General features: G+C 43.2%; 1 protein-coding gene and 1 pseudogene across 4 annotated transcripts; one reads left to right on the top strand and one right to left on the bottom strand.

Annotated features, from left to right (window-relative positions):
• Positions 1 to 23,427: 23,427 nt before the first annotated feature.
• CCSER2 (coiled-coil serine rich protein 2) lies at positions 23,428 to 241,941 on the top strand. Of its 3 annotated transcripts, XM_081105440.1 has the most exons (12): positions 23,428 to 23,637; positions 67,400 to 68,846; positions 70,474 to 70,670; positions 116,721 to 116,811; positions 128,489 to 128,651; positions 154,887 to 155,082; positions 186,961 to 187,044; positions 211,826 to 211,912; positions 214,302 to 214,391; positions 225,650 to 225,734; positions 231,757 to 231,796; positions 240,993 to 241,941. In XM_081105440.1, the coding sequence occupies exons 2-12, from the start codon at positions 67,439 to 67,441 to the stop codon at positions 241,054 to 241,056; spliced, it is 2,505 nt and encodes an 834-aa protein (XP_080961566.1). In that variant the 5' UTR covers positions 23,428 to 23,637; positions 67,400 to 67,438; the 3' UTR covers positions 241,057 to 241,941. The 3 variants fall into 3 exon arrangements, with proteins under 3 accessions (XP_080961566.1, XP_080961565.1, XP_080961564.1); XM_081105439.1 differs by lacking the exons at positions 225,650 to 225,734; positions 231,757 to 231,796 and adding an exon at positions 49,278 to 49,345 and having other exon boundaries at positions 23,431 to 23,637; positions 128,525 to 128,651; XM_081105438.1 differs by lacking the exons at positions 225,650 to 225,734; positions 231,757 to 231,796 and adding an exon at positions 49,278 to 49,345 and having other exon boundaries at positions 23,441 to 23,637.
• LOC308528687 (N-acyl-aromatic-L-amino acid amidohydrolase (carboxylate-forming)-like) lies at positions 42,121 to 42,946 on the bottom strand (annotated as a pseudogene). Its single transcript has one exon. The product of its transcript is annotated as an N-acyl-aromatic-L-amino acid amidohydrolase (carboxylate-forming)-like (transcript).
• Positions 241,942 to 288,358: the final 46,417 nt, after the last annotated feature.

Here is a 288,358-nt window from a genome sequence, read left to right on the forward strand (position 1 = left end):
TGCTATAATGAGAGGAAGAAAGAGAAAGAGACAAACCTAGGCATATAAAATTTAAATGGCAATAAATAAGTAGCTATCAATAATAACCTTAAAGGTAGATGAATTAAATGCTCCAATCAAAAGACACAGGGTAGCTGAATGAATACAAAAACATGACCCAACTATATGCTGTCTACAGGAGGACCACTTTAGAACAAAAGACTCACACAGGATGAGAGTGAAGGAATGGAAAATCCCCTCCCCCCGTTTTCCATGCAAACAGAAAAGAAAAAAAATGCTGGAGCAACAATACTCATATCTGATAAAATACTAGTAGACTTCAAAATGTGGACCATCACAAGAGTCAATAAAGGTCACAACAACACTAAAGGGATCAATCCAACAAGAGGTTATAACCCTGGTAAACATGTATTCACCCAATATAGGAGCACCTAAATATATTTAAAAAACAGTCAAGAGGACTTTAAGGAAGTGATTGACAGTAATACAGTCATAGTAGGGGACTTTAACACCCTGATGACCTCACTGGATAGATCTTATAGACAAAAAGTTAACAAGGAAACGGTGACTGTAAAGCACACACTGGATCAGATGGATTTAATTGACATTTATAGAACATTTTGCCCCAAAGCCCTTCTCAAGTGCACATGAATCATTCACACAGATAGACCATATGTTAGGACACAAAACAAGTCTGTACAAGTTCAAGAAGACTGAAATCATATCAAGCATCTTCTCAGATCACCATGGAATGAAATTAGAAATCAATTACATATAAAAACACAAAAAAACCATTCACATATGTAGAGGCTAAATAGCATGCTATTAAACAATGAATGGGTTACCAATGAGATCAAGAAAGAAATCAAAAACTTCCTGGAAACAAATGAAAATGAACACGCAACCATCCAAAGTCTCTGGAACACAGTAAAAGCATAAGGGAAGTTCATAGCACTACAGGCCTACCTTGAAAAACAAGATAATTTAATAATGAACTATTTAACCCTACCACTTGAAGAATTAGAAAAAGAACAACAAGAAAATCCCAGAGACAGTAGAAGGAAGGAAATAATAAAAATGAGAGCAGATATAAATGACATAGAGACTACAAAAAAAATATACAAAAATCAATGAAACTAAGAGCTGGTGCTTTGAAAAGATAAAGAAGATTGATGAACCTTTAGCCAGACTCATCAAGAAACAAAGAGATAAAATCAGAAAATAAATAAAATCAGAAACAAAGTCAGTGAAGTAATCATTGACACCACAGAAATACAGAGGACTGAAAGAAAATACTATGAACAACTAACTATATGCCAACATGCTGGACATTTGGATGAAAATGACAAATTCCTAGAAAAATACAATCTCCCAAAAGTGAACCAGGAAGACTCAGAAAACCTGAATAGGCCAATAACAACTGATGAAATAGAAGAAAAACAACAACAACAAAAAAAAACAAAAACAAAAACAAAACAAAAAAAAAACACAAAACCCAAACTCCCAGCAAACAAAAGCCCTGGTCTAGATGGCTTCACAGGGGAGTTTTACCAAACATTCAAAGAAGAACACCTATACTCCTCAAACTGTTCTACAAAACCCAAGAGGAAGGAACACTTCCAAGCTCTTTTTATTCGGCCAGCATTATCCTAATTCCAAAACCAGATGAAGACACTTCAAAGAAAGAGAATTACAGGCCAATATCGCTAATGAACAAAGATGCTAAATTCCTTAACAAAATATTAGCAAATATGTTCCAGAAATATATTAACTGAATCGTACATCATGACCAAGTGGAATTTATTCCAGGAAATCAATGATGTTACAATATTTGCAAATCTATAAACAAGATACATCACATATACAAATTGAAAGACAAAAATCATATGATCATTTCAATAGATGCAGAAAAAGCATTTTTAAAAATCCAGCAAAGTGGGAATAGAGGGGTCATATTTCAACATGATAAAGGCCATATATGACAAACCCACAGCCAACATCATACTCAATGGGCAAAAACTAAAACCATTTCCCCTAAACACAGGAACAAGACAGGAATGTCGGCTTTCACCGCTCTTATTCAACATAGTACTGGAAGTCCTAGCCATAGCGATCAGACAAGAGAAGAAGTATAAGGCATCCAAATTGGAAAAGAGGAAGTAAAACTGTTGTTATTCGCAGATGGCATGACATAAAAAACCCTAAAGTCTCCACCAAAACACTACTAGATTTAATAAATGAATTTGGCAATTTGGCAGGACACAAAATCAACACCCAAGCGTCAATGGCTTTTTTATATATTAAAAATGAATTCTTAGAAGGAGAAATTTAACAAACAAGCCCATTTACCATTGCAACAAAAAATTTAAGCTACTTAGGAATAAACTTATTCAAGGTTGAAAAGATTGTACTCAGAAAACTATAGGATGCTGACAAAAAGAGATTGTGGAAGATATAAACAAATGGAAGAATATATCATGTTCATGGATTGGTTGAATTAACATCATTAAAATGTCCATATTACCCAAAGCAATCTATAGATTCATTGCAACCCCTATTACAATACCAACAGCATATTTCACAGATCTAGAACTTATGCTCCACACATTTATATGGGACCAAAGAAGACCCCACAGAGTCACAGCAATCTTAAGAAAGACGAACAAAGTTAGCAGAGTCACAATACCAGGTATCAACTTATACCACAGAGCCACCGTAATCAAAAGAGCCTGGTCCTGGCACAAGAACAAGCATGTAGATCATTAGAATAGAACAGAGACCCCCTGAAATTGGCCAAGCCATTACACTCAATTAATATTTGACAAAAGAGGCAAGAGCATACAATGCAGTCAAGACAGTCTCTTCAATAAACAGTATTGGGGAAATTAGACAGGTACATACAGAAAAATGAAACTAGACCACCACCTTATATCATACAGAAGAATAAACTCAAATGGCTAAAAGGCTTACATGTATGTCTTGAAGCCATAGGAATCCAGAAGAATCCATAAGCAGCAAAATCTCAGACATCTCTTGTAGCAATATGTTTGTGGATACATCTCCTAGGGCAAAGGAAACTAAGGAGAAAATAAACAAATGGTACTACATAGAAATAAAAAGCTTCTGCACAGCAAAACGAAAAAGGGAGCCCATTGTATGGGAGAACATATTTGGCAGTGGTACCTCTGATAAACAGTTAATATCCAAAATATATAAGGAACTCATAAATCTTACCAAAAGATAGACGAACAATCCAATCAAAAAATAGAGCAAAGACCTAAATAGACACTTCTCTAAAGTGGACATACAGATAGCCAAGAGCAAATAAAAAAAATGCTCAAAGTCACTGATCATCAGAGAGATGCAAATTAAAACGACAATGAGGTATCACTTCACGCCTGTCAGAATGGCTACCGTCAATAAATCCACAAATGACAAGTGCTGGGGAGGATGTGGAGAAAAGGGAACCCTCCTGCACTGCTGGTGGGAATGCAGACTGGTGCAGCCACTATGGAAGACAGTATGGAATATCCTCAAAAAGTTAAATATGTAACTGCCATTTGACCCAATGATTCCACTTCTAGGAATATAGCCTAAGAAATCAGAAACACCAATCAGAAAGGATATATGCACCCCTATATTCATAGCAGCACGGTTTACAATAGCTAAGATCTGGAAACAGCTCAAGGGCCCATCAGTAGATGAGTGGATTAAAAGCTGTGGTACATTGCCTGGCCAGCATTGTTCAGTGGTTGAGCGTCAACCTATGAACCAGGAGGTCACAGTTCGATTCCCGGTCAGGAAACATGCCTAGGTTGTGGGCTCAATCCCCAGTGGGGGGGCATGCAGGAGGCAGCCAATCCATGATTCTCTCTCATCATTGATGTTTCTATCTCTCTCTCCTCCATTCCTCTCTCAGAAATCAATAAAAATATAGTATATATTAAAAAGAAAAGCTATGGTACATTTACACCATGGAATACTATGCAGCAGTAAGAAAAGGAGGACCTCTTTCCCTTTGAGACAGCATGGAGGGACCTGGGGAGTATCATGCTAAGTGAAATAAACGAGTCAGAGAAAGACAAGTACCCTATGATCTCACTCATATGTGGAATCTAATGAACAAAATAAATTCTTGAACAAAATAGATTCAGAGACATAGAAACATGGAACAGGCCGCAGAATCTCAGAGGGAAGGTGGGGGGCAGTGGGTGAGTGGGAAGAGATAAAACAAAGACCTTGGACGCATATATGCGAAACCCATGGACACAGACAATAGCGTGGTGAAGGCCAAGGGCAGAGGGTGGAGATGGGCTGAAGGGGGACTTTGGAGGAAAAAACAGAGCATATGTAATATTTTCCACAATGAAGATTTTAAAACAACAGCAACAAAGAATTTCAATGTAAAAACTTAGAATCTAACAGCACTTTTAAAAGATCCATTGTCCTCAGGTAGGCGAGCTCAGTAGTGAGAGCATTTGCCCGTGCTCTGAAAGGTCGCCAGTTTGGTCCTGGTCAAGGGCTTGTCCTGGGTTGTAGGTTTGATCCCCAGCCCTGGTCAGAAGGTGTGCAGGAGGCAACTAATCTACCAATCTCTCTCTCTCTCTCTCTCTCTCTCTCTCTCTCTCTCTCTTCCCCCCCCCTTCCCTTCCTTTCCCCCCACTCTCTGAAAAGCAATGGAAAAAATGTCCACTGGTGAGGATTCAAAACAAGACAAAACAAAAAAGATACATTGTGATCAAGTCAAGTTTGTTTCAAGGATGCAAAAGGGTTCCATATTAAAAAATCTGTTAATATGTAATGCTTTCCACAGATATAGAAGATGTATTTGACAACATTAAACATCTACTTGTGTTTTTTTAAAGTCAAAACAGTAAACTAGAAATTGATACTTGCCGGGAGCCGGTCCATGCTTGCTGTTTCAAGGGACCTGGCATATATGGCATACTGTTCTTAATATGTTTGCTCACCTTCTTGGCACTATGTGTTTTAACCAAGGTCGCCTGTCTGAGAAAGGTTGTTTCCCCAAGTAGGGATTTTCCCCTGAAGTTAGGGAGGGAATAAAATCCCTTAACTAAGTGCCAGGTGGGTAATTAATCACTTTAACTACGAATAATCATGCTTAAGCTACATAATCTTTACTCCCTGGAATGGAGATAAGAAACGCCCTAACCTTTGTAATAGAGATTGATAGGATTGGAATCAACTGGTATAAATACAGTTGAAACAAGACAACAGCAGACAGATGTGAGGAGACAGAGAGAGAGACAGAACCTAGGCACAGAACCTACACAGAATGTTCTCTAGAGACAGAAGAACTTCGCTGGAGAGAACATGGCAAAAGATCCTGGACTGAACCTGACTACAGAAATTGGCAAGAGAACCTGACTAGAACCTGGTGACTGAACCTGGCTGGAGAACCTGGACAGAACCTGGCTGGAGAACCTAGCGAGGGAACATGGCTACAGAACCTGGCTGGAGAACCTGGAGAACCTGGCTGGAGAACCTAGCAAGAGACCATGGACACAGAACCTGGCTGGAGATCCTAAGCAGAACCTCTCTGGAGATCGAGACCAGAACTTGGCTGGAGATCCTGGCTAGGCTGCTGATCAACTGAACACTGTCTCCGTGTCCTTCCTTCTTCGCCGACTCCGTCCACACCTTTGGGGACCCCTGGACCCGCTGGGGTTGGACCCCGGCAGATACTATGGACTTTAACATGATTAAAAATATATACTGTAGCTCAAAAGTCAACATCTTACTAGCTTTTCTGCTTAAGTAATGACTAAAACAATGGTATCACTATGTCCTCTATTATATAATGTAGAGTTGGAGGCATTAGCCAGGGCTATTTATAGAAGACGTGATTATACATTGTGGTATAAAAGTAGGTTTACAGTTGTGATTACATGCAACACAATTTTAATTCTTATATTATCACTTATTAATTATTGTATTATTTTCCATACAAGCAACTGTAAATCTACTTTTGTCCCACCCTGTATATCTTGAAAACTCTGAAGTAGTAATGGGAAAACTAGTGCAAACAAGATAATTTTATTAAAGTACCAAAACATTTTATCACGTTAATGTATAAAACACAAAAACCTTCCTACATACAAACAAGAAACAGATAGAAGACACGATGGAAAGAAGCCCGCGTTTGTTATACACGGCACCAGGGCATAAGTGCAACAGGTAACGCCCAGAAGAGGGCGACTAACAAGGGAGAGTCAACCTGGCAGGAATGTGAATTCTTACCACACTGATTTATAAACGGAAAGCAATCCCAATAAAAATACTGTGTTTTGTTTAACAAGGTAATTTGATTATAAAATGTATTTGGAGCCGAAACCGGTTTGGCTCAGTGGATAGAGCGCCGGCCTGCGGACTGAAAGGTCCCAGGTTCGGTTCCGGTCAAGGGCATGTACCTGGGTTGCGGGCACATGCTCGGTGGGGGATGTGCAGGAGGCGGCTGGTCGATGTTTCTCTCTCATCGATGTTTCTGACTCTCTATCTCTCTCCCTTCCTCTCTGTAAAAAATCAATAAAAACATATTTTAAAAAAAATGTATTTGGAAGTTTAGATAAGCAAAAATAGCCAGTAATCCCCTCTAAAAGATAGGACAGTGGATAACCTTACCTAAGACCTAAACTTACCAGGCATTAGAATATATATAGTACACAGATTCTATATTTAAAACATTTTAGTAATGGCCCATTAATATACAGAATGATCAATGGAACAGAATTTAAAAATCCAGAATTAGACTCAATTTCATTTTTAAAGGTATACATGACAAAGGCAGTGTTTAAAAGCAAATGGACTTTTAAAAACACTTTTTTAAAAAGTCCTCACCCAAGGGTATATTTTTCATTGACCCTTGGCTCAAGAGAGAAACATAGATCAGTCGCCTGCTTGGGATCACACCTGAGACCCTTCAGTGCACAGAACAATGATCTGACCCAGTGGTCGGCAAACTGGGGCTTGGCAAACTGCGGCTCGCGAGCTACATGCGGCTCTTTGGCCCCTTGAGTGTGGCTCTTCCACAAAATACCGGCTCTTCCACAAAATACTGACTTCTGCGCATGGGCCACGAGATTTCAGTCGCACTGTATGTGCGCGCCCACATGTGGTATTTTGTGGAAGAGCCACACTCAAGGGGCCAAAGAGCTGCATATGGCTCACGAGCCGCGGTTTGCCAACCACGGATCTAACCAACTGAGCCACACCTATGCCCATCTTTTAATTGTTTCTTGCAGTTGTTGAGTTATTAGGGAAATACAGATCAAAACTATAATGAGATACCACCTCATACCTCTTAGAATGGCTATAATCAACAAGACAGGTTAAATAACAAATGAAGAGATTGTAGAGAAAAAGGAATGCTCATTCACTGCTGGTGGGAATGTAAACTGGTAGAGCCACTATGCAAAACCCTATATTGGTTCCTCAAAAAATAAGAGGAGTAACCATATACCCAGCAACCCCTCTTTTTAGAAATCTACCCAAAAAATTTGAAAACATTTGTTTATTTATTTATTTTAAACAAATTCGTGCACCTTGAAAGGAACTGTGGGCCTCGAGGCTGCGGTGGACACAGGAGCAGGTCTCAGCCCATCTTCTGTGCCCCTGCCCGGCCCCTCCCGCCATGTCCCCTGGTCCTCTGTCAGCCAGCAACCTCACTCCCGCCGCCGCCGCTCCCACACACTGATGGGCCCAGCCCCACTCACACCCGCTGATGGTACAGAGCAATTGGGGCCAGTGCCAGCAGTGGGTGTGAGCAGGGCTGGCACTGTCAGTGGGTGCAAGCAGAGGCTGCTGCCCTGATTGCCCCTCAGGAGCACGGGAAGATGGAGAAGCCCTCAGAGGCGGTCAGGGCCAGCAGCCACCGCTCGCACCCACTGACAGCACTGAGTGTTCAGGACTGCCACAGGGCGCCAGGAGCGGGTGTGAGCAGCAGTTCTGGTGCCAGCAGCGGGTGCAACCATGGCTGGTGCCAGCAAAAGGTGTGAGCACTAGACAGGACCATGGTGCGCGGGAGCAAAGAATTTTCAGTAACCACCAGAGGTTTGCCCCGATGACAGCAACCGGTGCCCTGCCTTGGTCTGGCGTCCCTGCTCACCCACTTCACCATCCCGCTGGGCTGAGGCCCGCCATGTTCCGTGCATGCCTCCTGGTGGTCAGCACATGGCAAAGCGACCGGTTGTTAGGTTGTTCGGTTGTTCCGCTGTTTGGTTTATTTGCATATTAGCCTTTTATTATATAGGATATTTATTGTTGAGAGTATTACAGATGTCCTCCCTTTCCCTCCCATTGCCCCCTCTATCAGGTTTGCACCCCACTCCAGGCCTTCACCACCCTATTGTCTGTGTGCATAAACACTGCATATATGCATATAAGATCTTAGGTTAATTTCTCCCTTCCCTCCCTTTTCCCTCTGAGATTCGTCAGTCTGTTCCATGTTTCCATGCCTCTGGTTCTATTGTAGTCATCAGTTTATTTTGTTCATTAAATTCCTTGGTCATTTATTTTGATTTTTAGATTCAATTGTTGATGGATATATATTTATTGACATTTTATTGTTCATATTTTTATCTCTCCTTCTCCTTCTCCTTCTTTTTCTTCCTCTTCTTAAAGAAGACCCTTCAATGTTTCATGTAATACTGGTTTGGTGGTGGTGAACTCCTTTAGCTTTTTCCTGTCTGTGAACCTCTTTATCTGACCTTCAATTCTACATGATAGCTTTGCTGGGTAGAGTAATCTTGGTTGTAGGTCCTTGCTATTCATTTGAATACTTCTTACCACTCCCTCTGGCCTGCAAAGTTTCTTTGAGAAATCAGCTGACAGTCATATAGAAGCTCTCCTGTAATAACTAACTGCTTTTCTCTTGCTGCTTTTAAGGTTCTCTCTTTGTCTTTAACCACTGGCATTTTAATTATTTTGTATCTTGGTGTGGGTCTCTTTGGGACTCTGTGCTTCCTGGACTTGTAGGTCTATTTCTTCACCAGGTAGGGGAAGTTTTCCTTCATTATTTCTTCAAATAGGTTTTCAATATCTTGCTTTCTCTCTCTCTCTTCTCCTCCTGGCATCCCCATGATGTGAATGTTGGTATGCTTAAAGTTGTCCCATAGCCTTCTTACACTATGTTCATATATTTGGATTCTTTTTTCTTTTTGCTCTTTTGATTGATTGTTTTCTGCTTCCTTATATTCCAAATCATTGATTTTATTCTCAGAATGCTCTACTCTACTGTTGAATCCAAATTATTGTTCATTTCAGTTAGTATATGCTTAATTTCTGACTGGTCTTTTTCATGTCTTTGAAATTCTCACTAAGATCCTTGAAAATCTTAAGTCCCTTGAAGCTCTCATTAAGATCCTTGAGTAACCATTGTTTTGGACTCTGTATCCAGTAGTTTACTTGCTTCCATTTTATTAATTTCTCTTTCTGGAGATTTCTTCTGTTCTTTCATTTGTGACATGTTTCTTTGTCTCTGCATTTTGGCTGCTTCCCTGTGTTTGTTTCTATATATTAGGTAGAGCTGCTATGTCTCCTGCAATTGGTAGAGTGGCCTGTGTAGTAGGGCCCAGTGGTTCAGCCTCCCCAGTCACCTGAGCAGTGGACTCTAGATGCACCCCTGTGTGGGCTCAGTATTGTAGTTGAGCCTTGACTGCTGTTGGCATGACTGGGAGGAGTTGACCTCCAGGCCAATTGGCTGTGAGGACCAGCTGTGACTATAATGGAAGAGCTGCTGTGCAGGAGACACCCCCATGGAGCAGGACTTGTTCCAGTGGGATTTTGGTGCTCACTGAGTCTGCCCCTTGAGTGTGTTGCTTGTAGAGTTATAATCTGGTATGATCTGAAGCTGACCACTGGGTGCACTGGCTCTGGGGCCTCCCAGAAGGGGAAAAATCAGCTACTGCCTGAGGCCACTGGGCAAGAGCTACTGAGCGATCTTCAGATGGCTGCTATTTTTATTGGGCTTGGTAGTCCCCAGAGGAGCCCCAGCTGTGAAGCATACATATGATGTATGATGAATATCACCCTAATGATATTGCCAGGTCTTGAACCTCTTATTAATAGGTGTGGGGCATGCTGAATCCAGCTGCTATTTGTTTGAGAGATTTTAGGAAAGTCTGAAGCCTGAGCCAGGACAGACCATTTGTCTGTAAAAGCCACTGCAAACAACTTGAGTGAGGCTGAAAATTGGATTGTGCTGAGTCTCAGCGAATCACCAGGGTTGAGTGAACAGAGTGAGCCAGGCTGATGGAAACTCAGATATGGATTCCAGTCAGCTCTAGGATGGGAGAGGTCCGAGCACAGGAACAATGACCTCTGTGAGCACCTCCACCTGGGAGAAAGCTGCCCCCAAGTTCCTGCCTTGATGTCAGAAAATCCAGTTCCTCCTCATATGTACCTGGTTCCTCCAATGATGCCACCCAGTACTGAAGCTCAGAAGGAGTGGGACCATGTAAGTTCATGCACTGGCCTTTAAGAGTGACTGCCTGGGTCTCCAGCTGCCTCTGTGTCACTCAGCCACGATCCCCCTGGTTTTTACAGCCCAAAGTTAAGAGTACTTTTCTTCCCAGCTCTGGAACCCTGGGAGGGGGTCTGGTGTAAGGCTGGGACCCCTTGCTTCTCACAGGAGGCCTTTGCAGCAGAGATGTCCCTCTAAATGAAAAACAAGCCGCACCTGGGTGTCGGACCAGCCCGTTCCGCGCCTCCGCTCCTGCCAGTCTGTGTGCTTCCTTCTTTACTTCTCTAGTTGTAGGACTTCCATTCAGCCAGATTTCAGGTGGTTATGGATGATGGTTGTTCTGTATTTTAGTTGTAATTTTGTTGTGGTTTTGGGAGTTGGCAAGTATCGATGTTTACCTATGCTGCCATCTTGGTCTTCAAAACATTTATCCTCTGTTCATTGCAGTTATTCACATTGGCCAAAACATGGAAAGAACCAAAGTTGTTTAGATGATTGTATAAAAATATGGTACATATATACAGTGGGAAATACTACTCAATCATATGAAAAGATGAAATACTGCCATTTGAGACACCATGGATGGGTCTTGGGAATATCATGCTAAGCAAAATAAGGCAGACAGAAAAAGTCAAAAATCATATTATTTCACTCATATGTGGGATATAAAACTAAAAGCAACAAGTGAATAAACAAGATAAAGAAAGAAAAATTCATACACACAAAGAACAGTATGGTGTTTACCAGAGGAAAAGCAGGGTGGGGAGTTAGTAAAAGATAAAGGGGTCAAATATATGGTGACAGAAGGAGATTTGACTTTGGGTGGTGAGCACAATGCAATATGCATATGATGTATGAAATTGTACACATGAGGCCTATACAATTTTATTAACTGACAGCACCTCGATAAATTTAATACAAAATAAAATTTAAAAGTATTTTTTAAATTGAGGTATAATTATTATATAAAATACATAGCTTTTATTTGTATAGTCCAATCAATTTTGACTAATTTTTACACAAATGCCAGTCAAAATTTACAACACTTCCAGAGCCCCAGAAAGTTTTCTTGTGCCACTCTTCATTCAACATCACTCCTCCCCACCCCCCCCCCCCCCCAAAAAGGCAACCACTCAACGATTATTCTGATTTCTATCGTCACAGGACTTTTTTACTTTTTTTCTGTTCTGGAATATTACATAAATAAAATCATATAATATGCACTCTTTTACACCTTGCTTTTTTGACATGTATCAGTAGTTAATTTCTTTTTAATGCTTAGCTAATATTCTATTTATGAATATACCACAACTTGCTTATCCATTCACCTGTTCATAGATATGTGATTATTTCCAATTTTTGGCCTTTGTGAGCATTCTTGCTTAAGTCATTTTGTGGACATGTTTTCATATCTCTGGAATAAATACCTAAAAGGGAAGGTACTGGGTCATAGGGCAGAGGTATGTTTAATTTTATGAAAAACTGCCAGAATGAACTTCAAAATGGTTCTAATATTTTAAATTCTCACCAGCAGTAAATGAGAGTTCTGTTTGTTCTATATTCTTTCCCAATATTTGATATTATCAATCATATCAATCATAAAATTTTTAGCTATTGTAGTAAGTGTAAAGGGATATCTCATTTTAATATGCCTTTCCCTGGTGACTAATGATGTTAGCACTTTTCCATATGCTCATGCACATGCCCTTTATAGAGTCTATTCAGGACTGTTGCCCATTTAAAATTTTGGGTTGTTTATCTTTTTTTTTTTTTTTTAATATATTTTATTGATTTTTCACAGAGAGGAAAGGAGAGGGATAGAGAGTAAGAAACATCGATGAGAGAGAAACATCGATCAGCTGCCTCCTGCACACTCCCTACTGGGGATTTGCCTGCAACCAAGGTACATGCCCTTGGCCGGAATCGAACCTGGGACCCTTCAGTCCGCAGGCCGAGGCTCTATCCACTGAGCCAAACCGGCTAGGGCGGTTGTTTATCTTTTTATTATTGATTTGAGTGAGTTCTTTAAATATTCTTAATACAAGTTACTTTTTCACAGATTTTTCAGATTCACAGTTACCTTATGACTATTATTTCCCTTTCTCTGGTTTTCCTTTTTGGTCTCTAAATTATGTATTGATGAATAGAGATTTTTAATTTTGCTAACATCGATTTATCAATTTTTTCCTTTATGGTTCTACTAGAGGCCTGGTGCATGAAATTTGTGCACTGGGGGGGGGGGGGTGTCCCTCAGCCCAGCCTGCACCCTCTTGCAGTCCGGGACCCCTTGGAGGATGTCCGACTGCCGGCTTAGGCTTGATCCCCTGGGATTGGGATAAGCCGGCAGTTGGACCCTGGGATCAGGCCTAAGCTGGCAGTTGGACATCCTCTCGCAATCCGGGATCCCTTGCTTCTTATTGTCCACCTGCTCACTGCTCTTTACCACTCAGCTCGCTGCTCCTTAGCACTGCTGCAGAGACACCCACCACTGCTGCTGCGCTCACCAGCCATGAGCCCAGCTTCTCGCTGAGTGGCACTCCCCTGTGGGAGTGCACTGACCACCAGGGGGCAGCTCCTGAATTGAGTGTCTGCCTCCTGGTGGTCAGTGCTCATCATAGCGACCTGTCGTTCTGGGCATTCCACCATAACGGTTGCTTAGCCTTTTATTATATAGACTAGTAGCCTGGTGCACGAAATTCGTGCACTGGGGTAGGGGGGAAAGTGGCCCCTCAGTCTGGCCTTCACCCTCTCCAACCTGAGACCCCTCAAGGAATGTCCGACTGCCTGTTTGTGCCCACACTTTTAACAGATAACAGCTCCATTGTTGTTTCTTTCTTATGCTTAAAACCATTGAAATTAGTAGGTATTCAAAGAGTGTATACATTTTGGGGGGACACCCTGTATATCTCTAGTCAGCGGTGAAAGAAACCAACAGCAGATTTGGGACCCCCAGACAGGGAACCTCATTCACTCTCCACATGTCTCCCCACTTCGCTTTCCACCTTCGTGGGCAGCAGGAGAATCAACGTTTTCACTCATTAATTCAGAAAAGCACGTCCTGTCACCCGCTGCCCGGCGGGAGTGCACTAGGCCCCAAGCAAGCGAGGCTCAGTCAGGGCAGCCTTCGCTCATGGGTGCTGCCACCCAAAGTGCACATTCCTTCTCTACAGTCGCCCAGACTATCCCACTGTTTCACTGAGAGGACGGAATTCCTCTCTGCCTCTGGGTTCTTAATCTTGAAGATTAAGAACCTCAGAGACGGCCACCCGCACCCACCAGGTGTGTCTGTCTGCATCTGCTCCCGCCTCAGCACCTGCATTAACCCCCTAGAGGTGATCTCATAGCTGCACTGGCCTCCGTGGGAACAGGGCATCACCACTCCGCCCATTCACTGTCATCTCACAGGCGCCCACCCTCAGCACCCAGAACACCCAGACACTCTCCAAAGAACGTGAGCGCATCAGAAGGGATGTGTGCACATCCTATGGGGGTGTTAGGCATGCTGGGTTGATGGAAGTGCGGTGGAGAGGCGGGGGGAACTTGTGCACGCCTTGGTTTGCAACTGTTGCAGGCGCGGGAGGGTGACAGTGTGCTGGGGGATGTTCGCAGGCCAGGGGGGGATGTGCACACTGGAGGCCTCTGGCTTTGCAGATCCGCAAACCCCCGTGGTGCGGCCAGGAGGACGTCAGTCTGGCCTGCCACGGTGGCTGTCCTTGCGATCCTGCACCTTCTGGGCCAGGAGGTGGATCTTGCACAGCCACTCCTGGGCGCTGGCTGAGGGCCTGCAGGCGCTACTTCAGCACAGCCTGCAGGCTTCACTTGGCGAGCTCACAGCTGTCATCACCACCACGTGGGGAGTACAGGCTGCCCTCCGCCAGCCTGCCTTCCCTGTCCAGAGGCTCTCTGCGCTGCTCACCTGCCCAGAGTGTCTGGGGCTGGGCGGAAGCCAGGCGTCCTGCCCTGCCCAACTCCGGCCGATCCGCCCCTGTGCGAGCTGCCGCCATGCCGGGAAGGGTCACGGATCCGGGTCCCAGGACCACGGACAGCCTCAAGCATTGCCCCCCACCCGGCAGGGTCACAGATCCGGGTCCTGGGACAGCAGACAGCCTCCCGCGCTGCCCCCCGCCCGGCAGGGACACAGACCCAAGTCCCGGACTGCAGACAGTCTTGCCCGCTGCGGCCTGCCTTCAGTATGTAAATTAGCCGCCATCTTGTTGCTTCAGGGTGGGGGTCCCCACTGGGGTGCCTGGCTAGTCTGGGTGAGGGGCTGAGGGCCGTTTTCAGGATGGTGGGTGACTGAAGCTCCCAACCTCTCCTTTTTTTCTTTTTCCTTTTTTATTCTGGGATTTATTTACCTTCTATGGCTGTCACTGGAGCTGAGAGCCAGTTTTAGCTCTGAGGCCTGGCTGCAACTCTGAGACCTCGGCTGCTGAAAGCAGGGATCTGGGTCAGTTTGGGTTCTATAATTGTAACACTGTTGCGGTCCTGCTAGCTCCAGCTCTGAAGGCTGAAAGCAGGTTTCTGGGGATGGTGCTTCTGTAATTGCAACATAGTTGCTTAGAGTGTAAGCTGAGAGCCCAGCAGTGGCAGGCGGGGAACCTTGGCTTCCTCCTTCACTGGAGCAAGCAAGCCTCCTGTTTGCTTCAGCTACCTGGCTGCCTGCCGCCATCTTGGTTGGCAGTTAATTTGCATATTGCCCTGATTAGCCAATGGGAAGCGTGTCGGAAGTATGGTTAATTACCATGTTTGTCTATTATTAGATAGGTTATGTAGGCAGTTAAATAGGCACGGGAAGAGCTGGAATGAGAGGCCGGGAAGACACAGGTGCCTAGCAATGGGCAAAACTACCAGTCCTTTCAGGACCACTCCCTTATATATTAACCCTCAGAGTAATATCTGGCTTCAGCTTTGTTTCAGCTCTATGTCCAGAAAAGCAGAAAAATCAGATGGAACAACAGCAGGCTGACATCAGGACCAGCTGCATTGACTAGTGACCCCCTGCCCAGCACCAGCTCATCAGTAGACACCATGGCCCTGAGGAGACACACCTGGAAAGCTGATGAATATGCTATTGAGATCATCCCCTGAGACCTTGTGTGGTATGTGAGAACATGGGCCCCTTTCCAAGCTTCAACACCCCCTCTGACCCTGTGGGGATATAATGAAGGCCATCTGTAAGTTGGCTGTGGGACCTTGGGAGCCTGGCCAGCTCCCAGTCAAGGCACGACCTAAAAGAAACTGTTACTGGATATGAGCCTGGACTGTACACATTATTACCCTGTGTTCGTTGTTTTCTGTACTTTATATAGCCCTGTACTAAAACGCCTGTGCTCTGAGACTTCCCTGGCAGCCCGTCCTGGGTGTGCAGTGAGTCCTAATAAACTCATGTTTCTCGCAGCCAGGCCTCCGAGTTGTTTCTTTGGAACCGGCAAGCAATACTCTGAGGCCTCCTTGGCCCTCAGTTCTTTGCATAACAGATCTCCAGATCAAAGCCCTGGGGACAGAGAGCCCAGGGGCTCTCTCCATGAAGCACACTGGTTCCTCTCCCAGCCCGCTCCGCTTTCGCCCCTTTCCCCCAGGCGGGTTTCCTGGCCTCTCTCTCCCTTAAGCTCCAAGGGCCCTTCTTTAGACTCTGTAACTTTTTTTCTGAGCCCATTTCTTCTAAGTGCACTTCTTCTACCTCTATGACTGTCTAAATAAGTTTCCTCTTATAGTTTGAGTCTTGCCTCTGAAACCTGCCTTAGCCAGCACGCAAGTACCAAGTTTGCTGAATGGAGATCCAATCTGACTCCACTAGTTTAACACCTGGTGCCATTTTTGCAAACCATAATTAGTGTTTTCTGGGTCTAAGAAATAGTTGTCTATTCCAGATTGTGAACATCATCTCCTATGTTTTTTTTTTTTTTTCTACAAACTTTGTTATTCCAATGTTCACATTTAATTTCGGGGTAGGTGTCAAGGTTAGTTTTTAAAAAATTATTTTTATTTAAAAAAAAATTCTCCATGTTGTTGTGTGTATCACGAATTCATTCCCTTTAATTATTTTTATTGATTTCAGAGAGGAAGCAAGAGGGAGAGAGAAACATTAGTGATGAGAATCAATGATCACCTGCCTCCTGCACGCCCCCTACTGGGGATCGAGCCCACAACCAGGTGTATGCCCTTCACTGGAATCTAACCCGGGACTCTTCAGTTCACAGGCTCTATCCACTGAGCCAAACTGGCTAGGGCTAGCACCATTTCTTGAAAAGAATATACTTTTAAAATAAATGATGTTGTGATAACTGGATAGCCATATGAAAAGAGAGAAAATTTCATTAATTAAAAAAAACGGTACAAAGGGAGATTTAGTCTCATGAGGCCCTCGATTAAAATTAAAATTCTGACTTCCAGAATTCTTTTTGACTAAGCCAAAAATGTTTAACAGTGGCTTTATTAGGTAAATGCTTGAAAGTATTCAACAAGAATTTTAAGATAATCAGTTTGCTATTTGGAGATATAATTGACATATAACATTGTATAAATTTAAGATATAATATTCAATGATTTGATACACTTATATATGTGAAATGATTACCATAATTACTAAGGTTAGTTAACACATCTTTTATTTCACATAATTACCATTTTTTTGTTGTTATGGTGAGAACATTAAAACTGTAGTCTCATAGCAACTTTTAAGTGTATAATACCAGTATTAATAACTATAGTCCTTATGCTGTATATAAGATTCCCAGAACTTATTCATCTTATAACTAGAAGTTTCTACCCTTTGACCAACATCTCCCCTCTTACCCCTCAGACCCTAGTAACCACCATTCCACTCTCTGTTTCTATGAATTTGGCTGTTTTTAGATTCTACATATACAAGTGAGATCATACAATTTTTGTCTTTTTCTGTCTGACATATTTCATTTAGCATAGGGTCCTCAAGGTACATCCATGTTATCACGCATTTCCTTCTTTTTTTATGGCTGAATAATACTCTATTGTATGTATATACCGTATCTTCCTTATCCATTCATATGTCAATAGACACTTAGGTTATTATTTCCATGTCTTGGCTCTTGTTAATAATGCTGCAATTAACACTGGGATGCAGATATCTCTTTGAGAAAACAATTTCATTTCCTTTGGATGTATACCCAGCAGTGGGATTGCTAGGTCATATGGTAGCTCTATTGTTTTCCATAGTGGCTGCACCAATTTACATTCCCACCAAGAGCACACAAGTGTTCTCCCCGCCCCTGCCCGCCCCCTCACGCCCCCATTTTTGACAGCACTTGCCATGTCTTTTCTTTTAGACAACAGCCTTTCTAACAGGGGTGAGGTGACACCTCATTGCGGTTTTGATTTACATTTCCCTAATGATTAATGATGCTGAACATCTTTTCAAAGATAATAAATTTGTATTATTTAAGCAATATATACATACAGACAGACATAAAGTTCCCAGGAACATTAACTCCTAACTAATAAAACATGTTAAGGGTATCTATAAAATTAAAAAAATATGCTGAAATGGTTTTGTGATTGTGTTAAGTATGTTTGTTTAAGAACTGTGAGAAAAGTCTTTCTTTGTGTTGTCCATTATGGTTATGCCATAGAGACTTCTTTTTTTATCTAAACCAACAGTGCATAGCGAGGATGTGTAAGTACGCTCCCTAAGTCTTCTCTAGATTCATCTGCACACAGTTGTCTGTAAATCAGAAGCACCATCCCCTAGACATGCTGGATTTTGAAAGTTCATCTGACTCCTTGTCTCTGTGCTCTGATACCACATTCCCACCACAGAACTTCTTAAAAAATTAATTTTAGAGTCGGAGAGGAGGAGGGGAGGGGTGTGTTAGAGAAAGTGAGAGAGGTTTATTGTTCCACTTATTTGTGCACTCATTGGCTGATTGATGTGTGTGCCCTGACCAGGGATCGAACCCTCAACCTTGGCATATCAGGATGATGTTCTAACCAAATGAGCTACCCACCAGGGCCCACCACAAAATTTTATAGCATTTGCCTCTGACCCTTCATCTTCTGTTCTACTCCCTTAGCTCATGGGGTGGGGTCATCTCTTCCTTAGCTCTTCTCTGTCCTGCCAGCCTGTGCTGAAGTTTGCCCAGTTGTGCAATTTGTCCACAGGACAGCACCCGACACTGGAACCTTTGTCCCTTATCAGTCCTTCGGGGGCTCCTGGGAGACAGCCATCTGCCCCACTGGGATGATTGGAGCACAGGCTGTGGAAGTGCAGTGGTTTTCAGGGTGTGCTTCCTAGAATACTGCTCCCTGGGGATTTTTTAGAAATGCAGATTCTCCAGTGCCACCAACGGCCTGCTGAGTCAGAAGCGCTGGGGTGGCACCGCAGTCTGTGTTTTGCTGAGCTCCCCAGGAGACTCTGACGCTGCAATCTGTGAAGCACTGCTTAGCGTGGCCTGCCCTCTCATCTTCACCCTCAGTTAAAAGCAATCTTAGGCCTCAGAGGGCAGGCTTCTAGGGCTATCTGTTTGTATTTAATATTAAACTTTTCTTTCTATATAATGTGATATAAAAATCAAGGAGATGAGGATATTGGGACAAAGACAAAATAGCAATAAAGAAAATTAGATGAATCTGGGAGCTATGGCTACATAGGCAGCACCCAGGAACCTTTGCAGAAGAGGAAGGGAAAGAAAGTCAGATGACTTATACTTAGAGCTGCCAAAGAAAACACGATCACCTCAAGTGTTCAGGGCATCACAAGATAACATCGAAGCATAGCTCTTTCTTGTATTGGGAACTGAGATTCCTTTCCTAGTCTTCATCTGGAGACTGTTGAGTATGTAGCATCTTCCCCAATACCCATTGACAAGCTGCGGGGAGCCATTTCTTGCACCATTTCTTAATTTAGCTGATGCCATAAACCCCAATGCTTACGTAAATGCATTGCTTGGGGGATATTCTTGAGGAGTGTGTTTAAGACTTTCAGTCTAGGGTTTGCCTTTCCAATGATCTGACTTGTGAATTGCAGTGTGTTTAGATCTATTATTTTTCAATATTTTAAACATGCATCTTATCATCCAATAAATTCAATTTTAATTTCTAGGGGTTGATATTAAAATTGATACTTCATTTTCAAAATATAGATATGTGATTCTTAAAATCAAGCTTTCCCGTCCTTATCTCCATCTGGTGAGTCATACTCCGTTCCGCGGTTCCACCGTCCCGCCATGGAGTATCACTGACCTGGAGACATGGAAGAAGGAGATGTGTTTCAAGAAACACACCTAAAATGTTATGTATTGTAGCAGAGCTATTAGTAAGTGTGAACCCAAGGATTTTAGAGAGCAACTAGTCTAACTCCAGGGCAGCTCTGGACTTTAACGCTCAGCCAGACAGTGGAGCCGCCAAAATAGGGCACTCCAGGCAGGCCTCAGTGTCAAGGAGGGGGAGACCTGTGGGTGACAGAATCCTAGTTCTTGGCAAATAGAACCACATGGATGGTGCGATGGAGCTACTCAAGATCTCAGCACTTGGGGTGCTTGTTTCTTTCCTCAAGCTCAGCAAGACGTCAGCTTATATTTTGGTGTGGTAGGCGGAGTGTATGCTCCTGCAGAGCTCAGCGGGTGGGAAGGCAGGGGACAGGCTTGGATCTGCAAACAAAATATTGGCAGTGCCCACCTCAACAGCAGGTGGGAGGGAAGCACATGTCAGCTCCAAAGCGAAGGTTCTCACTGTCCGCGTCAGCAGTGGAGGAGACAGGTGTGACGAGGTCAAGCAGCATAGGTTAGTCCAAAAGGCCAGCGAGAGGTGGGGTCGGCTGCTGGGCTGGCGTCGGCTTAGGCCAGTGATGGCGAACCTACGACATGCGTGTCAGAAGTGACACGCGAACTCATTTTGGGTGACACGCATCGACAGAGACAAAAAATTGCATAATTCAAATATTTGTCTCCCGCAATGGCCAGAGTTGGGCATCACTCGAGTAATATTATTACTCACGTTACTCATGATCAATAATGGAATTCTAAAACCGGATGTAAGCATGTACATCGGTGTTGGTAGCAAAGATACATAATGAAAACATCCAAGATACATTGTTCCAATATTGACATTAATATAAAAAGGTTAAGAATTGCACTATAAAGAGATTGACATTTTATTTTTACTCGAGTGACAAAATGCCCAATTCTGGAAACGGCCTCATTATAGTCAACATGTGCCTCGGGTAAGCTTCCCGTGCGTTCGGGTGCACTCGGCAAATGGACGCACCTGATCGCCATGTTCGTTAGGAGACAGGAGTGGGAGGGTTAGAAGAAAAAGATATACAGTGCAACAGTGCTCGACGAGACATTCTGCGTGTCGGATAATTGATTACAGCACCATATATTTGTTGGTTATACATACTATCTTTGAATTATTTTGCACCAGGAGTCTGTGCAACAACACTGCAAAAAGTTAATAGGTAACAAACCTATCAACCTTTTATAAAAAACGCCTTGATTTATATTTATTTATTTTTGCAGCCTTGTGATGGAGAATCAAGAAAATAAAAAAGCAAGATTGAATAATAAAGGAAGTGGAAGTAGCAGTAGCCGACCCTTTCAAGACATATGGACTGAGATGTACGGAATTGTCAACAGAAACAACAGATCATTGTGCATACGGTGTAATGAAACGGTAGTAAGCAGAACGTGGAATGTAAAGAGACATTTTGAAACTAATCATTGTCAGCTCTTGAAAAAAAGTATCGATGAAAGGAAGGAATACGTTTCTAAGCAGCTACACCTCTATAAAAGTCAAACAAATTCCATCATTAAATTTGTAAGATGCTCTACAAATTTAACATCAGCAAGTTACTGTATTGCTCACTCCATAGCTCAGCATGGAAAAGCCCTCAGTGATGGAGAATTTATTAAGGAAACATTTCTAAGATATGCACCAGCTCTATTTCACGATATGAAAAATAAAGATGATATTATTAAAAGAATTTCTGAGTTACCACTCAGTAGAAATACTATCAAAGACAGAATAATAGATCTTAACAAAAACGTACAACATAAATTAAAAAAAGACTTAAGGAGTTGTAAATATTTTTCAATTTCTCTTGATGAAACTACTGATGTCACATCAAATGCTCGGTTGGTCATTATTGCTAGATATTCTGATGGCCTTACAATGAGAGAAGAGTTGATAAAGTTAGAATCAGTGCCAATAAGTACATCAGGAAACGAAATATGTAAGGTTGTTATAAAAACATTCAGTGACCTAAACATTGATATCTCTAAAATCGTGTCAGTCACGACAGATGGGGCACCAAATATGGTGGGAAAAAATGTGGGATTCCTGAAATTGTTTATGGAAGCTATTAGACATCCACTTGTACCTTTTCATTGCATTATCCATCAGGAGGTGTTGTGTGCCAAATCGGGATTCTCAGAATTGAATGATTTAATGTCAGTTGTAACAAAAATTGTGAATTTTATAGCTTCTCAACCCCTTTACAAGAGAGAATTTTCTGCACTTTTACAGGAAGTTGATTCAACCTACAGTGGACTACCGATGTTCAATAATGTGAGATGGCTGAGTCGAGGTAAAGTACTTGAGCGATTTGTGGAGTGCTTTGAAGAAATTACGGTATTTATTGAGAAGGAGGACCTGGCAAACTTTCCTCCGATCAATGACCATAAGCGGGTCAGCAATTTGATGATTTTTACAGATCTCTCTGTTCGTATGCATGAACTGAACTTAAAATTACAAGGTTTTGGAAAAAGTACTGACGTTATGTTTGGATACATCAAATCTTTGAAAGTAAACTCAAAATTTTCAAGCGAGACATTGAAACTAAAACTTATAAGTATTTTCCTCGGATTAAAAAGTATTTCGAGAAGGCCACTACAACGAGTGTAATGGAGTCCGTACTTATGTACCAGAATATAGTAAACTCGTTATTTGAACAGTTCAGCGAAAGATTCGACCAATTTAGAAGCCTAGAACAGACCATTAAAATAATTAAGTAGCCAGATGTAGTTGTTTACAGTACTTTGGAATTAAAGGATTTCCAATGGATGCAAATTGATGATTTAGAGATGCAACTTGCAGATTTTCAAGGTAGCATTTGGACTCATGTGTTTGTCGACTTAAGGTGGAAACTTGAAAATCTGGAACGAAATCGTTTGAATAATGAAGAGTGCAACTACAAACAAGAAATTTTGAGAGCTTGGAACAGAGTACCTGACACTTTTAGCGACATAAAAAATCTAGCAATGGCTTTGCTAACAATTTTTTCATCAACATATTTTTGTGAGACTTTGTTCTCAACATTAAATAATATTAAAACGAACAAAAGAAACCGGCTAACAGATGAAGTTAGTGGCGCTTGCTTAGCCTTGAAGTGCACCAAGTATGAACCTGCAATTGAAGAATTAACAGACAAACTTCAGCACCAAAAAAGCCACTAATTTCTAGTTTTCGTACCATTTGATTATCATTGTTTTTATTTATTTTCCTAAATGTACATTGTTTTTCTGTTTTTGTTCATTTTATACATATTTTTTGGTTGATTTTTCTTTGTTAAATGGCATTTAAATATATAAAGTAAATATCAAAAATATAAATCTTTTTTTTACTATGGTTGCAAATATATAAAAAACATTATGAATATTTCTATATGTGACACAGCACCAGAGTTAAGTTAGGGTTTTTCAAAATTTTGACACGCCGGGCTCAAAAGGTTCGCCATCACTGGCTTAGGAGGAGCACAGACTGGATCCTGGGGACAGAGAAGCAAGGTCGGGAAGGGGGCGGGTCCCAAAAGGGGGCGGAGCTGGAAAGGCCGGCGCGAGGCGAGGGCGGGGCCATAGGTGGGCGGAAGCGGGAGTCAGGGGCGGGTCGGGGCGAGGCGGAGGGGCGGGGCCCACAGTCGGCGCCTGCGCACCGGGTCGGGGCGGGGCTGCGCACGCGCGGTTCGGGGCCCCGAGGGCGGAGTCCGGCGGGCGCGGCCGAGAGCGGGCGGAGGCTCCGGGTCCGGCGCTCCCTCCGGCCACTGACGCGATGCCGGCTGCAGCGGGCGGGGCGGCCGGCCCGGAGGGGATGTGACAGGCGGCCCTTCGCTCACCTGCGGTCCTTGCGCCTCAGGTTCCGGGCGAGCCGCCCTGGGCCGCGCCGAGGAGGCAGAGCGGATCCGAGCGGTAAGGGCCGGATGGTGGCGGGGCCGGGTCCCGGCGGGATGCTGACCGCGGCCGCTCGGGCAGGGGGTGCGGTCCGGCTGCTCAGGCCCGGGCGCTGGGATGAGGCAGTGGCGCCCTTCGGACTCCTGCCTCCGGGGTGACCCTCGCGAGCCTCCTAAGGCGAGACGGGCGTGGGCCGGGCCGGACGTCCCCCATCCCCCTGAAACCCCGTCCCCCCGAACGCTCGCCCCGGTCCCCCTGAAACCCCGTCTCCTCGTTCCCCACCTCCCAACCCCCCCGGTTCCCCTCCTTCCTCCCCATCTCGCAGTCTCCGTCCTCCCTTCTCCCGCCCCCGCCCGCTGCCCCCCGTCCTCTCCCGTCCCCCTGACCCCTCCGTCTCCCTGTTCCCCCGGCCTCTCGACTCCCCGAACCCCCACCCCCCTCCCCGTCTCCGCCCCGCAGGGCTGCCGCCTTCCTCCCAGGAAAAAGCAGGGCGAGGCTCAGACGCCCGGGGTTCAGTCAGGGTGCTGTGCGGCTGCAGGGGAGGTACGGGGTGCCCCAGGGACTTTTTTTTCGGGGGGGGAGGGGGTTATTACTGGGACACAACAAAGACACACCCAAGCACGTCTTGAGAGGAACTTCGTGGACCACTCGGTTCCGGGGCTCAGGTGCTGGCTCTCCCAGGGGAGACCCGCTGGCCTGGGCGTCGCCGGGCGCCTCCTGCGCCGACGCCGCCTCCCGTGAGCTGGTCCCGGGCCGCCCTGGAGCTGTGCCCCGGACTGCGGACCCGTCCGTCAGGCCCGCGCCCCGCCAGGCCCGGCCCGCGGGGGTGGTTCCAGTGGGCGCGAGGTGTGCACCGCTGGGGATGGATTGCTGTAGGCTCTCCAAACAGCCATTGGAAATACATTCCTTTTTTTCTTGAACATTAAAATATTATGGAACCCGCTAATTTTGCCATTTAAAAAATCTTCCTTTAATTTAAGGAGTTTAGAGGTGACAGCTCTTCTTTAACCAAAAGAAATTTAAAATACTCTCCTCTTGCAAAAGATAGGCACACCGCATGTCTTCCCTGAACCCGAGGCGTGGTAGGATGTAAACACTTCTGAATGTTTTCCTTGAAGTCGGCCGCCTCAGCTGTTATTCCTGCTAGCCTCTCCTTATCTCTCATAGAGATGTTTAGTATTTTCTTATTTGGTTGCTTTCTTTAGTGCGCTCAACAAAATTGACTTCAAGTAAACACTTTCTTGCACCGTTTAGCTGTCATTTCAGTTCAGGCTGTCTTAATGTGCCATCGAAGGACCTGCCCGGCCCTGAGGGAGTGAACTGTCCCTAAATAAGTACCGTGACTCTCTCTGACCCCGACCTGCCTGTCTGTCTGTCACCTGGACCCCGCCTTGGACTGTGGAGGGAGCGGGGACTTTGAGTCCGTGTGTGAAGTCTGTGGTGACTCTCCATAATCTGTAGTTGAGAGAGTCAAAGTCCTTCACAGCTCTGCACTCATGCATGTTTCTAATTTCATCTTCTACCATTTTGCCTGCCTTCTTCATACAAAGACTACTTAGAGGTCTCTGAAGAGGACATCTTCCGTTGTAGAATTCTTCTCTACCTAGTAAGCAACTTGCCTTTTAAGACCTAACCAAAATACTACTTCTGAATCTTGTCCAGACATTTTATCCTACTTGTCTCAGCTGATCCAGGGGTGCATTGCACATTATGCAGTTAGCATCTGTCAGCCGGTAGTTAATGATTTGTTTGTCTCCACCAGGGAGCTTTGTAACTGGAGCACATACTGTGTGGCACAGGTGTTCAAAACTATTTATTGAATAAATGATTGAGGAATGCTTTCAATCTTGAATATAGCTTTAAGATAGGCAAAATGTGTTAACTACTCTCAATATCAGAAAACTTAGAAAAGAGAAATGCACAAACGAGGTACTTTTAAATTTCCAAGAATAAAGTCAAAATTATTGTTTCTTGTTAGGAAGTAAACCCCAGTTATGATAAGCTACCAATGTGTTTTATGACACACGAATTAAAGGACATGGTCAGTAGGACTGCTGCTGCTTTGATTTTAGGACTTCAAGGCAGAGTGATTTGCCCAAGGTCATGCAGGTAGGAAGGGTCAGACAGAGCTGGGATCCAATCCAGGCTTTTGACCATCTGTGTATTTTACCTTTGCTCCTAGTTTCCTAATTCTAAATCTTAACAATTATTTTACAATCTGAGTGAGGCATTTTGGGTGGGGAGATCAGTATTGAATTTGAAAGAATTAAGAGATTATTTGATTTAACTTTTAAATTTTTATGCCAAAGGACAAGTTGCTTGAGGTTACTTAGTCACCTGTATAACATATCTCCTGACCATATGCTTGTGTATTTTTTTAAAATAGAGTTTTATTGATTTCAGACAGGAAGGAAGGAGAGAGAGAAACATCCTATAAAATAAAAGGCTAATATGCAAATCAACCAAATGGCTGAACGATTGGTCTCTATGACGTGCACTGACCACCAGGGGGCAGACACTCAACGCAGGATCTGCTCCCTGGTGGTCAGTGTGCTCTCACAGTGGAAGCGCCGCTCAGCCAGAAGCTCTGAGCTGGGCTCATGACTGGCAAGTGCAGTGGTGGGGGGTGGGAGCCTCTCCCAACTCCAAAGGATGTCCCAGTGAAGGCTTAGGCCTGGTCCCTAGATGGGCCTAAGCCTTCAGTCAGACATCCCCCAAGGGCTCCTGGACTGTGAGAGGGCGCAAGCCGGGTTGATGGAACGCCCCCCCCCGCCCCCCCCCCGCCCCTGGCTCCAAGTGCATGAATTTCATGCACTGTGCCTCTAGTCTATGATGAGAGAGAATCATGGATTGGCTGCTTCCTTCACGCTCCCTACTGGGGATTGAGCTCGCAACCTGGGCCTGTGCCCTGACTGGGAATAGAACCGTGACCTCCTGGTTCATAGGCCGGCCGGGCTGCTTGTGTGTTTTTCTTTACTCCGTGGTGCTTTTAGAAGGAAATGAAGAAGTTTCCAGTCTTCAGAGGGAGAGCAGATAGTCTTACAATTTCTTCCTCCTTGAATGCTTTAGCTCTTGAGTGGCTAAGAAACATGGAACTCATTTGGGGATATAGGAGAAGCCTAGGCTTCACCATTACATTTGGCCAGATAGTTTTTAACCTCAGTGCTTGGGGCCCACTCTCCAATTGCCCCATAATAAGTGGCTTCTGCTCACCATATGGAGATCCCACATATAGTTACGTTTTGATGGTAAAATGAGATTTTAATATAACAAGGTTCCAGCTGGCTAATAGCATTGGGTAAAATGACATGTATGATTACTCTGTATGTGAGAAGAATTTATCCAATTACTCTGTTATAGATTTTTTTGGAAAAAATGATAATTGTGGTTTTATGCTTCAGAAGAGTCAATTTTAAAATATATACTTACTGTGGTGGATCTGATCAATTCTAACAGGCTTTTTATTTTACAAATAATTTAATGGTCAAAGAAATAAGAAATTTTTTTTTAATTTTTCTTATTTATTTCTCACCGTATATACATGATTTTATATAACAATCAAAGCATAAATATTTAATTTTGCTTTCATAGTTAATGTTTTCTTTTTGCTAAAGTTTTTGTACCTGTAAATTATTATATAATGCTAGAGGCCTGGCACATGGGATTCATGCACTGGTGGGGGACGTGGCCTGTGGGGATCGGGCCGCTGTGGGAGCGTTGCTCATCCAGGTCGGCTGAGCAGCTATGGACCATCCCTCTGAGTGACTGCTCCCTGGTCCGGCATCTTCCATGGAGCTGGGGCACGCTTCTCCAGGGGACCCGGTTGGGGCCAGGCGGCGGGACAGGAGTACTAAGAGGCGGCAGAGTAGGCTTCAGTCCCACGGTGGCCATGAACCCACCTTGCAGCCTCCGGGGTCAGCTCTGCATAGCCTGCGAGCTTCCCGAGGAGGCAGCAAGGAGCAGGAGGAGGAGCCTGGGGCAAGGAGGCCATGATCCCAGCCCAGGTTCCTGCCCATGGCCCCACCCCCCCACCCCCATTCACAGCAGGAGCAGCCGCTCATCCCAGTCAGCCGGCAGCATTCCCACTGTGGTTGTGCACTGACCACCAGGAGGCAGCTCCTGTGTTGAGCGTCTGCCCCCTGGTGGTCAGTGCGCATCATAGTGACTGGTCAACCAGTTGTTCTGGTTGTTCTGCTGTTGGGTTGTTGGGTTTTTATTACATAGGATTACTAGTTGAGTTGCTTAGCTTTAATAATTGTACATCTAAGTTGCCTCCCATTTGGCAAGTAATGCAGTTAATATATAGCTGTTCTTTGTTTTCTTCTTTCATTAGGCTAAAGTTCCAGGAGAGGGATTACAAGGTCAGAGAGAGTGAAGGTTTTTTGTCACTTAAAAAAAATGTTTTTATTGATTTTAGAGGAGAGGAAGAGGGATAGAAAGATAGAAACATCATTGATGAGAGACAAACATCCATTGGCTGCCTACTGCAGGCCCCTACTGGGATGGAGGCTGAAATCCTGGCATGTGCCCTCACTGGAAATCCAGCCAGTGCCCTTTTGGTTCATGGGTCACTGCTCAACCACTGAGCCACATTGGCCGGGTGGTTTTTGTCACTTTTGAAAATATTACCAGGTTTATTTCTAAAAGGTTGTATTGATTTATACTGCTTCCTGCATTTTGGTTGACAGTTTTACAATACTTTTAAAGGCTTTTGTTTTTTAAAGGTTGGTATTTTACAAATGGGTATAAGGGTACCTACTATCTAACATACAATCTGCAATAGAAAAGCAAATGCAGTATTTTCCTACTTTTATTTTCTCCTTTGTTGGAATTGTTTGACCTTTGTGCATAAATTTACGGGGATCTTACTAATTTTCATTAGCACTTAATTTTTAAAACTGCAAAGTATACAGCCATAAACAACAAAAACAAAACAAGAGATTAATGTATTTATGATGTTAGGTGCTAATTAAAATTACTGACTTTTTAATTGAATTTATTGGGGTGACATTGGTGATAAAATTATACAAGTTTCAGGTATATAGTTCTTTAATACATAATCTGTATACTGTATTGTGTATTTACCACCCAAGTCCAATCTTCCATCATCATTTATCCCCCCTTTATACCTTCTTCTAAAAATCACGGACTTTTAAACAAAATTTTGTGATTTCATCTTTTGATTGTGAATCTGAATGTCTGTCCATCATCTGGTGCACACTTATTTTCTTAAGTTCTTAGAATTTGTTTTGTTGTACGTGTGTATCTTTAGTAAATTATGCATATGATTGAGATTGAATATAATTCATGTGGATTCTATACTATAGAGAATCACATTCTTATATGTCGAAGTGTGTTTTCTTTTTTTTTCCTTCCTGAACTTGAATAGGAAACAAAACAAAACAAACTAACCTAGTTGGTTTTTTAAAAAATAAATTATAGTAAATTTAGACAAACTAAAATTTTCATGAGAGCAATATTTTGGTTAATTGAAGTTTTTTTTTTTTAATTTTTATTTTTTCCTTTTTTTTTATTGCTTAAAGTATTACAAAGAGTATTACATATGTCTCCTTTTTTTCCCCCCGCCCTTGACAATCCCCTGGCCTCCCATACCCCCCAGTGTCTTATGTCCATTGGTTATGCTTATATGCATGCATACAAGTCCTTTGGTTGATCTCTTACCCACCCCCCTCCTGCCCTCCCACCCTCCCCGGCCTTGCTGCTATAGTTTGACAGTCTGTTCGAGGCAGCTCTGCCTCTGTATCTATTTTTGTTCATAAGTTTATAATGGTCTTTATTATCCAGAAATGAGTGACATCATGTGGTATTTTTCCTTCATTGACTGGCTTATTTCACTTAGCATAATGCTCTCCAGTTCCATCCATGCTGTTGCAAATGGTAAGAGTTCCTTCTTTTTTACAGCAGCATAGTATTCCATCGTGTAGATGTACCACAGTTTTCTAATCCATTCATCTACAGATGGGCACTTAGGCTGTTTCCAGATCTTAGCTATGGTGAATTGTGCTGCTATGAACATAGGGGTGCATATATCCTTTCTGACTGGTGTTTCTGGTTTCTTGGGATATATTCCTAGAAGTGGGATCACAGGGTCAAATGGGAGTTCCATTTTCAGTTTTTTGAGGAAACTCCATACTGTCTTCCATAGTGGCTGCACCAGTCTGCATTCCCACCAGCAGTGCACAAGTGTTCCTTTTTCTCCACATCCTCTCCAGCACTTGTCGTTTGTTGATTTGTTGATGATAGCCAGTCTGACAGGTGTGAGATGGTACCTCATTGTTGTTTTGATTTGCATCTCTCGGATGATTAGTGACTTTGAGCATGTTTTCATATGTCTCTTGGCTTTCTGAATGTCCTCTTTTGAAAGGTGTCTATTTAGATCCTTTGCCCATTTTTTGATTGGATTGTTTATCTTCCTTTTGTTAAGTTGTATGAGTTCCCTATAAATTTTGGAGATTAGGCCCTTATCAGATATGACATTGGCAAATATGTTCTCCCATGCAGTGGGCTTTCTTGTTGTTTTGTTGTTGGTTTCTTTTGCTGTGCAGAAGCTTTTTATTTTGATGTAGTCCCATTTGTTTATTTTCTCTTTAGTTTCCAATGCCCTAGGAGCTGTATCGGTGAAGAAATTGCTTTGGCATATGTCTGAGATTTTGTTGCCTTTGGATTCTTCTAGTATTTGTATGGTTTCCCGTCGTATATTTAAGTCCTTTATGCATTTTGAGTTTATTTTTGTGTATGGTGTAAGTTGGTGGTCTAGTTTCATTTTCTTGCATATATCTGTCCAGTTTTCCCAACACCATTTATTGAAGAGACTATCTTGACTCCATTGTATTTTCTTGCCTCCTTTGTCAAATATTAATTGAGCGTATTGGTTGGGGCTGATTTCTGGGCTCTCTATTCTATTCCATTGATCAATATGTCTGTTCTTGTGCCAGTACCAGGCAGTTTTGAGAACAGTGGCTTTGTAATACATCTTGATATCTGGTATTGAGATCTCACCTACTTTGTTCTTTCTCAGGATCGCTGCAGCTATTTGGGGTCGATTTTTATTCCAGATGAATTTTTGGAGAGTATGTTCTAGGTCTGTGAAATATGCCATTGGTATTTTAATGGGAAGTGCGTTGAATTTATAGATTGCTTTGGGCAGTATGGACATTTTAATGATGTTGATTCTACCAATCCAAGAACATGGTATGTTCTTCCATCTCTTTATATCTTCCTCTATCTCTTTTTTCAACGTCCTGTAGTTTTCTGAGTAGAGGTCTTTTACCTCTTTAGTTAAGTTTTTTCCTAGGTAGCTTAATTTTTTTGGTGGGATGGTAAATGGGATTGCTTTTTTAGTCTCTCTTTCTGCACATTCACTATTGGTGTATAGAAATGCCATAGATTTCTTGGCGTTAATTTTGTATCCTGCTACATTGCCGAACTCTTTTATTAAGTCTAATAGTTTATTGATGGAGCCTTTAGGGTTTTTTAAGTATAATATCATGTCATCTGCAAATAAGGACAGTTTTACTTCTTCTTTTCCAATTTGGATGCCTTTTATTTCTTCTTCTTGCCCAATTGCAATGGCTAACACTTCCAGTACTATGTTGAACAGGAGTCATGAGAGTGGGCATCCCTGTCTTGTTCCTGTTCTTAGGGCAAATGGTGTTAGTTTTTGTCCATTGAGTATGATGTTGGCTGTGGGTTTGTCATATATGGCTTTTATTATGTTGAGTTATGATCCTTCAATTCCCACCTTGCTGAGAGTTTTTATCAAAAATGGGTGTTGAATTTTGTCAAATGCTTTTCCTGCATCAATTGATATGACTATGTGGTTTTTTTCTTTCAATTTGTTTATGTGATGTATCACGTTTATTGATTTGCGAATATTGTACCATCCTTGCATCCCTGGGATAAATCCTACTTGGTCGTGGTGTATGATCTTTCTGATGTACTGCTGGATCCGATTTGCTAAGATTTTGTTGAGGATTTTGGCATCTATGTGCATGAGGGATATTGGCCTGTAATTCTCTTTCATTTTGTTGTCTTTACCTAGTTTTGGTATAATTGAAGTTTTTATTGGATCAGGATTAACCAGAAGACCATTTCTGATTTCACTTTTACTATTAATCATTCTAATATACACTGAGTGGCCAGATTATTATGACCACTTCATCAGTACTTCGTTGGGCCACCTTTTGTCTTCAATGCTGCCTTCTTCTTGGCAATGACTCCACGAGATGTTGAAAGGTGATGCGAGGAATCTGACACCATGCCTGATGAATAGCACTGTCCAGTTCTGTGAGATTTGATGGTTGTGGAACCAGCTGCCTGATGGCTCTTTTAACTTCGTCCCACAAATGCTCAATTGGATTGAGATCTGGTGATTGTGGGGGCCACCTAAGCAAGGTAAAGTCTCGCTCATGTTCTTGAAACCACTCCTGCACAATATGAGCACCATGGCATGGCGCATTGTCTTATTGGAAGAAGCCATCTCCATTGGGATACGCCATCAACATGATAGGATGAACTTGATCAGCAATGATACTTAGGTATGTTGTGCTATTCAGACGTTTATAATGGTATGGCCCTCTAGCAACTTCAGCGTGAAATTATAGCTAATTTGCCTACAAACGTCAGGTGGTCATAATAATGTGGCCACTCAGTGTATATGAAAGTAAGACCTTGATTATCTGCTTCCTTTGGGAAGTGTGACATTCTAGATCAGCGGTTCTCAACCTGTGGGTCGCGATATCTTTGGGGGTCGAACCACCCTTTCACAGGGGTTGTCTAAGACCATGGGAAAACACATATATAATTACATATTGTTTTTGTGATGAATCACTATGCTTTAATTATGTCCAATTTGTAACAATGAAATTGGGGGTCACCACAACATGAGGAACTGTATTAAAGGGTCACGACATTAGGAAGGTTGAGAACCACTGTTCTAGATAAATGAGACAACCCAGGATAATAGTTAATATTGATTGCGTGCTCAGTACTGTGCTGGTGTTTGGCATGGAGTTTTTTATTTCGTGTAACAGGCCAAGAGAGATAGGTTCTTTTGGTATCCTCATTTCACAAATGGGAAAACTTAGAGAGGAAAAGTGACCTGCCAAAGGTAACTCAGTTAGCAAGCAGTGGACTGGAACTTTACCTACTTTTAAAAGCCTCTCTTTGAAAAATATATTACCTTATTTTTGTGTGCTAAGGATTTGAACTTTATCTCTTAGGCATTGGAAAGATATTAGATGTTTCAAAGCAAGGGGATGATATGGTATGTTATGTCTTTTAGGGAGATGGCTGATGCAACAATGTGGAAATATATTGAATTGTGTTTCTGATAGACACTGGTTGAAATAGGTCATATGAGAAATGAAATCTGACTGCAAGGTGAATTTGGAGATCAGGGGATATGAGGGAAAAGATATAGGACTTAATAACTGACTTACAAGAGAATGGGAAGCTGGAGTGTTGATTTGGAAAATATCTGGGTAATGACAAGTGAATATGCGCTCACAGCACTTTGTTATATTTCTTTCATAGCATTGACTGATGTACCTAATCTAGTGACACATCTACTCCCCCCCCGCCCCCCCCCCCCCCCCCCCCCGCCCCGACTGGATTATGTGCTTGTCAAGGACAGGTCTGAGTAGAATGCATGAGCTAATGCAGGATGAGCTAATATAGAAGAGGATAAGAGACAACTGCCTGTGGGGAACACCAGATCACCAGAATCAAAGAGTAAAAGAGTAGATGGAGAAAGAGGAGCTATAGAAAGTGAAGGCTGTCTGGAAGGTGGGGAGAGCCATCAGTGTCAGATCAGGGGAGAAGTGTTAAGTAGCAGGAAGTATTAGCAAAGAAGTATTAACACAGAATGCTACCTCAGGCTACAAACAGTTCTGGTTGGTGTGCCCTAATGCGATATTCTGATGGCCAGTGAGTGTATAGAGCTAACTTGTTTTTTCCTTTGTTACAGACTCACCCTTCTCTCCCCTTTCCCCCCCACCTCCCAACACACACAGCCCATACCTTTCTCAGTGTATTCAGTTGTCTCCCACCTCTTTTAGTTTCTAACATTTGTTTGCTGTGCATACTGATGCTGGGGTTTGACTCAGCCTAATGAGGGCAACCAATCAGAACCTTCCTTTCTTTTTAATGAAATTGACCAATCAGAGTATGTTAGGTGTAATTTCTGAGTTTTCAGCTCTTTTCTGCTGAGTTGATTACTTTTGAATGCCTTCAGAGTTATTTCTCTAACTTTCAAGACTCCCATTTTGTTATTTTAAGATTTAGAGCCATTTGGAAGGCAGAGGTTTTTTAAAGGTTAGGTCCATGAAAGCTGAAGTGTTTTTTTTGTTTTTTGTTTTTTTTTTAACCTGTTTATGTTTCCATGTTGATCAGTATGATCAGTATGAATATAGTTGGATCCTTTTTGAGGATTGCTAATTTTAACAGTGCCCCAGGACCATAATTCTAAATAATTAAGCATTTCTGTTCTCTCTGTACAAGTTTTATACACATCAGGTGTGAGGCTTGTTTTAAATTCCTTAGTCAGTTCCTAACTTCATATGTCTGCTTTTCAAAGACATATTCCTTAGAAAAGGAATTCATCTTGATTTCTTCTGCTACCAGAGCTCCTTACCCTTCACTCTGCCTTCTTCTTCCCAGTTTTCATCTGCCCACTTTTTTTACTTTGTAAGTACAATAGGAAAGGGAAACAAACAAACACAGGCAACTACTTCTCTCCCTCCTTTCCATACAGGTTACCACCCTCCTCTCCCCAATTATTGCTCCCAGCAGTCCAGTTTGGCATGGCCTTCTGCACCATAGCTACAATTTGGTGTGTGGGAATGGAAACACAAGACAGCTCTTTAGCTGAGAAATGCTGGCTACCTTGAGGTATTTGGTCCTACTGTGATCTCTGTGTTGGTGTCTGGTATTGAAAAGTCTAGGTGCCAGCTTTATTTTAGTAGATACTTTCTATTCCCTGGCAAGCTAACTCGCTTTAAAATTCAAAAAAATATCTAGGTGCTGTTTCTTTAAATTCATTCTCCCTCTCTCTCCTCACCCTCTCCTTGTTCCTCTCTCGGTCCCTTCCCCTCTCTCTCTCCCACATGCATACCCCCATAGGAAGATATCACAATTTTTGATGCCTGAGCCCTTAGTGAATACATCTGAATACATCAGGGACAGTGAAGATAGGCAGACACCAAAGGTACTTTGAATTGTTGTTGCCATCTTATGAGTGATATTTGGTTGCAGCCTGAGTACCTTGGGGAAATTTGAGAGCTTTCTGTGACCATTATTTTCTTGGCAGCCAGTGTTAGGGTTGGGAGTTATAATTTTCTCTGAAGATCTTAGCTTAGAAAAGCAGGAACTATTCATAACAGCTATTTAAGTGTATAGAATGGGTCTGGTGATATTTTGGTCTGAGTTGATAGGCCAGCTTATAGGAAATATATCCACGTGGTATTTCTTTACAGGAAGTGGGGAGGTAGGTGTGGCCATTTTTTCACTTATTCTTTTTATTTTAAATTTTTTTCTCAAGTTTATTTTCTTCATTTTACAATAGTTTGGACTTGTCCACCCTTATTTATTACTAGAGGCCTGGTGCACGAATTCGTGTAAAGTGGGTTCCCTCGGCCTGGCCTGCAGGATTGGGCCAAAACCGGCTCTCTGACATCCCCCGAGGGGTCCCAGATTGTGAGAGAGCGCAGGCCAGGCTGAGGGACCCCATCGGTGCACAATCGAGGCCAGGGAGGGATGCAGGAGGTTGGCTAGCTGGGGAGGTAACATGGGAGGGCTCCAGGGTGTGTCTGGCCCATCTCACTCAGTCCCGATCAGCCGGACCCCAGCAGCAAGCTCACCTATCAGTCAGAGCGTCTGCCCCCTGGTGGTCAGTGCACATTATAGCGACTGGTCGGGTGGTCGACTCTCTGCCCCATGGTGGTCAGTGCACATCATAGCGAGCGATTGAGCGGCCTTAGGATGTCATTAGCATATTATGCTTTGATTGGTTGAACAGCCAACTGGATTACCGGACACACTTAACATATTATGCTTTTACTAGAGACCCGGTGCACAAAATTCGTGTGTGGGGGGGGTCCCCTCAGCCCAGCCTACACCCTCTCCAATCCGGGACCCCTCAGGAGATGTCCGACTGCTGGTGTAGGCATTAGGGGCGATTAGGCCGGCGGGGGGGAAGTAAGGGGTAATCCAGATACTGAGTGTGGATTTTCCTCATTCATGTCATCCATCCATCCATCCATTCAAGAAATATCTGCTGAACACTTGCTAGTAATAGTGCAGTGAGGAAACACATTTTCTGCCCTGTGAAACTTATCCTATCGAATAAAAGAGAAACATGGTAATTGGCGTACGACTGCTACCCTTCCCATTGGCTAATGAGGGCGATATGCAAATTAACTGCCAGCCAAGATGGCGGCCGGCAGCCAGGCAGCTTGAAACTAACGTGAGGCTTGCTTGCTTCAGTGACGGAGGACTCCAACGTTCCCTGCCTGCCTTGCCGGCCTCTGAGCTGGCAATTGGAAACATAGTTACAAAAATAGAAGCTAAACAAAACCCCAGAAACCAGCTTTCAGCTAGCTGGGATCTCAGAGCTGGAGTTGATAAAGAGTTTTGATTGTAGAACCAAAACAAACCAGATACCTGCTTTCATGAGTGGAGGCCTAAGAGCTGAAGCCTCAGAGCTAAAGCTGGCTCAGAATAAAAAAAAAAGAAAAAAAAGGAGCAGTTGGGAGCTTCAGTCACCCGCCAGCCTGAAAACAGCCCTCAGCCCCTCACCCAGACTGCCCAGGCACCCCAGTGGAGACCCCCACCCTGAAGGGTGTGTGACCAGCTGCAAACAGCCATCATCCCCTCATCCAGGCGGCCAGGCACCCCAGTGGAGACCCCCACCCTGAATGGTGTGTGACCAGCTGCAAACAGCCATCAGGTATCCCCTCATCCAGGCTGGCCAGGCACCCCAGTGGGGACCCCCACCCTGATCCGGGACACCCTTCAGGGAAAACCAGTCAGCCCCCACCCGTGCACCAGGCCTCTGTTCTATATAGTAAAAGGGTAATATGCCTCCCAGCACCGGGATCAGCGGAGCCGCGAGGTCTCCTGGCACCGGGATCAGCATGACAGGGGGCAGCGCCGAGACCCCCTGATTGCCCTGTGGCTCTGTGTGTGACAGGGGGCGGGGCCACAACCTCCCTATCGGCCCTGCTCTGTTCCTGACAGGAGAAGGTGCCCCAACCCCCTGATCGGCCCTGCTCTTTGCCTGATGGGGGGAGCTCCCCAACCTCCTGATTGCCCTGCGGCTCTGTGTGTGACAGGGTGCGGCGCCCCAACCCCCCCACCCCATGGGCCCTGCTCTTTGTGTGACGGGGTAGAGCCATAACCTCCCCATTGGCCCTGCTGAGTGTGACAGTGGCGGCGCCCCAACCCCCTGATCGGCCCTGCTCTGTGGGTGATACAGGGTGGTGCCCCAACCTCCTGATCTGCCCTGCTCTGTGTGTGACAGGGGGGAGCTCCCCAACCCCCTGATGGGCCCTGCTCTGTGCATGACAGGGGGCAGCGCCCCAACCCCCTGATAGGCCCTGCTCTGTGCACAGGGGGTGGTGCCGCAACCTCCCCATCGACCCTACCTTGAGTGTGCCGGGGGCGGTGCCCCAACCCCCCAATTGGCCCTGCCCTGAGCGTGACTGAGGGTGGCATCGCAACCTCCCAATCCGCCCTGCTCTGTGCATGACAGGGGGCGGTGCCCCAATTCCCCAATCGGCCCTGCTCTGAGCCCAACCAGGGCTGCACCTAGGGATTAGGCCTGCCTTCTGCCACCTGGGAGCTGGCCTAAGCCAGCAGATCATTATCTCCCGAGGGGTCCCAGACTGTGAGAGGGCAGAGGCCGGGCTGAGGGACCCCCCTCCCCCCCGAGTGCACAAATTTTTGTGCACTGTGCCTCTAGTATTCTAATGATATCATATAGGAAATAAACAAGTATATATGTAATATAGCTGCTATTATAGTGCTGTGGAGAAAAAGCAGGATAAGGTGGAAAGAACATGGGAGGGGATGCCGCTGTTTTATATAAGGTGGTTAGAGAGGCTGTAGTGATGAATGGTATAGCAGAGATGTGGGAGAAGTAATATTGTGATCTAATCTGAGCAGATTTAGGGGAGAGAACATTTGAGGAAGATGGAACAAGAGTACAAATGTGCTTGTTCTGTGGCAATTGTCCCCTCATTTCTTCAAGTTCTCATTTATTTTTTTCTAAGCATTAGAAGGAAAAAACCCTTTAAATGGAAATTTTCAGTCATACTAAAAGTATCTCATTTCTCACAGTTAGTCAGCTTCAATAATTTTTATTGAAAGCTCACTGGAGGACATTTTTTCCATTGATTTTTAGAGAGGGTGAACGAGAGGGAGGGAGGGAGGGAGGGAGGGAGGGAGGGAGAGAGAGAGAGAGAGGGAGAGGAAAGAAAGAGAGAGAAACATCCATGTGAGAGAGATATATCAATTGGTTGCCTTCCGCACATGAGTCAGGACCAGGCCTGGGATTGAAGCTGCAATCCAGGTACCTGCCCTTGACCAGAATCAAACCCAGACTTTTCAGTGCTTGGGCCAGCATTCTTACCATTGGGCACACTGGCCAGGGCAACAGCCAGTCCTTTTAAGGAATTTGCTATAAATTGAAGCTGGGAAAAATAGGTTGGTAATTGGAGGGGATGTAGAGTCAAGGAATTTTTTTAAAAGATGGGTGTTTTTCTAGTATCCTATATAATAAAGAGCTAATATGCTAATTAGACCGCAGCACAACCATCTGGACTACCTTCCGGACAACTGTCCAGATGACCTTCCAGATGAAGCTGGGCTGCGAGGCGCTGCGAGGGCCGGTCGGGGCTGTGAGGGGCTGCGTGGGCCGAGCTCCTTGCATGAATTTTGTGCATCAGGCCTCTATATTTATATAAATAGAGAGTATAAAGCTGATGGAGTGATCCAAGAGAGAGAAATAAATTACAGGAACCATTTCTTTTAAAAATAAATGAAATTAATTTTATCCTAATCTGTGTACCCAATATCGTTATTATATATATGTATATCCTTATGTATTAACCTATTTATTTCAAACTAGTGGCCTGGTGCATGGATTCATGCACATTGAAAGAAAATTAATTAGAAGAAATATTTTAGCATCACTACTTGCCCTTTCTCTATAAGAGAAGTGTCAACCAAATTCACGATGGACAATGGCAGGTCAAAACACACGTGTGCAATTGGCACCAGCAAGAGCTTTACATATATTGCACATGCACGAGTCAATGTTTATTTTTAAATTACTAGTGTATGTCATATGTACTGGCTGGTTGGACGGTTGCATGGACGGATGGTCGGTCACTGAGCGTTTTATATATAGATGAAGACAGTGGCTTGTGGGGAGAGGTGTTAAAGAACATTCCTTCCCCCCCAATTTGGTGAGATTTCATTAGTTCAAAACTGTAGTATTTATATGTGGGTAACAAATTTTTTTTTATAAATTACTAGAGGCCCGGTGCATGAAATTCATGCAAGAGTAGGCCTTCCTTTCCCTGGCTGCCAGCCCGGGCTTCCCTCTGGCACCTGGGACCCAGGCTTCCCTCTGGCACCCGGGACCCCTGCTCACCCACTGCAGTCTGCTGGTTGGTGGCCTGGGCCTCCCTCTGCAGGGAGATCATGGGACAATGGCCAGGCCCCAACCAATTGCATTGCACCTGCCTTGGCTGGCCTGGAGTCAGTGGGTGTCATAATGTGGTCCTGGATGGTCGTCCAGATGGTTGTCTGTATGGTCATTCCGCTGTTCAGCCGTTTGGTCGATTTGCATATTATGCTTTTATTATATAGGATTATGAAATAAATTAACTGGTCTTTTTTGTTTGTTGTTTTTTGTAGCTTACCTATACTTCTCTGGTAATTTTCACCTGTTTATTTTTATCAGCAGTTTTACACAGTGCTTGCCCAGTAGTAGATTCTAAATTTTGATTTGGTAATCTCTAATATGGTAGTTTTACTATATGACCTTTTTACTAAAAAAAAGAAAAAATTAAAAACTTTTTAATTTGAAGTCTAATTAAAGCACTTTAAAGGGGAAAATTTGATGGCCACTCTTTTCCTTTTTTTCTAATGTACTTGACCATGCTTTTACTGTAATTGCTTCTGATTACTGAGTTGCTCTCTGAGATAAGTTCAGAAAATTAAGTTGAAAGCTCATATTACAGTTACAGCACTTTATGTGCCTCTTTTTGTGGTTCACTTATGTTTGGTACGTAGTTGTCAATATTTAGTGCTGGAGCATCATCGCAATAGCTTTTTAATCTTCTTTGTTGGTCTTCCTCCAGATTTTCTTCCCTTAGCCACTGATCCATGCTACTGACTTTGGATTTCTGAAACACAGATCTGATCAGGTTCTGTTATTGCTTAAAAATCTCCTGTGGCTCTCTGTTTATGGGAGTTAGTTCTCCCTCTTTTTTGCTTCTTGCCCACCTCCCTGCTCTTGCCCTCTGCTTTAAGGGATCTGGAGTGTTCCCTAGGGGGTTCTAATGCTCGTCTGACATTTCTTACCGGAGGACCACAGGATAGAAGTCAAATTATTTTATCTGTGTACACAGAAAGTCCTCCATGAGCTATGGCCCTTATCTGTCACGGTTCCATGAAGATGAGAAACTGATATCTCTGTGCTTTTGTACATACTATTCTTTTTTTCCAGAATACCATTAAATTTCGTAGGTATCTTGTTAAATCACTTCCTCTGCCTCCCTCCCTCCCTCCCTCCCTTCCTTCCTCCCTCTTTCTTTCTTTCTTTCTTTCTTTCTTTCTTTCTTTCTTTCTTTTGTTTTCTTTTCTTTTCTTTTCTTTTCTTTCTTATTTTTTCCTTTCATGGACACTGTGTGTGCCCTGCTGGAGAACTTTTTTCCCCTTTAAATATATATTTTTTCATTTCAGAGGGAGAGAGAGATAGAAGCATCAGTGACAAGAGAAAATCATTGATTGGCTGCCTCCTGCACACCCCACTGGCGATCGAGCTGGCAACCCAGGCGTTTGCCCTTGACTGAAATTGAACCTTGGACCCTTCAGTCTGCAGGCCAATGCTCTATCCACTGAGCCAAACCAACTAGGGCACTTCCTCTGTTTAAAAACTCAATATAGATGTCTCCTTTTTCTAGGAAAGCTTTCTTTTAGGCATATGTTTTTAAAAAAATATATTTTATTGATTTTTTTTACAGAGAGGAAGGGAAAGGAATACAGAGTTAGAAACATCGATGAGAGAGAAACATCAATCAGCTGCCTCCTGCACACCCCCAACTAGGGATGTGACTGCAACCAAGGTACATGCCCTTGATCGGAATTGAACCTGGGACCCTTCAGTCCACAAGCCAACGCTCTGTCCCAGTGATGGGGAACCTTTTGAGCTCGGCGTGCCAGCATTTTGAAAAACCCTAACTTAACTCTGGTGCCGTGTCACATATAGAAATTTTTTGATATTTGCAACCATAGTAAAACAAGGATTTATGTTTTTGATATTTATTTTATATATTTAAAAGCCATTTAACAAAGAAAAATCAACCAAAAAAATGAGTTCGTGTGTCACCTCTGACTCGCGTGTCATAGGTTCGCCATCACCGCTCTATCCACTGAGCCAAATCGGTTAGGACTTTTAGGCATATTTTTATCATGATTCCTCTACTCCATCATATTCTCTATTCTTTGTTACCTGTGTTCCTGTAACATTTTGCAGTTACTTTGTTGTAGTAATTGCTGTATTTTACTCTATTTGCTTTTTTGTTTAGTCCCCCTTGCTCCAACACAAACTTAGAATCACTCAATACATTTTGTTGAATGAATGATGGAGTAAAGTAAAAAATATTTCAACATTGACCTAGTTTTGATTGATCCATTTGGTTGGGCTTTTACATCAATTTTATTTGTACAAAATATACAAATGAGCAATACAGATAGCATGGTTAAGAGAGTCATACTCCGAAGTATTTTAGGAAATATTTTATTAAATATTTATCTAGCCCTCCTGCCATACTCTCCTTTGACTGTTCCCATGCTCCATGCCCTGGTTCTATTTTGTTCATCAGCTTATTTTATTCATTAGATTACACATATAAGTGAGATCAGATGGTATTTGTCTTACTCTAACTGGCTTATTTCAATTTGCATAAAAATCTCCAGGTCCATGCATGCTGTTGCAAAAGGTAATATGTTCTTCCCTTTCCCCCCCACCCCCCCTGGACATCTTCCACTTTATAGAATGGGAAACTGAGGCAGGGAGGTGGGATGTGTGTGGCAAGGATCATGGTATATAGAAGGTGGCAAGGGGGCCTCTGAGCTGGGGATCATGCCTCAGGTGGGAGGCTGAGGCCGGGCAGGTGTGGTCTGGGTTAGGGAGCTGGGGAGGGGGTGGCGGCCAGCATGGGCAGGGCGGGCACAGAGAACGTGAGCTTCTCAGTCTGGAGGAAGGCAATGAATGTCCTTCTCGTAGTAGGCAGCCTCATTGATGAACACGGGGTACACAGTGGACTCCCCTTCATAGAGCACGTCCTTGCTGCTGAACATCCGGAAGATGGGTGCTCCAGGCTGCAGTGGCTCGAAGTCTTGGTCCTGCAGCTGAGAATGCACGTTGCCTGCCAGGTCCCCGGCCTCTGTGCGTGGGAAGTCCATGCTGCTCACTTTTCTATACACTTCCATCTCAAAGGCAGGAAATGCGGTGCCCTGGTTGAAGAGCTGGATGAAGTCCAGGGCTGCGGCCACCAAGGCCCTAATCCTGACGAGAAGGTCAGCCCGCAGCACTCCCTGAGGCTGGGGGCCCAGCTCCAGGCCCAGTCTACTCTTGGCCGTGGAGTTGACGCTGTAACTCTTCTCCGGGAAACTGGTACAGGAAGACCCGGCAGGGCAGCTCCGGGCTCTGCAGCTGTAGGTGGCGGCACAGATGCATCGCAAAGACTTTGTGGGTGGATTCCGCGATGAGGCAGGTGCCCATGCTGGCCGTGGTGTTGTGCAGGTCCAGGACGAAGTCAGAGGCCTGGCCTGAGGCCTTGGGCCCCAGCAGTTGGTTCAGCTCTTGGGCCCTTGTCACCTCATATGGGTTATCCGGGTGTACCCTGGCAGTGAGGAAGGCGCTGGTGAAGGCGCGGTTGAGGTCACAGTCCACTTAGCGGCGGCAGATGGCTGTTGCTGCTGGGTTGGCCAGCACAGGCACTGCGGAGAAGCTGGGTCTCTGCAGCTCCCCCGGGGCCTGCTGCCAGTACTGCGCCAGGTAGACACCAGACATCTTATTGCTGTGGGTGCCCCCGATCACTGCCACACGGCGCAGGGCTCTCGAGGCTCAGCTGCGAGCACATCCCGTGTGGATGGAGGGCCCGGTGGGTGGGCCTGGTTAGGGCCTGGTGCTGAGCTGGGGTGGGGTGGGGTGGTGAGCTCCCTGAGGTGTGAGGAGTCCCAGAGTCGCAGCCAGGCAGCTCAGCTGTCTGTCAAAAGATGTGAGTGGGGGCAGCTCAGCGGAGTGCCACTGCCCCTCCACCTCCATTGACCCACTCAAGGGCTCTCCCTCCTGGTGCCCGAGTCCGGAGCTCCTTTCCTCATGTTCTTCCTTTTTAAGGCCAAGTAGTATTCCATTGTGTAAGTTCACCACAGCTTTTTTTTATCTATTCATCTACTGATGGGCACTTGGGCTACTTCCATATCTTGGCTATTGTAAATAGTGCTGCTGTGAGCACAGGGGAGCATATATTCTTTCTGATTGGCATTTCGGAATTATTAGGCTGTATTTCCAGAAGTTGGTTCAAAAGGCAGTTTCATTTCTAATTTTTTGAGGTAACTCTACAGTGGTTGCACCAGTCTACATTCCCACCAACAATGAACTAGGTTTCCCTTTTCTCTACATCCTCAGCAGCACTTGTTTTTTATTGATTTATTGCTGCTAACCATTCTGGCGGATGTGAGGTGATACCTCATTGTCGTTTTAATTTGCATTTCTCTGATGATCAGTGACTTCGAGCATTTTTTTCATATGTCTATTGGCCATATGTTTGCATGTCCTCTTTGGAGAAGTGTCCATTCAGGTCCTTTGGCCATTTTTTAATTGGGTTGTTTGTTTTCCTGGTGTCGAGTTGTGTAAGTTCCTTATGTATTTTGGAAATTAACCTCTTACCAGATACAGTGGGGCCTTGACTTACGAGTGTCCCGACTAATGAGTTTTTCGAGATATGAGCCGTCTCTCGGCCGATTTTTTGCTTTAAGTTGCGAGCTAAAATTCGGGTTACAAGCCAGCTTCAGATACCCCACTGCTAGTTGGCGCAGTGAACGTCACAATGAACGCCACAACATCAGCCCAGCATTTCAATTCATTGTAATGGTGAAAATTGATTTGACATACGAGTAATTTGAGTTACAAGCTCGGTCATGGAACAAATTAAACTCGTAAGTCAAGGCCCCACTACATCATTGGGAAATATGTTCTCCCATTCAGTGGGTTCCCTTTTCATTTTGTTGATGGATTCTTCTGCTATGCAGAAGCTTTTTAGTTTGATGTAGTTACATTTGTTTATTTTCTTCCTTTGTTTTTCTTGCCCTAGGGCCTAGGCCAGCCTTGGGCAAACTACAGCCCGTGGGCCGGATCCGCCCATTTGAAATGAATAAAACTAAAATAAATAAAGACCGCACCCTTTTATGTAATGATGTTTACTTTGAATTTATATTAGTTCACACAAACACTCCATCCATGCTTTTGTTCCGGCCCGCTGGTCCAGTTTAAGAACCCATTGTGGACCTTGAGTCAAAAAGTTTGCCCACCCCTGCCCTAGATCAGTGGTCAGCAAACTCATTAATCAACAGAGCCAAATATCAGCAGTACAACAATTGAAATTTGAGAGCCAAATTTTTTAAACTTAAACTATATAGGTACATTGTTATTAACTTAATTAGGGTACTCCTAAGGCTTAGGAAGAGCCACACTCAAGGGACCAAAGAGCCGCATGTGGCTCGTGAGCTGCAGTTTGACGACCATGGCCCTAGGGGATGTATTGGCAAAAATTATGCTATGATGGATGTCTGAGATTTTACTGCCTATTTTCTAGGATTTTTATGGTTTTGCAACTTACATTTAAGTCTTTTATATATTTTGAGTTTATTCCTGTGAATGGTGTAAGTTGGTGGTTTAGTTTCATTTTTTTGCATGTACTTGTCCAATTTTCCCAGCACCATTTATTGAAGAGACTCTTTTTACTCCATTACAAGCTCTTGCCTCCTGGATCAAATAGTAATTGACCATAAAAACCTGTGCTCTCAGTTCTGTTCCATTGATCTATGTGCTTGTAATGATAGCAGTACCAGTTTGTTTGACAACATCAATCCGCTGCCTCTTGGACACTCCCTACCGAGGATCGAGCCCACAACCTCGGAGTTACTCTAGACCAGGCATGGAAATGGCAACCTCCTGGTGCATAGGACAGTGCGCAGCCAACTGAGCCACACTGGCCAGGGCAGTACCAGGCTGTTTTCATTACTGCGGCTTTGTAGTATAGTTTGATACCCAGTATGGTGATCCCTCCAACTTTGTTTTTTCCCCCTCAAAGTTGCTAAGGCTATTCTTTTTTGGTTCCATATAAATTTTTGGAATACTTGCTCTAGCTCTGTGGAGTATGCCATTGGTATTTTAATAGGAATTGCATTAAATCTGTAGATTGTTTTGGGTAGTATAGACATTATAATGATGTTAATTTTTCCAATCCATGAACATGGTACATGAATCCACTTGTTTATGTCTTTCTCTATTTCTTTCTTCAGTGCCCTATAGTTTTCTGAGTACAGGTCTTTTACCTCCTTAGTTAAGCTTATTCCTAGGTACCTTATTATTATTTTCTGTTGCAATAGTAAATGGGATTGTTTTTTTAGTTTCTCTTTCTGAGAGTTCATAATTGGTATATACAAATGCCACCGATTTCTGTATATTAATTTTATATCCTGCTACTTTGTCAAATTCATTTATTAGATCTGGTAGTTTTTTGGTGGAGCCTTAGGGTTTTCTATCTACAGTATCATGTAATCTGCATATTCTTGGCAGTATCTTTAAGTCTCACTTAATATATATTATCATTACTGAGTTCTACTATAATTCAGCAAACACTTTTTGGCCACTTCTAGTGTTTCTGACTTGTTAGTACTAGTGATGAAAGGTTGAATGAAAGAGGGTCCCAGTCCAAAAATGATTATGATACAATGTGGTAAGTATAATAATATTGGGACAGTGGGATATCTAGAGCACCCAAGGAGTATAGAATATCTTTTCATGTACCCCTTAATTCTTACTTTGGCTACTGCCAGCCTCACTTAGGCCTTTATTACTATGTAATTTTAGGACTGCTTAATAGCTTGCCCTGCCTTAACTCTGTTGTCATTCCAGTTCATAATTGAGGCTAGTCACCACAGTAGTTATCTTTAAAAAAAAAAAAAGAAAAGCTACCTGACTTTCTTCTTCCTGCTCACAGAATAAAGTTAAAAGTAGAATAAAATGTGGAATGCAGTCATTGGCCTAAACTTCCTTTCTTGTTTTCTGCTTTGTGAACCTTCCATTCCAGCAAAACTCTTCTACATTCTATTCTAAACACACTTCACACTTTACCTTTTTTGCCTTGTTTGTTTGAGCCATTCCCCCTCCCTGAAATAGCCTCAGCAATCTTGAGTGGTTCTATTCTTGCTTCCTCTACTTACTGAAATTGTATCCTGGTTATAGTTCCTAATTATTAAATCCATTGTGGACTTTTTATATGATCATGCCCATGTTTTTAACTCCTCTTTTTTTGTCTTTGTGATATCACTCTTATTTCTCTTTTTTACTTACTAGAGGCCCAGTGCATGAAATTGTGCATGGGGGGTGGTGAGGTCCCCTCAGCCCAGCCTGCACCCTCTCCAATCCAGGACCCCTTGGGGGATGTCCGACTGTCAGCTTAGGCCCGATCCCGGCCTAAACCAGCAGTCAGACATCCCTCTCACAATCAGGGACTGCTGGTTCCTAACTGCTCACCTGCCTGCCTGCCTGATCACCCCTAAATGCCCCCCCGCCACCCTAGTTGCCCACAACTCCCTGCCCCTCTCCCCACCCCGCCAGCCTAGTCGCCTGTTACTGCCCCTCCTCCTGGCCTGGTCGCCCCCAACTTCTCCCCTCTCCCCCTTCCCCCCCCACTCCCCACCCGCTGGTCTGGTCACCCCACGCAGCCTGCTGTTCAGTCATTTGGTCGTCCCTCACTAACCCTCCTGCCAGCCTGGTTGCCCCACGCAACCTGCTGTATGATCATTACTGTTACTATGATGGCATCCCAGACAATTTGCATATTCCTCTATTATTAGTATAGATCAGCCGTGGGCAAACTACGGCCCGCAGGCCGGATCCGGCCCGTTTGAAATGAATAAAACTATTGAATAAAAAGACCGTACCCTTTTATGTAATGATGTTTACTTTGAATTTATATTAGTTTACACAAACACTCCATCCATGCTTTTGTTCCGGCCCTCCAGTCCAGTTTAAGAACCCATTGTGGACCTCGAGTCAAAAAGTTTGCCCACCCCTGGTATAGATTCTTTCTCAGTTATCTTTACTGACTCCTATCCCTTAATGTTCATGCTTCCTGAGGTTTCAGGCTGACTTCTGTTTTTTTCTTCATTCTGCCATGCTTTCTTGAACACATGTTTTTCATGATTTCCTTTCTGTGTTCATTTCCTAAGCCCATTTTTCTGGTGAGCACTTCTAGTCCTTAGGTTTGCTACTTAGAATGCCCATCTGATTGTCTAGTAGAAAAATCTGTGCTTAGCCAGTGTTGCCCAGTGGTTGAGCATTGACCTATGAACCAAGAGGTCACTATTCAATTCCCAGTCAGGACACATGCTTGGGTTGCAGGCTTGGTCCCCAGCAGGGGGTATGCAAGAAGCAGCTGATAAATGATTGTCATCATTGATGTTTCTATCTCTCTTTCCCTTTCCCTTCCTCTCTGAAATCAATTAAAATATATATAAAGAAAACCCTTCCTCTCTGAAATCAATTAATATTATGTGTAAAGAAAACCTGAAACTTAGAACATCAAAAATTAAGTACATGTTTTTTTTCCATTCACCTAATTTTCCCATTTTGATTATTGATGGTGCCAGTCACTCAGTTACCTAAGTTATAAACCCAGGAATCATCTTGACTTCTGTCTCCTATTCCTCATTTTCCATTAGCTGTCAAGTCCTGCTGATGGAGCTCTTTCCTCTCCATTCCCTTCACTATTTCTTACGAGCCAGGTTCTAATTTCCTGAGCAGAGCATTGTAAAAAGCCCCTTCTGCTTGGTCCTGGACATTGCAAACAAGTTTGACATGCTTGTATGTTGGTTATATTATGTAGGAATGCCAAAGGCAAAATAGTTTTGGGTGCCACACCACTAATCCCTGTTTATCCTTTAAAGGTCAGTTTCCTAAACATTTTTATTAGATGACATTGTTAGTAAATATCTTATGCTTTTTGTAAGAAATTTGCTTAAGGATTAAGAGTATGATTTATAAGGATTAGAGGGGAAAAGCAAGAAAAGATGTATAGAAATAGAAGTCTGGCTGGGTTAAGTGCCAGAAATGATCTAATAGGACATTTTCTTAATGAGCTAGAAAAAAAGATTAAAAGTTTGAAAGTAATACTTGGTGCTTGGTAGTCAAATATCAGTTAGGAGCAGTTAACTATAGGAAGATCTTGAGACTGAATAGGCAGAAATGAGGTCTTTGCTATTGGGAATTGTAAGCTAATCTATTTGAGTAGTACTCTGAAGAGATGCTATTTAGCTGTCAGTTAATACCCAGGAGAGACTCCTGATATCATTATTTATGTTCCTGGAAGATATTGGCCTAATGTACTAATGCTGCAGATGTGGTAACATAATCACTGTGCTTCTACATCGTCTAATGCAGTGGTTCTCAACCTTCTGGCCCTTTAAATACAGTTCCTCATGTTGTGACCCAACCATAAAATTATTTTCGTTGCTACTTCATAACTGTAATGTTGCTACTGTTATGAATCATAATGTAAATATCTGATATGCAGGATGGACTTAGGCGACCCCTGTGAAAGGGTCGTTCGACCACCAAAGGTGTCGCGACCCACAGGTTGAGAACCGCTGGTCTAATGTGTTTCATAACCACAAGTTGTTTAGTATAGAATCATTATTTTCTGAAACCAGATATAACCATAGAAATGCTCTTAGTTTCTTGAATTTTTTTTTTGTTTTCAAGCAGATTTTAGAATTTGTCTTGCTTATAACATTTTAAAAAGTCCAAATTCATAGAAGAAAGTACTTTAAAATTTGAGTCCTTTATATTCTAAATGACTTAGCACATGTTTAAAAAGAATTGAATTTTATGTATTGTGAATATTTTGCACAAGTATTATATGTATTTACATTAGCTTTTGCTGTAGTATTGGTCTTTATTTACTTTCTGATGATTTTAGGATTTATGAGGGTGGCACTAGATTCTCACCTAGTGTAACTTACTGTAGAAAATCTATTTGAACATTCTGTATAGTAGTATTTTGAAGTTGAGAGTGGGGTGTGTGTATCATTTTGGCTTATATTGTTCTGCCTAGGAGCTCCACTCTGAAGGAGGTGAGACAGAAAGAAAAAGTTTCAGAGAGATTTACCAAGATGGACCAAGGTGGGTGAATGGCATTTTGAGCCAAGGGAGTAGTGTGTTCCCTGGTAAGAAATCCTGAAAGATCATGGTGTGATACAGACCCTTGGGTGGTTTGGTGTGAATGGAAGGCAGAGTTGGATAGTGGTGGGAGAGAGCAGCTGCCAAGTTTCCTTTAAAGTATTTCCTCCCTCCTCCCCCCTTCCCCCTTTCAGACTGCCTTTTATTTTTATTCATTTATTTTATTGATTTTAGAGAGAGGAAGGAAGAGAGAGAAACATTGATATGAGAGAAAAACATCAATCAGTTGCCTCCCAAAATCTGGGTATGTGCCTTGACTAGAAATTGAACCCACCACCTTTTGGTGTACGGGACAGTGCTTCAACAAACTGAGCCTCAATGGCCAGGATTACAGACTGCCTTTTAAAGAACAGAGAATCAATTATGAGAGATTTTTTAAAACTACATTTGTATTTCAGAGAAGAAGGGAGAGGAAGAAAGAGATGGAAACAACATTGATGAGAGAGAATCATTGATCAGCTGCCTCCTGCACGCCCGCTACTGGAGATTGAGCCCACAACTCAGGCATGTGCACTCCTGGTTCATAGGTCGATGCTCAACCACTGAGCAACACTGGCCCGGCAATCATGAGAGATCTTGATAGAATTTTGTATTTAAAAAATCACGGAGTCTTAAAGTTGGATTCTCATTGTACTCCTTATCTGTCTTTCCTCCAATCTTTCAATCTCAGAAAATGGTAGCATCATTTGATTAGCTGTCCAGGCCAAAAACCTGAGAGTCATTCTTGATTTCTGTCCTTCCCTTTTCTCTCATCTCTTGCATTTAACTCCTCACCAATTGCTGTAGCTCCTATCTCCCCACACATCTTGAACTCTATTCCTTTCTGTCCATCTACTTCAGCCTACTTAGTCCATCATCATTTCTTTTCTTAGGTAGGACTCCTTCCTATCTAGCTTCTTAACTGATTTCCCTGCCTCCATGTTTTTTCCTTTTTGACTTATTTTCCATGTAACAGTGAGAATGATCTTTTAGAAGTAAAAATCAGATCATGTCACTCTCCTGTTATAACCTTCAGTAGATTTTCATTGTGCTCATTTCATAACTAGCTCCTCTTCTTTTAGGCCACAACTGAAATATGCCCCTCTTAAGATGCCTTCCTTAATGCCCATTCTACTGTTTTCTCCTATAGCATTTCATAGTTTCCTTCACAGGTCTTATGATTTGTAATTACATTTGTACTTGTGGTTTTTTTTTGTTTGTTTGTTTTCTATACTAGACCATAATTGCAAAAGCCATAGGGACCATGCCGGTCTTGTCAGCTTTTTTATACCTAGCACCTAGCACATTGCTACGATCATAGCAGGTGAATAATGAATATTTGAATACACGAGTGAAAAGAAACTTGAGAGATTTTCTAATCCTACTGTCCAAGAGTCTTCGCCATCTCTGGCAAGTGATTGTCAGCTTGTTTTTGAACGCTTTCAGAGATGGGCAGCTTAGTGTTTTATGTGGTAGCCTATGGCCTTGTTTGGTAATTCTGATAGTTTGAAAGATTTTCTTATTTTGGGCTTAAAACTGCTTTTCTTTTTTTTCCAACTGTTGATCCCAGTTCTGCCCCTCTCTGACACCCTTTAAACTGTTTGACATCACCAGTCATATGTTCTCTTAGTTTTGTAAACGCTGTATTTTTCATCATGTGACATGTTTCTTCACCCTTACCCCTTTGTGTAAATACATTTTGTTAGGGTAACTTTAAAAGTGGTATATTGAAGGATAAAGATGTTCATAATCTTTGGTCCTATAATTCATGGTTAAATAATTTGTAGCACATTTGTTCAATATAATACATTGTAGCCATTAACAATAAATGTAATGATAGAAATGTGGGCAATATTTATAAAATGATATTTTAAAAATAGAATATTAAATTATATCTAGACCATTATTATAGCCAAATGAGTGTGTAGATGTGATTTCGGGGGGCATAAAAAGTAATGAGAAAGTTGTGTTAAGGTGGTACAAGATGGTTTCAAATAAAGAGTATTTTATAGTTAGTTTAATAATAAAGGAGAAAATGTCATGGTCAGAACTATTAATGTCATTCCAACTAAAGGTAAGTGAGACTTCAATAGCCTGCAATAACTTTTGGTTTCGATACTGAAAGAAACTGAAATACAAATGGTAGATTAAATTATTGCATCAATGCTAAATTTAGTCAAGTTCATAACTGTATAGTGGTTACATTAAAAAAATTCTTATTCTTAAGAAATACATATGGAAATACATATTTTTATATTTTATGCAAGAGAGCAAATGGTAACCAAATGGCATAAAATATTAACAACAAGTAAATCTGGATAAAGACTATACAGATACTCTTTGTACTCTTCTTACTCTTGTAACTTTTATTTATTACATCTAGTTTTATTTAAAAGTTTCTTATAAGAAGCTATTTTTATCTGATTTATCTCTTTTTCAAGGCTTATCTGTCTTCCTCAGGCACATTTTGTGATTTATAAAATGGAATAAAAATAAACAACAGGCTTTTTTTTTTCTAGAAATAATAGCAAGATTTGAAAAGACAGGAGAGAGGATAAATTCTTTTTTTGTTTGTTTGTGTATTATGATAGCCTCTAGCCACATGTAACTATTTAAATGAGTTAAAATTAAATAAAAATAAAAATTCAGTTCCTTAGTCACCCTCACCATATGTACTCAATAACTACATGTGGCTAGTGACTACTGTATTGGACAGGAAAGATATAGAATATTTTCATTATCAGAAAGTTCTATGGAAAGTGCTAGAATAAGTAATTGTTTGGGATGGGATTACTCATGAGAGGTGGGAGCCTGATTCCGGGTGCATCACCTGAGAACTGCCCTCTTGCAATTCAGGACCCCTCGGGCGATGTCAGAGAGCTGGTTTCAGCCCAATCCCCGCAGGCGAGGCTGAGGGACCTCACCTGCCGGAGGGACCCTGCTCACACTGCAGACGCCCTTTGAGCTGAGGCAACGCCCCAAGTGCAACTGGCTGGGGAGGGTCGCAGGAAGTTGGCTCCAGAGCGTATCCAGCCTGTCTTGCCCAGTCCCGCCCTGCCGGCCACCTTCTAATTATTTACCTTTCACTGTCTACGAATTTGTGCACCAGGGCACTAATATGAATATAAGTTCTTTGGTTAATCTCTTCCCCCACCCCCTTTCCTTCTGATATTACCAGTCTGTTCAATGTTTCCATGCCTCTAGTTCTATTTTATTCATCAGTTTATTTTGTTCATTAGATTCCTTGCTCTTTTATTTTGAATTTTAGATTTAATTGTTGATAGATATGTATTTATTGCCATTTTGTTGTTTTTAATTCCTTTTTTTTTTCTTAAAAAAGACCCTTCAACATTTTATATAATACTAGTTTGGTGGTGATGAACTCCTTTAGTTTTTTTCTTGTTTATGAAGCTGTATATCTGATAGCTTTGCTGGGTTGTAGGTCCTTGCTTTTCATCACTTTGAATATTTCTTGCCACTCCCTTCTGGCCTGCAACGTTTCTGTTGAGAAATTAGCTGATAGTCATATGGGAGCTCCTTTGTAGGTAACTAACTGGTTTTCTCTTGCTGCTCTTAAGATTCTCTCTTTGTCTTTAACTCTTGGCATTATGATTATGATGTGTTTTGGTGTGAGCCTTTTTGGGTTCCTCTTGTTTGGGACTCTGAGCTTCCTGGACTTGTAGTTCTATTTCTTTCACCAGGTGGAGAAGTTTTCCATCATTATTTTTTTCAATAGGTTTTCAATTTCTTGCTCTCTCCCCTCTCCTTCTGGCACCCCCATGATGTGAATGTTAGTATGCTTGAAGTTGTCCTAGAGCAGCGGTTCTCAACCTGTGGGTCGCGACCCCTTTGGGGGTTGAACGACCCTTTCACAGGGGTCGCCTAAGACCATTGGAAAACAATATATAATTACATATTGTTTTTGTGATTAATCACTATGTTTAATTATGTTCAATTTGTAACACTGAAAATACATCCTGCATATCAGATATTTACATTACAATTTGTAACAGTAGCAAAATTACAGTTATGAAGTAGCAATGAAAATAATTTTATGGTTGGGGGTCACCACAACATGAGGAACTGTATTAAAGGGTTGTGGCATTAGGAAGGTTGAGAACCACTGTCCTAGAGGATTCTTACACTACCTTCATATTTTTGGATTCTTTTTTCTTCTTGCTCTCTGATTAGTTGTTTGTTGCTTTCTTATATTCCAAATTGCTGATTTGATTCTTAGAATCCTCTAACCTGCTTTTGATTCCCTGTAAATTTTTGTTCATTTCAGTTCATGTATCCTTCATTTCTGACTGATCCTTTTTCATGTCTTTGGTGTTCTCACTGAGAACCTTGAAATTCTAAGTTCCTTGACATTCTCACTAAGTTCCTTGAAGCTCTCATTAAGATCCTTGAGCAACCTTATAACCAATGTTTTGAACTCTGTATCCAGTAGTTTGCTTGCTTCATTTAATTTAGTTCTTTTTCTGGAGATTGCTTCTGTTCTTTCATTTCTCTTTGTCTCTGCATTTTAGCTGCTTCCCTGTGTTTGTTTCTATGTTTTAGGTAGAGCAGCTATGTCTCCCAGAGTGCCTTGTGTAGTAGATGTCCTGTAGGGCCCAGTGGCTTAGCTTCCCTGGTCACCTGAGCTGGGTACTCTAGTTGCAACCCTGTGTGGTCTGTGTGTACTGTCCTGTTGTAGTTGAGCCTTGATTGCTATTGGCATCACTGGGAGGAGATGACCCCCCAGGCCAATGGGCTGTGAGGACCAGATGTGACTACAGCAGAAGAGCTGCTGTGCAGGAGACACCCCTATGCAGCAGGACTTGCCTCAGTGGGGCTTTGGTGCTCACTCAGTCTGCCCCTTGAGTGTGTTGCTTGTGGATGTGTTAGAGTTAACCTGCTATGGTCTGAAGCTGTCTACTGGGTGCACTGATTCTGGGGCCTCATGAGAGGTATAAAGTCAGCCACTGCCTATTCTCTGCCTGGGCCTTCTGGCACAATAGAGTGATCTGCAGGTGGCTGCTACTTGTTCTGGGCTTGGAGGTTCTCAGGAGATACCAACCTGTGAACCTTGGCAAGCTGTTGCTAGTGCTGGGCCTGGGGCCACTTATCCAGAGGTATGGGGCACACTGAGTCCAGCTGCTACTTATTTGAGAGATTTTAGGAAAATCTGAAGCCTGAGCCAGGACAGGTCATTCAGATGGAAAAGCCACTGCAGACAGCTTAGGTGGGGCTGCAAATTGGTGGGTTCCAGGGTTGGGGGTCATTAGTCAATGAGGCTGGTCCTGAGGCAGCCAAGGCCCTCACTTGTCTGGTCGTGCTGCTTTTCTGGGCTTGGAGCTAAAATACAACTGAGGCCTAAATGTTATCTTTAGGGAGGAAAAGGTCAAGGGGGAAATCACCAGGGTGGGGCAAACAGTGTGGGTCAGGCTGATGGAAACTCAGATATGGTGCCTGCCAGTCAGCTCTGTGGTGGGGGAGGTTTCAGCATAGAAACAGTGACCTCTGCAACCACTTTTGTCTTGGAGAAAGCTGCCCCACCTCTTGCCCTGATGCTAGACAATTTAGTTCCTTCCTGTATGTCCCTGGATGCTTTCAAGCTGCTGTCCCTGGTCTGGAGCTCAGAGGGAGGGAGTCCAAGTAAGTCCATGCACCAGCTCTTTAAGAGAAACTGCCTGTGTCTTCAGCTGCCTTCTCATCCTCAATCCCCGCTGGTTTTTACAGCCTGAAGTTACAGGGCCTTCTTTTCCCAACTCTGGAACGCTGGGCTGACTATTCTGGTGTGGGGCAGGGACCTCTTACTCCTCATGGGAGGCCTCCATAGCCAAGACATGCCTTCGATTAAAAACAGCACAGTGGGGCCCTAGCTGGTTTGGCTCAGTGGATAGAGCATCAGCCTGTGGACTGAAGGGTCCTGGGTTTGGTTCTAGTCAAGGGCACATGCCTGGGTTGCAGTCTTGGTCCCCAGTAGGGGATGTGCAGGAGGCAGCCAATCAGCGATTCTCCCTCATCACTGATGTTTCTCCCTTTCTCCCTTCCTCTCTGAAATCAATAAAGATATGTTTAAAACAACAACAACAATGAAAAAAAACAGCACAGTGGGTGTCAGACCAGCCCATTCTGTGCTTTCTCCCCTCCTACCAGTCTCAGTGTGATTTCCTCTTTTAGTCTCTAGTTGCAGGGTTTCCATTCATCTAGATTTCAGGTAGTTCTGAATGATGGTTGTTCTGAATTTTAGTTGTAATTTTAATGTGGTTGTGGGAGGATGTGCCTTTACGTATGCTGCCATCATGGTTCTTCCTCCCATTACAATATTATTGACTGCTAGAGGCTCGGTGCACAAAATTTGTGCACGGGGGGTGGGTTCCCCTCAGCCCAGCCTGCACCCTCTCCAATCTGGGACCCCTCGGAGGATGTATGACTGCCGGTTTACACCATCTTGTGTGGGTGTGAGGGTTAAATTGGCAGTTGGACATCCTTTTCACAATCCTGGACTGCTGGCTCCTAATCGCTCACCTGCTGCCTGCCTGGCCACCCCTAACTGCCCCCCGTTGCCAGCCTGATCGCCCTTCACTGCCTCTGTTTGTTGGCCTAGTTGCCCCTAACTGCCCCCTGCTGCCTGCCAGGTCTCCCCCAACTCCCCCCTCCCTGCTGGCCTGGTTGGTCCTAACTGCCCCCCCTGCCAGCCTGGTCACTCCCAACTACACCCCCCTGCCAGCCTGGTTGCCCCCAACTGCCCCCCCCCCCCGCTGGCCTGGTTGCCCCACGCAGCCTGCTGTTCAGTCGTTTGGTCGTCCCTCACTAACCCCCCTGCCGGCCTGGTAGTAGGCAGCCATCTTGTGAGGGTGTGAGGGTTAATTTGCATATTGCCTCTTTATTATATAGGCTATTAAACCCTGTGATGTGTACATTAGATCTGCATGACTCATTTATTTTATAATCAAAGTTTGTACCTATTATTCCCCTTCACCTTTTTCACCCATCCTCCCACCCCAGCCATCTCTGGTCATCATCAGTTTGCTCTCTGTATCTATGAGTTTGTTTCTATTTTGAAATGTGTAATTTTTATATTGTTACTGTTTTTCAGGAGGCTCTGGTAACTTTTTTCTTCTAATTTTTCATACTTGTGTTTGGTGGCTATATTTTTTTCTCTCAGAGTTAAATTGAGCATCTTCTTCAGCTTTCTTTTGTCAACCCCCACCCTTTTCCTCATATTCTTCTAAAAGTTAACTGAAGTGTTGATTTCTTAAAAAATAGATTATTCTTTGTTTTTTTCATTGAAATAGGCTTTATAGTTACTTTAAATAATTCTTAAATATTTTTTCTCTCTTTCTATTCTATACAAGTTTATACTTATAGAAACAAATTTTCTGATTTGTGTTCCATGAATAGTTCTTGAATATTTTTTATTGTTAAATTTGATTGTTTCCTTCCCTACTCATTACAAAACTAAACACTTCAGTTACATATTTTTTTCCTGCAGTTTTTCACCTCCATGATCTCGGCTGTCTCTTCCAGCAGTGGAGAAGGTACTGGGAAAAGAATGGGGTAGTCAGTTCTATTCTAGTATTTTCATTTACAACAAAACTTGCTTGTTATAAAACAATAAGTTGATGTCAGAAAAGCAGCACAACCAGACAAGTGAGGGCCTTGGCTGCCTCAGGACCAGCCTCATTGACTAATGACCTCCTGCCCTGGCACCGACCAAGACAGTGGAGACCATGACCCTGAAAGAGCACCCCTAAAGGTTGATGACTGTTCTATTGAGACCCTCCCCTGAGAGCTCCCCTAAGATTCCCACCTGCAAGGAAGAGATAAATATGCTCAGGGCAAAGAACCTAGTGTGCATTCTCCCTCCAAGGAGCATGGCTGTGCCATTCCCGCCTCCTCTCCTTCCCCCACAGGCATGTATTCCCTCATCTCTAAGGGACACAGGAGACTTGCAACCAGGGGAGTAATGGGCAGCACCAGCAGCTCGTCCCAGGCTCACCCCCTGTCTCCCTTAAGACCCCCCTTTCTCAGACTTCTCAGTGAGCCAAAGCAGCCTAGGCTTGCCTGTTGATTCTTCTATGCCTTCCTTGCTTCGCTGTCCTAAGTCTATTTTTGCTGCCATCATGGACCCAGTACCCTTTGGCTCAGTGCTGTGTAGCCCTTCCCTTGGGATATCCTCATCCCCCATCCCCCTTTCCTTAAAGAAATTCAGTTTTTCTTTATTCACCATCTGAGATGGCTGTTTAGCCTGCCTGCTTATCACCAACTGAATCTTTCAATGAGCAGTTTGAAAACATAGGTTTATTGAGTGCAGCTTAAGAAAATGAATTGGAGAGAGGCCATTAGGGCAATAGTTAAATTTCAGTCCTGGTCCCACTACTTATTAGTTGTGTAACCTTGGGAAAAGTACTTAACTCCTCTGTATTTAGTTTTTTTGTTTGTAAAGTACAGATTATATTTACATCATAAAGTAGTTGCTACATAGGTTAACATATATCAAACCCTTAGAATACTGCCTAAGGCAGCAGTCGCCAATCTTTCAGACCTCATGGACCACCAGTGTTCCACGGACTACCGGTTGGTGACCGCTGGCCTAAGGTATGGTAAGAGCTATAAAACAGTTAGCTGCCGTTGCTGTTGCTATTTCTGTGGCTGCTTCTACTACCCTCCTCACCATATTGAGTGCCACTGAGTTGGCTTCAGTAGTTTTGGTTCTTTATTATCTGTATGAACTTGGACAAGGTACTTACTTTGCAAACCTCAGTTTCTTCATCTCTGAAATGGAAGTAAATGTACCCATCCTGTGTTATAATGAAGTTAAGATATGATAATTCTTATAAACTGCTTAGCATAATGCTATGTACGTACTGTTCTTAATAAAGTTAGCTATTATCATTTAGGTCCCTCACAGTCATGTTTTCCCTTTTGTCTTCAGCACGGACAATTAAGTCCTTCCATCTTCCTGGTCCCAGAGGAAGGAGAGTTTCTGGCCTAGGTCAGGGAGACACTGCATAGCCTACTTTCCACAGGCCCGAGCCAACCCCAAAACATCATTCATTTGTATACACTGATGTCTGTGATGTGTCACACTCTGTGCTAGATGCTGAGAATTTTAAAAACAGGTTTTAATTAAGATATTGATTATATAACTTTCATATACTATATTTTTGAGATTATTTGTATTGCCCAAGTTCCCCATGCTCTTGCTGGTTGAGTTTGCTCATATTTAGTAAGACCTAGTCCCTGCTTTCTCCAGTCTCATTTAGCTGCAAGCACAGTTCCCACACCCTGCAGTCTCAGCCAGTCCTGACTGAGGTGGGGAGTGGGGCCTGCAGTCAGTGTGGCTAGTGTAGCTGCACAGTTCAGTGTTCCAGGGCTTGAGCCCTGAGCAATGTGCTTGTAAGTCTGTAACCTTTTTCTTGACTCAGCTGTAAATCAGAACCTCTGCATTGTTTTCCTGTTTAGCATTCCAGTTCTCAAAACAGGACTGTAAGCTTACCTTTTTCTTATATCCTGTTGGATCTTGCTCCAACTATTGTTCCTACCATTTTTTTTTTTTTAATTTCAGAGAGGCGGGGAGGGGAGAGAGAGAGAAACATCAGTGATGAGAGAGGATCACTGATCTGGCTGCCTCCTGCATATCCCACATCAGGGATCAAGCCTGCAACCTAGGCATGTGCCCCCGACTGGAATCGAGCCAGGGACTCTTCAGTCTGCAGGCTGATGCTCTATCCACTGAGCCAAACTGGCCAGGGCCCCACCATTTTTTTTTTTATTTTTAACCTCCTTTTTAGCTTTTCCCCTGCATCTTAGAAACAGTATCAGTACTCTGGATATTGATTAAATGCTGTTAACTAGTGTGAAGATTTTTTAAAAAATATTTATTATTGAGAGTATTACAGATGTTGCCACCCCCCCACCCCCCAAATACTCCCTTCCACCCAGTTCCCACCCCACCCCAGGCCTTCACTAACCTATTGTCTGTGTCCATGGGTTGTGCATATATGAATATAAGTTCTTTGGTTAATCTCTTCTCCCCACCCACCCTTCCTTCTGAGATTCGTCATTCTGTCCATTTATTTTGATTTTAGATTCAATTGCTTTTTTATAAATTAAATCTTTATTGTTCAGATTATTACAGTTGTTCCTCTTTTTTCCCCCCATAACTCCCCTTAGATTCAATTGTTGATAGATATGTATTTATTGCCATTTTATTGTTCATATTTTTAATCTTTTTTTTTTTCTTAAAAAAGACCCTTCAACATTTCATGTAATACTGGTTTGGTTGGTGATGAACTTTAGTTTTTTTCTTGTCTGGGAAGCTCTTTATCTGACCTTCAATTCTAAATGATAGCTTTGCTGGGTAGAGTAATCTTGGTTGTAGGTCCTTGCTGTTCATCACTTTGAATATTTCATTGCAGCTGTCTACATCCAAAGCAGAAGTGGAAGTTTTATCTTCCTATAAATGGAATGATGACATATGTACTTTTAAGGCCTGCATCCTCTTGCAGTCCAGGACCCCTAGGGGGATGTCCCCCTGCTGGCTTAGGCCTGCTCCCTGGGCGAGTGGGCCTAAGCTGGCAGTCTGACATCCCTCTGACAGCCCAGGAGCCCTAGGGGGATGTCCGACTAACAGCTTAAGCCACAGTTGGACATTCTTAGCGCTGCTGAGGAGGCGGGAGAGGTTCCCGCCACAGCTGCTGTGCTTGCAGCTGTCAGCCCGGCTTGTGGCTAAGTGGAGCTCCCCCTGTGGAAGTGCACTGACTAGCAGGGGACAGCTCCTGCATTGAGCGTCTGCCCCCTGATGGTCAGTGAGTGTTATAGCAACTAGTTGTTCCCTGTAGTTCCGCTGTTAGGGTCAATTTGCATATTACCCTTTTATTATATAGGATATTTAGGTGCGCTTATATTGGGTGCATATATGTTTTCAGGGATATAGCATCTTGTTGGATCAATCCCTTTGGTATTATGTAGTGAACTTTATTGTCTCTTGTGATGGCCTTCATTTTGAAGTCTATTTTTTCAGATATGAGTATTGCTACCCAGCTTTTCTTTTTGTTCCCATTTGCATGGAAATTATTTTTTCTCATCCCTTCACTTTCATTCTGTGTGAGTCTTTTGTTCTGAGTGGATCTCTTGTAGACATAAATAGTTGGGTCATGTTTTTATATTCTTCAGCTACTTGATGTCTTTTGATTGGGTCATTTAATCTATTTACAGTTAAGGTTATTATTGATAGGAAGCTATTTAATGCCATTTTTTATGCTCTCTCTTTCTCTCTCTTTCTTCTTCCCTTTAGCATTTCTTGTAATGCTATTTTGGTGGTAATGAATGCCTTTAGTCTTCTTTTATCTAGTAAGCTCTTTTCTTTTGCCTTAGATTTTAAATGATAGCTTTGCTTGATAGAGCATTCTTGATTTCAGGTTCTTGCTTTCCATTACTTTGAATATTCGTGCCAATTTCTGACTTGCTTCTCTTGAGAGATCTGCTGATAGCCTTATGGGCACTCCTTTGTAGGTGACTGACTGTTTCTGTCTTGCTGCCTTTAAGATTTTCTCTGTGTGTTTAACCTTGGCCATTTTAATTATGCTGTGTCTTGGTGTGGGTCTCTTTGTGTTTATTTTGTTTGGGACTTTGTGCTTTCTGAACTTCTGTCACATTTTCCTTAACCAGGCTAGGTCATTATTTCTGTCATTAATTCTTTAAACAGGTTCTCTATCCCTTGTTCATTTTCCTCTCCTATGATGCGGATGTTAAGTTTCATGTTGTCCTAACGTTCCTTTAAACTATCCTCCTGCTTTTTAATTATTTTGTCTTTTTTTCTGTTCTGTTTGAATGATTTATTTTTTCTATTTTGTCTTGTAGTTCACGGATCCTACCCTCTGTTTTGTCCCATTGACTGGGAATTCCTTCCAGTGTATTCTGTATTTCGATATGGCATTCTTCATTTTTGACTGATTATTTTTTCATGGTTTCTATATTCTTCATGCTATTGTTCTCACATTATTCTGAATTCTCTGTCTGATAAAATTGCATGCTTCTATTTCATTTAGCTCTTTTTCTGGACTTTCCTCCTGTTCTTTAATTAGGGGCTTATTTTTTTATCTCCCCATTTTACTGTCTCTTTGTGTTTATGTCTGTGTTTCAGATAGTAACTCTCTGCTCCCAGTCTTGGTGGGGTGACTTGTAGGTGTTCCAGAAGTGCAGTCTCCTTGATCTCCTCACCTGGGTGCTTTAGGAGTGATTCTTGTGTGGTTTGTTTGGACCTTCCTGTTGTAATTAGGTCTTGATTGCTGATGGCCCTTTCCTGGTTGCGATTGACCCTCAGGCTGGGTTACTATGAGGCTCAATCCGGACCATGGTGTGTAAACTGCTGTGCAGGTGCCATCTTGAGGTGTCTTGATGGGCTAAGGCACAATTATTAACCCTTCAGGCTGGGTGTCTTTAGAGGTAAACCTTTATTACTATGTATGTGATGGTATCCTGGGGCTTCCCTCAAGGCAGGCTTGTTCCCAGCAGGTCAGGGGCCTACTGGGCCACCTTTGGGCGTGTCGTTTGTTTAGTTGGTTCGATTTCCGGTGTGGACTGAGGCCCAACATTGGTTGTGATGGTTATGAGTCCTTTAGGTTCTTTTGGGTGGGTTTCAGATGCAGGTTGCTGTCAGATGTTGTATGTAACTGGTCTTGGGCTGCCTGTGTGTAGTCACCACTCTGTTCACTGTTTGTGTCTGCCTCTGCTAGACCTGTGTGTTCATGGGAGGGACCAGTCTGTGTGAATGGATTGGTTTCTTTTCGTTTAGAGCTGGGGGCAGGTCGGTGGTGGTTCTGAGGTTCCTTGAGCTCTGCCTCCACCTGTCAGCTACTTCTTCCCCCTGAAGTTGCCTTGTCTTCCTCCAGTGCCTTTAGAACAAAGTCTTTAGGGTGGACCCAGGCTAGCCTAGCTCTGGCTAGTGCCCGGCCCCCCTGCTTAGAGATTACAGTCAGGCACGCCATGAGGGGAAATTAGTCTCTGCTTCAAAGCCAAACTCCTCAGTTTCTACCAGAGACTCCAATTCGAGTTTCCCCTAAGGTGTCCTGCTGCAGGCTCAGGCTGAGTCCAGCCTGCAGTCTTCTCTGCAGGAGCAGTTCCAGCTGCCCTGGGCTCAGGGGGATTGAGGGAAAGAGTCTCTGGGTGAGGATGTTGCCAGCCCAGCCTGAAGGAGGAATAAGCACTTCCTCCTGGTCCCAGACAGTAACCTCTGAGGTCTCACACTTGGAATGGCCGGTTCTGAGCTGCTCCCTTTCCCCCACAGAACTGCGACCGGTGAGGGTACCCAGTGAGGGCATCTGGGACTTCACAAAGCAAACCAGTCTCCTTTTGGGAGTGGTGTTTGCATCCTTCAGGGCAGGAAGTCAGGTTCTGTCTCGCCTTCCCACGGCTGCCTGGCTGAACTCGCAGGGAATTCGGATCAGCCTCCCCACAGTGCAGTTACAAAGCCCAACCAACACTTGCTTATCCATCTCCCTGATAGAAGTCTTCTCAGGGGATACAGTTCAAAAATCCCAGCTCTGCGTGGAACCAGTGCCCGCATGCCACAGGTCCAAGCAGGAGGGGTTAGAAAACAGCCCCGTGCAGGACTCGGATCTCTCCAGGCTGCTGATCTCAGCAAAATGGGGGCTGACATTCCCAGCTCCACTAGTCCTCTAACTCTCCTCAGTGCAGCCCCCACAGCCCCAACCTGGCCTGCTCCTCTGTGCTGCTAACCCCACAGGACTGAGCAGTCTGGGAGGCTCCACAAGTAGGGGAAGAGGTTCCAACCCCGCACCCGAGGTGGGAGAATCCTTTCCTGTTTCCCAAAGCCAAACAGTTCAGTCACTGTCTGGGGCTCTGCACATGCCTTTCAGAAAGTGGAGGGTCTTTCAAGATCGTGGCTGGGTGCAGCCCACAGGCCCTCACTGGACCCGAACACTGCAGCGCAGCCTTTCCCATAGTCAGGCCCGAGCGAGCTCCTCGGCCGGGCTGCTCCTTCACTGGGAGGTGGGGCCCAGTCTCCCAAGCACACAGTTTCCCTGGTTCCCTCTGCCCATGTCACATGCTACGTGGGCTCTTCTTCCAGTCTCTGCTGCTCTGGGTTTTGGATCCCTGCGTGGGGTTGAGACCCCACACTCCCAAGGGGAGGGAGCTTTGCAGGTAACATCACTGGGCCTCTCAGCTGGAGCACTTGCTCCAGGGGGCTCCCCCTTTCCACGACTCCCCTCCTCTTGCTACACTGTTTCTTCAGTGCTCCTTAGATATATGTCCAGTCAGCTACACTTCTCTTGGTTTTTCAAGTTGATTGTGCAATATTTTACCTGTAAATCCAGTCCCTGGCTGGGAGCAAGCACATGCAGCCTCCAGTTTCTCTGCAGCCATCTTCAGTCATTGAGGTTTTGTTTTATTAAATGTATATTCTTAGTAGGTTGTTCTCTGTTACAAAGAACTGTTAATGTAAAAACATTCAAACCTGTAAAGAATTTTTGTGAGTTTATTTGAGCTACACTGTTGACAATTTCCGGGAAGCAGAAATTCAGTGGATTGGGGATAATGCTCCAGAGCAGTGGTTGCCAACGGGTGGTCCGTGAACCACTGGTGGTCCGTGAGGTCTGAAAGGTTGGCGACCGCTGCTCCAGAGAATGGTTGTTTTTTTCACCTTGTTTTATACCTTATGTCAAAGGAGGAGTGGGTTACTTGAAGTCCATTGGCAATAGATTAGGGAGGCGGGAGAAAGCAAAGTGGCAGCGGGGGTGGGGGGTGCCTCTGGGATTGGATAGAAAGTAAAATGACAGACAGTACTTAGGTGAGCACAGGATAGTTAACAGTCAACAATTAACATGATAGCAATAACAGTGAAGGAATTTGTGATATCTGTCCTGGTGCCCAGACACATTTGTGCCTCAAGGGGTCCGGAAAAAGGGGAGTTACAAGTTACCCAGACATTTCAAGGATATGTTATCTTAGATGCAAAAAGACACATAGGCCCAGTTAAGATAAAGGTTGATCTTGTCAGGGAAGGTATCGGCCTAGGAGTGACTACCCTCCATAACTGCTTTTAGTTAAAGTTTAATTTCAGACCATCCTTTGTGGTGACTTTAGGTCTCTGAGTTTGCAAGCTTGCCATGCAGGCCTCTCCTGAGCTTGTCAGGTTAGCATGTGGCCCCTTTCGTCCACAGAACGCACTGGGGATTTCCTTACGTTCCTTTTTATGTCATCTTTCAGATTGGGCTCTTTCTTTGTTTCTCTTGCTATTGTCATTTGTTTCTCCCCTTCCTTTCACCCCTTGTTTGTACAGTTGAATGGCCATTCCTTCTTCTCTTGCTGGTAAAGGCTTAGATAAGGAGGACAAGATTGTGTATTTGCCCTGATATGCTATGGGTTCATTCCCCCACGCCTTTCCCACCTTAGCTGTGACTTTGTTTCCTCCTTTCACTGTACCCCCTGAATATACTTTGAAGCATTGTGTGGTTCTCTGTTTTCTGTTTAGTATAAGGTGGTATTGGGGGAATAGCTCTGCTGGTGCCTCAGGCTCTCCTTTCTGTGTCTTTAGAACTTGTTGTGTCTTGTACTGGCCTTTCTTCATCCTGCTGAGATGTAGTATATTTTCAGGGGCTTCAGACCCTTCCCTCAACTTAGAATTAAACAGGTTCTGGTGCCCACTAGGCCTCAGCTGAGGCTTTTTTCCTGGACCTTTCTGGGGCATGCAAAATTGGATATTTCTATCCAAACTGGAAGATAGTCATTAAAACTTTCAAGTTTTACTCCCTCACCCATTTTTCTCATTACTGCTTCCAGGCAGTGTAATCAGGCAAGGATAGGAGCCAGACCATACTGCATACTGTACAGAATCTTTCTGGCCACTACTTTCTTTTTTTTTGATTAATTTTCTCCATCACCGTTGATCTCCTCTGTACCCTCCTCCACCCATTCCTCTCCCCCTGCAATCACTATACTGTTGTGATAGTGAATCCATGAATTCTTTTTCTTTTTTTCCTTTTTTTGCTCAATCCCTCTACCTCCCAGCAACCCTCCCTTCCCCCCTACAGCTGTGGAGGTTCTTAGTTTAAAGTTTCTTGTTGGCAGCTGGTGGTTTTTTGTTTGTTTGTTTTTAAATCCTCACCAGAGGACATGTTTCCATTGATTTTAGAGAGAGAGGAAGGAAGAGAGAAAAATATCGATGTGATAGAGAAACATCGATTGGTTGGGGATTGAACCCGCAACCTGGAGTATGTGCCCTGACCTGGAATTGAACCATGACCCTTCAGTGCACACAATGATGCTCCAACCAACTGAGCCACACTGGCCAGGGCAGCTGGATTTTGGCTAAAAAAAGAATGCACACACATTCACATATGTATGTATATTTTTCCATTTTATTAGTTATTGGGGACAGGAAATTTGATAATTCTGCTTCAGCCTACCATCTTTACTTGAAAGTCTGTGTGATTTCCTAAGTATTATTTTTGACATAACTAATAACACATATGCACTTTAGAAACTTGATAATTCTAAAGGTCAGGGATGACTTGGAACCAAATGTTTAATTAAATAAAATTAACAAATTAAAGACAATATAAGATAGTAAGCTTAAAATATCAGTGACCGTAAAGCATGCATATTTCTTTCATTTGCATTTTCTCTTGTGTGTGCTTTTATAAAATTTGCATATAACTGCAATGAAAATATAATGACCATATTATATTCCTGTTAATGTTAGGGTAAACATTTTAATATTTCTATCTCATCTTTATAACCTCATCATATGACACATCATAATTTATTAAGCAGTTACTCAAATAGAAGAAACTGTTGTTTCTAGTTTTATGTTTTTGTGTGTGCATTTAACCTTTTTTGTGTTTATTGTTTCATATTACCTTTAAAATAAATTGGAAAGGTTCAGATTAATGGACTAACCAACTCTATTAAATCATTATACTTCTTACACTGGCACTAAACAGAGTGTCTATTTATATTACTGGATAAAAATTATTTTGAGATTGTTGCTTAAAATGACAGCTGAGCCCTAACCGGTTTTCACTCAGTGGGTAGAGCATCGGCCTGCGGACTGAAGGGTCCCAGGTTCCGATTCTGGTCAAGGACATGTACCTTGGCTGTGGGCACATCCCCAGTAGGGGGTGTGCAGGAGGCAGCTGATTGATGTTTCTCTCTCATCGATGTTTCTAACTCTCTATCCCTCTCCCTTCCTCTCTGTAAAAAATCAATAAAATATATTTAAAAAAATGACAGCTGATATCTCAGCCTTTAATGCTATCAGACTTTTGGTGCTATTGTATTCTTTTTCTACATTCTTCCAATGACTTGAATAATAAAAGTTTAAAAAATGTATTATAGTTTCTATAATGTATCATGTATGCTTATAAAAAAAATCACTTTAGTATTTTTAAAGGAGATATTACCCAAAGTGAAAAAAGTAATTTGGGTAAAAATTAAAATATATGCTATAGAAGTATGTTTTTTGTTGCTCTTTTAAATAGTCTTTGGTAGTCTAATTTTATTATTGATTTTGCTATCATCCATAGTCTAGGTTTATAAAAGTGTTCATTTTCTCCTATCATAAAGTTAAATTTCATTATTGCATTCAGTATTTATTAAGAGTCTTATAAGAATCACTAGAGGCCTGATGCATGAAATTCATGCATGGGTAGGGTCCCTAGGCCTGGCCGGTGATCAGGGCCGATCTGCGGGGCAATGGGTGGGGGAGGGTATGGCCCTCTCCCTGCAGGCATCCACCTTACCTGGACTGGGGCCTGCTGGCTGGGGGCAGCTCCTGTGTTGAGCATATGCCCCCTGGTGGTCAGTGCATGTCATAGCGACCAGTTGTTTCACCAGTTGTTCTGTTGTTTGGTCAATTTGCATATTGGGCTTGTATTATATAGGATGAGTAGCTTTTGGGCTTTGCTGTATTTAACTATATAAGAATATGCATTCACATTATGTAACAATCAATGTAATTATCCTTATTTAGGAATGTTTAATCTATTTTTATTCTCTCCTCAGATTCTGTCAAATTTTAAGAACAAATGTACCTTATAGCTCATGGAAGAAAAAACACAAATCAAGACATATTTGGGTTCCAAGTTGCCAAAGTATGGAACAAAATCTGTAAGAAGTACACTGCAGCCAATGCCAAGTGGGACACCTGTTAATTTATTGGGAACTTCCAAAACTAGCAGCATCAAAAGTTACATCAAAAATAATGGCTCTGATTGTCCATCATCCCATTCATTTAATTGGAGAACAACAGCTAAGTACCAACTTAGTGCACCAAGTGCTGAGGAACCTAATGATACTCAAAGTTCACATGATAAAGTAATTGATCCTGAAAAACATGCACCTGCTCAAGGAATGTTTGCTAAAAATGGGATAAAGGGAGATTTGAAGAGTGTTTCTTTTACATCAAACTTAGCGAAGCCGTCCACTATGTTTGTGTCATCTACAGAGGAATTAAAACAAAAGTCTTTGTCTGGACCATCCGGTTTGGGTAAATTCACCAAAGGCACGATATTAGGAAGGACTTCATATTCTCTAGTCAGTGCTCCAACATCGCAGTTGAGTGGGTTCTATGTGAATCGATCAGCTGGTAGCATAAAGAGGCCTAGAGCAAACTCCTGTGCTACCAGAAGCAGTTCTGGAGAAAGCTTAGCACACACCCTAGATAATATGAAATCTCTTACTTGTGAAAAAATGGTAAGGTCACAGAGTTTTTCACATTCCATTCAGAATTCATTCTTTCCACCTTCATCTATAACCAGATCGCATTCCTTCAGTAGAGCTGCAGATCTTAAGCCTTATCAGAACCAACATCTACCCATTAGAATGCCTCTGAGGGCAAGTATGCTAACAAGAAATTCCCAGCAGTCTGATGTACTCAGTGGGCATGAACATTTAGGGTATGGATTTAATAGGCCTTATGCTGCTGGTGGAAAGAAGTTGGCTTTATCAAATGGCCCAGGTGTAACTTCCACTTTGGGTTATAGGATGGTTCATCCCTCTCTACTGAAATCTAGCCGATCTCCATTTTCTGGGACTATCACAGTTGATGGTAATAAAAATTCACCTGCTAGCACATGTGTAGGGGAAGATACTGGACTTTTGGCTAAGGACAGAGCTACCAACAAGGACCAAGGACTAATTGAAAATAGTGATAGAACAGAAAATGGCCAGACCATGAAGCATGATGCTAAAATTAGATACCTGAGTGATGATGTGGATGACATTTCCTTATCTTCTTTGTCATCTTCTGATAAGAATGATTTAAGTGAAGACTTTAGTGATGATTTTATAGACATAGAAGACTCCAACAGAACTAGAATAACTCCAGAGGAAATTTCTCTCAAAGAAGAAAAGCATGAGCATATACCAACAAAGGATATATTTGATTCCCCCAAGGAGAATGAAAAATGCTTCAGTAAAACTGATGACTGGATAGATATAAGTGTCTCTGGTAAATATTAATATCCTTAAGTTTATTTGCTTTCTCCTAGATTATATAACTGAAGTTATATTTAGGGTTATCTTCTGATTAATTCCATGAAACTATCAATTTCATGGAGGGATGGATCTAGATAAAGTAGAAATGGGGCAACATTTTCCTTTCTTGTGACTTTTGTTCCCCATCGTATTTTTCACTTTATGTAGAACAGCAATGAAAGCATTCTTCTCCTAAGGTTTCTTACCTTTTTCTTTCTTGGGTATCCTACACAGGCTTATTCTTACCTACTTCAAAAGGTCCCTCTCCCCCCACTTCTCCGAACAGGTGGCATGCCATTTTAAACCATATCTTTTCTTAGGGGTAGTAAATCATTGCTATTTGTTAAGAGTGAAGTTATACCAAAGGTAAATGAGCAATTATGTCTAATCTAAAGAATTTTCTTATCCTAGGAAATTTTAATTTTTTTAATGGAAAACTTAGATTTCTTGTTATAGCAAACTTTTTATAGTTAATATTTTTTAAAAATATATATTTATTGATTTCAGAGAGGAAGGGAGAGGGAGAGAGAGATAGAAACATCAATGATGAGAAGGAATCATTGATTGGCTGTGTCCTGCACGACCCCCACTGGGGATTGAGCCCACAACCCGGGCATGTGCCCTTGACTGTAATCAAACCCGGGACTCTTCAGTCCACAAACTGATGCTCTGTCTACTGAGCCAGACCAGCCAGGGCCATAGTTAATACTTTCAGAGGACTTTTATTTTTTTAATTGAGGAAAGTGAGATGGCACATGTTAAACATTTCCTTATTTTTAGTTATCTTAGCACTAAATGCCACAGAAAATTTATCCGTGTGCTCAAATAGCCTGAAAATAGAGCAAACTGAAGGGATAGGGTAAGGCATGTGGCCTGGTCAAGGCACTAGGCCAGTGATGGCGAACCTTTTGATCTTGGCATGTCAGCATTTTGAAAAACCCTAACTTAACTCTGGTGCCATGTCACATATAGAAATTTTTTGATATTTGCAACCATAGTAAAACAAAGACTTATATTTGATATTTATTTTATATATTTAAATTCCATTTAACAAAGAAAAATCAAACAAAAAAATGAGTTTGTGTGTCACCTCTGACACGTGTGTCATAGGTTCGCCATCATTGCACTAGGCCATACTTAGAGATGTACATAACCCTTGACTGCCTGAGAATCTTCTAGTTAGGAATGACTGCCTGAACAACTTTTTTCCTTATAAGGAGGCAACTGCAAACTTAAATGATATACATGGAGGAAGGAGTTTCCTAGCCAGTGCTTAAATGTAAATATATTAGGAACTATTAAAGGAATATTAGGCTTTACTTACATTTTTAGAAATGTTGCAGAAGTGAAAGATGGCTCAGTGAATTTTCTTTATATTGGGAAATATTTCAGTAGGTTATTTTTGAAATTTTACCTCTGGATTTATTTATTGTTTAGAAGTTAGAAAATGCTACATTTATTCATGCTTTTTGCTATAATATATCACATTTTTATTTTATAATATTTATAAAAATAAGTGATATTATTGGAACCTGAGAACTAATTATATTTTTGTGAATTAATAACTGTTTTCTCTCTCTTTTAAAAAAAATCAATCGAAGACAGGAGTGAATGTACAAAACATACTTCTGGGAGTAACTTGATTTCACCAGATACAGATTACAGAGCTGGTTCTTCCTTTGAACTCTCTCCATCTGATAGCTCTGATGGAACATACATGTGGGATGAAGAGGGCTTGGAGCCCATTGGAAATGTCCACCCAGTTGGGAGCTATGAGTCCTCTGAAATGAACAGCATAGTATGTATGGTTTCTATACACTTTTGGAACGGTTTATCTTACTGTAGAGAGACTTGTGATACTGACGGGGTTATTTTTAAGGTACTGAATTAACTCTCCAAGTTTGAGAATGGAAATTTATATATGTTAAGGGCCTATAAAACATCTGATCTTTATACACAGTAAAGCATATATTTGTGTCACGTGACATGTGAATTAAATATACTTTCACACCTTTGTAATACATATATACCTATATGTGTATATACATATATATATGTATATACATGTATTAGCCTACCTTGATGTCTCTATGTATGTATGTGTATACATACATACAGAGTTGGGGGGGGCAATGTCAAGAGACATTTTTGGTTCTCACAAAGTGGGGGTCGTGCAGGAGGGAGCTGATCATGCTGCTTAATGTTCTGTAATGCAGTGGTCACCATTCTTTCGGACCTCTTGGACCATCAGTGGTCCGCAGACCACCAGTTGGCGACCACTGCTAATGCACAGAATAGCACCCACAGCAAAGTCGTATCCTACCCAAGATGTCAGTAGTGCTTCTTTTGAGAAACCCTAGCCCGTGGTCGGCAAATTGCAGCTCGCGAGCCACATGCGGCTCTTTGGCCCCTTGAGTGTGGCTCTTCCTAAGCCTTAGGAGTACCCTAATTAAGTTAATAACAATGTACCTACCTATATAGTTTAAAAAATTTGGCTCTCAAAAGAAATTTCAATCGTTGTACTGTTGATATTTGGCTCTGTTGACTAATGAGTTTGCCGACCACTACTCTAGGCTCAGGTAACATTATGAGCCAACTGTCAGGGCTTAATCAATAAAAAATTATTTTTTACTTTTACAAAGTCAGTTGTAGGTATGAACAACTCTTGAGTAGTTGTCTTAAGTGTTGTAAGCTGTCTTAACCTTGGGGCTTTACCATCTCCTTTTGAGGTTCTGTCTTGTCATTGTGGTAGAGGAAGAGTGCCTAATGGTCTAAAATGTGCAGTTACTTGCTTTGGCCTGCAGATGGCACATAGAATTTTCACGTAAAACTATTGATCCAAAATAATGTTATGTACTAAGAAAATTTCCAGTTGTCTGAAAGGCATGAAGCAGATATGGATGAGTACCAGAAGACCTGCTATGCATCCATACATGCAAATTTTAAGAAACATTACAAGTAATGTGTACGATATGCTCTATGAGTAAAGTGTAGTTGGTATATTTAAAGTGAGTCATTGTACTTACTCAGTATGTACTAGTAAATATATGGTTTTCCAGTAGGTGTATAGGAAATTGGTAAGCTTTGTGCATATATTAAATTCCAAATAGATTTCAGGCAATGTAATTTTGTTGTTAATCCTCACTAGAGGGTATATATTATTTTCCATTGATTTTCAGAGAGAGTGGAAGGAGGGGGGAGGTAAGAGAGAGAGGGGGGTCAAGAAGAGAGAGACAGACAGACAGACAGACATTGATTGGTTCTCTCCTGCACACACCCCAGCTGGGCCTGGGGTTCGAACCTGCAACCCAGGTATGTGTGATGTGCAGGCCAATACTCTAACTACTGTACCATGTCGTCCAGGGCCAGGCAATGTAATTCTTTATACTCATACTAGTGACCCAGCAGGCAAAATTGCATGAGACCCAGACCCGTGGGAAATTGCATGAGACCCGGGACCCCTGAGTCCCGCTGGCATCATAGGACTCCCCCGAGGCCCAGTGTGCCACAGGACCTAGAGTCAAGTCCCTGCCCACCACCTGCGCATGCCTCGCTGCACATGCAGCCTCCTGGTGACTGGTCTTTGGTTGTTACAGTGTTACGACCACTGGGTTTTTATTATATAGACTAGAGACCTGGTGCATGAAATTCGTGCATGGGCAGGGAGTCCCCTCAGCCCAGCCTGCACCCTCTCCAATCCGGGACCCCTTGGGGGATGTCCGACTGCCGGGCCTAAACCGGCAGTCGGACATCTCTCTCACAATCCAGGAACTCTGGCTCCTAACTGCTCACCTGCCTGCCTGCCTGATTGCCCCTAACTCGCCCCCCTGCCAGCCTGATCACCCCTAACTGCCTCTGCCTGCCGACCTGATTGCCCCTAACTGCCCCCCCTGCCAACCTGGTTGCCCCCAACTGCCTCCCTTGCCAACTTGGTCACCCCTGCTGGCCTGGTTTCCCCTAACTGCCCCCCCCACCAGCATGGTCGCCCCCAACAGCCCCCCTCTGCTGGCCTGGTTGCCCCTAACTGCCCCCCCCACCCGCCTGCCTGGTTGCACCTTACTGCCCCCCTGCTGGCCTGGTCGCCCCCAACTCCCCCGCTCTGCTGGCAAGGTCGCACCTAACTGCCCCCCCCACCCGCCAGCCTGGTTGCCCCAACTACCCCCCTGATGGCCTGGTCACCCCTCACTGGCTCCCCTGCCAGCCTGGTGGCCCCCAACAGCCCCCACTGCCGGCCTGGTCATCCCTCACTAACCCCCCCTGCCGGCCTGGTCGCCTCACTGCAGTGTACTGCTCAGTTGTTTGGTTTCCTCACTAACCCCCCTGTCAGCCTGGTCACCTCACACAGCCTGCTGCTCAGTCGTTTGGTTATCCCTCACTAACCCCCCTGCTGGCTTGGTCACCCCACACAGCCTGCTGCTCAGTCGTTTGGTCATCCCTCACTAACCACCCTGCCGGCCTTGTTGCCCCACTCAGCATGTTCAGTCGTCCATTTGGTTGTTTCAGATGTGATGGCCCCTGGCTCTTTATATATATAGACTAGAGGCCTGGTGCACAAAATTTGTGCACTGGGGGGCGGGGGGGATCCCTCAGCCCGGCCTGTGCCCTCTCGCAGTCTGGGACCGCTCGGGAGATAACGACCTGCTGGCTTAGGCCTGCTCCCAGGTGGCAGAGGGCAGGCCCAATCCCTAGGTGCAGCCCCTGGTCGGGCTCAGAGCAGGGCCGATTGGGGAGTTGGGGCGCCGCCCCCTGTCATGCACAGAGCAGGGCGGATCGGGAGGTTGCGATGCCACCCTCAGTCACGCTCAGGGTAGGGCCGATTGGGGGGTTGGGGCACCGCCCCCTGTCACACTCAAGGCAGGGTCAATGGGGAGGTTGCGGCGCCACCCCGTCACACACAGAGCAGGGCCCATCAGGGGCGTTGGGGCGCTGCCCTCTGTCACGCACAGAGCAGGGCGCATCAGGGGGGTTGGGGCTCTGTACCCTGTCACACACAGAGCAGGGCCGATCAGGGGGTTGGGGAGCTCCCCCCTGTCACGCACAGAGCAGGGCGGATCAGGAGGTTGGGGCGCCACCCTCTATCACCCACAGAGCAGGGCCGATCAGGGGGTTGGGGCGCCGCCACTGTCACACTCAGGGCAGGGCTGATGGGGAGGTTATGGCTCTACCCCATCACACACAGAGCAGGGCCGATCAGGGGATTGGGGCGCCGCACCCTGTCACACACAGAGCAGGGCCAATCAGGGTGTTGGGGCGCCGCACCCTGTCACACACAGAGCAGGGCCAATCAGGGTGTTGGGGCGCCGCACCCTGTCACACACAGAGCCGCAGGGCGATCAGGGGGTTGGGGAGCTCCCCCCTATCAGGCACAGAGCAGGGCTGATCAGGGGGTTGGGACACCTTCCCCTGTCACAAACAGAGCAGGGCAGATAGGGAGGTTTTTTCCCCGCCCCCTGTCACACACAGAGCCGCAGGGCAATCAGGGGGTTTGGGCGCTGCCCCCTGTCACACTGATCCCAGTGCCGGGAGGCCTCTCAGCTCCGCTGATCCCGGTGCTGGGAGGCATATTACCCTTCTTTTACTATATAGGATAGAGGCCTGGTGCACGGGTGGGGGCCAGCTGGTTTGCCCTGAAGGGTGTCCTGGATCAGGGTGGGGGTCCCCACTGGGGTGCCTGGCCAGCCTGAGTGAGGGGATGATGGCTGTTTGCAGCTGGTCACACACCCTTCAGGATGAGGGTCCCCACTGGGGTGCCTGGACAGTCTGGGTGAGGGGCTGAGGGCTGTTTTCAGGCTGGCAGGCGACTGAAGCTCCCAACAGCTCCTTTTTCTTTTTTTTTTCTTTTTATTCTGGGCCAGCTTTAGCTCTGGCTCCAGTTCTGAGGCCTCTGCTGCTGAAAGCAGGTATCTGGTTTGTTTGGGTTCTATAATCGAAACACTGTATCAACTCCAGCTCTGAGATCCCTGCAGGCTGAAAGCAGGTTTCTGGGGTTTTGTTTAGCTTCTATATTTGTAACAATGTTTCACACTGCAAGCTCAGAGGCCAGCAAGGCAGGTGGGGAACATTGGTTTCCTCCGTTACTGAAGCAAGCAAGCCTCATGTTCGCTTCAAGTTGCCTGGCTGCCAGCCGCCATCTTGGCTGGCAGTTAATTTGCATATCTCGCTCATTAGCTAATGGGAAGGGTAGTGGATGTACGCTAATTACCATGTTTCTCTTTTATTAGATAGGATAAACCTGTAACTTGTGAAAAATAGGCATCGTTACCAAAGGCTTAAGTTTCACAATCATAAAGAGGATACAGATGTAATTCAGAAAATCTGTTTCTATCCTTTTAGATAAAGGAAGTTAAGAAAAGAGTATGATTTAGGGCCTTATGTGCTTTCTTATTACTGGGACTTTCTAAAGTGGCTGACTCAAGTAGAAATGAACATTGTGTCCAGCAGATGGCAGCAATAAGCCACTTAGAACCTGACATTTCTTAGAAGGTTCACTATCTTTAGTTCCTCATTGTGCTTTTTGTCTTAAGGCCTCTTTTTTCTGGATAACAGTATATTTCACTACTTTTATTTATATATATTCTAGCCTTTTATTGTCAAACTTTTTGACACATAGCAAATAGGTTATTTTTTTTAAAATGCAGGCTGTCTTTTCTTTTAACCTGTGAGTTTAGTCCTTCTATGTTTGCATTTATTGATATACTGGGACTTCATTCTACCATCTTATTTTTATTTAAATCATCTCACTTTTCTGTTTTTTTCTTTTTCCTTTTTCCCCCCCTAAAATAGTCTACATGAATATCATTAACTTTAAAGTATTCTCATTTTTCTTGGTCACTCCATTGCTTCTCACCAAACGCCTTTCCTGATCCCTATGTCTGTCATCTCTGTGGCCTTCCATTCGCTCCCCCTCCCCTTCAACCACCACCACAGTTGGCTTGTTCTCTACAACAATGCCCATTTCAATCCAGGTAGAGGTAAGGAGCTTTCAGTGGAATGTAAGTCAAATGGTGTCACTACTAACACAGTTTATTTCAACCCACTATTTAGTACAGTTAATACTGTTTTCATAGCAAGGAAATGCATTGTGGTGCAAGCTCCTTATCTTGTCTTGGATCCTTTGTAGAATGACTTAATTGCATAGCACTTATCTAGAATCTAGGTTATTTTTTTGTTTAATTACAGTGTTTTGTTGAGATATAATTTCCATACAGTAAAATGCACAAATCTTTTTCATACAGCACAGGGAATTTTGAAAATTTGTTTATACTTATTTAACAGTCATTTACATGTTTCCTGTGCTTTTCAGTCATTCTCTCAAACCCCGCCGCCCCCCAGAGGCACCACCACTATTTATATATTTATTTTTTAAATATGTTTTTATTGATTTTGAGGAAGGGAGTGGAATAGAGAGATCAAAACATTGATGAGAGAGAAACATGGATTGGCTGCCTCCTGCATGCTGCCTACTGGGGATCGAGCTCACAACCTGGGCACGTACCCTGACTGGGAATCGAAACTGCAACCTCTGGGTTCATGGGTCGATGCTCAACCACTGAGCTGCACTGGCAGGGCAGTTTGCCTATTCTTGAATTCCATATAAGTGCAATTATAAACATGTCTATTTCACGTCTGCCTTCTTTGAATAAAGATTATGTATATAGTTATTTGTAGTTTGTTCAGTTTTTGTTAATGTAACACTAGGAGCCCAGTGCGTGATTCGAAATTGCGTGGCACCGCCCACTCCCTCTCTGGCCCTTGAAGCAGCCACAGCCGGCCACTGCTGACCAGGTCCTCCCCCAGCACAGACACGGGGAGGCCCCTGCCGCCCTGTCCCCGATGCTGCACAGGCAGCCTCCTCCTGTTCTGTCGACCCATTATAGTGTCCTGGTTAATTAGCATATTTCTGTAATATATATAGAGAGAAATTATATATATATGTGTGTGTGTGTGTATATATATATGTATATATATATGGATTCCTTTGTGTGAATGTACTACAACTTAGTATTTTATCCTGCTGTTATGGGCCTTTAGTTGTTTCCAGTTTTGGGCTACTACTGCTTTGAAGATTTTGCTACATGGTTTTTGGTGAACATTTATACATATCTCTTGATAAAATATGTAGGAGGGGAAACCCTGGATTATAGACTATATATGTCATCTAAATATACATATATAGAGTGAGACCAAAGTGGTTTCCATGGTGCTTTTACCAGTTTACACTCACTGGCAGTAAATGAGCATTCCAGAAACTCCACTTCCTAGTCAGTCCCTGGCATTGTCTGTTGTTGCATTTTTGCTATTCTGGTGGGGGTATGGTGTAGTATTGCACTGAGATTTTTGTCTAGTGTTTTGTGGTAACTACTCATAGAACATTTCACTTATGTTTATTTACCATTAGGAGATCTTTTGTGAAGTGCCTTCTGTTGGGTTATATGTTTTTTCTTTTTACGGCTTTGTAGGAATCTTTCATATATTTTGATATAAATCCATTATATACAGTCATACCTCATAGATATTACAGGTTAGGTTCCAGACCACCACAATAAAGTGAGTTCTAATCTGTTGGCTGGTAGAGGGTCTTGCCTTCAATTTGTAAAAAATACAATATCTGTGAATCAAACTAAAGTGAGATATGCCTGTGTGGGTGTCACACACATACACATATGTGTATGTATATCAGGGTTACTTTTTAAATGATAGAAGTTTACGATTTTAATACAGTCCAATATAGTATTTTTTCTTTATTGTTAGCACTTTTTTGAATTATGTGAAATTTTTGTTTTTGCTAAAGTCATGAAGATATATTTCAGTGTTTTCTTTTAAAATATTTGTTTTTTAACCTTCATATTTAGAGCCTCAAAGCCATCTGGAAATTATTCCTGTGCATGGTGCGAGGTAGAGGTCAAGATTAATTTTTTTCTTTTTTGAAAACTCATATTTCCCCCCCTCTTATTTTTGTCATAAATGTTTATATATTTCTTGACTTTCTTTTAGTTCTTTGGTCTCTTTGTTTATCCTTATGTCAGTGCTACACTGTTTTAATTACTGTAGCTTTATAAGTATTGATATCTGGTAGTGTAAGTCTTCCATCTTTGTTCTTTTCTAAGATTTGCTTAACTTGCCTTTTTAAAATCTATTTAAATATTAGAATGAAATTGTCAATTTCTGCACAAAAACCTGCAGGGATTTTGAATGGGATAACACTGAATTAATTGTCCAAATTGGGAAAAATTGACATGCTTGTTGCTATAGCGAGTCTTCCAATTCATGGTGTATGCCAATACTTGTTCTATTTATTTGGTATTTTAGAAATATTTTTAACTAATGTTTTGTACTTTTCTGTAGTTTTACACATATCTGATTTATTTTTAGCTATTTGAGTTTGTTGTTATAAATGATACTTTTACATTTTGTTTTTTAAGTTTTTGTTGTATATGCAAATATATTTGATTTTTGTATTTTGACCCATTTTTCCAGTGACCTTGGTAAATTCACTTATTAGTTTAATAATTTGCTTGTGAATGTTTTTGGAATTGCTGAATATGTACTATACAATCATACCATTTGCAAAGTCTCCATTTCTCCACTTTGGTTAGGACCCCCTAACATAATGTTGAATTGAAATGAGGATGAATTTCAGGAAAGTTTTAATAGTTACCATTAAAGTTTATCTTTATGTGAGAGAGGGGGGAGAGGTAGGGGTTAATAAACATCTTTCATCAGATTAAGGAGGTTCCCTTTGATTTCATTTGCTGAATTTTTGTTGCGAGTTGATGTTAATTATTATTAAATGCTTTCTCTACATCTATTGAAATGATCAGATTATTATTACTTTTCTGTTACATATTTTCTGTTAGTGTGGTAGATTACATTTTATGATTTTCAAGTATTAAACCACCTTTTCATTCCCAAAAGGAATTCACTTGGTTTTGATGTACAGTAAACCTTTGATTTTGCGGACCTCGACTTAAAAGACTTCAGATTTAATGGACAAAATTTCTGGTCCCTATGTCATATGTGAAAATTAACACCCTGTTAATTTAAAAATGATTTTAACCAAGATTTGTTTATAATTAAATTAGGTTATTGTTATTAATCCACTGTTATTTTTAAAAAATTGTAGCGATAGGTCATATGTTGGAAAAGACACTGAAGTAATTTTGCTGACGTAAATAAACATATCATATCTACAATGATATTCTACATATTTAAATTCATGAGTCACCGTTCATAAGCAGTGTTCGGCAGATGATTAGCCCATGATCACACCACATTGGCGCAAATAATAGATTCTGTTGTCATGTGGCGTGACTTAATGCAGCAGTTTTAAGGTGTGCAGATGTTCTGATTTTTGCTAAGCCACACCCAGTTTGTACATTTGTTTACTCACAGTGATTGGTGAATGTATGTATTTACTGGACCTATTCAGCATGAATTTAAAATTACAGTAATACATATAGAAAACTTTTCGGTGAAATTAAACTTTTCGTACATAATTTTAATTACACAAATGTGTCTACATAAGTAAAAACATGTAAACTAATTTGTCAGTTTTTTAACATACGCATTTGGAAAACCTATTTTATTATATAGTGGACTTTCGGCTTTAATGGACACCCCCTTATTTAGTCCATTATATCAAGGTTTTACTATATTTTCTTTTTAAGTGTCATTTGAATTGATTTCCCAGTAGTTTATTTAGTGTTTTGGTTTTTTTTTAGAAATTCATAATTTTCAAAAAGAATTTTAAATTTTATGTATTTAGTCCTCACTCAAGGATATGTTTCTATTGATTTTAGAGAGAGAGGAAGAAAGACAGGGAGAGAGAGGGAGAGGGAAAGTATAGAGAAAGAAACATTGATATGAGAGAGAAACACAGATGGGTTGTCTCCCATGTGGGCCTCAACTGGGGACCAAACTCACAGTCTAGGTCAGTGGTCGGCAAACCACGGCTCGCGAGCCACATGCGGCTCTTTGGCTCCTTGAGTGTGGCTCTTCCACAAAATACCACGTGCGGGCAACAACATACAAACCTGACTTACCCAAACTTTCCAAGGAGATGCAAGGCCATTGTTCACATTAGTGTTTGTCAGTCATTGTCATCATTTAATTTTATGGATATTGTAAGGTAAATTGTAAGGAATTTAATTTTATCAATAAATAATATCATTATTAAATACGATATCAGGTTTTATTCAACGTACCTATAATTTAACTTAAGACTTAAAACTTTAAAGTATATTAAGTTAATTTTAGGGAACGTTGTGGAGTGAAAGAAGATGTAGTGTCGAGGATTGAGAAAGGTATGTTGAGATGGTTTGGACATATAGAGAGGATGAACGAAAGGAGATAGACGAAACAAGTATACAAGACAAGTGTGGCTGGGAGAGTTGGAAGGGGTCGACCTCAGCGAATGTACCTCAATCAGATTGAGGACGTTTTTAATAAAGGCCAGTTTAGGAGTACCCTAATCTTCCTATCTAATAATAGAGAAACATGGTAATTAACCATAACTTCGCTACCCTTCCCATTGGCAAATCAGCGAGATATACAAATTAACTGCTAACCAAGATGGTGGTCGGCAGCCAGGCGGCTGAAGTGAACAGGAGGCTTGCTTGCTCCAGTGACGGAGGAAGCCAAGGTTCCCCGCCTGCTGCAGCCCAGCTCTGAGTTTGCAGTCTAAGAAACAATTTTGCAAATATAGAAGCTAAACAAAACCCCATGCTTTCAGCCAGCCAGCCGAGCTGGAGTTGCAACAGTGTTTCTAATTATAGAACCTAAACAAACCAGATACCTGCTTTCAGCAGCCAGGTCTCAGAGCTGGAGCCGAGCCTCAGAGCTAAAGCTGGCTCTCAGTTCCAGTGTCAGCCATAGAAGGTAAATAAATCCCAGAATACAAAAAAGAAAAAAGAGAGGTTGGGAGCTTCAGTCATCCGCCAGCCTGAAAATGGCCCTCAGCCCCTCACCCAGACTGGCCAGGCACCCCAGTGGGGACCCCCACCCTGAAGGGTGTGTGACCAGCTTCAAACAGCCATCATCCCCTCATCCAGGCTGGCCACGCACCCCAGTGGGGACCCCCACCCTGAAGGGGGTGCGACCAGCTGCAAACAGCCATCATCCCCTCATCCAGGCTGGCCAGGCACCCAAGCGGGACCCCCACCCTGATACGGGACACCCTTCAGGGCAAACCAGCCGGCCCCCACCCATGCACCAGGCCTCTATCCTATATAGTAAAAGGGTAATATGCCTCCCAGCACAGGGATCAGTGGAGTTGCGAGGCCTCCCAAACCCAGGATCAGCGGAGCCACGAGTCCTCACGCCCCAGGATCAGTGGAGCTGGAAGGCCTTCCGGCACTGGGATCAGCAGAGCCAAGAGGCCTCCTGGCCCCTGGAGCAGTGTGACGGGGCAGCACCCAAACCCCCTGATCGTCCTGCGGCTCTGTGTGTGACAGGGGGCGGGGCCACAACCTCCCTACCCGCCCTGCTCTGTTTGTGACAGGGGAAGGTGCCCCAACCCCCTGATTGGCCCTGCTCTGTGCCTGATAGGGGGGAGCTCTCCACTCTCCCGATTGGCCCTGCTCTGTGTGTGACAGGGTGCAGTGCCCCAACTCCCCCATGGGCCCTGTTCTGTGTGTGACGGGGTGGAGCCGCAACCTCCCCATCGGCCCTGCCCTGAGTGTGACGGGGGGAGTGCCCCAACCCCCTGATCGGTCCTGCTCTGTGGGTGACGGGGCGACGCCCCAACCCCCTGATCCGCCCTGCTCTGTGTGTGACGGGGCGGTGCCCCAACTCCCCTATCGGCCCTACTCTGTGAGTGATGGGGGAACTCCCCAACTCCCTGAATGGCCCTGCTCTGTGTGTGACAGGGTACGGAGCTCCAACTCCCCTGATGGGCCCTGCTCTGTGCGTGACAGGGGGCAGCGCCCCAACCCCCTGATCGGCCCTGCTCTGTGCGTGACGGGGTGGCGCCGCAACCTCCCAATCAACTCTGCCTTGAGTGTAACAGGGGGCAGCACCCCAACTCCCCAATCGGCCCTACCCTGAGCGTGACTGGGGGTGGCATCGCAGCCCGTCGATCCTCCCTGCTGTGTGCATGACAGGGGGCGGCGCTCCAACTCCCCAATCGGCCCTGCTCTGAGCCCGACCAGGGGCTGCACCTAGGAATTGGGCCTGCCCTCTGCCACTTGGGAGCAGGCCTAAGCCAGCAGGTCGTTATCTCCCAAGGGGTCCCAGACTGTGAGAGGGCACAAGTGGGGCTGAGGGACACCCCACCCACCAGTGCACAAATTTTTGTGCACCAGGCCTCTAGTTAAGTTAATAACAATGTACCTACCTATATAGTTTAAGTTTAAAAAATTTGGCCCTCAAAAGAAATTTCAGTCTTTGTACTGTTAATATTTGGCTCTGTTGACTAATGAGTTTGCTGACCACTGGTCTAAGTATGTGCCATGACCAGGAGTTGAACTCGCAACCTTTTGTTGTATGGGTCAGTGCTCCAACCGAGCCACTTGGCCAGAGTGGGTTTTTTGCATTTATGTTCATAAGCAAGATTGCTCTATAATTTTTCTTTTTTTAGTGTTCTTTTTACATATTGGCATCAGAGTTATGCTAGTTTCATAAATGAGGTGAGAAATGTTTTCCTATTTTTTGCACTTTACATGATTTTATGTACAATTGATATTACTTTTTCCTTAAATGTTTAAAAGAATTCACCAACGAAACCTTTTGGTTCTGCAGTTTACTTTGTGAGAAGTTTTTATTAACATATTTGATTTTTAAAATAAATATGAGTGAGTGTGTGTGTGTGTGTATACTAATATATATATATACACACACACACACTAATAAAAGGGTAATATGCTAATTAGACCGGATGTCCTTCTGGCCAAAGCCACAGTGGCTGCGAGTGTCAAGGAGGACCGGCGGCCGGCAGTGTCAGCAGCAGTGGGGTGTTTTAGGCGGCGCCTTCCCTTGATCAGCCTGGTCGCCTCCCACAGAGGGAGGCCAGACTGAAGCCTAAGCCATCGTTAGGACATCCCCTGAGTGCTCCTGGACTGTGAAAGGGGGCAGGCTGGGCTGAGGGCCCCCTCCTCCCAGTGCATGAATTTTCGGGCACTGGGCCTCTAGTATATATATATATATATATATATATATATATATGAAAGTCTAATATGCAAAGTGTCCCCTTGGGAGTTCGACTGATGGGGAGTTCAATTCCTCGCTATGACATGCCCTGACCACCAGGGGGCGGCATGGAATATATATGTATGTATGTATGTATGTATGTATTTCTTTTTGTGTTGGTTTTTGAGAATTTGTCCATTTTATCTACTAGTAAGTTGTCATTTGTTGGTGAAAGTTGTTTAGGATTATCTTATCTTGTTAACATCTTTATAGACTTGAAGTGATGTCTATGTTTTCATTGCTGATATTGGTAACTGGTGTTTCCTCTCTTTTTCATTTCAAAGAACCCAAGTTTGGGCTTTGCTGATTTTTGTCGTTTACTATTTTTGTGTTTTACTAATCTTGTCTCTTATCTTTATTTCCTTCTTTCTACTTTTAGTATAATTTTGCTGTTTTCCAAATTTTTGACATGGAAATTAGAGCATTGACTTTTCACTTCTCCCCACCCCCCAATATATGCACTGATGTGTCATAAAGAGAAGGCATTGTTATATACTAAATTGTGCATTCAGTAGCACTCTAATAATAAATGTAAAGGTGGTCATGTGCCTTGCTTTAAAACAATGTTCATTGTTCTAATGTGCCTTGCTTTAAAACAATGAATTCTAAGCCATGTTATGTAGGCCATATTAATTTTTTAACCTTTAATACATTTACATATATGTAAACAATACATAATATTGTTTTATATTAATGTTTTCCAACTTATTTAAGTGATACATAATGTTCTGTAATGTTTTTACTCAATTTTATGTTTACGTTACATGTGTTTTTATATTATAGGTATAGCTTGTTCATTTTTATTGCTGTGTAATATTTATAATCCTATATAATAAAGAGGTGATATGTAAATTAACCCTCACACCCTCACAAGATGGCTGCCTATGACCAGGCCAGCAGGGGGGTTAGTGAGGGACGACCAAACGATTGAACAAGCAGGCTGTGTGGGGTGACCAGGCTGGCAGGGGGGCCATGAGGGGTGACCAGGATGGCAGGGGGGGCAGTTTGGGATGATCAGGCTGGAAGGGGGGGGCAGTTGTGGGTGACCAGGCCGGCAGGGGAGGCAGTTGGGGGCAACCAGGCTGGTGTGGGGATTAGGGATGACCAAATGACTGAAGAGCAGGCTGTGTGGGGCAACCAGGCTGGCTGGGGGTTAGTGAGGGATGACCAAACGACTGAATAGCAGACTGTGTGGGGTGACCAGGCCGGCGGGGGGGGGGTGGGTGGTGCAGTTGTGGGGGAGACCAGGCTGGCAGGGGGCAGTTGGGGGCAATTAGGCTGGCAGGGGTGGCAGTGAGGGGCGACTAGGCCAGTGGGGGGCAGTTCGGGGTGACCAGGCTGAGATGGGGGCAGTTAGGGGCAACCAGACGGGCAGAGGGGGGCAGTTGGGGGCGACCAGGCTTGCAGGGGGACAGTAAGGGGCGTCCAGGCTGGCGGGGAGGGGGGGCAGTTAGGGGCAGCCAGGCCGGCAGGGAGGGGGCAGTTGGGGGCAACCTGGCCGGCAGTGGAGGGGCAGTTAGGGGCAACCAGGCTGGCATTGGGGGAAGTTAGGGGCAATCAGGCTGGTACGCAGAGGCAGTGAGGGGCGATCAAGCCGGTGGGGGCGGGCAGGTAGGGGTGACAAGGAAGGCAGGGAGGTGAGCAATTAGGAGCCAGCAGTCCAGGATTGTGAGAGAGCCCTGTGGGATCGGGCCCTGTGGCAGTCGGACATCCAACAAGGGGTCCCGGATTGGAGAAGGTGCAAGCTGGGCTGAAGCCCCCCCCGCTCTCCCCCATCCTGTGCATGAATTTCATGCACCGGGCCTCTAGTCCTATCTAATAAAAGAGAAACATGGTAATTAGCGTACGACCGCTACCCTTCCCATTGGCTAATCAGGGCAATATGCAAATTAACTGCCAGCCAAGATGGCGGCCGGCAGCCAGGCAGCTTGAAACTAACATGAGGCTTGCTTGCTTCAGTGACGGAAGACTCCAATGTTCCCCGCCTGCCGCTGCAGGCCTCTGAGCTGCAACTCGAAGCAACTATATTACAAATATAGAAACTAAACAAAACCCCAGAAACCTGCTTTAGTCCTTCGGGCTTTAGCCAGCAGGATCGCAACATTGTTTCAAATACAGAAGGTAAACAAAGGCCAGAAACCTGCTTTCAGCAGCGGAGGCCTAAGAGCTGGAGCCAAGCCTCAAAGCTAAAGCTGGCCCAGAATAAAAAAAAAGAAAAAAAGGAGTGGTTGGGAGCTTCAGTCACCCGCCAGCCTGAAAACAGCCCTCAGCCCCTGACCCAGACTGGCCAAGCACCCCAGTGGGGACCCCCACCCTGAAGGGGGTGTGACCAGCTGCAAACAGCCATCATCCCCTCACCCAGGCTGGCCAGGCGCCCCAGTGGGGACCCCCACCCTGATCCAGGCGGCGCCCCAACCCCCACCCCATGGGCCCTGCTCTGTGTGTGATGGGGTAGAGCCATAACCTCCCCATCGGCCCTGCCCTGAGTGTGACAGTGGCGGCGCCCCAACCCCCTGATCAGCCGTGCTCTGTGGGTGATAGAGGGCAGCACCCCAACCCCCTGATCCGCCCTGCTCTGTGTGTGACAGGGGTCGGTGCCCTAACTCCCCTATCGGCCCTACTCTGTGAGTGACAGGGGTGAAATCCTCAACCCCCTGATCGGCCCTGCTCTGTGCATGACAGGGGGGAGCTCCCCAACCCCCTGCTCTGTGCATGACAGGGTATGGAGCCCCAACCCCCCTGATGGGCCCTGCTCTGTGTGTGACGGGGCAGCGCCCCAACCCCCGGATTGGCCCTGCTCTGTGCATGACGGGGTCGCGCCACAACCTCCCCATCGACCCTGCCTTGAGTATGACGGGGCGGTGTCCCAAACCCCCAATCGGCCCTACCCTGAGCATGACTGAGGGTGGCATCACAACCTCCCAGTCCGCCCTGCTGTGTGCATGAAGGGGGCAGCACCCCAACTCCCCAATCGGCCCTGCTCTGAGCCCGACCAGGGGCTGCACCTAGGGATTGGGCCTGCCCTCTGCCACTTGGGAGCAGGCCTAAGCCAGCAGGTCATTATCTCCCGAGGAGTCCCAGACTACGAGAGGGCACAGGCCGGGCTGTGGGATCCCCCCGCCCCCCCGGGTGCACAAATTTTGTGCACCGGGCCTCTAGTCTATAATAATAAAAGTATAATATGCTAATTAGACTGGACGTCCTTCCGGACGACCTTCCGGACAAAGCCGGGGCTGTGAGGGAAGCCCGGGTCCTGGGTGCCTGCCAGAAACTGGAGGGAAGCCCGGGTCCTGGGTGCCAGACGGAAGCTGGTGCCGGCAGCAGGGGGGAAGGAAGGCCTACTCTTGCACGAATTTCATGCATCTGGCCTCTAGTATCCTATATAATACAGTTTAAATATATCATTTTTCTCTCTGTTCCCCTGCTAATGGACATTTGAGCTATTCCTCAGTAATATTAAAAATATTAAGACAGTGCAGCAGTGAGCACTCTTATTCATATCTCTTTGATATACATGTCAGGGTTTCTCTAGGATGTATACCTAGGAATACCATTACTGGGTCAGAGGATATATGGATCTTCAACTTTACTAGATGCAGTCACATATCTCTCTAAAATAGTTCTACCAATTTATACTTCTCAGCTGTGAATGAAGATTTCTGTTGTTCCTCATCTTTACCCTGCTTGCTGTTATCTGATTTAAAAAGAAATGTATGCAGTCTCGTGAATGTGAAATAGTATGTCATTTTAATTTACATTTATATTTCTATTATTTTTATAATTTTTCTTACATTTACTGGCTGTTTGGTTTCCTTATCTACTTCGTTGATTTTTCCTGTTTGTTTTTTTTGCCTTTATCTTACTATTATTATTTTAAAAAATCTTTATTGTTAAAAGTATTACATAGGCCCTCGTTTTTCCCCTCACTAACCACTTCCAGCAGGCTCCCATCCCACCTCCTCGCCCCAGGCCCTCACCACCCCATTGTCTGTGTCCATAGGTTATACATATACTAGAATGCATACAAGTTCATTGGTTGATCTCTTCCCACTCACCATCCCCTGCCTTCCCTCTTAGGTTCACCAGTCTGTTGTTTATGCTCCTATGTCTCTGGGTCTAATTTTGATCATCAATTTATTTGGTTCGTTAGATTTCACATATGAGTCAGATCATGTGATACTTATCTTTCTCTTATTTCGCTCAGCATTATACTCTCCAGGTCCATCCATGCTGTTGCAAATGGTAAACGTTCTTTCTTTTGTATTGGCTCATAGTATTCCATTGTGTAAATATACCATAGTTTTTTTTTTATCCGTTCATCTGCAGATGGGCACTTAGGCTGTTTCCAAATCTTAGCTATTGTAAATTATGCTGTTATGAACATAGGAATGCATATATTATTTTGATTAAGTGTTTTGGGTTTAATAAGATACTAGTATATTCCCAGAAGTGGACTCACGGGGTCATGAGGCAATTCCCTTTTTAGTTTTTGAAGGAACCTCCATACTGTTTTTCATAATGGCTGCACCAGTCTGCATTCCCACCAACAGTGCACTAGGGTTCCCTTTTCTCCACACCCTTGCCAACACTTATTGTTTGTTGATTTGTTGATGATAGCCATTCTCACAGGTGTGAGTTGATATCTCATTGTGTTGATTTGCATCTCTTGGATGATTAGTGACTTTGAGCACTTTTTCATATGTCTCTTGGCTTTCTCTGTGTCCACTTTGGAGAAGTATTTCGGTCCTTTGCCCATTTTTTAATTGGATTGTTTGTCTTCCTTTTGTTAAGTTGTATGAGTTCCCTATATGCTATATTTTGGAGATTAACCCTTTATTAGACATTAGAGGCCCAGTGCACAAATTCGTGCATGGGTGGGGTGTGGCTGGCCCTCCCTTATCGGGGCAGATCAGGCCAGGAGGAGGTGACACGGGAGGTTCGCCGGCCAACCCCACCTCCTGATCAAACTCCAGGTTGAACTCCCAGTTGAGGGGACAATTTGCATATTAGCCTTTTATTATATAGGATATTATTGGTAAATATGTTCTCCCATGGGGAGGGCATTCTTGTTATTTTTGTTGATGGTTTCTTTTGCTGTGCAGAAGCTTTTTATTTTGATGTAATCCGATATGTTTATTTTCTCCTTAGTTTCCATTGTCCTAGGACAGTGATGGCGAACCTTTTGAGCTCGGCATGTCAGCATTTTAATAAACCCTAACTTAACTCTGGTGCCGTGTCACATATAGAAATTTTTTGATATTTGCAACCATAGTAAAACAAAGATTTATATTTTTGATATTTATTTTATATATTTAAATGCCATTTAACAAAGAAAAATCAACCAAAAAAATGAGTTCGCGTGTCACCTCTGACACGCGTGTCATAGGTTCGCCATCACTGTCCTAAGAGATGTATCTGTAAACCTATTGCTATGACATAGGTCTGATATTTTGGTGTCTATGGTTTCTTCTAAGATTTTTATGGTTTCAAGACTTACATATAAGTCTTTTATTATTCATTTTGAGTTTATTCTTGTGTATGGTTTAAGTTGGACAGTTTTTTTTTATTTTGAATGTACCCACCCAATTTCCCCAACACCATTTATGGAAGAGATTGTCTCTGCTCCATTGTATGTTCTTGCCTTCTTTGTCAAATATTAATTGAGTATAATGGCTGGGGTCAATTTCTGGGTTTTCTGTTCTGTTCCATTGATCTATATGCCTGTTCTTGTGCCAGTACCAGGCTGTTTTAAGCTCAGTGGCTTTGTAGTATAACTTGAAATCTGGTATTGTGATTCCTCCAACTTTGTTCTTCTTTCTCAAGATTGCTGTGGCTGTCAGGGGTCTTTTTGGTTACAAAATTTAAAAAATTTTATACATAAACTATTCAAGATTGGTCCACCACTAACTGATACAAAGCACAATGAGATGGCACTTATAGAGACAGCAGCTTCAGACCCAGAAGAGATTAATGAGATGAGTTTCATTTGGCTTAATCAGTGATAAAATCATAATTTTCTTTCATTCAAGGAGGCAGGAGAGCAAATAACTGGTCACTTCAACATAAGCAGCACATACTCCATTCTGGGAACCACTGGGGAAAGGGTAGAGATGGGACAAGGATTTGGTCTCAGACAGAGAGTTCTCACCATTTTAATTTGGTCACTTCTGATGAAAAAAATAAATTGCCCAAAGATACCTTAAAAGCTGAAACCTAAACATCACCCTCCCCCCTCTTTTTTTGGCTAACTCCTGGAATAACCTTTCTTATTTGGCCAGTACTCTGCACAAAGCAACGATTCCCCATAGTGGAGTTGTTCTCTGGGCTCTATGTGGCTCTCAGTAAGACAGGCCCATACCTCTTTCCCTCATCTATGGCGAAGGCAATATGAACTAAACTGAAAAAGTACCTCCTCAGAGTGAGAAAGGGATTAGCTGCTGCTTGAGAACTGTGGAATTATTTGGAATGTTTTACAAATGGTTGCCACATCAACAACAAAAAAGGTAATTACAAAATGTGTACATCACAACATGCTTTTAAAGACACTTTGCATTGTGCTCACATTCCCTTAAATCAGTGGTTTTCAACCTTCCTAATGCTGCGACCCTTTACTACAGTTCCTCATGTTGTGGTGACCCCCAACCATAAAATTATTTTCGTGGCTACTTCATAACTGTAATTTTGCTACTGTTATGAATCATAATGTAAATATCTGATATGCAGGATGTATTTTCATTGTTACAAATTGAACATAATTAAAGCATAGTGATTAATCACAGAAACAATATGTAATTATATATGTGTTTTCTGATGGTCTGTGAAAGGGTCGTTCGACCCCCAAAGGGGTCGCGACCCACAGATTGAGAACCGCTGCCTTAAATGTTCCCAAAGGTGCTCGGTCTCTAGCCCAGTGGTTCTCAACCTTCTGGCCCTTTAAATACAGTTCCTCATGTTGTGACCCAACCATAAAATTATTTTCGTTGCTACTTCATAACTGTAATGCTGCTACTGTTATGAATCATAATGTAAATATCTGATATGCAGGATGGTCTTAGGCGACCCCTGTGAAAGGGTAGTTCGACTGCCAAAGGGGTCGCGACCCACAGGTTGAGAACCGCTGCGTCTAGCCCAATCAAAATCTCTGAGGAGAGGCAGAGACAATTTGGTGAAAAAGACACGGGTTGGGGGGGCAGTGGGAGGCAGTGAAAGGAGAAAGCAGCCTTCCAATTAAAGATCAGCCCTCAGTTTAAAGGTCAGCTTCCAGCAGGCTGGCCTCAGTGGGTGTCAGGGTCCAAGGGAGGAGCAGCTGCAGGGCCGGACTGGGTGGCTCTACATTTCATTCAGGTCCAGCAGAGTCAAGTTCAGCCTCCTTTGTGTACAGAGGTGTTCCTTTTTGGTGCATTTTGGTTTATCTTCCAAATCATGGTCTTTTCCAGCATGGCTACCCATCCGATCTCTCAGCAAACTCAGCACTGGCCTCTGCCTCCTTGAGTTTATCAGTAAGAATCTTTATCTCGTCCTCATATTTGTCTTCTTTTTGAGAGTGCTTTTCTTCAGCAGCACTCAGACACTTCAGGTTCTGGCCCATCAGTCTGATCTGCTCATCCATCTCTTGGCAATTAAAGGTTAATACAATATTATTAACACAATGAAGTACAATATTGGCACTTCAGGCAGCCAAATCTTGTGCTACCAAACATGGAACATGATAGGGCTATACAAATATCTTTGAGGGAGGGAAACTAAAGTTCACTGTCGACCCTTCCTACACAAAGCAAAACTGTCCTTGACACTCTGGAGCCATGTTCATGAGCAGAAGGCATCAGTCAAGTCCATCATGTAGGGCATTGCTCTAACGCTATGCAGGGTGATCCATGCCCTTGGCTACAACCGCCACCTGGGCGTGTAGCAGAGGAGTCACCTTGCACAGTTCTCTGTAAGCCACTGTCAGGGCTTGTGTGAGGCGGTCAATTTTTCTCTCTATGTGCAAACACAGTCTGTCCAATATCCCTAGTGTGTATTCTGGCATGGGAGAAAGTTCTTTTGCTGTACACAGACAGCTAATCTTTACAACTGGGCTTGGATATCTGCCCAGTAGCCTGTAGTCTACAAGTTTAACATGCAGCCTCAGGTCCTCCCAGCCCAGTGGGGTTTCGGCCAGTCCCTCAGTCCGACTCCTCCTCTCTAGGAAAGTCTGAAATTGCTGAAGACTCTCCGGTCCAGGGAGAGTGCCTTCTCTTTACCCTCTGCTACCCTTTGACTCTGAGCAGTAAACTAAACACAGCCTGGGCTGCAGGGAGAGACAAGTTTGTACATTGCAAAGCGCTCCAGTGGCGGCTTGGGCATCAGGCCCTTGCCTTTCCACCTGTCCTTTTTCCTGGCAGAGACTGTGGCCTCCTCTGTGGGCTCCCTTGCCAGCATGGGGCATCTAGACCCCCCACCTAACTGGGTGTCTTGCCTACTCCTTGGTCTAAGGGGTTAACTTTCTCAACTTCCCCAGGAGAGTTTAAAGTCCTGAGCCCTCCAATTTAAAGGAGTGTCTTCTTTCCTGTTAACTTCTTGCTGTACCAGCAGCTGTTATTGAAATTTTAACCCTTTCATTATATTTGCAACCAGAAAACGTTTACCAGCTCTATTGCTGGCTCTTTTCACAGATTCCAGGGCCTATTGCTTGTCATTTTTACTTTTAAGCAGTAAGTCAAATGTTTAAGTTTTTTTATTGTGTGTTGTAAAACACTCATAATTCATTGGGCTGCTGCTTGGGTGTCAGGTCATTGCCTGCATCCCCCACCTATTGTGAAGCAGAGGAAGACAGTTCCCACAGAGAGGAGAAATAGAAACAGCGGGAGTTTCGGAGTAAACTACAGGCTGCCGCTGTAGCAGTCCTCCCTCCCCGAGGCTGGGGTCTGACCTGTGGAGAAAAATGACTCTCCGTTGGACTGGAAAAGAAGGCAGAGGATGACAAGGGTGTGCAGGGAAATTTTTTGTGGACTGAAAGCCTGGAGGGCCTCCTGAAAGAAAAGATCTTCAGTACAGTCACAGATGCTGTCAGGATCAGGAGTGAGGGAGGAAGGGAAAGACCAGGTTATGTCCTCTAGGAGGATCCTAATAAATAACTGAAAAGGGCAAGCCAAAGAAGACATACAAGATATATAACCAGGGTAGACAGGATTCATGAATAGATTATTATAATAACACTAGTTGGATTTCCTTTTAACATTTTTCATAACCTTTACAAATTTTATACTTTCAAATTAGCCTTTAAACCTTCTTTCTGTGTCCTTTAAATACATATAACCATGTCTCAGACCTTCTATTAAGTATTTTCATTTTCAGTAACTTGTACTGGCCTTCTCTTTTATTCTTCAGATTGTATTAGAATTTCTTATTCTTAGAAACCTTAATCCTTTAATGATTACCAAAAAGTAAACAGTCAGCATTTCTTAGATTAACATTTATGAACACACTTTAAATATACTTTTGCTTTCAAGAAAATATACCTTTAATAAACTAAGAGCAGGCAAATTAAAACGCATAACATTTTATATTATGTTAGTTTGCTGTTTTTGCCTTATTTTTATGTACATAGATTTTCTGAGCCTTTTAATAGTTTTATTTAAATTCTTTATTATACCTTAATGACCTTGGGATTTGGTCTTGACTATAGAATTAATTTTTTTCCTAGTAAGGCCAATAAAATATTATATCCTAAAGTTCCTTTATTGAATATTTTGACGCAGCCTAAGAAGCACCCACCCATTTCCCCCATCCCCCCCTCCCCGCTAAGCTTGGAGACAAAAACCTTTTTAATCTGGCTGGACAATGAGATTTTCTCTATGTGTATTAGAAGGGTTAAAGAGAATAAAATGGGGTAGAGAAAGATTTATTGTGCTTTGCAGAAAGCTTGTGACCTTGAGTTCAGCATAGCTCAGATAAGCAAAAATTAAAAAAAACCTATCTCTTCCTGCTCTCCCTGCTGAGGCCTCCCTCCCCTTTCTGCATTAACTATTACTCTGTCCTTAGCAGGGGAAACAAGGCAAGTGGTCTGAGATCCTGTATATTTAGGCTTTTTACACTTAAGGACACATTCTTCTCTCTGTAACAGTTGTTTTCCCTCAAAGTTTTTTTTTTTTTTTTTTTTTTTTACTCTAAGCCCTTAGATCAGTGGTTCTCAACCTTCCTAATGCTGTGACCCTTTACTACAATTCCTCATGTTGTGGTGACCCCCAACCATAAAATTATTTTCGTTGCTACTTCATAACTGTAATTTTGCTACTGTTATGAATCGTAATGTAAATATCTGATATGCAGGATGTATTTTCATTGTTACAAATTGAACATAATTAAAGCATAGTGATTAATCACAAAAACAATATGTAATTATATATGTGTTTTCCGATGGTCTTAGGCGACCCCTGTGAAAGGGTCGTTCAACCCCCAAAGGGGTCGCGACCCATAGGTTGAGAACCGCTGCCCTAGAGGATCTCAAATTCTCCTCCTTACTTCTTTTGATCTCTCCAACCATCCCCCGGTCCCTTAGCCTAGGTCCTAGGGCAGCCGTGGGAAACTACGGCCCACGGGCCGGATTCGGCCCGTTTGAAATGAATAAAACTAAAAAAAAAAGAGACTGGACAAAAATCGTACACCTATGGATGAGGACGGGGGGGGGGTGGTTAAGGGCTGAGGGTGGGGTGGGAACCGGGTGGAGGGGAGCTATGGGGGGAAAAAAGAGGAACAACTGCAATAATCTGAACAATAAAGATTTAATTAAAAAAATAGCTCCCCCCAACTAAAAATAAGTAAATCTAACTTTAAAAATAAGAAGTCATATAACTTATTATTAAAACAACACAAAATCCAATTAAAAAATTGGCAGAGGACCTATTTAGACATTTCTCCTATGAGGACATATAGATGGTCAATAGACATATGAAAAGATACTCACTGTCACTAATCATCAGTGGTGCTTAAGTTCTGATTAGGCAGATGTAGTTGAACTATTTAACTAACTCATTAACCACTTATTCAATTGATAAGTGAAGAAAGTGCTACAGGAGAGTTAGAAAGTGTGAAAGTATATAATTTGAAAACCTGGTCTGGTGTGGGTGTTAGGTGAGGCTTTTTCAGGAAGTGCTATTTAGGCTATGTTGGACTAAGGATTCAGTAGACAAAAAGGATTTATGTAATTGGAAGAATATTATGTGTTTTAGTAAGTTGCATGTGGAAAGACCTTATGATCATGGGGTGTTTGAGGAACTCTGAGAAGGCTAGTCTAGACTGAGTGTTCACACAGAGGGAGGAGTGGCAGGAGAGGAAGCTGTTAGTAAAGAGCAAAAAGAAGCTATGGAATAATTAAATGCATATGCGGGATTCATTAGTTTGGGGGGAAAAATATGACTTATATTTAGAGCCCAGCTCAAAGGATTTTGATATTTATCCAAAAATTGAAGGGAAGCTGTTGAAGGATTTTAAGCTGGAAAGGTACATAATTTAATTTATATTTAAAAAATGCTCTGTATGAAAATTGAATTAGAAGGGAACTGGACAGGCTGCTGGAACCTACTGGTCCAGTGAGGGTTGTCGTGGCTTGGGCTAAGGTGGTGGTGTAGTGGAGATCTGGAGGGGTGGGCAATTTTGAAAATGGGCTAAGAGGGTTCAATTGACAAAATTATGTTATTTTAGTGTAGGGGGAAAAAGTCACCCCCTCATTTTTATTTTTTTTAATTTTTTTGTTTGTTTTTTACTTATTTATTTTTTTAAAATTAAATCTTTATTGTTCAGATTATTACATTTGTTCCTCTTTGTTCCCCCCCCCCCATAACTCCCCTCCTTCCAGTTCCCACCCCACCCTCCGCCCTCACTCCCCACCCACTGTCCTCATCCATAGGTGCACGATTTTTGTCCAGTCTCTTCCCGCATCTCTCACACCCCTTTCCCTCCCAAGAATAGTCAGTCCATTCCCTTTCTATGTCCCTGATTCTATTATAATCACCAGTTCATTCTGTTCATCGGATTATTTATTCACTTGATTCTTAGATTCACTTGTTGATAGATGTGTATTTGGTGTTCATAATTTGTATCTTTACCACCTTCTTCTTCTTCCTCTTCTTAAAGGATACCTTTCAGCATTTCATATAATACTGGTTTGGTGGTGATGAACTCCTTTAGCTTTTCCTTATCTGTGAAGCTCTTTATCTGACCTTCAATTCTGAATGATAGCTTTGCTGGATAAAGTAATCTTGGTTGTAGGTTCTTGGCATTCATCACTTTGAATATTTCTTGCCACTCCCTTCTGGCCTGCAAAGTTTCTGTTGAGAAATCAGCTGACAGTCGTATGGGTACTCCCTTGTAGGTAACTGACTGTTTTTCTCTTGCTGTTTTTAAGATTCTCTCTTTGTCTTTTGCTCTTGGCATTTTAATTATGATGTGTCTTGGTGTGGTCCTCTTTGGATTCCTTTTGTTTGGGGTTCTCTGCGCTTCCTGGACTTGTAAGTCTATTTCTTTCACCAGGTAGGGGAAGTTTTCTGTCATTATTTCTTCAAATAGGTTTTCAGTATCTTTCTCTCTCTCTTCTTCTGGCACCCCTATAATTCTGATGTTGGTACGCTCGAAGCTGTCCCAGAGGCTCCTTACACTATCTTCGTATTTTCGGATTCTTTTTTCATTTTGTTTTTCCGGTTGGGTGTTTTTTGCTTCTTCGCATTTCCAATCTTTGACTTGATTCTTGCGCTCCTCTGGTCTGCTGTTGGGAGTCTGTATAATATCCTTTATTGCAGTCAGTGTATGCTTAATTTCTAGTTGGTTCTTTATCACAACATGGAGGGTCTCATTAGATTTCTTGAGGATCTCACTATATTTATCGGCGGTTTCACTAGTCTTTTCGAGGGCCTTACTAAATTTATCGGCGGCTTCTAGACAGTTTTTGGGAGACCTTAAAAGTGTGGTTTTGAACTCTATATCCTCCATTTCTGTCATTTGTGTCCTGTTTCTTTGTCTCCACATTTTTTATGCTTTCTGGGTGCACCCCCTTGTGATCTTTGTGCGCAGTCTTGTTGTAGTTAAGCCTTGATTGTTGTAGGTAACACTGGGGGGATTTGACCTCCAGGCCAACTGGCCGTGAGAATCAGCTGTGTCTACAGTAGGAGAACTTCTGTCCTCTAGGGAGGTGCTAATCCAGCCTTTGCCTGAGGCTATCCCGCAAATGCCTCTGGCCAGGCTTGGGCAGGGCGGGTCCCAGGGGATCTACAGGGCGGGCGGAGTGAGCAGTTATGGTTGCTCTCAGTCCGGTACCCAGAGGCTCTGCCTCTCAGTGTCCCAGCAACCGCTGCAAACCTCGGAGAGAAAGCTGCCCTCGAGTTCCTACCGATGCCAGACAGTCCCTCTTCTCCCGTTTGAGTCTGGGTCCCCAGAGACTCTCCTGGAACTGGAGCTCAGAGCCTGAGACTCCCTCCCGATTGAAACAGACAACCGCCCCCTCAGGCACCAGCCTGCTCTGCACGCACCTCCGCACCTTTGTATTTTATTTACGCACTGCGCCTCCTCTGAGTCTCGGTATGCTTTTCTCTTTCCTTCTAGTTGTAGAATTTCCACTCAGCCTGCCTTCCTGTGGTTCTGGGTGATGTCCGTTCTGTATTTTAGTTGTATTTTTGAAGTGGTTGTGCAAGGCAGCAATCTCCGGTGTTTACCTATGCCGCCATCTTGGTTTTTTTTCCCCCCTTCATTTTTAGAAGTTAACACTAGTATTGTTTCCATTTATTCTGCCCAAATTATCCTAAATTGCCAGTTTTACTTATTTTTCCCATTCCTTGTAATATTAAATCTAAACTCCTTTTTTGGCTTAATTTCACATGATCTGTTCTCATTTTATATTTGTCTATCTAGTTGCTTTTAATCTCCAGTTCCTACTACATGTCTTGAATATAGTTGATATTTCATTATCTCTTTTAGGGTTCTGGCACTAAGTACGGATGCAGTATATACATACTTATTGAAATGGGTGCCATTTTGTTCAAAATAAATAGAAACACATAAACTAAAGGTACTGTTTACTACTGTTCAATTTTTTTTCTCATACACATTGTGACATAGACTGTTTACAAAGAAAGTGTCAAAGGTACCACGTGTCATAATAGCAAGGTACAAGTAACTAAAAATGTGATGTTAGCATAGATATGATAGTCGAGGGACAGCTTACAGAAAGTTGAGACCATCATAATGTAGGTAAATTAAAATCTCAAACTGACATTGATACTTTCAAAAAGCTATGCTCTGATACAGAATAGCAGAGAAGGGATTTAATCCAATGTAATTATTTTACAGATAAGGGGCAGAATGAGATGAGGAAATAAATGTTTCTTAAGTCATATTTTTCCTCCAAACTAATGAATCCCCCATATGCATTTAATTATTGGCATAGCTTCTTTTTTGGCTAATTAATATAACTTTTATGTTTGAAAACAAGTTTAAGTTTATCAAATGTAGTTGTCGTGACCCTTTTCTTCACTCTGTATTGTTTCTTATAGATTAAGTCTGTTACAATATGAACTTTAATTCAGTAATTATTGGGCTTCGACTGGGTGCCATGCATACTGTTAAGTGGTGAAAATACTGGATGTGGATGAGGCTGTCTTTGTCCTTAATGAATTCAATGTATAGTGTGTGTGTGTGTGTGTGTGTGTGTGTAGTTTTATAAGTTTTATATCATGCATCCTGTGATTAGTGTGCATGTGGTTCTGAAATAATGCAGAATGGAGGTTTAATTGTGTGTGTTCAGAAGGTTTCAGCGAGGAAGTGACATCTGAGTTGAATTCCAAAGAATGAATGAAAAGTTGGCCAACTGGCCAAGGAAAAGAGAAGGTGAGCATTTTAAGCATAAGGAACAGTGGCATAGAGGTATCACAAAAATCATGATGTGCTAGAGGACTGTTAGCACTGCTAAGGGTATGGAGTAGGAGATGAAGACAGTTGAAGACAAGGCTAGCGAATTAAGAAATTGGAAAGGAAGAAAAATCTTTCATCTCAAGCTGAAAAGACAAATTATGTTTACTTAGGTTAGTTCTCATCCCAGTGGTTGTGTTATTCATTTGTAATCCTGTTAGGTTCATTTGTTACTGCTTATTTTTCATTTTGAGGTTCTCCCCTCCATAGCATGGTTCATTTAAATTATTGATTTACTTCATATTACTTATAGAGCAATTCCTTGTTTGTTTCATTTTACCACTGTGCACTACTTCATTCTGTAGGTATACAGCGTTTATTCAGTTACTCTTCTAACAATGGATGCTAAGCTTATTTCCAATATTGTACAATTATAAACTACAGTGACTATCCTAGTGCATATTATTTTTGTAATTTAAATAAAAGGAAGTTTATCACCTTATCCTGTGTTCATATTAGCTCCTATTCAATTGTTTAGAAACTTCTGCATATGAAAATGCTACTCACTATTACAATTTGGTGTTGTTACTCCTGATATTGTATTTACCTAGAACATTTCAAGTCACCTTCCAATCTTATCCAAAACTTACTAGCAAATTGTAATTGCTATAATTAATAAATCTATGAGGTTACTATAACATATTCTTAAATTTCATCCTGTAATGTTTTTATTAGTACTACCTCCCCCCCAAAATGTACATTACAGTTAAGATGTGAATGTATACAGTGTAATGAAAAAAAAATGCTTTAAAAATATTTCTGAAACTCCATTTGATATAATTTGTAATAACTCCTGATGTTCAGCTAAATGCACTATAACTTGACTGGTTATAAATTTAGAAACTTGAATCTAAAAGAAGGAAATGAGGTTAGCGAAGGAATAAGGGCAATTAAATACATTCATTTTCCCATCATCCCACAAGAGGACTACACTAAATCACTAATGTACTTGGCATTTCAATTTAGTAAACATCATTTTAATCAACATTTGTTGAGTAGAGCCCTAGTGTGCGGGATGGTGAGCCAAAAGACCACAAGAGAAATTAATATAGAGGTTTACTATTTACAGGTCCTGGAAGAAATACACCACACACCTTGAGGACAGGGCCACATGGAAGGTCAAGGCAGGAGCAGGCAGGGAGTGAGCAGGCCTGGGCACACACCTTTCTGAGAGTGCTTTGAGGTTCAGGGCCAAGGTTGGACGGTCAGTTTACCCAGGAGCAGGGCTTTGGTCAGTTGCTTAGGTGGTTTTATCAAGGGTCTCAGACGGGGAAGGTGCTGGGAGGCAGGGAACTTACATTTACTTGTCACGACAGGCTGTTTTCTAGGGTTTTAATGTCAGTTTCAGGTCCTTGCAGGCTGCCGGGCCAAACAATATGGATGCCAAGGCAGCAATGCCAGGGCATAGCTTAGCTGAACTCTTGACAAACACACCTGTTAATTGAAATCCGCTACCCACCATTAAAATCAATACTAGAGGCCCAGTGCACAAAAATTTGCACTGGGGGTGGGCAGGGGGGTCCCTCAGCCTGGCCTGTGCCCTCTCGCAGTCTGGGACCCCTCAGGGGATGACCACCTGCTGGCTTAGGCCCGCTCCCCGAGGGATTGGCCTAAACTGGCAATCAGACATCCCTCTGGCAGCCCGGCAGCCCTCGGGGAATGTCCACTTGCCAGCCGGGACCAGGCCTAAACTGCAGTCGGACATCCTTAGCGCTGCTGAAGAGGCAGGAGAGGCCCCCACCACCACTGCTGTACTGGCAGCCGTCAGCCTGGCTTGTGGCTGAGCAGATCTCCTCCCATGTGAGAGCGCCCTGACCACCAGAGGGCAGCTCCTGTAGTGAGCGTCTGCCCCCTGGTGGTCAGTGTGTGTCATAGTGACCAGTCATTCCCAGTCGTTCTGCTGTTGGGGTCAGTTTGCATATTGCCCTTTTACTATATAGGATAGAGGCCTGGTGTATGGATGGGGGCCGGCTGGTTTGCCCTGAAGGGTGTCCCGGATCAGGGTGGGGGTCCCGCTTGGGTGCCTGGCCAGCCTGGATGAGGGGATGATGGCTGTTTGCAGCTGGTCACACACCCTTCAGGGTGGGGGTCCCCACTGGGGTGCCTGGCCAGTCTGGGTGAGGGGCTGAGGGCCATTTTCAGGCTGGCAGGTGACTGAAGCTCCCAACCTCTCCTTTTTTTCTTTTTTTTTTTTTAATTCTGGGATTTATTTACCTTCTATGGCTGTCACTGGAACTGAAAGCCAGCTTTAGCTCTGAGGCTCGGCTCCAGCTCTGAGACCTCGGCTGCTGAAAGCAGGTATCTGGGTTTGTTTGGGTTCTATAATTGAAACACTGTTGCAGCTTCAGTTCTGCCAGCTGAAAGCAGGTTTCTAGGGTTTGTTTAGTTTCTATAACTGCAACATTGTTTCTTAGAATGCAGTACAGAGGCCGGCAGTGGCAGGTGGGGAACCTTGGCTTCCTCCATCATTGGAGCAAGCAAGCCTCCTGTTCACTTCAGCTGCCTGGCTGCTGGCCGCCATCTTGGTTAGCAGTTAATTTGCATATCTTGCTGATTAGCCAATGGGAAGGGTAGCGAAGTTATGGTTAATTACCATGTTTCTCTATTATTGGATAGGATAAAGTTATTCATCTGAAATCTATAAAGACTAAAGTAAAAATTAAAATGGTTTAAAAACAATGTAAGTTGTTTTATCTTAGAGTTTTATAGTTTGGAATTCAGATTCAGGTCTCAGTGGGCTAAGGTCAGGGTGTCAGCAGGTCTGCATTTTCTGTGAATGGTCCTTACCTTTACCAAATTCTAGCATCTGCCTTTGAATCATTCTCCTGCCCCTTTCATCTTTAAAGCAAGCACCACTGCATCTCCTTGACCATTCTTCCTCTGCTTCTCTGCTCTCTCTCTCTCTTTCTTTCTGTCTCTTGCCCCCTCCCCCTCACTCTTCTACTCTGAAGAGTGATTACATTGGACCCATCCTATAATCTAGGATGATATCCTATTTTTAGGTCAGCTGACTGGCAACTATAATTCCATCTGTAACCTTAATTCTTCTTTTGCCATGTACCCTGACATTCACAGGTTTCAGGATGTCAATCCATGGTCCTTGGAGCCAATTCAAATGCCAACAGGAACCCCCAATGTGGGGTGTTGAAGAAGGAGACTATTCAGCACCAACACTTTGACTGTAATGCAGCTCGGCTGTGAGCATAGCTGGACAGTGCCCCAGTGGGGGCTGCAGGCTGCAGGGCCAGGCCCTCTTCAGCTGGGCATCTCTGCTCCAGTACTGTCCACCCCACTCAGGGGGACTTCATTGTTTCAGCTTCAGCAGAGGGAGAGCAGTAGCCAGGCTGTGGGGAAAGGTGTGCTCTCTAGCCAGAGGGAAGCTGGTTTATGTAGATAGAAGTCCCCGCCTCTGGTCCCTCATTGGTCAGAATAGGTCCACTCTGATTGGTCAGAGCTGCACAGCTCCGATTGGACGGGAAAGGTTTAGTCCTATTGATTGAAATAGGATTCCAGGAATCCTTTATGAGGGCTCAGATGCAGAAATGGAGCAGCCAGCCAGGTCAGTGCAGGGGCAGGCAGTTCAGCAGTGGTTTCTCCCTAAAGGTTAGATTGCATGAGAGGCTCCTGTACAGAAATGGTTGCTAAGTTCTGACCCTCTCCCTTTCCCTTTCCCTTTCCCTTTCCCTTTCCCTTTCCCTTTCCCTTTCCCTTTCCCTTTCCCTTTCCCTTTCCCTTTCCCTGACCTCTTTCACTTACAATATTTTACTTATAATATTTTTTAGGTTTATCCATATTATAGCATGTATCAGTAGGTAGTCCATTACTTTTTAAAGCTGAATAGCATCCATCATATGTATATTCCATTCATCCATTGATTGGAATATGGGTTGTTTCTACCTTTTGGCTATTGTGAATAGAGCTGCTGTGAACATGTGTATACCTGTATTTGTTTGAGTACCTGCTTTAAATGTTTGAGGTGTATATTGGAGTGAAATTGCAGGGGGAGGTAGTAATTCTGTTTAACTTTCTGAGGAACTGCCAGACTGTTTTCTACAGCAGCTGAATTATTTTACATTTCCACCAGCAATCTAATCTAATAAAAGAGAAACATGCTAATTGACCGCACTTCTGCTATGCCCCAAGCCACGCCCACCAGCCAAACAGAGCGACTATATTCAAATTAACCCAACCACGATGGTGGCCGGCAGCTAAGGAGCAGGAGCAAGCAGGAGGCTTGGTTGCCCGGCGATGGAGGAAACCAAGCTTCCCGCCTGCCCTGGCTTCCTGTGGCCTCTGCTCAAGGCAACACAGTTTCAATTATAGAAGATAAATGAATCCCAGATACCTGCATCCAGCCAGCCTCCACTGGGAGCTTGGGTGAGTGGGGGCTGTGGCCAGACTTTTATCAGCCATCAGCCCCTCACGCATGCTGACCAGGCACCCGGCGGGGACCCCCACCCTGATGGGGCTGTGTCCAGCCTGCAAACAGCCATCAGCCCCTCACCCAGGCTGGCCAGGCACCCGAGCGGGGACCCCCACCCTGAAGGGGCTGTGGCCAGCCTGCAAACAGCCACCAGCCCCTCACCCAGGCTGGGCAGGCACCCCAGCAGGACCCCCACCCTGATCCAGGACACCCTTCAGGGTAAACCAGCCCGCCCCCACCCATGCACCAGGCCTCTATTCTATATATATAATAAAAGGATAATATACAAATTGACCCTAACAGCAGAAAGACTGGGAATCACTGGTCACATTGACACACACTGACCACCAGGGGACAGACGCTCAATGCAGGAGCTGCCCCCTGGTGGTCAGTGCATTCCCATAGGGGGAGCTCTGCTCAGCCACAAGCCAGGCTGACGGCTGCCAGTACAGCGGTGGTGGTGGGAGCCTCTCCTGTCTCCTCAGCAGCGCTAAGGATGTCCGACTGTAGCTTAGGCCTGCTCCCCGCTGGCAAGTGGACGTCCCCCGAGGGCTGCCGGGCTGCCAGAGGGATGTCTGACTGCCAGTTTAGGCCCAATCCCTTGGGGAGCGGGCCTAAGCCAGCAGGTGGACATCCCTTAAGGGGTCCCAGACTGCGAGAGGGCAAGGCTGGGCTGAGGGACACCCCCACCCTCAAAGTGCACAAATTTTTGTGCACCGGGCCTCTAATATATATATATATATATATATATATATATATATATATATATATATATATATGGCTTCCATTTCTTTACATCTTTGACAACACTTGTTTTTTTTCTGGCTTATGTTTTGCTTTTTAAATTATAGCCATCCTACTGGATGCTAAGTGGTATTTTATTGTAGTTTTGACTTATATTTCCCAAATGAATAATGACCTTGAGCATATTTTCATGTGCTTATTGATTAATTATATATCTTTTTCAGAGAACTGTCTACTCACATCCTTTGTCCTTTATTTAAAAAATTGGTTGTTTGTGATTTTATATATTCAGATAATAGTGTTTTATCAGGTAAAGATGTTATGCAAATATTTTCTCCCATTCTGTGGTTGTCTTTTCACTTCATTGGTAATGTCCTTTAACATACAAACGTTTTTAACTTTGATGGAGTTTGACTTACTTTTGTTTCATTGCTTGTGCTCTTGATGCCATATCTAAGAATTCATGTCCAAATCTAGTTATGAAGGTTTACCTCTATGTACGGTTCTTATATTTAGGTCATTGGTCCATTTTGTGTTAGTTTTTATATATCGTGTGAAGTAATGGTCCAACTTCATTCTTTTACATGTGGATATCCAACTCTCAGCACTGTTTGTTGAAGGGACAGTTCTTTCTTTATTGAATGACTAGAGGCCCAGTGCATGGATTTGTGCACTGGTGAGCTCCTTTGGTGGAGCCTGCGGGGATTGGGCTGAAACCTGAAACCGGCAGTCCAATGCTGCCTGCTGCTCCTGCCTGCTGCTCCTGCTCATCCTGGCCCCGCTGTGCCTGCCGCCGCCACCACTGCTTGGTAGGCTTGCTGCCGCTCTGCTGTGTTCTCCAGGCTGTGGTGGCCAGCTGTGAGCCCTGTTTCTGGCACCCCTCGGTCAGCTGAGCGGCACTCCCGCTGTGGGAGCACACTGACCACCAGGGAACAGCTCCTGCGTTGAGCGTCTGCCCCCTGGTGTTCAGTGCTCATCATAGCTACTGGCCAGTTATCCCGTAGTCCGGTCATCTAGCCAACCAGTTATTTATAGGCTTTTATATATATAGATTTTATATATATAGATATTGGTACCCTTGTCAAAAATCAGTTGGCCATAGATGTATATGTTTATTTCTGTTCTCTCAATTGTGGTCTATTGATTGGTATGTCTGTCCTTTTACCAGTAACACACTCTTGATTGTTCTAGTAATCTGTAATCAATGGTTTTGATTACTTGCCACAAGGGTAAATTTTGAAATCAAGAAGTGAATTCCTCCAAATTTCTTGTTCTTTTTCAATACTGTTTTTGGTAGTTGTGTTCTCTAACACTTCCAATGTAAATTTTAGGATCAGCTTTTCCATTTCTGCAAAAAAGGCCATTCACATTGTGAAAAAGATTGCATTGAAAATATAGATTACATTATGTAGTAGATGTGTTAACATTATTAATTTTTCCAATCTATGAACAAAAATGTCTTTCCATTTATTTAGGTCTTCTTTAGTTTTTTTCAACAATGTTTCATAGTTTTCAGTATATACTTTCTTGGTTAAATTTATTCTAGGTACAGTTGACCCTTGAACAACATGGGGGTTAGGGCACTGACCATGCTCACAGTCACAATTCACATGGAACTGAAGTCAGCATACACAGATTCCCAACTGCATGTTGAAAATACAGTCCACTCTGCACAACGTAGGTGTGAAATGCGCGGGCCCACGTAAACACAGATTTTTTTTAAGCTTTATTTTTTTTTCAATTGTAGATACTATTACAGATGTTCCCCATTTTACCTCCCTTTGCCCCCTTCCACCCAATCCGTCACCACATTATTGTCTGTGTCCATGGGCTATGCATATGTATTCTTTGATTAATCTCTTCCAGCTACCCCCTTCCTCTCCCCAAGATCTGTCAGTCTGTTCCATGTATCCATGTTTCTGGTCCTATTTTGTTTGTCAGGTTTTTTTTGTTCATTGGATTCCACAGATAAGTGGAGATGATGTGATATTTGTCTTTCTCTGACTGGCTTATTTTGCTTAGCATAATACTCTCCAGGTCCATCCATGCTGTCACAAAAGGTAAGAGTTCCTTCTTTTTTGCAGCCAAGTAGTATTCCATTGTCTAAATGTATTAAATGCAGATTTTAAAAATCTATGTATAACTGGATTCACACAGTTTGAGCCTGCTTTATTCAGGGGTGAACTGTATTTTATTCTTTTGGATACTATTGTAAATAGAATAATTTCCTTACTTTCCTTTTTGCGTTGTTTCTTGGACATATAGAAAAGCCTCCACTCATTTCTGTGTTGTTCTACACATGCTGAGGTTGTCTCAGTCAGCTTGGGCACTATACCAAAATACCGTCAACTGAGTGGCTTAAACAATAGACTTATTTCTCACAGTTCAGGCTTGAAGTCCAAGATCAAGTTGTGGCAGATTCAGTTCCTGGTAAGGGCCGTATGCCTGGCTTGCAGATAGCTGCCTTCTCATTATATCCTCCTGTGAGGGAGAAAGACAGTGTGTACTTTGGTCTCTTTCTCTTCTTATAAGGACACTAATCCCATCATGGGATCCTTACCATCATGATCTTATTTAAACCTATCCTCCTTCAGCATACTAATTTGGCATGGAGAGGGGCAAACATTCAGTGCATAATAAGTGTTAATGAGCTACTGCAGTTATTTGAATAGAGCAGGTCAGCAAACTTTGTCCTGTAAGCCAAATTTGCCCAACCATCTGTTTATTTTACAGCCTACCAACCATGTTTTTCTACATTTTAAGTGATTACACTTTATATCCTATTTAATAAAACCCTAATAAGCAAATCGACCGAACTGCAGAATGACTGGTCGCTATGGTACGCACTGACCACCAGGGGGCAGACGCTCAATGCAGGAGCTGCCCCCTGGTGTCAGTGTGCTCCCACAGGGGGAGAGCTGCTCAGCCAGAAACCGGGCTCATGGCTGGCGAGTGCAGTGGTGGTGGCAGGAGCCTCTCCCTCCTCCGCAGCAGTGCTGAGGAACAGCGAGCTGAGCGGTAAGGAACAGTGAGTAGGCGGGCGGTAAGGTGCGAGGGGTCCTGGACTGCAAGAGGGCACAGGCCGGGCTGAGGGACTCCTGCTCCTGCCCCTCCTTCCCCCACTCCTGCACAAATTTTGTGTACTGGGCCTCCAGTGATTATATAAGTACCTATATAATATACTCAAATTTGTCTGTAGGCCTGCAAAGTTTAAAGTATTTACTTCCTGTCCTTTAAAAATATTTTGCTAACATACGGAATAGGTTATGATTTTTGCTTCCTTGCCCTTACCATCCTGCTAATGCAGAATTATCCTGTTTTATGTTCTAGAGGCCACATTTGCCTTTTCTTTTGATTGTCTCTTACTTTGGCTTTGTTTTAGGTTGTCTCTGACTTGCCAAACTTAGATATCCATCTAATATGCTCTCCTGGTACGGGGCAGTTACCATGCTATAAAGGAATGCCTGAGGGGAGACAGCCTGGAGGGTGGTGGTGACTTGGTTAAATTAACATTTGTTAAATGGAGCTCTGGGGTCTTGGAGGTGAGCCCCAATTCAACAATAGACCACAAGGAAAAGTGACAGAGAGGAGTTTATTATGGTCATGGAAGAAATACACAGCCTGCCTCACAGGCCTTTACAGGTTTATACAGAGAGAATGGCAGGACCTGGGGCACATGCCTTTATTAGGGTCTGTGGCTGAAGTGTTTTGGGGGCTAAGGCTGGGTGGGTCAATTCAAACCAAAAAGAGCAAGGTTTTGGTAAGTTCCATGGGAGTCTTATTCAAGGGGTGCACAAGGGGAAGGCCTTGGGAGGTGGGAGACTTGCTCACAAGGGCTGCTGGGGATGTCATTTGTGACTTGGAGGCTGTTATCTGGGGCATGAACTCAACTCAGGGAAGGGATTAGTTTGAGTTCAAGGCTCCTGCAGGCTGCTTGGCCACACTGAATGGATGCCAAGACAGCAATATCATAGAGTAGTTCAGTTAAACTCTTGACAAAGATAGGGATTGTCTTTATGTGCTGAGAATTGTACCTTATCTGTATTGTTTTTTATCTGTGTTGAATTATTGAAAGTGTATCTTTGGTTGCCTCACGAAGAACAGGGTTAACTCCCCTCCCCCAAAATTTGTTTGGATGTCAAGACCAGTGGTGCCACACATGCTAAGAGGGTGTGAAAAGATTTCTTACTCAGATAATGAGATTTTTCTGGGGAGAGCATAGCAGACACCCAACCAGTCTAGACTGGCTTGAGTGAAGGCAGGAGGGGCAGTTAGCTCTAGTTTTTATTGTGGTTAGGGGATAGCTGGGCTGAGGGGTCCACAAAAGCAGGTCTGCATGGTTTGAACTTCCTTGCTGATGCTAACATAGGTAGACTTTTTCTAAGATGAAGTTTTGCTTATTATAAAAGCACTTTTTCCTTATTACAGAAAAATAAAAAAGGATATAAAGAGCATAAGCATGTATTATCTCACAATATGGAAAATTATAAACATTTCTTTGGTTTATCATCATTCAGATATTTAAATGTGTTTTTCAGCATTAAAGATGGGGTCATATTGTGCATATGTAATCTGCTTCTTCCCCTGCCCCTATTTTACAAAAGAGCTTCTTTCCATGTGATTGATAAAATTTCTGAAACTTTCTATTGTTAACATAAAAAACCTTTGAAACCTGTAAAGAATTTTTGGGAGTTTATTTGAGGCAAACTGTCGACATATACCGGGAAGCAGAACCTCAATGAATTGAGATAATGCTCCGGAGAATGGCGGGTTACATCTGTATTTATACATTGCAATCAAAGAAAAAGTGGGTTACATGAAATCCATTGGTGATAGACTAGAGAGGCAGGAGAAAGCAAAGTGGGGAAACCCCTGGGATTGGATAAAAAGTAAAATGGTAGACACATACTTAGGTGGGTGCAGGAATAATTAACATGATAATGAAGGAATTTGTGGTATCTGTCCTGGTGCCTAGCCCATTAGGTTGTGCCCCAAGGGGTCCAGAAAAAGGGAAGTTACAAGTTACCCAGACATTTGAAAGGGTATGTTATTATAGGTGCAAAAAGACAGATAGGCTCAGTTAAGGTAAAGGTTGACCTTGTCAGTGAAGATATCGGCCTAGGATGTAACTACCCCACCATAACTGCTTTTAGTTAAAGTTTAATTTCAGACCATCCTTTGTGGTTACTTTAGGTCTCTGAGTTTGCAAGACCACCATGCAGGCCTCCCCTGAGCTTGTCAGGTTAGCATGTGGCCCCTTTCAAACACACTAAGTAATGATCCTAAATTATAAAAACCCTGTGTCATAATGACCAGTAACGACCGAGGCTCCACCAACCAGAAGTCAGTCCTGTAGTCATTGCTGGGTTGCCGCTGCAGGCATGGTGCCCCAGCACTGACTGCTGAGGGAGCTGCGAATCAAGGCCAGAGACAGGCCTAAAGAGAGAAGCAGGGTCTGATCTGTTGCCTCTGTGGCAGCTTTTGATTGGCACTTGCCCCTCTCTTTCCCAGTCTGGCTAGCAGCCATGCCTCCATTTCTCTCCAGGCCTCCACCAGGGCTGCTGATCAGCCCCGCCTTTCTGATCAGGTCCCGTTGATAGGCCCAGGGACACTGACTAGCATAGAAACTGACCAAACAGAACCAAATCTGAGTGAAGTGTGAGGAGCCAATGGCTGCTGGGAGGTGGAGCTTTTGACACTGACTGGCATAGAAACTGACCAATCAGAACCAAATCTGGGTCAACTGTGAGGAACCAATGGCTGCATAGGAGGCGGAGCTTTTGATGCTGACTAGCATAGAAACCAACCAATCAGAACCAAATTGGCCAGCAGAGGAGAGCACATGGGTGCGAGATCAGGCCGGCAGGGGAGGGCAGTTGGGTGCAACCAGGCCAGCAAGGGGAGGGCAGTTAAGGAATCCACACGGGCTTGGAGGAGTTTTCTGAAAGTATACAAACATATTCTTGACGAAAGGTTAATAAAGGAATCTTTTCTATCAACTAGACTTGGGATCCTTGCTTTTCATTGTGCCCAAACCATTTTCCTTTGGTTTATTTTGACACCATGTGTGTTTTCATGGGTGTCTTGTCTTTAGCATTGCAAGTGAAAAATAATTTTTAAAGTAAAAAATTTTCTTGATGTAATTTACTCACAGGGGATTATTCCACTATCCCCCTTCTTTTTTTTTTTGATTTAAATAATATTAAGAGGCTTTTGGAAATTTTGCAGTGCAGTCTTGATAACTTTTTAATTTTAATTTTCTGTATAGAAATATGACTGCTTTGGATTCATTACATGTTAAGCAGTTTTTGAACTATGAGATAAACCATTAGTAAAAAATTAGTTAATGCTTCAGGAACAGTTTCCTGCCCAGTACAATAAAGTTTATGAATATTCATTTATTTTAATTAGCAAATTAAAATCAATCTGAAATAAGGTTTATTTTTTAATTTTCCTTGTCCTAGGTTATAGACAGTAAATGACATTAATTAAATTTCTGCTATTCGCCTTTGAGTAACTTAACATAAGCTTTGTCAGGGAGGCAAAAACACAAATTATTTACTTCTCTTCTTGAGGCCTAACATGTTGACTTTTCATTACAGTTTTCCAGATGTTTGAAGGAAACCTCTTTTTATTTCCTTCCAGAGCAATTATTAGGACACATTTAGAGAGTGTCATTTAAAAAAAACACACACTTTCATTTTTATTTTTTATGCCAAGCAACAAATGTAACAAACATAGTTGCTTTTTTGATGCTGGGTGATAGTGCCTCCTAGTAAGGATCAGATTTAGTATTTTAATAACAATCTTTAGTTTACCCTGTAAATATTGGCGGAAGTGATTTCAAAATTTTTAAATTTCTCCTTTTTATTAAGTTTAGAATTATATTTTTAAAGAGTATCCCCTTTGGCTTATTTGCATGTACAGAGGGATCATGGGAAGTCCCAGTAACTTTCAGAGGGATTTATTATAATTTAATTGTTTATAAAAATTTTGGCTTTTCATTTAGCTGAAATTATATGAAACCTTGATTATAATTTAGAAAGCTAACTTATAAAGTAATTAAAATAGGTATCTTTATTTAAAAAGGCAAAGCAAGTAAATTTAGAAAACTTATATGTCTGGTTCACAAGACACAAAGGCTGCCTCACCTCCAGCCTATTTAAAAATGCAGGCCCTTAGAGGCTTTTTGTCTTTTAAAATTTCGTCGCTGAAAAATTTGGCTGTATTTAAGAAATATATTGTTACTTTATTTTTCCCTCCTTAGAGGCCAAAACCTTCATAACATTTAAAGTATATGTATATAAGTAACATATAGTTATTAATTTTTACTTGATTAAAGCTTTGCATGTGATTTCAAGTATATTAGACTGGCTAAATTTAAATTATTTCCTTTAAGAAGAGAGAACAAATTCTTTGAATTACTTCGGGCCCTTAGAGTTTTCCAAAAATCACCCCTCAGTTATAGCTTTGAAATTTAACTTGGAAAGATGATCAAATATATATTTAAAGATTATATACTTTTAATAATTATTAAAAGATATTATTTAAATTTAAACTCTTTTGTATTAAAAAATTCAGTTTGTTTCACTGAATTAATCCTCTTCTTTTTTTAAAAAAATTAGACCAATTAGCAACATATTTTGAATTCCTAATTATTACAGAGAAAACACACAAATTATTTTCTCAAAAATAAATTTATATACTTTAGGCATTTTGTTATTACAACTATATAATTTCTTCCAACTTAATTTAAATTCTTAAACTTTTAGAGCTGGAAAGTCAAGCATTTCTTGATTAGTAAAACCTTTATATTTTTAAGAATAAATTTCAAATAAAATATAAGACATATTTAATTAATAGATTCAATTCTATCCTCTAGATTTTTTTTTTTTATGAGGTAAACTCAGGTGAATATTTCAGTATTTTTGTCATTTTAAAATACCTTGATATTTAATAATTTTTATTATTTAATTTAGCAATGTTATAAAGTCTTAAGTTATCAAAGGCTTTGGAAAACTATGTTTCTGGCGAGAAGGCCGGGGAGGGGATTTAAAAGCGCCACATTTTTCTTTAGAGATAAGGTTTCTGTTGCCATCACAGGCTTCTCCAGCTTCTACAGGGAGAAGTGCAACTGGCCCTTTATCATAAATATATTATTACTGAAAAGCTTTACCACAAATTCTTTATTTTAGTTATTTTTATTATTTATGTTCTAACAACTTTAAAATTTCAAAGCCAATTACCACCAAGGCATTTTCTTTTGGCAAATTTTGTAACAGAGGTAACATTGATTTTTAGTGGCTTCAATGCTAAAGTATATATTATTTTATTTTGTGGACAAACAGGAATGCCCCCAATTTTGGGAGGCAACCTCGGAATACGGTACATTATTATTTTTAAATTACCTATAATTATGGAAGCATTAATCCTACTGTCCAAATATAGACTGTATATTTTCTTCGCATCTTTTTTTTTTTTTCACCTTTTTAAAGAAAAGAGTCTGGGTTATTCTGTAGCATCCGTGAAGAGATTGGGGCTCAGGAAGTCACCTGAAGTCGGCCAGAGCGTGCGCATTTTCTTAAGCTTGCATTTCTATTCACGGTTACAGAAATCCCAGATGCATCCCCAAATTCTGGGAAATGTTTCATTTGTCTAAATTTCAAATGACGGACTGGGTAATAAAAACATGGCAAAAATGAGACTTAATAACACTCTTGAGAGTGGGCGCCTATTTTACAGGATCGCCAAGAGACCTAGTAATTTTTTAATTATTTCCCTAGAGAATTTTCTATAACCTGTATTATTGGCCTCATGTACTGCTCATATTCTTTCTCTCTCCACTCCTGCATTCTTTTTGTTCTGGGGAAACTCAGCAATGGCCTGGTCATCTATCATTTCTTTCTTATTAAATTAACGTCATGCTTAATAAACTAACAATAAACAACAAAGAAAAATAATAAGTACCCAATAATTTCCTTTTTAATATCTAGGACATAAAAGAAGTTGAATATGCATTGATCTAATCGGCAGGCAGATTGCTCGCACCTTTCTCTGGAGCGCCACCTTGTGTCCCTCTTGGTTGCCTACATTCTTTTTTAAAATGTCCTGTTTTTCCACGAAGTCTAATTTGCTTATAAGCGTTCTGCACATAATTTAGCTGATTTTGCACGTCATTATACTGTCCCAGCCCTGCCAGCATTTCATTTTTGAGCATTCAGCCCGCGGTTTATCCTCCTTAGTCTCTTTAAAAGACTTTAGCAAATGCAATACCATGTTCCACAAGGAGAAGCAGTTTGGAGGCAAGTTTTTCCCCTGCTGCTGAGCTTTTTTTCAAGTTCTAAGTTCTCCCAACATTCAAGACCTAATGTACCTTCTTCAGGAAACCAAGGGTTATGTTTATAATAACATGCAAAAACTGTAAGAGAATACCTTCTAAAACTTTAATTCCTTAAGCATGCAAATCAAAAGCCGACAACAAAGTTTCTCATTTTTTAACCGAATTCTGCCTCATTAGCCTGGCTAAAAAGACACGTTCTCACGTTCTACTTACAGATCGCGATTTCTGCAGCTGGCCGTGGGCTTTGCGTGTGGTTAATATCCCACTTATCCGGTGTCCCCACCTATCCAGGGAATAAATCTTGGTTTTTCACTCTAGGGGAAGTCTTCTCTTCCAGATTTCCCTTTGAGGTGCCAGATGTGAATTTTCCCAGGGCCCTCGTAGTTCAGGGTTCAGGGACTGGAGGAGAGGCCACACGCAAATGAAAGAGACGAGACAAGAAATAATAATTTGGAAACATTGGGCCAGTGGGCAAGCCCAATGCAAGAGAAAGGACTTCCACTGGTGCCCAGGCTTTGCCAGCCTTTTATTCAATGTTGGGTACACATCTAGCTCTTAGGCAGGTAATTGCAGTAACAGACAATCTTAACGGTCAGTAAATATTAGAAGGATTTACTCTGAGACTATCTGATCAGGAAATAACTTTTGCCCCCATTGTCTGGATTAGACAGTCGGTGCATAACTCTGGCCCTTGCCATGGGTTCAAGATTCACCAGTGTTCTGGGATCTTTGTTTATACTTCTCTAATAGTGAAGACAATGGGCGGCTTCCTGCACTTAGCTATGGTAAATTGTGCTGCTCTGAACCTAGGGGTGCATATATCCTTTCTGATTGGTGTTTCCAGTTTCTTGGGATATAGTCCTAGAAGTGGGATAACTGGGTCAAATGGGAGTTCATTTTTAGTTTTTTGAGGAAACTCCATACTGTTCTCCACAGTGGCTGCACCAGTCTGCATTCCCACCAGCTGTGCAAGAGGGTTCCTTTTTCTCCGAATCCTCTCCAGCATTTGTCATTTGTTGATTTTTTGATGATAGCTGTTCTGACAGGTGTGAGGTGGTACCTAATTATTGTTTTGATTTGCATCTCTCGGATGATTAGTGACTTTGAGCATGTTTTCATAGGTCTCTTGGCCTTCTGTATGTCTCCTTTCGAAAAGTATCTATTTAGGTCCATTGCCCATTTTTTGATTGGGTTGTTTGTCTTCCTTTTGTTAAGTTGTATGAGTTCCTGTAAATATTGGAGATTAAACCCTTATCGGTGATAACGTTGGCAAATATGTTCTCCCATGCAATGGGCTTTCTTGTTTTGTTGATGGTTTCTTTTGCTGTGCAGAAGCTTTTTATTTTGATATAGTCCCATTTGTTTATTTTCTCTTTAGTTTCCAATGCCCTAGGAGCTGTATCGGTGAAGAAATTGCTTCGACATATGTCTGAGATTTTGCTGCCTGTGATTTCCTCGAGTATTTTTATGGTTTCCCATCTTATGTTTAAGTCCTTTATTTTGACTTTATTTTTGTGTATGGTGTAAGTTGGTGGTCTAGTTTCATTTTTTTTGCAAGTATCTGTCCAATTTTCCCAACACCATTTATTGAAGGGACTGTCTTGACTCCATTTTATGCTCTTGCCTCCTTTGTTGAATATTAATTGAGCATAGTGGCTTGGGTCGATTTCTGGGCTCTCTATTGTATTCCATTGATCTATATGTCTGTTCTGTGCCAGTACCAGGCAGTTTTGAGAACAGTGGCTTTGTAATATAGCTTGATATCTGGTATTGAGATCCCACCTACTTTATTCTTCTTTCTCAGGATTGCTGTGACTACTTGGGGTCTTTTTTATTCCAGATGAATTTTTGGAGAGTTTTCTAGGTCTGTGAAATATGCCGTTGGTATTTTAATGGAGAGTGCATTGAATTTATAGATTGCTTTGGTTAGTATGGACATTTCAATGATGTTGATTCTACCAATCCATGATCACGATATGCTCTTCCATCTGATAATGTCTTCCTCTATCTCTTTTTTCAGTGTCCTGTACTTTTCTGCTTATAGGTCTTTTACCTCCTTAAGTTTATTCCTAGGTATCTTAATTTTTCTGGTGCAATGGTAAATGGGATTGTGTTTTTAGTATCTTTTTCTGTAAGTTCACTATTGGTGTATAGAATTGCCATAGATTTCTTGGCATTAATTTTGTATCCTGCCACATTGCCGAATTCATTTATTAAGTCTAATAGTTTTTTGATATAGTCTTTAGGGTTTTTTCATATACAATATCATGTCATCTACGAATAAGGACAGTTTTACTTCTTTTTTTCCAATTTGGATGTCTTTTCTTCTTCTTGTCTGATCACAATGGCTAGTACTTCCAGTACTATGTCGAACAGGAGTGGTGAGTGTGGGCATCCCAGTCTTGTTCCTATTGAAACATTATTTTTAAGAGCAAAAGATTAAAAGAACCCAGTCTGTTTTTGCCCCAATTGACATCTTTCCATGTCTATAAATATATTTTTATTATCTTTTAAAATTAATAACAATATTCTGTTGTATGACTATATCATACTTTCTGTTTAACCATTTTTCTATTGTTGGACTTTTAGGCTATTTCTACTTTTTTGCCTTTCTGAATAATGCTGCAGTAAACATACTTATACATACGTTTTTTGCATGTGTTTATTTCTAAGGCATACATTTTTAGGAAGGAAAAATTTACTTTTTTTAAAAAAACTGTTAGCTAAATTTTGACAAATTGTCCTCCAGAAAATTTATATGAATCTAATCCTATCTGATTACAGATTAATACTAGATTCCTCTCCACCGTATTAAGTCAACTGGTGTTAGCATTCATTCCTACATCATATTTATTCATTGTTTAATTTATATTTACTTTGTGGTCTGCCATATGGCCTTTGCCCATTTTTTTTCATATTCAAATTTTTTCTTGATTTTTAGGAAGACTATTAAGGAAAGCAAATCTTTCACAATTGAAACAGGTTTTATGAAATACCTTTCTTGTGCCAGGGTTAAATAATTATCCAGAGCTTTTTAAAAAAATAATTAGAGTTATTCAGGTTATTTTTAGTTCTCAGCATATATTGGAAGGACCCATTTCAACATAAAATTGAAAAGATTTGCATGGCATACCTGACACAGGGAACAATGCTAATTTATTCTTATTGTCCACAATAAAGTAGATATTTCCCGTCTAATAAGAGTCTTTCAAGGCTATAATCTCTAAATCATTTAAAAATTTGTGGATTTGTGATCTTCTTACATGTATATGCTAAGGACAGGTCTTGCAATATTGAATCCGTTCTTGTATTGAAAGGATCCGCTAGTGGGTTATAAGTCAACCTGAGTTTGTTACCTTAAACTTAGTTTTGTTTATTTAGTTATTTAGACTTTAGAACAAGGGTCTTTCAAAGCAAAACATTACTTTTTTAAGGATAGAGGATAGCTAGCGAGATTGCAAATAGAACACAGGAGGGGTTCCTAATAGCCATTTGACTACTCCAGTCCTATTATAGAAAAAGAATGAATTAAGGTCAAGCAAGGAGGTAGTAGTGGTGCTAAAGGTAGTAGTAGGTAGCTTTGGCACAAGAAAGGAATGGAGTAATCACAGGGTTAAAGGATTATTTTGTTATTTTTACATAAATTGTCCAATCCCTAGAGGTAATAAAACAAAACCTCCTACACCAGATATGAATAAGATTTGGTAGGTTCTTTTTTTTTTAAATTGAACTTATTGGAGTGACATTGGTTAATAAAATTATATAGGTTTAAGGTATACAATTCGATAGTACATAATCTGTATATTGTATTAGATAGATTTCTTGTGTTCATATCCTGTTTGGGCCAATTATTTAGGCTCTCTGTGCATTAAATTCATCATATATAATATGGGAATTGTACTAGTCACAAAATCATAGGGTTATGTTATAAATGAATGAATATTTGTAAAGTGCTTAGAACAATATCTTTTAGTGTGTAAGTTTTTCAAAGTAAAAATCTACTGATGGGGAGGAAGACTAGGAAAAGGATGTTACAAATAGCTTAATCAGGTAAACCAGTTGAGTCTATTTTTATTATTTAAAAAATTTTATCTCTAAAAACTGTTCTTCACACATAAACATTGAGTAAATTCATATTATCATATATTCATGTTTTCAGAACTAATGATTACTTACATTCTGGAACTAGGTCATAGCATTTCTACTGCTTTTGTTCACAGGATATTCTGAATAATCTTGAATCATGTGATCTGGAGGATGATGACCTTATGCTTGATGTGGATCTGCCTGAGGATGCATCTGTTGAAAATGGTAAGTGGGGACAGTATTGAACCTTCAGAGGCATATAGTTGAGTTATTTGACTATAAGCCAATTTGATATTTGTTATTTACAGACTTCCTAATCTCAATATAGGAAGACTTTTTTTTTTTTTTTTCTCGTGGGTTCTAGGACCAATGATCACCAGCTGCCCAAGTACCAAAAAATTATGCTTCCGAATCTCTTGGTGTTCACTCTGCACGTGGAGCAGTCAGGCTGCTCTGCGTGTGCCATGCACGACAGAAGCCCTTCTTTTGAGGAAGACTTTTTAGACGGAGTCTTAAGTGATGTTAAATAAGTTCATTGCAAATGTATTTAAATGTTTAAAACCTGATTTTATAGGTAGGTTTTGGTATAATTCTGTATGATGCAATAATACTGTATACCTATTCCATAAAGTAAGTGGTAGGTAGGATTTGGCCTTTTTTTTCCATAAATACATACCCAATTTTTTCTCCTTTTTTCTCATTTTGATTCCAAGAAGTAGTACATTTAGAGAAACAGATAGCATTTGACTAGAGAAATATCAGTAAAAAATCATGGTTGATAAATATTTTTAAAAGATTAGTTCTGGGAAAATTATAACCTGAATAAATTATTCTATCATTTTAATTACCAAGTCCAGTCTGTCTTCCTTTGTAGACCCCAGTAACTGCTGGAGTAGGGCTTTAAATAATCCATATGCAAAAGGGGCCTGGGTGCTCTTGTCCCACTGACTTAGCATTTGTAGGATTGCTATTTTAAGGACTGGTCAAGGACCAGAGACCAACCTAGGAAAGCCCCTGGGACAAGGGTGGAAATGGGGATCCTCTTGGGAAGAGAAACTGGCTCCAGAGATCTTTCAGTCAACATTTGCCGGTTTTCTCAGGCCTCCCAGGGATCAGGGATGAACCAGGGTGGTGAGGCTAGGAACGCAGGGATGTTTGAGGAAGGGTAGATGTTTGTTTTCAGTGCATCACTGAGGTACTAGGAGGTGGTTGCTGCTCATATTTGTCATATTGATCAGGCTTTGTGTGCGTGTGCTGCAAGGATGCTCTGTGACAGTCAATCTCAAAATCTCAGTGGTTTTCAAAATAGACATTTACTTTTCTCATTTGTGGGTCTGTGGGTTAGCTTGGACAGTTTAGGCCAGTCATGGCGAACCTATGACACGCGTGTCAGAGGTGACACGCGAACTCATTTTTTTGGTTGATTTTTCTTTGTTAAATGGCATTTAAATATTTAAAATAAATATCAAAAATATGTCTTTGTTCTACTATGGTTGCAAATATCAAAAAATTTCTATATGTGACACGGCACCAGAGTTAAGTTAGGGTTTTTCAAAATGCTGACACGCCGAGCTCAAAAGGTTGGCCATCACTGGTTTAGGCTGTGCGTCTGAATTCATGTCTCTCTGCTTTCATTTTGAGACCAGTCTACTTGGAGCAGGTTTCTCTCATGGCAGATGACAGGACAACAGGGTGAGCAGAAACATGCCTAGATCATCCCTTAACATCTTCTCTGAGAACCAGCACACTGTTAATTCTGCACCAGTGGGACCAAGAGGTCCACACTATTGACTGTGAGAAGCCCCGCCACAGAGGACAGTAAATGTATGATTCTATTACAGGAGGGAGTGATGAGCTGATATCAGTATCTGCTCTACCTGTTGCACCTTCTTGTGGTTTTGCTGTCACTTGAGATACTTGAGCAACCAAAGCTGAGTTCCAGGCATCTGAGAAAGGAAAATCACAGCTAACACCCAGAAAGAAAAACAGAAAAGCAATAAAACTCCCAGAATTAGAGTGGCCCAGGACATAATAATGAGAGCACTTAGGGAGAATCAATTGCAGAACAAAGCTTTCTGGAGCTGTTAAAGAAGACTTCTCCACAGAACAGTTCAGTAGATAACAAAAAAAGAATAGCTATTGTTGAAATCTGAGTTAGTGACCTGGAAGATCAAGTAGAAAAATACTGTAGAACACAGAGGAAAAACATACAGCATTGAAAATGATAGGGGGAAGAATGAGACTTCCTGGTTCAGGATATTTATGTGAAGTTTCAAGGGCTGGTATTGAGGAACCAGGGATTTACCTCCTCGAAATAAGTCACGCCCTAAGCAATGCATTTTACTTTGACAGAATTATAACCACTTCTCTTTGGGAAGCATATGCCCTTTCTTTGCTAAAACAGGAAGCAAAGATGGAGTCAGTCTTAGAGCCTGCCTCATCTTTTGGGAACAAAAAGTTGTCCACATAAAAGATAAAAATGTGATCACAGGGAACTTTATTGTTTTGAGGTCTTGTTTAGGGACTTGTGAAAAGTTCAAGGGAATTCCTGAACTTTTCAGGAATATGTTACAGATTTTCCTAGAAGGCAGACAAGTATTAGCTATTTTGAGCTTATGGATACAGAAGAAAGCAGAACATGGGTCTAAAATATATTGCCTTTAGAGGACCCAAAGATAAAGTAGCATTTGGTGCTACAAGGAAGTCGGTAATGACTAGTCTTTATAGTTCTGAAGTCCTGAATGACACTATACTATACCCACCCACTGAGTGTTTTGATTAGGAGAATAGGAATGTTATGAAGACTGGTACAGTGTGTTTTTTAAAAAAATATATTTTTATTGATTTCAGAGAGGAAGGGAGAGGGAGAGAGAGAAAAACATCCATGATGAGAGAGAATCATGGATAGGCTTCTTCCTGCAAGTTCACTATTAGGGATCGAGCCCACAACCCTAGCATGTGCCCTTGACTGGAATTGAACCTGGGACTTTTCAGTTCTCAGGCTGACACTATCCACTGAGCAAAACTGGCTAGGGCTGGTACAATGTTTAAGGAGTCTTCTAATATACTTCTGACTATTGTTTTTAGTACCTTTAGATTCTGGTTTTTGAAGCTATTAGGGAAATTTGGGTCTAGTTTTTGGGTGGGTCACTCTGAACCTTGATGGGTTCCGCCCACTTAGTCTGCCATTGTAGGTAGAATTTCTGCCAACAAGATGACTGGCGCCTAGTTGAAATCTTCAATTTGAATTCAAGTTTGCCATGACTTCATTATGATAGGGTACTCTTCTGTGATTTCAGGGAAGAAGCTATAAGAATATTTATCTGGGAGTTGCATTTGTGTAGCAAATCATTACCTATTAAGCCAGCATAGAGGAGAAAAGAATGTTCCTTGGTCAAAAGTTTCTTAGACATTCATGGGGTAGGATTTGAGAACTGTTAGAGAGTTATTGGAGATACTCACATCTTAGTGGTTTGGTGACACAGGGAGAGGTTATGTAGAAGTAGTAGGTTGATATTGTAGTATCTGTATCAATAAAATATTTGTAAGGTTGTCTTTTAATATTTAGAGAAATTTATCTTTGAGTTTAAGGGTAAAACCAAAATGGGGTGCTTGATTTCTTCTTCAGAACACTTTGATTCATCATCCACTTTACTTTTTCTATTTTATTTTTTAGTGCAATGTAGGACACTTATTTTTCAAATGCTTTTCTATTTATTGTTTCTATAAATGTATTCAGAGATTTCTTCTTCCAGTATTTAACTGAGTGTGGAAGCATCTAGTTGTTACATGTGAAGGACATCATTTTATTCTGAGTCTTATTCTACTTTTTTCGAATGCTCTTTCTGTGCCTTGGAAATCTGGCAGTGAGACTGTTTACAGCATTTCTGCCTTAAAATCCTTCCTAGAAAGCGATGGCCACTTCTCTTCCAGAATCTACGCCTTAATATGATCTAACTAGAGGCCAGGTTACGAAATTTGTGCACGGAGGGGTGTATCCCTCAGCCTGGCCTGCACTCTCTCCAATCTGGGAACCCTCAGGGGATGTCTGACTGCTGGTTTAGGCCCGGTCCCTGTGGGCCTAAGTCATCCACAGGGACCGGGCCTAAATCAGCAGTCAGACATCCTTCGCACAATCCGGGACTGCTGGTTCCTAACTGCTTGCCTGCCTGCCTGCCTAATTGCCCCTAACCACTTCTGCCTGCCAGCCTGATTGCCCCCTAATTGCTCCCCTGCTTGCCTGATTGATGCCTAACTGCTCCCCTGCTGGCCCAATTGCTCCCAGCTGCCCTCCCCTGCTGGCCCGATTGCCCCCAACTGCCCTCCCCTGTCGACCCGGTTGCCCCCAACTACCCATCCCTTACTGGCCCGATCACCCCCCACTGCCCTCCCCTGCCGGTCCGGTTGCCCCCAACTGCCCTCCCCCGCAGGCCTGGTCGCCCCTAACTGCCCTCTCCTGCTGGCCTGGTCCCCCCTAACTGCCCTCCCCTGCAGGCATGGTCCCTCGCAACTGCCCTCCCCTGCAGGCCTGGTGGCTCCCAACTGCCCTCCCCTGCTAGCCTGTTCACCCCCAACTGCCCTCCTCTGCCGGCCTGATCGTCCACAACTGCCCTCCCCTGCCGACCATCTTGTGGTGGCTCTTTTGTGGCGGCCATCTTGTGACAACATCACACAAGGGTGTGATGCCACCTGGGCTTTTATTATATAGGACTAGAGGACCGGTGCACAAAAATTTGTGCACTCGGGGGGGGGGGGGGAAGGGGGGTCCCTCAGCCCGGCCTGTGCCCTTTCGCAGTCTGGGACCCCTCAGGGGATGACCACCTGCTGGCTTAAGCCCGCTCTCCGGGGGATTGGGCCTAAGATGGCAATCAGACATCCCTCTGGCAGCCTAGCAGCCCTCGGGGGATGCCCACTTGCCAGCAGGGAGCAGACCTAAGCTGCAGTTGGACATCCTTAGCACTGCTGAGGAGGCAGGAGAGGCTCCCACCACCACCGCTGTGCTGGCAGCCATCAACCTGGCTTGTGGCTGAGCAGAGCTCCCTGCTGTGAGAGCGACTGACCACCAGAGGGCAGCTCCTGCATTGAGCGTCTGTCCCCTGGTAGTCAGTGTGTGTCATGGTGACCAGTCATTCCCAGTCTTTCTGCTGTTAGGGTCAGTTTGCATATTACCCTTTTGCTAAATAGGATAGAGGCCTGGTGCATGGGTGGAGGCCAGCTGGTTTGCCCTGAAGGATGTCCCGGATGAGGGTGGGGGTCCCGCTTGGGTGCCTGGCCAGCCTGGATGAGGGGATGATGGCTGTTTACAGCTGGTCACACCCCTTTCAGGGTGGGTGTCCCCACTGGGGTGCCTGGCCAGTCTGGGTGAGGGGCTGAGGGCCATTTTCAGGCTGGCGTGCGACTAAAGCTCCCAGCCTCTTTTTTTTTCTTTATTTTTTATTCTGGGATTTATTTACCTTCTATAGCTGTCACTGGAGCTGAGAGCTGGCTCCAGCTCTGAGGCCATGGCTCGCTGAAAGCAGGTATCTGGGTTTGTTTAGCTTCTATGATTGAAACTCTGTTGCCATTGCTGGCGCTCTAAGCTCTGAGCCCGCTGGCAGCTAAAAGCAGGTTTCTGGGTTTGTTTAGCTTCTATAATTGCAACATTGTTGCATCTGGAGCTCAGAGCTGGGCTGCGGCAGGCAGGGAACCTTGGCTTCCTCTGTCACTGGAGCAAGCAAGCCTCCTGTTCACTTCAGCTGCCTGGCTGCTGGCCGCCATCTTGGTTGGCAGTTAATTTGCATATCGCCCTGATTAGCCAATGGGAAGGGTAGTGAAGTAACAGTTAATTACCATGTTTCTCTATTATTAGATAGGACTAGTGGCCCGGTACACGAAATTTGTCCACAGGGGAGGGTGTGTTCCTCAGCCTGGCCTGCACCCTCTCCAATTTGGGACCCCTTGAAGGATGTCCTACTGCCAGTTTACAGGGATCGGGCCTAAACCAACAGTCGGACATCCCTCTCGCAATCCAGGACTTCTGGCTCCTAACTCCTCACCTGCCTGCCTGCCTGCCTGATTGCCTCTAACCACTCTGACTGCCAGCCTGCTCACCCCCAACTGCCCCCCCCCGCCCTGCTGCCAGCCTGCTTGTCCCCAAATACCCTCCCTGCCAGCCTGCTCACTCCAAACTGCCCCCCCCAGCTGTCCTGATCACCTCCAACTGACCCCCACTGATGGCCTGCTTACCCCCTACAGGCCCCCCTGCTTGTCTGCTTACCCCCAACGGCCCTGCCCCCCACCAGCCTGATCACCCACAACTGCCCTCCCCTTTGGCCTCTAACCGCCTCTACCTCAGCCCCGCTACCATGGCTTTGTCCAGAAGAATATCTGGAAGGTCTCCTGGAACGTCTCCCAGTCTAATTAGCATATTACTCTTTTATTAGTATAGACTAGAGGCCCGGTGCACAAAAATTTGTGCACTCGGGGGGAAGGGGGGGTCCCTCAGCCTGGCCTGTGCTCTCTAGCAGTCTGGGACCCCTTGGGAGATAACGACCTGCTGGCTTAGGCCTGCTCCCGGGTGGCAGAGGGCAGGCCCAATCCCTAGGTGCAGCCCCTGGTCGGGCTCAGATCAGGGCCGATTGGGGGGTGGGGCACCACCCCATGTCACACTCAGGGCAGGGCTGATGGGGAGGTTATGGCTCTACCCCGTCACACACAGAGTAGGGCCGGGGGAGGGGGGGGGCGTTGGGGTGCCGCACCCTGTCACACACAGTGCAGGGCCGATCAGGGTGTTTGGGCGCTGACCCTGTCATGCTGATCCCGGTGCCGGGAGGCCTCTTGGCTCCGCTGATCCCGGTGCTGGGAGGCATATTACCCTTTTACTATATAGAATAGAGGCCTGGTGCACAGGTGGGTGCCGGCTGGTTTGCCCTGAAGGGTGTCCTGGATCAGGGTGGGGGTCCCCACTGGGGTGCCTGGCCAGTCTGGGTGAGGGGCTGAGGGCTGTTTTCAGGCTGGGGGTGACAGAACTCCCAAACGCTCCTTTTTTCCTTTTTTTTTTTTTTTTTTTTTTTTATTCCGGGCCAGCTTTAGCTTGAGGCTTCGCTCCAGCTCTTAGGCCTCCGCTCCTGAAAGTAGATTTCTGGCCTTTGCATACAATGTTGCCATCCTGCTGGCTGAAGTCAGGCGGCATTTGTTACAATGTTTGAAACTGCCGGCTCAGAGGCCTGCAGTCGCAGGCGGGGAATGTTGGTTTCCTCCATCACTAAGGCAAGCAAGCCTCATGTTAGTTTTAAGCTGCCTGGCTGCCGGCCACCTTCTTGGCTGACAGTTAATTTGCATATCTCGCTGATTAGCCAATGAAAAGGGTAGCGGTCGTACGCCAATTACCATGTTTCTCTTTTATTAGTGTAGATGGTGCTGTGGAACAGCTTGGTTGTGCTGCACCACAACTACAGAACAGCCCTGGGCCAGGCAGCCCTGGGCCAGGCCCCTCTCTGGCTAGACAGCTCTGCCCTGAGGGGACATTTTTGGGTGTTTCAGCTCTGCCAGGGAGATACAGTCTTCAGTCTTAGGTGAAAAGGAAAGTGTGGGGAGCCACAGGGAAGCTGGTCTATATGGACAGGAGTCCCCACCCTTGGTCTCTGATTGGCTTGTCCTCATGCAGATGAGGGCTCCAAATTCTCAAAATTTGATTGATCCAAAAGGCACTGTCCTGATTGGTCAGAATAGAGCAACTCTAATTGGCTGGAGCTATGCAGCTCTTATTGGATGGGGAAAGCCTCAGTCCTATTGGTTGAAGTGGGATTCCAGAAACTCCTTTATGAGGGCCAGCTCAGATGACAGAAACACAGCTGCAGGCAGGTATTTCAGCATAGCTTCTCTGTGAAAGTGCAGTTGGCATTAGAAGCCTCTGTGTACAAATGGCTGCTAGGCTCTGCTTTTTATAATTTGAGCCCAGTTAGCAACCAGGAGCCCTTAGTAACTCCCCCCTCCCCTCCCCCCCCCCCCCCGATTCACATTTTCATAAAAACCACTATTGTATTGCATTATTTTCTTGCTCCAGAACCTCTAATCATCCCTCATTGCCTATAGATTAAAGCCTAGAATTTGACACACTCATAGAATAATAATCTTATGAAATTTCTCTTATGTATCCCTTCTTACATGTGTTATTTTCTCTACTCACTCTGGTTTTAAACTTATCTGTGTTGAAAACGATGTCAAATTTCTTCCTGAATCCCACCCCACCAAGTTATGGTGCCTATTCACTTGCACTTATTTTATGTTATTTTTCCTAAGGCCACACTTTTGTTAACTTTTTATTGAGGTATAGTCATATGAGAATAATAGTATTGTCCTTGACCACTTTCCAGTCATTATTGTATTTTTTCTGGAAATTTATTTCTGTGTTTGAGTACTAATTGTGTTTAGTAATAACAAGGTTCATGAATTTTTATTTTACAGAAGCCTTTCTAATTTTAAGCCAGATTTCAGTTAAAAGCTTTCCTGATCAGATTGTAAAACTTCCCACTGAGAACATATTTTTCAGGCTTCGCGATGTGTAATTTCTTCCCACCATCTTCATAGCCAATTGTTAGTCACAGATGGAAATACTACCTGTGTTTTCCATTACCTTCTTAGGACAAGCTACCGGAGAAGTGATCTAGGTAACTTTTGGTGTTCCTTTATCAAAATCAGAAAAAATGGGTATGATGAGTGTTAGACATTGGCACCCCCACATGCCTTCCCTTGCAGTTAGCTGTGCAAGACCAAGACCCTCTTTTCCTCTTGAGAGGGTAAAAGTCTTGGGAGTATCTCTCTGTCTCCTATTCATAGTAAAAATAAACAAACAAAACAACATATTAAAGCTGCTGCCTTTTACATTTGGAGCTGGAAACCTTCAGAAGGCCTTTATTCTCTAGTCCTACACTCATAGTTAGGGCCCAATCTGCTGTGTATAGGTAGTTTTGATCAGCATACTGGGTTAAAACTTTTTCAAACTAGGATTCCTTTAGGTTTATCCCATCATTTTCTGTTGTGACCCATTGAGACGGATTTGTTTCCTTCCTCAGTCTTATTTGTCCTGTTTCTTTTTGGCTCTGGAAAGTGATTTTGAGTTACCTCCATTTTGTAATTTTATTTTCTTTCTATATTATTTCTTCAATTCTGTTAGAGAATTTTTAACCTTTTCTAAGAAACCACCACTGATTGTTATTTCACATTATCTCCTTAATAACATTGTAAAGAAAATAAACATGTGATTGATGGGTGCCTCAGCTAGAAGTGTCAGCAGGACCTTCCTACACAGTTTTGGCGGACTCACCTCTGTCTCCGTTTCTACCAGCTGTCTTTTGTGGTCATGACAGATGTTTCTTTCCAGTATTTAGTTGCCATTATGCCCATGTTTGAGTTAATAATTCAGTAAAGGTGCTTTAATTTGAAGGTTGTGTATAGTATCAACACTTTGAGCAAACTGAAAAGCAGCACATCTATATATTTCTGCATTTAATTTCCCGCGGAATTGAACCCTGTCTCCTGACCTGTTTGCCTGGTTTGTTTGCTACTTGTTATTCTGTGTTGTTGATGTTTACATGTCAGGTTCTTATTAAAACAATTTCTTGTGTGGGGAGTGAGTGAATTTTACCTGCCTGGATTAAGAAAAATACGAATTCAGAACATTTAAAAGTAGATATAGACCATCCCTCAGCTATATAGAGCACCATGCTTTTATTTATCTGACAGCCTAGTTTTCTAGAATTGAACTTAAAAGTAGATTTTAATTTATCGCAATAAAGTGACACGACCTTCCTAGCACTATTGTTTGTCCAGGAGCTATGCATATTTGCATATAAGTTCATTGGCTAATCTCTTCCTGCGCCCATCCCCCTTCCCTCTGAAATATGTCAGTCTGTTGCATGCTTCAATGTCTCTGAATCTTACCGTTTGTGGCAGCATGGAGGGACCTGGAGAGTATTATGCTAAGTGAAATAAGCCAGTCAGAGAAAGACAAGTATCACATGATCTCACTCATATGTGGAATCTAATGAACAAAATAAATTAATAAAATTATTTTAAATGTAAACTGCCTTTAAAAGTTTTATCAGCCCTAGCCGGTTTGGTTCAGTGGATAGAGTGTCAGCCTGAGAACCAAAGGGTCCTAGGTTCAATTCTGATCAAGGGCACATACCTTGGTTTGCAGGCTCCTCCCTGGTCCGTGCCCTGATCAGGGCCCATACAGGAGACAACCAATCAATGCGTTTCTCTTACATCGATGTTTCTCTCTGTCTTTCCCTCTTCCACTCTCCCAAAAAATCAATGGGAAAATATCCTTGGGTAAGGATTAACAACAACAAAAATGTATTTGAAAATACCATAAAACATAGTCCCCCCCACCGCCCCCCCCCCCCTCACCAAATTTATTCCTCTAATGAAGTTAAACAAAATTTCAGTGTCTTTTAAAATCTTAGCCCGGCCAGCCTGGCTCCATTATTGAGCATTGACCTATGAACCAGGAGGTTGTGGTTCGATTCCCATCAGGGCACATGCCTGGGTTGTGGGGCTGGCTGGATCCCAGTGTGGGCGTGCAGGAAGTAGCCGAACAATGACTCTCTCTCATCATTGATGTTTCTATCTCTCTCCCCTTCCTCTATGAAATCAATAAAAATATATTTTTAAAAAATAAAATGTTACTCATTTAGAAGACATGTTACAGTGAGTTCAATGTATATGAGAATTGAATTATACCATTTTTCTTTTGGAATGGGAAAGTGTTTTTTATCTGGTGTAGTATAATGGGATACTCTCCATATTTTAAGTCAAGTTTTAGGTTAAGGGAAAACAATCATTTAAATACTGTAGTGAGTTGTTTTTAAATTGGGGATTACATTTATTTTTTAGGGTTTGTTTTTGTTTTGTTTTGTTTTTTATCACAAGGAGTTCTGAACATGCCGGATTTGAACTTTCTCATGTAGTAATTCTCAGACTAGAGAATCCTGTCCTGTTCCTGGCTTGATTGAGTGTTGCCTTGTATTTTTAGTAACAGTCCTAACTCAGTAGCTATGTAAGCTGGAGGGAAGATGGAGTCACGGGGTAAACTGGGCTTGCTTCCCACAGGGAGGCTGGGATTGAGCAGGAAGGAAGGCCTGCTTGTCTGCCCGGGTGCAACTATGTCTGAGTAGGCAGCAGGCGACACAATGTCTCTGTTGTACAGAGTAACTCTCTCAGCCAGTGCTCAGATCTGTGAGGAAACAGTGTTCCGGTAAGTGCAGGAGAAGCTTGGTGTTTCAGAGAGATTCTTTTCGTGTTTTTGTGGCACTTGGATATCAGGGAGTGTACTGTTTGTTGCTGCAAAGGACTGGCTTTGTTTTCAGTGGGATTTTAGACTTTCGGACAGCCTCTCCTGCAGGCAGATTGAAGCGTCTTTCTAAAACTGTGAGCTTAATTACAAATATAGGATTTGTTTGTGATGAAGAGTTAATTTGAGCTTTTTGAAATTAGGAATATTGTGACATTCATTTTAAGGAATGAATTCCATACTAGCCTTAAATACTTTTTCTTGTCACTTTATTCTGAAGTCAGAACCAACTAGTGACAATGATGAAAACCACTTAAAACTGGTGTTTAAGACGTATAATGCTGATTTCAAATATCATTTGCTGTTTTGAAACAGTTACTTTTAGTGACTGTGATAGGAAAGTTTTATAATTTACTTTAGTTTTGGATGATATAAACTTAATTGTTACCAAAAGAACTAGTTTTTATGTTTTTTTCTGGAAATCTTGATTTTGTAATTAGCTAACATAAATGATTGGTATTTTTTAGAATTTTATATTTTCAGCAGCAATTAATGATCAAGCTCTAAGTAGTTAACTTTTGTAGCGTATGTACATGTTTATAGTGTTTTGCTTTTGAATCTGCCTAGTGGAGTGTGACAATATGAATCGCTTTGATCGATCAGACAGAAATGTTCGGCAGTCTCAGGAAGGATTTTGGAAAAGGTCACCCCAGAGGTGGAGTGGACAGGAACATTACCCCCTCAGTCATCCCGACCGCTATCATCACCATGGGAAAAGTGACTTGAGCAGGTGAGTCTAATTTTCTATCCTCTTATTAATTGTGAGTCATAAGTTCCCCTTTATTCTCCCCTCCTTCCCCTCAAAAACCTTTTTCTTTATTTTTCTTTTTTTTGGCCTGGTCTTTTTCTTTGGTGTGGCAAAAAATATTTCAAGTTATATGTAGTGCTAATTGGAATAATATGTCTAATTTTTTCCTTTTGACCCAAATCTTTGTTCAACTTTATCATGAATATTAATATTTTATTTATGTCTGCTATTTGGAATTTAAGTTTTGTTCTGATTTTTCTAGTTCTCCTTTGGGAATGATTAAATGTTGACTTTGTTAAAGTTTATTATTTTTTAAATACTAATGTAAAATTAGTGCCAAGTGACTTGTCTTCTTTTGTGCATATAAATTGAAATTAAAAAATTTCTCAAGTACTGTTAGAAACAAAGGAAGGTACTTTACAATGCTAGAATTCTTTTTCTTTTTGAAGCATAGCATAGTCTTTAATTTGATCAGACCTTGTGTATGATGTGTCTTTATAATCATTCAAGCCTGGCCCTGCACATGTTAGCTTTGTGAACTTAGGTAATTTATTTAACCCCTCTCCACTTCCGTTTATCATTTGTAGACTTTATAATACCTTTTTCTCACTGTTCAAAAATCAGGTTAAAAGTGCCTGGAGTAGTATCTGGCTTATATTAAGCACCCAGTAGTAGTTGTTAAATTTTTTTCAGCCACCTTATGACCATTTCTCTCAATATTTTAAGGCATAAAATACAACACTCTCTCATCTTGTTCCATTTGGATTTGAGGTCATTTTTGAGCCAATTTATAATACAAATAATAAAATTGGGATAAAGAAATAGTGGCAGGGAAACACATGGCCTCATATAGTTCTTGAAGTAAGAAAAAGTTGGCTCTAATTCCTTGAGGCAAATGCAAAGAATAAAACATGATCTATTATAAGAGTTCCAGGTACATAAGACAAAGGACACATTTCTCCTGAATTGATTGGCTTTTATTTTTTTATTATTTTATTTATTTTTACAGTGTATTGATTTTTTTAAATTTTATTTTCTTGTTTAAAGTATTACAGGTAGTAGTACAAATGTCTCCTTTTTTGCCCCATTGACCTCCCCCTGTCCTCCCCTACCACCCTGCACATGCCCTTACCACCCCGTCCCAGTTTCTTGTGTCCATTGGTTATGCTTATATGCATGCATACCCCCACCACCCCTGCCAACACTCCCCAGCCTACCCACTGTAATTTGACAGTCTGTTCCATGCTTCTCTGCCTCTGTATCTATCTTTTAGTTCATTAGGTTATAATGTTCTTTATTATCCATAAATGAGTGAGATCATGTGGTGTTTTTCCTTCACTTCCTGGCTTTTTTCACTTAGCATAATGCTCTCTAGTTCCATCCATGCTGCTGCAAATGGTAAGAATTCCTTCTTTTTTACAACAGAGTAGTATTCCATAGTGTAGATGTACCATAGTTTTCTAATCCACTCATCTGTTGAAGGGCATTTAGGCTGTTTCCAAATCTTGGCAATTGCAGACTTTGCTGCTATGAACATAGGGGTGCATATATCCTTTCTGATTGGTGTTTCTGTTTTCTTGGGATTTATTCCTAGAAGCGGTATTACTGGGTCAAATGGCAGTTGCATTTTTAAATTTTTGAGGAAATGCCATACTGTCTTCCATAGTGGCTGTACTAGTCTGCATTCCCACCAACAGTGCACAAGGGTTCCTTTTTCTCTGCATCCTCTCCAGCACTTGTCATTTGTTGATTTTTTGATGATAGCCATTCTGACAGGTGTGAGGTGGTACCTAATTATTGTTTTGATTTGCATCTCTCGGATGATTAGTGACTTTGAGCATGTTTTCATGTGTCTCTTGGCTTTCTGAGTGTCCTCTTTTGAAAAGATTCTATTTAGGTCCTTTGCCCATGTTTTTATTGGATTGTTTATTTTTCTTTTGTTGAATTATATGAGTTCCCTGTAAATGTTGGAGATCAAACCCTTATCGGAGGTAACATTGGCAAGTATGTTCTCCCATGCAGTGGGCTTTCTTGTTGTTTTGTAGATAGTTTCTTTCGCTGTGCAGAAGCTTTTTATTTTGATGTAATCCCATTTGTTTATTTTCTCCTTATTATCTCTTGCCCTAGGATACGTGTCTGTAAATATATTGCTACGATATATGACTGCTATTTTGCTGCCTATGGAGTCTTGTAGGATTTTTATGGTTTCCCATCTTACATTCAAGTCCTTTAGCCATTTTGAGTTTGTTTTTGTGTATGGTGTAAGTTGGTGATCTAGTTTCGTTTTTTTTGCATGTATCTAACCAAATTTCCCAGCACCATTTATTAAAGAGGTTTTGACTCCATTGTATGCTCTTGCCTCCTTTGTCGAATATTAATTGAGTATAATGGCTTGGGTCAATTTTTGAGTCCTCTATTCTGTTCCATTGGTCTATATGTCTGTTCTTGTGCCAGTACCAGTCAGTTTTGAGAATCATGGCTTGGTAATATAGTTTGATGTCTGGTATTGTGATTCCCTCCAACTTTGTTCTTCTTTCTCAGGATAGCTGTGGCTATTTGGGGCCTTTTATTATTCAAGATGAATTTTTGGAGAGTTTGTTCTAGATCTTTGAAATATGCCATTGGTATTTTAATAGGTATTGCATTGAATATATAGATTGCTTTAGGTAGTATGGACATTTTAATGATGTTGTTTCTACCAATCCATGAACATGGTATGTTCTTCCATTTGTTTATGTCTTCCTCTATCTCTTTTTTCAATGTCCTGTAGTTTTCCGAGTACAGATCTTTTACATCCTTAGTTAAGTTTATTCCTTGGTATCTTAATTTTTTTGGTGCAATGGTAAATGGGATTGTTCTTTTCATTTCTCTCTCTGTGAGTTCATTATTGATGTAAAAAAGGCCATAGATTTCTGGGGGTCAATTTTGTATCCTACTATATTGCCAAATTCATTTATTAGGTCTAGTAGTTTTTTGATGGAGTCTTTGGGGTTTTCTATGTATAATATCATGTCGTCTGCAAATAAGGACAGTTTTACTTCTTCTTTTCCAATTTGGATGCCTTTTATTTTTTCTTCTTGTCTGATTGCTATGGCTAGTACTTCTAGTACTGTATCAAATAAGAGTGGTGAAAGTGGGCATCCTTGTATTGTTCCTGTTCTTAGACGAAATGGATTTAGTTTTTGCCCATTGAGTATGATGTTGGCTGTGGGTTGGTCATATGTGGTTTTTATTATGTTGAAGTATGATCCCTCTATTCCCACTTTGCTGAGCGTTTTTATCAAGAAAGGGTGTTGGATTTTGTCAAATGCTTTTTCTGCATCGATTGATATGATTATGTGTTTTTTTGTCTCAGTTTATTTATGTGATGTATTACGTTTATTGATTTGCAGATGTTGAACCATCCTTGCATCCCCAGAATAAATCCCACTTGGTCATAGTGTATGATCTTTCTAATGTATTGCTGAATCTGATTTGCTAGGATTTTGTTGAGGATTTTAGCATCTATGTTCATCAAGGATATTGGCCTGTAAGTCTCTTTTTTTGTGGTGTCTTTATCTGGTTTGGGGATTGGGGTAATGCTGGCTTCATAGAAAGAGCTTGGAAGTGTGCCTTCCTCTTGAATTTTTTGGAATAGTTTGAGGAGGATAGGTTTTAGTTCTTGTTTGAATGCCGTCTTATTTGAACTCCCTTGTAAAGTTGTCTGGACCAGGGCTTTTGTTTGCCGGAAGATTTTTGATCACTGTTTCAATTTCTTCGGTGGTTATCGACCTATTCAGGTTTTTTGACTCTTCTTGGTTGAGTTTTTGGAGCTTGCATTTTTCTAAGAATATGTCCATTCATCTAGGTTGTCCATTTTGTTGGAATAGAGTTGTTCATAGTATTTTTTCATAATTGTTTGTATTTCTGTGGGATCAGTTGTTATTTCACCTCTTTCATTTCTGATTTTGTTTATTTGAGTCCTCTCTCTTTGTTTCTTGGTGAGCCTGGCTAGAGGTTCATCAATCTTGTTTATCCTTTCAAACACCCAGCTCTTGGTTTTGTTGATCTTTTCTAGTGTTTTTTTTTTGTCTCTGCCGTTTATCTCCACTCTGATCTTTATTATTTCCTTCTTTCTGCTTACGCTGGCTTTTCTTGTTGCTCTCTTTCTAACTCTTTGAGTTGTAGGGTTAGATTATTTATTACCATTGTTTCTTGTTTCATAAGGCAGGTCTGTAGAGCTATGAACTTCCCTCTCAAGACTGCTTTCGCTGTGTCCCATAGATTTTGGATCGTTGTGTTTTCAATGTCATTTGTTGCTATGATGCTTTTTATTTTTTCTTTGATCTCTCTGGTAACCCAGTCATTGTTTAATAGCATGGTATTTAGCCTCCAGGTGTTTGATTTTTTTATTGTAGTTGATTTCTAGTTTTATGCCATTGTGGTCTGAAGATGGTGCCTGATATGATTTCTATCTTCTTGAATTTGAAGAGACTTTGCCAATATATGGTCTATCTTTGAAAATGACCCATTTGCACTTGAGAAGAACGTATATTCTGTGACTTTGGGGTGAAATGTTCTAAAGATGTCAATTAATTCCATCTGATCTAGTGCATCATTTAGGATTGGTGTTTCTGTGCTGATTTTTTGTTTAGAGGATTTGTCCAATGGTGATAATGGGGTATTAAAGTCCCCTACTATGACTGTATTGCTATCAATCCCTCCCTTGATATCCTCCAAAAGTTTTTGTTACATATTTGGGTGCACATATGTTTGTTTACCAGAGTTATATTTTCTTGTTGGATTGCTCCCTTTAGTAGTATGAAGTGCCCTTCCTTATGTCTTGTTTTGTCCTTCAGTTTGAGATCTAATTTGTCCGATATAAGTATTGCTACCCCAGCTTTCTTTTTCATTTCCATTCACCTGAAAAATCTTTTTCCATCCCTTCACCATCAGTAGATGTGAGTCCTTTTTTCTGAGGTGGGTTTCCTGTAGACGGCAGATATGTGGGTCATGTTTTCTTATCCACTCAGCTGTCCTATGTCTTTTGATTGGGGCATTTAATCCATTAACATTTAAAGTTATTATTGATAGGTACTTGTTTGTCACTATTTTTATTCTTTACGCCTGTGTTCCTTCTTTGTTTCCTATTTCTTCTTTTTACAGCAGACCCTTTACCATTTCTTGCATTGCTGGTTTGCTGGTAATAAACTCCCTTAGTCCTTTTTTTTTTGTCTGTGAAGATCCTGATTTTCCCCTCAATTTTGATTAATAGTCTTGCAGGATACAGTATTCTTGGATTCAGACCCTTCCTTTACATGACTTTGTATATTTCATTCCATTCGCTTCTTGCCTGATGTGTTTCTGTTGAGAAATCAGTCTTTAGTCTGATAGGGAATCCTTTGTAGGTACCTTTCTGTCTCTCTCTGTCTCTCAACAAAGATTCTTACTTTGTTGTTGGTCTTTGCCAATTTAATTATAATGTGCTTTGGTGTCGGTATTTTGGGGTTCATTTTGTTTGGGACTCTGTGAGCTTGGATTTTTGTGGGTTTTTTCTTCCTTATATCAGGGATGTTTTCTGTCATAACTTCTTCAAACAAGTTTTCTATTCCTTGCTCAGTTTCCTCTCCTTCTGGCACCACTATTATGCAGATGTTGTTTCATTTCATGTTGTCCCAAAGTTCCCTTAGGCTCTCCTCCTATTTTTTAATTTTTTTTTCTAGATGCTGCTCTGCTTGGCCATTTTTTCCTACCTTGACTTTTAGCTCACTGGTGCGGACCTCTGCTTCTTCTAGTCTACTGTTGACGCTTTCTATTGATTTCTTTGTAGCAGCGATGTCATTTTTCATTTCTTCTTGGTTCTTCTTCATTTTCTCTTGATTCTTATACATATTGTTGAATTTGTCTTCCAGTCTTTTCAGCCACCTTATGACCATTTCTCTCAATTATTTCTCTGACATATTGCTTGACTCCTTTTCGGATACTTCCTTTTCTGGTGATGCCTCCTTTTCTTTCATTTGTGGGCTGTTTCTTTGTCTCCCCATGATCTCTCTTCTCCGGGTGTCTAGTTATGTAGCTCTCTCTCTCTCCTGCTTTTATTTTAAGGCATAAAATACAACACAACATTGCACAATGCACAAGCACTGAACACAAATGTATTCATGATACTAATGACCCCAAATAAAGGTGACCACCTGAGAAAAGAGAATTAGGGGATAAGAAAAGAAAAAAAGTTCAAAAATGATAGTGAGAAAAGGAGAAAAAGTAAGTGAGAGAAGAAAGAATAAAAAGGAAGGGGGGGGGACTATTTATATGGGGAAAAAACTCCAGTAGAACAACTAATCCAAAAAAATTCAAATAACAAACACCCAGAGATGAATGCAAACTACAAACAACAACTAATAAGAAGCAAGGAGAGGAAAAACAGAAGCAAAAAATAAAGACAAAAACAAATCAAAAATAAGGAAACAATCTCACAAACAAGCAAAAAACAAACAAAACAATCTAATCAACAATCAACCCAACAAGAACAATAGGACAGAGAGAAAGCAAGGCAAAACAAATCAGAATAAAACAAAAAAAATAGTACAAAAAACCAAACCAAAACAAAAAATAACAACAACAGAAAAAAACAAAACAAAATGATGAAAAGGGAAGAGAGAAAAAATTTTGATAGTGAAGAAGCCGAAGAGAGAGGTGTGTATGGACTTGGAGTAGGGGATCGGAAATTAGAGTTATTAGTAAGTTGAATTTTTAACAGGTGGCAAAAAGAAGGAATAGAGAAAACCTAACACAGGAATAGAGTAAGAGAACAGGACAACAAAGGGGAAAAGTGAGGGATGGAGTGTTGGCATAAAGGTAAAGTTGAGATAGAGTAAAATGATGCTGAAGGAAAAATGATAATAGAATGTAGAACATTAATCCCAAAATAAAATAAAGAAAAAATAAGATGACACTTAAAAAAAAGTTACAATAATAGTAATAATAACATTAATTAAAAATAAAAATATAATAATTAAAAAGGTAAAATCAAGTGAGGGGAAAAAAGAAAAAAAATAGTTTCTTAAGTAAAAGGTGAAAAAATAAAAATGTGCAGTAGTGAAGGTCATTCACTTCCTCTACTCTTCTGTCTGGCATGCCTTTTTCCTGTGAGGTAAACAGGACAGTATTGAAGTTCCCTACGATATACTGCTCCTCTGTGTTGTAAACCACAGTCCTGATTTTAAAGCAGGCTGTATTTCTTTGTTTCCCAGACTCCCTTTATTTGTGTTTACAGAAGAGTCAATTTGTGATTCAGCCCCTGGGTGGTAGTATTTCTGGATTGACCTCCAGGCCTATACGTCCTCCCTAGCCAGTATTTAGGATTTGTTTTCCCTTTCATACTTAATACTGGTTTGGGAGAATCGACTGCCCTGGAGCTGGTTCCTTGATCGTTACTCCCCTCTCTGATTCCCAGGTTCCACAAAAACTACTTTCCCCTGCAGTCTCTGTGAGTGTCCCCAATTGGGTGATCCTATGTATTGGGTCTAGTAATCAAAAGCAAGGATTTAAAGAGAAAAAAAAGAGCCAGAGTAAGTGCACGAACTTGCAACTTTTACTGTCCAGCTCTGCGCACAATTCTCCAAACGTCTCTTCTGCACGTTGTTTTCCCCCTGACACTAAGCAGCCCGGGTTACTGGTAAAATCCGAGGCTGCCTTTTTGCGCCCAGTCCCCTATGGACTGATTTTTAGAGTTCCCTTCTGCCAGCAGCCCTGCGGATCCCCTTACACACTCGCGGATCACACTGGCTCCAAAGGCTGCAGACTTTGTGGGGTGCATACTTCCCCTACGCACGTTTCTCTCTCCAACCTGGATTGCAGACCTCACCTTACCGTAGGTGAAATCTGACCTTTCCATGAGGAGGAGCAGGACTTGTCCTAGTCCACGTTTTCGCGCTGCTTGAGATCGATATTCCTGGGTTTGTAGCTGGTCCCTAGGTGCCGTGGTTGCAGGGTCCCTGCATATATACGCTTCCAATAACAGCCACTCTCCCCTTCAAGATGGCGCAGCAGAGCTGGCCGCTCTGGGAAAGATTTCAGCAGCAATGGAGGCTGCCCGGTTAGTGGAGCCCGATCCAGCCGTCCCCAACGGTCCCCTGGAGTATAGCTATCGCTCACCCACAAATTTACACTCTCCGTATGACCACACCCTCTCCTTTCGTTCTCTCACTCACACACTATCTTGCAGTCTGTCTTCCCGTCAGCAGCCATCTTCTTCTTCTAGACTGGCTTTTATAAGACCTGAAAGGTTGCTTTGTATGAAAATACCTTGTGATATAGTGGACAGGTCTCAGACAGTTTCCCAATGTAGAAGTAATGATAAGTTCCTTAAGTCTACAGAGAACTCTAGTCCAAGTGAGAAAAGGTCATGAAATGATGATGTCCAACTAAAGATCCTCTGTTGGTATAATTTGATGCAAGGATGAAATTTAGAAGATCTGGAAAAATTCATGCAGCACACATCCTTCCAGGCATTATTTTAACTGTTTTCTTTTTCACATCTGGGGATTTTGATAAGGAATGGACATCAGAGAATTGGTATTATCAGACAAGAATCTGGTGTGAAAATAGTCGTTTTTTAAAAATTGTACAGTGGGGCCTTGACTTACGAGTTTAATTCGTTCCATGACGGAGCTCGTAACTCAAATTACTCGTATGTCAAATCTTAAAGTGAACGAGTGAGACACGTGATGCTGGGCTGATGTTGTGGCGTTCACTGTGACGTTTGCTGTGCCAACTAGCAGTGGGGTATCTGAAGCTGGCTCGTAACCCGAATTTTAGCTCGCAACTCAAAGCAAAAAATCGGCCGAGAGACAGCTCATATCTCGAAAAACTCGTTAGTCGGGACACTCGTAAGTCAAGGCCACACTGTATCTTTATTTTTGAAAGTATTGCAGATGTCCCCCTCACCCTCACCCCATTAGCCGCCCCCACCCCCCTACATTCTCCCATGCCCCACTGGGCGTACTGCACTAATGTCTGTGTTCATGGGTTATGCATGTATGCATGTAAGTTCATTATTGCTAATAATGAAGGTTTTGCTTCTCTCATCTTTGATGTTTGGTTTAAAAGAAGGTAAATTTAAGGCCAGCTTATGAAAATTTAGAAGTCTAAAACATGAACCATTGCTTATACTTCAGATAAGATTTATTCATCTATTTCACAGATACTCATTGAGAAACCAGTATGTTGAACTCTGTGCTTAATGCTTAAGCTGGAATGAATTTGGGTATGGCATGAGGGGTGAAAGCTGTAGATTGGTCACAGCTTCTTGGAGCATTGTTCTGAGGATGAGAAGAAGCTGTGCAGTGTGTGGGCTCAGTTGGAATCATTGCAGTTATTGGTGAGGTAGGAGATTTGTGTGCCTCTTCCATCCCATGCAAAGAGGAGGAGTATATGCAGGCTGCTGAGGCTGAGAGCGACAGGCATGTCAGTAGTTAGAATGCAGTATTCGTGTAGGGCAGTGATGCCATGTGCCTTCATACGGTGACGTCTACAGACTGAAGGCGCATGCAGCAATGGTGTTTGTCTCAGGTAGTGCTGTATAAGGGAAGTTACTATTGAAATGTGAAGGATGACTGTACAGTTTGTAGAGGAGTGGTTTATGTAGGAGAAGGATGAGATTCAGATGGAAAAAACAGTATGTGTAAAAACATTTATGAAATGGGTGGCATTCTCAGAGAACTACATTTAGAGCTGGACTGCTAGGTCATTTGGAGGAATGAATAGATGTGATTTCTAACTCTAAATAGCAAAACTATCTATGCATTTAAAATAAAGATGCCAATTCAATTTAAAGAGAGAGACTATTAGTCAGACCATCCAAAATGGAACGAATTACCTAGAGTTAGTAATCTCTGTCCCTGGGAATGATCAAGCACAGGCTGATTAGTTTATCTACCAGGAAAGTTAAGCAACATTTTCCAAAAATTATATTCCTGGATGTCAATAGATGTAAATAAAAGAGATTCTCTGATCAAATGAGTATAGGAATAAACAAATTAAACAACGTTAATTGAGTTTTTTAATAGTAGACTCCACAGTGCCTTCAACATATAAACACTAGAGGCCCGGTGCACAAATTTGTGCATGGGTGGGGTCCCTCGGCCTGGCCTGCGAATCGGAGCTGATCAGAGGGACCGGCTGGCCGGGGAAAGTGACCGCAGGAGGTTGGCCAGCCGGAGGGAGGGACCACGGGAGGTTGGCTGGCCACCCGCCATCCCCCGCGATTGGCCCCGATGGGGTGATGGGGGAGCCAGCTGGGAAAAGGGACCGCGGGAGATTGGCTGGCCACAGGAGCTTGGCTGTTGGATTTTATCAAATGCAATTTGTGTCTATTGAGATAATTATTTTTCCCCTCATTCTCTTAATTTGGTGTATAACATTTACTTATACCAACTTTGTGTTTCTCAGATAAATCCTACTTGGTCATAGTATGTAATCTATAATAATAAAAGTGTAATATGCTAATTAGACCGGACAGCTGAACGACCTTCCAGACGTCATTCCAGATGTCATTCTGGATGAAGCCACTGTGATGGGGGCCATGGCAGAGGTGGTTAGGGGCAAGCAGGCAGGCAGGCAGAGTGGTTAGGGGCGATCAGACAGATAGGCAAGCAGTTAGGGGCATTCAGGCAGGCAGGGAGGCAGGCAAGCAGTTAGGAGCCAACAGTCCTGGATTGCGAGAGGGATGTCCGACTGCCAGTTTAGGCCCGATCCCACAGGGATTCCTAGTTATTTTACAAGTTGCTAGATTCAATTTGTCAGTATTTTGTTGAGAATTTTTCTGTAGACATTCTATATCTATATATATAAAAACCTAAACAACCATCGCAATCGGATGGACGACTGAACAGGCTGCATGGGGCAACCAGGCTGGCAGGGGAGTTAGTGAGGGGTGACCAAATGACTGAGCAGCAAGCTGTGTGGGGCGACCAGGCCGGCAAGGGGGTCAGCGAGGGGCGACCAAACGACCAAGCAGCAGGCTGTGTGGGGTGACCATGGCCCACAGGGGGGGCAATTAGGGGTGACCAGGCCAGCAGAAGGGGGCAGTGAGGGTGACCAGGCTGGTGTGGGGGCAGTTGGGGGCAACCAGTCTGGCAGGGGCGGCAGTTAGGGGCGACCAGGCTGGTGGGGGGTAGTTGGAGGCAACCAGGCCTGCAAGGGGGCATTAGGGGCAACCAGGCTGATGGGGGGGCATTTAGGGGTGACCAGGTTGGCGGGGGGGGGCAGTTGGGGGTTAATAGGCCAGCAGGGGGGACAGTTAGGGGAAATCAGGCAGACAAGAAGGTGAGCAGTTAGGAATCAGTGGTCCCAGATTGTGAGAGGTATGTCCGACTGCCCAAACCGGCAAACGGACGTCCCCCGAGGGGTCCGGGATTGGAGAGGGTGCAGGCTGGGTTGAGGGGACCCCCCTCCCCCATGCATGAATTTCATGCACTGGGCCTCTAGTAGCAGTAATAAAAGCATAGTATGCAAATTGTCCCCTCGACCAGAGTTCTTCTGGGAGTTCGACCAAGGGGCTTGCTGACCAGGGGAATGGAGAGAGGTCCTGGTGCTGGCAGGCAGCTGGGGAAGGAAGGGAGGGAGGCCATGGCCAGCGGCGGTGGCAGGCGGCCCGTGGCTGGGGCAGTGAGGGAGTACCCAGCCAGCAGCTGGTAGCCACTAGGGACCCTACCAGTGCACAAATTTTGTGCACGGGGCCTCTAGTAATAAATATTTGTCCTTACTTTTCTTGAGATGTTTTTCTCTGGTTTTGGTATTATGACCATATACACTGAATTGGTGTTTCATTTATTTCTGTTTTTGGAAGAATTTGTAAAGTTTTTGTTAATTCTTCATTGAATGTTTTGTGATGAATTCACCAGTGAAGTTGTTTGGGCCTGGGTGTTTTTTGTTTGTTTTGTTTTTGTGGCAAGTTTTTTTTTTATTATTACTAATTTCATCTCTACAGATGTTCTATAGATATTTGTTAGTGTTTTTATTTTTAGTTTGTAGTGTTGTTCAAGTCTTCTATTTCCTTGCTCAGCTTCTTCCCAGTTGTTCTACCCACTAAGGAGAAGGAAGTTTTGAAGTTTCCAACTTCAATATATCTTGTAGGGAAGGTCTGAGAGCAACATACTCTTTAAGTTTTTTTGTTTTCATAGGAATGCTTTAATTTCTCTTTAGTTTTGAAGGATAGTTTTGCTGGATATTGAATTCTTGGTTGACAGTCTTACTTTTAGTATTTTGACTCCTGTGCTTTCTCATGAAAAAAAAAAAAAAAAAAGCCAGTAATCTTATTTAACATGCCTTCTATATTATAGGTTATTTCTTTCTTCCTGCATTCAAAATTATCACTTATTCTTTGGCAGTCAACTTTTATTTTTTATTTTATTTTTTTAATATGTTTTATTGATTTTCTACAGAGAGGAAGGGAGAGGGATAGAGAGTTAGAAACATCGATGAGAGAGAAACATCAATCAGCCACCTCCTGCACGCCCCCCACTGGGGATATGTCCACAACCAAGGTACATGCCCTTGACCATAATTGAACCTGGGACCCTTGAGTCCGCAGGCCGACACTCTATCCACTGAGCCAAACCGGTTCTGGCTGGCCTTCAACTTTTAACTATGATGTGTCTCTCTTTTACTTTATCATATTTTGGAATTTGTTGAGCTAATGATTAGACAGTGATTTCCTTACATGCTTTGAACCAGTAAGTATTCCAGCCTTTGCCAAGGGGCTCTGTGTGTGTGTGTGTGTGTGTGTGTGTGTGTGTTTGTGTATGTGTTCATGGTTGCCTTCAACAATTTGGCAAATAATTTATAGTTCTGCCTTAGCCTTCATTTCCTGCTTGCTCAGAGCAAGTGAGATATTAAGGCCTTCTCAGGTTATTTCCTTGGCATGCACACATCCCTATACATGTGTATAGCCTTTTCTATGTCCAAGAATATATTGGAGCCTATACATGTGTATAGCCTTTTCTTTGTCCAAGAATATATTGGAGCATTTCAAAACCACCTGTGGCCATCTCATTCCTCAGGTTTTCCTTAGAAGTTTTTTGGTCAGATTGTTTGCCCCAATTGGTATCACTGTCTCATGCAGCTGGGATTTTAAACAATTGCCATTAATTGTTTTGCACAAATATACTAGAATTAGTAGCCCAGTGCATGAAATTCATGCACTGGGGTGGGGGGGGAGGGGCCCCTCAGTCTGGCCTTCACCCTCTCCAATCTGAGACCCCTTAGGGAATGTCCAACTGCCTGTTTGTGCCCACACTTTTAACAGATAACAGCTCTGTTGTTGTTTCTTTCTTATGCTTAAAACCATTGGAATTAGTAGGTATTCAAGGTGTGTATACATTTTGGGGGGACACCATGTATATCTCTAGTCAGCGGTGAAAGAAACCAACAGCAGATTTGGAACCCCCAGACAGGGAACCTCGCTTACTCCCCACATGTCTCCCCACTTCGCTTTCCACCTTCGTGGGCAGCAGGAGAATCAACATTTTCTCTCATTAATTTGGAAAAGCACGTCCTGTCAACTGCTGCCCGGCAGGAGTGCGCTAGGCCCCAAGCAAGCGAGGCTCAGTCAGGGCAGCCTTCGCTCATGGGTGCTGCCACCCAAAGTGCACATTCCTCCTCTACAGTCGCCCAGACTATCCCACTGTTTCACTGAGAGGATGGAATTTCTCTCCGCCTCTGGGTTCTGGATCTTGAACGCTGACTGAAGGCACCTCAGAGACGGCCACCCGCACCCACCAGGTGTGTCTGTCTGCATCTGCTCCCGCCTCAGCACCTGCATTAACCCCCTAGAGGTGATCTCATAGCTGCACTGGCCTCCGTGGGAACAGGGCATCACCACTCCGCCCACTCACTGTCATCTCACAGGCGCCCACCCTCAGCACCCAGAACACCCAGACACTCTCCAAAGGACGTGAGCGCATCAGAGGGGATGTGTGCACATCCTGTGGGGGTGTTAGGCATGTTGGGTTGATGGAAGTGCGGTGGAGAGGCAGGGGGAACTTGTGCACGCCTTGGTTTGCAACTGTTGCAGGCGCGGGAGGGTGACAGTGTGCTGGGGGATGTTCGCAGGCCAGGGGGGGATGTGCACACTGGAGGCCTCTGGCTTTGCAGATCCGCTAACCCCTGTGGTGCGGCCAGGAGGACGTCAGTCTGGCCCGCCACGGTGGCTGTCCCTGCGATCCTGCACCTTCTGGGCCAGGAGGTGGATCTTGCACAGCCACTCCTGGGCGCTGAGGGCCTGCAGGCGCTACTTCAGCGCAGCCTGCAGGCTTCACTTGGCACGCTTACAGCTATCACCACTGCCATGTGGGGAGTACAGACCGCCCTCCACTGGCCTGCCTCCCCTGTCCAGAGACTCTCTGCACTGCTCACCTGCCCAGAGTGTCTGGGGCTGGGCGGAAGCCAGGCGTCCTGCCCTGCCCAACCCCAGCCGATCTGCCCCTGTGTGAGCTGCCGCCATGCCGGGAAGGGTCACGGATCCAGGTCCCGGGACCGCAGACAGCCTCAAGCACTGCCCCCCACCCCTCAGGGTCACAGATCCGTGTCTTGGTCCTGTGGACAGCCTCAAGCACTGCCCCCGCCCTGCAGGTCACAGATCCGGGTCCCAGACCGCAGATAGCCTCCAGCACTGCCCACCGCCCAGCATGGTCACGGATCCTGGTCCCGGGACAGCGGACAGCCTCCCACGCTGCCCCCCACCTGGCAGGGTCACAGATCCGGTTCCAGACCGCGGACAGCCTTGCCTGCTGCCACCTGCCTTCAGTATGCAAATTAGCCACCATCTTGTTGCTTCAGGGTGGGGGTCCCCACTGGGGTGCCTGGCCAGCCTGGATGAGGGGATGATGGCTGTTTGCAGCTGGTCACACCCCCTTCAGGGTGGGGGTCCCCACTGGGGTTCCTGGCCAGTCTGGGTGAGGGGCGGAGGGCCTTTTTCAGGCTGGCGGGCGACTGAAACTCCCAACCTCTCCTTTTTTTCTTTTTCCTTTTTTATTCTGGGATTTATTTACCTTCTATGGCTGTCACTGGAGCTGAGAGCCGGCTTTAGCTCTGAGGCCCGGCTGCAGCTCTGAGACCTCGGCTGCTGAAAGCAGGTATCTGGGTTTGTTCTATAATTGAAGCAATGTTGCGGTCCTGCTGGCTGAAGCCTGGCTGGCTGAAAGCAGGTTTCAGGGGTTTGTTTAGCTTCTATACTTGCAACATTGTTTCTTAGACTGCAGCTCAGAGCCTGGCAGCGGCAGGCTGGGAACCTTGGCTTCCTCCTTCACTGGATCAAGCAAGCCTCCTGTTTGCTTCAGCTGCCTGGCTGCCTGGCTGCCTGCCGCTATCTTGGTTGGCAGTTAATTTGCATATCACCCTGATTAGCCAATGGGAAGCGTGTCAGAGGTACAGTTAATTACCATGTTTGTCTGTTATTTGATAGGATTAAAGCTGTTTCCACGTAATGAGTTCTGAATCAAGTCAAATAAAACAACTGCTGAAAATGGGCATTTTCTAAGGAAGGGGAAGATAAGGTCAAATAGTAGTAGTTTTCTGGAAATGATGCTTTTTGGAGAGCCCACCTCCCACCCACCCCCTACTGATTGCTGAATTTCATAGCCACCATGCTTGTAAGACTTACTTTTCAAGCTGCCACAGAGCTAGGGAGATAGGTACGGCAGTAGAATAAATTAAAATGCCACTGTTGGTCTCACTAAGGTGTTTTTTTTTTTAGTAAGTGCTTCTCGTTTGGTGCAAGCATTTGGTTGATTTCCAGAGTTCTGAAAAAGTTGGTTTTGACTAATTTGCCAGTGATCTCAGTGCTTTTATGAAGGAGTGCATTTTTGGAGAAATTTATTCTGCCCTTCTTTTCTGTTATTTTTTTCTTTGTTTGTTTAATAGACTTCATTTTTTAGAACAGTTTTAGGTTTACAAAAATATTAAGCAGAAAGTACAGAGAGTTCTCATATACTCCCTCACCTCCTTTTATACAGTTTCTTCTATTATTAACATCTTACATTAGTTGTTACAACTGATGAGTGATTATTGATACATCATTCATGAAAATTCATAGTTTACATTAGGGCTCCCTCTTTGTGTGTACATTCTGTGGGCTTTGACAAATGTATAAAGGCATGTGTCTACCATTACTGTATCATACTGAATAATTTATTCATCCCTTCCTCCCCCCGTGCCCTACCACTCTTGGCAATATTCCTGGCAAACACTAATTTTTTTTTACTACCCATAGTTTTGCATTGTCCAGAATGCCATATAGTTGGAAATAGTACGTAGCCTTTTTGGATTAGATATTTTTCACTTAGCAATGTGCATTTAAGGTTACACCATATCTTTTCATGTGTTGATAGCTTATTTTTCAAATTTCTAAATAATAGTCCATTGTATGGGTGTACTACGGTTTGTTTATCCATTCACATACTGGAGGACATCTTTAATTGCTTCCAAAATTTGGCAATTATGAATAAAGCTGCTCTAAACATTTCTGTGTGTAAATTTTCAACTCATTTTTGGTAAATAACAAGAAGCATAATTGCTGGACCACATATTAAGAGTAAATTTAATCTGGTAAGAAACTGCCAAAGTGTCTTGCAAAGTGGCTACACATTTTGCATTTCTTCCAGCAGTGAACGAGAGCTGCTATTGCTACACATCCTCATCAGAAGTTGGTGCTGTGTTTTGTATTATAACCGTTCTGATGGGTGTGTAGTAATATCTCATTGTTTTAATTTACAATTCCCTAATGATATATTATGTTGAGCATTTTTTCATATGCTTATTTGTTATTTGTACATCTTTGTTAGTGAGATGTCTGTTTAGCTCTTTTGCTCAATTTTAAATTAGGTTGTTTGTTTTCTTGTTGAATTTTAAAAGTTCTTTGTATATTTTAGATTCCAGTCCTTTATCAGATATATATTTTAAATATTTCCTTCCCGTCTGTGCTTGCTTTTTCCTTTTCTTAATGTTGTTTTTCACAGAGCAGATATTTTTATGCAATCCAGCTTGTCAATTTTTTCTTTCATGGACTGTACTTTTTGTATTGTATCTAAAAACTTATTGCCAAACCCAAGGTCACCTGGATTTTCTCCCTTGATATCTTGTAGTTTTGAGTTTTACATTTAGGTCTTTGATCTTAGTCAGTGTTTGTGAAAGGTGTATAAGGTCATTTTTTTTGCATGTGAATGTCCAGTTGTTCCAGTACCATATGTTGAAAACACTGTCCTATCTTTTTTGAATTGTCTTTGCTCTTTGTCTAGGACCAGTTGGTTCTATGGGTGTGGGTGTATTTCTGGACTCTCTGTTCTGGTGTCCCGGTCTGTCTATTCTGTAGTCAGTACTCCACTGTCTTGATTAGTGTTACTTTACATAGTATGCCTGAAAGTCAGATAGTCATTCTGATCTCATTCTTCAAAATTGTGTTGGTTATTCTGGGTCTTTTGCCTGTTCATATAAACTTTAGAATCACCTTGTTGATATCCATAAAATAACTTGCTGGGATTTTGATTGAGGTTCTGTTGAATCAAGCCTTTAAAAAATACATCTTGAACATAAAAACACACATTTAACTTTTATCACATGATTTTTAATAAAAGTGAGTAAAGAAAGACTCAAGGTTGTGTGAAGACAAATTGTGACTCAGATTAGGAAATAAACAAAAAATCTCTCTCTCCTACTACCTCACCCCAAACACACCTCCACTTACCAGTCTAATCTATGAATCAGAAACCTTAAGCACAAAATCACACATCTTGGTAATTAAGAAGCACAGAATCACACATCTTGTGCAGAAGTGGAGAAAGTATATGGATACAGCCACATAATTTTGTGAGATTCCTTTAAAACTATAATAAGTAATTGTGCAGCAATGTGATTATTAGATTGTGTCGTGCCAGCACTGCCAAGGGTTCGGTGAGCCTGAGGAGGGGCGGTGAAGGATTAAAGAAAAGACAAACAGAGAATATAGCTGGGGCTTGGTGGTTCTCCTGTGCCTGGATCAGGCCACAGAGAAGGATCCAGCTAGCAAGCTGAGGCTTTATTTTATAGCCAGAGGTAAACAAGGTAGTGGTCAACATAGTTACACTTTTCTTGTGAGTTTCACTTGTTTTGGCAGCACTTGCTCCAACTCCCACAGCCCATTAGCTACCCAGGAAGGATCTAGGGGGCGGCCAAAGGTCAAGCTTAATTAGGCTAAGAGGGCTGTGCCCTCTAAGCTGGGACTTGTTTGTGGCTCTGTCAATCCGAGGCTTACCTCTAGAGCCGCTCCCTACATTAGCTGTGTGGGTTGAATATCAGGTGCTGCTATTGAAATTGGATTCAATTTTAATGGGTTAAAAAAAGGCTGATATTTTAAAGATTTCTTTCTATAGTTATTCTGATCCTTTTTTTCTTGTTGATTTTATTGGCTATATTTATAAAACAATGTTAAATAATGTTGGTGATTGTGGGCATTTCTTTCTCATGCTTCTATAACCACTTAACTAATTTTTCCCTTCACCCATACCTATATATTGGTTTCTTCTTATCTACTAGACTGCCTGGCCTGTGATTGACCACATAGACCACACAGGTGCATTTCTGCCTTTACTAACACACTACTAACCTCCCAGTATATTCCCCAAAGCAGCTTGCAGTGTTCTGTTGCTTCACCATATAATTTCTCTACTAAAAAGCCATGATTATTAAAATTTGTATAAAAGTACAAATGTGTGCCTGTCATCTTTTTTTTTAATCCTCATCAAGGATATTTTTATTTTTTTTTTCTCAAATAGCATTTCTTTTTTTTAAAAAAAAAAATCTTTATTCTTGAAAGTGTTACATAGGTCCCCCTTTCCCCCCCATTGACCCCTTATAGCTCGCCCCTGTGCCACTCCCCAGGCCTCCATCACCCTATTGTCTGTGACCATGGGTTATGCATACAAATTCCTTGGTTGATCTCTTCCCTCCCACCCCTGCCTTTCCCACCCCTACCTTCCCCCTGAGATTCATCAGTCTGTTCCATATTTCTATGTCTCTGGATCTATTTTGTTCAACAGTTTATTTTGCTCATTAGATTCCACATGTGGGTGAGATCATGTTGTATTTATTGATTGAGAGAGAGAGAGAGAGAGAGAGAGAGAGAGAGAGAGAGAGAATGAGAGAGCGAGAGGGAGGGAGGAAGGGAGAGAATGAGGGAAAGAGAAAGAAAAAAAGAGAAACATCAATCGGTTGCCTCCTTTGTGCCCCCCAACCTGGGATTGAACCCACAACTTAGGTATGTGCCCTAACTGGGAATTGAACCCACACCCTTTTGATGGATGGAACAATGCTCCTATGAGTGGGACCACCCAGCCAGGGCTGTGCCTGTCATCTCAATATGAGGTGCTGTGTCTACTAATCCTCTTTTGTCTCAGGTTCATTGTTTTCATCTTGTTTATGTCTTCATCCCTGGATCTGTGCTTGTACTCTTGGAAAGTGATTGAACCACCCATTCCAATTCAGAGGTCCACTTCTCAGGTGTGAGCATCATCTTCTCAGAATGTGAAATGTAAAAATCTCTCTGTTCTGTTTTTTCCCTCTCTTGTGTCCATAGTGCCATTTTATTTTCTGAAAATAACATCTGATATATATTTGCTATCTTTGTCTTCTTCTGCCTCTTGCTTTCTCCATTACACGCTTTTGCCTTCTCAATTACACTCTTGTTTCCCATAGAAGACTTCAAATGGTCCTCTAGTGAGGTGTTCTGTTATTTCCAACTTGATGTAAAGAAAAGTGTGTCACCCTGACCGGTTTGGCTCAGTGGATAGAGCGTCGGCCTGCGGACTGAAGGGTCCCAGGTTCGATTCTGGTCAAGAGCATGTACCTTGGTTGCGGGCACATCCCCAGTGGGGGGCGTGCAGGAGGCGGCTGACCGATGTTTCTCTCTCATCGATGTTTCTAACTTTCTATCCCTCTCCCTTCCTCTCTGTAAAAGAAATCAATAAAATATATAAAAAAGAAAAGAAAAGAAAAGTGTGTCAACATTTACCAATCGGAGAAGATAGCTGAAGGGTATATGGCCTAATAGTATTCTTTTGACATTTATGTTAGAAAACATTTTCAACTTAAAGAAGTTGGAAATTATTGGTAATAATACATTAGTAGTTGGTTTTTATTTAACATCTACTATGCATGGGGGGGAAAATGGACACATATGTAATACCCTTTGTATTACTTTAAGCAATAAAAAACAAACAAACAAACAGAAAACATCTACTATGCATCAGGCTTTGTTCCAAGTACTTTAACATGTGACTTCACTTTTCTTAAGCCTATCCAATGAAGTTTTTATTATAAATGGGACTGGATTTTGTTGAATGCCTTTTCTGTGTCTATTGATAGGATCATGTGATTTTGATCCTTCATTTTGATTATGTGATATATCATATTTATTGATTTGTGAATATTATACCAGCCTTGAATCCTCAGAATAAATCCTACTTGGTCATGATGTATGATGTTTTTCATGTATTGCTGGATCCAATTTAATAATATCTTGTTGAGGATTTTGGCATCTGTGTTTATCAGGGATAATGACCTGTAATTTTCTCTCTTTGTAGTGTCTTTGTTTGGTTTTGGAATTAGGATAATGTTGGCCTCGTATAAACAGCTTGGAAGTATTCCTCTTGAATTTTTTGGAATAGTTTGAGGATAAGTGTTAGTTTTTCTTTGAATGTCTGAAAAACTCGCCTGTGCAGCCACGCAGTCCAGGATTTTTGTTTGCTGGGAGTTTTTTTGATTACTGACTCAATTTCATTAATTATCAGTTCATTCCAGTTTTCTGATTCTTCTTGATTGAGTTTTGGAATATTGTATGTTTTTAGGAATTTGTCCGTTTTACTCAGGTTGTCCAATTTGTTGGCATATAATTGTTCATAGTATTTTCTTAAAATCCTTTGTATTTCTGTGATGTCAGTTGTTATGACTTTTATTTCTGACTTAATTTGGGTCCTCTTTCTCTGTTTCTTGATGAATCTGGCTAAAGGTTTATCAATCTTATTTATCTTTTCAAAGAACCAATTTTTGGTTTCATTGATCTTTTATATTGTATTTTTTTTTCCTTTGGTCTCTATGCCAGTTATTTCTGCTCTAATCTTTATTATTTCCTTCATTCTACTTTCTCTGGGCTTTTCCTGTTGTTCTTTTTCTAGGTCTTTTAGTTATAGCATTAGATTGTTTATTTGAGATTTTTCTTGTTTCTTGAGGTAGGCCTGTAATGCTATGAACTTTTCCCCTCAGGATTGCTTTCACTGTGTCCTGTAGATTTTGGGTTGTGTGTTCATTTTCATCTGTTTCCAGGGTGATTTTGATTTCTTCCTTGATCTCATTGGTAACCGATTTGTTGTTTACTATTTAGCCTCCATGTGTTTGAATGTTTTTGAGGTGGTTTTTTTTGTTTTTTGATTTTTGCTGTAGTTGATTTATAGTTTCATGCCATTGTGCTTCAAGAAGATGTTTGATATGATTTTAATCTTCTTGAATTTGTTATGACTTGTTTTCTGTCCTAACATGTAGTCTGTCTTTGAGACTGTCCTATGTGCACTTAAGAAGAATATATATTCTGCAGCTTTGGGGTGAAATGTTCTGTAAATATAAACTAAATTCATCAAATCTAGTGTGTCATTTAAGGTTGCCATTTTCTTGTTGATTTTTTTTTGTCTGGAAGATCTATCCAGTGATATCAGTGGGGTGATAAAGTCCCCTACTATGACTGTATTGCTGTTGATCTCTCCCTTAAAGTCCTCCAGAGTCTTGCTGCTCTGTTTGATTTTTTTCCTACGTTGTCTTCTAATTCACTTATTTGATACTCTGCTTCTTCTAAACTACTGTTTATGTCTTCCAGGATATTCTTTATTTCAGATATGTTATTCTTCGTTTCCAAGTAGTTGTTTACCATAGTTTCTATGTTATTTGTCCTGCTGTTGAACATTTTTAAAACAATTACTTTATACTCTGTTACTAGTAAATTGCTTGCTTCCATTTCATTTAACTCTTTTTCTGTAAATTCCTTTTGTTCTTTCATTTGGGACCTGTTTCTTTATTTCCCCATTTTTGCTGTTTCTTTGTGTTTGTTTCTATGTATGGATAGGGCTGCTATGACTCCCAGTCTTCATGGGGTAGCCTTCTGTAGTGGTTATCTTGTGCAAGCCAGTTGTGTAGTCTTATTCTTTTTTTAATCTTTTTATTTTTAATTTTTACCTCAAGAAAAATGATCTTAAATATAATATTACATGCAATAAACATTAATATTTCAAGAAAAAAGGGATTTTAAGTATAATATTACCAATATTGTACTAGTATGATATTACAAAGAGTGTAGGAAATATTAAAAATCTGCAAATAACAGGATTACTTCTATTATGTTCTTAAGATATTATTTTTTCCCTCTGGCTCTATTTTTGTTTATCAGTTTATGTTGTTCATTATATTTCACAAATGAGTGAGATCATGTGATATTTACCTTTCTCTGACTGGCTTATTGCACTTAGCATGATGCTCTCCAGGTCCATCCATGCTGTTGCTAATGGTAAGAGTTCCTTCTTTTTACCACTTCGTAGTATTCCATTGTGTAGATGTACCACAGTTTTTTAATTCACTCATCTGCTGATGGGCGCTTAGGCTGTTTCCAAATCTTAGCTATTGCAAATGGTGCTGCTATGAACATAGGGTTGCATATATCCTTTCTGATTGATGTTTCTGATTTCTTCGGATATATTCCTAGAAGTGGGATCACTGGGTCAAATGGGAGTTCCGTTTTTAATTTTTTGAGGAAATGCCATACTGTCTTCCACAGTGGCTGCACCAGTCTGCATTCCCACCAGCAGTGCAAGAGGGTTCCTTGTTCTCCGCATCCTCTCCAGCACTTGTAGTTTGTTGATTTGTTGATGATAGCCATTCTGACAGGTGTGAGATGGTACCTTATTGCCGTTTTGATTTGCATCTCTCGGATGATTAGTGACTTTGAGCATGTTTTCATATGTCTCTCAGCCTTCTGTATGTCCTCTTTTGAAAAGTATCTATTTAGATCCTTTGCCCATTTTTTTTATTGGATTGTTTATCTTCCTTTTGTTAAGTTGTATGAGTTCATGTTGTCTTCTTAATCTTCTGAGTGAGATGCTCGAGGAATGTACCATGTGGATTATGTGGACTCTCCTATTATAATTGTGTCTCAACTGCTGTTGTCTGTTCATGGGTGGGCTTAGCTCGTGGGCTGGATGACTGTGAGCTCAACCCCAACCACATCATAACAACTGTTACACAGGTGCTGACAGAACAGAACAAGACAAAGCAAGCCAAGCTGAAAACAACAAGAAACAACAAGCCAACAACCACAAAACCAAGAATAATTAGGAGGAAAAAACAATACAGAAAGACGAGAGACCAAAGAATTAGAAAAGAAAAAAGAAACAAAAGAAGGCAATATGAAAGAAAAGAAAAGAAAAAGAATAAGAGTAAAAAAGAAAAGTAAAAAAATATTAAATGAGATAAGTGTTAAAAAGTAATAATAATGAATAAAATAAAATATAGAATAGGAAAGTAATAAATGAAAAATAAAAAAGAAAAAAAGAAGAGAGAAGGAAAAAGTAGAATAAGAAAAGGAAAAAGAGAAATAGAGATATTAAAGTTTTATTGGTGGGGTGGTCTCCGTGTCCCCACTTGTTATTGAGTGGAATTGGCCTTCTTTGGGTGCCATGGGAATAAGAATATCTTGAGGCCCCCACAGGAGGATGAGGTATCAAAAAAAGCGTGATTTTGGTTGAATTAGACCCCTGTGTTCCAAGGTCCCATCTCCCTTTCATTGCCATGGAAGATATCTAGCTTTGTCTTTAGTGGAACTGGGATTAAAGCCGTTGCCCAGAGTTTCACTGCATTTGCACAGTTCAGTCCCGCATCTCACTAGGTTAGCTTGTATTCCCAGCTACACTCCATTGCATGTGGGGTTTGCTTGGCTATGGGCCATGCAACTCCCAGGGCCACATGGTTATGGAAGGAGCACAGGTGAGTGCAAGGAAGCAAGAGTGAAGCAAGAGGAACAAGAGAAAGAATTCCTTTGTCTGCGAATTATGTATTCCAGATTTTCACAGGCTTGCAGTGGCTCCAACCCTAACCAGTTATATTTGTTCCAGGTTAGCCTGACAGGCAAGTACTGTCCCTACCTCACCTCACCTTCACTGTGCAAGCATCCATCTTCCCCTTTGTTGGGCCCCTTCCCCTGTGATTTGCAGGAATTGGGCCAGTGATTCCCTGGGAAGTGCAGAGTTGCAGCTCCCAGGTGAAGCTGCCCAGATGACCATGCTTATCATGTCCGGCAGACCCTTTGCCCCAATCCTATTAATATTAATAACTAGCCAATTACAATGCTGACAAAAGTGAAAAGAGAGGAAACGAATATTTTAAATGAAATATAAAAGAAAAAGTAAAGAAAATATTAAAATTAAAAAGTGTTCACCTCCATAGGTTTTAGTGCCTACTGTGTTCACCCTTTGGATCTGCTGTTAGTGGAGCCTGCTGGATTTTGCTCCATGTTGTCAAGTTGGCCACTTGGTGTGCTGGTCTCATCCCTCCCTGGAGGTTCTCTGGTGCAGCCAATGGCAGTCATTGTCCCTGCCTGGCCCTTAGCAATTTGACTGATGCTTGGCAATTTGACATCTGGTGGACGGGCCTCTGGAATCCAGAGGCTGGTCTGCCTCCAGTATGCAGCTGGAATGTCTCTGCTCTGAGTAGCTCTTCCTTTGCCCATGGACCTGCACTCTGCCTCCCAGACCTAGCCAGTGGTTTGTAGTCTGTTTAAACCAGGTTACAGGTGCGCCTGTAACCTGTAGGAAGGCGGTCACTTCCTTTTCTTCCTAGCACGGGGCTCGCTGAACTCACTGGGGAACTTGGATCTGCTTCCCTGTCATGCAGCCCAAGGGCTGAGCACAGGCCCATCTGTCTCCCTGACAGAAGCCCCACTCAAGATACACAGTTGCATTGCCTTAACTCTGCCTGGCCTCTTGGCACCTTCTTGTCGCCACACCCAGTAGGGCATGTTTAAAAGAAAAATAAGGCCTGAAGTAGTTTCAGAGGAAAATAATATTGTGAAAACAAAGCTCATATTAAATATTTGAGAATTTAGAGATTTGGGAATATTTGTTCAAAGCTAGAAAATTTTAGCAGAAATCGTATTTCTACTTTTTAATGTGGTTGAAAATTAATGCATTGTGCGTTTTGCAAATTTAATGCATCATGAATTTAACTTTAATCATGATAAAACATAGCCATTACAGTATTTTGGAAAGAACATTTTTTTCCAGCATGTTTTTGTCTTAACATAAGAACCAACTGGAATTATGTGTAATGTGAATGCAGTACTTTTTAAATTGCTGTAGCTATGACTTCTGATTAAAATATTGTTTTTTTACACCCATAAAACACATTATCCCTAGTCTTAAATGTTCAAACAAAAAAATTCTAAATTATTCATTATGTGTATTGTATGAAACTAAAGGAAAATTTAATTTTTTTTTTACAGTGGATTTTTAAAATGTAGTTTAAGATTAGGAAACAAGATTTTAAAAATCTTACTTAAGACGTTAAGCGCCAAGCTTGTTTTGTCTTCCTTTCCGTTTAGCCCACGATAGCCGATTTCACCAATATGCTAGCAGCACCAGTGACTGATGAGGTCTGGATGGAAAGTATAGTGTCAGTCACCAGAGACTGACATGGTGCTTAACGTGTTAATCTTTATTGGAAAAGATGATTTGTTAACAGTGTAAAACTTAACTGTCTACTGGGACTTTCAAGAAATAGGAGTCCTGTAGTGTTATGGGGCTAAAAAAAAAAAGTGATGTTGAAGAGGCCAATTAAAGTCAACATAAAAAGCAGGCAGTCGGTGCAGGAAAAAGAAAAATAAGTATATTTTTTCCAGCCAAAGTCTTTCCCCCAAGATTTTTGTTTCTATTCATGTTCCTAAGGAATAAGGTTTATTCAGCCAATGTGTAAAATACACAAAAGGAAGAGCAATGCAACTAGAACTGATTGCACTTTTTAGACATATTCAGGGTCTGAGGTGAGTAAAAGTCAGAGACTTTGTGATAATGATAAATCAATTATAATATTCATTGCAATAATGTTATTACCTTTATTTTTTTCTGTTTGCATAATTTGTGTTGCATATCTTTTACCTCCAATTTCTCCTTCTAGAGGCTCTCCCTACAGAGAATCTCCTTTGGGTCATTTTGAAAGCTATGGAGGGACCCCCTTTTTCCAGGCTCAGAGAATGTTTATAGATGTACCTGAAAATACAGTGATACTGGATGAGATGACCCTCCGGCACATGGTACAGGATTGTACTGCTGTAAAAACTCAGTTACTCAAACTGAAACGTCTGCTGCATCAGGTGAGTTTATAATGAACATTTTTGACTTTTGATATTTGAGTTGCAAGATGTATTAACATTACTTTAAAATTTTTAAATTGGGTTTTTAATGTCTATTTAGGTTTCTATAAAAATAATACTTATAAATAGTACTTAATAGCCCAGCTGGTGTGCCTCAGTGCTTCTGGTTGACCTATCAACCAGAAGGTCACAGTTTGATTTCTGGTCAGAGCATATGTCTGGGTTTCAAGCTTGAATCCCCATTGGGGGCAATGCAGGAGGCAGACGATTAATGATTCTCTTAATCATGGATGTTTCCATTTCTCTCTCCCTCTCCTTTCCTCTCTGAAATCAATAAAAATATATAAAAAATATTTTTTTAAATAGTGCACAATAGAAATTTTTGTGGAAGGAAAAAATATATGAATTTATATATGGTCTCCATACAGTCCCCAACATTTATGAGCTGTGTAATATTGGATAAGCCAATCTCTCTGCTTCTTTTTCCTCATTTTTATAGTACCTGCACTGTAAGGTTACTGAGAGAATTAGAAACAGTAGTTGTAAATTGAGAGATTTAATACCTGAAATATGGTAGGCTTTCAGTCATCAGTGACTGCTACTAATTTTGGCTAAATGGGAATAAGAAAGAGCAGTTTTTATTTACATCTATACATATATATATATATATATATAGAGAGAGAGAGAGAGAGAGAGAGAGAGAGAGAGAGAGAGAGAGAGAGAAGCCAAGCAACCGGAATGACCAGAACGACCGGTTGCTATGACGTGCACTGTGGCCCAATTGGGGCCCCCCGCAACATCCCGCGGTCCCTCCCCCAGGCTGGCCCGGCTCCAGATCGGCCCTACGCCCCGATTGGGAGTGGGGCTGGCCACCCAATTGCCCGCAGCCCCTCCCCCTGACCAGTACCGCTCTCGATCAGCCCCCCTACCCTGATCAGGGGCGGGGCCAGCCAGCCAACTGCCCACTTCCCTTCCCCCCGGCTAGCCCAGCCTGATCGGCCCCCATTGACGGACCCCACCCGTGCATGAATTCGTGCACTGGGCCTCTAGTAATCATATAATTGTAGTTTTGTTTGAAACCTTCAAGTTTAATCTTTCTCCATCTTATTTTTTTATTTGAGAAAATCTAGACTCATAACAGTGATGTGACTTCTCAAAAGACACGGGGTGAGCTGATGTTTGAATCTGGCTTCCGATTCAATAGCATTTTTTTGGTTTGAACATATAACACTTAAGAGACAAGGTCAGATGCATAGCAGAAAACTTAGGAATAAAACACTAATTTCAAAATGTGGATATCTTTTGTTTAGTTTTAAATCTACATTTGTCTTTTATAGACTAGTCAAATTTTGCTTAAATTAATGTTGAGAAAGAACATTCTGGCTTGCTTGCTCAACTTATTTTCTCATCTTCCTCAGGGTTGTGTGTTCTAGCTAATTCTGAGCAGGGACCAAGTTTTAGAGCTTATGATGGTAATAACTCAAGCCATATGCTCAGAAGTGAAATATGGCTCTGCTATGTCAGCAATGATGATTAGTAAAGGTATTCTGATACAGTCATGTAAATTATTTTATATTATTTGGGTATGGATTTCCTGGACTCCTCTTCTCCATGCTTATAGAGATTGGACCTTTCTGTGCTAAGGCTGGAGTGAGCACGTGGAGGATCCTTTGCAGAGATCCCATTCTTGGACTCCTTTCAAGACAGAAAGGATTTCAAGTTTGAAATATACAGACATAGAGCTTAGAAGGTAGTTTAACTGTAATAGAAGTAGACGAGTTTATAGTATTTCTCTGCTTGCCAGTCTGGAGAGAAGATTTCTGATCAGGAGCTTTAGAGTCAAAGGAAAGAGGTCGTAGAAAGCCTGGGAAATAGCTAAACTATGTTCAGTGTCTCCTTCGAGTCAGCCAGTGGGCGAGCTATTCCACACACCTTCTTTTGTGTCTGGGTTTATTGTTCTGAAACATGAAGCCTGATCAAATATTAGCTAATAAGACCAGGTTACCTCTATTAGGAGAGAAGTTAGGTAATTTAGAGAATAAGTGAATAAGGACCATAAAAATAGAAAACTCTTTTTTGCGACACTTTATGAAAAATGGAATCTCTTAATGGCTTTGTGCCATTATGACCTCTGAAATTTTAGATAGTACACATTGATCAAATTGACTCTTTGTTTACACAGTGACAACAAAATTATGAGAAGAAAATTGCAAAATCTTTTTAGGGCATGTTTAAATTTCCCCAAAATGCTAATAGATATTAAAAGCTGGATAAGTCCAAGATTTCATATAACTGCCTCTTAATTTTTTCCCTTTTAATATTACTAAATTTAAAAAAAGTTTAGGGTGATAAATATATACGGTCTGAAAACATTCACATAGTATCAGAGGCTTAGTGAAAACAGTCTCTGTGCCTCCCCCACCTCTGTCAGCCTTTCGCCATCCGAACTGTCAGAAGCTTCTCCAGGGCTCCTCGCAGCGACTCCCTCTTGTTCGCAGGGGCTGGGCCCACTCACTTCCTGGGTGAACTTCTTCTGGCTTAGGTTACTCCCTTACTACCCTAGAGCATATCTTCATTTACTTCCTAAGGGAGGTCAAATGGATGCTAAATATTTTTAGTTACTGCATTACTGAAAATCTCTTATATTCTCATTTGCTTGAAAGTAACAGTTTGGCTGGATGCAAGTGAGTTTTCCCTTAAAATCTGAGTGTATTGCTTTTCTAGGATCTAGTTTAGCTACTGAGAAAAGTACTAAATTCTGATCCATTTAAATTGTATTTGCCTGTTTTTAATCTCTGGAAGAGTTTTTAAATTTTTTACTTCCAGCATTTTAATCTTTATTCCTGGCATTCTGAAGCTCACAGGAATGTATTGGGATTTGAGTTTTATTGCACTTGTTTTCCACTTAACACTTGGGTAATTAGTGGACTCTTTGGAGAGTTATGCAGGGTGAAATTTTAAGTCATTTCTGTGATTTTTTTGTTTTACCCTGTTTTTTTTTTCTGTATCTTTCTGGTATTCTTGGTAATCGCAAACCAGAACTTCTAAATTGTTTCTCAGTCTTTTATTTTTTCTTTCATATTTTTCATTTCTTTGGGTTTGATTATGTTTTCCAGTATATTTATACAACTTCATATTCCAGTTCTCTATTTCTGTTGAATTACTTATTTTGGGAGTTATATTTTCAATATCCAAGAACTCTTTATTGTGCACCATCCTTCTTCATACTATTCAATTCTTGTTTTGTCAGGAACTGTTATTGATGCAGTTCTTGGGGGGCTGCTGGAATAGGCATTTCCAGAGGCCCCCTGCGGGAGGGTGCGATCCAGTAGAAAGCTTTCTTTCTGTGGAATTACATTCCTGGGTTTCCAAAGTCCTATTTTCCTTAGTCCAGTCATAGATGGAGTGAAGCTGGGGTTTCAGTAGAGCTAGAAGTAAAGCCAGTCTACCGACTTTCCTCTCCATGTTGGACCTGGGTCCATACAGCATCAGGCTGGCTGCAACCATTAGTCCATTGTGGGAGGTTCACACTGGTGTGGGCCACATGGGAGAACGCAGGCGAGTGAGCCCTCACAACAAGAGCCCTGTGGGTCCTGCAAGCACAAGAGTGACTTTCTTTGTTCAGGTAATTCAGGTCCCAAATCTCCATGCCCTGCGGTGGCCATGCCTGTTCTGGCCAGTGGCCTTTGCTTCCAGGTGTGACGGACAGAGAGCCCCTTCCCTAGTCATCCCGAATCCCTGGTCATGCATCTCTCTTACCTTTGTCCAGTCCTCTTCAACCAGTGTTTCACAGGGGACATCCTACAACGTCTGGCCTCTCCTTTGCTCCTTTCCTATTACTAGTATTAATAACTAGTTAATTACAGTGGTGTCATAGGTATATTAAGTTCTGTGTTTTTATTACATTTTGTTAAGATTTCTTAGGTTACCTGCATTATCTCTTTCTAAATGGTTATTTTGTTCTTTATATTTATTTTGTATTCTATTTCTTTTAGAATCTTTCTTCAAATAAATAATTCTTTGTTGTTTATTTATATTTAAGAGTGAGGAGCTAAAAAGTTGATTGATGGCTGTATGTGAGCTGTCTGGTAAGCCAGCTGGCTTTATTGTACAGTGATGGATGGGTACTGATGTCCCTCAGTACCCACACTATGTGGAAAGTTTTTCCTGCTGAGGTTACTTTAGTTTCTCCGGAGATAAAAATCTCTGATATTTTAGCTTGGAATTGAGGCAGAACACTGGGAGTATTTCTTGTCTTATGCAGACTTCCAATCAATTCCCACATTTAAAAAAATTGTTGACAGTAATACAGATATCCCCCATTATCTCCCTTTTTGTCCCCCTTCACCCAGACCCCACCCCCATCCCAGTCCTTCCCCATACTATCATTTGTGTCCATGGGTTATACATATATGTTCTTTGGTTAATCTCTTTCTGTCCCCTCCCACCCCCTCCCCTCACTGAAATCTGTTATTTTGTTCCATGCATCCATACCCAGGTTCTGTTCCTCAGTTTATTTTGTTCATTAGATTCCACATATAAGTGAGATCATGTGATGTATGTCTTTCTCTAATTGGCTTATTTCACTTCGCATAGTAATCTCTAGATCCAGTTCCCACATATTTAACCCAGACAAGTCATGTGCTTACCTTTTCTATATCTCACATATTGACCGTCTTTGGGGTTTTGCAGGGCACATTTTGTCCATTTTTTCATATGCACACACTCTAGTTGTGTCTTCCTCCAGTCCTGCTAAATCACTTACTAAAGTTTATATATTTTTTAAAAATTTCTTTATCATTTTAGTATAGGTTTAAGAGAAAGAGAAGATAAACATATTTCTAATAAAAAAAAACCTTTTTAAAATATAGAGAAAAATCTCATAAACATTACTTTAGTTGTGTGACTGCTTCCTCATGAAACTTGATTGGGTCACGGCTCAGGATTTTACCTGATCATGCACATGGGTAGCTCGTCACGGGAGGGGCCAGCACGTGGCAGGTCTCCTGAGGCTCCTCTGGATGGACCGTTTCTCAGCTGTCCCTGTGTTTGATGGATGATCTTGATAGTTTTGAGGAGAACTGTCAAGTGTTTTGAAGACTGTCGCTCAGTAGGGATTAATACGATGCTTTTCTCATGATTAGATGGGTTTATAGATTTTGGGAGGATGACCAGAGAGATAAAGCGCCATGCTCATCACAACATATCTCATCATATCACATCAAGGGTACAGACAAGCAACATGAATATCACTGTTGATGCAAAACACCATCACCTGGCACAGATCGTGTTCTTCAGGTTTCTCCTCTGCTTCCTTCTTCACATGCTGTTCTCTTGGGAAGGAAGTCACCGTGCACATACCCCCAGAAGCAGGGGAGGCATACTCCACCTCCTGGAGGGCAGGGCACGTGACTCTTCCATGGTTGGCAGACTTATCCCTAAGGATTGTATATTTTTGGTGCTATTTTCATGAGATTTTCTTATACATTTTTATTTCCAGTTATTTGTTGTTAGTGTTTAGCAATACGGTTGATCTTATGTATTGATTTTACAAACTGGCGGATTTTGCTCATTTGTTCCAGTAGCTTTTTGTAGATCCCGCTGGATTTTCTGTCTAGACAATCAAGTCGTTTGCAAATAAAAACATTTTTTTCTCTTTTAAATCTAGGTGCCTTTATTATTTTTAATGCCTTATTACACTGACCATAGTGATGTCTTTTTTAAAAATCTACATTTTCTAATTTCTGATTTTTCTACCATGTGTATTTACTGTTTAGGGGAAAATAAAAGGTTATTGAAAAGTATGTGTCCTGTTCAAAGATCAGCTAATAATTGGATATGGATAATATATTGGGTTTTAGAGAAGAGGCAGGAGTGATAGGTAAGGTTAGGGTAGATTGTGAAGGGCCTGTGTGCCCCTAAAGGAGCGTGGACATTATTCTGCGGGCAGTAGTGAGCCAGATGAGTGACATGGTCAGGTTGACCCAATTGTTATTTCAAACATATTGCTTGAAGGGATTTGTGCAAAATGATTAGCAGAGGGAATAGCTTAAGTCATAATATTTAGGAAGCTATTACTGACATCAAAGTTTTAGATTAAAGTTGTTATATTTAATTGCTTTGGAAACAGTTGAAGTTTAGTGCTCTTTCTCATGTGTGTGTCTTACAGAGTTGTCTATGTACAACTTACGTAGTGGTCATACATTACATACCAGGCATTGTTCTAGGTTCTAAAATATACATTATCTCCAGCCCTTGAAAAGTAGGTGATACTGGTTTCCTCTTAGAGTTGAAGAAGTTGAGGCTCAGAAAGCTAATTAGTGATAAAACCAGGACATTTTACTTCAGTCTGTATGACCCCAAAGCCAGCACACAGTGGCATTCTAGAAGATACCTTGGAGGACAATAGGGAGGGGAGAATATGGAGGCAGCCTCCAGCACTCTCTTTATGATTGTCCTTCATCCCCTCAGACAAACACAGAGCAATGAGATCTTTGCTTTGTTAAATAGAACTCTGTTTAAGATGTTGAACAAAATTCTTATTGCACACAAAATTTAAAAATTATAAACCACTGTATTTAGACTTTGATCTATTTTTTTGTTTTTGTTATACGCAGTTCAGGGTTACTTTATAGTTTAAACAACACTTTCATGTATGTTATTTTCTTCATCTCAGCAACACTGTGGACAGCAGGTAATACTGTTTTAATGGTCAGAAAAGTGATACTCCAAGATTTAATTGCATTTCTCAAGGTCACCCAGTTGCATATTAATGCAAAATATATTTTAAACCCAGGACTTTGGAAATATTTAGCTTAGTACTTCTCATATTGTATTGCCTACATTCAGGTAATTTTGAATAAGAATGTTGATCTCGATCTGAAGAACATGGGATATATAGAAAATGTAATTTTTTTACTAGTGTTTTGTCTCCTTACTTTAATTCTCTAGATCCCATTTCAAACATTTGAAGTGTAATATTCATATAGAAAAGGGTACCATTCAAAAGGTCTATCTCAGTGAATTTTTACAAACCAAACATACCCAGGTCGCCAGCACCCAGCAAGCACCAGAACACAATATATCCTGGAGCAGACGCTCCCTCCGGTGAGCACCCTCCATTTCTAATGGTGACTACTTGCTTTCTGAGAACACAGAGCTGTTTACCTGTGTTTGAACTTTATATGAATGAAATAACATATGTTCTTTTTAAAATCTGGCTTCTTTTGCTCAACATATTTGTGAGTCATCCATTTTTTGGATTCATTCTCATAGTTTTAGAGTACTATAATATATGATGGGAATATACCATAATTTATTTCTTTTGTTCTCCAGTTGATAGGCATTTGAGCAGTTTTCCAGTTTGTGGTTATTATGAATAGTGCTGCTACAATATTCTAGTATGTCTTTTGGTGAATATATCTTATGCATTTTTGTTGGGTATATACCCATGATACCAGAAGGTATGTAGATATTCAGCTTTAGTAGATACTGCAAAACAGTTTTCCAAAGTGGTCATGCCCATTATTTTCCCTGTCATTTATTTGTATTATTTTCCCTGTTTGCTTTTATAATATCACTAGAGGCCTGTGCATGAAATTCGTGCCTGGGTGGGGGTGGGGGGAGGGTGTCCCTCAGCCCAGCCTGCACCCTCTCCAATTTGGGACTCCTCAGGGGATGTCTGACTGCTGGTTTAGGCCCAATGCCTGTGAGCCTAACATCCCTCTCACAATCCGGGACTGCTGGCTCCCAACAGCTCGCTTGCCTGCCTGTCTGATTGCCCCTAACCGCTTCTGCCTGCCAGCCTGATCACCCCCTAACCATTCCCCTGCCAGCCTGATCAATGCCTAACTGCTCCCCTGCCGGCCTGATTGATCCCAACTGCCCTCCCCTGCAGGCCTGGTCTCCCCCAATGGCTCTGCCCTGCTGGCCTGGTTGCCCTCAACTGCCCTCCCCTGCAGGCCCGGTCACCACCAACTGCCATGCCCTGCTGGCCTGATTGCCCACAACTGCCCTCCCCTGCTGACTATCTTGTGGCAGCCATCTTGTGATGACATGGGGATGGCCATATTGTGACCACATGGGAGCAGCCATCTGTGCAAGGGCGTGGCCACATGGGGGCGGCCATCTTGTGTGAGGGCATGACGGTCAGTTTGCATATTATCTCTTTATTATCTAGGACTAGAGGCCCGGTGCACAAAAATTTGTGCATTCGGGAGCGTCCTTCAGCCGGACCTTGCCCTCTCGCAGTCGGGGACCCCTCCGGGGATGACCACCTGCTGGCTTAAGCCCGCTCCCAGGGGATTGGGCCTAAGCTGGAGACAGACATCCCTCTGGCAGCCTGTGGAGCCTTCAGGGGATGTCCACTTGCCAGCGGGGACCAGGCCTAAGCTGTAGTCGGACATCCTTAGCGCTGCTGAGGAGGAAGGAGGGGCTCCCACCACCACTGCTGTGCTGGCAGCTGGCAGCCTGGCTTGTGGCTGAGCAGAGCTACCCCTCTGGGAGCACACTGACCACCAGAGGGCAGCTCCTGCATTGAGCGTCTGACCCTGGTGGTCAGTGTGTGTCATAGTGAACAGTCATTCACAGTCGTTCTGCTGTTAGGGTCAATTTGTATATTAGCCTTTTATTATATAGGACTAGAGGCCCGGTGCACAAAAATTTGTCCACTCGGGGGGGGGGGTGGGGGGTCCCTCAGCCTGGCCTGTGCCCTCTCGCAGTCTGGGACCCCTCAGGGGATGACCACCTGCTGACTAAGGCCTGCTCCCCAGGGAATTGGGCCTAAGATGGCAATCAGACATCCCTCTGGCAGCCCGGCAGCCCTCGGGGGATGTCCACTTGCCAGCGGGGAGCAGGCCTAAACAGTCATCCCCAGTCCTTCTGCTGTTAGGGTCAGTTTCCATATTACCCGTTTACTATATAGGATAGAGGCCTGGTGCATGGGTGGGGGCCGGCTGGTTTGCCCTGAAGGGTGTCCCGGATCAGGGTGGGGGTCCCGCTTGGGTGCCTGGCCAGCCTGGATGAGGGGATAATGGCTGTTTGCAGCTGGTCACACCCCCTTCAGGGTGGGGGTCCTGCTAGGGTGCCTGGCCAGTCTGGATGAGGGGATGATGGCTGTTTGCAGCTGGTCACACACCCTTCAGGGTGGGGGTCCCCACTGGCGTGCCTGGCCAGCCTGGATGATGGGATGATGGCTGTTTGCAGCTGGTCACACCCCCTTCAGGGTGGAGGTCCCCATTGGGGTGCCTGGCCAGTCTGGGTGAGGGGCTGAGGGCTCTTTTCAGGCTGGTGGGCAACTGAAGCTCCCAGCCTGTCCTTTTTTCTTTTTTCTTTTTTATTCTGGGATTAATTTACTTTCTATAGCTGTCACTGGAGCTGAGAGCAGGCTCCAGCTCTGAGGCCGTTGCTGGCTGAAAGCAGGTACCTGGGTTTGTTTAGATTCTATAATTGAAACTCTGTTGCCATCACTGGCCTCTCTAAGCTCTGAGGCCGCGCTGGCTGAAAGCAGGTTTCTGGGGTTGGTTTAGGTTCTATATTTGCAACATTGTTTCATCCGGAGCTCAGAGCTAAGCTGCGGCAGGCGGGGAATGTTGACTTCCTCCATCATTGGAGTAAGCAAGCCTTATGTTCATGTTCGCTTCAGCTGCCTGGCTGCCGGCCGCCATCTTGGCTGGCAGTTAATTTGCATATCTTGCTGATTAGCCAATGGGAAGGGTAGCGAAGTTATGGTTAATTACCATGTTTCTCTATTATTAGATAGGATAGCAGCCTGGTGCATGGGTGGGGACCAGCTGGTTTGCCCTGGAGGGTGTCCCGGATCAGGGTGGGGGTTTTGCTGGGGTGCCTGGCCAGCCTGAGTGAGAGGCTGAGGGCCGTTGTCATGCTGGCCACAACCCCTTCAGGGTGGGGGTCCCCGCTGGGGTGCCTGGCCAGCCTGGGTGAGGGGCTGATGGCTGTTTGCAGGTTGGCCACAGCCCCTTCAGCGTGGGGGTCCCTGCTGGGATGCCTGGCCAGCCTGGGTGAGGGGCTGATGGCTGTTTATAGGCTATCCACAGCCCCTCCAGGGTGGGAGTCCCCACTGAGGTGCCGGGCCATCCTGGATGAGGGGCTGAGGGCCGTTTTCAGGCTGGCCACTCCTCCTTCATGGTGGGATGGTTCCTGATTGGGTGCCTGGCCAGTCTGGGGGAGGGGCTGATGGCTGTTTGCAGGCTGGCCAAGTCCCCCATGAGGGTGTGGCCATCCTGGGTGAGTGGCAGATGGCTGTTTTCAGGCTGGCCAAGCCCCCAGCCACCCAAGCTCCCAGTGGAGGCTGGCTGGAAGCAGGTATCTGGGATTTATTTGTCCTCTATAATTGAAACGTTGTTGCCTAGAGCGGAGGCCACAGCCAGGCAGGGCAGGTGGAAAGCTTGGCTTCCTCCATCGCCGGGGCAACCAAGTCTCCTGCTTGCTCCAGCTCCATGGCTGCCGGCTGCCATCTTGATTGGGTTAATTTGCATATGGTCACTCTGATTGGCTGGTGGGCATGGCTTGGGCATAGCGGAGGTATGGTCAATTTGCATGTTTCTCTTTTATTAGATTAGACTAGAGGTCCGGTTCATGAAATTCGTGCCCTGGGGGGGGGGGGTTATCCCTCAGCCCAGCCAGCACCCTCTCCAACCTGGGACCCCTTGAGGGATGTCTGCCCATTTAGGCCCGATCCCTGTGGACATCCCTCTCACAATCCGGGACTGCTGGCTCCCAACCATTCGCCTGCCTGCCTACCTGATAGCCCCTAACCGCTTCTGCCTGCCAGCCTGATCATCCCCTAACCACTCCCCTGCCAGCCTGATCGATGCCTAACTGTTCCCCTGCCAGCCTGGTTGCCCACAACTGCCCTCCCCTGCAGGCCTGGTTGCCTCCAACTGCCCTCCCCTGCAGGCCTGGTTGCCCCCAATTGCCCTCCCCTGCAGGCCTTGTCCCCCACAATGGCCCTTGTATGCCGGCCATCTTGGGGTGGCCATCTTTGACCACATGGGGGTGGCCATCTTGTGTTTGAGTGATGGTCAATTTGCATACTGGTCATGACTAGTTAGCATGTCAGGGATAATTAGCATATCCCTCTCACTGTGTTGGAGTGATGGTCAATTTGCATACTGGTCGTGGCTAATTAGCATATCTGGACTAATTAGCATATCCCTCTCTTATTATATAGGATAGGATATTCAGCATCTGTTTTGACCTTGGAGAGGTGATGAAAAATCTGAGGTAGAATAATGAGAAAAACATGATAATGCCTCTTTCTGACATTTTCTGTATGATTCATACCCTGTCTACATGTTTGGGGGATAAAAATACAGAAATATATAATAGTGCTTTATGAGCTGCTTTTTATTTAAAAATGTTTACTTATTGACACTATCCCATTGCCAAATCACATAATCTAACCATTGCTTTAATAAGAGTTGATAATACATTCCCATGGTTCCCTATCTTTTTTATTTTAATTTTAATAATATAGTTTATTTCATTCGATAGGTCCAAAGTGTTGTGATTTTTTTATGTAACTAACATAAATAATTATTGAGATGTTTTACATAATTTTTCTCCATACTTTAGACTTTGTTTTGACAGAGCTAATCTTATTTAAATAAAACACTTAACGTACTTTCTTGTCAGCTTTTTCTGTTCTACGAGCTATTATTTGTTGGAGTTGCTGCTCTGTTCTAGTTTATTTTCTTTCTTTTTTAATGATTTGTGTTGTATTTTATTATTTTATTTTTTTAATTACATCTTTATTGTTCAGATTATTACAGTTGTTCCTCTTTTTTCCCCCCATAGCCCCCCTCCACCTGGTTCCCACCCCACCCTCTGCCCTTAACCCCCCCCCCACTGTCCTCATCCATAGGTGTACGATTTTTGTCCAGTCTCTTCCCGCACCCCCCCACACCCCTTTCCTCCCGAGAATAGTCAGTCCACTCGCTTTCTATGCCCCTGATTCTATTATATTCACCAGTTTATTCTGTTCATCAGATTTTTCATTCACTTGATTTTTAGATTCACTTGTTGATAGATGTGTATTTGTTGTTCATAATTTGTATCTTTACCTTTTTCTTCTTCTTCCTCTTCTTAAAGAATACCTTTCAGCATTTCATATAATACTGGTTTGGTGGTGATGAACTCCTTTAGCTTTTCCTTATCTGTGAAGCTCTTTATCTGACCTTCAATTCTGAATGATAGCTTTGCTGGATAAAGTAATCTTGGTTGTAGGTTCTTGCTATTCAAAGTAGAATATTTCTTGCCACTCCCTTCTGGCCTGCATAGTTTCTGTTGAGAAATTAGCTGACAGTCGTATGGGTACTCCCTTGTAGGTAACTGACTGTTTTTCTCTTGCTGCTTTTAAGATTCTCTCTTTGTCTTTTGCTCTTGGCATTTTAATTATGATGTGTCTTGGTGTGGTCCTCTTTGGATTCCTTTTGTTTGGGGTTCTCTGCGCTTCCTGGACTTGTAAGTCTATTTCTTTCACCAGGTAGGGGAAGTTTTCTGTCATTATTTCTTCAAATAGGTTTTTAATATCTTGCTTTCTCTCTTCTTCTGGCACCCCCATAATTCAGATGTTGGTACGCTTGAAGTTGTCCCAGAGGCTCCTTACACTATCTTCATATTTTTGGATTCTTTTTTCTTTTTGTTTTGACTTGATTCTTGTGATCCTCTAGTCTGCTGTTGGAACTCTGTATAATATTCTTTATTTCAGTCAGTGTATGCTTAATTTCTAGTTGTTCCTTTTTCATATGCTAGAGGGTCTCACTAGATTTATTGAGGGTCTCACGAAATTTATCAGCGGTTTCTAGATAATTCTTGAAAAACCTTCTAAGTGTGGTTTTGAACTCTATATCCAGTAGTTTGCTTTACTCCATTTCTGTCATTTGTGACTTGTTTCTTTGTCTCCGCATTTTTTATGCTTCCCTGTGTTGATAAAGTGGCTTTGTGTGCTAGATGTCCTATAGGGCCCAGTGGCTGAGCCTTCCCAATTACCTGAGGTGGACACTCTTGGTGCACCCCTTAATGGGCTTTGTGCACAGTCTTGTTGTAGTTAAGCCTTGATTGTTGTAGGTATCACTGGGAAGAATTGACCTCCAGGCCAATTGGCTGTGAGAATCAGCTGTCTCTATAGTGAGAGAACTTCTGTGCTGGAGACACCCTTCTGGGGCAAGACTTGCTTCAGTAGGGCTTTGTTGCTCACTGAGTCTGCCCCCTGAGTGTGTCCCTTATGGATCTGAGGAGTTGTAATCTGGATGGTCCCACTCTGACCACTGGGTACACTGGCTCTTGGATCTCTAAGGAGTTGCCAATTTAGCCTCTGCCTGAGGCTGCCCAGCAGGAGCCATGGAGAGATCTGCAGATTCCTCTTCTTTGGGGTTTGGAGGTGCCCAGATGAGGCCCAGCTGTGAAGCAATGCAAGCTGCTATGGGGCCTTGGGCCTTCTTTTGGATGTTCTGGGTCGCTCTGACCCAGCTGCAGTTTGTTAGGTAATTTTAGATTGCAAAGGGCCAGGCCCTTTCATATGCAAAAGACTCTGCGCACAGCTTGGGTGGGGCGGGGTCTCAGGGAATCAATAGGGTGGAGCTAACAGCTATGGCTGATCCTCAGCCCAGCCTGGAGAATCCCCGGGTCTCAGTGTCCCATGGTAATCGCTGCAAGCACCTCTGAGAGAAAGCCGCCCTCGAGTTCTGCAGGATGCCAGACAGTTCAGTTTCTCCCCGTATGAGTCTGGGTACCCAGAGACTCGCCCAGAGCTGGAGTTCAGAGCAGTTGGGAGCTTGAGACTCCCTCCCAATTGAAAAAAAACAACCATGTCCTCAGTTGCCAGCCCTTTCCATGTGCGCCTCCGTACCTCTGCACTTTACTTCTGCACCTCCTCTGAGTCTCAGTGTGCTTTTCTCTTTCCTTCTAGTTGTAGAATTTCCACTCAGCCAGCCTTTCTGTGATTCTGGATGATATCCATTTTGTCTGTTAGTTGTATTTTTGATGTCATTGTGCGAGGCAGCAATTTCCAGTGTTTACCTATGCCGCCATCTTGGTTTCTCCCCCATGGTTCCCTATCTTGCTAAGTATCTTAACTATTCTTAGTCTTTTGCTTTTTCATAAGATGTTAGAATCATTTTGTTGAGTCCTATGAAAAACTCATTTGGGGTGTTAATGGGAATAGCATTGAATGTGTAGAACAATTTCAAGAAGTATTAACATCTTGGAATATTTAGACTTAGTATCCAAAAACATGATGTAGGTCCTTGGTTTAGTTTAAATTTTTTTCAATAAAGTTTTATATTTATTTTCTTTTAAAAGTCTGGAACAGTTTTGTTTGATATATTTCTAGTACTTAAAGTTTTTGTAGCTGTTATAAGTGCTGCCATTTTCTAATGGAATGTTGCTGGTATACAGAAATGCAGTAGACAGGGTTTTATCAAATTTGTATTCAGTAACCTTGATATAATTATTATTAATTCTAATAATTTATCGTTTGATTTATTTGAATTTTTTAATTTATATAAGCATGTAATTTGCAGTAATGATAGTATGTTTTTCCTTTCCAATGTTTGTATTTTTCCTTGCCTATACACTGGCTAGGAACTCCAGTATAATATTGGATTGTTCCTGGTTTGCTCCTGAACTTACTTAACAGGCATGCTTTCCACGGTTGACTGTTAAATATGATATCTACTATATCTTTTATGTGCATACCCTTTCTGAGATTAAATTTGTTTTTTATTTTATTTTTTAATAGAAAACATTTTGAAACATTTGCATTCTTACAAAAACGTTGCAAGCACTTTCTTCAAGTTTCATGAACTTTTTTTCTGAACCACTGAGAGTAAAATGCCTTCTGAAGCCCATCACTCCTACATATTGTGTGCATTTCCTACTGAAAAAGATTTTCCCCCTATATCACCACTACATTGTCACCAAGATCAGGAAATTAACATTGAGACATCATTAGCATCTAATCTTCAGAGCCTGTTCAGGTTCTGCCACTTGTCTTGGTAATGTCCTTTATAGCAGAAAGGTCCAGGTCAGAATCCCATATAGTTTCCTTGAAACCGCAGTACTTCCCTTGACTGTGATGGCCTTGACCCTTGTATGTTATGGGCCAGTCATTCTGCAGATTGCTCTCCATTTGGGTTTGTATAAATGCTTGCATTTGGGGTATGGATCTTCAACAATGCTACATTGTCTTTGTTGTGTCCTGTCAGGAGGCACATGATGCTGTTTGTCCTAATAGTGATATTAGCATTGACCACTTGATGAAGGTGTTGCTGCCAGCCTTCTTCACTGTGAACTTACTCTTTCCACCTTTATAATTAGCATTTTGTAGGGAGGAATTTTGAAACTATATAAATATCCCATTCCTTGTCAGATTTTCAATTTATTCAATGAATTGTTTATATTATGTCCTGTGGTTTCTAATTTTATGCAATCAGTTATAATTTGGGAATATAATTTATCATGATGCTCAGACTGCCCAAGATTTGGCATTTGAGAGTTTTTTTTGGGTTGGCTTCTATGTTTTGACTTGTACCCATCTTCTTGGAGTAGTTCTTTTCTTTTTTGTCACACCAGAGGTACCAGGCTATTTAGTATTTCCCCTTTTCCCACCTGGAAACAGCCATTTTCCCCAAGGAGCCCAGTAAAGAATGTATTTGAGAACCAAGCTCTGGGGGCTAGTTGTGCTTATTTCTATTGGGGGTTGGGGGTCAGTGCCCTTAAGCTCGTTTAAGATGTGTATGTGTGTGTTTGCATACTGTGACTATATTTTTATATCTGTCTGTATCTGTTAAGAGCCGTACTCATACCTTTAATTGAGTCTAAAGACATCATTTCTCTTTTTCCATATTTATAACTGTTCTCCAACAGGGAGAAAATTGGTATCTATTTTCCTTACTATATTTACTCATTTGATCAATCCTCTTGTGTGGTAACCAATTTTTCTACCTTTGCTGTCACCTCTCCTATGTAGTTGCCCTCCTCACCCCACTAAGATTCTAAGTCCACATGCATGGCTGCTTCCCTCCCTCTGTGCACCCCTTATTCACCCCGCATGGGCTCTGACACCCACACCACTCTCCCTCGCCTATGCTGCCTCCTCACTATGCTTGGGCTGGATACCACGTGTTAGTTGATGCCCACACGTGGCCACTCTCCTTGTTCTGTTTGGGTCTTATACCTGGCACTGGGCCTCTTCCTGTATAGATCCCTTCTTCACCTGATGAGCTCGGGTAACCTCTCCGGGCCATCCCGTGTATGGCTGCCACATCACTTTGTGGATGCTGGCAGCCCACCTCAGGCCACCCATATGTCCCCTCCTCATTCTACTAAGGCTTGATTCTGATATCAGACTGGGTCCCCATCTTTTCTATGGTTACCCTTTGAACTGTTTGGGATCTGACATGCTTGCTTCCCCTGCAGGGTTATACTCCTCAACCTACTTAGGCTCTGAAACTCCAGGCTAGGCTGCTTTGCGGGGGGAGGCCTACCTTGCTCTTTCTCACCTAGTGGCTTGTTCTGGAAGTGAAAGGGAAGGGCAGAGGAAGAAAAAGCGTATTTAACTATTTAGGTCCTCGGGTTACATTGGAGATCGGTTCCTACAGTGCAAGGTAACGCGATTTTCGGAACCCCCTACATAAGCACCTACGTCACTCGCATGGAGCACATACACAGCAGTAATGAAGTGAAATAGTAAAAACAATTTAAAAGAAAGATAACAATTCCTGACCTTTACTTGAGTAAATAAATAATAAAAAACATAAAGCACATATGTACATACGCTGAAATAATGGAACTTTTTTTTTATAAATAAATGGGAGATGGCGACGTAACCACGAAATGACATATGATGAGTCCATGTAACCCGAGAACTGTCTGTATTGACTTTATTAGGAGAATTTACATTCAAATATAGTGTACCCACTTTTAAGTGTACAGTTTGAGTTTTAATGAATGTATTCAGTTGTGTAACCACCAGCACAATCAAGATGTAATTTTTTCATAGCTGCTAATACCCTCTCATGCCCCTTATCAGTCCTCTCTCAAACCTGGACCAGACAGCGATTGTTCTACTCTCTGTTACTCATGGTTTGTTTTCTCTGGAATGTTACCTCAATTGGACTAGCCAATGTGGACTCTTTTTTTTTTTTTGGATTTTTTTCATGCACCATAATAATTTTGATATTTATCTGTTTTGTGTGTATCAGTAGTTCATTTATTTCTATTGCTGAATAGCATTCCATTGCACACATATGTACCACAATTATATTTTTACTCATTTACCCATTGATGCAGTGGTTCTCAACCTTCCTAATGCCACGACCCTTTAATACAGTTCCTCATGTTGTGGTGACCCCTAACCATAAAATTATTTTCGTTGCTACTTCATAACTGTAATTTGCTACTGTTATGAATCATAATGTAAATATCTGATAAGCAGGATGTACTTAGGCGACCCCTGTGAAAGGGTCGTTCGACCCCCAAAGGGGTCGCAACCCACAGGTTGAGAACCGCTGCATTGATGGATATTTTAGTTGTTTTCAGCTGTCAGATAATTGGATAATGCTGAATTTCTAGATATTAATGTTAATAAAAATAAATGTAATTTCAAACAATTAGAATTTGAATTTAGACCAGTTTTTTCACTTGTTTGTTGTGTGATCTTGGACAAATTACTTAAACTTCATGCCTACATATTTTTATAAAAGATATGGAGTCTATGGCTCCTATCTCAAAACTATTGTGAAGAAATTCAGGTAAGTTAGTAAGCATAGTGTCTGGTGCATAGAAAGCAATTAATAATAATGTTAGCTGTTATCTTGCTAACAACAATAGCAACAACAATGATAAAAATGTCCAGATTTTTTATAATTGATTTTTTTAGAGAGAGAGGAAGAGACAGAAAGGGAAAGGGACATGAAAGAGAGAAACATCTACTGTTTGCTTCAAGTCAGCACCTTGAACTGGCATCGAATTGGTGACCTTTTGGTGCACATGATATCGCTCAACCAACTGAGCCACTCTGGCCAGGGCACGGTCATGGGTTTTTAATTGCATGCATTGCTCACAATTTTATGTAGATTCCCCAAAGCTAATTTCATTTACTTGAATATTCATTAGTTATTTTTATTCCACCATTCAATATACTTTATTAAGCACTTGTTGAATACCAAGGATTGTAATAGTAATGAAGATAAAAAGAAAGAGGACACAATTATTGTCCTGTATCTGATGTGTGTTTTTTTGGTTAATCTTCTCCTGAGGATATTTTTCCATTGATTTTTAGAGTGAAAGAGAGGGGGAGATACACAGAGAGAGAAACATCAATGTGAGAGACACTCCTATTGGTTGTCTCCTGCATGCCCCTAACCAGGGTAAGGGATCAAGCCTGCAACCAAGGTATATACTCTTGACCAGAATCGAACCCTGGACCCTTCAGCCCCCAAGTCGATGCTCTATCCATTGAGCCAAACTGGCTAGGGCTCTTTTTAAAAATATATATTTTTTTAAATTGATTTCAGAGAGGAAGGGAGCGGGAGAGAGACAGAAACATCAGTGATGAGAGAGAATCATTGATCCGCTCCCCCCAGCAGGCCTCCCACTGGGGATAAAGCCCACAACCTGGGCATGTGCCCTGACCGGGAATCAAACCATGACCTCCTGGTTCATAGGTCAGTGCTCAACCACTGAGCCACCCTAGTTGGGCTGATGTGTTTTTCTTAACACTACACATTATAATGGGTCAGTGGGTTTTGAAATAAAATTTGTCCATTGTAACTATATTTTTCCCCCCAATACAGTAGAATAGTATAAAAACTATCAGGGGGTATCGCATGTAATAAGGGCAATGTGAAACTTGTTTTTAATGTGATATCTATATCTGTTTACCCATCCATCATCCATCTATCCATTCATCCTTATTTAGATATAAACACACACACTTATTTATGTATATGTGTGTATGTGTCTGTGTGTGTACTTGGTTGTGATATAAAATGCTTTTGATATCACATGGTCCCCCCCCCAAAAACAAACCTGTTCTAATAGATAAGCACTACTATACTCAAGACTCCAAGGATAATCAATCCTATATTTCAATTAGAAATAATCACTATATTAATTATTTAAAACATTAAATCATCAATAAATTTGCTGAGCTTTGTGTTGTTTCATGAAGAAACCTGCAAAACTTTGTTTAAAAAATTTAAAGAAAATATTATGGTTCTGTGTGAAGGCTAAGTATTGTAAACATTCTAACTTAATCCATGGACATTAATATAAGCTACCTTATAGTCTAAGAAGACATTCGAGTATTAAATAAGTATAATGATGTGTTACAAAGGACAAAGTAAGATACCAAATGAGTGTATGATTGGAACCTATAGTTCTTTCCATTACTATTTATAGATGTAATATAATTTCAATTGAAGTCACAACAGCTTTATTTTTAGAATTCCCCTGAGACCATCCTGCATATCAGATATTTATATTACTATTCATAATAGTAGCAAATTTACAGTTATGAAGTAGCAACAAAAATAATTTTATGGTTTGGTCACAACATGAGAAACTGTATTTAAAGGACCAGAAGGTTGAGAACCACTGGGCTAAGGTCTGTGTACATTATGACAAAAAAAAAGGGGGGGGTGCGGGGAGACGGAGGCCTTTAGAGCAGGGTATAATACTGACCCAAATAGAAAATATAGAGCAGAGGAGAGGATAGAAAACCCAGAAGTATGTGCTGAAATGTCTACTGAAAAACAATTGGACACAGAAGGATTTTAAAGTAAATGTTGAGAAAAACTCTGTATTAAGGATCAATTATTTAGTTTCTTGTTTTATACTATAGTAAATTCAGATGCTTGAAGAGTTGAGTATTTTTATTAGAAGAAATCTGCAGCTAATATTTTTTTAAAAAATATATTTTATTGATTTTTTACAGAGAGGAAGGGAGAGAGAGAGTTAGAAACATCGATGAGAGAGAAACATCGATCAGCTGCCTCCTGCACATCTCCCACTGGGGATGTGCTCGCAACCCAGGTACATGCCCTTGACCGGAATTGAACCTGGGACCTTTCAGTCCGCAGGCCGACGCTCTATCCACTGAGCCAAACCGGTTTCGGCAAGAAAATGTGTTTTTTTTTTTATAGACTTTTAGAGGGAGAAGGAGAGAGAGAGAAGCATCCATGTGAGAATGAAACATCCATCCACCGGCTGCCTCCTGCACGCCCCCCACTGGGGAGGGAGCTCGCAACCTGGGCATGTGCCCTGACCGGGAATCGAACCGTGACCTCCTGGTTCAGAGGTCGGCGCTCAACCCCTGAGCCACGCCGGCCGGCTTGCAGCTAATATTTTTAAGTGTCACAAGAAACCTATAGGAAAGGATATCCTGATTCAATTTGTACAAATGAAATACTTTATTTACTTTAAAATTCTAAACAAAAGAAATTTGTAAATAATATTTGCTTATAATATTACAGATCTATGCATATATCACAACATTCCAGTCAATTTTAATGCATGGTAGATTTTTCTGTTTTAAAAATGTCTTTGTCTCAACCATCTGTTAGAATCACCTAATCTCTGAAGCACTTATTTAAAATTAGGCTTTGTGAGTGCATTTTTTAAAGCCTCTCAATTGTAGCTTGAATCATTGGGTTTTAAGTCCCATAGGTGAATTTTACAGCATTACTTAAAAATTATTCTCAGTGCACATTCCAGAGTCTGTATGATATGATACGGTTTTTCAACCATATTTTTTTAAAGTTAATTTTTGAAAAGAAAGTGAAAAAATGAATCTCTCTTCTTCCTCTAATCCAGCGGTTCTCAACCTGTGGGTCGCGAACAATGAAAATAATCCTGCATATCAGATATTTACATTACAATTCATAACAATAGCAAAATTACAGTAATGAAGTAGCAACGAAAATAATTTTATGGTTGGGGGTCACCACAACATGAAGAACTGTATTAAAGGGTCGCGGCATTAGGAAGGTTGAGAACCACTGAATCTCTTTCCTAAGATGCCTCCTGTGATTTGCTGCAGCAGATCTGAAACACAAGGCAGCTTTGTTGACATCACTGATGATGCTTGTCAGCAGAGGCTGGTCACCACTGCCAGGTTTTTGTTGTTGGTGGTCACTTCAGGTGTCCATGTCCATTGTAGCTGCTCTGGAACTCATAGGAAAACCCCAGTTTCTGCAAAGTCCTAGAAGAACCACATGGGTAAGATGGAGTTTGTTGTAGGGTTCTCCAGCAAGTTAATATGTACAAGAGTTAGACTATTAGAACAAAAGTTTACCTATGTACTGTGTCCAAAAAGTAGAAATTGTTTGCTGACAGTAGTCCCCTAATACTCTTAAGAATAAAGGAAGGCTTATCTATCTTTTTGAATCTTTAATAAAATGCTGACACTTAATTAGCTTAAGGTTACCTGTATTCAGAGTTTAAAAATCCTAACTAGAGCTTGCTGAAACTGAATTGCTCATGTTTTATACAGTGATGTGTAGTACTTAAGTATTTTTTTCATTTATTATGCAAAATGTGTACAATAGTACCCATCATTGATCAATAAATGTTAGGTCCTTAGTATGTGTAATGTGAATCATGAACTTTGCATGCATGATTGGAATTCAGACATTCTTAAAAAAGAGGTTTTCTATTTATTTTAAGGTTTTATTACCCCTTGTAATGCTTAAAGATGCTTTTCTCAAACTGTTTCCTTATTTTGGCTCGGACACTTTTCAACTTAGTCACGGTATAATAGAGAGTACTACCATTGGTCAGTGCCAGAGGTATTTGGAGGGAGCTGGTGTTATTAATTGATTCAGTTAGAGATTATATTCCTATTCTTTAAGCTCTTATGCTTTGATGGAAATAATTTTTTTTTTATCTCCTATGTTAAAACTGCTAGAATGTTAAAAAAAATTAGGTTTTTTTGGAGGCATAGCAATAATTTAAACATTAATAACTTCCAATTGTTTTTGGCTATATTATAAATTTATTTTATTTAGAATATTAATTTTCAGTTTTCAAAAATATTGGTTTGGTATATGGGACTTTCACTTTCAATTGATTTCCAATCTTCGTACATCCTATAAAATAAAGAGGTAATATGCAAATTGACCATCACTCCAACACACGAGATGGCTGCCCCCATGTGGACACAAGATGGCTGGCAGGGGAGGGCAGATGTGGGCGATCAGGCCAGCAGGGAGGGCAGTTAGGGGGGACCAGGCCGGCGGAGGAGGGCAGCTGTGGGTGATAAGGCCAGCAGGGGAGGGCAGTTGTGGGTGACCAGGCCAGCAGGGGAGGGCAGTAAGGGGCAATCGGGCTGGCAGGGGAGCAGTTAGGCATTGTCAGGCAGGCAGGCAGGCGAGCGGTTGGGAGCCAGCAGTCCTGGATTGTGAGAGGGATATCCGACTGCCCGTTTAATTATTGTCCTTATATCTTGTTTATCTTCACTAAATTATTACCTTTGATCTGTGAGTTTCTGAGAATAACTTCCTGCTATAATTATGGATTTTTTCCATTTCTCCTTTAATGCTGTGAATTTTTGTTTTAGGGTCTTCAGGCTATTTTATTAGAGCAGTAATGCTCCCTTATTTGTGGTTTTACTTTCTTCAGTTTAAGTTACCTGTGGTCAATTGCAGTCCAAAAATATTAAATGGAAAATTCTAGATATTTTGAGAGAGAAACAACATTTGCATAATTTTTTACAGTATATTATTATAATTGTTCTATGTTAACACATTGTTTGCGGGTAGTTTTTATTGTGCACTAACAGGTGGCGCAGGCCATTTTTGCTCATTTTTTGTGCAAATGGCAACTTTTAGTAAAATTATGATAACTTTAGTTTACGTATTTATACGTTACCCGCATTCTACCGCTAGTCTATAAGAAACGTATTAATACGTGTCCCGCGCTCTACTACCAGTCAACGTAAAACGTATAAGTAAACGTATAAATACGTTTCCCGCATACAATGTGTTATTATTAGTTGTTAAGCTCTTACTGTACATGATTTATAAAGTAAAGTCTATCACAGGTAGATATGTGTAGGGAAGAACAGTATATATAGGGTTAAGGACTATCAGGTTTCAGGCATCCACTGGGGAGTCTTAGAACATATTTCCCTCAGATAAGGGGGAACTACTGTATATAAATTTTTATGATTGATACATTTTGGTGGATTGTTCCTGATCACCAATTAAAGTCTTAATTTATCCTTATTAATATTTTCATCTTTAATTCTGCCTTGTCTCTTGTTTTATAATAATATTGGTATATCAGTTTTATTTTTTTGATTGTTGCGATTTATAAGTAATTTCTCTTTTTGTTTGCTTCAATTGTCTTTTTTTGTTCCTTTTTTTTTTTTGTCAGTTCTTATATTAGTTTTCTAGGGCCTCCATAACAAAGTATCACAAGCTGGGTGGCGTAAACAACAGAAATTTATTCTTTCACACTCTGGAGGCTAGAAATAGGGAATCAGGGGTCATGAGGGCCATGCACTCTGAAGGCTCCAGGAGAGGAATCTGTAACTTGTGGTTGCTGGCAGTCCAGGGCATTCCTCACTTGTAGGTGCATTTCTCCCCTGTGCTCCATCATCCTGGGACCTTCACATTACCTGTGTGTCTGTGTCCAAATTTCTCTCTCATAAGGATCCCAGTCATTTTGGATGAACTCAATTTGATTACATCTGCAGATACCCGATTTCCAAGTGAAGTTATATCCACAAGTTCTGGGTTAGCCTGAATTTCTGGGAGAACATTATTCAACCTAGCAGTTCTGTTGAGGTATAATTTCCATGCAGTAAAATTTAGCCTTTTTTATTGTACAGTTCTGCGAGCTTTGACAAATGCATATAATTATGTAGTTTTTACAGTCACACCCTCAAAAAATTCTTTTTTCTCCTTTTTTAGTTGATCCCTCCACCCACTGCTAACTCCTAGAAACTGCTGATGTGTTTTATGTCTCTGTAGTTTTGCCTTTTTAAGACTGTCACATAAGTAGACAAGACTCTAGCCTTTGATTCTAATATTTTTCACTTACCATAATTCATTTCAAATTCATTCATTCTGATCCATGTATCAGTAACTTGTTCCTGTTTTTTCCTGAGTAGCATTCCATTGTATGCATGCATCCTAGTTTGCTTATCCATTTACCAGTTGAAGGATAGTTTTGTCACTTTCACTTTTTGGCAATTAGGAAAAAAGCCCTATGAACATTCACACACAGACTTTCCTGCATGCATGATTTCATTTCTCTTGAGTAAATACCGGGGCTGGGATTGCCAGGTAGTATGGGAAGGATACATTTAACTTTTTAAGAAACTGCCAAACTGTTTTCCGAAGTGTCTATATTATTTTGCATTCTCACTAATGATTAATGAGAAGTTCCAGTTGTTCTGCATCCTTGCCTACAATTGCTATTGATAGAATTTTTCAAAAGCCTTTCTCCTGGGTGTGCAATGGTATCTTATGATAGTTTTAATTTGCATTTACCTATTGACTAATGATTTTGAGCATGTTTTCTTATGTTTATTTGCCATTTATAGATTTTTTTTTGGTTAAGTGTTTGTTCTTTGGCCCATTAACAAATATTTTGAAAAATGGAATTCACTTTTGGCAGCTCTATACTGTTGAGTTAATGAGGTTGGTTAAATACCCTGGACCTTCACATATTCATTATTTTTGTTACTATTGTTTAAAAAATAGCTAGCAATTTATAAATATTCTCTGTGAATTAGTCACCTGCAAAGTATTTTATCTGAATTATTGCAAATATTTTCTCCTATTTCATGGCTTCTTTTTCATTTTGCTAATAGTTTTTCAAAGAGCAGAAATGAAATTTATCAAATTTTTATGATAATGTTTTTGGCATCACATTTAAGAAATCTTTGCCAACCCAAGGTCAGAGAGATTTTTTATTTATTTGGAGAAGTTTTATAGTATTAAGTTTGACGTTTAGGTCTACAATCTGATTTGAGAATTTTTGTATATGATGTGAGGTATGAGAAAAATTAATTTTATTGCATATGGATGTTCCAGCACCATTTGTTGAAAAAACTATCCTTTCTCTATTGAATTGCCTTTGTATTTTTGTCAAAAATGCCCTTGAACATATATGTATGGGTCTATTTCTGTACTCTATTCTAATCCTTAGATCAGTGTTTGTCCTTTTGCCATGTCACACTCTTGATTACTATTGATTTTACTAGTGGCCCGGTGCAAGAAATTCGTGCACATTAAAAGGGAATTAATTAGAGGAAATTTCTTTTTTAAATATATTTTATTGATTTTTTACAGAGAGGAAGGGAGAGGGATAGAGAGTTAGAAATATCGATGAGAGAGAAACATCGATCAGCTGCCTCCTGCACACCCCGCACTGGGGATGCGCCCTCAACCAAGGTACATGCCCTTGACTGGAATCGAACCTGGGACCCTTCAGTCCGCAGGCCGACGCTCCATCCACTGAGCCAAACCGGTCAGGGCTAGAGGAAATATTTTAATATTGCTATTTTCCCTTTCTCTATAATAGAAGTGTCAGAGAAGAAAGAAAATTAGTAAAATGTATATGAAAATCTCCCTCCTGTTAGAGTCTGGGGTGTGCCACGGGACCTAGAGTCAAGTCCCTGCCCACCACCCGCATGCACTTCAAAAATCCAGGAGACCCAGACCCACCGGCCCCACCCCCGTCAAGCCCCTCTAGGCGGGGGGCACAGCCTCAGGTCCCCCAGCCTGGTGCCAGGTGGGAGGCGCAGTCTCAGGTCCCCCATCAAGCCCCGTGGGGTGGGGGGCATGGCCTGAGGTCCCTCGCCCCGGCCAGGTGCCATGCAGCCTCAGATCCCTGTTCTCTGGTCAGGATGTTATGGTGTCTGGGCTAATTTGCATATTCCTCTATTATGTAGATAGATTAATTTGATTAATTGTTTTCTCTAAGATTGTGTAGAAATGATATTACTTCTTTAAATTTTGGTAGAATTTGCCAGGAAAATATTTGCCTTCAATATTTCTCTTAAGGAAGGTTTAAACTATGAATTCATTTCACTAATGATCATAGATCTACTCAAACTGTTTCATTTTGGATGAGTTTGTGGTTTTTTGAATAATTTCTTCATTTCATATAAGTTGTCAAATTTGTGTGCTTAGTCAGTATTATTGCCTTACTAGCTTTTAATGCCTGTGACATCAATAATGATATTTCTGCTTCCATTTCCTGATTTCTGTCTTCTATGTCCCGGTAAGGGTCTGATTTGTGCTTTCTGTCTTTTGCTCTTTGGCAGTTTTGCTAGAGGCTTTGCAAATGTCAAAGAACCTTTTTTTGGTTTATTGATTTCTCTCTATTTGTTGATTTTCAATTTCATTAATTTCTGCTCTTTATTATTTTCTGCTTGTTCTGGGCTTATTTTGCTTCAGTTTTGATTTGACACCTTTCTTTTAATATAAGCAGTCTGATACAGTAATTCTCTCTCTGTGCACTGCTTTAGTTGCATCCCACAAATTTTGGTGTGTAGTGTCTTCATTTTCCTTCAATTCAAAGTATTTTTTTGTGTACCCTGAGACTTCTTCTTTTGACTCAGGCATGTTTAGAAGTTTTTGTTTACTCTCCAAGTGTTTGAATAGTATCCTCTGTGACTGATTTCTAGTTAAATTCCGTTACGTTCAGAGAGCACACTTTGTCTATGTTCTATTCTTTTAAATTGAGCTTCTCAAATGTGAAGGTTCATGTCTTTCACCAAATTTGAGTTTGTTTAACCATTATTTCTTCAAATATATTTTTCTTAATAGGCTCTATTTTGGGGGGGAGGTTGTAGGTTTTGTTTGTTTGTGTGTTTTGCCAATCTTTTTATCTCTTTGTTGTTCAGGTTGGATGATTTCTGTTGATCTACCTTAAAGTTCACTCTGTCATGTACTTAGTCCATCTCATGTATTTTAAATTTTTGATTATTAAATCTTTTCTGTTCTAAATTTTCCATTTGTTTTCACTTTGTGTTATTTCTTTGCTGAGACCTTTTTTTCAATTCCCTTCAAGAGTTCACCCTTACTTTTGGAGAATTTTTATAATAGCTCTATTAAAATCTCTTCCAGTTTATCCCAACGTCTGTGTTATTTTGGCATTGATGTTTATTGACTGTCTTTTCCTGTGAATTGATATTTTCCTTGTTTGTACGTTTAGTAATTTTGGTTCTTCATCTTGTTTAAATGCTCTGGAGAATATTGGTTTTTATTTTTTTACAGCAGACAGTTTGCTTGGGTTGAGGCTACAAGTTCCAACTAGTAACTTTGGGATTGTGGTTTTAACATCAGTTCTGTTTTCAAAGGCTTTGCCTTACTCTTCAGCTACTTTCTGAGTCTACGCCTTGCAGAGGCTAGTTTGGGTCCTGGGCAGTGGTCTTCATTTATTGCTCAGTGTTTGATCTGATGTTTAGAATCAGACCCCAGAAGTGCTGCTCAGGAGAGAATCTAGAAACTCACGTACAACTTCCTAGAGTCGCTTTCCTGAGCTCCTGGTACTTCGCAGCCTCCCTGGTGGTATCTGAGTCCCTGGACTCCTGATTTTCCTTCCCCCTGAAAACTGATGTTCACATTTCCCGTTTGCTGCATACTTCCCACAGCTACACACACGCTCAAGGCAAAATGGTGTCTCTCTCATTCCTTGAGCTTCCTGCTTTGCAATGGGCAGAAAGATGCTATCGATGTTTGGAATTAAGTCCAATGTTAAAGTCCCTCTTTTCTCAAATATATACTTGTATGTAGGCCTGGCCCTGGTTTTATATGTCATGGCATTTATAGCAGAGCTGAACTTTTTACTGACATGAGTCTTGTAAAATTTTTCTTTAAAAAAAAAAAACACACCCCAAAAACATTTTTTAAGGTGTTGTTCTGGGAATACTTGTTATTCATTAGGTCATTGCCTCCCTTCTCAAGTCAAATTTTGGATGTCCATGTGATACCACCAGTAAATGTCATTAATGCTAGAAATTTGGCAAATGCTTATTTTTTCACTATCAATCAGTATTACCAATTGAACTTTCTATATATACATTCCTAGGCCCCATCCCTTTAGCTTCTGATTTAGTAGATGTACAGCACAATTAATAAAGAAGAAAATGACCTACATGCTTATGTCTCCTGTTTTGGCACTCTTGTTTCAATGCCAGACATTTCCGTGGTCTGGGGGATTTCCTTTAGGACAGATATGTCTGAGAAGATTGCGATCATATTGTTCCTTGAAGGTTGTCAAATCCCTGGGTTTCCCAAGGTAGCTAGGTACCATCTGAACAAACTCGGTGCCAACCCGCAGTTTTCCTGCCTCGATGAGGGGCTCAGCTTCTCCCCATATCCCAGGTGTGTTCTTCACTGGTTCTTCATTCTTGAGGTTGTCTGTGAGTCATTGAACATGCATTGCTTAGCTGGTTGTTCCCAAACCATCTTGTCAAGGGACTTAATATTATCCTGTCGTTTTCTTTATTGTGTTTAAGGATAAAAAATTTAACTTTTTCAAATTTTAAAAATTGAGGTATAGCATACATCCAGTACTGCTTAACATATATCAATCTTAAATCTCCAGCTGGGGTTCTGCATAAGCATGTGACCGCGCACCCACCCTGCATGTGGTTTCCATCACCCTGGTGGTTCCTTAGTGCTCCTTCCCAGTCAGTGACCTCTTCCCCTGAGTCAATCTCTGTTATTCTGATTTCTAACACCATTAGTTAGTTTTGCCTGTTCTAAGACTTTATATAAGATGCAGAATATATACTCATGTATCTAGTATTTTTAATCAAATGGTTTTTATGGCCAATCCTTGCTGAGTTACTTAATATTACTGTTTCTGTCTCATTTATACCCCCGAACACCACAGCTAAACCAAAGCAGATTTAATTTGACTTTTATTTTACATTTTTCATAGGTGAGAGAATCTTAAAATTCTTTAGAAAATTTCTGATATTTCTTTTCCCATTCTAAAAGTTTCAGAGGTGTTCTGCTTCGTCTACTCATCTTTTTTTTTTTTTAATATTTTTTATTGATTAAGATATTACATATGTGTACCCTCTACCCCCCCTCTCCCCGCTCACCCCCTCACCCCCCCGTTGTCCGTGTCCATTGGTTAGGCCTATATGCTTGCATATAAGTCCTTTGGTTGATCTTTCCCCCTTGCCCCCACCCTCCCCTACCTTCCCTCCAAGGCCCGACAGTCCAATCAATGCCTCTCCGTCTCTGGATCAGTCCTTGTTCATCAGTTTATGTTGTTCATTATATTCCACAAATAAGTGAGATCTTGTGGTATTTATCCGCTCTCCAGTTCCATCCATGCTGTGGCAAATGGTAAGAGTTCCTTTTTCTTCTTCCTCTTCTTAAAGAATACCTTTCAGCTTTTCATATAATGCTGGTTTGGTGGTGATGAACTCCTTTAGCTTATTCTTATCCGTGAAGCTCTTTATCTGACCTTCCATTCTGAATGATAGCTTTGCTGGATAAAGTAATCTTGGTTGCAGGTTCTTGCTATTCATCTCTTTGAATATTTCTTGCCACTCTCTTCTGGCCTGCATGGTTTCTGTTGAGAAATCAGCTGACAGTCGGATGGGTACTCCCTTGTAGGTAACTGACTGTCTTTCTCTTGCTGCTTTTAAGATTCTCTCTTTATCTTTTGCTCTTGGCATTTTAATTATGATGTGTCTTGGTGTGGTCCTCTTTGGATTCCTTTTGTTTGGGGTTCTCTGCGCTTCCTGGACTTGTAAGTCCATTTCTTTCACCAGGTGGGGGAAGTTTTCTGTCATTATTTCTTCAAAAAGGTTTTCAATATCTTGCCCTCTCTCTCCTTCTGGTACCCCTATAATTCTGATGTTGGTACGCTTGAAGTTGTCCCAGAGGTTCCTTACACTATCTTCATATTTTTTGAATCTCTTTTCTTTTTTCTTTTTCGGTTGGGTATTTTTTGTTTCTTTGCATTTCAAATCTTTGACTTGATTCTTGGGATCCTCTTGTCTGCTGTTGGAGCTCTGTAAAGTATTCTTTATTTCAGTCAGTGTATGCATAATTTCTAATTGGTCCTTTTTCATGACCTCCATGGTCTCACCATACTCCTTGAGGGATTCATTAAATTTATCGGCGGTTTCCATAAAATTCTTGACAAACCTTATAAACGTGGCCTTGAACTCTATGTCCAGTCGTCTGCCCTCCTCCGTTTCTGCCAGTTGTAACCTGTTTCTTTGTCTCCGCATTTTGGCTGCTTCCCTGTGTTGATAGAGTGGCCTGCGCGCCAGGTGTCCTGTAGGGCCCAGTGGCTCAGCCTCCCCAGTTACCTGGGGTGGACACTCTTGGTGCACTCTTGGTGCCTTGGTTGATGTAGGATCACTGGGAGGAATTGACCTCCAGGCCAATTGGCTGTGGGAAGCAGCTGTGTCTGAAGTGGGAGAATGGTCCCCCTCTGACCACTGGGTACAGTGGCTCCTGGATCTAAGGAGGTGCTAATTCAGCTCCTGCCTGAGGCCTCACAGCCGGGGCCACGGAGAGGCTCAGCTGTGAAGCAATGCAAGCCGCTGCGGGGCCTTGGGCCTTCTCTTGGAAGTTCCGGGTCTGGCTGGCCCAGCTGCAGTTAGGTAATTATCAGGTTGCAAAGTTCTGGGGCATTCACATGCAAAAGCCTCTGCCACAGCCTGGGTGGGGCGGGGTCTCAGGGAGTCAAAAGGGCGTAGAAAGAAGCAATGGCTGATTCTCCGCGCCCGGAGTCGCGCGTCTCAGTGTCCCAGCAATGGCTGCAAGCACCTCCGAGGGAAATCTGCCCCCAAGTTCGCCCGCTGCCGCCTGACAGACCAGCCTCTCCCCGTATGAGTCCTGGGTCCCCAGAGACTTCCCGGAACCGGAGATCAGAGCAGTCGGGAGCTTGTGATTCAAAAAGACAGCCGCGTCCTCAGGTGCCACCCCCTTTCCGCGCGCGCGCGCGAGCCGCCACGTACCTCTGCACTCAGCCTCCGCAGCTCCTCTGGCTCTCAGTGTGCTTTTCTTTTCTTCTAGTTGTAGAAATTACACTCAGCCAGCCTTCCTGTTGTTTTGGACGATGTTTGCTCCGTCCTTTGGGCTAATTTTCAATTGTTGTGGGAGGCGACTATTTCCCGGTGTTTATCTATGCCGCCATCTTAGTTTCTCCGTCTACTCATCTTATATAATAAAAGTGTAATATGCAAATCGACCGAAGAACGGAATGACTGGTCAGCGGGGGGTGTGGCTGGCAAGCAGGTGGCACCAGGCCAGCCAAGGCGCATGCCAGCGGGCAGAGGGAGGGGACAGCGGTGGAGAGGATGTGGGACGGGGGATGGAGCTGCTGCTCGCCAGCCGGCGCCATCCCCTGATCAGCCTGCCAGGTCACCTCCTGCAGAGGGAGGCCAGACTGCGAGAGAGCAGCAGACCAGGCTGAGGGACTGCCCACCCCCCCATCCCCACCCCCCGCCAAGTGCATGAATTTTCATGCACTGGGCCTCTAGTATATTATGTTATTTATTTCTACAAATTTTTCTTGCCCTAGTTCTTTTTTTTTCCTCTTCCACATTTTATTGATTTTAGAGAGAGAAAAGAGAGAGAGAGAGAGAGAGAGAGAGCGAGCTCCCTGACCAGGGATCTAACCCACAACCTAGGTATGTGCCCTGATGTATGGGATGACACTCCAGCCAATGGAGCCACCTGGCCAGGTGTGCTCTTCCACATTTCCTTCTACAAGTGCATAGAGATGAAAGGGAGATTTCTACAACTTGTTTTCTCTTCGTTCTTTGCCATGCTAGCATTTTGTCTGGGGTGAATTAAGGTCAACTGAATGCCCCCAGTTATGTATTAATCTCTCTTTTCCTTCTCTTCCTTCTGACAGCATGATGGGAGTGGATCATTGCATGATATCCAGCTATCATTGCCATCTAGTCCGGAACCAGAAGATGGCGATCAAATATACAAGGTATGACTAGGTGGTCATGCTGAATTTTTCAAAGTTCTTTTTATTACTAAAGGTGTAAAACAGCAATAATTAAAACATTTACTAATGAATGTTTTAAAACCTTTGGCTTTGCTGTTTTGAATTTTAACAAGCTTGCTTTTAACTTTTGCTACCTTATTAAGTTAAAGTGAAATCCCTGTAGGGCTTTAATTTGAATTTATTTCATCAGTTGAATAAGCATTTGTTCCTGTGTTACCACTGGCACAGGATTCTTTTTTTTTTAATCATTAAATTTTTAAATTATTTTTTTATACTTATGAATAACAATTTAAAAATATGACTACCAGTAACAGTTAAAATGGTTAATAAGTACTTATATACCATATCACATATCTTAACATTGAAGAAATATACTGAAAAGGAAATTATTTTATCTTTTTTCATGTTTATAAATATAACTAGAGGCCCGGTGCACAAAAATTTGTGCACTCGGGGGGAAGAGGGGGTCCCTCAGCCTGGCCTGTGCCCTCTCGCAGTCTGGGACCCCTCGGGAGATAACGCCCTGCTGGCTTAGGCCTGCTCCCGGGTGGCAGAGGGCAGGCCCAATCCCTAGATGCAGCCCCTGGTCGGGCTCAGAGCAGGGCCGATTGGGGTGTTGGGGCACCGCCCCCTGTCATACACAGAGCAGGGTGGATTGGGAGGTTGCGATGCCACCCCCAGTCATGCTCAGGGTAGGGCCGATTGAGGGGTTGGGGCACCGCCCCCTGTCACACTCAAGGCAGGGTCGATGGGGAGGTTGCGGCGCCACCCCCTGTCATGCATAGAGCAGGGCCAATCCGGGGGTTGGGGTGCTGCCCCCTTTCACACACAGAGCAGGGCCCATCCAGGGGGTTGGGGAGCTCCCCTCTGTCATGCACAGAGCAGGGCCCATCAGGGGGTTGAGGAGCTCCCCCGCCGTCACTCAGAGAGTAGGGCCCATAGGGGAGTTGGGGCGCCACCCCCTGTCACACACAAAGCAGGGCGGATCAGGGGGTTGGGACGCCGCCACTATCACACTCAGGGCAGGGCCGATGGGGAGGTTATGGCTCTACACCATCACACACAGAGCAGGGCCCGTGGGGTGGGGGGGGGGGTTGTGGCGCCGCCCTCTATCACCCACAGAGCAGGGCCAATCAGGGGGTTGGGGCGCCGTCACTCTCACACTCAGGGCAGGGCCGATGGGGAGGTTATGGCTCTACCCTGTCACACACAGAGCAGGGCCCGTGGGGTGGGGGGGGGCGGGTTGGGGCGCCGCACCCTGTCACACACAGAGCAGGGCCGATCAGGGGGTTGGGCGCCGCACCCTGTCACACACAGAGCTGCAGGGCGATCAGGAGGTTTGGGCGCTGCCCCCTGTCACACTGATCCCGGTGCCGAGAGGCCTCTCGGCTCCGCTGATCCCGGTGCTGGGAGGCATATTACCCTTTTACTATATAGGGTAGAGGCCTCATGAATGGGTGGGGCTGGCTGGTTTGCCCTGAAGTGTGTTCTGGATCAGGTTGAGGGTCCCCAACTGGGGTGCCTGGCCAGCCTGGGTGAGGGGATGATGGCTGTTTGCAGCTGGTCACACACCCTTCAGGGTGGGGGTCCCCATTGGGGTGCCTGGCCAGCCTGGATGAGGGGCTGAGGGCTGTTTGCAGCTGGTCATACACCCTTCAGGGTGGGGGTCTCCACTGGGGTGCCTGGCCAGTCTGGGTGAGGGGCTGAGGGCTGTTTTCAGGCTGGCGGGTTACGGAAGCTCCCAACCGCTCCTTTTTTTCTTTTTCTTTTTTTAATTCTGGGCCAGCTTTAGCTCTGAGGCTCCAGCTCTTAGGCCTCCGCTGCTGAAAGTAGGTATTTGTTTTGGTTCGAAACAATGTATAACTCCAGCTCTGACTCCAGCTCTGAGATCCCAGCTCGCTGAAAGCTGGTTTCTGGGGTTTTTTTTAGCTTCTATATTTGTTAAAATGTTTCAAACTGCAGGCTCAGAGGCCTGCAAGGCAGGCGGGGAACATTGGTTTCCTCCGTCACTGAAGCAAGCAAGCCTCATGTTAGTTTCAAGCTGCCTGGCTGCCGGCCGCCATCTTTGCTGACAGTTAATTTGCATATCGCCCTGATTAGCCAATGGGAAGGGTAGTGGTCGTACGCCAATTACCATGTTTCTCTTTTATTAGATAGGATTATAGAATGCAGATATATTTTAGTGAAAGTACATTTTGTTATAATGCTCATCTTTTGTCTATTTTTAGTTAGAGAAAGCTTTTTCCTTTGCAACTATTTTTGAAGCATATATTTTTTTTTAAGTACATACAAGTATTTCTGATTTATTCAATTCTTGATTTATAAATTTTTTTGCCATTACATTCTACTTGCAGGGTATGCTAGGCAGTGTTTGTTAGTCATCTGTAGTAACAACCAACCATGAAATATTGGTGCCTTACAATAAGAACAGTTTATTTCTCACCTGTTATTTCTTCACATGGTACATATTGGATGTAGGTCAGTTGGGACTCAGTTTCCTCTGTCTTCATCCTGGTGTCCAGGCTGAAGGTCAGCGCCTACCTTAGACATGGTGTTTTCATACCTGAGGGGAAAGAACGCTGGCAGAATCGTGTGGAGTCTGCTTGGATGTAGCATGTTACTCCCACAAGTCAAGTGACCAAGCCTGCTATTAGGGATCAGAGAAGCATAATTTTCTCACAGGATGTAGACTGACTTATTGGAAACAAAATTGTATATAAAACAATCAAATCAAAAGAATATAGAATAGTAGCCACACTGTGGCTTTTCAATATGTTATACATCTCTTCCCATCTCTCCTCTTGCTCACATTGTGACTAATTGTAAGGCAGCCGGTCCCCAGCAGAACATTCTTTAAAGAGCCAAGAACATGCACATAGTTGAGAAGCACTTACTTACACAATCCCTGATTATCGCACAGTTGACTTTTTTCCTGCATTCATTTTTGTGAAAGTTTTTTACATGTAAAAATATTCGTTTTAAAGAAAAAGTTTTCAATGTCAACTTTTTTATGCAAGTATCTTCATTTTTTTCCACAGATCTTCTTGTTTGTCTATGATAGACACATTGTTACACAATATTTATTTATTTATTTATTAAAGAGAGTGGAAGGGAGGGGGAGAGACAGAGCGAGAGAAACATCAATGCGAGAGACACATCAATTGGTTGCCTCCTGTATCCGCCCCAATGGGGGGGGCTGGGTATCTACCTTCAACCTAGGTATTTGCCCTGGACCAGAATTGAACCTGTGACCCTTCAGTCCGCAGGCTGGTGCTCTAACCACTGAGAAAACTGACTAGGGCATTATTTATTTACCTTTTAGACAGTAACCCATTTATTTATTACTAGAGGCCCGGTAAATGAATTCGTGCATGGGTGGGGTCTGGCTGTCCCCGTCCCTGATAGGTGTGGGAAGTCTGATTGGGGGTGGGGCCGGCTGGGGTAGGGGCCGCAGGCGGTTGGCCAGCCAGCCCCGCACCCTGGTTGAAATCCCAGTTGAACTCCCAGTCAAACTCCCCGTTGAGGGGACAATTTGCATATTAGCCTTTTATTATATAGGACAAGAGGCCCGGTGGACAAAAATTTGTGCACTTGGGGGTCGGGGAAGGGGGGATCCCTCAGGCGGCCTGTGCCCTCTCGCAGTCTGGGATCCCTCAGGGGATGACCACCTGCTGGCTTAGGCCTGTTCCCCGGGGGATTGGGCCTAAGATGGCAATCAGATATCCCTCTGGCAGCCCGGCAGCCCTCGGGGGATGTCCACTTGCCAGCGGGGAGCAGGCCTAAACTGCAGTTGGACATCCTTAGTGCTTCTGAGGAGGTGGGAGAGGTTCCCCCCACCACTGCTGTATTGGCAGCCATCAGCCTGGCTTGTGGCTGAGCAGAGCTCCTCCCATGTGAGAGCAACCTGACCACCAGAGGGCAGCTCCTGCATTGAGCGTCTGCCCCCTGGTGGTCAGTGTGTGTCATAGTGACCAGTCATTCCCAGTCTTTCTGCTGTTAGGGTTAGTTTGCATATTACCCTTTTACTATATAGGGTAGAGGCCTGGTGCACGGATGGGGGCCGGCTGGTTTGCCCTGAAGGGTGTCCCGGATCAGGGTGGGGGTCCCCACTGGGGTGCCTGGCCAGCCTGGATGAGGGGATGATGGCTCTTTGCAGCTGGTCACACCCCCTTCAGGGTGGGGGTCCCGCTTGGGTGCCTGGCCAGCCTGGATGAGGGGATGATGGCTCTTTCCAGACTGGTGGGTGACTGAAGCTCCCAACCTCTCCTTTTTTTCTTTTTCTTTTTTTATTCTGGGATTTGTTTACCTTCTATGGCTATCACTGGAACTGAGAGCCATCTTTAGCTCTGAGGCTTGGCTCCAGCTCTGAGACCTCGGCTGCTGAAAGCAGGGATCTGGGTTTGTTTGGGTTCTATAATTGTAACACTGTTGTGGTCCTGCTCGCTGGGCTGAAAGCAGGTTTCTGGGGTTTGTTTAGGTTCTATATTTGCAACATTGTTTCAGAGTGCAAGCTCAGAGGCTCGCAGCGGCAGGTGGGGAACCTTGGATTCCTCCGTCACTGGAGCAAGCAAGCCTCCTGTTCGCTTCAGCTGCCTGGCTGCCGGCCGCCATCTTGGTTGGCAGTTAATTTGCATATCGCCCTGATTAGCCAATGGGAAGGGTAGTGAAGTTATGGTTAATTACCATGTTTGTCTATTATTAGATAGGATTGGACTTTAGAACTTTGTGCTGGGTTCCACTGGATGTTTCCCTGGTTTCTTCTGGGCTCACTCATGCCTCTGCTAGCTGATTGTTGCCTGGGGCCCACAACTTCTCTCCCTGTAGTCTTTCACCCAAAAGGCCATCCCTGTCTTGTTCACTTGGTTGAATTATTAGGGGTCCTCATGGCAAGAGAAAGTGTCAGGCTTTATAAAGCCCAAGTTTAAAACTTCAACTTTGCCTTTCCCACCTTGTGTTGATCATAGGAAGTCATGAGGCCAGTTCAGATGTAAGGAGTTGAGAAATACAGTGGAGAGGGAAGAGTTTGTTCATTGTTTTAAGTCTATATTATATAACTTTAAGAAAAAATCTGTGTGGCTGGTTAATCCCTAAATTCTTTTATATATAATATATTTTTATTGATTTCAGAGAGGAAGGGAGGGCCCGCAACCCAGGCATGTGCCCTTGAACGGAATCGAACCTGGGACCTCCCAGTCTGACGCTGTCACTGAGCCAAACCGGACAGGGCTAGTCCCTAACTTTTTAAATGTTCAATAATAGTGTCATTGTTTGTGGTTTCTGTCCTCTCCCTCCTCCCCTTATGTGCATTGAACTTGGCCATCATTCCCAAGGTGAGAGACCATGTCTTTGCCATCTCCTTGCTTTATGCTTCACAGAATTCAAATATGTCAGTCAGCCTTTCTTTTCAAGAAATAGCCATAATATTCTGTGCAAATTTTTAACATCATTGTCATATACCTGTTATACTGTTTGCTACTGGCTTTTTTGCCCTTAGGTGACCTCTTGGGGACAGTCACTTTATCTTCCTTTTTAAAAAATGTATCTTTATTTTGAAAGTACTACAGATATCCCCTTATTTTCCACCACTGACCCCCTCTAGCCTGCTCTCCCTCCCTCTCCCCCCACCTAGGCCTGCACTGCACTGTTATCTGTGTCCATGGGTCATGCATGTAAGTTCTTTGGTTAATCTCTTCCCACATCCTCCCTTCTTCCCTCCGAGATGCCTCGTCTGCTCCATGCCTCCATGTTTCTGGACCTGTTTTCTTGTCCCTGTGCCGTTCCTTCCAGGCAGACCATTCCTAGTCTTTCTTCCTCCTCTTCAATGTAAGATGCAGTAGCTGATAGTCCCTTTCCCAGACTCTCCTGCTCTTCATCAGCAGATGCCTAGCTGTGTTTCCCTCTCATCTAAAATGGTTTAGCAGTTTCAAATTATGTAAATACTAGAGGCCCGGTGCACCACAGTTTGTGCACTCGGAAGGAGGGCGTCCCTCAGCCCAGCCTGTGCCCTCTCACAGTCTGGGGCCCCTCGGGGGATGTCCGGCTTGTTTCATTCCCACCGCCCTCAGCCTCCCAGCCTGGGTTGTTTCGTTCCCGCCTCCTGGCCTGGGTTGTTTCGTTCCCGCCTCCCAGCCTGGGTTGTTTCGTTCCCGCCTCCCGGCCTGGGTTGTTTCGTTCCCGCCTCCCGGCCTGGGTTGTTTCGTTCCTGCTTCCCAGCCTGGGTTGTTTTGTTCCCGCCGCCCTCAGCCTCCTGGCCTGGGTTGTTTCGTTCCTGCCTCCCAGCCTGGGTTGTTTCGTTCCTGCCGCCCTCAGCCTCCCAGCCTGGGTTGTTTCATTCCCGCCTCCCTCAGCCCCCCGGCCCGGCCCGGGTTGTTTCTTTCCCGCCGCCCTCAGCCACCCAGCTTGTTTTGCTCCCGCCTCCGCTGTCTGGCTTGCTTCGCTCCCAGCCGGTATATGCAAATTAACCGCCATCTTTGTTGGTGGTTAATTTACATATTGTGTTGATTAGCCAATGGGAGGTGTAGCGAAGGTACGGTCTATTACCATTTTTGGCTATTGTTAGATAGGATGGTGACTTGTGTCATTACAAGTTTAAGGTCTAAAATCTCCACTGGACCTGCCATGTCTCTAATCTGTCCTTTATCTCAGGACATCTCCCTCTCCCATTCCCCTGATAAACTGTTCCAAACAAACTCTCCTCAAGCCCAGTTCTCAGCCACTCTTCTCATCTTCTTCAGTAGCCTCGTGCTCATCAAACAAGATCACCTGCTACCTGCTTCCTGCCACCCAACTTCCCTGTAGCAGGTGTCATTCTCATTCACTTTGTCCCAGCTCCAGGGAAAGCGGCACGATGCTGTGGAGGACCCCGCTCTCCTTGTGACTATCTGCTGCTGCTGAGGACCCGCCTGCATCTGCCGCTGTTGTCTGCTTCAGTGTGCTTTATCTACTTCCTCTTCATCCTCAGTGTATACATTTCTATCTTAAATTCAGTAAATCAGGTAAACTTTTCCTTGCCTCTCCTTAAAACCCCTTCCAGTAAACCTGGAAATCTGGAAAACCTAAAATAGCTACTGATTTTAATGCTGTACGTTTGGTGTGACTTTTGTCGTAAAAGCTTTTATTCCTTGGGTTTTGTGTCACTTCTCTCTGAAATCCCCTTTACCCTTTTTTCTTTCATCTCCTTTGTAGGTTTCTTTTCTTCTTTAGAAGGTAGATTTAGCCCAGTCCCCTTTCAACCTTTTACTGTCATGATATCACATATGACATGATTGATAATATATAAAATCTTTAATACTTGATAATCCAGTTGCCCACTGGAAATTTCCACCATATGTCCCGCCCATAGGTACCTCTAATAGTATATTTAAAACTCAGGAATATTCCTTTCTGGACATATTTCCCCTCCTTTATTCTCCAACTAGAGGCCCGATGCACAAAAATTCATGCAAGAGTAGGTGTTACTGCTCCCAGCTGCCAGCATAGGCTTCCCTCTGGCACCTGGGACCCAGGCTTCCCTCACAGTCCCGGCTTCATCCAGAAGGATGTCCAGTTTAATTAGCATATTACGCTTTTATTGTAGACTAGAGACCCGGTGCACAAAAATTTGTGCACTCGGGGGTGGGGGGTGTCCCTCAGCCCGGCCTGTGCCCTCTCACAGTCTGAGACCCTTCGGGGGATGTCCACCTGCTGGCTTAGGCCTGCTCCCCGGGGGATTGGGCCTAAGCTGGCAGTCAGACATCCCTCTGGCAGCCTGGGAGCCCTTGGGAGATGTCCACTTGCCAGCGGGGACCAGGCCTAAGCTTCAGTCGGACATCCTTAGCGCTGCTGAGGAGGCGAGAGAGGCTCCCGCCATCACTGCTGTGCTGGCAGCTGGCAGCCTGGCTTGTGGCTGAGCAGAGCTACCCCTGTGGGAGCACACTGACCACCAGGGGGCAGCACCTGCATTGAGCATCTGCCCCCTGGTGGTCAGTGTGTGTCATAGTGACCAGTGATTCCCAGTCGTTCTGCTATTAGGGTTAGTTTGCATATTACCCTTTTATTATATGCCTGGTGCATGGGTGGGGGCTGGCTGGTTTGCCCTGAAGGGTGTCCCGGATCAGGGTGGGGGTCCTGCTGGGGTGCCTGGTCAGACTGGGTGAGGGGCTGAGGGCCATTTTCAGGCTGGCCACACCTCCTTCAGGGTGGGGGGGGGGTCCTGCTGGGGTGCCTGACCAGTCTGGGTGAGGGGCTGATGGCTGTTTGCAGGCTGACAAGCCCCCCAGCATGGACCCTTACTCCATGAGGGTGTGGCCAGCCTGGGTGAGGGGCTGATGGCTGTTTGCAGGCTGGCCACAGCCCCTTCAGGGTTGGGGTTCCCACTGGGTTGCCTGGCCAGCCTGGATGAGGGGATGATGGCTGTTTGCAGCTGGTCACACCCCCTTCAGGGTGGGGGTCCCCACTGGGATGCCTGGCCAGCCTGGATGAGGGGATGATGGCTGTTTGCAGCTGGTCACACCCCCTTCAGGGTGGGGGTCCCCACTGGGATGCCTGGCCAGCCTGGATGAGGGGCTGATGGCTGTTTGCAGGCTGGCCACGGCCCCTAGCCATTCAAGCTCCCAGTGGAGGCTGGCTGGAAGCAGGTATCTGGGATTTATTTATCTTCTATAATTGAAACTTCATTGCCTTTAGTGGAGGGCACAGCCAGCCAGGGCAGGCGGGAAGCTTGGCTTCCTCCATTGCCAGGGCAACCAAGCCTCCTGCTTGCTCCAGCTCCATGGCTGCTGGCCGCCATCTTGATTGGGTTAATTTGCATATAATCACTCCGATTGGCTGATGGGCATGGCTTGGGGCATAGCGAAGGATGGTCAATTTGCATGCTTCTCATTTATTAGATTAGATTCTTTTGATGGCACAACAATCCACCATATCACCCAAGCTAGAAGTATAGATGGCACTCTTCTTTTGTGATTTTAATATTTTTATTAAATTGATTGGGGTAACATTGGTCAACATGAACATACAGGTTTCAGGTGTGGGTTTCTATGTTACAAGATCTGTGTATTACACTCCATGCCCACCACCCAGTGTCAAATCTCCTGTCACCTTATATTAGGACCCCCTTTTCCCTCTCCCCTTCCCTCTTGTAACCACCGCACTGCTGTTTGTGTTCATGAGTTTCAGTTTTATGTCCTACATATTGAATGACCTAATATAGTTTTTAGCTTTTCTGACTGAATTATTTCACTTAACATAATGTTCTCAAGGTGCATCTATATTGCTTCACGTGGTGCTATTTCATCCTTTCTTATGGCTGAGTAGTGTTCCATTCTGTATGTGTACTGCATCTTCTTTATCCAGTTCTCTGTTGCGGGATACTTTGGTTGTTTCCATGTCTTGGCTACCGTGAATAATGTTGCAATGAACGTAGGGGTGCTTGTATCTTTGTGACTACATGAATTCTAGTTTTTCGGGCATGTATCCAGGAGACAGACTGCTGGGTTGTATGGTAGCGCTATTCTTCATTTTTTGAGGAATCACCAGACTGCTTTCCATAGTGGCTATACCAGCCTACAGTCCCACTAGCAGTGAATGAGGGTTCCCCTTTTTCCACCTCTCCAGCACTTGTTATTGCTTGTCTTGTTGATAATGGCCACTCCAACAGGTGTAAGGTGGCATCTCATTGTAGTTTTGATTGACATTTCTGTAATTGCCAGTGAGATTGAACATCTTTTCATATATCTATTGGCTGTTGGTATGTCTACTTGGGAAAGGTGTATTTTCAGGTACTCTGCCCACCTTTTTAAAAAAATATATTTTTGCCATAGCTGGTTTGGCTCAGTGGATAGAGCGTCGGCCTGCGGACTGAAGGGTCCCAGGTTCGATTCCCGTCAAGGGCATGTACCTTGGATGCAGGCACATCCCTAGTAGGAGGTGTGCAAGAGGCAGCTGATCGATGTTTCTCTCTCATCGATGTTTCTAACTTTCTATCTCTCTCCCTTCCTCTCTGTAAAAAAATCAATAAAATATATTTTAAAAAATATATATTTTTATTGATTTCAGAGAGGAAGGGAGAGGGAGAAAGAAGAGAGACATCAATGATGAGAGAGAATCATTGAGTGGCTGCCTACTGCATGCCCCTTACTGGGGATCCAGCCCACAACCTAGGCATGTGCCTTTGACTAGAATCGAACCCAGTACCCTTCAGTCCACAGGCCAATGCTTTATCCACTGAACCAAACCAGGTAGGGCCCACTGCCCACTTTTTGATTGGGTTGTTTGTTTGTTGTTGAGTTTTTACGAGTTTTTTATATATTTTGGAAATTAAACCTTTGTCAGAGGTACTGTTTGCAAATATCATCTCCGATTTGGGTGGCTGCCTCTTTGTTTTGTTGTTTCTTTTGCTGTGCAGAAGCTTTTTAGTTTCATATAGTCCCATTCATTTATTTTTGCCTCTACTTCCTTTGCCTTTGGGGTCAAGTTCATAAAATATTCTCTACTGCCAAGGTCCATAAGTTTGGTACCTATATTGTCTTCTGTGTAACATTGTTTAGGGTCTTATGTTTAGGTCTTTAATCCATTTGTACATGGAGACAAACTGTAATCCAGTTTCCTTCATTTGCATGTGGCTTTCCAGTTTTCCCAGCACCATTTATTGAAGAGACTAGCTTGATACCATTTCTGGTTCCTTTGTCAAAAATTATCTGTCCACAGACATGTGGTGTTATAGCTGGGCTCTCTATTCTGTTCCTTTGATCGGTATATCTGTTTCTCTGCCAATACCATGCTGTTTTGATTATCGTAGCTCTGTAATATAATACCTCCAGCTTCATTCCTTTTTTCTCAGGATTGCTTTGGCTTTTCGGGTTCTTTTGTGGTTCCATGCAAATCTGATGATTTCTTGTTCTATTTCTTTAAAAAATGACATTGGGATTTTGGTGGGGATCGCATTAAATCCGTACATTATTTTAGGCAATATGGCCATTTTAATTATATTGATTCTTCCAATCCATGAACATGGAATATTTTTCCATTTTGCTATGACTTTTGCAGTCTCTTTTAATTATGCTTTGTAATTTTCAGCATATAGGTCTTTTGTGTTCTTTGTTAAGTTTATTCTTAGGTATTTTATTTTGGGGGGTTGCAATTACAAAAGGAATTGTTTTTTTCATTTCTTTTTCTGAAGTTTTGTTGTTAGTATACAGGAAGGCAATGGATTTTTTCACATTGATTTTGTATCCTGCAACTTGACTGCATTTGTTTATTGTTTCTAATAGTTTTTCGGTGGAGTCTTTGGGTTTTCTATATACAGAATCATGTCATCCACAAAAAAGTGACACTTTTCCTTCCCAATTTGGATGCCTTTTATTTCTTTCTCTTGCCTTATTGCTCTGGACCTTCCAGCACTATGTGGAATAAGAGTGGTGAGAGTGGCCATCCTCGTCTTGTTCCCGATCTTAGAGGAAAAGCTTTCAGTTTTTCACCTCTGAGTATGATATTAGTTGAGAGTTTATTATATATGGCCTTTATTATGTTGAGGTACTTTCCTTCTATTCCTAGTTTATTGTTTTAATTATAAATGGATATTTTTATTGTCACAAATTATTCCTGTTGGCTCTGTAAGTTTTTTGGTGAACTTGTGTTGTGACCTTATATTCTTTGCTTCAGGTGGAATATCTCCCTTGAGTATTTCCTGCAATGGAGGTTTCATGGTGATAAAATCTCTCAAGAATGTCTTTATTTCTCATTCATATTTAAAGAATAATTTTGCTGGATATATTATTCATGGCTGGTAATTTCTCTCTTTCAGGCATTTGAATATTTGGTTCCACTCTCCTCTGGCTTGTAGAGTTTCTGCTAAGAAGTCGGATGGAATTTGATGGCTATTCCTTTGTAGGTCACTTCCTTCTTTTCCCTGGCTGCTTTGAGAATTTTTTCTTTGTCATTAATTTTTGACAGTTTTGATACCAAGTGCCTTGAAGAGGACCTCTTTGGATTGAGGTAACGAGGTGTTCTGTATTCTTCTTGGATTTGAGGATCTAGTTCTTTACATAGATTTGGGACGTTCTCATCCACCATTTGTTTTAATAGACTCTCCATTCCGTGCTCCCTCCCTTCCTCCTCTGGAATGTCTACAGTTCTTATATCGCCTTTTTCTGATGGAGTCAGTCATATAGGTCTCGTAGAGCTCTTTCATTTTTCTTAATTCTCTCTTCCTTCTGTGTCATTTATTGGTTCCTATCTTTGATGTCACTAGTTCTTTCCTCTATCTCATTGGTCCTATTTTCTATGCTGAGTAGTTTACTCTTTTGTGGGGAGGGGGGGCTGTATAAGAAAGTCTTTATTGTAGAAGCTAGTGGCCATGTAGCCATTGCTATCAAGAAGCTACTAAAAAAAAACAGTCTTTCAAAACAGTCCCATATAGTAGGTAGCCACACACTGGCTAGGTAATGGAGATACCTCCTTTCCTACATAGTAGCAGCCTCCAACATAGGAGCTATTATCTGAGCAGCCGTGCACTGCTTCTGGACTCACAGCCTGTCATAGTAGCTGCATATGAGCTCACTAACTTGCTGGTCAGTACCATACTTTAATAACACTTAGACAAAAGAGACTTCTTTCCAAATAGTGACATCAATCATTTGGGTTAGAGAAGGGCACGCTTGCGCATTCTGGATTGCTACATCCTTGCACCTGCACATAGCATCTTAGCCATGAACGTTTTGATTAAGATTTCCATGCTCACCATGGCCTTGACATCCAGCATGTTCTGAACAAGGCCTCTACACTCCACTTGGCCTTGAGCATCCGGGATACTCTGACAGTGTTCCCATGCTGCACCTCTTACGCTGGATGTCCACCTAGGGGCACTCTACCTACTTGCCAGCTCCCTAAACACAGAGTTCACAATAATAATACAAACTGTAACATGCTATGACCAGTACTCATATGTGGGGCCCTAATAGCAAAACTTGTAGGTTCCACCCCTTGGTGGAGTTCACTTTTCCTGTCCCCACATGGGATGATGGCCTACTAGCCACTGTTGCTAGTGCCACAAAGACAGCCAAGCTGTCCTTCTAATGGCCAAAGGGCTACTCTGTCCAGTATCTGAATCAAACCACAGTTCATCTGTACTCAAATGGACAGTCACAGCTGTCCGTGTAGTAGGGTTCCCCCTACTTGACTCATCCTTAGCACATATGGCCTCTGTGAGGATGACATGCCCTCTCAGAACGAACTAGGGAGTAGCTCCTCCACTCGAGCTTTATCCCTTCGCAGGGTCTCACATGTCACAGGACCTCACAAGGCCTGTAACTCCTGTGACAGAGGGCTGGTCCTCGCGGCTTCCCTCTGTTGCAAATACCGCCCCCAACTCCTACTTTATTCAAGTGGGGTTTGTGCCACCCCCAACATGGGCGTGGTCACACAGGACTACAAGGCAACACACAGACTGCCACCTGTCTCTCTATGAGAGAGTATTGGCTCCCAGATTTTTTCTATAACTGGGACTAAAATCTGATGGGTGCTCTCCTCTGTTCCCTTGGGTGACTACCTTCTTGGCAGCTAGGTACCCTCTGCTTCTGGGGTTCAACCCCACGTTGCCCCTTCCAGGATAGCAGACACGTGGCCGTAACATCGGCGCTCAGTGGGGAGCTGGACACTCACCAGTACTCCTAAAGACCAACCATCATAGGTCTGCAAAACTGCTGGGAGCTGCGTTCAAATTTGCAAAAGAATTAGAGGTTAATACAACATTGTTAACACAATGAAACATTGGCACCGTGGCCGCCCCAGGCAGCCAAATCCTGTGCCATCAAACCTTGACACATGGTAGGGTCCTGTCAACCCTTCTATGCAAAAGCGAACTGTCCTTGACTCTCTGGAGCCGTGTCCATGGAGAAGGCACCAGCCAAGTCCTCCATGTAGTTTTCTGAAAGCCACAGTCAGGTGCCAGGTGCCGTGAGGCTCCTCTTCACTGGCCACACCCGAGAACCGCAGCAGCTGAGTGCGGTGGACGATCCTTATCTTCTCTGGCCTCAGACTCCTGTCCAGCCTCCCTAGATGGTGCAGGAGAGAGTTGCCCGCCTCACATGGGTAGCTTACTCTCTAGGTACAGGCAACTGAGCCTGTACCTTTATCCAGGCTGTAGCAGAGCAAACTGTAGTCTGTGGGTTCCACATGTGGCCTCTGGGGCCCCCAACAGGGTGTCTGGCTTGTCCCTTAGTCTAGGACAGTGGTTCTCAACCTTCTGGCCCTTTAAATACAGGTCCTCATGTTGTGACCCAACCATAAAATTATTTTCGTTGCTACTTCATAACTGTAAGGTTGCTACTGTTATGAATTGTCATGTAAATATCTGATATGCAGGATGGTCTTAGGCGACCCCTGTGAAAGGGTCGTTTGACCGCCAAAGGAGTCACGACCCACAGGTTGAGAACCGCTGGTCTAGGAGATCAAATTCCTTTCCTCAAGGAAAGTGCAAAGTCCTGGAGGTGCTCCAGCTCAGGGGGAGTCTTTTCTCCATTCTCTCCGGGATTTCTGCTGCTGTTACTGGCTCCATTGCCACTGCTTTCAAGATCCTGGGGCCCCTGCTCCACCCCTGCAGCTGCTGGCTGTGTTGTCCCCATCGTCTCCTTTGTCCCGGTTGTCCCTGTCCCTGGTCCCCCCCCCCCCACTGCCGCCCTTTGCTCAAAGTGGCCCTGAACAGGGCGGGGGGTGGGGGTGGAGGTGAGGGGAGGGGGTGGGGGTGGGCGGGAGCATAGTGAGAATCACCTGTGCACATTGCAAAGCACTCCTACAGCATCTGGCCTCTCTTCTTACTCCCAGCAGCCGTGGCAGCTGGGCATGGTGGCTTTGCCATCTCTGGATCGCTGGATTACTGGGTGGCAGCTTGGGGAGTCCAGCTCAGGTGTCTGGCCCCTGGAGGCCGGGTCCGCAGCTGCTCCCACTGTGGCTGTGTCACACCATAAATGGCGGCCTGCTTCCAAGTCCTCTAGGGTGTCAGAGTCAACATGATCTCCCGACTGGCCACTTACCCCAAATCCTGTCATGACCTCAAGTGTTGGGGAGCACTCACTGCTCCATTATCCTCTCTTCGCCCATTGTCCATCCGAGCCCCTCTGCCAGGGGCTGAGCCTGTGTTTTATGTGGGAATATATTGCTAATGCTGCACATTGCAGGGCGATTCTGAGATTTACTAACAAATAGTGTTGTTGTCTAAAAATACTGTGCATGAGCTGAACTTTTCACAAAGGTGACGGGAGATACATGGTAGGAATAGTTGTTCTTCCTCTTTCCTCACATTCCATTTGACATTTCTTGAGGAAAATGGTCTGCGCTGGAATGGTCAGAGGGATTACCCTACAGCCCACTATTATAGTAAACTGCCCAGTGCCTCTTCCACCTGTCTCTTTCCAGGCCTTCTGAACTCTTTCCCATCTCCTGTCTTCTCACAGCACTTAGCTTCTTTCTTCAGCAGGTTCATAAGTGAGGCAAGGTGATAGCCTGGTCTGGCACTTTGGGCTGCCCTGGCCACTGGAGGTGAGCTCCCTGTGGCCCCTGTAGCCCCAGGCTGGGCAGCTGGAGACAGCAGCAGCGCAGCTGCGCAGATGGGCTGCAGCAGTTCACTCTTAATCTCCTTAATTGCGGCTTCATTTCCAGGATTTCTGATTGGTTCTTCTTTGAAGTTTTAATCTCTTTGGTAAAGTAGTCATTTTGCTCATTGATTTGTTTTCTGAATGAACTCAGTTGTCTGTCATTATTTTCTCGTATCTCATTGAGTATTTTCAGAACTGCAATCTTGAAATCTGTCAAGATTATATCACATTTCCATGTGTTCTGACCTGCTTTGTGGGGACTTTTCATTTTCTTTCTGGTCATTGTCGTTACTGCAGCCCTTCATGGTATTTGCTGTCCTCCTTTGCTTTCTCATTTATCTCTGAAGAAGTCTTTCTACTATTTCCTGTAGATGGTGCCCGAATCGCAAGATTTTTACCTCTGTGTTCTCCTAGATTTGAGCCTCCCTGGCTTCCTTAAGACAGGACAGTCGGGGTGTGGCTCAGTGATTGAGCTTGAACCTATGAACCAGGAAGTCATGTTTCAATTCACGGTCAGGGTACATGCCGAGGTTGTGGGCTTGAATCCAGTGTGGGGTGTGCAGGAGGCCTCTGATCAATGATTCTCTCCCATCATTGCGCGCCTTCTCTTCTCTTCTCTTCTCTTCTCTTCTCTTCTCTTCTCTTCTCTTCTCTTCTCTTCTCTTCTCTTCTCTCCTCTCCTCTCCTCTCCTCTCCTCTTCTCTTCTCTTCTATCTCATCTCATCTCATCTCATCTCATCTCATCTCATCTCATCTCATCTCATCTTCTCTCTCTCTCCCTCTCTCTCTCTCTCTCTCTCCTCCCCCCCCTTCTTCTCTGAAAGGAAAAGCAAAAAACAATACAGCCATGCTGCTTGGGGGTGGGGTTTGTTTTGTCCTCGCTGTAATGGTGATCTCTGACCTCCATGCAGTCCTGCCGCAAGCACCCCTCCTGGGGATCAGTCACAAAGGGAAACAGCGGTTCTACGGTTCTACTGCCATAGCTCTCGGTTTACAGATCATGTGCTCCTGGACCCAACTCCAAGGGCAATGGGAGGTGAGTTTGGGAGTCCAAGTGTCAGCAGGCCTCTCTGGTTCTGTTTCTTTGTTTGATACACCATCACCCTGGCCCACAGTGCTCTGTCAGGCGTCTGCTGATTCAGACACTGTTCTCTCTCTCTCTCTCTCTCTCTCTCCGGTGGCTGAGGGCCCTCTGCGCTGTCCTTCTCATCTCTCCACTTATTCCCGGATGCCCACCTTTAGCTGTCTCAGTGCACAGTCGCTCAGGCATGCGTGTAATGTTGAGCAGGGGTTTCTTTGTTGAATTATAGGTGGTTAACTTGTTGAAATGTCAGGGGGAGAGGAAAGGACGTGCCGTTAAGCCGCCATTCTTCTGTGTCACTCCTTCAGCTGTCACTCTTGACTGCGCCTCTCTGTTCTCCTCTCACCTGCGGTGAATCACCAAAATCTTCTAATCTGATTTTTCTCCTCTCCCTTCTCACCCCTATTATCACCATTGTGCATCAGGCTCCGACTTGTCTGGAGTATTACATCTTGAATATAAGTTCCCTAGCCTAGTTTTGTTGTTGATGTTGTCAAATGTGTCTTCAAAACAGCTGTCAAAGACATCTCAAATGCAAATTCATATGTCATTCCCTGGCTTAGGCCATACTTGATACTCATGGCCCTCTGATCTGGCCATTGCCTAGTAATTAACCACACTGCTCCCACCACAGCTTTTGTGCAATGGCACCACTTGTAGTTCTCCAAATGTGCTGTGCTTGTCCTCATCTCTGTATTGTCTGCAATATTTAGAATCGCTTACCCTAAAATCTAAGGCCTGCCACACTTCTGTGTCTTCAGAACATTTTACTCATCCTTTAAAACTCTCCTGGAGTTAACCCATCCCCTGTTGTATTCTCCTTTGCTTATCTTTATGTGTAAAAAGGATTTTTCCTTAGAGCAGTGCCTGTCATATGATGAGTGCTGTATACATGTTGCTTTCCAATGTTATTACTAATTGTATTTTGATTTAATTTTGGGACTCTTTCTTCCATCAGTGGTAGAACTTAGCACTGACTGAGTGATGGCTCTCTAGTTCTCCATCAAGTTGCATTTCAATTGTTCCCTTATGGGACAGATGTACATTTGTAAACTTTCAGATAATACCTTGTTGTAAGTTTTCTCAAAGTTTTCTTTGGCATGATTCCTAGAAGTGGGATAACCAAGTCAAAGACTGCGAGTACTTTTATGACTCTGGGATAGCCATGTGTTCGTCTGTTGTGGTATCTTATAATGTGCCATATTTACCTGCAGTCTTGTTAATCACATTGGGTATTTTTCTCAAGTTTAACACCTACAAAATAATATCTTTAATACTTTAATTTACATTCTTCAACAAGTTAAACAGAACATTTTGCCAATGGCATATGCTTGTGAGAACTGGCTCTGTCTTTTGGAGCCTAGAAAATGATTTTATGTGTTTCAACGGGCTTTTAGTATACTGAGATAAAAACCCTTTGTCATGTTTGCTTAGGTTTTCTCCAGCTTTTAACTTTGATGGCAATTGTATATATGCTTTAAAATTGCGTGTAATTAAATATATTCATCATTTTTAATAGCATCATTTGCCACATAGCTTAAAACATATCTTTTATGATCTGAAATCTGTCTTTTTTTGGTCTTGATTTATGAATTTTTCAAATTCCTAAACTCTTTAATTTCAACTGGAACTCTTTTTTATAATAATAGAGTTTTCCAATTCAAGTATACATAGCAGCATTTTCTTTTCTTTTACTATTATTATTAGTTTTTAAAATTTTTTTAATTAAATCTTTTATTGTTCAGATTATTACATTTGTTCCTCTTTGTTCCCCCATAACTCCCCTCCACTCAGTTCCCACCCCACTCTCCTCCCTTACTCCCCACCCACTGTCCTCATCCATAGGTGCACGATTTTTGTCCAGTCTCTTCCCGCATCTCCTACACCCCTTCCCCCCCAAGAATAGTCAGTCCATTCCCTTTCTATGTCCCTGATTCTATTATAATCACCAGTTCATTCTGTTCATCAGATTATTCACTTGATTTTCAGATTCACTTGTTGATAGATGTGTATTTGGTGTTCATAATTTGTATCTTTACCACCTTCTTCTTCTTCCTCTTCTTAAAGGATACCTTTCAGCATTTCATATAATACTGGTTTGGTGGTGATGAACTCCTTTAGCTTTTCCTTATCTGTGAAACTCTTTATCTGACCTTCAATTCTGAATGATAACTTTGCTGGGTAAAGTAATCTTGGTTGTAGGTTCTTCGCATTCATCACTTTGAATATTTCTTGCCACTCCCTTCTGGCCTGCAAAGTTTCTGTTGAGAAATCAGCTGACAGTCGTATGGGTACTCCCTTGTAGGTAACTGACTGTCTTTCTCTTGCTGCTTTTAAGATTCTCTCTTTGTCTTTTGCTCTTGGCATTTTAATTATGATGTGTCTTGGTGTGGTCCTCTTTGGATTCCTTTTGTTTGGGGTTCTCTGCGCTTCCTGGACTTGTAAGTCTATTTCTTTCACCAGGTAGGGGAAGTTTTCTGTCATTATTTCTTCAAATAGGTTTTCAATATCTTGCTCTCTCTTCTTCTGGCACCCCTATAATTTGGATGTTGGTGCGCTTGAAGCTGTCCCAGAGGCTCCTTACACTTTCTTTGTATTTTTGGATTCTTTTTCATTTTGCTTTTCTGGCTGGGTGTTTTTTGCTTCTTCGTATTTCAAATCGTTGACTTGATTCTTGCAATCCTCTAGTCTGCTGTTGGGAGTCTGTATAATATTTTTTATTTCAGTCAGTGTATGCTTAATTTCTAGTTGGTCCTTTATCACAACATCAAGGGTCTCATTAGATTTCTTGTAGCTCTCATTAAGTTTATCGGCAGTTTCTAGAAAATTCTTGAAAGACCTTAAAAGTGTGGTTTTGAACTCTATATCCAGTAGTTTGCTTTCCTCCATTTCTGTCATTTGTGTCCTTTTTCTTTGTCTCCACATTTTTTATGCTTCCCTGTGTTGATCCAGTGGTTTTCTGTGCTAAGTGTCCTATAGGGCCCAGTGGTTCAGCCTCCCCAATTACCTGAGGAGGACACTCTTGGTGCACCCGCTTGTGGTCTTTGTGCACAGTCTTGTAGTTAAGCCTTGATTGTTGTAGGTATCACTGGGAGGAATTGGCCTCCAGGCCAATTGGCTGTGAGAATCAGCTGTGTCTGCAGTGGGAGAACTTTTGTGCTGGAGACACCCTTATGAGGCAAGACTTGCTTCAATGGGGCGTTGGTGCTAACTGAGTCTGCCCCGAGTGTGTCCTTTATGTTTCCACGGAGCTGCAAACTGGATGGTCCCACTCTGACCTCTGGGCATCCTGGCTCCTGGATCTCTAGGGAGGTGCTAATCTAGCCTTTGCCTGAGGCTATCCAGCAAAAGCCTCCCTGCAGGGCTTGGGTAAGGCGGGTCCCACGGGATCAACAGGATGGGGCTAGCAGTTATGGCTGCTCTCAGTCCTGCCCTCAGAGGCTTTGATTCTCAATGTCCCGGTAATCGCTGCAAGCCCCTCTGAGAGAAAGCTGCCCTCTTGTTCCGACCGATGCCAGACAGTCCCGCTTCTCCCGTATGAGTCTGGGTCCCTAGAGACTCGCCCAGAACTGGAGCTCAGAGCCTGAGACTCCCTCCCGATTGAAATCGACAACCGTGCCCTCAGCCGCCAGCCCGCTCCGCGTGCACCTCCACATCTTAGTATTTTACTTCCGCACTGCGCCTCCTCTGAGTCTCGGTATGCTTTTCTCTTTCCTTCTAGTTGTAGAATTTCCACTCAGCCAGCCTTCTTGTGGTTCTGGGTGATGTCTGTTCCATCTTTTAGTTGTATTTTTGAAATGGTTGTGCGAGGCAGCAATCTCCAGTGTTTACCTATGCCGCCATCTTGGTTTCTCTACTATTATTATTATTAGTAGTAGTAGTAGTAGTAGTAGAGGCCCAGTACACGAAATTTGTGCACAGGTAGGGTCTCTATTCCTGACCGGCAATCAGGGCCTTCCTTCCTCTGGTTGCCAGCTGCCAGCCGGGGCCTTCCTTGATTCTGTGCCGCCCCCGGTGGTCACCGCACATCATAGCAAGCAGTCGAACTCCCAGTCTGTTGAACTCCTGAGGGGACAATTTGCATATTAGCCTCTTATTATATAAGATTTTTTTTAGATAGGGCCCTAGCCAGTTTGGCTCAGTGGATGGAGTGTTGGCCTGCAGACCGAAGGGTCCTGGTTCAATTCACCCAAGTCAAGGGCACTTACCTTGGTTACAGGCTTCTCCCAGGCCCCTGCCCTGGTCAGGACTTATGAAAGAGGCCACAAATCGATGTGTTTCTCTCACATCGATATTTTTCTCTGTCTTTCCCTCTCCCACTCTCCCTAAAAATCATTGGAAAAAAATCCTCGCGTGAGGATTAAAAACAAACAAACAAAAAAGAAATGTGATAGGGAATAAAAACCTGACTTTTCTCTCCTCTCTCTGTCAGATCAAATGCTAGAGATTCCAGTTTGCTCAGTTGACAAAAGCCAGAGAACAAGGAAGCTCTTGATTAATCTCTTCACACCCCTTCCCAAATTATTATTTTCCTATCTTACCCAGCTCTGTAGAAAGAGCCACCATCTATTCACTCGTTCAAACCAAAAATGTAAAATCATTCTTACTTTTTTCTTTTCCCTCCGACATTGCAACCAATCCATTAATAAATCTTATGTGTTCTGCCTCAAAAAGCTATCTCTCAGATATTCTTTCCTCTCCATATGCCACATTTCTTGTGTAGATTTCAGAAATAGCTGCATAACAGGTCATTCTGCTTGCTTTCTTAGCCTTTTCTACTCTCTACATAAAATGCCAAAGACCTCAGAGGGACCTTTAAAAAATGCAAGTCAAATAATGTCTCTGCTTGGAATCTGCCCAAATGTTCCCTTGCATGTGACTCAAACCCAAACGTATCATTATGGTAAAAACTTCCTATGCGGCTTGCTTCCTACCTACATAGCAGTATTTTTAAAAATCTTTTCTTCCTCATTGTAATGCTTACTAGCTATGTGAAAGTCTTTCTAAAATATCTGTTTCTGATCTCTTGTTAAAGAAACTGCAAGTCTTTTTGTTCCTAACATATCGTAAGGAGATGACAACACATCCTAATTCTTTGCTTACATGTTTTTCTCTCTGGAAACATGATAGTATTATTCATCCTATCTAATAAAAGAGAAACATTGTAATTAGCTGTACCTCCGCTACCCTTCCCATTGGCTAATCAGGGCGATATGCAAATTAACTGCCAGCCAAGATGACGGCCGGCAGACAGGCAGCTTGAAGCGAACATGAGGCTTGCTTGCTTCAGTGACGGAGGACTCCAACATTCCCCGCCTGCCACTGCCGGCCTCTGAACTTGCAATTTGAAACATTGTTACAATATAGAAGCTAAACAAAACCCCAGAAACCTGCTTTCAGCCAGACGGGATCTCAGAGCTGGAGTTGAAACAGTGTTTCGATTATAGAACCCAAACAAACCAGATACCTGCTTTCAGCAGGGGAGACCTAAGAGCTGGAGCCAAGCCTCAGAGCTAAAGCTGGCCCAGAATAAAAAAAGAAAAAAGAAAAAAAGGAGCTGTTGGGAGCTTCAGTCACCCGCCAGCCTGAAAACAGCCCTCAGCCCCTCACCCAGACTTGCCAGGCACTCCAGTGGGGACCCCCACCCTGAAGGGTGTGTGACCAGCTGCAAACAGACATCATCCGCTCATCCAGGCTGGCCAGGCACCCCAGTGGGGACCCCCACCCTGATCCAGGACACCCTTCAGGGCAAACCAGCCGGCCCCCACCTGTGCACCAGGCCTCTATGCTATATAGTAAAAGGGTAATATGCCTCCCAGCACCGGGATCAGCGGAGCCGCGAGGCCTCCCGGCACCGGGATCAGCATGACAGGGGGCAGCGCCCAAACCCCCTGATCGCCCTGCGGCTCTGTGTGTGACAGGGGGCAGGGCCACAACCTCCCTATCCACCCTGCTCTGTTTGTGACAGGGGAAGGCATCCCAACCCCCTGATCAGCCCTGCTCTGTGCCTTTGGGGGGAGCTCCCCAACCCCCTGATCACCCTGCGGCTCTGTGTGTGACAGGGTGCGGCGCCCCAACCCCCTGATCGGCCCTGCTCTGTGTGTGATGGGGTAGAGCCATAACCTCCCCATCGGCCCTGCCCTGAGTGTGGCAGGGTGCGGAGCCCCAACCCCCTGATCTGCCCTGCTCTGTGTGTGACGGTGTGGTGCCCCAACTCCCCTATCGGCCCTACTCTGTGAGTGACAGGGGGGAGCTCCCCAACCCCCTGATCGGCCCTGCTCTGTGCGTGACAGGGGGGAGCTCCCCATCCCCTGATTGGCCCTGCTCTCTGTGTGACAGGAGGTGGCGCCACAACCTCCCCATCGACCCTGCCTTGAGTGTGACAGGGGGCGGTGCCCCAACCCCCCAATCGGCCCTACCCTGAGCGTGACTGAGGGTGGCATCGCAACCTCCCGATCCGCCCTGCTCTGTGCATGACAGGGGGCGGCGCCCCAACTCCCCAATCGGCCCTGCTCTGAGCCCGACCAGGGGCTGCACCTAGGGATGGGCCTGCCCTCTGCCACCCGGGAGCAGGTCTAAGCCAGCAGGTCATTATCTCCCGAGGGGTCGCAGACTGCGAGAGGGCACAGGCCGGGCTGAGGGACCCTCCCGGGCCTCTAGTCCTATATAATAAAAGGGTAATATGCAAATTGACTCTAATGATTTAAAAACCAGTGCTATTACATGCACGGACCACCAGGAGGCAGACACTCGATGCAGGAGCTGCCCCCTGGTGGTCAGTGTGCTTCCACAGTGGTCGCTCCACTCAGCCACAAGCCAGGCTGATGGCTGGGAGTGCAGCGACGGTGGAGGAGCCTCCCACCTCCTTGGTGGAAGCACTAAGGATTTCTGACTGCGATGTAAGCGGGGAGTTATGCCTAAGCTGTCAGTCAGACATTCCCCGAGGGCTCCCACGCTGCCAGAGGGATGTCTGACTGCCATCTTAGGCCTGAATTGGGCCTAAGCCGGGAGGTGGACATCCCCGGAGGGGTCCTGAACTATGAGAGGGTGCAGGCCGGACTGACAGACACCACCACCCCACCCCACCCCCAGTGCACGAATTTTTGTGCACCGGGCCTCTAGTACATATGTATATTCTAATATCCTTGCTTGCACTACTTCCTCAGTATGCATTTCTGGGTAATTGAATAGTAGTGAACAAAATAGGCTAGCTATAGGGTAATGATAGTTTATATTTAAAAATGTAACAGGATTTTGGCTTAACTTGACAATAAATTTCCATTTAATACTATTATGAGTTTCTTATAGATTAAGTTGATTCAAGCAGTTTTCAGAAAAGTGGCTTCTCAAAAAATAATCTTTTTTAAAGATTTTTTATTATTTTTAGAGAAAAGGTAAGGGAGAAGAGAGAAAGAGAAACATCCATGTGAGAGTGAAATATTAATCGTTTGCCTCCTGCACACCCCCTACCTAGGACTGAACCTGCATGCTGGGCATGTTCCCTGATCAGTAATCGAACTGGCAACCTTTTGGTGCACAGGGTTACGCCCAGCCAACAGCCACACCAGCCAGGGCTTTGCTGATTTTGGAACCAGCCATGAAATAACTCTTCCTTTAATTATACTGTTCCCTCTGCTTGTTGTGCCCTTCATTTTCAGTGACAGGCACATCTTATACATCCCTTGAAATTTAGCTGGAGGTACTGCTTTGTAACTTGTTGTACTATATAGCCTGTGTTCCAGTTTTTTAATCTGTAAAATGGGGATAATAGTACCTATCTCAGGGTTGTAGTCAGGATAAAATGCATTGATACCTAAAAGTTCTTAGTTCTTGGCACCTGTTGAGTACTCAATGAACATTAGCTGTTGCTGCTATTGTTCATTGTTTACACGTCAAATTCCATTAGACTGTGAATTCATTGAACACTAAAATGTGTTGTTTGTTGTTTTTTGTGTTCCTTTTATAGGCTGATAGCTGGAATATTTAAGAAGAATTTTTACCTTGAATGAATGAATCATTCATTGCTCAGTCTTCATCATTGATTTAATGTTTCTCATTAGAGTATTTTAAATGTCATTAAATACTTCATGTTAAATTTTTTGTAATGTTTCAGAATGAAGATTTATTAAATGAAATAAAACAACTTAAAGAGGAAATAAAGAAAAAAGATAAAAAAATCCAACTATTAGAACATCAGCTTGTAAGTATTATATAATATAGTATGTGAAGTGAAGACTTTTTAAACTGAGCGATATAAAACTATAGCCAGAATTTAAATTTGACTTTATTTTTGGCTTCCAAAGTTGCACTATTATATTATTTTTAGATTATGTGCACTCTAAAAGTATGTGGTTTAACTTACAGTCTAAATAGTAAATATTCAAGTTAAAAAGAAAATCTTTGTCCATTCATTTTCAGTGGCCTTATGTTTTGGGGTTTTTAAATTCACCAATTTACAGTCATTTTATTGATAAAGGGTAGATGTCTTTTCTTAATGTGATTTTAAAGAAGTGAGTACTGGTGAGCTGAGAACAAGGTGTTTTCTCTCCTCTGATAGCAGAAGGAACCTGGATTATCAGACTGTGGTACCAGTACAGCTGTCTATTAGAGACCGTAAAGAGTGTTCTAAGAAAATGGTTCTCCTCCATGAATGATGCTGAGTAGAATCTTTATAATTGTCTAGTGGTTACAGATTCAGATATAGTTCCATATGGAAACAACATATACACTCTCTCAAAGTTAAATATAATTTAGTTTCTAATAATATACAAGGCCAGGATAACAAGAACATAATGGCATAAGAATACCAACAAGCCAAGGAAAATCTTTGTTGGAAATGAACAGCATATCACTAAAAACTAGGTTTTCCGAATTATAGAAAACTCAAATACTTGCCAAATCTTACTCTTCGTCTGATAGCACACAGACACAGAGAGGAACTTATTTCCAGAATCGCACTAGTCAAGAGAGAATAAGTCATATGCTTGCCTTAAGATGAATGCTTTATGTTATCTTTCCTTCTTTACACACCTCCTATATATGTGAAAAGTCCTATTGCAGTGAATACCTAGAGACTCTTCAATCGACTCTTGAATAGAACAACATGGGATTGAACTGTATGGCTCCACTTATACACAGTTTTTTCAGTAAATTCATACAGTATTATAAGTGTATTTTCCTTATGATTTTCTTAATATTGTTTTCTTTTCTGGAGCTTTATTATAAGAATACAGTATATATCCACTCATCTGAGATCAACCAAATTGCATAACCAATGCAATTTGCATAACCCATGGACACAGACAACAGTGCGGTGAAGGCCTGGTGGGGGTGGCGGTGGGCTAGAAGAGGTCAGTGGGGAAGAAGGGGACATGTGTAATACTTTCAATAATAAAGTGTTTTGTTTTTTAAAAAAGAATACAGTATATAATACATATAACATATAAAATATGTGTTAATCAACTGTTTATGTTATTATGGCTCTGGTCAACAGAAGGCTGTAAGTAAACCTTTGGGGGAGTCAAAAGTTATATGCAGATTTTCAACTGCACAGGAGGTTGACACACCTAAACCCCACATTGTTCAATAGTCAATTATATATTGAATGTTGTTTCAATGACCGTCTCATTTCTTAGGAATTGGAAATATGTCTGTACTACAAGAAATGGAAAATGTCACTACTTACAGATTTTTTTTTTTTGTTTTAATTAGATTGTATTTTGTAAGTGGAAATTGGAATGATCCAATTGCAATTAAGATAAATTTTGAATATTGGTAATTATTTTTAAAGTAGAAACTTGTAATTTTAGCTTGATGCAATAGTTAAGAATTTGTTATATAAGTATCCCTACAAGAAAGTATATTTACCTCTATTGGAGTTATTTAACAAATAATAAGGTTATATTCCAACTTCCCACTGAAGAAAAATTCTCATTATCAGTCTTTTTATTTGTAAAAAATTTTGATATTATTTGAAAGACCAAAGTTTACACAATAGATACATTACTTTGTGTTGTATAAGTGACTAAATGAGTATGCTTTGAGTAGAATCATGTGTAGAGAATTCATTTGTGAACTAAGATGCCCAGATAGATCTTGTCAAAGGACAGAGATCCTTCAAAGTTTTCCAGTCCAATAAAGTCAGCACATCATTAAAGGAGCTTAAAGCACTGGACCTGTGAAAAGACAATCTTACTTGTGGGCTGGGGTATTTAATATCCAGTAGAGTCCAATAAAAAATGAACTTAAGAAATTGTGCTGCAGTTATTGTAGTAGCATCATAGTTTAGGAAAATACTTAAAATCTTACAATTGTATTCTTTAGATGCTATGTATTGTTATATATATTCTACATCTCTCTATATATAGTATTGCATCTATATGTATAAAGTCATAGGTAGTATGTTTTATGGATAATAAAGGAGATTTCCAAAGGTAATTTTAACTATTCAAAATTGTAAGCTGACTCTAGGACCCAATCTCTGAATAAGACAGGAGACTATTTACCCCCTAAGAGAGACCCTAATTACTTTGTCCATGTGTAGGTGTATGAAAAATTATACCACTATAAAAAATTGTGTTTTTGTCCAGGCAACTCGGTGTAACTGCCACCAAAAATCTAAAGAGGAAAAATGCACATATGCCGATAAATATACCCAAACATCCTGGAGAAGAATTCCTGTAAGTAATTAACCCCTTTTCTTGTCATTTACTGTTTTGCTGTTTTGTTCCACCTTTTTTACTCAAATCTCTAAAAATTTTAAATTGGCCATGGCTGTTAATTTTTTTTAAGTTGTCTTTTTCTTGTCTCTTAGGTGTATATGTGCTTTCTAAAGCTTCTCTTGTGTGTCTTACATAAGTGAATGTGCATTTAATAGCTTTCCATTCTGCACACTGTAACCCATTTTATTTGAGTGTCGAGTCTTCTCTTATTGCCTGTATTTATGAGAGTATTATTTCCCCATACCCTTAAAGAAACAGAAGTCCAAAATGCAGCCTTCCTTCTAGCAGCAAATGACTCTGAAAATATATGATGCCACGTATTCTTTTTTTGTTGAAATTTTTCAAATAGATTTTATTAGAATTTCTCAAATGTTGAGGCTGTTAGGAAGTATAAATGCATTAGGAGATAGGCAGTAAAGGTTATGTTTTAGACATGGTTAGGGAATGGTTTGTTCTAAACAGTAGAAAATAACCATGCAGCTTTTCCTTCTTTGTTGTTTTTCAAGGTTACATCTCAAAACATAGTTAGTGCTAGAATACACTGACCATTATTTTTACCTGAGTTTTTCTAAACTTAGTTCAGGTTGTGTCTGAGCCAGAGAGTCATCAGATGGCCACAATCCTTATCCTATGGCATATGCTACAGGTAGCTACTTCTTGTTAAGAGAATGCCTAATTACCCAGCCTTGACTCTTCTTTTGTCTTATTTTGGCAGTGGAATCCTAGTAGCACAAATGAACAAGAACCTATAATGGTTAATAATCAGCAATCCAGTTTTTAAAACTTAGATGTAGACCTTTAAAGTTTGTAAGTTATTTCTTTTCATCTAATTAACAATTTTTGTGTGCTCTGTATAAATATAATGCTGATAATTAATTTATTCAACATAAGTTTGGTGAGCCTCTCCCATCAACTGACTTTTGAACTAGAGTGAGGATTTGGGGAAGGAAATACCAAGTAAGGGGACTCCGCTATTAACAAGTGCTCATTGAAGACAGTGGTGATGGAATATTTCTTTAAAGTCAAAGGATGTGGAAACTTATTTGTTTAGAAGCAATTGCAAAATGAAAGACGGAGCGTTGGGCCTTGTAGGTTTCTCCAGGGTCTTCGCAGGCCCAACACTCTTCTAACATTGTCACTGCGTGGAGTGTGGCTGCATTGAGTGTGGAGTCCCTTCTTCCTGGGAGTTTATACCGTCTCTGGCTCCTCAGCTTCACTCTTCTGGAAAAGGCGATTGATCACTCGCAGGCCTGCTCACCAGACAAAAGTAAATGGTGCAAAACACTCCAAGACATTCCTGAATATATTCCTGAGATAGTTTCACTGTAATCTTGAGGGAAGTGAAGGTCAGATTTTCAGCCTAATGTACCTAACAAACCCAGACTTTATGCTTCCTTGTTATCCTTTATTATAAGAATCACCTGGCTGAATACCTTTGTTTTATAGATAAGGGAGATTAAATGGCATAGTAAAGTCTCCTAATTAACCAGTGGCTGAAATAGTACTGTTAACTTCAGACTGCTGACTTTTAGTCCAGGGTTCCTTCCCCCAAAAGCACCCTGAGGAACCTGAAGAACTGAGAGGGGTTGCAGATTGAAATGGGAGATACATATATAGAGTTGGGCAAAGTCAGGACATGATTTTGGCAGGAACACAGACATATGTTTAGGGAAATAGGTGAAGATAGTGTTAAAGTTCCTTCAAAACAGTGGTTCTTAACCTTCTGGCTCTTTAAATACAGTTCCTCATGTTGTGACCCAACCATAAAATTATTTTCATTGCCACTTCATAACTGTAATGTTGCTACTCTTAGGAATCGTAATGTAAATATCTGATATGCAGGATGGTCTTAGGTGACCTCTGTGAAAGGGTCGTTTGACCGCCAAAGGGGTCACAACCCACAGGTTGAGAACCGCTGCTTTAAAAGATAGAATTTTAAAATTCACCTAGGAGTTAGTGAGAAAGCAGTTGCATTTATTTAAAGGAATAGTTACATATATTTATTTAATCACTTTAATGTTAACTATTAAATATTAATATTAAATATTGAGTTTATTCCCTGATTTTTATGTTCTTTGGACTTTGATGGATTCATCCTATATAATAAAAGCCTAATATGCTAAGTGTCCAGTCATCCAGTCATCCGTTCAACCAGTCAAAGCATAATATGCTAATGATATGCTAAGGCCACTTAACTGCTCGCTATGACGTGCACTGACCACCAGGGGGCAGAGTCAACTGGTCAACCATTCGCTATGATGTGCACTGACCACCAAGGAGCAAATGCTCCGACTGGTAAGTTAGCTTGTTGCTGGGGTCCGGCCAATCGGGACTGAGTGAGATGTACTGGACACACCCTGGATCCCTCCTGCTGTCCCTCCCCAGCTGGTCAACCTACCACGTCCCTCCCCAGCCCCAATTGTGCACTGGTGGGGACCCTTAGCCTGGCCTGTGCCCTCACACAATCCGGGACCCCTTGGGGGATGTCAGAGAGCTGGTTTTGGCCCAATCCCGCAGGCCAGGCTGAGGGACCCCATTAGTGCACGAATTCTAGTTTAAATTATTTTGGAAACCATTTACTATAATAACAAAGATTTTATTTTTTTCTTTTAAAAGTTACACTTGATTCTTTTTTACTAAGAACCCAACATATTTAAACAAGATGTTGATTACGGGAATGGAGAGATTCAGTGGGACTCTTTGGCAACATCTAGTTTTGTCAGGTGGCAATTTTGGGAATCAAAGCATGTTATATTAAAAATATTTCACAAGTTTAGTGTAGGTTTTGTTTGTCTTTTTAACTCTGGCTAAGCCTTTGGGAAGATTGAAAGTAATGATCTGAGCACTTGTTCTTCACCATTCCCTGCAATATCTTGGGACATTTAAATGCCCTTCTTGACACTCTCCTAGTTAGTTGAGGGTTATAGAATGTGTCTCAGAGATTTGTGAGGCACATGTAACCACTGGAATAGGAGGAAGAAATCTGGCTGCAAGGGAAGGCAGAGGATGGTGGAGAAGAAAGCTACTCCCTGTAATACTTGGGAATGGCTGTTTAGGATGTGGAAAGAAATAGGGAAAAATAGACATTACAGGCAGAGCCTTTCGGAAGAGGGAGCGTGGAGGGCCACTGACAGCAGCAGAGCAATGGAATGTGAATGTGTTGGACCCAACGTAAGTTTTCATAAATTTTTTCCTAAGAATTTTGGTATCACCTAATTGCTGCAAATAAATTTTTAAATTCAAGAACCAACAGGAATACGAGGATGAAATAAGGTATTGGAACAGGGAAAGGAAGAAAAGCAGATATCCACTTACTTACGGATATTTGTGCACCCACTCTATTCTGGGCACTGTCGTAATCTGAGAGTGTAAGATGAAAAGGGTGCACATAGGCCCAGGCCTCAAGATGCTTACAGAAACCTCCAGTGGGCCGAGAATGGTGTCACTCTCACTCTCTTCCTGCATGGAAGAAACTGGGACCAAGAAGTAAATTGTGCAACTTGGACACAGCAGTCTGAGGCCAGAAGCAGGCTTTCTGACTTGTAGGTAACGTCTTAGTTGCCTGCCTTTGAGTGGCAGCAAGAGGTGAGAAGGGTGCAGGAAACAGGAGGAAGGATCTGAGCCCGGGAAGGAGGACTCAGGCTTGGTCCAGTGAGAGGTCATGATGACAACTGACTTTCCTAAAACCCAGCTATCTGGGTATATGCTCTGTGGTAGAGATGTCAGCATTCCATTATGATAACCCATAGAACATCCCTATAGTTTTAAAATTTTATCTTGGAGATAAAATGAAATGTTAAGTATTTTATTTTATTGTTAAATCTTTATTGTTGAAAGTATTACATAGGTCCCCCTGTTTCCCCCATTAACCTCTTCCAGCCCACTCTGGTCCCCTCCCCTCCCCCCAGGCCCTCACCACCTCACTGTCTATGTCCATGGGTTATGCATATATGCATACAAGTTCATTAGTTGATCTCTTCCCACCCTCCCTCCCCTGCCTTCTCTCTGAGGTTCAACAGTCTGTTCATGCTCCTCTGTCTCTGGGTCTCTCTTTGATCATCAGTTTATTTGGTTCATTAGATTCCACATAGGAGTGAGATCATGTGATACTTATCTTTTTTATGTTGTTTAGTATCCAAGTTTTGGGGAAATTTTTCTGTTACTGATTTCTAATTTGATTAGGATAATTTCAATTCAGTATAATCCCAGTTCTTTTATGTTTGTTGTTATTTGTTTTGTGGCCTAGACTATGATCTGTTTTTTGGTCAATGTTCTGTGAACTCTTGGAAAGAATATGATCGTTTGCTATTGTTGGATGGAGTATTCTATAAATGTTGATTAGATTCAGGTTGTTGATGGTGTGCTTGAGTTTTGCATCATTGCTGATTTTATTGTTTAGTTTTATCAATTATTGAGAGAAGGGTTGCTAGACTCACTAACTATATTTTTATGGAATTTCTCCTAATTCTATCAGTTTTGTTTCATGTATAGTTCTTTAGTTTGGTGCATACACATTTAGGATTGCTATGTCTGCTTGGTATATTGGTCCTTTTATCATTTTATAAGGGTTCCTCTTTGTATCTGTTAAATTGCTCTGAATCCTTTATTTGATATTAATATAGCCACTTTTGCTTTCTTTTGATTTTTATTGCATGGTATATCTTTTTATGTTTGATTTTAAAATACCTAAATTGTTATATATAAGGTGAATTTCATTGACCATGCATGTAATTAGATCATGATTTTTTTCATTCACTCTGCTAATCTGCCTTTTAAAAAATATATATTTTTATTGATTTCAGAGAGAAAGGGAGAAGGAGAGAGAGATAGAAACATCAATGATGAGAGAGAATCATTGATTGGCTGCCTCCTGCATGCTTCCCACTGGGGATCGAACCCACACCCTGGGTACATGCCCCTACTAGGAATTGAACCTCCTGGTTCATAGGTTGACACTCAACCACTGAGCCACACCAGCCAGGCCCAATCTGCCTTTTAATACATTGTATGCGGGAAACGTGTTTACACGTTTTACGTATTTATACGTTCTACCAGTGTAGTAGAGTGCGGGACACATATTAATACATTTTTTATAGACTAGCGGTAGAATGCGGGTAACGTATAAATACGTAAACTAAAGTTATCGTAATTTTACTGAACGTTGCCATTTGTGCAAAAAATTAGCAAAAATGGCCCGCGCCACCTGTTAGTGCGCAATAAAAACTACCCGCAAACAATGTGTTCATTGATGTCTATACATCCTTTATATTTAATGTAGTTATTGATGTTAGGGCTTTGGTCTACCATTTTATTTTTTTTTGTTTCCTTTCTTCTTTGGTTTTTTTTTTTTTCTCTTTTTTTTTTTGCCTTTCTGTATGTTACTTATATCTCTTTTAAAATTGCATTTTGATTTATACTTAGTGTTTTAAGTGTATCTTTTTTATGGAAATGTTATAGTTGGTCTAGGTATAGTGTCAAAGGTTCATAAAGAACAGTAATAACACCAATGAATCCCCAAAATAGTATTAGTAAAAGTTGATAATGCTGCCGAAACCAGTTTGGCTCAGTGGATAGAGCATTGGCCTGCGGACTGAAAGGTCCCAGGTTCGATTCCGGTCAAGGGCATGTACCTGGGTTGCGGGCACATCTCCAATGGGAGATGTGCAGGAGGCAGCTGATCGATGTTTCTCTCTCATCGATGTTTCTAACTCTCTCTCTCCCTTCCTCTCTGTGAAAAATCAATAAAATATATTTTTAAAAAAAAGTTGATAATGCTAACATCAAAAAGACAATTTGCAACCTGGGAGCATTCAAACCAAAACATGGAATGAAGTTCAGAGGTATCCTATATAATAAAAGGTTAATATGCAAATCGACCGAACGGCAAAACATCCAGTTGCTATGACATGCACTGACCACAAGGGGGCAGACACTCAGCAGGAGCTGCCTCTGGTGGTCAGTGCGTTCCCACAGGGGGAGCACCGCTCAGCCAGAAGCCAGGCTCATGGCTGGCGAGCACAGCGGCAGTGGCAGGAGCCTCTCCCGCCTCCACAGCAGCACTAAGGAGCAGTGAGCTGAGCGGTTAGAAGCAGCAAGCTGAGCGCTAAGGAGCAGCGAGCTGAGTGGTAAGGAGCAGCGAGCAGGTGGGCAGTAAGGAGCGAGGGGTCCCGGACTGCAAGAAGGTGCACCGGACCTCTAGTATTGTTATAAAGCAGTTTATATAGTGAGAAAACAGTGGCTGTTTATTCTCCACAGTGATTAGTTATATTAGAATTTTCAGTGGTTACCTCATATCAACCTTGAGAGATAGTTCAAATTTTAGTTATGATTTCCAGAGGTATAGTCAAGAATTGACCCAGGTCTAGCTAATCTTGCAAAATAATCAAAATTAAACTTTGTTTATAACACTAAACTGGTTTTGTCTGCTCAGATAATTTTTTAAAAAAAATATATTTTATTGATTTTTTACAGAGAGGAAGGGAGAGAATAGAGAGTTAGAAACATCAATCAGCTGCCTCCTGCATATCTCCCACTGGGAATGTGCCTGCAACCCAGGTACATGCCCTTGACCGGAATCGAACCTGGGACCTTTCAGTCCGCAGGCCGACGCTCTATCTACTGAGCCAAACCGGTTTTGGCTGCTCAGATAATTTTTAAGGCTTGTCTCCATTTGTTCTGTTTTATTTTATTTTAATAATGTATTTATATTTATGTAGTCTACTAAGTATGGAAACCTTACTTTCCTTTAAGTTCCTTCCTCTCCCCCATATAAGTATTTTAAACATTTCCTATACATTCCTTAAGATCCATGAAAGACAGTGTTAAAGCCAGATGAATGGGGCCGGGCTAAGTCCATGGTGTATGCAAATGTGTGAATTACTAGGCTACCTCTTTCCTAGCAGCACCTTGGAAGGGTGCAGGTTTTACTGGAGACCTTTTTGCTTTTGCTTTTGTCTGTGCCCATTGGCATTTCTGGGTGCTGGCTTCTCCGTCACCTAATCCAGGATACACTAGGCCAAAAGAAAACCCAGGAATTATCTACCATGTTTTTCCTCAGATTTAAAGGTCCCTGACTGGTCTGTCTTCTTAGCATCACCCTTCAGAGTTGTATGTTTGTTCTATATATAATATCCAGGGTTGTCCACTATACTTGGCAGGAGAAAAAGTGTATCTGTTTCATCCCGTGCTGGTACTGCAGTCCCTTTTCTATGAAATTTTAATCACCGTGTGTTGTTTCTACTCTGTGAGTCACTTATCAAGAAGCTATAGTTCACACCAAGAAAAGTAACAAAGCCATTATTCTAAGTGTAGTTATGTGTACTAGAAGAATAATAAAAATATTTATATCAACATAATGAACAGATGGAGAAAAATGCCCTGAGACAAGCATCTGCCAAGAAACATGGGTGTGTATAAACTAGAGTGATGGTTACTGCAAGTAGGACAGGGAAAAGTTTTTGAAAATGGGTTTGAAGTGTAGGGAAGTTGAAGAAGTCATTTTAAGTGGTAGAAATAAAATGAATAACATTCTTTGCTTTTCAGGCATAAAGTCAGATGGCAACTGTTCAGTCAGCTTAATGAATGGGTGCCCATTGGCAGTAGCAGGCAGAGCTGCTTAGTTCACCAAGTTGTCTGTCTCTCCTTTTTATGCTCTGGCCTTTCTCAGAGATCCTGACTTGTTGGTCTTGGGGGAGTGAAGATGGATTGTCATGTTTTTGTTTTTTTTAAAGATTCTTTACTGCTTGCAGTATGTGTCCAGGCCTGATGGATGTTACAGCTTCATCTCTAGATAAACATAGTAACTTATTTTAATTTCATTTAAATTTACACAGTTATTTAGAGCCTGCTGGGGGCTGGGGCTATTGGGCAGAGGAGGGGAACGTTTAGCATAGATATTGTGTTAGGAGGAACAACTAAGTCTAAAGTGGATTGTTTTAAATGTCCTATAAAGAGAGTTATAAAGTGAAAGGATAGCAATGATTCTGGACAAGTGAAAATAGGGACAGATATTTGAGTAACTGAATTATAAGAACTAAAGAAGTTTTTTAGAAGGAGCCGTTCTGCCTTAGTCTTTTCAGGCAGCTCTCACAGAACGCCATGGACTGGCGGCTGATAAATGAGAGTTCTTTCCGGCAGTGCTGGAGGCTGGGCGCCTACGGTCAGTGCACCAGCAGCTCAGTGTCTAGTGAGGCCCACGTCCTGGTTCTTCGACAGGGAGCTCTTGGGGTTTCTTCTATTATAAGAGCATGGATCCCATGTCGGTGGGCTCCGCCCCTATCACCTGATCATTTCCCAAAGGCCTCACCTTCAAACCATCACACTGGGGGAATAGGTTTCAACATGTGAAATTTTAGGAGGCACAAATATTCACTCTACAGCACATCCCAAGCCTGATCTTACCAATGAAGAGCAGAGGCTCTCAGAGGAGCGCTGGCTTTCTCGAGATTGGAGGGTTTAGGGAAGACCCAGGACAGCCCCCGTGCCTGGGCCCAGCGAGCTCTGTTTCTGCAGGCTCCAGAGGGAACCTGTTTCTGTGAGGACTTTGACTGCTGGGTTAGCTTATGTACAAAACCCCTGCCTGCAAGTGCCTCCACCCAGTGTTGTGGGTAGAAGTTGGCCCTGATGAAACTCATCGGGAGGGTTGAGGACTAGTTTTGTCTAAAGCTTTTGAACCAAAACATTTGTGAAACAGCAGAATAGAGTTTTATCAGGTAATATCTATGGAGAGTTGCCGGGGTTCTTGTCCCAGCATCAAGAAGGGTTCAGGAATCTGGAGAAGGCTGTGCGTAGATTAATAAAGAGTCCGGAGATGAAGCATAATTTTGAAAGGCATTTGGGGGTCAGAGGAGCCTAGTTTAAAGGAAACTAGGATCTATTCTAGGATCTAAGGCAGGGGTCCTCAAACTACGGCCCGCGGGCCACATGCAAATATAAATATTGTATTTGTTCCCGTTTTGTATTTTTACTTCAAAATAAGATATGTGCAGTGTGCATAGGAATTTGTTTAGATTTTTTTTTAAACTATAGTCCGGCCCTCCAACTTTCTGAGGGACAGTGAACTGGCCCCCTGTTTAAAAAGTTTGAGGACCCCTGATCTAAGGTCTTAGGTCTAAGGCAGGGATGGGCAAACTTTTTGACTCGAAGGCCACAATGGGTTCTTAAACTGGACCGGAGGGCCGGAACAAAAGCAAGGATGGAGTGTTTGTGTGAACTAATATAAATTCAAAGTAAACATCATTACATAAAAGGGTAAGGTCTTTTTTGTTTTAGTTTTATTCATTTCAAACGGTCTAGCCCCGGGCCATAGTTTGCCCACGGCTGGTCTAAGGTCTAAAGGTCTCTTCATCCCAGGACCCCATGCTTCTTATTGACACAAATTGTCCTGAGGCGAGGCAGAGATATACACTAGTACAGAGTCCATTGTCAGAATGGGGGAATTAGCCTAGGGCTGTTCAGGTGTTTGGTCAGTAGGAGGCAATAACAGGTAGATTAAGATGCCTTTTAGCTATCTAGCAGCCAAGCAATAATCCCTTTTCAGGTTTGGGGAAATGCCTTCAGCCATTCCCAGATTCAGCCCTGCTGTCATGCTGGAATTGGTCTCCACAGAGTGTGCCTGGGGTCATCACCCTGTTAAATATTTTCTAAGCTATTTTCAGAAACATCCATGGTTAATTTATGAAGAAAGTAATAATTTTTAAAAAATGGATGTTTATTTACTAGGATATTTTGAAGGCCATCAATTCTATTTAGTAACTTATAGCTGTTTTTTTTCCTTCATCAACATAGAAAATGGGTCTTTTTTAAAAATAGTGGATCACTTATGTTATAGCGAGCAATGTATGATCGCTCTGAAATTGAAAGTATCTGATTATACTGAACTGAGCCAGGAATGTTACTGATACAGAGGGGCAAAAAAATTGTTATTTGGATCAATGTTCTTGAAATGTGTAAACACCAGTAAACTACGTTAGTAATCTTCTAATAACGTTATTTCTATGACAGATTAATTGGTCTGAAACATTATGCATACTTTCTTTTGCAAATTGAACTGGGTATGATTTATAGGCTCATTTTCCTTGGTGATAATGTTTCAATAGTTTTATTTATTGCTATGCTTCAGTCAGGGAGGAGGCTAGGAAGTGGAAGACATGAGACCCATCTGGGTCTATAGCCAATCGATGGGTCCATGCTGCCTGTCACTCTCAAGCCAATTAAGCAGAGACAGAGTTCAGTCATATATGAGCACTTACTCCAATCATGCCCGCATTCCGGGAGAGCAGCTCTCCCCAGGCTGGCGGTCTGGTTCCTGCAGCAGAGTTGTTCATCTTCCCATGAGGCTTGGCAGCTCCAAATGGGGGCCGGGCTGCACTTCCAGGTGAGCTCCCAGGTCCGGAGTGGGGCTGCCAGCCAGGCTAGAATCAGAACAAAACAGTCACAGTTAACAGAGCATGATTACTATTCCTTACAATTCTAGCTGGTTCCCCAACATTCTGTTTCTGCCCCTATCAGCTCTATTTGTGTGACATTGAACAAATTCTTTTTTGAAGACTCAGTTAAGAAATTTAACTAAATGACATTCAGATGTATTCTACTTTTGACAATCTCTATTAAAATCAGTAAAACTAAGAAACCACGGGTCACTCAGATTAAACAGCATGCGTGTGTAACTGGCCTGCATGTCAAGTTCTTTATGTAGTGACTCTCACGGCATCCTCAATCTTCTTAATGCTGCGTTGGTTCTGCTGTCTTTAGCTAACGGTCTTTATCTGCTAATCCTCTGAAAACCTATGGCTTAAAAAGAAGTACAAATTTTTGTGAGGTAATTTTTTTATTGCCTGATTGATAATTGATGTTTTGTCTGTTTGTTTAACACCTACAGTTTATCTCCCCTTTTAAATGCTTTCATTGCTTGCAAAACTGGGATATGCTACTTTAAAAATAGATATATGAAAATAAATGTAATGTGTGTCAGAAAGAATATTTTTTGTGTGTATTAAATACAAATATTAGAAGAAAATATTTTTTTTCTTAAAATATATGAAAAACGAATCAGTTTGGAATTGTGTGTTTTTTAGTAATTTGAGCTGCCTATATTAAAAAATGAAATCTGTCTTCTCATAAACACTATTGTGTTTGTTTTTTTAAGTATGACTGGTTTCTCTATTTTTCAGTTCCCTTTTTTATTATACCTCCCTGCCCCGTCTCTCTCTACACAGGGTGGGTATTCTGCTCCCTCCTTCTCTCCTTGGCAGGGCTCCTTCCGGGGGACCCCACGGACTGTGCCACCGCACCGCAGACAGAGTGAGTCTGTGTCTCTCACTCCTCCCGCCGTCTTCCTCCTGGTATTTCCCTTCTGCATGCTCTGTCCCTTCCCAGCACCGCCCTCCTGCTCAGTGACCTGCAGGCATGTGCTAAACCAGCACTTCCTGAGCTCTCCTCTCGATTAAGGTCCTTGTCCTCCACTGCATGTAAATAGACTTCTACTTAGAGCCTGCAGAAAGCTATGGACTCCTTTTTATTCTAAAGCTGTTAACACCTATTGCCAGTGGCCCTAATCCTGCCAACCTTCACCTGTCTCTAGTGCATTGTGCTTTTTCATGGCCTGGGTATATGTGAATCAAAATTGCTTTGACCTAGTTATGTTTAAGATGTACACTATCACAACAGTGTGTTCACTTCCAAGCACATGTCTGATGATTCCATGTGGAATTCAATGACTCTGAGTTTTCTGGGGGGAAATTATGCTATTAGCAGTGGTATAATGAACAGATGCATACTGTTTAGGGAACAGACATACCAGACCATTGCACATTTCTTTAAACATTTCCTAATCAAAAGGCTTTGATTACTTTTCAATGTCTTCTAAAAGAAAAATCTTGTAAATCAGTTTTCAAGGGTGGTTTTTAACAATATGTCCTTTTAATTTATCAGCTGCTTACAGTACAAAGGAAATGGCTTTTGAATGTGCATGGTTTACTAACATTTCTAATGTGACTTAAAAAGATTTATTTACATTAAGTATTTCCAAGACATTGTGTATTATTTCACATTATATACTTAAGTATGTCTGGTAAGTTGGTTATATTTTATCTTTTTTGAAAAGTCACCCAAAAAAGCTAATGTTAATGAAAAAGAGATATAAATATTGTCAGTCACTTTCATGCCTTCTCCACAGATTTACCCTAATTTGTGATTCATATCAGTTTTTTCATAAATTATCCTTATCTATGTGATATATTGAAGGGCCAAAAGGGAGCAATTTTAAGCAATTAAAAATGTGATTTATTAAAATAAAAATTTATTTTTTAATTAATCAAAATTATTAGGAATCAACATGAATTTGAGACAGTGTTGAAGTTTATTTTTTGACTGTTTTAAAGATAAATAGAATAGAGAGTTTGTATAGGCTTTTATATCAAGTATTTAGTAGCAAGTGAATTTGTTTAGTGGATGTAGCAAAAAGAGGAATTTTTCTTCCTCCTCTTCCTTTTACATCTCTTACCATCTTTGTAAACCCTCCTTTTTTGCCTCTCGTATCTTCAAGTAAGTTGCTTTCTTTTCTCCTCTATTTAAAGATTTTTTGCTCATAAGGAATTATTCTAACCTGCTAGCGAACTACTCTGAATTTCAAGTGCAGCTACAAGTGAGACTGTATTTTGGGCTTGTAGCCAGTAAACAGCATGGGTGACAGGGTGACCTCAGGTTAACACGTGACTGAATTTACTGAAGGCTGCGTTTAGCCTTGTTCCTTTCTCCCACCATGCTTCTCCCCGTTCTCCTTCCCTCAGTAGCTGCAATGTGGGAGTGAAATTTGAGGTTTAATTATTCTGTATTGAAAATATTTTAGATTTTTTTAAAAAATATGTTTTTCGGAAACATCCATGTCACTAGTTTCTTATTTGTATAGCTTCACAATTTCCTTGTCCCTCCATTTGCAAATGCTTCTCCCTCCTTTCCTATTGGGTGTAGAGTTGTCATTTTCATTTCCAGCTATGAAGGAGCACTGTCGTGCAACACCGCTATCAAAACCTGTCCTTCTAGCTTTCTAGAACAAACCTCCTTTGTAGCTCCAAGTTAGTAAAAGAAAGTGTAGGTTTTCCGAGTGTGGCTGTGTGAGCCACCTAAGGATACGGTACCTGACCACTAGACTTGTTCTTAACTTTCCGAGAGTTGAGCTAGAAATGATCCTTTCGAGGAGAAATAGGCTCTAGCCTAGTACACAGTTTTGAGTTTACCCTGAGAACAGCTGAAACAATTAAACAATAAAATCATTTTTATTTTTTAATGATAAAATATAGAGAAAGAAAAGGGTATGGAATTATGGAAGCAAATCCAATGTTTTTTCAGATATTTCCTTTTCCTACACTAAACATTCAGTGAAATAATACTTGTCTCCACATTTAGTTAATATGGGATTCCTAGTGCTGATTTTTTTTTTTTTTGGATAGTTCCATAAGGGATGATAGATAGTTGAGTGAGTTTGCCTACATTATAATGTTTCATTAATACATTCTTTCTGATGCTCTCTTGAACATCAACTTAAGTGAACTGCCTTTAATTCTAAATGTAGAAGCCAGGTAGGGTTGATTATTAGTCATCAGGCAATCTGTTTTGGCTCTTTTTAATGTAGAGCAACAGTAGACTTTCCCTTGCCAGAGTGGCTCAGTTGGTGGAGTGTTGTCCTGTGCACCGAAAGGTTGCCAGTTTGACTCCTGGTCAGGGCGCATACCTGGGTTACCTGGGTTGCAGTTCAATCCCCAGTCTGGAGGGCAAATGATTGATGTTTCTCTCTCACATCAATGTATTTCTCTTTCTCTCTCTCGCTCCTCCCACCCCTTCTCGATAAGCACGCCCTAGGATGAGACTTCAAAAATAAATAAGCAAATAGTAGACCTTCCAGCATAAAAAGATAGCCTGGTCGCCATATGCAAAGTGAGCAACTCATGTTGACAGGGAGTGTGTAGCTCTAGTCACTCCAGGAAGCTGCCCTGGCCAGGGATGCCCTTGGCCGAACTTAAGAATAATTCTGGAAAAATGGAGATAAAAGGGAAGCCCTAGTCTTCGAGTATTTTTTTTCTTTCTCGAGACATTTTGACTTATATTTCTTTTCTCCAGTGTGTCACTAGTCTCAAAGTGAGGATGTTTGACCTCCAGTCTCCAATGAGAGCTTCCTCTGGGCCAGCAGAAAGCATCTCCCTGTGGGGTCCTCCTGTCTCCTTAAGCACCTCGACTTTTGTCCAGATCGACTTGGCTGGCATTGGCCCAGCTGCTCTAATTTCCAGCTGTCTGAAATCAGAAACAACAGCTAACCTACCGCACAGTGGTAGTTAACAAAAATCATTCCTTTTGGCAAGTAAAAAGCCTTAGTGGTAATATCAAATAGCTTTTCTTGCTAGAGTATATGCTTTTAGGAATACATAACTTATTCAAAAAATTTATTTTGAAATAACACCAACTTTTTAACATGCCTAATATGACTTCTGAAGTTTTCTGTTTAACACCTTGCTTGAATGAATTTAGAAATCTTATCTACTTGTAGCTTATATGTGCAATAACTAAGATGGGAAGAAAAAAAATGTTTTGAAATACCAAAAATCACATACATCATGTTTATGTCTTAATAGCCCAGCAGATTTTTGTAATGCTGCCTGATTTCTAAATTTATATTATAATAATAACTAACTGTATTCACCAGAACACCATGGACAATGGTGATTATGTTGTCTAATGTCCTCCTCCTTCCCTTATAACCTGCAGGCAGGGCTCACTCCCTTTTTGAAAAGCAGCACTTCATTACAGCCCAGTGTGTATTCCCTGAGTGGAACTGTGCAGGCAACACTCCGCACATGTGCATACAGGTACCATTCAGATAAAATATTCTCCAAGTGGTACTTTCTCTCAGGACATCTACACTCATACTTTCTTCTCAACTTTTGTTTTGTTTTTTCTCACATAGTGTCATTATGTGAACATTTCTTACATAGTTAATATTTCTTGAAAACATTTTAATGGCTTCATGACATTATATTATCATGTGGATATACTCTAATTTATTTAATAGTTTCCTGTTGTTGGGCATTGGTATTGTCTCCATTTTTCCCTATTAATAGAGATACTATTGCAATGCAGGCCATTCTTGCATGTAAATCAGTGTCAGCATCTCTGTACTTCAGTAGGTTTCTAGAGGACGTTCATTAAAGGCTCGCCTTTCTAGAGACACGGGTGTGTTGTTTAAGGTGGGCGTTACCATGGCTCAGTCAGAGTGGCTTCACCACGTGACTAGCTTCACATCTGAGAAGTGCATCCGTTTTCATGCTTTCGTGAGAAGTTAGCTTTAGGGGTGACTTTTCATAAAAATAAAATATTTTCCAGTGAAATGGAATCTAGGGTATCTCAGTAAAAACGGAACAATTGCATTTTACAGTAAGCTACTTCTTTGAAGTACAGTTACTGTAGAATATCGTTCTTTGTTCATTTTTGTAGCTAATTCAAATGCTGCTTAGTATTGGTTAATTGACTAGAAATGTGCATAAAATTCATGTTCCAGGAGGCTGTCCTCTAAGCTTAGGCATGAGTTCGTTTCTGTCTCGACACCTTGCAATCATGAGAAACACAGCGGCTGCCGTTCTCTGTGCGCGCCTGGTAACAGCTGCCCTGCAGACCGTGGGGCGCGCGCTGTGCGTGCTGTGCTGGTGCCTGCGCATCCCGCTCTGGGTAAACGGACCGTGCATATTGGTCAGACCAGGGAACTGTGCTATTTTCTCAACTACTTTGCATTCCAAAACTAGATACGGATGGTCTTGTGTCTCAGAGATATGAAAATTAAGCATCTTATACTGATTGTGCCTGTGTAGTAAATGCTTACTTAAGTCACTATTATTCACTGATAGTTTTTTTTTGGGGGGGGGGATTTTTTTTTAATTTTTAACTTTTTATTGAATTTATTGGAATAATACTGGTTAACAAAATTATACAGTTTCAGGTGCACAGTTCTACATATCATCTGTACACTGAAGCAGTTAACTGATCAACTTGGAAGAGCCAATGAATTTATTTTAGAATTTATTTGCTTATAATTTATGTTTATAAATCAGGTATCTCTTCTAAGCTCTCTGATAGTCGAGGCACCATTCTGAGCTATAAGGAAACAAGAGCATTCCTGGTTTCCAAGAAGCCTGGAGGCTGTGAGTGGGTTGTGTGGATTCTAGAGTGGAATTCATTTACTCTGCAGTGGTCTCCCTCATCTTCAGGGGATACATTTAGAAACCTCCAGTGGACGCCGGAAACCGTAGATAGTGCCGAACCCTTATGTATACACTATTTTCCTTCCTATATACACACACCTTTTCAACTTAAAGAGGTTGCACTCTATGGTTCTCTTTGGCGTATTCGAATTGCCAGCATCACTATCTTGTGCTTTGGGGTATTATTAAATAAAGTGAGGGTGACTCGAGCATGAGCTCTGTGGGGCTGTGCACATGGGTCGAAACAGCAGGGCTCCTCAGTTACTATGGCAGGTGGCACACACAGCGTGGATGTGTGTGGACCTAGGGTGGTTTACATCCCGTGGGTCTCCAGAGTGAGATTTCATCAGACCACTCGGAACAGCACACAGCTAAAAACGTATGAATTGTTTATTCCTGGAATTTTCCATTTAATGTTTTCGGACCATGGCTGATCACAGGTACCTGAACCTGTAAACAAGGTGGGACTATAGTTAGACCAGGGACTCGGTTGTGTCTCCATCTCTGCAGTGATGTGTGGCGCCTCACTTACCGTTTAGGACATTATATTGAAGACATACACGAAGGTCAGGTTATGCTTTTCTCAGTCTAATGTAGCAGCAGTCATAAAAGTAAACCAACAAATATTGAGTTGTGTTCAGTTTATAATGTGGAAGACTGAAATTATTAAAAATAATTTCTATTTTCTTTGTAAGGGATTACATGTAGCTAAACCTTTTTAGATCTTTGAAGTATGAATATTAAATTGTGTCAGAATTCTTTTGAAAATTTATTTGGAAATATTCTCCAAGTGATTCCTTTTAAATATGAGAACTTTTATAGACACTGTTATGTGGATATGAATATTTATTTGTGTTAACTTGCAAGAAAATATAACACTTGAGCAAGAAAGTATAAATAAATCTATTAAAATGTTTTCATTTCATACAAACACGTTAAGGATGCCTAGAAAAAAACAAAGGCAGGGCAGGTACTGTTGGCTGCTACCCAGCCCTGGCAGCTCCTCGGGTGTACGTGCTCTCTGACACCATTGTCCTGTCTCTTTCTTGTCTCTGCTCTCCCATTACGCCTTTGGCAAGGAGTTGAGAAGTTAGTCCATTACTTCTCTGACAAAGCGTGGTACAGTACAATTTCAGATTCTCCTACCACCGTCCTCATTGTCATTCGTGTGTGTTTGTTTTCCCCCCAGTTTGCATGATGCATGTCAGAGCCTGCATGAAATTATAGGCATGTTACAGATGGCACCATTGCCATCTTTAAACCTTTAAAATGTATTTAATATTAATAATAAACGTGTATGTACCAAGAAAAGAATGTTAAGCAATTCCTGTTTTCTGTTATAACATTATGACACTTGAGAACATTTCCTGCTTTCTGCCTTGCAGACTTAGACATCTTTTTACTCTTATCAGGACTTGATGTGTCTAGCTGCCATTTTATTATTATTGGTGACTTTAGAATGTTTACGGAAACTAGTATGAGTATTGTTTCTTACAGTAATGCTAACAATCTTGGAACTAGTATTTAACGGTGAAGGTGAAGTTCTTCTTAGTGATGAGTGCGAATTTACCTTTCCTTGTGTTCAGCGTATTTTTCAAGTGGCTCACTTGGAACCACTTTTCCCCAGAAATCTGCTCCGCAGTGTGGCTCGAGTTTGAGAGTTATCCTGTCTAGTATATATAGATCAGCTAAGGAAGAAATAGGGCATTAGTCAACACCTGAATGTTGGTATTGAATATGCCCACTGAGTTTTTTAAATAATCATCTGGCTATGTTGCATATTCTAAAAGTCTGTGAACTCATTGGAATTACCCAAGTAGCACAAATAATAAAGTTTTAGCACTGCATTTTAAATTCTCTGTGGTACAAATACTGGTTTTGCCATTTGGTAAAGTGTGTGAATTTGGACATGTTACTTAAGTTTATTTAACTTCAGTTTACTTATTTACCAAAAGAAAACATGACCTTTCACCTAGGGCAGCGGTTCTCAACCTGTCGGTCGCGATCCCTTTGGGGGTCGAACGACCCTTTCACAGGGGTCGCCTTAGACTATCGGAAAACACATATATAATTACATATTGTTTTTGTGATTAATCACTATGCTTTAATTATGTTCAATTTGTAACAATGAAAATACATCCTGCATATCAGATATTTACATTACGATTCATAACAGCAGCAAAATTACAGTTATGAAGTAGCAACGAAAATAATTTTATGGTTGGGGGGTCACCACAACATGAGGAGCTGTATTAAAGGGTCGCGGCATAAGGAAGGTTGAGAACCACTGACCTAGGGTCTAGTGATAATGAGAGACCAGATACAAAATGAGAGTCTGGCTGTCTAGCCTCGGAAAGAAGGAAGCCCTGTTCTCAGCCCACAGCATATTATTCCTCAGGTGTTTGTGAATGTCACCATTACTGCTTACAATTACTTGATGTGGTGTAGATATTGTTATCATCCTAATTTTATAAATCATGAAATTCCATCTCAGAGGAGTAAGATAATTCACTCATCTCACACATAGTAAGTGATAGACTCAGGATTCAAATCCAGATCCGTCTGACTGTAAGAGCTAACTCAGTGATTCCCTGTGTGTTGTGCTGGCTCTTAACCATATGTAGACTTTTTCTAAATGGGAAAGTGTCTTGCACGTGCTAACTCTGGTGCATCTCCAGAGAGGAGCCTTGACTCCATGTCATATCACATATAACTGCTGTGGACTTAAAACATTTAGGTGTGACTGGCATTATTGAAACCTCTTACTCAGTAGCAACTAATTTATTACTATACTGCTATAGAACTTGCCTTTTTTTTTTTTTTTCAAGACCCAGTTACAAAAAGACCATGGCTTAAATTCATCATTTTCACACCTAAATCGTAAATGACATTTATTGAGCATATTTGATGTGCTAGGAGATCTTATGATAAGTATTTTACATGAATATTATGAAATGTATTTAATTATTAGAAATAGAAATAGCTGAATGCTTGGTTAAGACAATTTTCACAACTCATTTTATCCACAAATATGTAGTCTCCAAGTAAAACATATTTGTGGCTTGGCTGGTGGGCCATTATGAGAAGTGCTGTGTTCAAGTTCAAAGATAATCTTTACTGCTGTCCTTCTAAACATGAACCACTAAGCTAATCCTAAACTTACTTAAGGTAAACATTTTTATAATTATTTTTTTCATCAGTGTTGTTTTTTTTAAGCTTGTTTTTATTTGATTATTAGTGCTGCATCATTGACCTAATAGGGAAGTATCATTTTGATAATTTATTATCAAAGAAGTAATTCTTATATATAACACTCACTAATAAGTTATTATTTTTTCTAGAAAATATATATGTGCATACATCTATATATGTGTGTGTGTGTGTGTATATATATACACCACACACACACACACACACACACACACACACACACACTGGGGTGGGCAAAAGTAGGTTTACAGTTTTATAGACAAAAAGGCATGCAGGTTATGATTATTAACTACATTTCATGTACTCACAACTGTGAACCTACTTTTGCCCACTGCTGTATAGAGTGTATATTTCCTACTAGAGGCCCAGTGCATGACATTCATGCACTGGGAAGGGAGGGGATCCCTCAGCCCAGCCTGCACCCTCTCACAGTTCGGGACCTCTCGCGGGATGTCTGCAGCAGGCCTAAGCCGGCAGTTAGAGATCCCCCGAGGGGTCCTTAATGCTGCTGCCACCACCTGGTGGTCAGTGCGCATCATAGCGACCAGTCATTCCACCCTTCGGTCGAGTTGCATATTAGAGTTTTACTATATAGGATTATGTGCCAAATACTAGGGATACTAACTACAACAACAAAAAATGAATAAAGCTGGAGCATGCCTGTAGAAGCTCCTAGTCTCTAGTTATCTCTGTAAACATACCAAAATAAACATTTAAAGATGGTCACTGAGGATGCCTAGCAATCCCTTGCACAATTAATTACCCAGTAGTACTTGTTGCTAGCACTCTTGACCTTGACACTTGTAAGCATTGCTTCTGAGAATTCTCAGAATAGTGTGCTGAAGTGCATGTTTAAGTAAAGTAAGACTGAACGTTACTGGGTCCAGTTAGAAGCACTTGGCTCTGTAAGTCTAGGGTGGATCCACATTTTAAAGCTTCAGTCACCAAGGACCGAATAATGAAGTTCTACTTGTTTGTGACTCTGGGCGTTTCCTGATGGCCCCCTGTAGTGGGGTTCCTTTTGCCTGGAATCCTGTGGGCTGAGGCTGAAATGGTGGGCAGCTTCCCCCTGAGGCTTTTGTTCTTGTGCAGGGCAGCAGCATTCGTCTTGCATCTCCAAAGCCAGAAACCTGCGACTCAGCTTAAATTCCTCCTGAGCAGCCTCTTACCTGTTCCACCTTCAAAATCTCTTCCAATCCTTTCCAGTGTTTCTGTCACTGTCCTAATGTTAGACCCTAACCATTCACCCCGGCTGCTGGCAACAAACCTGCTGCCTACCTGGCTGCACTGCTTACAGTCTCATCGCCTCCCCTACATTCCTCATGGATTCCACCAGTGACATTGTAAAATGCACATCGGATCTTAATGATTCTGCTGCTCACAGTTCATCATCTCTCATCACCTGCTGCACAGGTCAGACCTGCTTAGCCTGACCTGAGTTCCTTTATGAGCTGACCCTCGCCTATACTTTTCACCAGACGGTGCTCTTCAAATTCAGTCTGATGGTTTGAAGTTACTAGAACACCCCATGTTCTTCGTTTGCCTCTGTGCCCTGCACTGGTCCTCCACACACTGGGCCCTCTTCCCTCTGTGTCTACTTGGCAAACTCCTACTCATCTTAACACTCAGATGTTTGCGATTCTTGGATGCCCTCTGTGACTCTCTCCTCAGGCATGTGTTTTGTTTTTGTCCCATGTTGTGCTGGAGGCATGGTCTCATCATTTGTTTAGCCATCTCCCTCCTGAGGCCTCTCAACCACAGGAATAGCACTGTGCTCAGCTCCATCGTCTTTTCCTACACCTAACAGTGCACGACACATCATTGACATTTAAAAAATGGATGAATGGTCTTTAATATTCCTTCCTGTTGGTCTTCTTATTCATGAAAATATGGATATTTCTTTTTATATTTAAATTTATTCTAAAGTTGTCTGAGAGCATAGAAGCAGTAGTGAGAGTGGGCAAGGTGAATTGTTAACATTTTGCCTTTATATTGATAGATTTGAGGGGTTCGAATTTGGGGAGGTGGTACTGAAAGCAGCAATCTATCAGGACACATCTCTCCTTTGCTTGCTAGATGCTAAGGGGCAGCGTGTTCAGCAGCCCAGTCCTGGGTGGGAACCAGCTCTCCACAACCTCCCACACATCAGGCGCAGGTCGTTTCCTCGGTCCTTGGTATAGTCATACCTTGATCTTGTTCTAGAGACTTTTTTAATTAATTTTTATTTTTAAATTACCATTGACATACAGTATTATGTTAGTTTCAGGTGCACAACTCAATTATTAGACATTTATATAACTTACAGAGTGATCACCCTGATCAATCTAGTACCCACCTGACACCATACACAGTTACTAAAATATTATTGACTGTATTCCCTATGCTGCACTTTAGATCCTCACTAGAGGCCCCGTGCATGAAAACTCATGCACTGGAGGGGGGTCCCTCAGCCTGGCCTGCCCCCTCTCACACCCCGGGAGCCCTCAGGGGTGGGAGGCAACCCAGAGATCAGGGGAAGGCGCAACCCCATCATACCTCTGCTGTTGCCACTGCCAGCAGCGCAAGCCTCAGGCGGCCCTGGGCAGCTGGGGGGCTGAGGGGACTGGGCGCCACCATCTTTGAGGGCGTGGCAGTCAACTAGCATATTCCCTCCTTATTGGCTGTGGGTGCCGCCATCTTTGAGGGCGGGGCAGTCAATTAGCATATTCCCTCCTTATTGGCTGTGGGTGCCGCCATCTTTGAGGGCGGGGCAGTCAATTAGCATATTCCCTCCTTATTGGCTGTGGGTGCCGCCATCTTTGAGGGCGTGGCAGTCAATTAGCATATTCCCTCCTTATTGGCTGTGGGTGCCGCCATCTTTGAGGGCGGGGCAGTCAGCATATTCCCTCCTTATTGGCTGTGGGAGCCACCATCTTTGTGACAGAGTGAGGGCCAATTAGCATATTCCCTCCTTATTAGATTAGATAACTGTCATATAGCTACAAATTTGTAGTTCTTAATTCCTTCACCTTTTTCTCTCATCCCCCAGCACCCCCTCTCCCCCATCTGGCAACTAGCAAAATGTAAGAAATGTTTTTCTTTACAGAGTAGAATTATTTTCCAAACTAGTTTTCAATTAAACAATAAAGCAATACATTTATTTTAGGACTAGAGGCCCGGTGCACAAAAATTTGTGAACTCGGGGGGGGAGGGGGGGGTCCCTCAGCCTGGCCTGTGCCCTCTCGCAGTCTGGGACCCCTCGGGAGATAACGACCTGCTGGCTTAGGCCTGATCCCAGGTGGCAGAGGGCAGGCCCAATCCCTAGGTGCAGCCCCTGGTCGGGCTCAGAGCAGGGCTGATTGGGGAGTTGGGGCGCTGCCCTCTGTCATGCACAGAGCAGGGCGGATTGGGAGGTTGCGATGCCACCCTCAGTCATGCTCAGGGTAGGGCCGATTGGGGGGTTGGGGCACCGCCCCGTCACACTCAAGGCAGGGTCAATGGGGAGGTTGCGGCGCAACCCCGTCACGCACAGAGCAGGGCCAATCCGGGGGTTGGGGCGCTGCCCCCTGTCACGCACACAGCAGGGCCCATCAGGGGGGTTGGGGCTCCGTACACTGTCATGCACAGAGCAGGGCCCATCAGGGGGTTGAGGAGCTCCCCCCTGTCACTCACAGAGTAGGGCCGATAGGGGAGTTGGGGCACTGTCCCCTGTCACACACAGAGTAGGGCGGATCAGCGGGTTAGGGCGTCGCCCTCTATCACCCACAGAGCAGGGCCAATCGGGGTCGGGGCGCTGCCACTGTCAAACTCAGGGCAGGGCCAATGGGGAGGTTATGGCTCTACCCCGTCACACACAGAGCAGGGCCCATGGGGAGGGGGGGGTGTTAGGGTGCCGCACCCTGTCACACACAGAGCCACAGGCCAATCAGGGGGTTTGGGTGCTGCCCCCTGTCACTCTTATCCCAGTGCCGGGAGGCCTCACGGCTCTGCTGATCCCGGTGCTGGGAGGCATATTACCCTTTTACTATATAGAATAGAGGCCTGGTGCACGGGTGGGTGCCGGCTGGTTTGCCCTGAAGGGTGTCCTGGATCAGGGTGGGGGTCCCTACTGGGGTGCCTGGCCAACCTGGGTGAGGGGATGATGGCTGTTTGCAGCTGGTCATACACCCTTCAGTGTGGGGGTCCCCACTGGGGTGCCTGGCCAGCCTGGGTGAGGGGATGATGGCTGTTTGCAGCTGGTCACACACCCTTCAGGGTGGGGATCTCCACTGGGGTGCCTGGCCAGTCTGGGTGAGGGGCTGAGGGCTGTTTTCAGGCTGGGGGTGACTGAAGCTCCCAACCGCTCCTTTTTTTTTTATTCTGGGCCAGCTTTAGCTTGAGGCTTGGCTCCAGCTCTTAAGCCTCAGCTGCTGAAAGTAGGTTTCTGGCCTTTGCTTACAATGTTGCGATCCTGCTGGCTGAAGTCCAGCGGTATTTGTTACAATGTTTGAAACTGCCGGCTCAGAGGCCTGCAGCCGCAGGCGGGGAATGTTGGTTTCCTCCATCACTGAGGCAAGCAAGCCTCATGTTAGTTTCAAGCTGCCTGGGTGCCGGCGCCATCTTGGCTGTCAGTTAATTTGCATATCTCGCTGATTAGCCAATGGGAAGGGTAGCGGTCATACGCCAATTACCATGTTTCTCTTTTATTAGTGTAGATAGGGAAATTATATCCTACCACTTTTAGTAAAAACAGAAAATCTCATTATTCATTATTCAGAAACCACTGATCTATTTAATGTAGCCAAGTGATAGTTTAGACTTTTTAAAGGTAATTGTTCAATCTTAAATCCTCTCAGTTAAAAGACTTAAAATTTTATTTTTAAAAAACTTTTTTCAAATTCTTTCATATTTGATGTGGAGCTTCATTGCATTTAATATAAGCAGACATCGTTCTCGCTGCTGTATTTCCGTTTAGTTCTCTGGTAAGTACTAGTCAGTTGGAGAACACGAGTAATCAGAACAGTGCACATGGATAATCTATCTACAGTTCACGCTGCCCCTCTTCTGGAGAGTTGGTTTTCTTAGTCAATGTATTACTTCACCTTAATTAGGGAAATCATGCCTTTTTATGCTTTTAGCACATATTTATCTTTTTTTCTTACTGGCAGTAGACATATTATGATGAAGGCATCATTTTTTAAATTGTTACTGATATTTTCAAAGGTCTTAGTTGCTTTAAGATGTTTAACTTGAAACTATAGTTTTTAGGGTGAAAGGGGAAGGAAGACGAAGTCATTCAGTTGCTTTTTTCCTTTTGGTATATTTTCGTTTGCCTGACATGGTCCTGCTCTCCACTTGTACGCATTTTTCTAGAGTCTGTGACCACATTGGCATGGTCATTTTCTCAAGGAAACCCCAAGGAGAGTCTTTTGAATTAGTTACATGGTGATTTTAGTACCTTCATTCTTCTTTTTTTTAGAACCTTCATTCTTGAAGGACAGTTTATTCATCTCTGTGGTGATTGATTGTGAAAATACCCGCTGACTTTAAAGTCTAGGATATTTCACTGAAAGTAAAAACTGAGATAGCTTATTTATTTTAAACATTCTCAAGTAAGAGAGTTTAATATAATATATTCATATAGATTAATTTTGAATAGTCATTGTCTTGATTTTATTATTTTTTAAATAGCAAATCAGCCCTTTGCCATCATGGCCTCTACCCACCCTGAGTCAGTGAGCTTGTTCCCAGCCCCTGGTAACCCGCCATCACCTAATCCCCGGTGGCTGACCCTACGCCTTCACTCAGTGCTGGTGCAGGAGGTGGGAAAGCAGCAGGACAGGTGATGCAGCATGCCATCAACAGGTTCGCCCCTTCTGTGGAGAAGTTAGAAATACTGTGTAGGTTTGTTTAGGGATTAGCATAGTTTTAAAAAGTTATTTTATTAGTAAAAAATGGTCCTTGAATTTCATGTTTCAAAGCCCCATGCCAGACTTTTTGATACTTTGAGCCCACATTGTTTAATAGAAAGAGGCTGTGTGTGTGTTTATACATTTGTAGCAACCGCCTTGTATCAGGACAGGAAAAATAGGCTCTGCCCCATGTAAACTACTCTTTGGGCCATCGAAAGAAAACTTTAAGATTCGTATTTCTTTGCGAATGCACAGAAGTAACGGAAGTAGCACATTTCCTCTGATTGTATAGAATCTTAACCACAGTGAGCTCCAGGAAAAGTGTGTGCCAGGCATGTGGGCCTCTTGAGAACTCTGCTATTGTAGGCTTCTGAGCTTTAGTTCAAGGTACAGGCAATTTCAAATTTGCTTAATCTCAGCCATCATTCCAAAGGCTGATCATTTTTAATTTTGTTGAGTGGGTGTTCACTCATGGGGACGGCAAACCTGCTTTCTGTGTGCCGGCCATAGCAGAATTGCAGCTGATCCCTCAGATGGCATTGAGACAGACAAATAGGGGTAAACATATGTTATTCTGAAACATCTCAGCAAGAACATTAAAGGTGGGTTAGCATTAGCTGAGTGCATTGACCTATTTTTTTGTTTAAATACAATTTCATATCTACTGAACATACAATCTTAATTCTAAACCTTATTTGCTGGTAATTTTAATTCTCCATAGAGTAGTGCACCTTGACACTTTTAAAGGAATTCTTCCGCTCGTCAAGTGTGATAAAGTGGTGTAACGCTTTCCTTTTCAAAAAAATCTTAAAAATTGGTAATATTCTGAAGATCACAGTTACTATCTGGATGCTTTATGGAGATTAAAACAAAGTGCCATGCAAGTCCTCTGTCAAACTCTTATATATAAAGTTGTAAATATGTAATGAATCAATTGAGGCAGGAATCTTTTTTCAACAATAAATCAGTACTTTTAAGATTTTTCTTTCCTCCTGTTTGATTTTGAATCTTGTTTAGTGTTTACTGCCTGTATCATTTTTGTTTGCATTATCATTCGTTAGTGTGTCTCATGAATTTAGTTGAATGTTGCAATTTATTTTTTAATTTAAAAGAATCTCACATACTTCTTACATTAAAACGTAGTAAGTACCAATACAGCTGAATTGGAACTTATGTTAATTCTAGGAGGCATTTCTAAAATGAGTTGTTGCTAATGTTGTTTTTAATTTTAATAGCCTCAAGTACTACAGCCTTCCAGCAGCCTTGCCAGACCCACAGACCACGCCCAGGGAAAACTAACAAAATGGCAGCACAGCGAGGACCACAGTGAGCTCGCGGGCCAGGACGCCCATCCAGGGGCCGCATGCCGGGATGACAGCTTTGCACATGACTCGCAGCAAGAAGGCAGCGGTAGCCTGGAAGGCCGGCCTTTCTCCTCAAGCCCACAGCTCACTGAGGAGGTGGCTAAGAGTGCGCCTTCGGCAGCAGGCTGGGACATGAAGGTGGATGCTCCAGAGCCTTATCATTTGGCAAATAATCCAATGAATGACATGCAGGTGGTACCCACTTCTTCTCAAACACTTACCCAATCGAGTTCAGGAGACCAGGCTAAGAGAGTTGGAAGAAACCAGTCTTTACCAGAGGACGACACGTCTCAGCCCAAATCCTTGCAGCTTTTGAAGCCATCCATCTTGAATTCTTTGGTACCTCCTTCAGTTTCTGAATCATCTCCAAGTAGGACTCCCACCTGTAAGAATTCACCAGTAATGGCACCATGTAATTCAGCAAAAATTCAGCTAACATCTAGTCAAACAAATCTTGCAAATAATCTAAATCCACGAGCATCTAAGCTCCGCCCTCCTTCTGGCTCTTTCAAACAAAAACAAATAATCAACCCCCGACCAGAGCCTCAAAACTTCCAGGCCAAGACAAGCATCCCAAGGCCATTAACAAAGAGAAAAGAGATCATGCAGAACCCAAATGGCAATTTGAATTCTGGGGATGGTTTGTCGTCTAATCGGTATTCTCGTCTTCCTAAACCAAAGATACACTAAGTACATAGTCATCACCTGCCAATTTGTCTTTTTTTTAAAAATCTGTAATAGCTTTACATGCAGTTTGCTGCCATGGTGGAGGTTCCATTAAAAGCTTGCGAATCTTAAAACATTAAAATGTGGAAGCTTCTACTCGTTTGGGCTCTTCCATTTATATCCTGGTCGAAGCACATAGCAGTGAAGTGTATTTGTCTCAGGTGAACATGAGCGTTTGCTTTCCCATCTCAGAGGCCCACAGAGGCTCTCACTCTGTGACCACTGCTCGCACACCAGAAAAGGCCCAGTCCGCCACGTAGCAGGCAAGACATGCGCCTTCGTGCCCCTCGTCCTCTTACAGTCTGGACTGATTGTGGTCAGAGCCTCACTCTTTTTCACTTGCCCTCTTGTGACCATGGTTCTTCTTTTAAGTAAAGATTTGGTGGTAGTGGGAGGCGGTAGGTAGTCTGTAAGCAGGGTTCTGGCCAGTGATTCGTAGATTGAAAAGGTCTATACGAAAGCTCTATGGTGGACAAAGGAGACCCTGCCTTCCGTGGGAAGCTGTGAGTTCTATCTTTCCTTGCTAGTAAGCTGCTCTCAATATTAACTTACCAAGTACCCAGGATAAAATGTTTCATAGGATGTATAAACCAATTACATATCACTAACATTTTGTTTATACATGCACACCATTGTGTTTGCTTTTGGTACTGGATAAATTTTGGAAAGTTTAAGACACATCTTGAAACCTATACCCTAAAGGTGTATTCATTTGTAACGTGTTGGTGCTAGAGTTTTGCTGGTAATTCAGTTTTGGGCCCTATAGGCTTATGGATTCAAGATAGCTGTTTTAAAATCACAGCATATATTTTAAATTAAGTCTTTATTGTAATATGTATATTTATTGACTTTCTGCTAATATCTGAAGACCGGAATAATGGACTTGAAATGTTTGCACAAAACTTGGATGGGATATAAATATCCCATGCATAGGGAATTAGACTATTTTCTGTAGCAAAAAAAAAAAAAAAAAAAAAAAAAAGCTAAAATATTTTGGCAATAATTATAAATGTAAGTAGACCATCTTGAGAAAGCTAGAATACACAGTGCTTTTGCTGAGTTGTCAGGTCCCCTTTATGTTGGTGTGTATTTGAATGTCAGTTTCTTAAAAAGTAGGTTTGGGAAGAGAAATAGACTTAGAGAGTGGAAATTGTGTTTTATTAAAGGTATTAAAAGATATGTCAGTGGCAATGTGCTTAACTAATGTCCTAGGAAGATAGCTGTGGAGCGCCAGGGACCAGGAGGCTAAGCGAATCGTGCTGTGGGCGCTCTTCAGAAGCTCCGTCAGTGTGCTCTGCTCTCCCAGGTCATGTCCTGAGGCGGTTTGCCTGTTGTGGCTTTGGTTAGAGTTACTGTCTTTCAGAGAGATGGGCTTTCACAATGTAGATTTTTGTTGTGATCAGCTGACCAGAATATATCAAAAGGGGTTCTGGCCAAAAAATTAGCCATTCACATTTCTAGAGATTCTTTTTAAGAATGTACATTGGTGAAACTCTCTGCCCCTTTTTAAAGAAATAACAGCAGGTGCTTTAGTGTAAATTTCAAAAGAGTTGATGGATTACTACCAGTTTGAGGTAGTCTTCCCGTACCATTCCAGTGAATTTGCCCTTCACTGGGTACAAACCATTCTTGGATTTGGTGGCAGGCAACACCATCCTCTCATTCAGCAGCACTTCTGCAGGAGAAACACAAAAGTTCAGAAACTTCACATTGTCCAGAAGGTGTTGGTATCAGCCTCCGCAGCAAAGCTCTTGTTTGTGCTAGAGACGAGCAGTGATGCTGTGGCTGGCAGTGGGCACAGGTGCTCTTTCATTTGGGAGGAGAAAGAAGCTGACCTCATGTATTATAAGTGGGGTGTTATTACACTAAAGAGGGGTCCCCAAAAACGTACACACACTTTAACAGCTGGTGACTCATGGAGTTTTCACTCCTTTCAGGGCTAACTGATTTGAAATATAGTGATGGGTGAAGTCAGACTAAGCTTTTAACAAAGAAAATTTATCCTAAAATGCCACTAGACTTTTTAATGAGGATGTATAGAAGATACAGTTTACAGTACAAAACCAACAACAGTCAACATTGAGGGTGCACAAATATCAAACAAAATTATTCTTGATGTTTGCTTCACGTTATCAGCAGTTCCTGGACCAAACCAGTCATCAGTTTGAAAATAGGCATTGGCAAAAAAAAAGTATTTCTGTAGATTCCTTTAAATTTTGAAAGTGAACTGTATGTTAAATAAACACTGACTTTATAATAATTCAAAATGTGTGTACACTTTGGGGGACACACTGTATTTCCCTACATAATTCATCCTGATGAGTCAGGAGGCCTTTGGCTGATGTAGAAGTTGGTAGACATATCATGAGGGGGCGGGTTCTTTGGAAAAGACAATGATGCCGGGACACTGGAAGGCAGCGGAGAAGAGACCACACAGAGGTGAGGCCTGAGTCTGCAGAGCTGAGCAGGTGCTGCAGACGGGCAGGGTGCTCATTACTCACTCAGGCATCGGCCCCAGGCGTTGGAGCCGACCGGCAGCATGGGCACATACACACACCTGTGTAGCAGTCATTAGTAGGTCTTGATCTTTAAGCAAAAAGTTTTAATTTTTTACATTATTTTTAACCCTCTAGTCTGAGGGAAATGTCTATTACATAAAAATATTGGCTTCTGCAGTTCTTTTATTGATATTTTCCTGCTCTTTTTTCTTCCTGATTAATATGCAGAAATATGAATGAACCCATCATTTCAAACTTCCTGTACCTCTGTTTAGCCTTGATTTTGGCAGAAGGCTCATCAATATAATTATGAGGCATCATACATTTAAGAGAAAAACATTGAGGATGCTTTCACAAAACCGACAAAGTATTTGCCTGCAGTTTTCTTTAAAATGCAACAATATTGTGTTAGGCTGCTCCTTAGTATATGTTAAGTCGGAAATGAAGTGAGGCTATAGCTTGCCTGGTTTGGCTTAATCTCCGTTTAATGTTTCTGTATATCAACTCTATATGTCACTTAATGCACTTCCTTCTACACACACAGCGTACTCAGCCTTCATTGAGTAGGAGTTCAGGTCACTTTTATCTTAGTTCTTGTGATTTCAGTGAAGATGGTTGCAGTGCTGGAATTCCAAGTCCTGAGGAAGAAGTTTTCTGGGGATTGGTTAAGTGTCACATTGTGAAAGAGAAAAATGACTAGAGTATGTACAAGTGCATACATTGGGCTGTTAATGGGATGCACACAAAATTCTTTAAAGAAAGCCTGGCGTGAAGCGTTTATCCGCCCAGGTGCAGATGACTGGTGCATTAAAGGACCACATCATTTAGATGTAAAAGTCATTTAGAACGTTTCTAAAGACTGAGGCCCTCTAACGTTTTTCTCTTGTAATCTCATTTTAATTTGTGCAATATCTTCAGGCATATCGACTACTGTTTTGTCTTTGTATAGATATTAGGGAACCTAAATATTTTAACAAGTAAAAACCTAAATATGAAAGAAAATACCAGATTTGCACTTTAAATGAGCTTAATTGCTTGGAGCTGTGCCTGAAATATCCCAATGCCTCCTATTGGGTGTGGCTTTTGTGTTGAAATCATCGGTTCACAGAATTACACCCTCCACGTGCCACTTTTCCCACTAAAGCACCAACTTCTTTGAGTGTTTCATTGACCCCTTAAGTATTTTACTCAACGCATCAAAGAGAACATGACCCTCCTGTGGCTGGCACTTCTAAGTCTTCCTGTAGCACAGATGGTGTTAAACACGGAGGTACCTCCTGTCTGAGCAGTTGTCACCACCACTTCCTGGTCTCGAGGGCACAGAGGATGGGATTTGGAATCACCAAATGGGCTTGCGCTGAAGATCAGCAAGCCTGCAGCACATTTCTGTTCACTCAGACTTACAGTGGTTTCCGTGTTCATGGATTAGTCGGGTGGTTATGTTTGCATGCGTATGCACACATTAAAGTTAATTATAAGCTATAATACAAATACCTGATATTTTCCTTAGGGATGATGGCCTTGCTATTTTTCTTAATATTGATGTTTGAATTAAATTACCTAATTTCTTTCCACACCTCCCTTCAGTGTTTTTGAGGCAGGAATTTGAAAGAATACATTTGAATAAATGATTATGATGGTGGATGACAATCTACAACTATGCTATTAAAGATAATTCAGATATTTTAACTGTTGAGGAAAAGCTATCCATTTTCTCCTTGGTAAAGCATTGCTATAACAAAAACACTGACCTAAAGAATTTAAAGTCTCTAAGTCATTACTAACTAAAAACAAAAACACACCAGTCTTTAATATCTGCAGTATTGTTTTTCCCATTGATTTTTTAAAAACCAGTTCAAAGTAAATACTGTATATTAGAATGTGCTTGTAAAATGAATTATAAAACTAAATGTAAAGTCTCCTGAAAATGTTGGTATAGTAAATAAAAATAAAGTGCATAATTATAAAACTTTTCTTGTTCTTTCATGGTGTTACTTTTTCTTGGATATCATTTTTCCCCACAAAGATTTATTAAATACTGTTTATTTGGTTGATTTTTTTTTGTTTGTTTTCAAACTGTCACTTAACACACTTCTACACACACACACACACACACCAGATGCCAGCCTTCATTGAGTAGTTCGACAATAGTTTGTTGTGTTTTCACAGATTCTGTAAATTGGAATGCTGCAAAAAAGGGGGGAAATTTTTTTAACTGTTTTGAATGTGTTTAACAAGTATGTCAAACTCAAAAGCTAATACGGCCAAATAAACAAGGCTCAAGTTTATGTGGCCACAAAAAAACAAAAGCTTCAATTTTCATAGAAATGTAGGTTTATTTCGATAGAGACATGCTGAAAACAAAGGGCTGAAATAAATGAGTAATTGTTAACATAAAATAATAGAACATTTTAATAAAATTAATATTTTTTTCTTGAACATGAACTTAGCAGACACTGCATAATTGCACAAATTAATAAAGATAACACAAATAAACCTATTTTTCTTGTTCTCCAAAAGCGAAATATTTCCTGTTGCACACACCAAACAAGTCAGTCCAAGATTAATGACATGGCCATTGGCTGCTAAAATATTCACTGCTAGTATTAGTGGAGAGAAATGGTGCGCCTGTGCATAGGCGCGTAAGGGAAATGAATGCAACACGATTATAGTAATCAGTCATTAGCGAATATTGTAATTCGTTATTAATAATTATGTATAACAGGATGTTGTAAAAATTAAGTTATGAAATTTTTATTAAAGTGTTTCTTACATACTGTTATATTGGCTGGGCCGCATGCAGCCAGCAGGCCGTGAGTTTGACATGCTTGCTATACAAAAGAGCTTGAGCCAAGCAGAGTGTTTAGTGGAATTTTACATAGTGTTTAGGAACAAAAAGAATAAAGAATTTATAATTTTATTTTCCAATTTAACTGTGATAATCCTGATACATTGGGAAATAAGTTGATGCACTGGTATATCATGTTGTTAATCCAAAATGGTTACATAAATGCTGGAAAAAGAATGAAAGAAATTTCATTAGTAATTAATTTGATACTGGCCATCTTCAGACAAAGGCTAACACGGGTCAAATAAACTTAAAACTGTATCAGTTTTAAGGCCCTCTGAGTCATTAGGAAGTATTTTCTTAGACTAACTCAAATGTATTTTTTTTCAGTTTGTCAGCAAGTTCAGTTATTTCTTGTTCATTCCACATTTTCCATTCTGAAAAGAATTCTCCCCACCAGAAAGTAGAAATGAATTCTGACTTTCTCTGTTAATTGGGCTTAAGTAACTTTATTGGGATGTCTGTGTATGGCAGTCACCGTGCCAGCTGCTAGGGATGGAGGTGACAAGCACATGGTCCCTGCCTCTGGAAGCTTAAGGACCCGGCCTCAGGCGTGTTTGGCTTCCTGCTGTCCAGTTCGGGGATGTCCTTGCGTTCCCGTTCATCACCTTGTGTGAACATAACACTTGCACCTTATTCCATTCTGGGCTTTACTTCCCTGCATTGTTCACATCTTTGCTTCTGTGTTATGTCAATTCTTGTTCACATACCTTCTCTTTCCTTTGGAAACCTGGCCTTTTATTACAACCTGATGTATTCGAGAACTCCTTACTGCATATTCTTACTTGGCCTTTTCTTCCTTAGGTGATTAGTCAGGATTTAATGTTTGAGGTTTCTCAACTATCTTAAGATACCTTCCCACTTAGGCCTCACATGAGATCTCACTTTCTGAAGTCCACCTCTAACATTCAGTTTGTGTCATCTTTATTTCCCTCCATCCTGTTCTCGTATACAATGTAGCGTGGCCCAATTTGTATTTAGTTACCTGCCATTTTTTGCTATGTGGTCTCTGAGGAGAAACGTAAGTCTCTAGAACAGCCTCGTACTCACTCATGAATTGCCCCAGACAACTCTCAAAGCACATCTATCCCCCAAGACGCCGGTGACAGCTCCTCGCAGGCATTTCTCTAATTTTCAGCCATGAAAGTGGTATTGCCATTCTCCAGATTCCCAACTGACCTGTTACTTAACCCACATGTAATGCATTCACACATCCATTTGAGTATGAATAATGTGTCTTTGATTATATTTTAGGTGATTATAGTTTTCTGTGAAGTACAGCTCAGATGTTAACCTGATAAGGTGACCAGTAACTGCCTTTCCATCACTCCTTGCAGGACACATTGTTGAAATGTGTGCCTGCTGTGTGCCCAGCCCTAGGTTTGATCTCACAGGAATGAATGAGACAGAGCTACTGCCACAGGAGCCATCAGGCTCCCAGCAGGACAGACGTTCCTAATTGAGGACCTCTAAGAGGATGAAGCACACAGTAAGAGATGTTTGTGATCACAGGTGAACTTGCCTCCAAAACCATTCTTGGTAAATATGCATTTGCGTTAGAGTAAAATAATACAGCCAGATGAAAAATAGATCATTATCATGTAATCTTTTATCTTTTTTATTGATTTCAGGGAGGAAGGGAGAGAGAGAGACATCAATGATGAGGATCCAGCCCACAGCCCGGGCATGTGCCCTGACCGGGAGGCAGACCGTGGTCTCCTCGTTCATAGGTTGGCACTCAGTCACTGAGTCACCCCAGCCAGGCTTTTTTATTTTCAATTGCTGGTGGCATACATTATTATTTTAGTCTCATGTGTACACCCGGTGACCAGGCATTACATAACTGACTAAGTGATCATCCCGATGAGTCTTGCACCCATCTGGCACCATACATAGTTATTAGAATGTAATTGACTATATTCCCTTGTGCCGGGCCAGCTCAGCCAAGGGTTTGGTGAGCCTGAGGGGGGCGGCGAAGGATGTAGAAAAGATACGCAGAGAGGATAAGCTGGGTCTAGGTGGATCTCCTGTGCCTGGCTGAGGCCACAGAGAGAGATCCAGACCGCAAGCTGAGCCATTATTTTATAGCCAGAGGTAAACAAGGTAGTGGTCACCATAGTTAAAATGTTCTTGTAAGTTTCACTTGTTTTGACAGCATTTGCTGAATCTCCCTCAGCCCATTAGATACCCAGGAAGGATCTAGGGGGAGTCATAAGATAAGCCTAATTATGCTAAAAGGGCTGTGCACTCTAATCTGGGACTTGTTTGTGACTTTGCCAACAGGTCAGTCCAAGGCTTAACCCTATAGGTATAGTGCCCCGAGGCACTCTATATTCCCTAAGCTATTTGGTAACTACCAATTTGTACTTCTTATTCCCTTCACCTTTTTCATCCACCCCACCCACTGCCCATCCCTCTGGCAACCATGAAAACATTCTCTGTAGTTATGAGTCTGTTTCTATTCTGCTTGCTTATTTATTTTGTTTTTTAAATTGTTGATATGTATTTATTGCCATTTTATTGTTTATATTTTTTTATCTTTTCTCTTTGTCTCCTTAAAGAAGACCCTTCAACATTTCATACAATGCTGGTTTGGTGGTGAACTCCTTTAGCATTTTCTTGTCTGTGAAGATCTTTATCTGACCTGCAATTCTAAATGATAGCTTTGCTGGGTAGAGTAATCTTGGTTGTAGATCCTTGCTTTTCATCACTTTGAATATTTCTTGCCAAACCCTTCTGGCCTGAAGAGCTTCTGTTGAGAAATCAGCTGACAGTCTTATGGGCACTCCCTTGTAGGTAACTAGCTGCTTCTAAGATACTTTGCTTTTTAACTTTTGTCATTTTTATTATGATGTGTCTTGGTGTGGGCCTCTTTGGGTTCACCTTGTTTGGGACTCTGTGCTTCCTGGACTTGTATGTCTATTTTTTTCACCAGGTTAGGGCACTTTCCTAACAGTTTTTCCTATAGGCTTTCAATTTCTAGCTTTCTTCTCCTCTTGGCACCCCATGATGGGAATGTTGGTGCACTTGAAGTTGTCCCAGAGGCTCCTTACACTCATTATTTTGGACTTTTTTTTTTTTTTTTCTATTCCAATCGGGTGTTTTCTCTTTCATTATCTTCCAAATCTCTGATTTGATCCTCTGCTTCATCTATTGCATTGTTGATTCTATTGATGGATGGAGGGATGAAGAGATGGAGGGGTGGAGGGATGGAGGAGAATAGGGAAAAGGGATGGAGGGTTAAAGGAATGAAGGGAAGGAGGAAAGGGGGAGTGGAGGGATGGAGGGGTGAAGGGATGGAGGGAAGAGAGGTGGAGGGATGGAAGGAAGGAGGAGTGGAAGGAAGGAGGGATGGAGGGAAGAAGGGGAGGAGGGATGAAGGGAAGAAGGATGGAGGGGAGGAAGGAAAGGGGTGGAGGAATGGAAAGGAGGAGGGATGGAGGGGTGGAGATGTTACATCCTTATTTCTGTCTCATCACAACTGAACACTGTTGGGAACAAATCCCTCGGCCTCCGTGTATTGGCATTCTGTGACAAAACCATCAGCAGCTACTGGGTTAGAGCTGGCAGCCTCCCCAAGGCTCCCCACACCGTGGGTACCACTTCTCTGAGATCTCTCCACCCACCACAGCCTTAAAGAATCACGCCTAGCACTGGTTCCAGGTCTTCCAGGAGGTCAGTATGAGCATCTGCTTTTTCACACGTCATTGCATCCAAAATGCTAATGCCTGCCAACTGCTTTTCCAAATCAACAACTTATCCAAATCAGCAGTTTTTCTACCTCTCCAGTTGCCTGTGATCATTGTTTCATGAGCACTTTCACACCCTTACTGACATTGGCAGTCTTGCTGGCCGCTTTATGTTTTAAAGTTATGCTAATCATCGATTTCACCATCCATACTCACTAGTCAGATCAGATATGTAAACACTTCTATCATATTTTGCAATTATTTCTTTTTTAAGCTCTCTCATTGTTCTCATACCTTCCTTTTTACTTTGCTGTTGTTACTAACTTTCTTGGGACCCATGGTAACTTCCTGTACGTGTTTAATAATAATAAGCAGCAACAAATGCAAAAATAAAACAACCCACAAAAGTATTCACAGTACAATGTCCTGAGACGTTAACAGGGTGCGGTTTAGCGGTAACTGACTCGCACTCGCACATTCTCTTCTTCGTTTGTCACCTGGGAGATGTGGGATCCGCATGAAGGGTCATCGGCTCGAACACCGAACTTTTGTTTGACAATGAAGACACTTTTCCATGAACAACTAGAGAACCAAATGGTTCAAGATGGGAGATTTTGAGGACTGAGGTTTGACTGCAGAGAGAAGTTCACTTTTCCTTTCCACTGTGGCTGTGTTTTGTTCTTCCCTTTTCCTCGTCGGGCTGCACGGCCCTTGGAGGCTGCTGCTGAGACGCACTTGAGAGACTCCCGAGGCTGCAGACGCCTGTTGTGGCCTCAGTGGCCAGGGCGGCAGCAGGGGGGCCTCACGGCCACGCCAGGGGCAGGGGGTCCTCACGGCCACGCCAGGGGCAGGGGGTCCTCACGGCTACGCCAAGGTCAGGGGGTCCTCACGGACACGCCAGGGGCAGGGGGTCCTCACCGCAAGCCAGCGGCAGAGAGGCCGCCAGGCTCACTTTGTCGGCGGCTGTCACACCGGCCAGGTAACCAGAAGCACCAAGAGACAAAGGGCCTCCCAACGCCCTGGTCCTTCCTAACAGCATGGCAGGGGCAAGTGCTGAGGTGACTCCATGGACACTCATGTCCTTGGACAGGATCCAGCAGGCCAGGGCCAGGTGTGCCTGTGTGTGAATTAAGCGTGTCTGTGAGACATGAGGATGAACCGACCTTGTCTGTGTGATAAGAAGAGGAACCGACCTTGTCTGTGTGACAGGAGGAGGAACCAAGCGTGTCTGTGTGACAGGAGGAGGAACCGAGTGTGTCTGTGTGACAGGAGGAGGAACCGAGCGTGTCTGTGTGACAGGAGGAGGAACTGACCTTGTCTGTGTGACATGAGGAGGAACCGACCTTGTCTGTGTCATAAGAAGAGGAACTGACCTTGTCTGTGTGATAAGAATAGGAACCGACCTTGTCTGTGTGACAGGAGGAGGAACCCAGTGTGTCTGTGTGACATGAGGAGGAACAAAGCATGTCTGTGTGACATGAGGAGGAACCGACCTTGTCTGTGTGATAAGAAGAGGAACCGAGCGTGTCTGTGTGACATGAGGAGGAACCCAGTGTGTCTGTGTGACAGAGGGAGAAACCGACCTTGTCTGTGTGATAAGAAGAGGAACCGAGCGTGTCTGTGTGACAGGAAGAGGAACCGAGTGTGTCTGTGTGACAGGAGGAGGAACCGAGTGTGTCTGTGTGACAGGAGGAGGAACCGAGCATGTCTGTGTGACAGGAGGAGGAACCGACCTTGTCTGTGTGATAAGAATAGGAACCGACCTTGTCTGTGTGACAGGAAGAGGAACCGAGTGTGTCTGTGTGACAGAGGGAGAAACCGACCTTGTCTGTGTGATAAGAAGAGGAACCGAGCGTGTCTGTGTGACAGGAAGAGGAACCGAGTGTGTCTGTGTGACAGAGGGAGGAACCGACCTTGTCTGGGTGATAAGAAGAGGAAAGGAGCGTGTCTGTGTGACATGAGGAGGAACCGACCTTGTCTGTGTGATAAGAAGAGGAACCGAGCGTGTCTGTGTGACAGGAGGAGGAACTGAGTGTGTCTGTGTGAAGGGGGAGGAACCGACCTTGTCTGTGTGATAAGAAGAGGAACCGAGTGTGTCTGTGTGACAGGAGGAGGAACCCAGTGTGTTTGTGTGACAGGAGGAGGAACCCAGTGTGTCTGTGTGACAGGAAGAGGAACCCAGTGTGTCTGTGTGACAGAGGGAGGAACCGACCTTGTCTGGGTGATAAGAAGAGGAAAGGAGCGTGTCTGTGTGACATGAGGAGGAACCGACCTTGTCTGTGTGATAAGAAGAGGAACCGAGCGTGTCTGTGTGACAGGAGGAGGAACTGAGTGTGTCTGTGTGAAGGGGGAGGAACCGACCTTGTCTGTGTGATAAGAAGAGGAACCGAGTGTGTCTGTGTGACAGGAGGAGGAACCCAGTGTGTTTGTGTGACAGGAGGAGGAACCCAGTGTGTCTGTGTGACAGGAAGAGGAACCCAGTGTGTCTGTGTGACATGAGGAGGAACCCAGTGTGTCTGTGTGACAGAGGGAGGAACCGACCTTGTCTGTGTGATAAGAAGAGGAACCGAGCGTGTCTGTGTGACAGGAGGAGGAACCCAGTGTGTCTGTGTGACAGAGGGAGGAACCGAGTGTGTTTGTGTAACAGGAGGAGGAACCGACCATGTCTGTGTGACAGGAGAAGGAACCGACCTTGTCTGTGTGACAGGAGGAGGAACGTACCTTGTCTGTGTGATAAGAAGAGGAACCGAGCATGTCTGTGTGACATGAGGAGGAACCAGCGTGTCTGTGTGACAGGAGGAGGAACCCAGTGTGTCTGTGTGACATGAGGAGGAACCCAGTGTGTCTGTGTGACATGAGGAGGAACCGAGTGTGTCTGTGTGACATGAGGAGGAACCGAGCGTGTCTGTGTGACAGGAGGAGGAACCCAGTGTGTCTGTGTGACATGAGGAGGAACCGAGTGTGTCTGTGTGACAGGAGGAGGAACTGAGTGTGTCTGTGTGACAGGAGGAGGAACCGACCTTGTCTGTGTGATAAGAAGAGGAACCGAGTGTGTCTGTGTGACATGAGGAGGAACCGAGTGTGTCTGTGTGACAGGAGGAGGAACCCAGTGTGTCTGTGTGACAGGAAGAGGAACCCAGTGTGTCTGTGTGACATGAGGAGGAACCGAGTGTGTCTGTGTGACAGGAGGAGGAACCCAGTGTGTCTGTGTGACAGGAGGAGGAACCCAGTCTTTCTGTGTGACAGGAGGAGGAATTGAGCTTGTCTGTGTGATAAGAAGAGGAACCGAGCGTGTCTGTGTGACATGAGGAGGAACCGACCTTGTCTGTGTGATAAGAAGAGGAACCGAGCGTGTCCGTGTGACAGGAGGAGGAACCCAGTGTTTCTGTGTGACAGGAGGAGGAACCAAGTGTGTCTGTGTGACAGGAGGAGGAATTGAGCTTGTCTGTATGAGACGAGGAGGAACAGAGCATGTTTCTGTGACCAGAGGAGGAATCAAGCGTGTTTGTGTGGCACGTGGGGCACTGGCTGCTCTCATCTGGACTTTGTATGGGAGCATATACTGTGTAAGGCTTGAGTTTACTGGGTGAGCCTGGTCAGGTGCTGGTTGCAAGGGACCTCCAGTGGTCTTACCTGACCTCCGATCCCTTAGCCTGATCCCTTCAGGGAAGAGAGACATTGCTCTGTTGCCGTGGTCTTTTAAAACACAGGGCATTCTGAGATGTCTGTGGCTGGACACCCAGGAGCATGGTGTGAAGCTCTTGTTTGTGCATTGTGTGTGCCTGTAAATGTGCATAGAGTGTCTCTGTTGATTGTTGTTGTGTGTCTCTCTGTTGTTTGTTTTAATTTGTTTAAAGATGGGCTCATCCCACTTGTCTGGGGGATCCAGCTGCCTGTGGGGGGCTGAATCCATGGCAGGGGTTGCAGGAAGTTCCCAGCAGCTGCCGAGAGTTCTTTATCTCGGGGATCCTCCCTGAGCTCCCTCTCAAGGCATCAGCCACCTGTAATACTTAGCTAGTGAGAGTTCCTGTCTGTCTGTAATGTAACTTTGATCATATATGTGCTTTGCTTGCTCTCTTATCTTTTGGGATTTGGTTTGCTCTTTGCTGTTCATGAGCCCTGGGAACCCTCTGTCTCTGCTGCTGGGCTTTGTGCCCCTCAGCCCTTGTGAAGGCATTGGCTGTGCAGGCTGGTGAGACAGGAGTCTAAGGCCAGGGTCGCAGTCCCTTCTTTTGAGAGGACTCATTTATTTACTTTAGAGGTTATTTTTGTTTCTGTATTAAAAGGGGATAAGATCTCTTCTTATATGCAAGATTTTATGTTGCTACATCATAAGGCTTCCACTTAGAGGGGAAAAAATGTATATATATGAAATAAATCTTTTTTTAAAATATATTTTATTGATTTTTTACAGAGAGGAAGGGAGAGAGATAGAGAGTTAGAAACATCGATGAGAGAGAAACATCGATCAGCTGCCTCCTGCACATCTCCTACTGGGGATGTGCCCGCAACCCAGGTACATGCCCTTGACCGGAATCGAACCTGGGACCTTTCAGTCCGTAAGCCGACACTCTATCCACTGAGCCAAACCGGTTTCGGCATGAAATAAATATTTTAAACTCCCTCCCACTCACCTCTTCTCCAGCCTCCTAAACGCTGTCAAGGTCATGTTATCTCTGTTACAAAATTTGCCAAGGAAATGCCTCGGGCAATAATTGACTTAAAAATCTCATAGAGTTAAGATGTAATGAATAGATATAACTAAAATGAAGAGTTTTAATAAAGTTTTACAATATAATAGTATTTATCTAAATGTAGTTTTGGTAACTTAGGTAACTTAAAACTGTGGAGCCTTGCTGAGTTAAATAATAAAAATTATTAAATAGCCAGGTAATTGAAATGACAGGATACTGAAATAGTAATAGTAATAGTAATAGTAATAGTAATAGTAATAGTAATAGTAATAGTAATAGTAATAGTTTGCTTACTTTGGGCTTCTTATTGCAGAGAAGCTGGAGAATGGATTTACATGTGTTAGTGAATATAGCTTACATTTCCTTTGAAATACAGCTCTTAAAAATGTGAATGTATTGTTAATCTGAGGAATGTTAATTACTTACTTGTCTCTTAAAAATTGTTTCTAAGAGTTGAGAATTCTAACTAATTGGAAAGAAGTTGTTTGGTTTTAGTAATAGAAGGCATGAGGTATGGTGATGCTTTTTTTTTTTTTTTTTGAAATCCTCACTTGAGGATATTTTTCCATTGATTTTAAGAGAGAGAGAGTGGAAGAGAGAGAGAGAAAGACAGAGAGAAACATCCATGTGAGAGAAACACAGCAATTGGTTGCCTCCTGCACATGCCGGAATGGGGAGGAGACTGCAACCCAGGTATGTGCCATTGACTAGAATCAAACCTGGGACCCTTCAGTCTTCAAACTGATGCTATCCACTGAGCCAAATGGGTGAGGGCATGGAGATACATTTTAAAGGAAAAAAGAAAGTGGATTATTCTAAAACTGGTTATTTCTAAATAGGTAAGAAGATTTCTGAAAGTCATAGAAGGGTTGTGAAGAGAAATTTTAAAAGGAAGTTATAGGTATACTGAAAAATACATATAATTAGATAAATTAATCTAAAGTAAACTAATACAGAATTTATTTGGTTCTTTTCCAGTCTATTAAAAGGGAAGGATACTATATAAATTGCATTGTAATGAAATCTATAACTGTATCATTTAAAAAATTTTTTTGTCATTTACAGACAGTCATTGTTTTACTCTGATACATTTACAAAGATGTTACATCTTCTGAAAGATCCATGGAAAGGATTCTGATTTATTTTAAGCTACATATCTCTGAGAATAAACTTTCAGACCATTCCCTCAAACTGTATGAAATTATTAGAACTCTATAGAATATCTGGATTTATATAAATACTTGCAAGAAAAATCAGGAGAAACAGAATTTGATTATAGGACTACATGAACTAAAAATAGCTATAGTTTTTATAATTTTTTTGAAAGTATTGCTGATTTTTAACCTTCTTGTTTTCCAGATATAAAAGAACTTGCTTCTTAAAGCAATTTGGTAAATTATACTTTCATAGCAATATTGAGGCCTTTATATTTTTCTCCCTACCTTATCCCTCCAGAGTTTGGAAACTCTTAGTGATTATTAGTGTTCTCATGGCAATGTGTTTGTTTGCATAAATACAATAAGATTCTAATCCTATATAATAAAAGGGTAATATGCAAACTGACCCTAACAGCAGAAAGACTGGGAATGACTGGTCACTATGACACACACTGACCACCAGGGGGCAGACGCTCAATGCAGGAGCTGCCCCCTGGTGGTCAGTGCCCTCCCACAGGGGGAGCTCTGCTCAGCCACAAGCCAGGCTGACGGCTGCCAGCACAGCGGTGATGGTGGGAGCCTCTCTCGCCTCCTCAGCAGCGCTAAGGATGTCCGACTGCAGCTTAGGCCTGCTCTCCCAGGGAGCGGGCCTAAGCCATAAGCCAGCAGGTGGACAACCCCCAAGGGGTCCCAGACTGTGAGAGAGCACAGGCCAGGCTGAGGGACACCCCTCCCCCCGAATGCGCAAATTTTTGTGCAGCAGACCTCTAATTTCTTCATAGCAGGGCATACGCCAGTTTCCCATTGTGGGTATTAACCAAGACTTTGCTGGCATGCCATGTCTGAGAGAGACTTGCCAGGTCACTGGATGTCACCAGAACGCTCTGAGGCAGCGGTTCTCAACCTGTGGGTCGCGGCCCCTTTGGGGGTCCAACGACCCTTCCACAGGGGGTGCCTAAGACCATCTGAAACACATCTATAATTATATATTGTTTTTGTGATTAATCCCGATGCTTTAATTAGGTTCAACTTGTAACAATGAAATATCTCCTGCATATTAGATATTTATATTACGATTCATAACAGTAGCAACATTACAGTTATGAAGTAGCAACAAAAATAATTTTATTGCCGAAACCGGTTTGGCTCGGTGGATAGAGCGTCGGCCTGCGGACTGGAGGGTCCCAGGTTCAATTCCGTCAAGGGCATGTACCTGGGTTGCGGGCACATCCCCAGTGGGAGATGTGCAGGAGGCAGCTGATCGATGTTTCTCTCTCATCGATGTTTCTAACTCTCTATCTCTCTCCCTTCTTCTCTGTAAAAAATCAATAAAATATATTTTAAAAAATAATAATAATTTTATGGTTGGGGGTCACCACAACATGAAGAACTGTATTAACAGGTCGCGGCTTTAGGAAGGTTGAGAACCACTGCTCTAAGGAATAAGACTGACTTTGAAGCCAATAAGCCCGTTAAATAAGTAGTCTGGTATCTTGCTTGGTCACATGGTTCATGGTGGTCTTTCCAGGTAAGGAATGAAGGTTATTTTCCTGAAAGATAGCAAGACAGAAGTTCAAGACACCCGTGGGACCTCAGAACCTATAGGCATTGCAGGCAAAGCCTGATGGCAACTGTATGGATTTTCTTCTTTGCACTGAGAGGAAACTTTCTTGGGAGATTCTAGCAAAGCAGATTTAAAAAGCCTATATGATCAATTGCTATTCCTATTGTGTTTATGCAAATAATTAGGCCAAACTGAACTCAAATTAATACAGTAAATAAATTAGTCTTGATTTGGCTCTTTGATGAAAATGAGGGTAATCTTAGGGAGAAAAATCATATTTCAATGGAAACCATTATACTCAATTTCAGGTAATGAACTCTAATGTAGTTAACTGTCTTCAAAGTTTTGTTTTACAGTTGTGTCTGTATATGCCATATAGACCTCAGCACCTGATGACATCACCAGAAATGTTCTAACTGCAGACAATCAGATTTTCACTGTGTGACTTTATTCCAGCAGAAGCCTTACATCTGAAAATCTTCTCAACTGGCTTATGATTTACTACACACTTTAACCTTTATGTGTTGTGTTCTTCTGTGTCATAGGAGGTATGCCTATGTCCCTATTTACATGACTGCTTACTCACACAGTACGGGCCTCACTGTAGAAGCCATCTGCATCACTTTGTGTTAAAAATAAGACTCAACAGTTTGGATTTATAATTGAGTCAATGGAACATGGATGGTCTATTGGCTTCATTTAAAAATTACTCTCCTCTTTTTGACTCCCTCCTTCACTTGTCAGACAGGGAGGACTTCAGAACTCCACCTCCCATCAGCAGGAAGCAGTTACAGAAGAGACCCGACGCCTCTTTTCTCTGAAAGAATTCAGAGCCAAAATCCATAAGGGGAATATAATAGGCCAGGACTAATACAGTTCAACAAAATACTTCCATATAAAACTAATCTCATAGTATGAGATGATAATACTAACAGGGGGGAATGATAGTGGGGAAGGGCATATAATGAGAATAGAGCCACAGTTGTCTAATAATTACTCACCTACTAAGTAGAGATGAGAAGTTTTCTTACTGACCCCAGGACAGTAAGAAAACTTACTGGAGAATGAAACAGGCTGTAGAAATATCAGATACCTCAATGGGTCAGAAAAGAAATACATTTTGAGATGGACCAAGGACAGGACATGCTTTGATTTGGTTGCTGTGCCCAGATCCTGACCCCTCCAGGAATTTTTCTCGGGACGCTCACCATTCTCCAGTCCCAGAAGCACACTGAGCTGTTTGTAACATCATAGAAGATTGGCCACCTTGTTATTGGACTCTGAGCTCCTAAGGCCGGACTGCAGACCCTCCCCTTGAAAGAATGTTACAAACTGCACAGGCCCAGCTGCCAGGCCTAGCTGCCTGTTTTATCTCAACTCCCTAGGCTTCCCCCACTAGAGATAGGAACAGAGAGAATGACGCCCTCCCTAAGGCTGTTTCAGGAGATAGCCCCAACAAAGGGCAGGCTGAGTAAACGGGGCTTCAATCAACCTTGAGATAAACAGGTTGTGAAAACACCAGGCAGGAATGCCCTATCAAGACACAAACCAGACCCTTTGGAATTTCTTTGTTCTCCTCTCCTGCATGCAACCCCTCCCTGATGTATGATTTTTGCATATAAATAGCTGAAAGACCCCTTGCTGGGCGCCCAACTCCTCTGCTCCTGCATGAGTACGAGTTGAGCCCCAGCGCGCTGGAATAAAGCCTCTTGCTGATTGCATCAAGTGACGTCTCCTGCGGATGATTGGGGTCGCCGTCAATCTATGGGACAGAGTGAGGGTCCCTCTTGGGGGGTCTCACACCCTCCCCTTTCCATGTTACACCTGCAATTCCCAGCTGCACGTAGCTATTTTATCCCTCGTGTCTATATACCAGCCAACTGGTGAGGGGGGTCAGAGCAGATTTTTGAGGGTGACCAGCTGCTCTCCCAACTGATGGGATCATTGGAATAAACGCTCATATATGAGTCACCCCTGTCTCTGCTTAATTGGCTCACGTAGTGACAGGCAGCCCAGACGCCTTGGTTGTCTGGTTACAGTATGTTGGATCTGAGTATTGAAAACTCTTAGGCAGTTCCTGCCTGTGATTCATCGTTTGCTGGGCTGCAGGTCCCTGCGTGTTTCTGCACCCAGCTTGCCCCCATCAGCCTGACGACACAGGTGACCAGTCCTGGGTGTGGCAGAACCCACCTGCTCGTGAAACCTCCTGAGGATGTGGCAGGTTGGCTGCCTCAATCCATTTTCCCCTTGTTTCCACCAAAGGGAGTTGAACTTACTCATTTCTTAGGGGCAGATAGGATGAAACTTCTCCAGTTACCATCACACGCACTCCCTGATGAGAGTGCGAGCTCGTTTTTACCAAAACTGTCCCCTTGTTGCCTCTCTGGGGCGCGTTCCCATTCAAACATGGGCTATGTGTCTTCGAGTCCAGTTTTTATGCTATTAGAAGAGGCGAATAGCATAAAGTGGGCTTGAGACACACAGTTACCTTCAGGTGCCAAGCCTTCCTCTCTGCTTATAACCTCCTTAGATTTTCTTTGCGGGGGGGCGGGTGAGGAAAGACATCTATTTTGCCTGGTTTCCTGGGGCAGGGTCACCATTCAGCACTGGTTATGTGTGGAGTAGGGAAATCCCCATTGGCACTTTCTGATAACACTCCAAATACTGGAGGGTCCTGATCACAGGTGTCTGTGGTGACTAGTGACAGGCAACAAGATTTGCTCTGTGACATAGGAAAGAAGTGAAGGGCAGGCTTGGGCTCAGCATTAAGCCAAACCATGGAATCACACTTATTAGAGCTTTACACTCTGGGTTCTAGGCAGTGTCCCTGACAATAAAAAGGGACATTTTGATTCTTGTTTTTCACTGTCATGTCTGGGTCTTTAGGTTCCTTGGAGTTGGGCAGAACCTCTCCTAATCTCTGAGCATGATATCATTTAGTAGCTTTGAAACACCATTCTTACTTTTAACATAAAAATCTGCAAGGTGTTTCTTTCATGATCTGGATCACCACCTGAATTATTGAATAAACATAATAAAATTATTGAATAAAATAGTCCTCATCTGTGAGCCCAACCAAAGCACATTAACCTTGCTCTGGAAGACTCAGATGAAGGCAAAATCAATTTTGTCCCTTCACCCCTGAAAGTGCCTGGCAGGTTCAAGAGGTGAGTTCTTCCTCCCTCAACCCTCCATTTTCTCTTGGCTTCCTCTCTCTGACTCCATTATCTCTCTTTCTCCTTTCATCCTCCTCTCACTCCAGTGAGGATAAACAGGACACACAATAAAATGGCTCTTAATTAAAGCAATTGTGCTACAAACCCTGGGGATACTCCGTTTCAAGATAAAATCTGAGAAATTTCACTGCTACCTTTGTTTCAGTTAAAGGCTCAATGAATTTGGCAACATCACAGTGCAGTGTGTGCAGAAAGACCACAGTACACAACAAATCCATGCAGTTTGTGGCTTGTGTCCTAGGCTCCCTTTGCTTTGCACGCAGGGACAATGTCTGGAGGCCTAACAATGGTGCTGCTGGGCCCTTGGGCCTTATTTATTCCTCTTGTAGGAAGACAGTTTGCTTTTCCCAGCCTTCCTGGGCAAAAACTCAGAGGCTTATCAACATGTGCACTGAGAAATGAAGTTAAACCCATGTCGTCCTAAACTCAAAGAAGAAATATTTTGTGTTTCCCACCCATATGCCTTGGTAAGGTGTTCTGAGTCCAGGCTTCACACTTGCATAGGAAGGTCTTTTCAAATGCTAAGCTAGGGCCTTGCAATACTAAGCTCTATTTTTACCTTGTCTATAGAACTGTCAGACCACACCATTCATCTACCAATCCATCCACCTATCCACCCATGTATTCTTCTATCCATCTACCCATCCATCATCCATCATCATGCATCATGCATTCATCCATCCATCCATTTGCTCATCCATCCATCCATCCATCCATCCATCCATCCATCCACTCATCTGTCGGTGAGGCCCTGGAGGAGGTAGCGGCGTCAGGGGGGTGGCCCGCCTGCAGCCTGCAGCGTCCCCAGCAGCTCCAAACATGCCAAGGACACACTGTGGGTGGTGTCACGGGTGGAAGAGGCTTTACCTTCCTGAACCCACGCACCCCCTGCCCTCGGCGGCTCAGAGCCTCGCCTCTGCTGGGAGCTGCGAGGCTGCTTCTGTGAAGAGGTTTTGGGGGCACAGGTTAGAAAAGGGTTGGGGTGCCCAGGCAGGAAGGGTGTTGCTGCACAAACCAGGGAACAGGCTCACAGCTTACCCACCTGAAACCCAGAGAGCATGGAACCCCTCTCCATCTGCAGAGGGGGCCTGGGTGAGGAGCAGGGACTTGGTACTTAAACACCTCCTGGCCCTCCAGAGCTTGGCAGAGACCCTGCCTGCACTCTTTTCTGTTTCGTGTTGTTAATCCTCACCTGAGGACATTTTCCCATTGATTTTTAGGTAAAGTGGAAGAAGGGGGGGAGACGGAGAGAGACACATCGATTGGTTGCTTCCTGCACACACCTGGACGAGGGGCCAGGGATCTAGCCTGTAACCCAGGTACAGGCCCTTGACTGGAATTGAACCCACGACCCTTCAATCTGTTGGCCAACGCTCCATCCACTGAGTCACACCGGCCAGGGCTCCTGCTCTCTTTAATGGGGCCAAACAATATGCTGAAATACGAAAATCTGGAACCAATGTAAAATCTGGCCGGGATTTTACAGTTTAACATGGAAAACTTCCCAAGTTGCAAAAGGAAGCTACTGAACTTGGCAGATAATGTGACAATAGAGGCTTTTAATCGAAGTACGGGGGTGGAGGGGGGAGGTGGGGGTTGGGGAAGCAACAGCACCACCTTCAGATGTGGAGCTCTGTCCGTCTGGCCACCTTCCTCTGTCCTTAGCAGGCGGTGCCTGGTCCACCTCCACCCGCTGCCCACAAAGGCAGTGCTGCCCTGTGGTCCCCAGGCCCCGAGACCTTGGTCCAGGGCCAGTTACCACACCACCTGTTTGCAGTGCCCGGCCAGGGCCACCAGAGCCCCGCTCTGCGGTAAGGGAGGGCCTGCTGGCCGTGCGGGTGGAGCAAGTCCCTGCCTGCGGGCTCAGCCTCAGCCGCTCGAGGGGGAGGAGGCCTGGGCGGTGAGGGACAGAGCCGCCACCTGCTCTCTGTCGACTTCATGTTCTCGATGGCTGTCAACAGACCCTCTCTCTTTACCCGATGCATTGCCCGAGTTCAGGTTTAAACTTTTATTTTTAAAAAGCTTTATTAGAAAAAAGTGAACGGCTTTATTAGGAGGTTTTGGTTGCAAGTAAAAGAAGTTAAACTTGTAGCCTTAACCTGAAAGGAAGGGCCTCTGGAGCGAGGTGGGCGGGCAGGCGGCCCAAAGTTGCCCCCTCCTGTGTCTCTGTCCCTGTTCTTGCATTTCTCGCAGAATCGCGCTCTCGTAGGACTGCTGACTCCTCACAGGCTCCTAGTTAGGGTCCAGGTCTCAGAGAAATGGAATTAAACTTCCCTGGCCCCGAGCGGGGCTAAGACAGTGAAGACCTGGAGTGTGCACCCCCCCCCCCCACCCCGCCTTGGACCAGGGCAGCATCAGTGGGTGACTCCTCCTTACAGATCCGCTCTCGGTGCTGGGGCTGGGCTCGCCATCCTCTCCCTGTTCCCACCGCCACCTTCCCAGCATCAGGCCTGGCTGGGCCCCTCTGCCTAGCCACTGAGGGGTTCCACTTGCGAAAGGAGGGATCCTCCCCCACCCCCCAGCCAGGGCTCACAGTTCAGCTCCAACCCCTTCCCCATCCCCCCTACCCCAGACCCTGCGTTCCAACTCTGCCTGCTCCTTTGCTCATGCCCTTTGCTTGGCACAAAATGCTGACCTACCTCCCTTATGCCCAGCCCCCTGCTTGGACACACTGCCTCACAGCCTTCCTTCAGGTAAGCGAGAAGGGAGCCATCAGACCCAGCGCCCACAGCAGGGGCTGTCCTACAGTGTTCAAGTCAGTCAGCTTTTCCACATTTCCCTCCTCATTGTAAAGTGATGTGTGTTGATTGTGAAAAGTTGTGAAATACAGAAAAGTCAAAAGAAGGAAAAATAGGCACCGGGAAGCTCAACATTCAGAAATAGCCACTGTTAGCATTTGGGGGTTGTCCTTTTCTGCTTTTCTTCTATGAATTTTTAACATTGTTGATCTCACGCTGTGAACACAAATTTCTGTCTCCTCCTCCTCCTCCTCTCCCCCCTCCTCCTCTCCCTCCTCCTCCTCCTCTCCCCCCTCCTCCTCTCCCTCCTCCTCCTCCTCTCCCCCCTCCTCCTCTCCCTCCTCCTCTTCTTCTTCTTCTTCTCATCCTATCTAATAAAAGAGAAACATGGTAATTAGCCGTACCTCCGCTACCCTTCTCATTGGCTAATCAGGGCGATATGCAAATTACCTGCCAACCAAGATGGCGGTTAACCGCCAACCAAGATGGTGGCTAATTTGCATATCCTGCAATGATGGGAGGCGAAAGGGGAAGAATGGAAAAATGGTGATCAGAAACCCAGGTGGCAGGCAAGAGATGGGTGCGGGCAAAGGCGGCTATCAGAAAGCCGGGCTGGCCTGTGGCCTCATGATCCCCGCGGTGATTGGGGTGAGTGGGAGCCCAGGCGCAGGCTGGCCATGTGATCCCCACAGGCTGGCTGCATGATCCCCACAGGGGGGTGGAGCCCAGGCACAGGCCATGTGATCCCCGCAGCGATGGGGGCGAGCTGGAGCCCGGGGACCCCAGCACCTGACATGCAAAGGTCGGGGATGAAATGACTTTTCCCAACCACATCTGCAAATATCCTGGGGAAGGCATCACTGAAGAGTTCACAACAACTCCCTTACTTGGCAAGGAAGAAAAAATTTGGCAACGGAAACATCCCTTACATCAAACTTAAGGTCCGTCTGGGTAAAAAAGAATATTTCCAACATAAATTAGGGAGCAGGCAAAAATAATATGTTCTTATGACTTCCACTGAAGATTGAGCATATGACAGTGTCAAAACGAACATACAAATTAAAACAGACAGTGGACATTCAGATGACCCCAATCAACTGTCACTGTTTGTGCCAATAGCAGCAATGCTTATGTGATAATATAGTTTAACAGACATACAAAACAAGTCACATGATAAGAGAGGTTCGGCTTCTAAAGTAAATTGAATATGTTCTTTAAAAATTCTCATGTCCTCCCCTCTGACTATAATTCTTAATTTTCCAATCAGAAAATTACCCCAGGTGATCCAGTAACATGTAGAACTCCAGTAACCTAACTTATTTAAAAAAAAAAAAATCCCAACCGTTTTAAAAATATTTAAATTGATATTTTAGGGTTAAAATTATAGAAGATATTTAGATCCAAATATATTTTCTGAATAGAAAATATTTCAATTTTTGATTTAAAAAAATAAACATAAAAAATATATAAGTGATACATTTTCCCAAGGAACTCTGAATTAGTACCTTTCCCTCTAACTTTCTTCAAATTAAGAGAACCTATGGAGTTCCCTATACTGCACAAGTTTTAATGAAAGAAAATAAGACTTTCTAAGAGCATCAAATACATGTTTTCTTATTTACAAACATATATACTCTTCTCTCTCTCTCTTTAAAATATATTCTTACTGATTCAAAGAGGAAGGGAGAGGGAGAGAGATAGAAATATCAATGATGAGAGCGAGTCATTGATCGGCTGCCTCCTACACGCTCTGTACTGGGGATCAAGCCCACAACCTGGGCATGTGGCCTGACCTGGAATCAAACTGTGACTTCCTGGTTCATAGGTCGATGCTAAAACACTGAGTCACACCCACCGGGCTCAATTCTTATTTATAAATTCATTCCAAGGACATATACAGCTTGAAAAGCTTTGGAAGCAGTTTCAAAAAAAAACTATCTTTTAAGTAACAAGAAAACAGTTATAGAAGAAATTTTAAATTAAAAGAAAAAAATGTTTTAATTTATTCAAGAGTGGGAACATCCTCCATGAAAATGTGTGCCTTGACTGTGGATGGCTGGGTGGCCTTATCACACCTTAGGAATTCAAATGCTTTTTACAATGAAAAGAGAGTTTCATCTCATTTCTCTACCAGGGTAGATGTCTGTCAACAGAAGGTGGACATCAGTAAAAGGAGGGGCTTGCACAAGCAATCCAGAAAGTCAGCAATCTATGAATAATCCAGAACTGAGTATTTATCTCCTCTGCCTCACACCCTCCCTCCCAGCCAGTGAGCAAGGTAATTACCCTCAAGTCAAGCTAAGTGCCCCCCAGTCACAGAGGCCCAGTGCTGACCTACAAAGCATACAAATAATTCTCACTCTGGCATAAAAGTGACAACTTTCTTGGAAGAAAAGCAGATACTGTAAATTTCTCAAAGTCTTCCTGAAACATTTATTAAAGTAATTTTTACTTCTTTAGAAAATATGCATACATGGCAAACCATCTGTAATAAAAGGCCCATTCTATAAAATTTTACCTTGTCCTACTCATACCTGCAATCATAATCATATTTACAGACAAATGTATCTATACTAATAAAAGAGTAATATGCTAATTAGACTGGGAGACCTTCCAGATGTTCTTCTGGACAAAGCCATGGTGGCAGGGCCGAGGTAGAGGCGGTTAGAGGTCAAGAGGGGAGGGCAGTTGTGGGTGATCAGGCTGGTGGGGGGGTGGGGCCATTGGGGGTAAGCAGACCAGCAGGGGTGGCAGTTGGGGGCAAGCAGGCCATTAGTGGGGGTCAGTTGGAGGTGATCAGGATAGCAGGGGGGCAGTTTGGAGTGAGCAGGCCAGCAGGGTGATGGTTGGGGATGAGCAGGCCAGTGGGGAAGGAAAGTAGGGGCGAGCAGGACAGCGGGGGGGGGGGGGGCAGTTGGGGGCGAGCAGGCAGGCAGGCGGAGTGGTTAGAGGCAATCAGGCAGGCAGGCAGGCAGGTGAGCGGTTAGGAGCCAACAGTCCTGGATTACGAGAGGGATGTCTGACTGCTGATTTAGGCCCAATCCCTGTAAACTGGCAGGACATTTTTCGAGGGGTCCCAAATTGGAGAGGGTGCAGGCCAGGCTGAGGAACACACCCTCCCCTGTGCATGAATTTCGTGCACCAGGCCACTAGTCTATATATATAAAAGGCTAATATGCTAAGTGTCCCACCATCTGACTGGTTGCTATGAGGAGCACTAACCACCAGGGGGCAGATGCTCAATGCAGTAGCTGCGTGATGCACACTGGCCTACAGAGAAACAGACCTGGTGCCCACAAAGCAACACTCGGCTTCCCCCAAGTGGGACACAGGCCCCACCACCACCCCTGAGCGACACCCCACCAAATCACAGCTGATGCTGCTGAGACCATATGACACAAAATGTGGCTCACAGCCCAGCCCAGCTCGGAAACGGTGGCTGTGGGCGCCAGGTAATGACATTACATAGCAATGCTTGGCTGCCTCTCCCTAGCGATCAGCCTCCTTGGAGTTTCTTCAGCCCAGGAACATGACTTGCTTTATAGCCAGGTGGAAACATTTTACTTTAACCAAATGTCTGTGAAGCATATTCCCATGCCTCATCTCATTTGATCCTCACAGAAGTCCTGGAGTAGGTAGATAGGAGACTCGGTGGAATCCTATTTTTTTTTCACTAGCTGGAAAATGGAGATTTAGAAAGTTTAGAAACTTGACCCAACTGAAAAGAAGTAAGAAATGGTGGACCTTGAAAATGACTTCAGATTTTCTCACTGCACAGAATATAGTCAAACACTGCTGCAGCTAAATATTTTACCCTTTGTTCTCCCTGCATGATCTACAATAATCTGCTTCGTGTTGATATTTACTGCTGTGTTGCTGACAATTACCTGAAAGAGAAGTTGGGGTGCTTCACTGGGCTGGAAAAGTTTAGCTAAATCAGAAAGCAGGTCTAATTAAGCAAGTTTCTCTCTCTCTCTCTCTCTCTCTCTCTCCCTCTCTCTCTCTCTCTCTCTCTCTCTCTCTCTATATATATATATATATATATATATATACACACACACACACACACACACACACACACACACACATACACAAACTCTCACTGGCACCAATTGCATGCATGTGTTTTGATCTGTCATTGTCATCATGAATTTGGTTGATACTTCCATTAGAGAGAAAGGGTGGGTAGTGATATTAAAATATTTCTTCTAATTAATGTCCTTTTAATGTGCATGAATCCGTGCACCAGGCCACTAGTTATACATAAACACTTATTTCCATGGCCATAAAAACACTTTATAAATATGCTTTCTAAGGGCTTCATACATCCTATTTCTGGATGAGCCACAGTCTGTTGCATGATTCAGGCTGGGGTTGTGAGTGTGGCCACAGCCTGAGGCTGTGAGGAAGGGCTGTGGTCCCACAGCTGAGTTGGCCTGGGTCCTGGCAGCCTCCCATCACAGCCTCTTGAAAAGAGAGCAACCACAGAGCTGATGTGGAGGAAAGGGCGCAATTCTGCCTGTGGGGCTCAGTTTTCTTACTTGAAAAGTGGGGCAATAACTAACTAATGCAAACGGTTGTACTAAAAATATAAGTAAATTATATAATAGGCCACTTGGAGTACATAACATGTAATTTCATTTATTTATTTATTTTTATTAAATTTGTTGGGGTGACACTGGTTAATAGGATCATGTAGGTTTCAGGTGTAGATTTCTGTGTTACAAGATCTGTATATTGAACCGTGTGACCACTACCCAAAGTCAAATCATCTTCTGTCACCATATGGTAGGACCCTCTTCTCCCCTCAACCCACACCCCCTTCCCTCTGGCAACCACCACACTGCTGTTTGTGTTCATGAGATTCAGTTTTATATTCCCCATATGAGTGAAATCAAATGGTTCTTAGCTCTTCCTGATTGACTTACTTAGCATAATGTTCTCAAGGTCCGTCCATGGTGTTGCAAATGGCAGTGTTTCATCCTTTCTTATGGCTGAGTGGTATTCCACTGTGTACATGGACCACATCTTCTATCGCAGGACACTTTGACTGTTTTCATGTCTTGGCCACCATGAATAATGCTATAATGATCATAGGAGTGCTTATATCTTTAAGAAAAATGTTTTTGAGATTTTTGAGTATACACTCAGGAGAGGGATTGCTGGGACATATGGTAGCTCTATTCTTCATTTTCCGAGGCATTGCCAGACTCTTTTCCATAGTGGCTATACCAGTCTACATTCCCACCAGCAGTAAATGTGGGTTCCTTTTTCTCCACAACCTCTCCAATACCTGTTATTACTTGTCTTGTTGATAATGGCCATTCTAACAGGTGTGAGGTGGTATCTCATTGTAGTTTGGAATTGCATTTCCCTAATTGCTGGTGAGGTTGAGCATATTTTCATTAATCTATTGGCTGTTTGTATGTCTTCTTGGGAGAGGTGTCTGTTCAGATCCCCTGTCCATTTTTTAATTAGGCTGTTTGCTTGTTTGGTGTTGAGTTTCATGACTTATTTATATATTTTGATATAGGTCCCATTCACTTATTTTTGCCTTTACTTTTCTTGACTTTGGGGTCAAATTCATAGAATGTTCTCTATGACCAAGGCCCATAGGTTTAGTACCTATGCTTTCTTCTGTGTAACTATTGTTTCAGATATTGTACTTATGTCTTTGATCCATTTTGAATTAATTTTTACATGAAATCTAGTTTCATTCTTTTGCATATGGCTCTTCAATTTTCCCCGTACCATTTATTGAAGAGGCTTTCTTTTCTCCATTGTGTGTTGTTTTTGCCTTCTCGGTTGAAAATTATCTGTCCATATACATGTGGTTTTATATCTGGGATGTCAATTATGTTCCATTGTTCTGTGTGTCTGTTTTCCTGCCGACACCATGCTGCTTTGATTATCATACTTTGGTAATAAAATCTGAAGTCAGGTACTGTGATACCTAGGCTTTATTCTTTTTTGTTTTTATTTTTTTCAGGATTGCTTTGGCTATTCAGGGTTTTTTGTGGTTCCATACAAATCTGATGATTTATTGTTTTATTTCTTTGAAATATGACATTGGGATTTTGATGGGGCTGCATTAAATCTGTATATTGCTTTGGGTAATATAACATTTAAACTATGTTGATTCTTCCATTTTGTTGTGTCTTTTCAATCTCTTTTAATAATGCGTTGTACTTGTCAGAATATAGTTCTTTCATATTCTTTGTTGTTTATTCTTAGGTATTTTATTCGTTTGGTTGCAATTGCAAAAGGATTTTTTTCATTTCTTTTTCTGAGGTTTCATTTGTTAGTATACAGGAACGCAATGGTTTATTGTGCATTGATTTTGTCTCCTGCAAATTTTCTGTATTTGTTTACTAGTATTGTTTCTAACAGTTGTTTTTTTTTAAATGGAATCTTGAGGGTTCTTTATATACAGAATCATGTCATCCACAAAAAAGTGACACTTTTCCTTCCCAATTTGGATGCCTTTTATTTCTTTCTCTTGCCTTATTGCTCTGGACCTTCCAGCACTATGTGGAATAAGAGTGGTGAGAATGGCCATCCTCGTCTTGTTCCCGATCTTAGAGGAAAAGCTTTCAGTTTTTCACCTCTGAGTATGATATTAGCTGAGGGTTTGTCATATATGGCCTATATTATGTTGAGGTACTTTCCTTCTACTCCTATTTTATTGAGTGTTTTCATCATAAATGGATGTTGTATCTTATCAAATGCCTTATCTGCATCTGTTGATAAGATCCTATGATTTCTGTCCTTTCTTTTGTTAATGTGGTGTGTTACACTCTTTGATTTGTGTATGTTGAACTATCATCTGCCCTTGGAATGCACTTGATCATGATGTATTATTTATTTTTTGCTGGATTGTTGTATTAGATTTTGTTTAGGATTTTTGCATCCGTATTCATAAGAGATATTGGTCTGTAGTATTTTTATTTGTGTCATCTTTGCCAGGTTTTGGTATCAGGGTTATGTTGGCTACAAAATGTGTTAGGAAGTATTGCCTCTTCAATTTTTTGGAAGAGTTTGAGAAGGATGGTTTTTAAAAAAAATATATTTTATTGATTTTTTTACAGAGAGGAAGGGAGAGGGATAGAGAGTCAGAAACATCGATGAGAGAGAAACATCGATCATCTGCCTCCTACACACCCCCCACCGGGGACATGCCCGCAACCAAGGCACATGCCCTTGACTGGAACTGAACCTGGGACCCCTCAGTCTGCAGGTCAACGCTCTATCCACTGAGCCAAACTGGTCAGGGAGAGAAGGATGGTTTTTAAATCTTCTTTGAACATCTGGTGGAATTCACTGGTGAAGCCATCTGGTCCTGGACTTTTATTTTTTGGGAGGTTTGTGATGGTTTTTTCAACTTCCTCATTGCTGATCAGTCTATTTAGATTTTCCAATTCTTCATGATTTAGTCTAGGAAGGCTGTATATTTCTAGAAGCTTATCCATTTATTCTAGGTTTTTGAATTTGGTGGCATATGGACCATCATAGTATTCTAGTAGGTTCCCTTTGTATATCTGTGATGTCTTTGGTAACCTCTCCTGTTTCAATTTTTATTTTGTTTATATGGGTCTTTTCTCTTTTTTCCTTAGTGACTCTAGCCAGGGGGTTGTCAATTTTATTAATATTTTCAAAGAACCAGCTCTTTATTGTATCATCTATACTAATAATAGAGGAATATGCAAATTGTCTGGGATGCCATCACAGTAACAGTAACAACAGAACAGCATGCTGCATGGGGTGACCAAGCTGGCAGGGGGGTTAGTGAGGGACAATCAAACGACTGAGCACCAGGCTGCATGGGGTGACCAGGCCAGAGGAGGGGGGCTGTTGGGGGCAACCAGGCTGGCAGGGGGGCAGTTGGGGGCAACCAGGCTGGTAGGGGGGCAGTGGGGGGCAACCAGGCCTGCAGGGGGAGCAATTAGGGGTGACCAGGCAGCAGAGGGGGGCATTTGGGGGCAACCAGGCCGGCATGGGAACCAGTAAGGGACCAGGCCTAAACCAGCAGTCGGACATCCCCCTAGGGGTCCTGGATTGAAGAGGGTGCAGGCTGGGCTAAGGGGACCGCCCGCCCAGCGGAATCTCATGCACCTGGCCTCTAGTTTTTATACAGTCTTTTTGTTTTCTATTTCATTCAATTCTGCTCTAATTTTTATTATTTCTTATCTTCTGCTGTCTTTGGGTTGCATTTGTTCTTATTTTTCTAGTTCTTTAAGATATAATGTTCGGTTGCTTACTTGGATTTCTCTTGTTTTTTGAGATAGGCCTGTAATGGTGTAAACCTCCCTCTTATTACTACTTTTGCTGTATCCCAGATTTTTTGATATGTCATATTGTCATTGTCATTTCTATTTGATCTCATTCTTTATTTCTTCTATGACCCAGTCATTTTTTAGTAGTATGTTGTTTAATCTCCACATCTTTGTGGGTTTCTGTATTTCCTTTTTGCAGTTGATTTCTAATTTCAAGGAATTGTTGTCAGAGAATATGCTTGGTATCATTTCAATCTTCTTGAATTTGTTGACTTAATAGTCTACACATGCACTGGGGGAGAATGTATAATCTGATATTTTGAGGTGAAAGCTCTGTAGATGTCAATTGTGTCCATTTGGCCTAGTGTGTCACTTAAGACAATATTTCTGTATTGATTTCCTATCAGTGGAGTATTAAGGTCCCAAAATATGCCTGTGTTTTTGTCTGTTTCTCCCTTTAGTTATGTAAGTAGTTTCTTTATGTGTGTTGGTACTCCCTGGCTGGGTGCATATTTATTAAGAAGTGTTTTGTCTTCTTGATGTCCTGTCTCCTTTATCCTTATAAAGTGTCCATCCTTGTCTCTTGTTGCCTTTGTCACCCTGACATCTATTTTGTCAGATATGAGTGTGGCTCCCCCTGCTGTTCTGTGCATGTTATTTGAAGAATCCTTTTCCAACTTTTCACTTTGAATCCACCTTTGTCTTTGCAGCTTAAATGTGTCTCTTGAAGGCAGCACATGGTGGGTTTCATAGCTTTTGTTTTTGGGGAGCTCTGTGCCTCCATTGGTTCTTTTCCTTGGTGTTTCTGTTGTTTTTCTTGGTGGTATTCCATACTTCTTTTCTCTGTGTCCTCTTTTTTAAATCTATGTGCTCTGGTTTGGGGATTTTTGTGTGTGTTTACCATTTAGGTTTATAAAAATGAAGTTGCACGTATACAGTGGTGTGGTTTTTTTCTTTTGAGAGCATTTGATCATGCTCCTCCTTTGACTGTTCAGACCTTTATCTCCTCCACTGTTATGTGTGTTTGTTTTCACAAATTATCCCTGTTTGTGCTGTTTTTGGTGATCTAACTCCCATGAGTATTTCTTGCAATGGATTTTTTTTTCTGTTGATAAAGTCCCTTAGCTTCTGTATGTTTGAGAAAGTATTTATTCCTTCTTCATAGTCAAAGGATAACTTTTCTGGATATATTATGCTTGGCTGGTAATTTCTCTCTTTCAATCATTCAAATTTTTGGTTCCACTCTCTTCTGGCTTGTAGAGTTTCTTCTGAGAGGTCGGATGAGATTCTGATGGGTTTTCCTTTGTTGGTCACTTCCTTCTTTTTCTTGGTTACTTTGAGAATTTTTTCTTTGTCATTATTTTTTGACAGTTTTAATACAGTGTGCCTTGGAGAGGGACTTTTTGGATTGAGGTAAGTAGGTGTTCTTTTTGCTTCTTGGATTTGAGGATCTAGTTCTATTCATAGGTTTGGGGAGTTCTGTCCCACTATTTATTTGAATCGGCTCTCCATTCCTGTCTCCCCTCTTGTTCTGCTGGTGTTCTTATTATAGTCAAGCCTCATATCTCAAATGTCTCATATCCTAAACAATTCTCTTCTTGACCAGACAACCCTTTTATGCTGAAACCTTTATTGATTAAACAGTACATTAGAGTTGTCTGTATATAAGAAAGGTTAAAACAAAGAATCATTGGGGGTCTGGAATGGATTTATTCAATTTACATTATTTTTAAGGAGAAAAAAATGCTTCAGTTTTTGAACAGCTTTCCGGAACGAATTAAGTTTGAGAACTGATGTTCCACTGTATTCTCTTTTTTTAAAATATATTTTATTGATTTTCTACAGAGAGGAAGGGAGAGGGATAGACAGTTAGAAACATCAATGAGAGAGAAACATTGATCAGCTGCCTCCTGCACACCCCCCACTGGGGATGTGCCCGCAACCAAGGTACGTGCCCTTGACCGTAATCGAACCTGGGACCCTTGAGTCCACAGGCTGACGCTCCATCCACTGAGCCACACTGGACGGGGCCCACTGTATTCTTATGTTGCTTTTTGTGATGGAGGCAGATAGTTCTCAGAGAGAGTTTTCACTTCTTTTTATGCTCAGGTCTCTCTCCTCTTCCCTCTGCGTCATTTCTAGATGCCTCCTCCTGGTTGGCTGTTTCCTATGCTCAGTAGTTCACTCCTAATCTCCTTAATTGCCTGCTTCATCTCTAGGGTTTGGATCGGTTCTTTTTTAAAATTTCAATCTCCCTGGTAAAGTACTCATTTTGTTTATTGATTTGTCTTCTGAGTTCATTGAATTGCCTGTCTGAATTTTCTCGCATCTTGTTGAGTATTTTCAGAACTGCAATCCTGAATTTATATCTTCCATTTATATCACATACCAGTATTTCCATGTGTTCAAGTTTGCTTTTGGAGATTTTTCCTTTCCTTTCTGAGCTTCCACATGACCATGGTTATTCATGCTTTTGCTGGCCCCTCTGTCTAGGCATGCAAGTATTGTTCACCCTTCTCTAGCAGCTTTCTCTGAAGAGGTCTTTCTACTATTTTCCAAGAGGTGCCACTGAATCAAGATTTTTACCTCTGTGACCTCCCAGAGCTGCCCTGCTAGGATTCCCTCAGACAGTACTGCCAAGCTGCTTGGGATGGGGTTTGTTCTCCCCTCACTGTAGTGGTGACCCCAGACCTCCTCGGGGTGCCATCCCCTCCTTCACGCCCCACCTGGGGATCAATCACAACAGGAAACAGCGGTTCTACTGCCATCACTCTCAGTTTACAGATACTGTGCTCCTCTACCCGACACCAGGGGCAACTGGAGGTGAATGTTGGAGTCGCAGGCGGCAGGGCTGTGGACTCCATTTCTTTGAATGAAACACCACCACCGGACAGCAGGCACCTGCAGCAGAAGCCACTCCGCCCTTCCCGGGGTCGCTGCTGGCTCAGCCTGTGCACATGGCATGCCTGGTCGGGCTGCCCACCCAGACTCCCTGCACCTCGTGCCAAAGGCAGCGCCAGCTGCCACTGCTTCCGCCCCTCTCCAGCGGGCTGAGCTGTGGGCTCCTGGCTGCAGGGCGAGGTCGGGCGCTGAGCTCTCCTCCCTCTCCCCTCCCGTTGATCCCCGTTTGCCCGCCTCGGACGCCTCAATGTGCTTTCTCCTTGTACTGAGCAGGCTACAGCTGATCAACTTGTTCAAGTTACAGGGGGAGGCCCAGGGGGTCTCTCATGCCGCCAGTACCCGACCTCCTCCTCCCATTTCCTCCACCTCCCTCCTCCTCCCCTCTCCTTTCCCCCCTCCTTCCCCCCTCCTCCTCCTCCCCGTCCCCCCTCCTCTACCCCCTCCCTCCTCCTCCTCCCACCTCTACCCTCCTCCCTCCTCCTCCTCCCACCTCCCCATCCCCCCTCCTCTACCCTCCTCCCTCCTCCTCCTCCCACCTCTACCCTCCTCCCTCCTCCTCCTCCCACCTCCACCTCCCTCCTCCTCCCCTCTCCTTTTCCCCCTCCTTCACCCCTCCTCCCTCCTCCTCCCCGTCCCCCCTCCTCTACCCCCTCCCTCCTCCTCCTCCCACCTCCCCCTCCCCCCTCCTCTACCCTCCTCCCTCCTCCTCCCACCTCCTTTCCCCCCTCCATACCCCCTCCCCATCCCCCTCCTCTTCCCACCTCCTTCCCGCATACTCCCCCTTCCTCCCTCCTCCTCCTCCCCCTCCCTCCTCTCCCCACCTCCCCCCCTCCTTTTCCCACTTCCTCCCCTCCTCCTCCCACTTCCTCCTCCCTCCTCCTCCTCCCCCTCCTCCCCCCTCTTCCTCCCCCCTCCCCCTCCCCCTCCTCCCCCTCCTTTTCCAAACTCCTCCCCCTTTCACCTCCCCCTCCTTCTCCCACTTCCTCCTCCCCCTCCTCCTCCCCCTCATTCTCCCACTTCCTCCTCCCGCTACCTCCTCCCCCTCCTCATCCCACTTCCTCCTTCCTCCTCCTCCTCCCCCTCCTCTTCCCCTCTCCTCCCCCTCCTCCCCCTCCTCCCCCTCCTCCCCCTCCTCCTCCCTCCTCCCCTCTCCTCTTCCCACTTCCTCCCCCTCCTCCCTCCTCCTGCTCCTCCTCCCCCTCCCCCCTTCTCCCCCTCCTTTTCCCACCTCCTCCCCATTTCACCTCCCCCCTCCTTCTCCCACTTCCTCCCCCTCTCCTCCTCCCTCCTCCCTCCTCCCCCCTCCTCCCCCCTCCTCTTTCCACCTCCTCCAACCTCCCCCTCCCATTTCCTCCTCTCACCTCCTCTCTCCTCCAGGAGACAATGCTGTCTCATCATCACACACCAGCACACATGTACACACACATGAACATACACGCAGCCAATGCACACACGCACACGTTCACACATATGTACACATGCAGGTAATACCCGTATGTGCGGCCTGTGGAGAGGCGCCCAGCATTTACTGAGAGCTGCAGCAGATGCCCTTTACTTTTCAGACAGGCCCCCCCCTGTGCCAGGGCACCGGCATGTCTGTCCCTGAGGCGGAAGCTCATGCCTGTTCCCAGGCTTTTCTTGCATTTGGAAAGCCAACAGGGAAACATGCACACACATGTATACACACGCGCGCGCACATATATGCATACACACATGCACACGCACACACACACACATGCTCGCACCATAATCTACCCACAGAGCTCCCTAGGCATGCCTGCATGTTCACATCTGTCACGAGGAAAATACCGCCCCAGTTGGTAAACGCCTCCTCTCGTGTATGACCCACACCGAATAGGGCTTCTGGGAAGCACTTCCCCACCCCAGCAGCTCTTAGCTTCTGTACCTCGGACAGGAGCGGCCCAGGGACTCTCCCCTCGGAGCCTCGCACCTGGCACCTGCCGGGCCAGGACTGCGGGAAGCCCCTGAGCCAGGCAAAGGCCGGTGTGAACTTCCTTCCCTCAGGTTCTCAGGCTGTGGCCCGTCCAGAGGCTCCCGGGCATTTCCCTGGGAAGAGCTGCCTCAGAAGCTGTCAGAGGAGGAAACAGGAGCTGCAGGTGCGGGCTCAGTGCAGCCGGCAGGCAAGGCAGGAGGCAGTGACGGAGCTCTGTGTCTAGCACTCTGTGCACTCAGCCCTCCAGGCCAGGCAGCCTGTGGGCAGGGGGAGCTGAGAAAGATGGAGACAAAGGGAGAGGAAATGCAGGTGTCCCTCTGTCAACACAGGGACCGGAGAGGAGGACCATTCCCTGCAGCTGGGGACTTGCAGGTGGAGAAGTCAGAGCTGAGAGGGATGAGTGGGGAATACTCCGGGAGGGATGAGTGGGGAATACGCGGGGAGGGATGTGGGGAATACGCGGGGAGGGATGAGTGGAGGATACGCGGGGAGGGATGAGTGGAGGATACGCGGGGAGGGATGTGTGGGGGATACACGGGAATGGATAGTGGGGGATACGCGGGGAGGGATGTGTGGGGGATACACGGGAATGGATAGTGGGGGATACGCGGGGAGGGATGTGTGGGGGATACACGGGAATGGATAGTGGGGGATACGCGGGGAGGGATGTGTGGGGGATACACGGGAATGGATAGTGGGGGATACGCGGGGAGGGATGAGTGGGGGATATGCGGGGAGATATGTGTGGGCTATACGCGGGGAGGGATGTGTGGGGGATATGCGGGGAGGGATGTGTGGGGGATATGCGGGGAGGGATGTGTGGGGGATACACGGGAATGGATAGTGGGGGATACGCGGGGAGGGATGAGTGGAGGATACGCAGGGAGGGATGAGTGGATGATACGCGGGGAGGGATGTGTGGGGGATACACGGGAATGGATAGTGGGGGATACGCGGGGAGGGATGAGTGGGGGATATGCGGGGAGATATGTGTGGGCTATACGCGGGGAGGGATGTGTGGGGGATATGCGGGGAGGGATGTGTGGGGGATATGCGGGGAGGGATATGTGGGGAATACGCGGGGATGAGTGGGGAATACGCGGGGATGAGTGGGGGATATGCGAGGAGGGATGAGTGGAGGATACGCGGGGAGGGATGTGTGGGGGATACACGGGAATGGATAGTGGGGGATATGCGGGGAGGGATGTGTGGGGGATATCCTGGGAGGGATGAGTGGGGGATACGCGGGGAGGGATGTGTGTGGGATATGCGGGGAGGGATGTGTGGGGGATACGCGGGGAGGGATGTGTGGGGGATATCCTGGGAGGGATGAGTGGGGGATACGCGGGGAGGGATGTGGGGGATACACTGGAAAGTCCAGTCTGAAGCTCTCAAAGATTTGGACTCAGGACCTACTCAAGCTCATAAAAATTAGTGGAGATCCCAGAGAATTCTAGCTTATGTGGATTATATCTACAATATTTACCATATTATGTTAGAAATGAGAAAATTTATATATATTTATTTATGAACTCATTAAAAATAAAACAATAAACTTGAAACATAACATTTAAAACTAACTACATGTCAGATCACACAGGAGCCCTACACGGCCCTGGTGCTCTGAGTCCATGTATTCTTCTAAAATCTTCCTGACTGCGCCAGGGCACGTCCCGCTCAAACCCTGCCCACTGTGCAACTATGAGAACTTAGTCCAAGTTCCTCCTCTCTCCTCTGCTTGCTAGTCACAGGTGTCATGTCCGAGCCCTCTGCCTGGGGCTGGACCGCCTGGGGCTGGACCTCCCAGGACGCTGGGTCTCAGACGGAGAAGCCACGAGAGGTTGTGGGTGTATAAGGATGAGTCCTTCTTGCAGGAGCCAGTGGCCACATCGCCATCAGACAGAACAGTCCCCACAGCCAAGTCCATGCAGGCAGGCAGTGGACACCAGCGGGTGAACATACCTCTTCCCCATAAAGCAGCATCCGTCCCTGCACACACAGCTTCAGCTGAGCAGCCACACGCTGCCTCAGACTCACCGCCTCACGTCCGAGCCGCACCTGAGCTCAGGCTCAGCAGCTTCGACTTCTCCCTCCATCCCAGCTGCTCTCTCCATTCTCCCTCCATCCCAGCTGCCCTCTCCAGGAGACTTCTCCCTCCATCCCAGCTGCTCTCTCCATTCTCCCTCGATCCCAGCTGCTCTCTCCAGGAGACTTCTCCCTCCATCCCAGCTGCTCTCTCCAGGAGACTTCTCCCTCCATCCCAGCTGCTCTCTCCAGGAGACTTCTCCCTCCATCCCAGCTGCTCTCTCCATTCTCCCTCGATCCCAGCTGCTCTCTCCAGGAGACTTCTCCCTCCATCCCAGCTGCTCTCTCCAGGAGACTTCTCCCTCCATCCCAGCTGCCCTCTCCAGGAGACTTCTCCCTCCATCCCAGCTGCCCTCTCCAGGAGACTTCTCCCTCCATCCCAGCTGCCCTCTCCAGGAGACTTCTCCCTCCATCCCAGCTGCCCTCTCCAGCAGACTTCTTCTCCCCCCATCCCAGCTGCTCTCTACATTCTCCCTCCATCCCAGCTGCTCTCTCCAGCAGACTTCTTCTCCCTCCATCCCAGCTGCTCTCTCTAGCAGACTTCTTCTCCCTCCATCCCAGCTGCTCTCTCCAGCAGACTTCTTCTCCCCCAATCCCAGCTGCTCTCTCCAGCAGACTTCTCCCTCATCCCAGCTGCTCTCTCCAGCAGACTTCTTCTCCCTCCACCCCAGCTGCTCTCTCCAGCAGACTTCTTCTCCCTCCACCCCAGCTGCTCTCTCCAGCAGACTTCTCCCTCATCCCAGCTGCTCTCTCCAGCAGACTTCTTCTCCCTCCACCCCAGCTGCTCTCTCCAGCACACTTCTCCCTCATCCCAGCTGCTCTCTCCAGCAGACTTCTTCTCCCTCCACCCCAGCTGCTCTCTCCAGCAGACTTCTTCTCCCTCCACCGAAGCTGCTCTCTCCAGCAGACTTCTCCCTCATCCCAGCTGCTCTCTCCAGCAGACTTCTCCCTCCACCCCAGCTGCTCTCTCCAGCAGACTTCTTCTCATCCCATCCCAGCTGCTCTCTCCAGCAGACTTCTTCTCATCCCATCCCAGCTGCTCTCTCCAGCAGACTTCTCCCTCCATCCCAGCTGCTCTCTCCAGCAGACTTCTTCTCATCCCATCCCAGCTGCTCTTTCCAGCAGACTTCTCCCTCCATCCCAGCTGCTCTCTCCAGCAGACATCTCCCTCATCCCAGCTGCTCTTTCCAGCAGACTTCTCCCTCCATCCCAGCTGCTCTCTCCAGCAGACTTCTTCTCCCCCAATCCCAGCTGCTCTCTCCAGCAGACTTCTTCTCACCCTCAGCCAGCTAGCTGGTCAGTAACCTACTTTTACACCATTTAGACTAAGCAGGTTTCATGCCAACAGTGACATCGATCATACTGGCCACAGAAGGGCACAGTGCACCGCGTGGCCTTGCCCCCGCTCACGGTACCTTGGCCTGATGGGATCCCCAGGCTCCGAGTCCTGAGCATCCCGCTGAGGCACATGCCCGCGCGGCCTTGGCCACTCTGGTGTGTGGATAACAAGGCCCCTGTGCTCCCACCGGCCTTGACTGTCCGGTGTGGTTCCCACACTCTATTTTCTAGTTAAGAATTAGAATAGAAATGAGTGGCACTGTTTTATTTTTTGCAGCTTTCTTTAAATGTCTAGCTGGACAGAGGCCAGCTGAGTTCTCATCTCGCCTTTGCAGTGTCAACAGAGCGAAGTTCTCACCAGCCTTCCATCCCTCCAGTCACTTCTGAGCCCTGTTCACTTGGCGGCACAGCCGGCTGGTGCCGCTGGGAGGGCCCATGGCTCATAGGGATGGGGGAGAAGCTGGTCGCCCCTCGATTCTGTCATGAAAATAGAGCTGACTTCCAAACCCGTAGAGGTTGTGGGTTGTCTGTGGGCTTGGTGTCATCGCTGCCTTCTCAGGTGGGGGTGGGAGAGGCGCTTGCGGACACCGCCTGGCCCACCATCCTGGGCTCCATGGACTGCAGGGCCTGGCTGTGCCTTGGGAGTCTCTGGCCACATGGACGTGGGAGGCAGTGAGTATGTGAGAGCAGGAGGCCCTGGTGTGGAAAGCAGGGGCTGAACATGCACCTGAGGTCTGGCTGGACGGTGTGCCCCGGGCCAGCCACTGCCGCTCAGGCGGTCATGGCCCTGGTCTCAGGTGTCCGCTCAGCAGGTCATGGCCCTGGTCTCAGGTGTCCGCTCAGCAGGTCATGGCCCTGGTCTCTGGTGTCTGCTCAGCAGGTCATGGCCCTGGTCTCAGGTGTCTGCTCAGCAGGTCATGGCCCTGGTCTCAGCTGCACAGCGCCCCCACCTCCGTTCAGCTGGTCTCAAGTGCGGGGCTGGGGAGGTGCCCGCGGTCACTGCCTCCATGGCAGACGCTGGGCCTCTGATTTGAGTCTCCACGGCCCCTCCTGCCTCCTCTGGGGGATGAGCTTCCTCGAGGTGAGAGTGGCCATTCGTGTTATCTCTGTCATGACAAAACCCACTGAGGTAGAAAAACAGATGAGACCAATGCAAACACAGGCCAGGGGAGGGGAGACACACTGGCCGGGCCTCGGCCTCCGGCAGCTGCTGCTGGGCCACGGGACTGCTTTCCCGGTGTTCTCTATGCACAGCCCACGCTGCTCTGCCGGTGATTTCTCCTCACACACGGCTTTGCCACGTGATTCTTAGAGGCTGAATAGTTTGAACTGTTTGTTCTGGCCTGCAGGGAGCTCTGTTTCCACCATCTCTCTTTGTGCCCCGCCCCACCCCCCGTAGAGCTGTGCAGCCCCCTCCACACCTTTCACCCCATCCCCCAGCTTAGACTCCATCCCTAAGCTGGACCCTTCCTGCCAGACTCAGAAATGCGAACAGCTCATTCCTCGCCTCTCCCTCCACGATTCCAAAGTGTGCATGGAGTCCTGTCCCACATGTCCTCAGGCTGTCTCCCCGCCTCTGAGCCCCAAGCCCTGGGAACACGCCCTCCCTGGCGCTTTGCTTGCTGGGTGTGTGTCTGGAGCTGCCCAGGAGGGCACACGACTGATTTGCTGACAGAGGAGCCTGTGTGTCGCGGTCTGATGGTCCCGGGGTGTGCCACCCAGGCGGGAACGTTGTTGGTGACTTGGTTGTCCTGCTGGCCATCAGCCCCTGCAGGCAGGTCTGCACAGGACAGATGGACCCTCACCTGCAGGCTGCCAAGCCCCCTGCAGGCCTCGGGCCGCTGCGCCTGGGAGCGGGCAGCAGAATTCCAGGCCACAAGATGTCAGTGTGGCCTCAGCCACTGGCTGCTGCGGAGGAGCCAGAGGAAAGACAGGATCGAACAGAAGTTCCTCCCAAGACTCAGGCTGACCCCAGGAGAGTGAGCTGTAGGGAAGGCACTGCACAGGGGGAGGCGGGCGCCTGTCTCAGGCCACACTTGGGGGGACGGGGGACGGGTTATCCAAGCTGGAGTGGATATAGGAGGCCACTTGTCGCCCTCCTTGTGATCAGGTGAGAGAGGTGAGAGTGGCCTGGGGTCAGAAAGGGCTGCTCAGGGAGCTGGCAGGGCCAGACTTAAACAGCTGTGAGTGCAGAGCCAGCTGCACAGCGCCCCCCCCCGCCCCCGGCCCCCCCTCCGCCCCCGCTAGCCGGCCCCCCCCTCCGCCCCCGCCCCCGGCCCCCCCCTCCGCCCCCGCTAGCCGGCCTTCTGAAGCTACAGAGTAACGCCATTTGGGGGGAGCGCGGGGGTTGCCGTCCTGAGTCTTGACTCCCAGTTCTGACCCCGTGAGCCCAAGGGGCCGCCTAGAGCAGGCTCCTGCTGGGAGAGGACCATGGGGCTTCTGAGGTTTTACCTTCAGCATGAAACAGGGGAAGGAGGGCGGGTCTGCCCTGTGTCTGTCCCCTGATGGCCTGGAAATTCAGGATCGACAGGTGCTTCTCCCAGCCTCCAAGCTCAGGCTTCCCAGCCCCCGCCCCCCAAGGGCTGGCTCTGCCACGGCTACGGCCACGGCCACAGCCACGGGAAGTGGGAGAAGCTGCCTCACACGCTGCTTCTCAGGCCGAGTGGGGACTTCAGCGGGCAGAGCAGCACTGTGCTCTGCTCTTCATTAAACAGTAGGTGAAGTCAGGGCTATCCTAAAGCTACTTCCAAAGCTATTTTTATTCTGAACGAAAACAATTTCCAGTAACTGTTGATGTGACTTGAATTGTTGTCATGCAAACACTTTGCAGGACTGGGCACTTTCCAAGGCCTTCTCAGTCCCATGCTGGGTCCTCCCGGGACGTGTCCGGAGAGCCCTCCACCTCAGGGCCTCACGAAGCTGTGGTTTTGTGCAGAAATTGTGGAAATGATCATCTTCATAATAAAACCCACGTTGATTGTGTCATTTAATATTTTTAAAATCATCACAGACTACTGATGGATTTTTTAAATTAAAACTAAGAAGAAAAAGAAGCCCACCCAATTGTTTGTACGTCAGCATTTAAAAATGTTGAAAAAATATCTCGGTGCGGGCAACAGAACTCCTGACCGAAATGAAGACATGAATAATGACCAGAAGCAGCAGCCCTTCGCCTGAGTCGTGGTCCTGCAGAAGCTGACAGCACCCACCTTCTCCTTGCCGTGTGGGGCTGGGGCTGGGCGTGGGTGGACTGGGAGGTGAGGGAGGCTGCAGGCTGAGCAGCACCCCGTGCCAGGCCCTGTGCTGGCACCAAGGTTCCCCGTGCTCACAGCAAGTCCGAGTGGGAACAAGTGGCCTGGTGTCCCCGCTGCTGCCCCTGAGTCAGTTACCTTCCCAGGGCCCAGCCTCATCTGTGCAGCCCAGCCCGGGGAGGGGAGCCCAGAGGCTGGCAGGGGGTGGAACAGGAACCTCAGGGGCGTGGCACTCACGGTCAATTCCTTCCCCACCCTGCAGCTCTCTCAGCCCCTTGTCCCCAGGGCTCCAGTGTGGCCTCCTCACTTCTGATCCTGAGGGGGCAGTGTGAGCTGGCTCCTCGCTTACAGTGGCGGCGCTCCCTGTGCCTTTGCAGGGGTCTCACCCTAAAGGCCGGCTGTTGCAGCAGCTGGCCTCTGAGGACTGGAGACTTTCCGGAGCGTCTGGGTTCTGGGCAGAGCCTGCTGGCCGGGGAGGAGCCGGTCGCTCCTGCACAGGTGCCGGCGCGCACGCTGGTCTAAGCCTTTTTCCTGCCTGGCAGACTGCCCTGTCCATCATTTTTTATTTTTTCCTGAGAGAAAGTGATGTATTTCAGGGAGAGCGCTGTGTGTGTGTGTGTGTGTGTGTGTGTGTGTGTTTCGAGTGTCAGGAAAGGTTTCCTAAGGAATTGACGTTAAAGAGTAGCCGACAGGGATTACGGGGGACAAGTTGGAGGGAATGAGCTTGGGGAGGAGGGAAGGGGTGGAAGGCGTAGATGTTGCAAAAGAAGGCACTGCCGAGGGGCTGGGGGCCACGGGGTGGCTGTGTGCCAGCACCTGCGAGTGCCGAATACCCACAGGTAGTGGGCACCGGCCGTGCCCACGGGACTGGTTTAGCGATTACACGGGAGCCAGCAGGACAGAAAGCGGTCCCAGGCCGCATGAGCGCCTGAAGCGCGTTGTCCATGAGAGAAGAGGCTGAGGTAGGACTGTCACCACAGGTACCAGACTGGCTAATGTCCCACTGACAGTTAAAGTGTAACCTTTGGTGACCTATTCTACTGGACGAAATTCATTTAGGTCTCCATCAAATTTCAATCATTTTCAACTTGTCAATACTCTAAAGTTCACACTGACTTCACAGAGCCCCAGTCTTAATCAATAGGAAATAGTAGGTGAAACAAAAGGACGTCGCCCTGGGACCTCGGGGGGTCGGGTATGTGTGGGGTGAAAGGTGTCTCACTTCCTAGTGTGGCCTGGGTGGGGCGGGAGCCAGGGAGCGGTGAGGGCAGGGCTGCATGAGTCGAGCTGCCATGGGAGGAGCGGCGGTTTTATTCTAATGCACAGTCCTAGTTTTATTTTAATTTTATTTTTTAAATTTAATTTTATTGTTTAAAGTATTACAAATAATAGTACATGTCTCCTTTTTCCCCCCATTGACCTTCCCCCCCACCCCCACCCCCAGTGTCTTGCGTTCAGTGGTTTTGCATGCACACAAGTCCTTCGGTTGATCTCTTCCCCCACCCCCCACCCCCGCCTTCCCTCTGTAGTTTGACAGTCTGTTCGATGCTTCTCTGCCTCTGTGTCTATTTTTGTTTATCAGTTTATAATGGTCTTTATTATCCATAAATGAGTGAGATCATGTGGTATTTTGCTTTCACAGACTGGCTTATTTCGCTTAGCATAATGCTCTCCAGTTCCATCCATGCTGTTGCAAATGGTAAGAATTCCTTCTTTTTAAAGAAGCATAGTATTCCATCGTGTAGATGTACCACAGTTTTCTAATCCACTCTTCTGCTGATGGGCACTTAGGCTGTTTGTAAATCTTAGCTATTGCAAATTATGCTGCTATGAACATAGGGGTGCATATATCCTTTCACATTGGTGTTTCTGTTTTCTTGGGATATATTCCTAGAAGTGGTATTGCTGGGTCAAATGGTAGTTCCATTTTTAATTGTTTGAGGAAATGCCATACTGTTCTCCACAGTGGCTTCACCAGTCTGCATTCCCACCAGCAGTGAAGGAGGTTTCCTTTTTCTCTGCATCCTCGTCAGCACTTGTCATTTGTTGATTTGTTGATGATAGCCATTCTGACAGGTGTGAGGTGGTACCTCATTGTTGTTTTGATTTTCAGCTCTCAGATGCTTAGTGACTCTGAGCATGTTTTCATATGTCTCTTGGCTTTCTGAGTGTCCTCTTTCAAAAAGTGTCTATTTAGGTCCTTTTCCCATTTTTTGATTGGATTGTTTATCTTCCTTTTGTTAAGTTGTATGAGTTCCTGTAAATGTTGGAGATTAAACCCTTATCGGTGATAACATTGGCAAATATGTTCTCCCATGCAGTGGGCTTTCTTGTTATTTTGTTGGGTGTTTCTTTTGTTGTGCAGAAGCTTTTTATTTTGATGTAGTCCCATTTGCTTATTTTCTCCTTAGTCTCCATTGCCCTAGGAGCTGTATCGTTAAAGATATGTCTGCTATTTTGCTGCCTATGACATCTTCTAAGATTTTTATGATTTCCCATCTTATATTTAAGTCCTTTATCCATTTTGAGTTTATTTTTGTGTATGATGTAAGTTGGTGGTCTAGTTTTATTTTTTTGCAAGTACCTGTCCAGTTTTCCCAACACCATTTATTGAAGGGACTGTCTTGACTCCATTGTATGTTCTTTCCTCCTTTGTCAAATATCAATTGAGCATAATGGCTTGTGTTGATTTCTGGGTTCTCTGTTCTGTTCCATTGGTCTATATGTCTTTTCTTGTGCCAGTACCAGGCAGTTTGGAGAACAATGGCTTTGTAGTATAGCTTGGTATCTGGTATTGGATCCCTCCAACATTGTTCTTCTTTCTCAAAATTGCTGCAGCTATTCAGGGTCTTTTTTTATTCCAGTTGAATTTTTGGAGAATTTGTCCTAGGTCTTTGAAGTATGCCGTTGGTATTTTAATGGAGATTGCATTTAATTTATAGATTGCTTTCGGTAGTATGAACATTCTACCAATCTATGAACATGGTATATTCTTCCATTCGTTCATGTCTTCCTCTATCTCTTTTTTCAGCGTCCTGAAGTTTTTTGAGTACAGGTCCTTTATCTCCTTGGTTAAGTTTATTCCTAGGTATCTTAATTTTTTTGTTGCAATGGTAAATGGGATTGCTTTTTTAATTTCTCTTTCTGTAAGTTCATTATTTTCTGGGTGTTAATTTTTATCCTGCTATATTGCTGAATTCATTTATTAAGTCTAGTAGTTTTTTGATGGAGTCTTTGGGGTTTTCTGTGTACAATATCATGCAATCTGTGAGTAAGGACAGTTTTACTTCTTTTTCCAATTTGGATGCCTTTTATTTCTTCTTGTCTGATCGCAATGGCTAATACTTCCAGTACTATGTCGCACAGGAGTGGTGAAAGTGGGCATCCCTGTCTTGTTCCTGTTCTTAGGGGAAATGGTTTTAGTTTTTGCCCATTGAGTATGATGTTGGCTGTTGGTTTATCATGTATGCCTTTTAGTATGTTTAGGTATGAACCTTCTATTCCCACCTTGCTGAGAGTTTTATCAAGAAAGGCTGTTGGATTTTGTCAAATGCTTTTTCTGCATCAATGGATATGATTATATGGTTTTTATCTCTCAGTTTGTTTATGTGGTGTATCACATTTATTGATTTTGAGGATATTGTAACATCCTTGCATCCCTGGAATAAATCCCACTTGATTATGGTGTATGATCTTCCTAATGTAATGCTGGATTCAATTTCCTAGAATTTTGGTGTCTATGTTCATGAGGGATATTGGCCTGTAATTCTCTTTCTTTGTATTGTCTTTATCTGGTTTTGGGATCAGGGTAATGCTTGCTTCGTAGAAAGAGCTTGGAAGTGCTCCTTCCTCTTGAATTTTTTGAATAGTCTGAGGAAGATAGATTTTATTTCTTCTTTGAATGTTTGATAAAACTCCCCTGTGAAGCAGTCTGGTCCTGGGCTTTTGTTTGTTGGAAGTTTTTTAATTACTGCTTCAATTTCCTCCATGGTTATCAGCCTATTCAGATTTTTTGTTTCCTCCTGGTTGAGTTTTGGATGGTAGTATTTTTCTAGGAATATGTCAATTTCTTCTAGGTTGACCAGTGTTTTGGAGTAGAGTTTCTCACAGTATTTTTTTATGATCCTTCGTATTTCTGTGGGGTCTGTTGTATTTCACCTCTTTTGTGTCTGATTTTGCTTATTTGGGTCCTCTCTCTTTGCTTCTTGGTAAGCCTGGCTAGAGGTTCATCAGTCTTGTTGAAAGGACAGCAAGTCTTTTCAAAGAACCAGCTCTTGGTTTCATT

The sequence above is a fragment of the Myotis nattereri genome (genome assembly GCF_964212035.1).
Source record: "Myotis nattereri genome assembly, chromosome: 13".
Classification (NCBI taxonomy): domain Eukaryota; kingdom Metazoa; phylum Chordata; class Mammalia; order Chiroptera; family Vespertilionidae; genus Myotis; species Myotis nattereri.

Excerpts from the sequence above, each read along its gene's own strand:
- CCSER2 (XM_081105438.1), top strand. The coding sequence starts at position 67,439 with ATGGAAGAAAAAACACAAATCAAGACATATTTGGGTTCCAAGTTGCCA. Across the intron at positions 128,652-154,886 it reads GGGAAAAGTGACTTGAGCAG|AGGCTCTCCCTACAGAGAAT; the intron begins GTGAGTCTAATT and ends TTCTCCTTCTAG. Across the intron at positions 211,913-214,301 it reads AACTATTAGAACATCAGCTT|GCAACTCGGTGTAACTGCCA; the intron begins GTAAGTATTATA and ends GTTTTTGTCCAG.